At 42.7% G+C, this 288,358-nt stretch overlaps 9 protein-coding genes across 22 annotated transcripts; 3 read left to right on the plus strand and 6 right to left on the minus strand.

Moving 5' to 3' along the window:
• Positions 1–12,180: 12,180 nt before the first annotated feature.
• Positions 12,181–85,207, minus strand: LOC110508658 (pre-B-cell leukemia transcription factor 1). Of its 3 annotated transcripts, none has more exons than XM_021589347.2 (9): positions 84,533–85,207; positions 83,473–83,546; positions 20,161–20,408; positions 19,000–19,190; positions 18,579–18,714; positions 18,081–18,240; positions 16,906–17,039; positions 15,772–15,861; positions 12,181–13,690 (listed from the first exon to the last, which is right to left on the minus strand). In XM_021589347.2, exons 1-9 carry the CDS (start codon positions 84,715–84,717, stop codon positions 13,598–13,600), a joined length of 1,311 nt encoding a protein of 436 aa, XP_021445022.2. In that variant the 5' UTR covers positions 84,718–85,207; the 3' UTR covers positions 12,181–13,597. The 3 variants fall into 3 exon arrangements, with proteins under 3 accessions (XP_021445022.2, XP_021445023.2, XP_021445024.2); XM_021589348.2 differs by having other exon boundaries at positions 16,927–17,039; positions 84,533–85,206; XM_021589349.2 differs by lacking the exon at positions 16,906–17,039 and having other exon boundaries at positions 84,533–85,204.
• Positions 85,208–100,438: 15,231 nt separating this feature from the next.
• LOC110508659 (regulator of G-protein signaling protein-like) lies at positions 100,439–124,706 on the minus strand. 2 transcript variants are annotated; one of them, XM_036966072.1, is made up of 11 exons: positions 124,536–124,706; positions 123,948–124,032; positions 123,636–123,765; positions 120,059–120,215; positions 119,755–119,893; positions 119,344–119,468; positions 119,048–119,184; positions 118,809–118,880; positions 118,140–118,215; positions 117,947–118,003; positions 100,439–100,808 (listed from the first exon to the last, which is right to left on the minus strand). In XM_036966072.1, the coding sequence occupies exons 1-11, from the start codon at positions 124,604–124,606 to the stop codon at positions 100,802–100,804; spliced, it is 1,056 nt and encodes a 351-aa protein (XP_036821967.1). In that variant the 5' UTR covers positions 124,607–124,706; the 3' UTR covers positions 100,439–100,801. The 2 variants fall into 2 exon arrangements, with proteins under 2 accessions (XP_036821967.1, XP_036821966.1); XM_036966071.1 differs by lacking the exon at positions 100,439–100,808 and adding an exon at positions 116,132–117,847 and having other exon boundaries at positions 124,536–124,705.
• A 126-nt stretch (positions 124,707–124,832) lies between these two features.
• LOC118944819 lies at positions 124,833–132,480 on the minus strand. 4 transcript variants are annotated; one of them, XM_036966069.1, is made up of 5 exons: positions 132,328–132,480; positions 131,341–131,505; positions 127,945–129,317; positions 127,651–127,864; positions 124,833–127,540 (listed from the first exon to the last, which is right to left on the minus strand). In XM_036966069.1, the coding sequence occupies exons 1-5, from the start codon at positions 132,362–132,364 to the stop codon at positions 127,038–127,040; spliced, it is 2,292 nt and encodes a 763-aa protein (XP_036821964.1). In that variant the 5' UTR covers positions 132,365–132,480; the 3' UTR covers positions 124,833–127,037. The 4 variants fall into 4 exon arrangements, with proteins under 4 accessions (XP_036821964.1, XP_036821962.1, XP_036821965.1 ...); XM_036966070.1 differs by lacking the exon at positions 132,328–132,480 and having other exon boundaries at positions 124,834–127,540; positions 127,945–128,007; positions 128,164–129,317; positions 131,341–132,219; XM_036966068.1 differs by lacking the exon at positions 132,328–132,480 and having other exon boundaries at positions 124,835–127,345; positions 127,433–127,540; positions 131,341–132,217.
• Positions 132,481–134,946: 2,466 nt separating this feature from the next.
• On the plus strand, positions 134,947–138,025 carry gs04 (glutamine synthetase). 2 transcript variants are annotated; one of them, XM_021588579.2, is made up of 7 exons: positions 134,947–135,101; positions 135,860–136,044; positions 136,171–136,332; positions 136,425–136,571; positions 136,685–136,812; positions 136,920–137,119; positions 137,315–137,982. In XM_021588579.2, exons 2-7 carry the CDS (start codon positions 135,879–135,881, stop codon positions 137,625–137,627), a joined length of 1,116 nt encoding a protein of 371 aa, XP_021444254.2. In that variant the 5' UTR covers positions 134,947–135,101; positions 135,860–135,878; the 3' UTR covers positions 137,628–137,982.
• Positions 138,026–206,074: 68,049 nt separating this feature from the next.
• Positions 206,075–210,619, minus strand: LOC110508660 (transmembrane protein 275). Its single transcript, XM_021589352.2, has 2 exons — positions 209,790–210,619; positions 206,075–208,709 (listed from the first exon to the last, which is right to left on the minus strand). Exon 2 carries the CDS (start codon positions 208,559–208,561, stop codon positions 207,947–207,949), a length of 615 nt encoding a protein of 204 aa, XP_021445027.1. The 5' UTR covers positions 208,562–208,709; positions 209,790–210,619; the 3' UTR covers positions 206,075–207,946.
• A 15,631-nt stretch (positions 210,620–226,250) lies between these two features.
• LOC110508661 (elongation of very long chain fatty acids protein 1-like) lies at positions 226,251–264,378 on the plus strand. 6 transcript variants are annotated; one of them, XM_036966797.1, is made up of 9 exons: positions 259,737–259,855; positions 259,980–260,057; positions 261,299–261,399; positions 261,551–261,741; positions 261,953–262,033; positions 262,373–262,429; positions 262,599–262,704; positions 263,215–263,354; positions 263,511–264,007. In XM_036966797.1, the coding sequence occupies exons 3-9, from the start codon at positions 261,339–261,341 to the stop codon at positions 263,853–263,855; spliced, it is 981 nt and encodes a 326-aa protein (XP_036822692.1). In that variant the 5' UTR covers positions 259,737–259,855; positions 259,980–260,057; positions 261,299–261,338; the 3' UTR covers positions 263,856–264,007. The 6 variants fall into 6 exon arrangements, with proteins under 6 accessions (XP_036822695.1, XP_036822690.1, XP_036822693.1 ...); XM_036966800.1 differs by lacking the exons at positions 259,737–259,855; positions 259,980–260,057 and adding an exon at positions 226,251–226,480 and having other exon boundaries at positions 262,599–262,614; positions 263,511–264,378; XM_036966795.1 differs by lacking the exons at positions 259,737–259,855; positions 259,980–260,057 and adding an exon at positions 226,252–226,480 and having other exon boundaries at positions 263,511–264,378.
• A 6,320-nt stretch (positions 264,379–270,698) lies between these two features.
• cdc20 (cell division cycle 20 homolog) lies at positions 270,699–275,630 on the minus strand. Of its 2 annotated transcripts, none has more exons than XM_021589355.2 (11): positions 275,493–275,630; positions 274,961–275,183; positions 274,652–274,800; positions 274,470–274,566; positions 274,260–274,385; positions 273,291–273,487; positions 273,064–273,158; positions 271,928–272,162; positions 271,634–271,759; positions 271,305–271,422; positions 270,699–270,987 (listed from the first exon to the last, which is right to left on the minus strand). In XM_021589355.2, exons 2-11 carry the CDS (start codon positions 275,157–275,159, stop codon positions 270,809–270,811), a joined length of 1,521 nt encoding a protein of 506 aa, XP_021445030.1. In that variant the 5' UTR covers positions 275,160–275,183; positions 275,493–275,630; the 3' UTR covers positions 270,699–270,808. The 2 variants fall into 2 exon arrangements, with proteins under 2 accessions (XP_021445030.1, XP_021445028.1); XM_021589353.2 differs by having other exon boundaries at positions 275,419–275,573.
• Positions 275,631–275,723: 93 nt separating this feature from the next.
• On the plus strand, positions 275,724–280,519 carry LOC110508663 (tRNA selenocysteine 1-associated protein 1-like). The gene is made up of 9 exons (XM_021589356.2): positions 275,724–276,079; positions 276,808–276,905; positions 277,287–277,386; positions 277,845–277,897; positions 278,088–278,219; positions 278,719–278,838; positions 279,007–279,253; positions 279,400–279,445; positions 279,623–280,519. Exons 1-9 carry the CDS (start codon positions 276,044–276,046, stop codon positions 279,763–279,765), a joined length of 975 nt encoding a protein of 324 aa, XP_021445031.1. The 5' UTR covers positions 275,724–276,043; the 3' UTR covers positions 279,766–280,519.
• A 1,768-nt stretch (positions 280,520–282,287) lies between these two features.
• Positions 282,288–285,294, minus strand: fitm1l (fat storage inducing transmembrane protein 1, like). The gene is made up of 2 exons (XM_021589357.2): positions 284,075–285,294; positions 282,288–283,176 (listed from the first exon to the last, which is right to left on the minus strand). Exons 1-2 carry the CDS (start codon positions 284,251–284,253, stop codon positions 282,525–282,527), a joined length of 831 nt encoding a protein of 276 aa, XP_021445032.2. The 5' UTR covers positions 284,254–285,294; the 3' UTR covers positions 282,288–282,524.
• Between the last annotated feature and the right edge of the window lie 3,064 nt (positions 285,295–288,358).

The raw sequence follows: 288,358 nt of genomic DNA on the forward strand, positions 1-288,358 counted from the left end.
GCACAGCATAATCTGGGTTCCACATCTTTTAATTACTAAGTGAAACTCACAGCAAAACAATAAAGAGAAACAAACAAACGTACAGCCTTGTAGGGCTCAAAAGCAACAATACAAAAAACAGGATCCCACAAACAACAGGTGGGAAAAGGCTGCCTAAATATGATCCCCAATCAGAGACAACGATAGACAGCTGCCTCTGATTGGGAGTCATACCCGGCCAACATAGAAATACAAAAACTAGACTACACATAGAAATAATAAACTAGAACACCCCCCAGTCACGCCCTGACCTACTCCACCATAGAAAATAAAGGCTTTCTATGGTCAGGACGTGACACTAGGCTTGCCATAACAAAGGGGTTGAATACTTATTGGCATTTCAGCTTTTCATTTTTTATTAATTTGTGCAAATTTCGAAAAACATAATTCCATTTTGACATTAAGAGGTATTGTGTGTAGGCCAGTGAAGATCAGCAATTAGAAGAGTAATAGTATACACACACATGAAGGTGCCCATAAGCAATCATTTCTGATTAAAAACACAAATGTGGAAATAGCATTTTGGAAATAAAGTCTTCACATGGGGGCGACTCCATAACCACATGAAATGCAGGTAACTGACAAAATAAAGGAAACACCAACGTGAAGTGTCATAATAGGGCGTTAGACCACCACGAGCCAGAACAGCTTCAATGCACCTTGGCAAGTGCTTGAAACTCTATTGGAGGGATGCAACACCATTCTTCCAAAAATAAATATAATCATTAGGGGTTTTGTTGATGGTGGTGGAAAAGCTGTCTCAGGCGCTACTTCAAAATCTCCCGTAAGTGTTCGATTGGGTTGAGATCTGGTGACAGATGGCCATGGAATATGGTCTACACCATTTTCATGCTCATCAAACCATTCAGTATCCCCTCGTGCCCTGTGGATGGGAGCATTGTCATCCTATGGGGCATAGCCATGGTAGCCAAAGTAAGGCCTGCCCAGAATTTTTATACATGACTCTAAGCATGATGGAATGTTAGTTGCTTAATTAACTCAGGACCTACGCCTATCTCTCATTTACTCAAGTGTTTCCATTATTTTGGCAGTTACCTGTAATTATGCACATCATATATTGAGTGTCAGAAAAACATCAATGTTAAAACACATTTCGGACAATGGTAAGCATTAAAAAAAAGTACATGCATATGCCCACACAAAGGCACTATGAAGTCTAACATGGCATGGGACATATGGATTTAGAGGTAGAATACAGTACTACTCAATAAGTGTTTTCCCTAGACAAAGTGATCCGTTATGAAAAAGTTTTGTTTTCTTCTAGTTGCAGAGGAACGGAACATTCCTGATATTGCAAAAAGTCTATCAGAGGCATGCCTCCCACTGTTGACCTATTGCCCTATGCAGGCAGGGACAGCCAGCCAATACCAGACATCACATGTTGCAGAAGAAATAAGGTGGCCAATCATATTGGACAAAACAAGGGCTTTCTACTCATCCAGGGGCATGATCCAACTCTTCCTGATTATTAATGCTAGCGGTGTGTGACTTATTACTTTATATTGGTGATTACACAAGGCATGTCTAAATAATGCCTTGCTTATCTGATTAGAAAGTCTGTGTCTTCTCTGTCTCTGTGGCTCTCTGTCCGCTTGCATTGTCTGCAATTTAGCATGGATGTGTATTTGAGGAACTTTTGACACAAATATGAACTAAGGTATTCTCAAGACTCAAGAGAAGACAATAGACATGCCAATCCTAAACATGCTGCCTGAAAACAAACGTATCTACGTACAGTGGTAGTGCTGTACTGTACTTTAATTTCATGTGAAGAATGCAGTCAAGCAGAAATTAAGCAATGCTGAGTTGATGCTTTGTCTGTCTTTCTGGGGCTCAGTAGTTCCATTAACTTCTTCAAGACAGTAAACAATTACTAATCTTAATCCTCAATCCAGATTCCAGACAGTGTAAACTATATGGGTAGAAACTGGAATCTCTCGCTAGTATCTACAATACATCAGTGGTAGATATTGTGTCAACTTTCCCTAGGCCTCAATTACTTAACAATCCACAGTTTTACTCTATGTACAATAGCCAGTACCTGTCTCAAAGAAACAATAAACCACATAGTAACTGTAAATGACTTCACACACAGTCCTAGCATGATCTGTGTATAAAAGCAACAGAGAAATGAGTTAAACTCACCATCCCATAACTCATCAGTGGTTCAGCATTTTCTTACGCACTAATATCTGAGCCACGCCTCTCTAAAGGCTGTGTCAGTGTGTGTGTCTGATTTATGTCAGCAGCGTCTCCCTCGCTGACCTATGATCCCATTGGACACGTACACAGACAGACAGACAGACAGACAGACAGACAGACAGACAGACAGACAGACAGACAGACAGACAGACAGACAGACAGACAGACAGACAGACAGACAGACAGAGAGACAGACAGACAGACAGACAGACAGACAGACAGACAGACAGAGAGAGAGAGACGGACGGACGGACGGACGGACGGACGGACGGACGGACGGACAGACAGACAGACAGACAGACAGACAGACAGACAGACAGACAGACAGACAGACAGACAGACAGACAGACAGCCAGAGAGGCAGACAGACAGACAGACAGACAGACAGACAGACAGACAGACAGACAGACAGACAGACAGACAGACAGACAGACAGACAGACAGACAGAGAGAGAGAGGCAGACAGACAGACAGACAGACAGACACAGGCACTGCAGAATAGTGACAAACTAAGCCAATGTCTTGTTCTCCCAAGACAATGAGCAATGATGCTATGTTTCTAGTATGACATCAGCAGCTATTTAAGCAAACAAACGTTGTATGTCGCAAATATAATATACAGTATATACTTTAATGGGTGGAAGGAGAATTGGTAGCAGCAGTTTGCCAGACATAGTGATAAATTCTAGTCCTGACAGAAGAGGAAAGATGTGGTCATAGCTTTGTCACATGTCCAGGTTGTGGATTAAATCTAATCAAGGCCATAACTAACCACGGTCTTTGAGTTCAGCTCCAAAATTTGGGGAGGCTGAATGTGGGGAAGACTGCCACCTTTTGGTTGTTTAGAGATACTGCCCAACTCTTTCTCAGTTCAGAATAACAACAACTACTATTGAGAAGCACCACGATCATATCAACTGCTTTCAAGACACATCATTTACTTTTTAAGTGAGAACAGGTCATAGAACCGGTCATAGTAGGGGTGCTGCAGCACCCCCTGATAATTAAAAAAACAACATATATATTAATTTAAACAAATCATTTTAATAAATCAATACAAATGATTTGCCGAGTCAGTGAACTAGGCCTTTATTACTCCTGTACTAGTGTAGAAAAACTCTCGTCAGCAGCCCCTGATAGAACATAAACTGTGTACAACAGCCCTGTAGGCCTCAATGCTTTATACTGTATATGCCAGCTGGAAATGACTACAGGCATGACCAGGCACACATAGACCGGAGAAAGAAACACTACAATCTCAAACCATGACACTTTTATCTGGGAGTCTTATGACTGAATGCATCATAAAGGCTTATTTTCTACATCGTGAAGCTTCCTGTCCACTTGTCCAGCATCAAATAAGTCCTTACCACATTGAGGCGGATGAAGTTGACACTAATGGGCAGTGTGGGCAGTGTGGGCAGTGTGGGCAGTGTGGTGGGAGTTGCAGCTCAGTGCTTTAATACTCTCCATCAGGTTGGCACAGAACTGATAACCGGCTTTCAGCACACATAGCACGACGATGTCATGGTCGCCCAAGTACCCATGATGTTACGGGCAAGACACTCTGTCCTGCAACACAAGTACGTCAAAGATGAGAGGGTGTTACTCAATCCAAGCTCTCTCCAAGATGCCCTCCATCTCTCTATCTGTTTATCTGTCAGTGGGCTATCAGGATTGTATCTTCACACTCACTGATAATATCCTGATAAGAAATTGTCCTTTGTTCTGTTTGACCACTGAGGACTACAGATGTATGACCTTTTAAACCACAAATGCTGCATTGCAGGAAAATTCTCTTGCAACAGGGTGATCAAATTAAGATCCTACTGTATGAAGGACTGGGCGACTGAAAGTCTTGTAGTTTCCCCATGTCAGCGCTCACATATTTACCAACTAAATTGGTAAATAGGCCTTCTGCATTTATGCTAAATATTTGACCTGTCCATGATGATGCCATATGGGATGCAAAACCCCTCTAGAGTAGTGTTTTGGATAGTTAAACAGCTCTAAAGTGAAGTCCATACCAGGCATCTAACAGGCATGTGTAATAATTATGTAACAAGCAACCAAAGTCATTTTGTTTGTTTGTAGTAGGTTGTTTTTTTGTAGTAGGCACATTTATATGTAACATATTTAACAGCAAGTATCCACGTCAAAGTGATCACTAATTCAGGGTACATCCCATAGCCAAGTATGCTTTCTTTTCCAAACAATGTTATTGTATTTACCACAATTCCTCCACTTTTCTGGAACCCAAATTGGTTTTTATTTTAATTTGATTTTACCTTTATTTATACAGGTTTTTCTTATTGAGATAACATCTCTTTTCCAAGAGAGACCTGGTCCAATAGCAACAGGGGGAGCAACATTTCAGACAAAACAACTTACATACACTAACACAACATTAAACAAAACTATTAACACACGTTCAGTACAACAAAAACATGTTACGTTAAAAACACAAAAGTCTTGACTAAAAACAGCTGTCCTAAAGACAATTACACTCATCTATGATATATACATCGATCAAGTGTTTAAACTCCACCAACAAGACTAGATCATCAAATTTTAAAATGTTCAGGAGACAATTCCAGGACCATGGAGCAAAGTAACTAAAGCTATTTCTACCATGACCTGTTCTAATTCTTGGTACTGTTAGAAGCAAATGAGAATGGGATCGTAATTGATATTTATTTACCGACCTGACTAAAAAAGAACAGCAATAAAATGGCATTTTACCCAATATGGCCTTGTAAATCAGTGTTTAAGCCTACGCAAGGTCAGTGACGACCAGCCAACAGCGCTGTAGAGATCACAATGATGGCCTTGTAAATCAGTGTTTAAGCCTACGCAAGGTCAGTGACGACCAGCCAACAGTGCTGTAGAGATCACAATGATGGCCTTGTAAATCAGTGTTTAAGCCTACGCAAGGTCAGTGACGACCAGCCAACAGTGCTGTAGAGATCACAATGATGGCCTTGTAAATCAGTGTTTAAGCCTACGCAAGGTCAGTGACGACCAGCCAACAGTGCTGTAGAGATCACAATGATGGCCTTGTAAATCAGTGTTTAAGCCTACGCAAGGTCAGTGACGACCAGCCAACAGCGCTGTAGAGATCACAATGATGTGTTAGACGTTTTCAGAGAGGTAGTAGTCAGTTGGAGATCATGGCAGGGAGCTACCTCAGCGGTGGTGCACAAAACTATTTTGTAATGGAAGAATCCCCTATACAACCGTTAGAGAAAGTCATAGGTGAATGGCTAAACTTGAAAAAAAAAATCACTAAAGTAACATTATTATTCAAATGATGTTATAATGTTCGTCGAAATGGGTAGACCAAGGCGAGGTGTGATTTGGGTTCCTCATATTTTATTTAAATGTGAATCAGCAACAAAACAATAAAGAGAAACAAACAAACAAACAAACGTACAGCCTTGTAGGGCTCAAAAGCAACAATACAAAAAACAAGATCCCACATACCACAGGTGGGAAAAGGCTGCCTAAATATGATCCCCAATCAGAGACAACGATAGACAGCTGCCTCTGATTGGGAACCATACCAGGCCAACATAGAAATACAAAAACTAGACTACACATAGAAATAATAAACGAGAACACACCCCCAGTCACGCCCCGACCTACTCCACCATAGAAAATAAAAGCTTTCTATGGTCAGGACGTGACAGATGTATCAATAATCCATCCAATTGCTAGTATTTCAATCTTCAAGATCCCTGTAAACACCCAGAGCAATATTATTGGTGTCTTTTTTTAGGCACTAACTCTGCCATGATTTGTTGGGCAAAGTCTATGGGCAAATTAATCCTATTTTTGTAGGGTTTTGGATAAACACCAAAAATGTGGTCCTTGTCTGGAGTCCATTCATTTTCCCTATAGGAATGGCTGAACGAACCAAAGGTAACTCATTTCCTGTTTTTAGGATTACAAACTGGCGTGCTCTGTACTGAGTGATTAACATTGCCATCTTGTGGTATGAAAACAAACTTACATAGAGCCCCTCATGTAGTGGTGAATGTACACCCATTCACCACAAGAGGGAACTCTGCTAGATAGATAATAAAGGGCCACACACACACACACACACACACACACACACACACACACACACACACACACACACACACACACACACACACACACACACACACACACACACACACACACACACACACACACACACACACACACACACACACACACCCGATGTGTAATCGATGTGAAATGGCTAGAGAGGGATGAAAGGTATACTGTTACACACGCACCACACACACACCAAACTGCAGTGCAGACCTCTGCTTAATGGTCCACAGGCCCCACACATGTACCAAACACTATTCTTCCATGATCCCTTTTAAACATTTCACCATATAAATCCACCTTTAATTTTATCCGTCTTTGTGATTACTCTAATGAGCCAAATTCTAAGATTCCAAGACCCCTCTCCCCTCCCATGAAACCGTACGGGATCCTTTTTGTTAATTTTGTGTAGCAGCAGGAGATCCGTTGTGGAATAGCTCTGTCGCTCCACATTAGTGGCGTCTGCTGGGAGTTGTTTAGGAGGGTTGGACAAGGTGTCTGGGCCACCCTCCTGCGCCGTGCAGCGCGGAGTGGGCCCATCCACATCCACGGCAGCTGTAATTATTAAACAGGGGTGTGACAACAGCTGGAGAGCCAGATGTCAACAGAGAGAAACATTTGATTTCTATCAGACAGTTTAGTGTGTCACCTCTAAAGAATGGAGTAATTTTACTCTAATATGGTGTTGCAGCCAGGGTTTCTGGAAATGATTTAAATGACTCAAAGCTTGTAGTCTGTATGAGTTCACTTTTTCTACTTCACAAACAACATAACACAAAAACACAAAAACAAAATGTCCACTTTACAATACTTTATCTTCAAAATTTTATTTAACTTATAATAATAACATACAGTGCCTTCAGAAATGATTCACACCCCTTGACTTTTTCCACATTGTTGTGTTACAGCCTGAATTGAAAATGTATTCAATTGAGATTTTGTGTCACTGACCTACACACAGTACCCTATAATGTCAAAGTGGAATTATGTTTTTTGACATTTTTACAAATTAATAAAAAATGAAAAGCTGAAATGTCTTGAGTCAATAAGTATTCACCCCCTATCGTTCTGTCTAAATAAGTTCAGAAGGAAACATTTGCTTAACAGGTCACATAATTAGGGGCTCCCGAGTGGCGCAGCGGTCTAAGGCACTGCAGGCCCTGGTTTGATTCCAGGCTGTATCACAACAGGCCGTGATTGGGAATCTCATAAGGCGACTCACAATTGGCCAAGCAGCATTAGGGTTTGGCCGGGGTAGGCCGTCATTGTAAATAAGAATGTGTTCTTATAAATTTAAAAAAAAAAAGATACAGGCGTCCTTCCTAATTCAGTTGCTGGAGAGGAAGGAAACCGCTCAGGGATTTCACCATAAGGTCAATGGTGATAGGAGAAAACTGGGGATGGATCCACAACATTGTAGTTACTCCACAATACTAACCTAAATGACAGAGTGAAAAGAAGGAATCCTGTATAGAATACAAATATTCCAAAACATGTATCCTGTTTGCAATAAGGCACTAAAGTAAAACTGAAAAATTGTGCAAATAAATTAACTTTATGTCCTGAATACAAAGCTTCTATGTTTGGGGCAATTCCAACACATCACTGAGTACCACTCTTCTTATTTTCCCATTTTGTCCTTACAGGTTCTGAAACATCAGGTAGAGTTTCAATCAACCGCTGATATAACTTGGCTGTCACGACTTCCGCCGAAGTTGGTCCCTCTCCTTGTTCGGGCGGTGTTCGGCGGTAGACATCACTGACCTTCTAGCCATCACTGATCCATTTTTCATTTTCCATTGGTTTTGTCTGGTCTTCCATCACACCTGGTTCCAATCCCATCAATTACATCTTGTGTATTTAACCCTCTGTTTCCCCTCATGTCCTTGTCGGTGATTGTTTATTGTAAGTGTTTGTGTACGTCTATACTGGTGTGTGTCGGGTTATATTACCCGTTGATTTGTATTATTCTGTTTTCCGGTGGGTTTTTGTTAATAAACTGAGCCGTTGGAAACACAGTTATTTCTCTCCTGCGTCTGACTTCTCTGCCACCAGTTAAACACCCTTACATGGGCAATCAACTTCTTTCGCGTAGCAGCATCTTTCAGTATTGTCTCTATGCTAGATGCATTAGGCTAATCCAGATTCTGCTGAAGCGATTTCATTGAATAAAATGAGTTGAAAGAACTTAAAGAAATCAGCCTTGGATAATCCAAATCTTTCTTGTAATTGATTGAATGACAGTAGAGATCCATTATAGTACACATGTTTAAAATTAATGTTGCTACTTCGGAACCAGGACTTTAAACATTGGAGGTCAAGTGGGATTATTCCAAACAGGGGTGCGTGATGATCCATCTCATGAATTGATTAACATTTTCCCAAATACAAATGGAATTGAGAATCATTGGATTGTCTCTTTTTTTCTTCAACGCCTTGGACCCAAAGTAGTGAATATAGTGTATTTTGGATCATAAGGTATTACTTTGGTGGCTTTGATACTTCTCCATGAGTTCATGAGTTCACTTCTTATATCTGGAAGGAATGAGTTGTGACATTCATTGCAGGCCATTGTCATTGAATGACCTAAATGAAATGATAGGGTGGCCATGACAATTTTGGGAGTGTCAGCAAGCTGTCAAGTACGGTGCTGTGAAATGGACTTCAGACTATGATCATGTCACAAACAGTATACCATAATATGAACATCAAGTGATGGGCAATGCTCTCCTTTGGTTTTCATCATTTTAATTTTGCCTGAGTTGAGAGGGATCAAGGTTTGGACACTGATCAAGTGTGTGTGGTCAAATCGTTTTGATGCCATTTCTGCTCTTAGAGAAAGAGTCCTGTTTCCTCTCAGCCCTGGGGCCGGTGAGCAGTCCGGCTCTGGCATTTCACCATCCCTCAGCAGTCAAGCCTAGTGTCTATCTATTCTACAGCCCTCTCTGCCTACTGTCCCTTTCTCCCACCATCACACACTATATTTAGGCAATTATGAATATGCAGCAGTTGTGAAAGTAATTCTGCCAGACATGCCACTGTCCAGCCAAATAATGTCTTCATTGGTAGTATAGAGGGTTTTACCCAACAACAACGTGGCCACTCCAGCTCCACTGTCTGTTTCATTCAAGGGTACGAGACAACAAGAGGAAGTGATTGAGTTCCTGGTTGACCTACTTACAGGAGATAACACCCTCCACATGCTAGTAAGCACACACACACACACACGCACACACATGCGCGCGCACATGCACACGCACATGTCTTAAATGTCCCCTCTGTTTATTGGAAAGGGTCTCACAAGATTTGACTTGTGAGATGTTGCAGCCTTCCATCTGCCCGTCCTTATCCAATCAACCGTTTGTGGAGAGGAAAAATCCCTCACTATCTTCATAATGTCCACACCATAGTACTGGTATCCATAGCAGCACGGACATCAACATAGCCATGGTTTACTGTTCTATTTTTCAAATTGCCCACATTGGCCAATTCAGATAAACTGTGAAATATCACTGCTTTGGATGACAATGGTCATCTTCCGTCTGTGTGACTCTCTGATGTCCATCGCCTGGCTACAGCTCAAATGACCTTTACCAGGGAAGCTCTCTGAAGAACACATCCTGCCTGACGCTTTGTACTGTGGGCGGCCTAGTTTATTTCTACGGAAGGAGCTGTGGAAATGTCAGATAACATGTGGCAAAGGGGGACCGGACCATTGGTTGTCTAAACGGTGTGAGTGGCACAAAAGCTCTTGGAAAACACTGAAATTGAACGTCCTTCATGTTTGGCGTAACAAAACACTCCAGGGCTTCAACATTTCCATAACCTAAGGGTTATGCTCACATGCATATAAACTGTTAGAGCCAAAACCCTTCACAATGCCCTCGTTGTCAGATGTGACTCTTAAGGTCATATAACAAAGCATGCTGCAGGCCTTCACATCAACTAGTAATGAAAATGCCTGAACAATGATTAGATACATGTTTGACTATAAATAAGCGACAGAATGTTAAAAATAGAATACAAATATTTTTCTGATATCCGTAATCCTGGCATGTTATTTCATAACTTTGACAAGACCAAGTGAACCAGAATACTATCTGAAACATATATGTAAATGTGTGACAAATGATTCAAAAACACAGCAGTATTTTATTAAAGAACAAATGACATGCATTGTATATATATATATATATATATATATATATATATATATATATATATATATATGAACCTCTCCTTTCAGCTATCAAAACAAAAAAGCTATTTAATATGGAGTGTGTTATCATATTGCATTTATTGGCAAACAAGCATACGTATTTCTAAATCTGGATCCGGAGCAAATGGGTTGTAGAGCTCAGGGTCCCTGTAGAGTATCAAGTAGTTGAGATTCACTTGTAGTTAATACGGGAGTTGCAGACAGTTTTATTGAGAGTTATTCAAAAATGAATAAATTATGAATACTTCTACTTTGGCACAACAAATCAATTAATTAGAGGGGACATGGCAAGTGAGCTTTTTTGAACTTGTTAGTACATTGTTTGGGAAGCTGAATTTACAATTAACAATTTGAAAATATCAGTATATTATTCTTGTTTTCTCGCTCAAATATTCAATGATAAAATGCCATTGTTTTGTCTTGATGTATTATATAGTAGTATAATAAGTTTAATGTTGAAAATGTAGAAATGATGGTTCATCAAAGAAAGTCAAGTACAATGTTCACAGAATCACATCATGAGAGAGCTAATTGACAAGAAAATGGGAACCATGAAATACAATAGCACACTATTAAAAGTAAATAACAAAATACTAAAGAATAACTATAGTCCACACAACATAAGGACAAGTATATCAAATGTCCAAATATCTTTGTTTGTCTGAAGGAATTTTCACATCTCTAGTTTTGCTATGGACATTACAGACCTTTTGGCACAACATTCAAAATGCTCATGAATTCTGAGGACTGATAGAAGTCAATTTAAGAAGTGAACAGCAAGGACACAGGTGACATTCTTGATACGGTGAAAGAAAGAATGCTGTCATTTACTGTAACATTTTGTAATGCAAATTCAAATGGCAAAAAAAAAAAAGAAGAGAAACAGAAATCAACTCTGGGTTTCAAGAACAATATAGTTCCATTGCAGGAGAGTGCCTTGGAACAGTGGCTGAACAATGAACACTGAATCACAGGAAAACAATGTATCTTCTGAGCTATGTCATGGGGTAAAAAGCATCTCATGACCTGCGCATCACGGCTACTGTTCAGTCCTGGTGTTACCTGCATCAGCGGAGCTAGGAGTAACTGAACCATATTAACGTAACGACTTCCCTGTTTAACTACATTCTCATTCCATGTACTCAAAAACAAACTGTTACTACACAGATCCTTGACAGAGATTTTCTCCAGAAAGGGTTTCTTCTACAATGGCTTTTCAATTAGGCAGCATTGTTCAGTTGGTTTTCATTTTCCCCCAGTTAGGATTGCTGCACCAGAATTGGGACAGTTGGCAAAAGGTAAAGTGAGAAATCTAATATATAAGTATATGAGTGAATGTAGCTAGATGGGTTACGACCTCTAAAAAAAAGCAATAGATCAACAAATATAAGAGTTTTGGTTAACAGTAGCATTTGGCGACTAAAAAAACAGATGAATTTGAAGTGAGACAGCGAACGAGGAAATGACATTAGACAAGGACAAAATTACTTGATGTTTTCGCCACTTTGCCCATTATGTCTGCTCTTATTGGGCCCCATAGGCTCCAAAACAATCAGACACAGGAAGTGATTCCAAATGACTTTCAGATTGAGACGATGTGTTCTTTTGTTTAGTTTATTCTCACTGGAATGAATGACGTGATTCAAACTCGTCTGGGTTGTTGATGACAGGTGTTTATTTCCTTTTTTTCTCCTTTTACACATGACATAACTGTAACTTCACACGTTTACCTCTGATGAGACACTGATACTCAATGAGGTGGTTGTTAAAAAGGAAGGCTTTCCTCAGGCCCTCAGACAATCAACAGCACATACTATGTAGCTTTTTCCCAATATCCACACTAGCATACTTAGAATGAAGCATGTATTGGGCATGCATTCTGAGTGGTGCGTAGCCTGGCTGACACGCGACCCACGTGCTGTGACATCGAGAGCCTGGTGTTAGCAAGACTAAGTGGCACGCTAGTATGGATATCAGAACAGAGCCCTATGAGTGCTTGTGGGCCCACGGGTCTCCTGCGTTCTTATCAAAGGGGTCATGGGGCAGAAGTTTATAAATCAGGAAGACACACATCTACAATGTATATTCAATTGTCTACTCAATTTCCATTAAATCCTTTAGATTCGCCAATGAGCATTCTCGTACCAGCATGTTTTCCTTTTCTAATGCCTTCCACCCAGATTGAAGACCTGCTAGTCAGGGTGAAGGGTCCTCAGAGTTCACTAGGCTGACCTGCTTTCCCTAAAAGTCCTCTACGGAGAAACTAATAGAAAAACATTTAGTAAATCAAGTTCTAAATCTTCTTGGTTATTTCCCTGTGGGAGAGGGGAACGCGAACACAGTTCATCAAGCACACACTGTAAACAGGGGAGCAACATTAAAAGCCTACATGGCGTACCATCGAATAGGCCACCCACTGGGCACAGATGTTAATTCAACGTCGGTTCCACATTGGTTCAACGTCATTTCCTTGAAATGACGTGGAAACAACGTTGATTCAACCAGAATGTGCCCAGTGAGGAGGGACCGCAAAACAAAGAATGGCGAAGTGCTTCTTCCTTACAATGACAAAGTTCATGTTTTACAAAACAAATCATGTTCTTTCATATTTGTTTACTTTTTAGTCGCTGAGAGGTAGAATTAAGCATTTGAATTGAAGTATACAGGTTTGGTTGTCTAAATTTATTTTATACTTAATATCATCGATATGAGTAAACCCATCACAGGTAAGTAAGCAATCCAGCCCTCTGAATATCCTGTGAAATCTGTACAAACATTTGTATTAAGAATTTTTGTATCGTTTTGATTTTTGCTTTGAAATTCCTATTACTGTATGTATGCATCTCAAATGTCCCGTAGTACTGTAGCTGAGGAAAGGTTGCTATAGTTATGGTTTTCACAGCACCCCTGAAATCTACAGGACACTGTGTAGTATGCCGCTATGTTTAGGACTGTGATTGGCTCTGCCAGTTCATCGTTGGGTTGTGGTGATGGTGTGTGTGGAGGGTCAAATAATCAGTTGGAGGTATCCGAGTGAACACTTCCAGGTCCTTCTATGGGCGAGGTCACTGACGAGGGGGTCGGAGCATCCTGCCATCCACCATTTGTCTGTGGAGCAAAAATAAATCAATCACATTTCTAGAGATAAAATTGTGAGACAATTTGTTGTATGCCTCAGGACACATTTCCTCATAGATACAGGAATAATTTCACATACTGTGTATTATTTTAGCTATATCTGTAGCTAACATGAAACTCTTGAACTGACAAACATCCTTTTGCACTCTGCGGGATTATGCATCTTCCAAATATATTACAAGTACAATTACTCTATCAAGGCACTACAATATAAGACTCCATCTCCCATCTGTCTCAAAATGGCCTCATGTACAGACAATAAAGAGACATGTTATTGAAAACATATAGACAGCTCTTGCACACAACCTCCAAGAGGGTTGATGGGAGAATCAATTATATCAAATTATCACATCCGCTACTGGGATGAAAATATAATGGGTTTGTAAAATAGGAGGCAATTTCAATTCCCAGAAGATAGGTAGGCTAAAGAGCATTTGGGACATTAACGGCAATTTCCATGCCATCGGTGAAAGCTGTTGGAGATGGGCTTTGGCACCCTCTTATTTTCAAAACCTGTTATTTCACATAGAGCCAGTCTTTCATCACATTTGAACCGAGGGGAGAGAAAAGAAAACGTTTAAAATCTTCAGCTTTGGTGACACCCTCCGCCTATTTCACAGCCGTAATTACTGTTCAATGATAGAAGAGGAGAGGTCTGCCATGTGAACGCTGCTTCCTGCCTCAGCTCAGTCATTAGAAACCTCAGAATGAGTGGAAATTGTTTAGCTGCACAATGAAAAAGATCCATCCAGGATCGAAAGCTTCTACAGAAAAAATAATAACATGATTTCTACAATTTAAAAGAAGAAGTGTTTTAGAATGACATAATCTTTTCAGTGTTTGGATTTGGCATAGGCCTATTTATTAGGCCTATTTATTCACTGCAAGTTGATGTTCGAATAATTTCAAAAATAATTGCATTCAGATTCGGCTCAGATTTTGAGGTATGGGGCAGAAGGTCTCAATATCTGCAGAGACAGATGTGTGTTTTAGACTGATGAGCTGCAAATGTGAATGCCCGTACTGTTTGGCCAAAGGCTGCCTCCCAGAAACCACCTTCTATGCATCCATTGACTAACATACCGCAACCGACCGTGCTCTTATCATCGGCCATTTTCATCAGCCCTCATTTAGCTTAGTTCTAACATAGTTTACTGAGGAAGCTAATGGAGGGGTTGAATGGAGAACGTATTCCTTCCACCACTACATCATTTTTTGGCATCTTGTCTAGGATATTACAGGGCGCGCTGCTGTCGGCGTCATTGTGGTTGTTGGACGAATGATGCGACCAATGCGCTCAGACTGCTGGCCCAGACCCCCTCTCAGCCTGCTGTGACTGTCTTATTGATTCCCCTCTCTACAACACAGCCTGTCACTGTAGATCTTAACACTACACCCACCCCCTCCAGTGTTCCCAGCCCTGCCCTGCCCTGACAAAATACCCCTTTCAGAACGTGCTGTTCTTAACATCAGCTTGTCGAGTTATTTTAGGGTGGTAAATAAATTGGACTGGAGCTTGTACTCCAGGGCAATTTTTTATTTTTTTATTTTGACCCCAAATGAGGTCTGTGCTTCTTTTCATTTGGTGCCATGTGAGCTGAGTGTTGGACAGGCAGGGGGACACCTGTGGCCTTGCTCCTGTCGGCTGCAGGTGCCTCGCTAACACTAATGTCACCAGACAGACAAGCTCTAAGAGCGTCCGTACGTCCAGCCGACCGGCTTCTCGCTCTGTCTGACTCCTGCCTTGTTGCCTGGCGCCCGGGGCATGACCGGCACAGGGGCCGTTGCCTGGACAACAGCCCAGCCACCAACAGGCCACTGCTAACTAAGTGGCATCCCACACCCGTTGGCTTTGAAATAATTGGGCAAAGGGACAAACTGAAACCTAATAAAGGTATTGCATCGGAAACAAAAGAAGAATAGCTACAGAAGTATAGTATAGAAATGGTTAGCTTCTTTTTCTTTCAAAGAGACCAAAGTAAGAATAGAAAGGCAATATTGTGATGAAATGACAGGCGGTTGTTGTTGTTTTTTGGTGGTAGTGTTCTTACGTTGATGCCCTGTGGACTGTACATCTGGCTGGCGGCGAGACTGTCACTGTATCCTCCTGTCTGGCTGATAACATGGCGAAGAGTATCCACCTGGAACACACACACACAGAGAGAGAGAGAATTGTGTGGGTCAGACAGACAAAAGCTAGACATGACAAAGACCTTCATGCATAAGGTCAGAGAGCAAAAGGGTATCCTGGGAAAGGTTACAGCATCGGTTTAGAATGATCAGGTTCAACACAAAAGATATCACAAATGAACAAAGACAAATGACCACAAACACCATCACGAGGGATCTTCTATGAATATCTGGTTAAAATTCAAAGAGGAACAAAACTGCAAGAAATTGACTATTTCCAATTGCTTCTACGACTCAAAATTCATCTTCACTCCTCAGCGTCTGGGAAGACATTTTGAAGTGCGCAGCCAAATTACCTTTTGACAAGGACATTGTTTTTCAATGAAGTATCAACCCAGGAGACCTCTTATCCACCTTAGGGGGTTAATCCTATGCATATTTATGAAACACCTGAGCATTTGGAGAGTTGATTTAAAAAGAAAGGAGAGACGGATGGAGGGATAGGGCTGGGGGGCTAGAGGGGGTTGAATCAAATGAGAATGTCACCGCGGGTGGTAATCCTCCCACCCAACCTATTGTGAGTGAGACTCCCTCCCAATCCCAACACTCAGAAACTCTGTGCTGGCCATAGTTGTCCAACAGGGCAAGGTCAGAGGACTGTTGTGCACCAGTGGCTACGACAACTGTTGTCAGGAGTGTTGACGAGTCTTGTATTGTTTCCAAAACTGTCTGCAGTCGTCTATTCATTCATGAGCCTGACAATGGCCGCCATATTAGTGCTATGGCTAAAGGCCACGTATAACCTCTGTCTCACGGACTAGGTCAAGTGACTCTGCTCTGGGCTTTTGATGATTTCAATGGAACATTTCTAGGCCGGACAGTGCCTGAACCACTGAGCAGGGAAATTCAGTCTTATAATATAAGACCTTATATGGCTGTCCGCCGTGGTTGGTTGACTTTGCCTTCAACGGGCCACAAATTGGCCACTGTATGACTGCTAGCTGGGTTCCTATCTACATGACAACTAGTGTACCAATAATTCATGGGTTACGTACTAGTTTCTGCGAGGATCCTACCTGGGACTGAACGTTGGCCCCTACCCCAGCCCCCTGGTATGAGTCCCCATTCAGAGCCTGCACACTCATGAACAAGTCTCCGGAGTTTGACATGTTAAAAGAGCCAGCAGAACCTGGAAGGACAGACAGTGAAAGAGAGAACGAGAGAGAAGTGGGGAAGGACGGTGGAAAGAGAAGAGAGGAAAGAGGAGTTAACACGATCATGCAACCGAAAAAGTGCAGTCAGGTGGGTTAGTGGGAGAGGGTTGAAAGCCAAATGTGGTGTTGTGAACAGGGAACGACATCAGTGACCAATCACCATCTACACTGACTATATGTACCTATGGAAATGTACTGGCAAGGGATGTTCTAAGCATAATATACTGTACTAATACAACTATACCAACTACTACTTCTGTGGTAATTATGATGATAATCATATTATCAAGAATATTGAGGTTAAGGGTTAAAACCGGGGTGAAACAAATAGCAGAATAGATGTCTTGCAGTTTAAGTTCCTTGCTACCGGACCGGTTGGCTCATTAAGGAAGTGCTAATCGATCAGCAGGAAGTACTGAAATAATCCTATTTGTCCTTTAATGGAGCCAAACTCCCCAGATGTTAAAGGAGAACGCAGCCTAACTTGATTTCAAGGCAGAAAAAACACAAGACTAGACCATAGCCCAACACAGCTGAAGAGTCAACATGATGACAAAGGACTAGGCTGGGACACCACAGGATAGTTATTTCTCTAACCAAGACTCCAAGAGTTCAATATGTCTACTGTGTTCACCCGACAAACCCCAGAGAGAGAGGGACTAGGCCACAGGTTATTGGGCCAGTTTAGGAAGGGGGGGGGTGCAGACAGTATTTTGTTATTCAAAAGGAACAGAGCCGAGACTGGATTCTTGAGTTGGGGCCCAGGGTTGGGTAAAGCCAGGTTTTCTAATCAGTGCTCTACACCTCTCTGCTCAACTGTGTCATATTTCTGAATTGAATTGTCCATACTACTGTAGTGTGGATACCTTTCAATGTAGCTTATACAGTATAATGCTTCAGCACTCTATATGATCTAGCATTGTTCAGTTGGGTATACCATGCAGCCAAACTAACATTAACAGTACTGACTTGGTACCATACTGGTCAAATCCGTTATGGCTGGTATTGATACTGACCTGCAGAGTTGGGGGTGGAGGGGGAGTTGGCCTGGCTGCCATGGGCTGATACATTGGTTGCACTGACAGCTGTCTTCGCGGCGTACATGTTGGCTTCCTCTTGGAACTTGCCAATGTTTTTCTTGTATCGGATCCTCTTGTTTCCAAACCAGTTCGATACCTGTAACATAAAGTACATATTATCATTATGTTTTACATGACAAGAAATTAAACTAAAGTTTATTACAACGATTGTTTGAGCAAGGTATTATGTAGAAAACACATCTTTCAAGAAACCAGATTGTCAAGAAACCAGATTCCCATTGAGAGTGACACGAGCTCTGGTCAAAAGCAGTGCACTATGTAGGGAATAGGGTGCCATTTTGGATGCAGTCTCTTCTAGCGGACTTCCTGTGACATAGCAGTGTGAATGCAATTGTCGAACAAAATGGCCATGCTAGCTAGATAGCTCATAGGTTTATGTGGGTCAAGAAAGAAGACTGTGGCGGCATAGTGTACCTGTGACACTGTGATGGAGCACTTCTTGCCCAGCTCTTCCTTGGCCTCCTCACTGGGGTAGGGGTTGGACAGGTGGGAGTAGAAATACTCATTTAGGATCTCTGTTGCCTGCTTGTTGAAGTTCCTTCTCTTTCGTCTGCAGAGAGAGAGAGAGAGAAATATATAAAATATCACATTTACAGGTCATTTCCTTCATTACAGTATATTAGAGAGAGATAGCTGGACTACGTTGTCTCCATCATCGCACTCTACAAAAATCTGTTGTCTTTGGTGTAGAGCGACCCAGGATACACTCTGTTTTTTATTTATTTTTATCAGCAGACACACGCAGAGAGAGACACACACAGACACGTCACACACACACACACACACACACACAGACACGTCACACACACACACACACACACAGTCCCACACAGACCTGGCGTCGAGGAAGCGTGAGCGTAGGATCATGACGGCCTCGCAGGTGCTCTGTTTGAGCTGCATCTGAATGGAGCTGAACTTGCGGTGGATGATCCCCACCATGCGCTCGATCTCCTTGGGAGAGATGGGCCGCGTGCGACTCTGCTCCCTCAGCAGGTTCATCACATGGGTGGTGAACTCGTTACATGCCTAAAGACAGACATACTCATATGAGGCAGATAGCAATCGCACGCACTTGGACACAGTAGAGAAGTAAGACACTGCTAGCATTGTGCGTATTACCAGTATCATAAGTAGTAGTAGTAATACTATCGATGTACAGTAATGTGGCAGTAATGCATTGCGGTGCTGTGGCAGAAACAACAGCAGTGGATGGGGTAGACAAGCAGTGAGAATGTCTTTGTCTATTGAGGAGACCTTTTCTTCAATCGTGAGGAAGAAAGTGACAAGTGAAGACGTCTAAAATGACAGGAGGCTTTCATTCCTGTTCAAGTTCAGCAGGTTTGAACTGTCTTCCTGTCTCTCTCTCGCTCCACTTCCCTCTCTGTCTTTTCACTCAGTGTCTCTCTCATTCTCTTTCTCTGTCAGAATCAGTCACTGGGAAGTGTCTGCTGTGTTTGGGGACAGAGGAGTCTGTTGATTGTCAGCACCAGGGTCGTGTCAGTTGAAACGAGACTCAGTTCATAGCAAACAGCCGTTCCGCCCGTACACTCAGTTGCAGTAGTACACGTAGCGGTGACATGAGTATTCTCAGGTGCAAATGTAACACTGTGACAGGAAGTGATGACGGGCCTGCTTTGAGATGATGACAGGCGGTAATATATTTGACATCAATGGGAAGGACGGGATGCTCTCTTGGCATAGGACTTGTGTGTGACTGATAAAATGATTGCCAGCTGAAAAGGGATTTCTGGAAGCGTGGTTGTGTGCACTGACTTGTGTGCAGTCTGAGTGTAGTGAGATTGCAGTGGGGTCGTCTATTGGAAGGGAGAGAGGACAGTTACAAGGGTCCTCAATATGTAGTGAGATGGCAGAAATCAGAGCTTAGGCATAAAGGGTTTACCTATAGGAAGTGAGAGGGGTTGTGAGGGTCTTCTTAGAGCAGAGAGGGCTTATGGGAAAGGAAAGAGCGTTTACGAGGGGCGTGGTCTGTCCTCACCTGTTCATACTTCTCCAGCTCTGTGTGGTAGATCCCGCGGATCTGAGTCAGCTTGGCCCGGTAGTCTGAGTGTTCTGTTGAGTTGTCCTGGCCCACCCCTCCTCCCGCTGCTGCCGCCGCTGCTGCTGCTGCCGCAGACCCGCCCCCTTTCTCTGGTCCGGACACGCCCTCCGCCAGCAGCATGTTGTCCAATCGCATGAGCTGGGCATCTGGAGCATCGTCCTCCTGGGTGCCACGGATACTGAGCACTGTAGAGACAATAGTTAGTAAGAAACTTCTCTAGTGATGTAAAAACGGACACAACACTGATGCATTGCAAAGTCTGATGATCAGCACTGCGAAGGAAAGAGGCCCAGTTAATATGAATGAACAGTGTTTGGGTGAGAAGTGGAGTGAGTGTACCAGTCACCAACGGTGAGAATGCAGTCTACTACTGTATTTTCTTCTTACTATAGTCTTCAACCTGTTCTGTGTGAAATATGACCATATCTTTAATAGCCCATGACTGTGTCATAAAAACCTGGATGTTAGTGAGCCTGGCAGCACCCAAGATAATAAAACTATCATCTCATTGATTTTGAATATCATTTCATGTAAATAATTAACACAGACTTCCATGAGAGTTCATTTTCCTTTGCACTCCAGGAGAGCAGATTACGATATTTACTCAGTGGCTAAAACAATAACGTTGTGTCATAAAAAGATTAGAATCTTCCCGGTCAGCAAACTAATAATATCATCATTCATAACCTAACGGGTTAAAATGGTGTAATAAATTAAATGTCTAATATCAATATAGATCATCTCAGTGATAAGGGACAAAAACAATGTATCAACACTGGATTAAAAGAAAAAGATAAGATGCTGCCTTAGTCTTATTTATGCATCACAGTCACATCTTGATAATTGTTTTTTAACTTAAAGATGCACTATGCAGAAATCGCTCCACCATTTTCTGGTGGCTAAAATTCTAAAATAGTTTGCCTAATTTCAGTTTAGTGTAGAGAATCAATGTACCATCTAAACCGCCGCAAAATATATTTTCCATAAACCAAAATATTGTATTTTCAGCTGTTTGGAGCTGGTGTACAAAACCAAAAGTAAAAATAGAAATAGGCCGCATAGAACAGATCTACAGCTTCTTAGACCTGCTTTCAATGAGAATGACAGATCTATATATCACATTTCTATGTGCATTTGGTCGAGTTGCCCAAAAAGTTACATATTGCGGCTTTAATAAATAAATACTAAGCTAGATTTTGAGTAACGCTAGAAAACAGCAAAATTCAAGGACTCCCTATGGCTGAAGAAACGGTGCTAACAAGGTAGTTGTCAGACATATTTAGGCGACTGGCCCTTCTGGCTACTGGCCCTCTGCTGTCCGTGTTCACACAGTTTGGGGTGTCCAGTCACAGTGATGGGTGTAGTGGCCCTAGTTTGAACCTTGGCCTCACCCCTCACACCCCCACAGACACTGAGCTCTCTGCTACCTCCCCCCTCCAGCCAGTACCACAGAGTGCAGAAGGATGTTTCATGGCACATACCCCCCAATGCACACAGATACACATTTATATACCCACCACCACACCTACAAAAATGTTAACTTGTGACTGTTTACTTTATGTGACTGTGCTTCACTACGGTCCTGGACAAACAGGGCTGTTTCACTATGGTACTGGACCAACAGGGCTGTTTCACTATGATACTGGACCAGGGCTGTGTTTCACTATGGTACTGGACACACAGGGCTGTGTTTCACTATGGTACTGGACCAACAGGGCTGATTCACTATGGCACTGGACCAGGCTGTGTTTCACTATGGTACTGGACCAGGGCTGTGTTTCACTATGGTACTGGACCAACAGGGCTGATTCACTATGGTACTGGACCAACAGGGCTGATTCACTATGGTACTGGACCAACAGGGCTGTGTTTCACTACGGTACTGGACCAGGCTGTGTTTCACTATAGTACTGGACCAACAGCGCTGTGTTTCACTACGGTACTGGACCAGGCTGTGTTTCACTATGGTACTGGACAAATAGGGCTGTGTTTCACTATGGTACTGGACCAACAGGGCTGTTTTCTATGGCACTGGACAAACAGCGCTGTGTTTCACTATGGTACTGGACCAGGCTGTGTTTCACTATAGTACTGGACCAACAGGGCTGTTTCACTATGGTACTGGATAAATAGGGCTGTGTTTCACTATGGTACTGGACCAGGGCTGTGTTTCACTATGGTACTGGACCAACAGGGATGTGTTCCACTATGGTACTGGACCAACAGGTCTGTTTTACTATGGTACTGAGCCAGGGCTGTGTTCCACTATGGTACTGGACCAGGATGTGTTTCACTATGGTACTGGACCAGGGCTGTGTTTCACTATGGTACTGGACCAGGGCTGTGTTTCACTATGGTACTGGACCAACAGGGATGTGACCCACTATGGTACTGGACCAACAGGTCTGTTTCACTATGGTACTGGACCAGGGCTGTGTTCCACTATGGTACTGGACCAAAAGGGCTGTGTTTCACTAGGGTACTGGACCAGGGCTGTTTCACTATGGTACTGGACCAACAGGGCTGTTTCACTATGGTACTGGACCAGGGCTGTTTCACTATGGTACTGGACAAACAGCGCTGTGTTTCACTACGGTACTGGACCAGGCTGTGTTTCACTATAGAACTGGACCAACATGGCTGTTTCACTATGGTACTGGACAAACAGCGCTGTGTTTCACTACGGTACTGGACCAGGCTGTGTTTCAGTATGGAACTGGACCAGGGCTGTGTTTCACTATGGTACTGGACCAGGGCTGTTTCACTATGGTACTGGACCGACAGGGTTGTGTTTCACTATGGTACTGGACCAACAGGGCTGTGTTTCACTATGGTACTGGACCAGGGCTGTGTTTCACTATGGTACTGGACCAGGGCTGTTTCACTATGGTACTGGACCAACAGGGCTGTTTCACTATGGTACTGGACCAGGGCTGTTTCACTATGGTACTGGACCAACAGGGCTGTTTCACTATGGTACTGGACCAGGGATGTGTTTCACTATGGTACTGGACCAGGGCTGTGTTTCACTATGGTACTGGACCAACAGGGCTGTTTCACTATGGTACTGGACCAGGGCTGTGTTTCACTATGGTACTGGACCAGGGCTGTTTCACTATGGTACTGGACATGGGCTGTGTTTCACTATGGTACTGGACATGGGCTGTGTTTCACTATGGTACTGGACCAGGGATGTGTTTCACTATGGTACTGGACCAACAGGGCTGTTTCACTATGGTACTGGACCAACAGGGCTGTGTTTCACTATGGTACTGGACCAACAGGGCTGTGTTTCACTATGGTACTGGACCAACAGGGCTGTGTTTCACTATGGTACTGGACATGGGCTGTGTTTCACTATGGTACTGGACATGGGCTGTGTTTCACTATGGTACTGGACCAGGGATGTGTTTCACTATGGTACTGGACCAACAGGACTGTTTCACTATGGTACTGGACCAACAGGGCTGTGTTTCACTATGGTACTGGACCAGGCTGTGTTTTACTATGGTACTGGACCAGGCTGTGTTTTACTATGGTACTGGACCAACAGGGCTGTTTCACTATGGTACTGGACCAGGGCTGTTTCACTATGGTACTGGATCAACAGTGCTGTGTTTCACTATGGTACTGGACCAGGGCTGTGTTTCACTATGGTACTGGACCAACAGTGCTGTGTTTCACTATGGTACTGGACTAGGGCTGTGTGTCACTATGGTACTGGACCAGGGATGTGTTTCACTATGGTACTGGACCAACAGTGCTGTGTTTCACTATGGTACTGGACTAGGGCTGTGTGTCACTATGGTACTGGACCAGGAATGTGTTTCACTATGGTACTGGACCAACAGGGCTGTGTTTCACTATGGTACTGGACTAGGGCTGTGTTTCACTATGGTACTGGACCAGGGATGTGTTTCACTATGGTACTGGACCAACAGGACTGTTTCACTATGGTACTGGACCAACAGGGCTGTGTTTCACTATGGTACTGGACCAACAGGGCTGTGTTTCACTATGGTACTGGACCAACAGGGATGTTTCCCTATGGTACTGGACCAGGGCTGTTTCACTATGGTACTGGACCAGGGCTGTTTCACTATGGTACTGGACCAACAGTGCTGTGTTTCACTATGATACTGGACCAACAGGGCTGTGTTTCACTATGGTACTGGACCAGGCTGTGTTTCACTATAGTACTGGACCAACAGGGCTGTGTTTCACTATGGTACTGGACCAACAGGGCTGTGTTTCACTATGGTACTGGACCAACAGGGATGTTTCCTATGGTACTGGACCAGGACTGTTTCACTATGGTACTGGACCAGGGCTGTTTCACTATGGTACTGGATCAACAGGGTTGTTTCACTATGGTACTGGACCAGGGCTGTTTCACTATGGTACTGGACCAACAGTGCTGTGTTTCACTATGGTACTGGACCAACAGGGTTGTTTCACTATGGTACTGGACCAGGGCTGTTTCACTATGGTACTGGACCAACAGTGCTGTGTTTCACTATGGTACTGGACCAACAGGGCTGTGTTTCACTATGGTACTGGACCAACAGGGATGTTTCCCTATGGTACTGGACCAGGGCTGTTTCACTATGGTACTGGACCAACAGGGATGTTTCCCTATGGTACTGGACCAGGGCTGTGTTTCACTATGGTACTGGACCAGGGCTGTGTTTCACTATGGTACTGGACCAGGGCTGTTTCACTATGGTACTGGACCAGGGCTGTGTTTCACTATGGTACTGGACCAACAGGGCTGTGTTTCACTATGGTACTGGACCAGGGATGTGTTTCACTATGGTACTGGACCAACAGGGCTGTGTTTCACTATGGTACTGGACCAACAGGGTTGTTTCACTATGGTACTGGACCAGGGCTGTGTTTCACTATGGTACTGGATCAACAGGGCTGTGTTTCACTATGGTACTGGACCAACAGGGCTGTGTTTCACTATGGTACTGGACCAACAGGGCTGTGTTTCACTATGATACTGGACCAGGCTGTGTTTCACTATGGTACTGGACTAGGGCTGTGTTTCACTATGGTACTGGACCAGGGCTGTGTTTCACTATGGTACTGGACCAGGCTGTGTTTCACTATGGTACTGGACCAGGGCTGTGTTTCACTATGGTACTGGACCAACAGGGATGTTTCCCTATGGTACTGGACCAGGCTGTGTTTCACTATGGTACTGGACCAGGGATGTGTTTCACTATGGTACTGGACATGGGCTGTTTCACTATGGTACTGGACCAACAGGGATGTTTCCCTATGGTACTGGACCAGGCTGTGTTTCACTATGGTACTGGACCAGGGATGTGTTTCACTATGGTACTGGATCAACAGGGCTGTGTTTCACTATGGTACTGGACCAACAGGGCTGTGTTTCACTATGGTACTGGACCAGGCTGTGTTTCACTATGGTACTGGAACAGGCTGTGTTTCACTATGGTACTGGACCAGGGCTGTGTTTCACTATGGTACTGGACCAGGCTGTGTTTCACTATGGTACTGGACCAGGGCTGTGTGTTGTGGACCACCCTGCTCTCCCTCTGTCTGCCACTAGAAGGCTCCCTAAGTAAAGGAGCAGAGCTTTCTGTCTCCTCACAGAGGTGGTGAAAACAACCAGGTGTAGCCTGTTCATTTCATCCACCATCTTTACCAACAAAGACAGGCAGCATACACTACACTATCAGGACAGAGTGTCCTGCATCGATTCATCTGTATACTAACCAACTATAAGGGCTAAATCATTCCCTGTAAACATGCAGTATTTACAATTGCTAAGAGTGACAATTTGACAGAATCTCGGTAAATGACAGTGGCTTGCTAAGAGAGAGATGTGCTGGAGTAGACTGTCTGTCTGGCACAGGTTTCAGTATGTTGCTATGCTCTGGTCTGTGGCTTTGTCCATGGGATGAGCTGCCTGCCTGCTGACCTCTCCAGTGAGAGAGACGTCAAGATGGATTCCTAGGCCGTCACGGAGAACCGGTCTCTCCCATGAACCCTCTCCCCTCCTCCTCCCCCTCCCCTCCCCCTCCCTCACCCCAATCAGCTCCACCATCCGAGCATGCAGACTCAGGAGGCAAATGTCAATGGCTATCAGACGACTGGAAAGGTCAGGGGTTCAGAAAGGAGAGTGAGTTTGTGTGTGTGTGTGTGTGTGTGTGTGTGCGTGCGTGTGTGTGTGCGCGTGCGTGTGTGTGTGTGTGTGTTGCGGGCGTTGACTTCTGTCAATATTTCTCCTGCCTGCATTCCTTCCAAACTTAAAAAGCCCTAAAGCTACACATCATTTCCACCTCAGTCAGTCAACTCCTAACTCATCTCTCATTCCTCAGCCGTAGAACCCTCCCAACAGACCAACTCTCAGACACTGTCTCTCCAGTCACAGTCACTATCTCTAACCTCCATGTCCCCTCTGAATTTAAAAGACTGAGACGAGATATAGAGAACAACAATATCGCCTTGCTATTCCTCACAGTCCAGTAGGACAACTTGACTAGAATACTGCGGGGTTCTTCTGACAACAACATGTAGGCTACTTCCGACTGGAGAGGAAACCTAATGGACCAAACTGATTTTTTAATTCCCCGTATCTTCCAGTACAAGACTAAAAGCATGAAATGGATTAAATAAACATAATTAATAAAAATAATCATACAATTCACTGTGCTGTGACATAATAACTCAAACCATAGCAATCAGCTTTATTAATTCCTGTTCAGTAAGGACAATGAAATCGATTAAAGGCCTTAATGCCAGTCCAGCATCAGTGAACTCTGTCACCCTAAAACTTTACATTATCATAATTATCTGGCAATAGGAGGCAGATTCATAATGCTACACCATAAATAAAATAAGAAAATGGCGCCGGAGAAGAAGGCTGATGTTTTACGTGTCACCAACCGATTGTGTTTTTGTTAGTTTATTTGCGTTGTTTGTAACTTATTTTCTACATAGTGTTGCTGCTACCGTCGCTTATGACCAAAAATAACTTCTGGACATCAGGACTGCGAATACTCACCAAGGACTGGCAGAATCCTTTTTTTCCTTTAACGAGTCCGACGAGCCCGACGTGAATGATAGACAGCTTTCTCGGGAACAGGCCCAGATCCGCGTGACTTGCATGAAGAGGAGGCAGAGAAAAAGGGGCCAGAGGGAGGGCTGCCTTCTAAGAATTTGAAGGCGATCGAATTAACCTCCACTTCCTTCCATTCTGCTAGCAAACGTGCAATCTTTGGAGAATAAAAAATATGACCTACGCGGAAGATTAAACTACCAATGGGACATTCCAAACTGTAATATCGTATGCTTCACGGAGTCGTGACGACGACACTATCAACATACAGCTTGCTGGTTATAGAAAATAACAGTGGCATCTGGTAAGACAAGGAGCGGCGGACTATGTATTTTTGTAAATAACAGATACTGGGAACACGATATCTAACGAATTCACGAGCTATTGCTCGCCTGAGGTAGAGTATCTCATGATAAGCTGTAGACCACACTATCTACCTAGAGAGTTTTTTTTCGAAGCTGTTCGTAACCACCACAGACTGAGGCTGGCACTAAGACAGCATTGAATGAGCTGTATTCCGCCATAAGCAAACAAGAAAACGCTCACCCAGAGGCGGCGCTTCTAGTAGCCGGGGACTTTAATGCAGGGAAACTTAAATCCGTTTTACCAAATTTCTATCAGCATGTTAAATGTGCAACCAGAGGGGAAAAAACTCTGGACCACCTTTACTCCACACACAGAGACGCATACAAGGCTCTCCCTCACCCTCCATTTGGCAAGATGACCATAATTATATCCTCCTGATTCCTGCTTACAAGCTAAAATTAAAGCAGGAAGCACCAGTGACTAGATCAATAATGGTCAGATGAACCATGGTCAGATGAAGCAGATGCTAAGCTACGGGACTGTTTTGCTAGCACAGACTGGAATATGTTCCGCGATTCCTCCGATGGCATTGACTTCATCAATAAGTGCATCGAAGACGTCGTCCCCATAGTGACCGTACGTACATACCCCAACCAGAAGCCATGGATAACAGGCAACATCCGCACTGAGCTAAAGGCTAGAGCTGTCGGGTTCAAGGAGCGGGACTCTAACCCGGAAGCTTATAAGAAATTAGAGGTTGACCGATCATGATTTTTCAACGCAGATACTGACACCGATTGTTGGAAAACCAAAAAAAGCCAATACCAATTAATCGCCCGATTTTTATACATATATTTGTAATAATGACATTTACAACAATACTGAATGAACAATGAACACTTTTATTTTAACTAAATATAATACATAAATCAAATCTATTTAGTCTAAAATAAATAATGAAACATGTTCAATTTGGTTTAAATAATGCAAAAACACAGTGTTGGAAAAGAAAGTAAAAGTGCAATATGTGCCATGTAAAAAAAGCTAATGTTTAAGTTCCTTACTTAGAACATGAGAACATATGAAAGCTGGTGGTTCAATATTCCCAGTTCTTCAATTTTCCCAGTTAAGAAGTTTTAGGTTGTAGTTATTATAGGAATTATGACGTGTCGACTATTTCTAACTATACCATTTGTATTTCATATACCTTTGACTAATGGATGTACTAATAGGCACTTTAGCATTGCCAGCCTAATCTCAGCAGTTGATAGGCTTGAAGTCATAAACAGAGCTGTGAAGCAAGCATTGCTAAGAGCTGCTGGCAAACACAGTAAAGTTTGAATGAATGCTTACGAGCCTGCTGCCGCCTACCATCGCTCAGTGAGACTGCTCTATCAAATCATAGACTTAATTATAATATAATAAACACAGAAATACAAGCCGTGGGTCATTAATATGGTCAAATCCGGAAACTATAATTTAAAAAACAAAACATTTATTCTTTCAGTGAAATACGGTATCGTTCCGTATTTTATCGAACGGGTGGCAACCCTAAGTCTAAATATTGCTGTTACATTGCACAACCTTCAATGTTATGTTATAATTATGTACAATTCTGCCAAATTAGTTCGCAATGAGCCAGACTGTTGCATATACCCTGATTCCGCGTGCAATGAACGCAAGAGAAGTAACACAATTTCCCTAGTTAAAATTGCCTACTAACATTCATTTATTTTAACTAAATACGCAGGTTTAAAAAAATATACTTCTGTGTATTGATTTCAAGAAAGGCATTGATGTTAATGGTTAGGTCCTTTTGTGCAACGATTGTGCTTTTTTCGCAAATGCGCTTTTGTTAAATCATCCCCTGTTTGGCGAAGTAGGCTGGGATTCAATGACAAATTAACAGGCACCTTATTGATTATATGCAAAGCAGGACAAGCTAGTTAACCTAATAATATCATCAACCATATGTAGCTAACTAGTGATTATGTGAAGATTGATTGTTTCTTATAAGATAAGTTTAATGCTAGCTAGCAACTTACCTTGGCTCCTTACTGCACTCGCGTAACAGGTGGTCAGCCTGCCACGCATTTTCCTTGTGGAATGCAATGTAATAGGCCGTAATCGGCGTCCAAAAATACAGATTACCGATTGTTATGAAAACTTGAAATCAGCCCTAATTAATCGCCCATGCCGATTAAATCGGTCGACCTCTATAAGAAATCCCGTTATGCCCTCCAATGAACCATCAAACAGGCAAAGCATCAATACAGGACTAAGATCAAATCGTACTACACCGGCACTGACGCTCGTCGGATGTGGCAGGGCTTGCAAACCATTACAGACTACAAATGGAAGCACAGCCGAGAGCTGCCCAGTGACACAAGCCTACCAGACGATCAAAACTACTTCTATGCATGCTTCAAGGCAAATAACACTGAAACATGCATGAGAGCACCAGCTGTTCCGCAGCCGACCAGGACGTGAACTGCGATGCATGCGTTGACCAACTGGCAAGTGTCTTCACTGTCATGTTCAACCTCTCCCTGTCCGATTCTGTAATACAAACATGTTTCAAGCAGACCATCATAGTGCCTGTGCCCAAGAATACTAAGGTAACCTGCCTAAATTACTACCGACCCGTAGCACTCACGTCTGTAGCCATGAAGTGCTTTGAAAGGCTGGTCATGGCTCACATCAACACCGTTATCCTAGAAACCCAAGCCCCACTCCAATTTGCATACCGCCCCAACAGATCCACAGATGATGCAATCTCTATTGCACTCCACACTGCCCTTTCCTATCTGGACTAAAGGAACACCTATGTGATAATGTAATTCATTGACTACAGCTCAGCGTTCAACACCATAATGCCCTCAAAGCCCTTTAATAAGCTAAGGTCCCTGGGACTAAACACCTCCCTCTACAACTTGATCCTGGACTTCCTGACGGGCCGCCCCTTATAGAGTGAGGGTAGACAACAACACATCCGCCAAGCTCACCCTCAACACAGGAGCCCCTCAGGGGTGCGTGTTCAGTCCCCTCCTGAACTCCTTGCTCACTCATGACTGCACAGACGGGCACGATTCCAACACCATCATTAAGTTTGCTGATGACATAACAGTGGTAGGCCTGATCACCGACAATGACGAGACAGACGGCCGTGTGGTGCCAGGACAACAACCTCTCCCTCAATGTGATCAAGACAACAGAGAAGATTGTGGACTACAGGAAAAAGAGGACCAAGCACACCCCCATTCTCATCGATGGGGCTGCAGTGGAGCAGGTTGAGAGCTTCAAGTTCCTTGGTGTCCACATCACCAACAAACTAGAATGGTCCAAACACACCAAGACAGTCATAAAGAGGGCACGACAAAACCTATTCCCCTTCAGGAGACTGAAAAGATTTGGCATGGGTCCTCAGATCCTCAAAAGGTTCTACAGCTGCACTATCGAGAGCATCACTGCCTGGTATGGCAACTGCTCTGCCCAGTACATCACTGGGGCCAAGCTTCCTGCCATCCAGGACCTCTATACCAGGCGGTGTCAGAGGAAGACCCTAAAAATTGTCAAAGACTCCAGCCACCCTAGACATAGACTGTTCTCTCTGCTACCGCACGGCAAGCGGTACCGGAGTGCCAAGTCTAGGTCCAAGAGGCTTCTAAACAGCTTCTACCCCCAAGCCATAAGACTCCTGAACATCTAATCAAATGGCTACCCAGGCTATTTGCATTGCCCCCCCTTCCCCTTCTCTTACGCTGCTCTCTGTTATTATCTATGCATTGTCACTTTAATAACTCTACCTACATACTACCTCAATTACCTCAACTAACCGGTGCCCCCACACATCGACTACCCCCTGTATATAGTCTTGCTATTGTTACTTTACTACTGCTATTTAACTACTTATTACTTTTTTTTCATATTATTATTAATATTTTTTAAACTGCATTGTTGGTTAGAGGCTCGTAAGCAAGCATTTCACTGTAAGGTCCAAACCTGTTGTATTCGGCGCATGTAACTAAAACAATTTGATTTGATTTGAAATAAATGGCTGTTCCACAACATCAAATAAAAACCTTGGTATTGTTAGAATGGTGTTGTTTCCCATTGGTCCAACTCATTGATAGGTCTCTCAGGCCAGTATTCTCAGACCATCTGTGTGTGGAGGATGGTTGGTTTGCAGTGGGTCTTATTTCAGACTAACAGTGTGTTTCTATAAAAAGACTGCCATCATTTCATCTTGACCGTTACAGACAGGCTTTAATTGAACAGTGAGAGGACTCACAATCTCCCTCCCTCTGTACTCATGTTTAATTCAACCTGTTTAATATCTCTCTCTCTCTCTCTGAATTAAGACTATTGTTTTGTTTTCGTTCAAATGACAGCTCATAGTCCTAACTTTTCTGTCTTATTGGGTTGTAAGATGTTTGCAAAGCACAAGTCTGAACACAAACACAAACCTACCACGCAGCCACCCATACAAACACACAGAAAATACAAATCCTTAAAACAGCCCTCTCTGCATATTGGCAGACTACCTCTCTCTCAGCCCCCAGCCACGGCTCCCAGTGAGCGCTTTTAAATGAAAGCATGTTTAATTAATGATGTTGAAGTATTCTGTCACAATTAGGAAGATGTACGGCCAAACAAGGCAGCAGTGATTTCCCTGACAGCCATGATGAAGGTTTACCCTCCTCGCCTCTGACTGGCAGCTAGCAGCCAACGCTGGACCGGTTCCATTTTACGTCGATACAGTAACGCAATACACTCCTCTGCAGTTCTGTGTGTATGTGTGTGTGCGTATGTCTGTATGTGTGTGTGTATGTACTGTATGTCTGTGTGTGAGTGTGGGTGCGTGCGTGCACATATCCGTGTGTATGTGCTTCCTCTGCCTTGGTCTGGACGAAGTCACAGTGCCAGGCATATACGCAGGGTTTGTATTGATTCTGTGGGCACACGTCATCCAGGGTTTCAGCGATTCATAAATCAGCTGTGCTCCTGACACAGGATGCGCAGTGCTGTCTGTGTGGGCCTGTCTCTGTGTGTGTGTGTGTGTGTGTGTGTGTGTGTGTGTGTGTGTGTGTGTGTGTGTGTGTGTATGTGTGTGTGTATGTGTGTGTGTGTGTGTGTGTGTATGTGTGTGTGTGTGTGTGTGTCTGTATTTGGGCCACAGTCAGCTGGAGTGGTTGCGACAGCAACATGCTAATGGAACATCACTACCATTCATCCCTGCCACACGGCATTCTGGGACAGAAAAAAACAACAACCTGAAATCCTGAAGAAGCAGTTTGATGATTTACAATGGACATGATGAGTATCACAAACAACTAAAACAAATTATCAACAATATCCCTAGACCTTAAAGGGAAATTCACCTCTGTTTCACTGTATATGCCCATTAATATGGAATCATCGCTCAAGGCATTAAACTCATCCACTGCTCTGCATGTGTTGGTATCATGGTATGAGGAATCTGTCAGCATAGAAAGAATAAATTATATTAATTTCTGAGTGGTTCATCTGATAGAAGCATAAAGCTACTGATGCTAAGCAGCGCAATATTTATTACATGTATGGGTATCTACTGGCATGGGTAGCACAGTGTCTATTAGAGTCAGTCTACAAGCATGTTATGTTCCTTATTTTAAATCATCAAGCAGTTTTGTCCTTAGAAATGTTTACTCCCCACTGTGTTCACGGGAAAGTCTCCTTGGCCCAAAATGTCCACTCCATCACCAGATAATGGGGACTAGAACAACTCCAGTACACAAGGGCAAAGCCATAAAGAACCTCTAAAACACTTGCTTTATGCTTTATCAGCCATCTCCAGAGTCATGTTTGAAAGCGGGCAGAACCCAGAGTGTTATAGCTGACAGAGGCCGGGCAGACGACAAGGACAATAAAAAAATAAGGGAACAAGAAAGAGAGAGAGAGGAGGAAGAAGGAAGGTTGGGAAAAAAAAGTGGAGAGGGATGGATTTATGGAGGGAGGGAGAGAGGAAAGTCGAAAAATAAAAATGGAATATGAAAGCGAGGAGGTGTCAATTAAAAAAATGAACCCCAGTGCATTTGGGAAGTGACAGCTGGTGGGAGACGAGCTGACAGGCGTCACATTAGGCGGATTTGGTGGCCGCTCCCTCTCCTTCCTCCCCTCCTCTCCCCCTCCTCCGCACTGGTGACTGATCGACCGACCGATGGTTCCTCATGCAGTTAGATGCAGTGAAAGAGGCCAGATGAGGCATGGCAGCGCAGAGCAAGGGGAGCAGGGCAAGACAAGGTCCACACAAGGCACCAACTTGGTGGGTGTTTTTCAGCTAAACCTTCCACTAAATTTACTCCTAATAACGGTAATGATGGTGCCGATCATCTGAGGCTTAAGCAGGCCAGGCTGAGTCTTGAGGGGCCGGTCCCAATAACGAGGCAGCAGCAGCCAAATGCCTCCCTCCCGCCAGAGGAGGAAAGACCATTCAGACCCCCCCACCCCCCACACAGTTAAAGGCCTCTCCATTAAAATAATGTATTATTCAAAATAGGCAATACATTAGCCCCCAAGCAATCGTTTGTCCTTTCTTAAGGTGTCTTAAAATATATCGTCTTGATCTAATCAAACCCATGCTCGGGTTCATGCAGTTTTAATCGCCCCGGGGCGTCAATGGAAATCATGATGGCTGAATATCCTCTTCTTGATAAGTTGCGAGTGTTGTTGAGCAGGGAGCTGTATAGTCAGCTAACTATGAGAGAGTTAAAGGCCTCTATATGAAGTATTATAAAGTGCATTCGGAAAGTATTCAGACCCCTTCCCTTTTTCCACATTTTGTTATGTTACAGCCTTATTGTAAAATAGATTTTTTTTAAAAATCCCCATCAATCTACACACAATACCATATCATGACAAATTGAAAACAGGTTTTTAGACATTTTTGCAAATTTATAAAAAATTATAAACAGAAATACCTTATTTACATAAGTATTCAGACCCTTTGATATGAGACTTGAAATTGAGCTCAGGTGCATCCTGTTTCCATTGATCATGCTTGAGATGTTTCTACAACTTGATTGGAGTCCACCTGTGGTAAATTCAAATGATTGGACATGATTTGTAAAGGCACACACCTGTCTATATACAGGTCCCACAGTTGATAGTGCATGTCAAATCAAAAACCAAGCCGTGAGGTTGAAGGAATATTCCTTAGAGGTTCGAGAGAGGATTGTGTCGAGGCACAGATCTGGGGAAGGGTAGCAAAAACTTTATGCAGCACTGAAGGTCCCCAGGAACACAGGGGCCTCCATCATTGTTAAATGTAAGTTTGGAACCACCAAGACTTTTCCTAGAGCTGGTCCCCTGGCCAAACTGAGCAATCGGGGGAGAGGGCCTTGGTCAGGGAGGTGACCAAGAACCCAATGGTCACTCTGACAGAGCTCCAGAGTTCCACTGTGGAAAAGGAAGAACCTTCCAGAAGGACGGTGAAGGTGGTAGTGCTTCACCGAAATTCTCGGGACCTCAGACTGGGAGCGAAGGCTCACCTTCTAACAGGACAACAACCCTAAGCACACATCAAAAAAACAATGCAGGAGTGGCTTCGGGACAAGTCTCTGAATGTCCTTGAGTGGCCCAACCAGAGACTGGACTTGAACCCGATCAAACATCTCTGGAGAGATGAAAACCTGCTCAAGAGCGCTCTGGACCTCAGACTGGGGGCAAAGGTTCACCTTCCAACAGGACAACAACCCTAACCACACAACCAAGACAATGCAGGAGTGGCTTCGGGACAAGTCTCTGAATGCCCTTGAGTGGCTCAGCCAGAGCCAGGACTTGAACCCGATCAAACATTTCTGGAAAGAACTGAAAATAGCTATGCAGTGACGCTCCCCATCCAACCTGACAGAGCTTGAGAGGATCTGCAGAGGAAAATGGAAGAAACTCCCCAAATAAAGGTGTGCCAAGCTTGTAGCGTCATACCCAAGAAGACTCAAGGCTGTAAATGCTGCCAAAGGTGCTTCAACTAAGTACTGAGTAAAGGGTCTGAATTCTAATGTAAATGTGATATTTCCGGGTTTTTTTAAATGTAAATTTGCTAACATTTCTAAAAACCTGTTTTTGCTTTGTCATTATGGGTTATTGTGTGTAGATTGATGAGGGAAATAAACAATTTAATCAATTTAGAATAAGGCAGTAACGTAACAAAATGTGGAAAAGTCAAGGGGTCTGAATACTTTCTGAATGCACTGTATACCCTAGGCAGGCTCACTTTTGGTGGGAACATCTTCTGATCACATACAGCACAACAAGTAATACAGTGTCTGGTAGATTGAATTCAGTTTTACCGGTCAGGAAACATAAGGCTTCATTCCCAGAACCAATGGGAAACCTAGCTGGGCTATTAGTAAAAACAAGTTAATAATGCTTAGTTTACTCATGGTCTCTCATCTCAGAGAGATGAAAACAGCTGTGCTCTTGAGTGTAGTGAGTCATGAAGCTGGTGAATTACTACAGTGATTGTTTACCTGTTATTTTTCTATGTTTTTGTGTTGACCTGTGTTGAAATGTCATATATTTGACCTGTTCTGTAACATGGTGTAGGGATGATTCATTTGGGGAAGACCATACATATTTAAATCACATTTAATTATCAACATCCCTCCCAACACTAGATCTCATCAATCAAATAACACTGACCCGAGGAGTCAATTTTATTTTAATGTTGTTAATTGTGTGTGTGTGTGTTCGTCTGTGTGACACTGATGTACCAAAGGGACCGGGTCATTGTGACTTAATCTCCATTCCTGAGGGTGGAATCAGTTGGGGGTACGTTCATTACCTTTCATTAAAAATGCTGCCTCCGGCGTTTACCATCTACCCATCCAGGCTCTAACTAATTATAACCAACACACTGACTGTCAGCATGGAAATGGGAAAATGTTTTGGGGTTCCCTCATTAGATAAAAAAAGATGGGTGGGTGTTCTAAACTAGTAACATAGTGGCAGGAGTGTTATCCTGGTGAGGTCACGAAAACCTCAAGGCCTTAAAAAAATATGCCCTGAATGGTTTCCCTAACTTTCGGCAAGGACTTGTTAGCCTGAAAGTCATGCAGCAAATGGCAGCAGCCACCAGAGACAGACGCAGTGCTCCAGGAGTTGGTGAAGCGATGGATAGTAGTTAGAACCGCATGGAGCTCAGAGGTGACTGTCCATGAGTAGCTGGAGTCCTGCCCTTTATTGTGCCCCGACTGTGGCTCTACACGGGGCCTCTCCGCAACACATTGATCCGGCATCCAACGAGAGGCCAACAACATGCTCCTTCTGGGGTCCCTGTGGTGTGTGTTCGTGTGTATGGCACGTTTCATAAGACTCCGCTCTTTGACTGGTGATGAGTTTATGCGAGGTAATTAACAGTAATTAATCCTTAATTACAGTAATTAGCCGAGTCGCAGTAAATTAAGCCACATCTGGAGGCAGGCAGGGAACTAGGCTGTACAAGCCAGGGCGGGCAGGTTTATTTTTGGCAAAGGGGAGACGCTGACTCCATCTGACAGCATTTGGTTAGGCCTACCTGGGACGTTCCACAGCTCCCTCTGTAGTTTAGGGGGTGTTTACACCCCTGTGTGGTAGATCCTGGGACAAGACAAGGATGAGTAGAGGGTTTGTTGGTGGGAAACAGATTCATTACAGAACAACATCAGCTGATCTCCGGGGGGGAAAATCTCCCTGCAGCTAGCAGGCAGAGGACATCCACCATATGGCCACTCGTAAACAACCACATTATTGCCACACTGTTCACACTCTGCCTTGCCATTAGAACACGTGAGACATGAATGTGACGTAAGGGGATGCGAGAACACAGATTTCCCACTAACCGTTGTTTCATTTTATTTCACAATGCATCTTGGTTGGTAACAAGTATTTAGCAGATCCACAGAAAGCAAAGAACAAGAGGAAAGGAAGCTTCAATGAATGCCTGAAGTTGTGATACCATGACTGTAAGTTCTCTGACTCCTGTTTAGATTCAGACTCCCTAAACCTACAGTGTATAGAGTGATAGAGTGTGATGACCATTAATATTGTAAATCTTGAGCACTATAGCTGCTCTGGGTGGAAAAATTGCCTCATTGCATTTATCAGGGAGTCTCCAATCCCATCAAGGCTGAAGTCAGTCGGGAGAAAAAGAAACGCAGCAGATTTCTGCCGAGTGTGCGATTTGTTTGCAGGCTGTCACTAGCTGCCTGAGATTCCCAGGAGGGTTACTGTTGTTGCGACTGAGTCCTGCTGTAAAAAAAACACTGCCTGTGCAGTAAAACAATGTGAGCCATCACACTGGATTACAGGAGGCTATGCTCCACACACTGAGACCGGCATTTAAACAAGGAGAAAAGAGGAAACCATATCATAATGTACAATACTCTCCTCCCTTCAGAGTGTTGTCTGTCTATCTTACACCTTAAAACTATTTTCAGTCCGTTTACATTACTTAAAGGAGAAATTTGACACAACCCAACGTGCACTACCCCCTGACCCTTCATTTATTTTTCTGCATTAGTCTACCACCATTAGCAGAATTAGCAATCTACCCAATCACAGTAATTAGCTGCATGGATCATCATCCACAGAGGGAAGAGAGAGAGGGAGAGGGTGAGAGGGGGCTCCTAAGGACTGGAGAGATCAGTGCTGTTGAAGCTGGAGATGGGGCGGTGGATACTGGATATGCCTGCAGGCCCCACATAGTGAGTGTCTCAGTCTATAGCAGACAGTGGCATGGGGCACAGGCCCCTCACACACCCCACACCCTTCCCAAAACTACCACCAACGTAGCGGACCCAGCTAGTCATTAATCGTAGCCACAGGCCTTTGGGGGGGTTGAATTGATGCAAGGATAGTGGGTCACAGGAGCCCCTGCTGTCAATCATCAGTGTGTGTGTGTGTGTGTGTGGGGGGGGGGGGGGGGGGCTGTCATAGGATTAGCCTCCAGCCATGGTGAGGGTATAGCCTAACGGGGGCAAAAAGTGTTCATGCAAAACAGAGATAGAAAATGCAGTGTTAGACATAATTTGCATGAGAGACAGATCAAGTCAACCGTCATTTTTGCACCAAAAGCAAATCATCCCTTTTGAGAAGAATAGTCAAAATATTTGTCTTTAACTGTCAGGGAAAGTTCAAGTCTCACACCGACAGTACAGCTAGCCCCGGAGAAATCAACAAACTGCAGTAACACCATACAGAGAAAGGCCTGTTACTTATGCACATTACACAACTAAGGAGGACCTGGCCCTGTAAAAACTCTGTTATCACGCAATAATATACACAGGTCAACACTAGCCTGGTCCCAAGTCTGTTTGTGTTGCCTTCCCAACTCGCTGTGACAATGACTACAATGACTACAGAAAGAGTACCGACTCCGGCCCTGCTTGCTATGTATTAGAATCTGAGTGAAGATGTATTTAAGACAGTGGGATATAAGCAAGGTTGGGTAGGTTACAGTCTAAATGTAATATATTACAGTTATTAGTTACCTGTCTAAAATTGTAATCAGTAACGTAACTTTTGGATTACCCAAACTCAGTAACGTAATCTGATTACATTCAGTTACTTTGAGATTACTTTCCCCTTAAGCGGCATTAGAAGGCAAAAATGTATGTTACCAATTGGACATTTATTGCAGGATAAATCAATGTTAAAGTTTACATAGCTGGCCATATTGTCACACCCTGACCATAGAGAGACTTTTTATTCTCTATTTTGGTTAGGTCGGGGTGTGACTAGGGTGGGTGATCTAGTGCATTTATTTCTATGTTGGCCTGGTATGGTTCCATATCAGAGGCAGCTGTTTATCGTTGTCTCTGATTGGGGATCATATTTAGGCAGCCATTTCCCCACTGGGTTTTGTGGGATCTTGTTGATGCCTGTGAGCTCTACAGAACGTCACATTTTGTTGCTCTTTATTGTTTTTGTGAGTTTCAATTTATTAAACATGTGGAACGCTATGTACACTGCGCCTTGGTCCGAGTATGATTACCACGACAATCGTGACACATATATGGATGGTACATTTTACTTTATGGGTTGGTAATGTTGGTTTCTTCTAATCCATCGCTTTCTACTACATATAATAATACGATTTAAATGATATATTTACATTAAAACCAAATTCTATCAGAAATACAGTCATTCCAATAAATGTTATACCCCTTGATCTTCAAGAATAGGACTTGGAAATATGGAAGTATAGATTAGCCAAATTGTTTTACATGAGCATAACCCCAAAACTAAGGACTTATTGGCCAGCCCTACTCGTTGTTTATTATTTTGTTGTCATGGAGGACTGATTGGGCTCATTGATTTGAGTTGAAAAATAAATGTCACGCTCATGGAATGGCATGCTTTGAGCACTACTGAAAAGTGCTATTTACATGTGGAAAATGAATTCAATATGCTGCATTTGCTATAGGCCTATTGTTTACCTTTTAGTTGGTGACACTTTGATATCTTGATAATATGCAGATGTTTAAAGGGAAAATCCACAGATGAAACAATAACAACACGGTCGCCCCGCCTCTGTTTTGGTAAAAAGCTGAGGCATGGGCCTGGAGAAATGTAACCACTCTCAAATCAAATCAAAGTTTACTTGTCATGTACGCCGAATACAACAGGTGTAAACCTTACAGTGAAATGCTTACTTACAGGCTCTAACCAATGGTGGCAAAAAAAGGTATGTGTGTGTATGTGTAGGTAAGTAAAGAAATAAAATAACAGTAAAAATACATTTGAATAAAGAGTAGCAAGGCTATATACAGACACTTGTTAGTCAGGCTTATTGAGGTAGTATGTACATGTAGGTATCGTTAAAGTGACTATGCATATATAATGAACAGAGAGTAGCAGAAGCTAAAAAGAGGGGTTGGCGGGTGGTGGGACACAATGCAGATAGCCCGGTTAGCCAATGTGTGGGAGCACTTGTTGGTCGGGCAAATTTAGGTAGCATGTACATGAATGTATAGTTAAAGTGACTAAGCATATAAGATAAACAGAGAGTAGCAGCAGCGTAAAAGATGGGTTGGGGGGGGCACACAATGCAAATAGTCCGGGTAGACATTTGATTACCTGTTCAGGAGTCTTATGACTTGGGGGTAAAAACTGTTGAGAAGCCTTTTTGTCCTAGACTTGGCACTCCGGTATCGCTTGCCATGCGGTAGTAGAGAGAACAGTCTATGACTGGCGTGGCTGGGGTCTTTGACAATTTTTAGGGCCTTCCTCTGACACCGCCTGGTGTAGAGGTCCTGGATGGCAGGCAGCTTTGCCCCAGTGATGTACTGGGCCGTACACACTACCCTCTGAAGTGCCTTGCGGTCGGAGGCCGAGCAATTGCCGTACTAGGCAGTGATGCAACTGGTCAGGATGCTCTCGATGTTGCAGCTGTAGAATCTTTTGAGGATCTCAGGACCCATGCCAAATCTTTTTCGTTTCCTGAGGGGGAATAGGCTTTGTCGTGCCCTCTTCACGACTGTCTTGGTGTGTTTGGACCAATCTAGTTTGTTGTTGATGTGGACACCGAGGAATTTGAAGCTCTCAACCTGCTCCACTACAGCCCCGTCGATGAGAATGGGGACGTGCTCGGTGCTCCTTTTCCTGTAGTCCACAATCATCTCCTTAGTCTTGGTTACGTTGAGGGATAGGTTGTTATTCTTGCACCACCCGGTCAGGTCTCTGACCTCCTCCCTATAGGCTGTCTCGTTGTTGTCGGTGATCAGGCCTACCACTGTTGTGTCGTCAGTAAACTTAATGATGGTGTTGGAGTCGTGCCTGGCCATGCAGTCGTGGGTGAACAGGGAGTACAGGAGGGGACTGAGCACACACCCCTTGGGAGCTCCAGTGTTGAGGATCAGCATGGCAGATGTGTTGCTACCTACCCTCACTACCTGGGGGCGGCATGTCAGGAAGTCCAGGATCCAGTTGCAGGGGGAGGTGTTTAGTCCCAGGATCCTTAGCTTGGTGATGAGCTTTGAGGATACTATGGTGTTGAACGCTGAGCTGTAGTCAATTCTCACATAGGTGTTCCTTTTGTCCAGGTGGTAAAGGGCAGTGTGGAGTGCAATAGAGATTGCATCATCTGTGGATCTCAGGTTAATAGACAGAGCTATGGATGCAAGGACTGACCCTCCATGTGTAACGATGTGCGCTGAGAGTCGGGAAGCAAGTTCAGGGAGTGAACACATTTAATAAAGGAATCCATAACAAGAAACAGGAACAACGCACAGCCATGAAGCTGAAACAGAAATATTAGCGCCTGGGGAAAGAACCAAAGGGACTAACATACAGTGTATAGGGAAGGTAATCAAGGAGGTGATGGAGTCCAGGTGAGTGTCATGAGGTGCGTGACGATGGTGACAGGTGTGCGGGATAATGAGCAGCCTGATGGCCTAGAGGCCGGAGAGGGAGCACACGTGACACCATGCTATCAAAATTAAAATGTCTACAGTGTTGGTTGCACAATCCATCACTGAACCACCAGTCAGTCGTACTGTGTCTTCAAAGTACAGTATCTTAAAATACTATTGTACAGAACTATTGTTAGTGCTTTTCTGCCTTGTACAATTAAAAAAACATGACTTATGTTCAAAATATCATAACAACAGATCAATTTCAATTCTCCCAGTGAAGAAAACACAATCTCAAATGAAGCTTCTCAAGACACATGGAAATCACTTTAAAATACATATACGCACACAAAACCTTGGCAACAGCAGAATTAAAAGCACGGCCCATTAAATCAAACTAAAACAATTACTATGGCAATATGGAAAAGGAACAAAAGCAGGAACACGTCAGTCAGAGAGATAGTAAGTGAAGAAAAACAGAAACATAACAGAAACATAACAAAAGACATAGTATACACTAATGGGGGAAAAACGATGTGCAAGGAAAGCTCCCAGTCAATAGCAGAAAGCAATAATGAGAGTTGTAATTGTAAACTGAACAGACGGACAGGAGAGCAGAAATACAACTGTAAGGCCACAATGACTGCCAAGTTCAGTTTAGAAAAGGAAGGGGAAAGGGTACCCTACACCTTTAAATGGTTTTTATCATGAAACAAAACATAATTGATGTCAGATAAAAACCTGGTTGCCTCTGCCAGGAGGCTGAAACTTGGCCACAAGTGGATCTTCCAGCAAGACTATAACCCCAAGCACACATCGACGTTCACAAAGAAATGGTTCATTGACCACAAATCCACATTTTGCAATGGCCATCAGTCTCGGGACTTGAACCCCATTGAGACCCTGTGGTTGGAATTGAAGAGGGCAGTCTATAATCGCAGACGAAGAATGTCAAGGATCTGGAAAGATTATGTGTAAAGGAATGGTTCAAGATCCCTCCCAATGTGTTCTCCAATCTAATAAAACATTTTTGAAAAAAGCTCCATTATCCTCACAAGGCAAGGTGTTGAAAGGTAAACAAAACCTCTTTCTCTGAGCAATTATTAGTATAAAATAATATACATTTCTAAATGTTTGAGCATACAATATAGCTCAGCATTTTAATTATTTATTTTATAGTCTTTTTTTGTGTGTTTTTATCAAGGGTGCCAATCATTTTGGACCTGATGGACATCAGTGGAGGCTGCTGACGGGAGGACGGATTATAGTAATGGTCGGAATGGAGTGAATGGAATGGTAACATCTTTTTTGGAGGGGTTTTCATGTGTTTGATATCATTCCGTTCACTTCATTCCAGCCAACACACTCCATTTCAGCTATTACTATGATCCGTCGTCCCCTCAGCAGCCTCCACTGCTGTCCATAAATATATGGAACATCGATTCATCTTTACAGACGGGGTGTAGAGGGTGAAGTAGCTGTGTCTATTTGGGTCAAGCCCATCTCCTCTTTGTGACAGAGTCGCCAATGTTCTTTTCTGTGAGAATTTGGGGTGCCTATGTGTGGTGCTAATGGAGAGGGATGAGGGGAGTTGGGGGGGGGGGGGGATGTGCTCCTGCCAGATTAGGGCTTGGTCTGTGCCAAGGTTATAAACAGGCTGTTATCAGCCTTCCAAACAGAATAACCCTCTCTGTATCAGCACCCAAACATATGGGTGCACACAAAGACCCAGTCGCCCTGACAGACACCCCCATTTAATTACACACAAAGCAAGGCCAGTACCCCTCTCTCTCGTGCACACGCACGCGCACACGCAGACACACACAACGTGAGAGAAAGGTGGATATTTTTTAGGTAGGATATATTCTCTAATGCCTAAAAGAAGTATTATACCACAACACCCTGTGTTCAGCACTCCCAATTCATGAAGGAGTTTATTAGATCTGAACAGCACACAGCCACATCAACCAACTTCACAGTCCGTTTCAGTCAGGTCTCAACTTCCTGGGACTGGGACACTCATCCCTTTCCCTCACTTGATATATATTTTAGAGTCTCGTTCAATAAAGTAGAAAATGTCACAGAGGTGCAATAACCGCAATCACATAAAATCGTGACGGCTTGGACAAGCTATGCAAAAATGACAGTGTCCCCTTCCACTGGTGCAATAAAGTTTTATTTGGATAAATCTGCCATAAAAAAGGGGTTTTGAAGGTTGTCAATGGGGAATAATTGGTCTGGTTTATTGGTGTGATCATATTTCTCACCAGCTTTTTTCCCTGTCAACAGTATGACTAAGTCTTGAATAAGACGTGGAGGATCTGTAAAACAGCTGTTGTCTTTAACCCTTTAACCTCTATAACTGAGTGGATAGAAAATAAATATGAAGAGAAAAAAAACCCAGAGATGCTATGATATGACAATCAACTGCTTTAGTACTGCAGTTTTCCAAACTCCCGTAATCTTAGATATAGAGGACAATGTCACAATGTCTATCCACCTCATTGGCTGATGTTGCTATGGGCACAAAGCAAACAACGGAAGTGATCGAGTCAAGTGGTTTGCAAGTGATTTCAGTTTTTCTAATGGTTGTCAATTCCTTTTGGGTCTTCTTTTGCACTGTGCTCATCTCTCTGCCTGTCCTGTTTGCAAGGCATCAGCGCAACAATGTTATCATAACCAGCCAAAAGCGATCACACCAATGTACTTTCTCTCCTCAACTTTCCCCGACAGTTAAAGTGGCCTATGCTGTCGGCCTGTTTTACATTCAGCAATTAGCAAGAGCCTATATCTTTACCTTGCATTTCACAAGAAGAGGAAGGGCCTATTGTGGAGAGGCCTGCGTAGGCTATAGCCTATTGTGGAGAGGCGTAGGCTATAGCCTATTGTGGAGAGGCTTGCGTAGGCTATAGCCTATTGTGGAGAGGCGTAGGCTATAGCCTATTGTGGAGAGGCTTGCGTAGGCTATAGCCTATTGTGGAGAGGCTTGCGTAGGCTATAGCCTATTGTGGAGAGGCCTGCGTAGGCTATAGCCTATTGCGCACAGCTGGAAGAGCTGATGTGAAGCCAAAGTAATGATGTGATGTGAAGCCAAAGTCAGAAGGAAAATATAAGGTAGATATTAGGCCATTCATTAGCTAAATATTACGCAACCATTTGGATCAGTTTGGGCTTAAGGACAACAAAGTCAAGGTATTGGAGTGGCCATCACAAAGCCCTGACCTCAGTCCTATAGAAAATTTGTGGGCAGAATTGAAAAGGCGTGTGCGAGCAAGGAGGCCTACAAACCTGACTCAGTTACACCAGCTCTGTCGGGAGGAATGGGCCAGAAACCAGAAACGTTTGATCCAAGTTAAACAATTTAAAGGCAATGCTACCAAATACTGTGTATGTAAACTTCGGACCCACTGGGAATGTGATGAAAGTAATAAAAGCTGAAATAAATAATGCTCTCTGCTATTATTCTGACATTCCACATTCTTCAAATAATGTGGTGATCTTAACTGACCTAAAACAGGGAATTTTTACTTTAAAAAAACAACTAAATGTCAGGAATTGTGAAAAACTGAGTTTAAATGTATTTGGCTGAGGTGTATGTAAACTTCCGACTTCAACTGTATTCTTGACAGTTTAGAAGGTCCAGAAAGGTACATTAGCAGGCCAGTCATATGGTTTATTTTGTCAGGATGTAGCCTATCAGTGTTAAAGATAGGCTTACTATAGGGAAGTACGGTCTTCTCCCTTCCCCGCTTGTTCTTAATGCTGTAGTAGGGATGGGCATTTTACCATTTTGGATTGTCTGAGTACTCGCTTGATTTTTTTTTTTTTGAGTACTCGAGCACTTTAATAAAAATGTACATTTAAAACACTTACAACGCCCGCACTGGGAAAAAAATATGTCCACATTTATTTATATGCCAACAGAATGCAACAATGGCTAATTTATCATAACCATTACAGATAACAAATCCTAATTGCTAAATTGCCCCATATACACTGAGTGTACAAGGCATTAGTAACACCTTCCTAATATTGAGTTGCACCCCTCTTTGGGCTCACAACAGCCTCAATTCGTCGGGGCATGGACTCTACAAGGTGTAGAAAGCGTTCCACAGGGATGCTGTCCCATGTTGACTCCAACTCTTCCCACAGTTGTGTAAAGTTGGCTGGATGTCCTTAGGCTGGTGGACCATTCTTGATACACACAGAAAACTGTTGAGAATGAAAAACCCAGCAGCCTTGCAGTTTTTGACACACTCAAACCAATGCACTTCAAAGGCACTAAAATATTCTGTCCTGCCCATTCAACCTCTGAATGGCACACACACAATCCATATCTCAATTGTCTCAAGGCTTAAAAATCCTTCTTTAACCTGTCTCCTCCCCTTCATCTACACTGATTGAAGTGGATCTCACAGGTTACATCAATAAGGGATCATAGCTTTCACCTGGATTCACCTGGTCAGTCTATTTTGTTTGTATGTCATGAAGAGCAGGTGTTCCTAATGTTTTGTGCATTCAGTTAATAAAAAAGGAAGTGACATTTAAGATGAATTTATTGAAACCATAATATCAACTGGTTACATTATGTTGTGGAACACAATCTTCAAAGAGTAACCTCAGCAGTGGCGCTTGCTTGTCGAAGCCTATGGCTGTGCAATGGCATAGCCTCGTTTTTTAATTTAGCAGATAAGACGCTCTTTTTCCAGAGCCTTTATCGCAGTCAAGATACACCTATTTTATAATAAAAAACAACAACATTATGTTATATAACAGAATAAAACAGAACAGAAGATTTGGTCCAAAATAAAAAAAGTTGCCAGTGCGAAGTGACGAGCATCTTGTGCCTGGAACCGTTATTCTACAAGAGGGAACATTTGAAATGGGCCTCAATTTGGCGAGTTGAAATACATTTTTTAAGTGTTACAAACAAAATCGGTCTTCTTTTCAATATACAGACATTTGATTTACACTGAACAGAAATATATATGCAACATGTAAATGTTACGGTCCATGTTTCATGAGCTGAAATAAAAGATCCCAGAAATGTTCCATACGCAGAAAAACATTTTCTCTCTCAAATGTTGGGCACAAATTTGTTTACGTCCCTGGTAGTGAGCATTTCTCCTTTGAGAAAACAATCCATCCACCTGACAGGTGTGGCATATGAAGAAACTGATTAAACAGCATGATTATTACACAGGTGCACAGTGTGCTGGGGACAATAACAGGCCACTCTAAAATGTGCAGTTTTGTCACACAACACAAATTTCACTTGCCCATTCGGGCAGCCACAAAGCACATCCCACCAAATAGTTTTACAGTATTTGAAAAAAATTTGATCTCTGGTTCAAGATTGGGCTTTGGCGTCCGTTCGAGTAGTCGATTACTCATGCCCATTCCGATGCAGTAGCTTATTTTACATTCAGCGAGCAAGAGTGCATCTCTCCTCCAATAGGCTATTAATAATGAAAATACGTCTACAAGCTTTTATAGTCTGCCTTTTTCCTGGGACTCAATGTAAATTCAACAGCATCACGTTGCACCGTGTGTATTGCCAGTAATACGTCTATAGGGAACAGAGCATTATCCTCACTAATACCTGGTTAACATTTTTTGGGAGGAGCCAAATTAACTGTTGAATCCTACAAAAGAGAGTGCGGTGGAGTCAATAGGTATTTGTGTCTGCCTGTCTATGTGGGAGTCCTACACGCTTAGAAACACCGAACACCTAAAAGGGTTCTTCGGCTGTCCCCATAGGAGAACCCTTTGAAGAACCCTTTTGTGTACCATGAAGAACCTTTTATACCAAAAAGGGTTCTCCTATGGGGACAGCCGAAGAACCTTATTGGAACCCTTTTTTTCTAAGAGTGTACTGAAACAAAGTATGTGGGCTATCCATCCTTCTGAGGGAGCATACTACGATGAGCTACTCATCAGATCACTATCGCCTCCTTGGAGCGGCACTCTGCCAATTTGCTTCTGCTACGGTGGGCTAGCACCACAGAAACACACTGACATCGTTTGTCTCCCCCTCTCCCTGTTTCACCACACAAGCACTGTGTCTCCCACTCCCTGTCCCTCCACACAAACACTGTGTGTCTATCTCCCTGTCTCCCCACCCTGATGGGGGCCTATGGTGAGGTGAGGGGGGTAAATGGCGTCAAGGCACAGCACAGGGATGGTGACGGTGGCTAATGATCTCCCCTCTGTTCCAGTGGGCTGAGAGAAACCATTACCTCTCGCCACATTACCCTGCCATCCCTCACATCCCCCTCTCCCTCTACCTCTCTCTTTGTTATTTCTCTTCTCTACCTTGTCTCTGTTCCCTCCCTCCCTCCCTCCCTCCCTCCCTCCCTCCCTCCCTCCCTCCCTCCCTCCCTCCCTCCCTCCCTCCCTCCCTCCCTCCCTCCCTCTATTTCTCTTCTCTACCTCGTCTCTCTATGCTCTCTCTCTTCTCTACATCATCTCTCTTCCTTTCTCCATCTCTCTCTCGCTTTGCTTTCTCAGGAGCACCTTGCTGCTGCAGTCACGGCTGCCTGGCGGTGCCATTGCTCACCTCCTTACCTCCCCCTCCTCCTCATCCCCTCCACCTGCTCCTCCTCCCTCTGAACCCCCAGCTATATACATCACATTTAACACTTTGACAGTAACAGTCTATAATGTTTCTATTCTACAAAATCACTCTGCCAACTCTGGGATACCAGAGCAGAGACTGAGGAAAATAAATACCACTCTCAGCCGTTGGCAGTAAATTCTAAGGGAAAAGGAACAAAAAGATACTCTTATAGCCTCTTACAATGGCTCTGTCTGTCTCTGTCCTGGCCTTTAGCGCAAACGCAGGGTAATTCCAATCAATATATTTACCAACCTTCACTGACAACAACAACAGCATCCATCGCGAGGCTTGTGACAGGACACGTTTAAGTGTTACAATGTGTCACACACTGGAGGGCACTTACAGGTGAAGAAAGAAACAATTCACCACCTTCAATTATTCAATTCAAAACTAACATGAATAAAATACAAATAAATGTTGTAAATAAATGATGTGCCTTGATGCATGACCTCTGCACATGTCTTAACATGTCAGTAGCACCAGAGATGGAAAGGGACATGTGAACATTAAATATGTAGCATTAAAGTATGAAATGACCATAAATGCAATGAACGGCTAGGACAGGAGACAGAAACAACTGAAAACAGATTGTAAAGAAAGGGAGTGATGAAGAATGATCTACACCATGACATTCCACAAGTTAGAAAAGGAACACGATGTTGTACGACATTTAGTTTTTCCCCCTCCGTGATTTGTGTTCTGAGGCAAAATGGATTTTGGTGAAATACAATCTTTCCATTCGTTTTACGTTCCCGGAGTATTAGCTTAAATGTATCGTCAGCAGTATTGGCTTTGAGGGGGCATTCATTTCAATTCGCCGATTTAAGCACTTCAGTTTGTCGCCATCCTTCATCGCAGCCCGCCACGAAGTCAACAGACACAATGAGCCAATTTTTCAATCTAATAGCAGAGCTTACTTGCCATTAACAGAAAAAATTGCATGTGCCTTTGAATGAGCCACTCCAAATTTGACTTGTGTTTCAAAATGAATTTGAATAATTAATTACACGTTAAAACAGACATGAAACCAAGAAACGAGCTCGGGATGGGAGCAGGAAATATATTTGCCCCGGGGCCAGTTGATTTCTCTCATCCTAGCCGAGCAGCGCAGGGCAGAGCAGGCCCCAGACCAGCCAGGCTTAGTAGGTAAGGAGAGCCAGAGTGTTCAATCTCCAGTGAATCTAATGAAACCAAGTAAAAGATAATGTCACAATTCATCACGTCAAAACCAGAGTACTGAACTTCCTCTGAGTGACCCTGGAAGTGACAGAAATCCAGAACACTGGGTACATCTGCCTTTTCAAAATAGCAGGCAGTATTTCAACTAGGCCTACACCGGATTCGGGCCTGACTTGCATGGTAATTGGTTGACGAGTAAATCCCGAGTGAACTTTGGCAATTTCAAAAGGCGAAAAGGGGTTGCGCATTCATTTAAATGTTACATTTCATCATATTGCATCAGCCAGAATGACACCAGTAGTTTTACATCCATTCTAATACTTGATCATCCTTTTATCATATTAGTTTTGGGTGGATACAGTATTCACCAACACTGAAGTCCCCTTGTTTATTTTCTGCCTCATTTTACCGCATACGACTTTTGGCAAAGCTACCTCCTTCCGTGACGTGTCCTTGTCCCATTCCTTTGCAGGGAGGGAGGTTGTCTTTATTATTTAAGTCGCTACGGCCATTACATTAATAATTGAGTGTGTGAGAGGAGACCCTGAGCAGCCGCGAGCGGGCAGTAGGCTCTGCCAGGCTCCCTCTGCATTGGGCTTCCTGGTGAGGAGTGTATTAAAAATGTGTGTGTTTATGTCCCCAGGGCATCTGTCCTGGCTGCATAAAATTGAATTGGTTATATCTAATATATCATCCCCTAAGGGGGAGTAGAGAAAGGGAGAGGGAGAGGGAGAGGGAGGGGAGGAGGTGGGGGGGGGGGGGGGTTGAGATGGTTCCATCCTGCCATCAGGGGAATGAAAGCCTTGTCCGCCTGGGCTTGAGGATCCAGAGAGAGAGAGAGAGAGAGAGAGAGAGAGAGAGAGTGAGAGAGAGAGACAGAGAGGCAGAGAGAGACAGAGTGAGAGAGAGAGACAGGGAGGGAGAGAGACAGATAGAGAGAGAGAGAGGGAGAGAGACAGAGAGAGAGACAGAGAGAGAGAGAGACAGAGAAAGACACAGAGAGAGACAGAGAGAGAGATGGAGAGAGAGAGAGAGAGAGACAGAGAGGGAGAGAGACAGAGAGAGAGACAGAGAGAGAGACAGAGAGAGACAGAGACAGAGAGACAGAGATAGACAGAGAGAGAGATGGAGAGAGAGAGAGAGAGAGAGAGAGAGAGAGGGAGGGAGGGAGAGAGAGAGAGACAGAGAGAGAGAGAGAGAGAGAGAGAGAGAGACGCATGGGGCCTTGACATTAATGTCCCCGAATCAAATCGATGGATGTCCGAATTTTCAATGTGTATGGTCTTAAGGCTCAGAGAAGAAAACAAGCTCCAGAACCAGATTAAAGCCACTCGTTACAGCTCTCTCTCTTTGTTCAGTACCGGTATCTCTGACTGGGTGAAGTATTCTAAAGCATCACTGTATAAAATGAAGGGAAGGATTTTTCATGGAACAGATTACCTCCAACACCACCAGACAAAAAGCCTATGACAGCATTCATTTAAAACACTAAGAAGATGAATGTTTGGAACAATGTATGTGGATGTAGTAGATCATTCTAAATCCATGATCCCCCCTTTCATAGACTGAGCCACTGTTGAAAGACGCTCATACCGCTCTCCTCCTCTGTTGTCTATCCTCTGTGCTCCCACCATCCCCCACTCCTCCACCTACCTATGGCCCCAGCTAGCTCCCCAGCCTCAATTTATTCTGCGCCGCACCTTTAAGGGCCTGAGTCTCCAGACTCCAGACAGATGAGCTTTTTAACACTACCATTAAGGTCAGGGCCTAAATTATTGATCCCCTGCCTCTATCAGCATAGCGGTCACGTAGCCAGTATCACAATCTAACCCCCCCGGCCTCCCTCACCCCCGCCCGCACACCGCACCGCTGCCCGCACACCACACATCCACCCGCTCACACAATTAGAGAGGGATTCTCATTAAGGATGAGAGAGAGAGAGAGAGAGAGGGTTGAGAGAGAGTCCATCTCACAGACAGTGCGGCAGGGTTGACAGGGGCACTTTATACTCTCTCCCTTCCACCCGCTCCACCCCTCCCTTTCTCCACCCCCTCCAGACCTAAAATAACTCCCCCATCCCTCGGCAGGGCCAAAAAGGACAGGTCTTATCCACGCACAAAAAACATCTGATAAGGTGGCTGTAATTTAGTTTTTATAAAAGAATAATGCATGGAGAATAAAAGAGGAGAGGCTGAGCCACACAGGAGGAAGGAGGAGAGGAGAGGGGGAAGCATCATAAATAAAGATGTGGTGAGGTGGAGGGTGGGTGGGTGGGGTGGGGGCAGTTCCACCAGCAGCTCTCATAATGAATCCAGAGGTCCTGGATCAATAACGTCAGCACGCTGCTGACTACACATCAGAAATGCCAAAGGATCTCTCTTTCCCTTGTGTTTCTGCTCCTGCTTTGATTCTAGCCAGCACTAACATAGGACTTATTACTCCATGTCTATTCCACAACTCCTATTTGAAACAATAAACCCGCAGTTGGCTAATTTCTTCATCTAGCTATCTATGTCGTAAAATCTCTCGTAATGCAACCCTAAAAAGATATGAACATTGGCTATGAATATGAATAAGAGTTTTGCACAATTTCATGACAAATGAGTTTGTGTTTATGACAAGACTGATTTTATTCACAACAAAGAAAAGACAAAAGATCCCCACGCTTGGCCAGGTACACCAGGGCTGTAGGTTTATGTAAATGAGTCTACTGGAAAGGTATCAAGCAGCCGCAGCACTGGCATTGACTTGGTCTGTGAAAACGTGCCCTCTCTCCCCAATTGCTCATACAGAATCATGGCCTAATGGCAAGCCATTAACATAATTGCCAACACAACTAGTGTTCCGTGTCTGAGAGTCATTCCCTTTACTCTAGAAAAAAGGAACAGAGGAGATGAAATTAAGCCAATCAGGGACACCCCCAACAACACACACTACACACTAGACCCCCCCCCCCCCCCCAAAGCTAGCATGTTGTTATGTGGAGACCCCTGGGAAGGCCTTGGCGGCTCCAGGAGTGTGTGTGTGTGTGTGTGTGTGTACGTGTGTGTGTATGTGTGCAAGCGAGAGAGGGAGAGAGCGAGCAAAAGAGAGAGGTTCTTCCTTCATGTTTTGGTATAGCTTGGTTCAACAGTCAGACACTGGGCGAGACGTGCGCTTCACACCTAACATAACCTGCCAGGCGAAATGAAATTCCCATTCTATTTAATGAATCCCTAATTAAAATATATTACGCCACAGATTCCAGAAATCTCTGTTAATATGCAAATGCAGCCAATTCAAAAGGATATTTACATATCATTAATTAAGGCGGCGGATTCTCTTAGTCTAATGAGCTGTGGCCTGAGCCTGCCAAGGAAAACTAAACACAGTGCTCAGGAAGAGTGCGTAAGCATCGGACTGGATCTGGATCACACACCTCTGTTGAGTCAGGAATGTCAACCATCAAACCATTATTGAACTAAATAACAACATCAGGTAGCCCATATACGGGACGGCAGGGTAGCCTAGTGGTTAGAGCGGTGGACTAGCAACCGGAAGGTGGCAAGTTCAAACCCCCGAGCTGACAAGGTACAAATCTGTTGTTCTGCCCCTGAACAGGCAGTTAACCCACTAGGCCGTCATTGAAAAAATAATAAAATATAATACTGTGATAAGTGTTGGTTAGGCTAGTCAAGGATGCTAGCTTTCTAGTTTCAGGAGATAATAGTGATACCATGACTATACTGTGGCCAGAGGTTTTGAGAATGACACAAATATTAACTTTCAAAAAGTTTGCTGCCTCAGTTTGTATGATGCCAATTTGCATATCCTCCAGAATGTTATGAAAAGTGATCAGATGAATTGCAATTAATTACCCTCTTTGCCATGCAAATGAACTGAAGCCCCAAAAAACATTTTCACTGCCACAAAAGGACCAGCTGACATCATGTCAGTGATTCTCTCGTTAACACAGGTGCGAGGAGTGTTGACGAGGACAAGGCTGGAGATCACTCTGTCATGCTGATTGAGTTCGAATAACAGACTGGAAGCTTCAAAAGAAGGGTGGTGCTTGGAATCATTGTTCTTCCTCTGTCAACCATCTTTACCTGCAAGGAAACACGTGCCGTCATCATTGCTTTGCACAAAAAGGGCTTCACAGGCAAGGATATTGCTGCCAGTAAGATTGCACCTCAATCAACCATTTATCGGATCATCAAGAACTTCAAGGAGAGCGGTTCAATTGTTGTGAAGAAGGCTTCAGAGCACCCAAGAAAGTCCAGCAAGTGCCAGGACCGTCTCCTAAAGTTGATTCAGCTGCGGGATCAGGGCACCACCAGTACAGAGTTTGCTCAGGAATGGCAGCAGGCAGGTGTGAGTGCATCTGAACACACAGTGAGACGAAGACTTTTGGAGGATGGCCTGGTGTCACGAAGGGCAGCAAAGAATCCACTTCTCTCCAGGAAAAATATCAGAGACAGACTGATATTCTGCAAAAGGTACAGAAGGATTGGACTGGTGAGGACTGGGGTAAAGTCATTTTCTCTGATGAATCCCCTTTCCGATTGTTTGGGGCATCCGGAAAAAAGCTTGTACGGAGAAGACAAGGTGAGCGCTACCATCAGTCTTGTGTCATGCCAACAGTAAAGCATCCTGAGACCATTCATGTGTGGGGTTGCTTCTCAGCCAAGGGAGTGGGCTCACTTACAATTTTGCCTAAGAACACAGCCATGAATAAAGAATGATACCAACACATCCTCCGAGAGCAACTTCTCCCAACCATCCAGAAACAGTTTGGTGACGAACAATGCCTTTTCCAGCATGATGGAGCACCTTGGCATAAGGCAAAAGTGATAACTAAGTGGCTCGGGGAAAAAAATATCGATATTTTGGGTCCATGGCCAGGAAACTACCCAGACCTTAATCCCATTGAGAACTTGTGGTCAATCCTCAAGAGGCGGGTGGACAAACAAAACCCCACAAATTCTGACAAACTCCAAGCATTGAATACGCAAGAATGGGCTGCCATCAGTCAGGATGTGGCCCAGAAGCTAATTAACAGCATGCCAGGGCGGATTGCAGAGGTCTTGAAAAAGAAGGGTTAACACTGCAAATATTGACTCTTTGCATCAACTTCATGTAATTGTCAATTAAAGCCTTTGACACTTATGAAATGCTTGTAATTATACTTCAGTATTCCATAGTAACATCTGACAAAAATATTTAAAGACACTGAAGCAGCAAACTTTGTGAAATTTAATATTTGTGTCATTCTCAAAACTTTTGGCCATGACTGTACTTGTACAGTAGTAGGTATACTAAACTGTGCAGCTCCCCCAAGATCTAAGGTGGGAATGGTGATCGAATCAACTTAATATTAGCCCATTTCAACCAAAACAAATCTAACTATGCAAGACTTAGTCTGTGATTTTGATTAAGCAGTGAGAATCGGAGTTGGATTTTATTGCATTGACAGGAATGAGCGCTAGTGAGTAGATGCGTTTGCTTTCAGATCTTAACTCGCATGTGCACATTTGTTAATATTCTTTGTTAGTTAGTGAGTTATTAGCCCAGTTATAGATCATTTCTGGTCAACAATGGGGGATTGATTTCTTCCTACAACAGCAAAAAGTATGTAGATTTCTAGCCATCTTTGTAAAGCGAGTCAGGTAAATAACTTTTTTTAATGTCGTAAAGGGGCAGTGTTGTATTTTGAGACAGACCTGAATAACGTAAAACTCCAATTAAACGCCAAGTCTCAAATAGCTGCCTGTCCCTTTAAATAGCCTGGCAATGGCGCAGATTTCAGCAAATAAACACCTGTTTCAAATAAACGCCGGGTCGAAATGAATTACCATGAATTGATTGCAGGGTTTAATGTTTGATTTGTTACATTAAATAATTCTGTAATGACTCTAATTATGGTAATCATCAGTATTTCGACAGTAGGAACTGCTAGCCATTGCCTGCTAACAGCTGAGAACTGCTAGCCATTGGCTGCTAACAGATGAGAACTGCTAGCCATTGGCTGTTAACAGCTGAGAACTGCTAGCTAACTGGCAAGCATAAAAACAGTCAACAGCATTAGGATTACAGACGGCTAACGTCTGATGGCCAACGGAGATGGCAGCATTGCGACTAGCTCTTAAGGAACTCTGCAGTATTTTGTTGTTTATGTACTATTTTTTACGTTATTAGCTCAGGAATTGTTTTGTGTCATTACTTACAGCCGGGAAGAACTATTGGATATTATAGCGGCGGTTACTCACCAGAATTTCCAGCATTACGACCAGGATTACGACCTCCCTGGAGCAGATCCTTTGTTTGCTCTCCCCAGAGCAATTTAACATATTCCAGAGGCTGACCTAGAATAATGTCGGTGGAGGAGAGGTACTCGAGGCTGTCTTCTGGTCCAAAATAGGAAGCGTGCACACCACCCACTCCCGAGTGTTTTACTCGCTAACGTCCAATCTCTGGATAATAAAATAGATGTGCTCAAGGCGAGATTTGCTTTTCAGAGAGACACCGGGGATTGTAACATACTCTGCTTCACTGAAACATGGCTCTCTCTCTATACTGTCTGACTCTGTAAAGCCAGTTGGGTTCTCAGTACAGCATGCTGACAAGAACAAACATCTCTCCGGGTAGCAGTAGGGTGGAGGTATACGTTTTATGATTAACAACTTATGGTGTAACTGTGATAACATACAGGAACGCAAGTCTTTCTGTTCACCTGACCTAGAATATCTCACAATCAAATGCCGACCGTACTATCTCCCAAGAGAATTTTCATCAATAATAGCCACTGTCGTGGTATCCCCCAATGCGGATACCAGGACAGCCCTCAAAGAACTTCACTAGACTTTATGCAAACTGGAAACCACATATCCTGAGGCTGCATTTACTGTAGCTGGGGATTTTAACAAAGCAAATTTGAGGAAAAGGCTCCCGAAATTCTATCAACATATTGATTGTTGTACTCGCGCTGCTAAAACTCTCAATCATTGTTATACTACCTTCCAGAATGCATATAAGGCCGTCGGACCACGAATCCATCTTGCTCCTCCCCTCCTATAGGCAGAAACTCAAACAGGAAGCACTTGTGGTGAGGACTATTCAATGCTGGTCTGACCAATTGGAATCCACGCTTCAAGATTGTTTTGATCATGCGGACTGGGATATGTTCAGAGTAGCTTCAGAAAATAATATCGACACATATACCGATACGGTGAATGAGTTTATCAGGAAGTTCATATGAGATGTTGTACCCACTGTGCCTATTAAAACCTTCCACCACCAGAAACCATGGATAGATGTGAGAAATCGCACATAACAGAAAAGCACAAACCACCGTATTTAACCAGGACAAGAAGACTGGGAATATGGAAGAATGCAAACAGTGTAGTTATTCCCTCTGCAAAGCAATCAAGCAGGCTAAATGTCGGTATAGGGACAAAGTTAAGTCCCAGTTCAATGCCTCAGACACAAGACGTATGCGACAGGGTCTACATCATAAAAGGAAAACCAGCTACGTCGCGGACACCGACTCTTGCTTCCGCACATGCTGAACCCCTGCTTCACTCGCTTTGAAGATAATACAGTGCCACCGACGCAGCCCGCTATCAAGGAGCAAGGGCTCTCCTTCTCTGTGGCCGAAGTAAGTAGGACATTTAAGCGTGTTAACACTCGCAAGGCTGCCGGCCCAGATGGTATCCCTAGCGCCATCCTCAGAGCATGCGCAGACCAGCTGGCTGGTGTGTTTACAGATATAGTCAATCTCTCCCTATGCCAGTCTGTTGTCCCCACATGCTTCAAGATGGCCACCATTGTCCCTGTACCTAAGAAAGCAAAGGTAAATTAACTAAATGACAATCACTCACCTCTGTCATCATGAAGTGTTTTGAGAGACTAGTCAAGGATCATATCACCTCCACCTTACCTACCAACCTAGACCCACTTCAATTTGCTTACCGCCCCAATAGATCCACAGACGACGCAATCGCCATAACACTGCACACTGCCCTGTCCCATCTGGACAAGAGGCATACCTATGTAAGAAGGATGTTCATTAACTATAGCTCAGCATTCAACACCATAGTACCCTCCAAGCTCATCATCAAGCTCGAGGCCCTGGGTCTGAACCCCGCCATGTGCAACTGGGTCCTGGGCTCCCTGACGGGTCGACCCCATGTGGTGAAAGTCGGAAAACAACACCTCCTCTTCGCTGATCCTCAACACTGGGGCCCCACAAGGGTATGTGCTAAGCCCTCACCTGTACTCCCTGTACACCAATGACTGCATGGCCAAGCACGCCTCCAACTCAATCATCAAGTTTGCAGATGACACAACAGTAGTAGGTTTGATTACCAACAGTGATGAAACAGCCTACAGGGTGATGGCTCTGGGAGTGTGGTGCCAGGAAATGTTGTGAAACTGCTAGATATTACTTGTTAGATAGTACTGTACTGTCGGAGCTAGAAGCACAAGCATTTCGCTACACCTGCAATAACATCTGCTAAACACGTGTATGTGACCAATACAATTTGATTTGATTTGATTTAGAAATCGGCTGATCACCTTTTAGTGGTGAAAGTAATAACTGCCGAAAAAGCACAAAAAAGATGAGAAATTATTTTTAAGACAAAAGAAATGTGACACAGTGTGTAAATGATAACACATTAGTGCCAAAAATGAAGAAATGTATTAAAAAGCTGGAAGTGTATGCTGGGTTTAAACAATAAACTATGCAAATTAGCAAAATCGGTGTGTATTAAGGAAATAGATGCCTGGCTCAAATAGAAGCCTGTCTCTAATGAGCGCCTATTGTGTTCAGAGATTTGAGGAAATAAATGCCTGGGCTACTCATTAAGTTTTAAATGCCTGGGCTACTCATTAAGTTAATAAATGCCTGGGCTACTCATGAAGTTTTACGGTAAGCAGCCACTAAGTAGGTAGAGGGTACCATCGTTTTGTGTCTGATTTTCTGTAACAATAATGGTGTGGGAATAATATGTAATTAAAATTGTATAATGTGGTTTCTTACTTCCTACAACACAAAACAACAACAATTTAAGTCACCTACTTGCCTGAAGGTCAAGTGGCATTTCAAGCCCTACATGTAGGCCTACATTGAACACCACACATTGACTGCTACTGTAGGCTGTATCATAGAATGGCTATTTCAATACCTATTTCCATGTGAAGATGTTATGATGGTAGTCCACTCTGATAGTCCTACATTATGATCAAATTGCCACAGTAGCCTACTTGGCCACTGTTATAACTGGAACTTAAAGCAGGTACAGCCTCAGTGTTCACAGTAAACTCGCAACGGAAGCTGCACAGAATGTTCACAAAGTTGAAGTCTCCGCTCAGCAGTCCGAAAATTTGCTCAGTGACCCCCCCCCCCCCCCTAAAATGGAAGGAACATTATGACTTGGCCGCGTGAATGGTAATGAAATCAGTTTTACTGTAGCTCTGTAGGTATTCTTTATGAATTTCATGTTCCATTAGGTGATTTGAAGGTGATTCAGAGGCCTGGATGAGAGAGGAGACGCTCCATCCCCATCTCCTTGCTCTCTCCTTCCCAGGCTGTTCTAATTTGACACCCTGAGCATCGGAGAGGGTCGGGTTATCTAGGTGGGGGAATGGGAGGACACATCAGAATTCATTAAGACTAGAAGCCTCTCCCCTCATCCAATGCTAATGGCATCAGAGGTTAGCAGAGAGGAGGCGAGCAGAGAGAGAGGGAGGAGAGAGAGATAGTAAGAGAAAGAGAGGGAAGAGAGAGCGATAGTAAGAGAAAGAGAGGGAAGAGAGATAGAACGAGACAGAGTTCATGGTCTTGATACTATTCCTTACAACTACGTGATATAACAGACCACCGTTTGCTCAGTACAAATATATTTCTGAATGTCCCTTTAAAATGCTAATTCTGAGTAGGTTGCAGTGTGAAAGAAGACCACTCTGCCTTTGCCAGTCGTAATGCACTATGACAACCCAAGCACTTTCCTGCAGTAGGCTATACGATGGTGAACTGCACTGCTGAAACGCAGAATCAAGTTGCTTGTGTTGCTTGCGTTGCTTGTGTTGCTTGTGTTGCTTGTGCAATCAGACCTTTTGAGTGTTTAATTACCCTACGCGGCTCCAGTAATCTACGGCCTCCAAGACCACTGAGAGGAGTCGTGTGTCAACGGCAGCCTCACGTCACCTATCTAAAAAGGACCTGTCAGCCAGGTAAAGTGGCAGCTGGAGTGTATTGAAATAGCCTTGGTATTTTCACCACCAGGGCCTGAGCAGTTACCTGCCGCAACAACTAAGAAAATTGCGGGGGAAAAAGTGAATATTACTATTAAAATAACAGAGTTATCTAAAACATCATACACTTTCTTGTTTCCCCATTGAGCCACTGAGGAGATGGTGGAAATATTTTACAGCTTGATGACAGAAGGAAAAGGACTGAAAGAGGCATAATGATGAGAAAGCGTGTTCAATCTACACTGAGTGTACAAAACATTAGGAACTATTCGAGTTGCACCCCGCTTTGCCCTCAGAACAGCCTCAATTCGTGTAGTCCTGGACTACTAGGTGTCGAAAGGATTCCACAGGGATGCTGGTCCATGTTGACTCCAATACTTCGCACAGTTGTGTCATGTGGCTGGATGTCCTTTGTGTGGTGGACCATTCTTGACACACACAGGAAACTGTTGAGCGTGGAAAAACCCAGCAGCCTTGTGGTTTTTGACACACTCAAACCGATGCACTCTTTTGTTTTGCCCATTCACCCTCTGAATGGCACACATACACAATCCATGTCTCAATTGTCTCAAGGCTTAAACATCCTTCTTTAACCCATCTCCTCCCATTCATCTACATTGATTGAAGTGGATTTACCAAGTAACATCAATAAGCAATCATAGTTTTCACCTGGATTCAGCTGGTCAGTCTATGTCATGGAAAGAGCAGGTGTTCCCTTCAAATCGATGTTTCAGGGGGTTAAATGCCTCTTTCCCATCCATCCACCACAACCATTAATCAAAACGTCTCTCCAGCCATCCGTCTGACTCATAAATTTAATTCCAGCCTATTACTAGTGAACTTTTAAAGCCATCCTTCATTAATGTTAATGTTTTTTTTAGTGGAGGCCAATGGTGGTTAGAACTACATGGCTGCTTTCCCAAGCTTGTTTAACAGGCTCCAGACAGAGATGGATGCTCTGTGCCACCTGATAGGCTCTGGGAGCCATCCATCACCCTGAGGACCAACCCACACAACCAGCAAGCCATAACAGGGCCAGGCGGTAGTGTGGTTGATTGACAGCTTTATATGTGTGGTGGCTGGAGTGATGGAGGCGAGACTAGATGTGTGGTTTGTGTTCCAGAACTCTCCGCTGGCCTACTTTCTGAAATGAGTTGTAAAGTGGAGAACAAAATCAAATCAAATCAAAATCAAGAGTGAGAGAGGAAATCAATCACAATGCTGCTATGTGAGCATACATGAGTGATATCAAACACACAAACAAAACACTTACACAACTTATAAGGCAGATGACACTAAAACAAACAAAACATATTAAAAGCTGGTGAGTGGCGCAGTGGTCCAAGGCACTGCATCTCAGTCACTACAGTCCCTGGTTCAAATCCAGGCTGTATCACATCCAGCTGTGATTGGGAGTCCTATAGGGCAGCGCACAATCAGTAGGCCGTCATTGTAAATAAGAATTTGTTCTTAACTAACTTGCTTAGTTAAATAGAGGTTAACTATGTAGCATTTTCATAAGACCAGGAAAAAAAAGAGAAAACCCATGTCTTTCTGTCTATTGCTTCTAATGACACTCCGAATGAATTCAACGTCAACCGAATATTTCCTCAGTTCCAGTGGTTGTAACACCTAACAGTACAAGCAAATATACAGTGCCTTGCGAAAGTATTCGGCCCCCTTGAACTTTGCGACCTTTTGCCACATTTCAGGCTTCAAACATAAAGATATAAAACTGTATTTTTTTGTGAAGAATCAACAACAAGTGGGACACAATCATGAAGTGGAACGACATTTATTGGATATTTCAAACTTTTTTAACAAATCAAAAACTGAAAAATTGGGCGTGAAAAATTATTCAGCCCCCTTAAGTTAATACTTAGCGCCACCTTTTGCTGCGATTACAGCTGCTTGGGGTATGTCTCTATCAGTTTTGCACATCGAGAGACTGAAATGTTTTCCCATTCCTCCTTGCAAAACAGCTCGAGCTCAGTGAGGTTGGATGGAGAGCATTTGTGAACAGCAGTTTTCAGTTCTTTCCACAGATTCTCGATTGGATTCAGGTCTGGACTTTGACTTGGCCATTCTAACACCTGGATATGTTTATTTTTGAACCATTCCATTGTAGATTTTGCTTTATGTTTTGGATCATTGTCTTGTTGGAAGACAAATCTCCGTCCCAGTCTCAGGTCTTTTGCAGACTCCATCAGCTTTTCTTCCAGAATGGTCCTGTATTTGGCTCCATCCATCTTCCCATCAATTTTAACCATCTTCCCTGTCCCTGCTGAAGAAAAGCAGGCCCCAAACCATGATGCTGCCACCACCATGTTTGACAGTGGGGATGGTGTGTTCAGCTGTGTTGCTTTTACGCCAAACATAATGTTTTGCATTGTTGCCAAAAAGTTCAATTTTGGTTCCATCTGACCAGAGCACCTTCTTCCACATGTTTGGTGTGTCTCCCAGGTGGCTTGTGGCAAACTTTAAACTACACTTTTTATGGATATCTTTAAGAAATGGCTTTCTTCTTGCCACTCTTCCATAAAGGCCAGATTTGTGCAATATACGACTGATTGTTGTCCTATGGACAGAGTCTCGCACCTCAGCTGTAGATCTCTGCAGTTCATCCAGAGTGATCATGGTCCTCTTGGCTGCATCTCTGATCAGTCTTCTCCTTGTATGAGCTGAAGGTTTAGAGGGACGGCCAGGTCTTGGTAGATTTGCAGTGGTCTGATACTCCTTCCATTTCAATATTATCGCTTGCACAGTGCTCCTTGGGATGTTTAAAGCTTGGGAAATCTTTTTGTATCCAAATCCGGCTTTAAACTTCTTCACAACAGTATCTCGGACCTGCCTGGTGTGTTCCTTGTTCTTCATGATGCTCTCTGCGCTTTTAACGGACCTCTGAGACTATCACAGTGCAGTTGCATTTATACGGAGACTTGATTACACACAGGTGGATTCTATTTATCATCATTAGTCATTTAGGTCAACATTGGATCATTCAGAGATCCTCACTGAACTTCTGGAGAGAGTTTGCTGCACTGAAAGTAAAGGGGCTGAATAATTTTGCACGCCCAATGTTTCAGTTTTTGATTTGTTAAAAAAGTTTGAAATATCCAATAAATGTCGTTCCACTTCATGATTGTGTCCCACTTGTTGTTGATTCTTCACAAAAAAATACAGTTTTATATCTTTATGTTTGAAGCCTGAAATGTGGCAAAAGGTCGCAAAGTTCAAGGGGGCCGAATACTTTCGCAAGGCACTGTATATCAAACAACCATAAATCATTAAACATGATTGATTGGTCATATTTAGTATGTTTTATGTGTTTTTAATGGTGTCCAGAAGCTCATTGTACTGCATTTAGTTTTCAAACATCAACAGTTATTATCATAAACATTATTATTACACTCCCATACTCCCCAATTAACTGTATAAATAGATATATTCCGGAAATGGCTCAATAAAACAGACCAAACTGAACACACACACACACACACACGTATGTACACACACACACACACACATATTCTGTATTCTCTCACACACATAAACACAAATGTCAGCGCACAAAACATTAAAAAGCTATAACATGAACAAGTACGTGGGAAGTGTAAAATTCTTTACATGGTAGTAATGTTTTATGAGAGGCCCTATATCTACCCAGGGGCTGTATATTCTGGATGTGGAGCCGTCAAGGAATAGAAAGGGGGGGGGTTCAGTTCGTTCACAGAAGACATAGTAAATTTGGACAGTAAGTAGTATCACCCCAGCGGCGCGGTACACCGCACATTCGCAACGCCCCATTTAACCGCACACGGCGCTCCCCTCTGCTGGCTTCATTTGCATACTTCAGCAGGGCCTTGTCGGATGAAGACGGATGGAAGAAAATCAGGCTCACTGAAACAACTGTTTTATCAAGGTTAAACTATCCACAGAGCTCTTAGGCCCCTTCTTTTATCCCGCAGAGGCTCTCCCAATATCAATAGGATGGAATTGGTGGAGAGGAGGGAAACGCTCTATAAAAGGAAGTCATGGGGACATAAAGGGTCTTTATGTATTTGTGGGAGGAGACTGCTAGACATGTTGTCCAAGGCCATCTCCTATAAAACTAGGGGTTAAGAGCGGGTCTGAAAAGGTCAAAAGTCAAATATCACAATAGAAGAGTTATCTTCAGATCAACAGTGACACATTATTGCCCACAATAACTTTCGGTATTAGTGTTGACATTTGAAAGGCTAGAGGTCTGGAAAATGCATTATCATTTTGTGCTGCAGGACAACTCTACTTGTATGTCAAAATCTTTATGGCTACATTTGAGCCTCCCAAATGTCCTTTGATGAGTGTTGGCTACACCCATCAAAATAAAATGGAATCTCTTTTAATGGACGGTGCTCACTTTCATATGGTTTAAATTAATGGACATTCCCTTAATGTCTAAATTTACTTCCTAGTCACCGTGGTGTGTGTGCAGGAGTTAGCAAGCCGTCAATATGATCACAACATCTATTTACGTCCCTGTGTCATAAAACAGCCGTGTTTACCACGGAGCAGCGCAGTGACGACGAGAGAGGAAAGGAAACCAAAGAGAAATGACATACGGGCAAATGAAGAACAACACGGGATGATCAATCATCGACATTGAAACGTATACGGAGAGTCAGCTAGAGAAACAGGACCTGCAAAATGTCAGCTTAACACTTGACGGGGACATAGTCATGTGAAGTCTCGTTAAATTCGCAACACATGCCTCTCGACTCACTTTCCATTTTGTTATGCAATGCAGGATCTTGCCCCCTCCTCAAATAGTACATGACATACACACACATAAACCTGCCACCTGTGCCTTTCCCAACTGTGCTCCAAGGGTAAGGGGATGTGGTCTAATACTACATGTTAGAGAAGTCTATAATTTGCTGATTATGCTCAAGCTAAAAAAGGAAAATGACAGCAATTAACATCATATCAGTGGGAGTTAACTGTCCAGAACTAACACTGCCAAAGGCAAGCTGGTAGACAGCAGGGACGGGGAAACCAACAGCTCTACATCTTTGGGGTATATGGAGTACAGCTGGGGAGAATCATAGTGAGAATAAGCTGCATGATCCAAAGTGTATTTAATCACTTTCATCCTATAGGTCGTTGTCATGGTCAACAGGTATGGCTTGGTGCATATCACACACACCACCATTTTTAAAATTTTACCTTTATTTAACTTGGCAAGTCAGTTTAAGAACAAATTCTTATTTTCAACGACAGCCTGGGAACAGTGGGTTAACTGCGTTGTTCAGGGGCAGAATGACAGTTTTAACCTTGTCAGCTCGGGGATTCGATTGTGCAACCTTTCAGTTACTAGTCCAACGCTCTAACCACTAGGCTACCTGCCCTCCCGAAACATATCAGATTATACATTCCTATCATTCATTCTAACAACGGAACTCTGGAAATTGGTATAACACACAACACACTTAAACTACACCAAATATAATTTGTCCTCCTGATCCACCATCTGAAACGGTTTTCTTACTATAAAGTCTACGTCACAGGACACTCTTCAAATTCAGGTCATTGGGTTTCCATTCCCCTTTGAAGAACCCTCCCTGGGGGACTTCAGAGGACCCCTACTATCTGGCACCCAGAGATGGCCTTTACTATGATCTGTAGTCAAGGAGCCAAGCCAAGTGCTGACCTGTGCTAACACTGCTGCTCTCACCCCGCAGTGCTAAACACAACCTGGGATGTCACTCTTGTCCGCCCTGGGAAGTGATCCAAAACCACAGCTCTACTTCCTCCCCCACCTCCCCCACGCCCCCACAGACTCACCAGCTAGCTAGCTATCACAAGAGACTGGGAGCTGAGCTTATTTCAATTCCACAGCTATACACACACACACTTACACACACACACACACACACACACACACACACACACACACACACACACAAACACACACACACATAAACTGAGTACAGAGACACACACACACACCGGGGATTGTGGATGTGAGGCGGTTTGATTCTGCAGACCCCAAATGATTCAGAATGGATACTAAATATATCATCTCTCTCTCTTTTCACCTACCTTCCAGACTCTCTCCCTCTTTCTTTCTCTCTCTCACTACATTATTCTTCGTATGTTCCTATCCTCCTGCTGAAGGTGGTGGGGTGACAGAGACTCATCTGTGGGCCTTTTGTCTCTCACAGCAACGGCGAGGTTTATTAACATGAATTAGAATAGCTCACAGAGACTCCCTCGTCGTTATGCGTTACCCACGGCAACCTCTCCCCCACTCTCAATCCACCTGAACATGTGTGTGAGTGTGTGTGTGTGTGTGTGTTTGTGTGTGCATGCGTGCCTGTATGTGTGTGTGTGCATGTGTGTGCTAGTTGCGGTCGGTGCTGTTTAAGATTAGGAAGGACTTTTTTTTAATGAGCATGGCCTTATTTCTATTACACCATATTGGATGACTGTCATTCATATTCCATTCACACAGCTCAATGTAACATCGATAGGTTTAGTCTTACTACATGATACTTGAATTTTCCCTGTACCCATCATGAGGTTGCTATAACCTACTCTATGAATGAAAGATTATAACGTAGGTGCGCACAGGTCGAGAGACAAATTGGAATAATCAAGGTGACAGATCGTGACACGTTCAACACCACCTTACACACTCTTGCCTGCTTCTAGCTGATCTAGGGTGTAATCATTAGTCCAAACAGTTGGACTCACCTTTTCCCTTCGCTTGTGGACTTCAGTGCACAACACAACAGCTGTCGGTAACTAGGCCAAAAAAAACCTTTCCAAGCCAAACCTTCATACCTTAACCGCTAACCGCTACACAGCCTACATTGTTGTCACCATATTAGCTAACACAGAAGAACTAACGCGTTAGTAAACCCGCTTAAATCTCGCAGTACAGTGTACAGAAATCAGTTTAATCAGTTTAACAGTTACACCGGCGGGCTGCATTGCCAATAAATTAATAAAACCGAAAGCTTACCTTGACTTGGAAGAGTTCCAGTGTTCCAGTGTTGGATAGTCTTAGCCAGCTAGCTAACATAAATAGCATTCCTCTCTGTTTGAGCCAGGTGTTTGAGTGGGCTAAATTAGCTGGCTGGATTAGCTAGCTAAGTAAGTGAAAAAATGCAACGATATATAGATAGCTCTCTCTCGCTCCACCTCTCTCTGCTGCTTCTCCTTAATTTTTAAGAAATACATTTGTTCAAAACTGTTCAACTATTGTCTTGCTCTCTCTTTGAATCAACTACTCACAACATTTTATGCACTGCAGTGCTAGCTAGCAACAGTTTATGCTTTCAGTGATCCTTTGATTGAGTGGACAATATATCAGTTCATGCTGCACGAGCTTTGATAGGTTGGAGGATATCCTCTGGAAGTCATCATAATTACTGTGTAAGTCTATGGAAGGGGGTGAGAACCATGAGCCTCCTAGGTTTTGTATTGAAGTCAATGTAACTAGAGGAGGATGCAAAGTAGCTGTCCTCCGGCTACACCATGGCAGTGGTGGGAAAAGTGACCAATTGTCATACTTGAGTAAAAGTAAAGATACATTAATAGAAAGTGACTCAAGTAAAAGTGAAAGTCATCCAGTAAAATACTATTTGAGTAAAAGTCTAAAAGTAGTTTTAAATATACTTAAGTATTAAAAGTATAAGTATAAATCATTTAGAAATTCCTTATATTAAGCAAACCAGATGGCACCATTTTCTTTTCTTTTTTTCAGATAGCCAGGGGCACACTCCAACACTCAGACATAATTTACAAATGAAGCATGTGTTTAGTGAGTCCTCCAGATCAGAGGCAGTAGACGACCAGGGATGTTGTCTTGATAAGTGCGTGAACTGGACCATTTTCCTTTCCTGCTAAGCATAACGAGTACTTTTGGGTGTCAGGGAAAAATGTTTGGAGAATAACGTACATAATATTCTTTAGGAATGTAGTGGAGTAAAAGTAAAAAGTACTTAAATAGTACTTTAAAGTGTTTTTACTTAAGTACTTTATATCACTGCACCATGATGCTAACCGAGAGAGTGCTGTTAAAACTGTAGACCATCATTACAAAACAGTATGTTTTAGTCAGTTATTTTGCGACATTAATATATTTAGTATAGTTGTTTATATAGAAAAACAGAACATTCACTGAGTAGGATGGTCTTCCCCTTCCTCCTCCTCGGAGTCTCCACCAGTGTGTGCGCATGTATCTCTGTGTGTAAGTTTGTATTTGTGTGTATGTGTGTGCGTGTTCTTATGTCTAGAGGCCCTAAAAATTGCCAAAGACTCCAGCCACCCTAGTCATAGACTGTTCCTTCTACTACCAGAACCCTCCTTTACGCTGCTGCTACTCTCTGTTTATAATCTAGTCACTTTACCTCTACCTACATGTACATATTACCTCATTTACCTCGACTAACCTGTGCCTCCGCACATAACCTGTGCCCCCGACTCTGTACCAGTACCCCCCTCACTACTATTATTTTATTGTTGCTCTTTAATTATTCATTTTTTTTCTATTTCCTTATTTTCTTCCTTATTTTTTTCATTTGCATTTTTATATATTTATTGTTGACTTCAGTTTACTTAGTAAATACTTTCTTAAAACTGGTGAAGATCGTGTAAGTAAGCATTTCACTGTAAGGTCTGTTGAAATCGGTTCATGTGGCAAATAACATTAGATTTGATTTTTGGATTTGATGTGTGTGTGTGCATGGCACGCGCACCTGTATGTGTGAACACCTGACAGCATTTAAATGGAAAACTACTCTGCGATGAGGGAGACATATCAACACTCATCTAACCCCCCTGTCCTGATTAAAATAAATGGTGCTATCTGCACTGCATGAGTCACTACACCAAGGCATTACTATGAGTAACTGAAACATCCAATCACTGCTCTTCTCCATCTGATATGTAGCAACTGATTAATAATATAGAATACACTGCCTAGCTTTCATCTGTGGTGAACACCGCACTACAGTACATAAGAAAAATATGATGCATACGCAGACACAAACATTGATTTAACACTTTTACATCCTTCTTCATAGTATAGCTATTTCATGTTCTGTGCACTGGGATTTGTGTGTGTGTGAGAGAATACAGTGTGTGTGTGTGTGTGTGTGTGTATATATATATATATGTATGTCTGTGTGTGCATTTGTGTGTGCACGCACATTTACTGCAGTCCTGTTACCATCCTAACCAGCTCCAGTGAGAGTAGAGCCGGAGAGGGAGCAGCAACATCGATTGGTGTTGATTCCGTCTGGGCAGTGAGCAGCGACTGACAGTGCTCCTAAATCGCAGCGAAAGGCAACCATTAATCTTGGTCTGGTTTAAGTAGCGTGTATTAATTTGTGTCATTTTTACTAAGTTGGGCAGGGAAGGGCCTCTCGCCATTTCATGTTTGACTGTTCACCGCAGCCGAGGGGGTTTCTTTATACAGCATGCTGCTGGCTGACGCACTCGTCAAATGTGAGCAAAGGGGCGCGAGAGAACCGTGATCCAATACCCTTGAATTAAACGATATCAAGTCCCAGGGTGTTTAAATGGCAACCAACCAAGATATTGAAGAAAAATCTGAATGATAAGTAACATTTCAGGTTGAAATGCATGGTGGTACAGTACAGAGGCCTACATTACTACATTTTAGTAGCCTACAAACTACAGAAATAAATCATAAAAACTGACTTGTTCCACAGCTGTGAATAAGAACCCTCATTCACCCTCAACAACTAATTTACTGAGCAATTATTTTAATTCCATTTCGTTCTGTTTTTCTTCTTCTGTGAGCGCAATGTGCAGTTCCTCTAGAGTTAAATCAGATCAAGCCCGAACTGTGCGATGTAGTTGGGAATTGTAGTTTCCAACAGGCCAATATTCTACATAGTTTAGAGCAGAAAATGTGGTAATTAACTACAAAGATCATAATTCACTGTGCGCCTACTTGTCTCATCGGTGCAGACACAGAGACAGAGAGAATGGACAGAATGATGCACCAATCGAGAGGGATAGAGAGTAGCTGCTTCGTGAGGTATCTCTACCTGAAAATACATGATCTAATTGAGTGATAGCTAGTATTCAGCAGTCAGAAAGGTATGCCTTATTTACTTTGAAGAACTACTAAAATAGTGTTTTTGTCAGACAGCAACTCTATAGAGATGAGAATAATAAAGTTGTAAGTGTAATATAAACATCAACTGAAATATTTTATTAAAGTAAAGAAATGTGAATAAATGATTGTTAATAAGATATAAGCAGTAATGGGCAATTACTACCATCATGGGACTTTAATGAATTGTTTTATTCTTGTTGTTACAGCATTCAACCCATATAATGCATTTAATGTCCCCCAAAAATAATCGAAAACCAAATCGAAAACTTGATTATTTTTGAATAATCAAACCGAAATCGAACTGACCTCAAAAAGCACTAATCGCTCACGACTATTAGTTACTGTGTAGTGACACTACACCTACTACCGATGACATTTTCATTCCACATATTAACTCCACGTTATCGCAGAAACTGAGTGTGATTTGAACCTCTTTTCATGGAGAAATAAAGCGGATGGGATTTTCAGACAAGCTTGAAGGAACATTACATCTACCCTAAGAAAACCACTACACATTGCTCCCAAAATAAGAACAATAGTCGAGGAGGCTCTCCACTGCAATTATGTCGTTATTGTTTTCTAGGACTGAAAACTGCACTCGAAACAAACATCAGATAAAACAGAAAACTCCACTGCGCTTTGGAACAAATTTCCTCTATAAAGCAATTTAGTGTCAGATAAGTGGGAAGGCATTCTTACCGTAATGGTTCTGAATATGATATATGTCAGACAAGTAAGAACAAAGCCTTTTATAAAAGCCGCGTTTGCAGAATGGCCGATACGATACTGCTGTATCAGATAACCAAATTGAGAGGAGTGCAGTAAACATAGACTGTAAATAGAAATACAATACATTCATACTTTTTGTTGAATAAGTGCAATGAAATCTCTGTCTCTCGCGCTCTCTCTCGCGCTCTCTCCCAATTGCCGCAGGAAGTAGGGGAGCTGAGGGTGCTGCAGCACCCTCTAGAAAATCTGAATTAATTTAAAAAAAATATATATACATATATATATATATATATACACACGTAAATATATAATACATTTATTTATTTTATTAGTGGATTGGACCTTTATTAGTAATGTACTATTGGACCAATATATGTGTCTCTGTGTCTCTCTTTTTGCACGGGCAAAAACAATTATTCTGAACAGTAGGCTACATGTAGATGCAGAGATAATGGAGTATTTCAAGAGGCAAGATCAATTGGAACCACTTCACCTTTAGCTTTATGAAATACTCCCAATATCTAGGTGATTTATGCACACTTACATTCACCTGAGGAATCGATACTGAAAAATATTCCTCCCAAAGGGAAATTACTCGTACTGGTTGATGACCCAGAGGAGGTACAGTACACACTACCTCCCACACAATTTTACAGAGTTACAGATCATATAAGGAAATCAGTCAATTGAAATAAATAAATTAGGCCCTAATCTATGGATTTCACATGACTGGGCACAGACACAGCCATGGGTGGGCCTGGGAGCCACCCACTTGGGAGCCAGGCCCAGCCAATCAGAATATGTTTTTGCCCAACAAAAGGGCTTTATTACAGACATAAATACTCCTCAGTTTCTGGGTGGCTGGTCTCAGACGATCCCGCAGGTGAAGAAGCCAGATGTGGAGGTCCTGGGCTGGCACGGTTACACGTGGTCTGCGGTTGTGAGGCTGGTTGGACGTAAATGTCTTAAACAACATTGGAGGCGGCTTATGGTAGAGAAATTAACATGAAATTCTCTGGCAACAGCTCTGGTGGACATTTCTACAGTCAGCATGCCAATTGCGCGCTCCTTCAAAACTTGAGACATCTGTGGCATTGTGTTGTTTGACAAAACTGCACATTTTAGAGTGGCCTTATCCCCAGCACATGGTGGACCTGTGTAATGATCATGCTGTTTAATCAGCTTCTTGATATGTCACACCTGTCAGGTGGATTGATTATCTTGGCAAAGAGAAAAGCTCACTAATAGGGTTGTAAACAAATATGTTCACAAAATTTATGAGAAATAAGCTTTTGTGCTAATGAAAAATGTCTGTGATCATTTATTTCAGCTCACGAAATATGGGACCATAACTTTCATGTTGCGTTTATATTTTTGTTCAGTATAATTTCCATTCAAAAGTACATGTTCCCTAACCCCTAACTCTAACTCAAAGCCTAACCCTAACTCCTAACTCCTAATTCAAAATCTAACCATAATCCTAAACCTAAAACTCTCATAGGGACATTTCTCTCATGGGGATGTGTGAAATGTCCCCAAGAGGGAGACTTTTCCTTGTTTTACTATGCTTGTGGGGACATTTGGGGAACCAATGCACGCACGCACGCACACACACACACACACACACACACACACACACACACACGAACGAGCACGCGAACACACACACTATTCCACCATATGACCATTCCAACAGCCAGACCTGTTATCATAGCAAATTAACAACTCCCACCTCAGATATACAGGGTGTAATTAGCCTCTTTAAACATGATTAGCATGTCTCAATTACCACACTCACCATTTGCATAATTTAGAAGCTGTCCTAATTGCAAGTGTGGGTTCATATGATGGGAAAATAGTGAACAGGAGAAACACTGGGCATGTCTTGTCGGTTCTGAACAACTGAAGTAATTCTGAAGTGTGTCTGTCTGTTTGCACTGTCAAAGTGCTAACAATGTCGATAGGAAGAGAATATTCTTCAGGAAGGACCCAGATGGGAAAGACATTGTACTCATTTTCCCACCAGTAAAGGGGTCTAGGCTATTTCTGTAGAACATTTTATGAAAGTTAACATCTTTTGTCAGGAGAATCAGCGCGGCCAATTATCGACCATTTACATTTCTAGGAAGCAGTGTCATGAGGTTTGTTAAAACTACTAATCAATTGAGAAACTTCAAAGACGTTTGGGAAACGTTGTTATTTATGAAAGAACAGAGATAGTCGCGGTCACTCGTATTTCCATGGGAACTGAAATCCTGGCTAGAATAAAATGCTGCTTCTGCACTTCCAACCGGCCAGGCTAGATATACTGTCTGCCTGCTAACACGGTGGGGAAACCAAGGACATAGCCATTAGTTTCAGGACAGAACATGGCACATCGGAGACAAATGACTCCATCTGTCAAAAAAGACTGAAAACTAACCTCTGAACTCATCATGGACAACCGTGTCAATTAAATACTGAAAAACAGCAGCAGCAACAACACAACACTAGTGTCCAGTCCAGTCTCTCTCCATGGCTAAAATAAGCAGACCATCATTCACAATACTGATGTAAGTGATGTGTTTACTCGCTTACTGGGCTATAAAACCAACTGAATAGTTAGTTATCTGACATTCCATTATCACTAAATTTACTCCAAGTCCACCACTAAATCATTAACTAGCAAAAACATAGCCATCAAAGCAAATTTGTCAAAGAAAATATGTGCAGGTTTGCTCTATTCTAATGAAAGGATACCAGTGTTCTCCAGATGTGTGCTACAGTATATAAGAACCACACCAGACTTCAACTTCGATCACAGGTACAATCTGCAATGCTGCAATATGCTCAACATCACAGCATTTCTATTATCTAGTATGTGAAAATTAGTAGCTTGATGACATGGGTCACTGATTTCACCAGGTCCAGTGGTATAATATAGTCTACATCTGATCATATTTGACATGCAGGAGCTATCCATTTGACCTGAGTCTGGAGTAATGAGTGGCTGTCGACATACACTGGCCTGGTGAACAGTGAGAGAAAGAGAGAGAGAGAGATTGAAAGTGTTTTTGTAAGAGAGAGAGAGAGACAGAGAGAGAGAGAGAGAGCTCTGGCCTGTAATCTGACACCTAGAAACGTTGACTTGGTGTCTGGCTTTTCTTGCTCTGTCAACCTGTACGTGCCAGCTCCACTATCCGTAATGGTTCCACACAGACACACACTCTCACTCTTTCACATGCAAAAAAAAACACACACTCACACACACACAAACACACACACACACACACACACACACACACACACACACACACACACACACACACACACACACACACACACACACACACAGGATGTATGGCAAATGAAACACAGTGCTAAGCACTTACATTAATTTTACAACTAATGACACGCTTTCCTGAAATTGCTGGAGACACTGAGGGAAACCAGACAAACAATACTGGACAATTATATGTACTCTATACCACAAAGTATTTCTAATGAGAAAAGTTGTAGTTCATCTATGGTAATCCTCTGTAAAACAGTAAGATAGACGTGCTGGAGGCAAAAAATGTGCACACAGACACACACACGTGTTTGTGTGCGTGCGTGTGTGTCTGTGTGCGTTCGTCTGTGTGCACATTTGTGTGCGCTGTCATTTTATGCCTCCAGCACGTCTATCTTACTGTTTTACAAGTATGTGTGTGAACGCACACACACACACACACACACACACACACACACACACACACACACACACACACACACACACACACACACACACACACACACACACACACACACACACACCAATAGGCACATGATACAGTATGCCCAGGTGATTTTACCTTTAAAACATAACTTTTCCTTTAAACATTAAATCAAATCTATAAAAGGAAAGCCAACCTACAGTGCCATATCTATGAACCTCTTAGTGCTGTCACAGAAGGGGACACAACAGTCGCATAAACCAGGCTGCCTGCCGATTTAATAGTCTCTCCTTTGCAATCCTCCAGAGACTCTGGCTGCAACAATGTAAAACTGAGGAGAGGCTGAGTCTTTATAAAATAATATAAAACAGACCTGACAAATTACGGGCTTGTTCTCTTTTTGCACACTCTGCTCTCAGCACATTTGGCTGTAAATGTCATGGTGAAGGTTTGAGTAATTTTTTGCTGTTGCTGCAGTGGATTTCTGGGCTTCTGTCTGCTCTTCACAGGGGGAAAATGATCTATGCCCACAAGATGAACAGCAACTAGATACATAGATAGAAGGAATGGTATGATACCATGTGATTTTAGGTCTTTGTGTTCTATAACTCTCATCCAAACTACAATTTGTATACCGCCCAAACAGATCCACGACCAACGCAAACACTGTTGCACTGCACACTGCCCTTTCCCACCTGGACAAGAGGAATAGCTATTTAAGAAAGCTGTTCACCAAATACAGCTCTGCTTTCAACACCATAGTGTCCTCTAAGCCCATCACTAAGCTCAGGGCCCTGGGTCTGAACCCCTCCTTGTGCAACTGGGTCCTGGACTTCCTGATGGGCCAACCCCAGGTGGTGAGGGTAGGCAACAGCACCTCCGCCACACTGCTCCTCAACCAGTAGGTGTGTGCTCAGCCCCCTCCTGTATCCCCTGTTCACCCATAACTGCGTGGTTATGCACAACTCCAACTCAATCACCAAGTTTCCTGACGACACGATAGTAATAGGCCTGATTACCAACAACAACTAGTAAGCCTACAGGGAGGAGGTTGAGGACCCTGGCGGATTGATGCCAGGAAAATAACCTCTCCCTCAATGTAAAGAAAATAAATTTGGCATGGCCCCTAAGACCCTCACAAACTTTTACAGATGCACCATTGAGAGCCTTTTGTCGGGCTGCATCGCCGCCTTGGAAGGCAATTGCACCGCCCTCAACCAAATGGCTCTCCAGGCAGTTGTGCGGTCAACCCAACGCATCACAGGGGGCACGCTGCCTGCCCTCCAGCACATTTACAGCACACAGTGTCAAAGGAAGGCCAAGAACATCATCAAGGACCTCAGCCACCCAAGCCACGCTCTGTTCACTCTGCTATCATCTAGCAGACAGAGACGGTACAGGTGCATCAAAGCCAGGACCGAAAGATTGAAAAACAGTTTCTATCTCCAGGCTATCATACTGTTGAACAGCCATCGCACCATCTCTTGTAGTAAGAGACAAAAATACTCACTCACACAAGCTCACACACACTTCTGTACTCACATATACACTCAGACACGCATACGTCCATACTCACTCACACACGCCCACCCGCACGCACGCACGAACAGCCAACGCTGCTGTCCCATGTTGAGTGCATTCAGAAAGTATTCACACCCCTTGACTTTTTCCACATTTTGTTGTGTTACAGCCAGAATTGAAAATGGAGTAAATTCAGATTTTGTGTCACTGGCCTACATACAATAACCCATAATGTCAAAGTATAAAAGTTTAACAAATTAAATCAACCCCGTTGTTATGGCAAGTCTAAATAAGTTCAGGAGTAAAAATGTGCTTAACAAGTCACATAATACAGTAAATGGCATGGACTCAATCTGTGTGCAATCATAGTGTTTAACATGATTTTTGAATGACTACCTCATCTATGTACCCCACCCATACAATAATCTGTAAGGTCCTTCAGTCTAGCATTGAATTTCAAACACAGATTCAACCACAAAGACCAGGGAAGATTTCCAATGCCTCGCAAAGATTGGCACCTATTGGTAAACAGGGTTGGGGAGTAACGTATTAAACCGGTAACTGTAAACCGTTACGTTACCAGCAAAAATATTGTAATCCGATTACAGATACTTTTGAAAAACTAGATGATTACTTCGAGGATTACTTTTAAATTCAGAAAGGATGTTTGCGGAAAAAAACATTATTGACACTTCTCTGTTTTCTCAATAACATTCAAATCAGCATTGAAAAAAAGGTGCAAGTTTAAGTTTGTTCCACCTGAGCGAGTCTGACCACAAGTCAGAGACCACTATTGCGGGAAAAGAGCAGGAAGAGGATTTTGTAGGCTACAGTTCAAGCTATGTCTTCCAATGGTGCGACTGTTGTCGGAATTCAAAGATTATCCAACTTGAACGCTTGGAGGTAAGGATGACAGCGGTGGTGTAGTCCACGGCAATAAGGATACCACTTATTCTTGATATCAACATAGCACATTGATGTGAATCACACTGCTGCTCTCTCATTTAGCTATTTGCGCCTTACGGATTGTGGTTGTTGAGAATGGCTGTTCACAAATCTAAACGTGTATTTGAACCCTATAATGGTTGAACTCAAGAAGTTTAAGCTGCCTTTCAATCATTGTTTTTGTGTGAAAAAATGCAGTGAAAAATGCATACTTGCAACAGCTGTATAGTGTGGATCCCAGACTACAGAATAAAAGTGGGGCTTTTATTGCTCAATCTAATTCATGCTGATAAAAAAATAAATCCATAGGCCTAATGGACAGTCTCAAACTCGCACACTTTAGATAAACTTAAAGGGGCAATCTGTAGATGCTACATCCATTTTTGGACATCTAAATTATACATACAGAAGTTTACATACACTTACATACACTTACATACACTTCAACAATTCCACAAATTTCTTGTTAACAGACTATAGTTTTGGCAAGTCGGTTAGGACACCTACTTTATGCATGACACAAGTAATTTTCCAACAATTGTTTACAGAGATTATTTCACTTATAATTCACTGTATCACAATTCCAGTGGGTCAGAAGTTTACATACACTAAGTTGACTGTGTCTTTAAACAGCTTGGAAAATTCCAGCAAATGATATCATGGCTTTAGAAGCTTCTGATAGGCTAAATGACATCATTTGAGTCAATTGGAGGTGTACCTGTGGATGTATTTCATGGCCTACCTTCAAACTCAGTGCCTCTTTGCTTGACATCATGGGAAAATCAAAAGAAATCAGCAAGGACTCCAGAAAAATATTGTAGACCTCCACAAGTCTGGTTCAACTGCAAGAAGGAACCACATTCATCTGTACAAACAATAATACACAAGTATAAACACCATGGGACCACTCAGCCGTCATACCGCTCATGAAGGAGACACATTCTGTCTCCTAGAGATGAACGTACCTTGGTGCGAATCAATCCCAGAACAACAGCAAAGGACCTTGTGAAGGAGGACACCAGTACAAAATTATCTATATCCACAGTAAAAAAAGAGTCCTATATCGACATAACCTGAAAGGCCTCTCAACGAGGAAGAAGCCACTGCTCCAAAACCGCCATAAAAAAGCCAGACTACGGTTTGCAACTGCACATGGGGACAAAGATCATACTTTTTGGAGAAATGTCCTCTGGTCTGATGAAAAAAATATAGAACTGTTTTTGGCCATAATGACCACCATTATGTTGAGAGGAAAAAGGGGGAGGCTTGCAAGCCGAAGAACACCATCCCAACCGTGAAGAACGGGGGTGGCAGCATCATGTTGTGGGGGTGCTTTTCTGCAGGAGGGACTGGTGCACTTCACAAAATGGATGGCATCACGAAGGAGGAAAATTATGTGGATATATTGAAGCCACATCTCAAGACATCAGTCAGGAAGTTAAAGCTTGGTCGCAAATGTGTCTTCCAAATGGACAATGACCCCAAGCAAAATGGCAAAATGGCTTAAGGACAACAAAGTCAAGGTATTGGAGTGGCCATCACAAAGCCCTGACCTCAATGCAATAGAAAATGTGTGGGCAGAACTGAAAAAGCGTGTGTGAGCAAGGAGGCCTACTACAAACCTGACTCAGTTACACCAGCTCTGTTAGGAGGAATGGGACAAAATTCACCTAACTTATTGTGGGAAGCTTGTGGAAGGTTACCCTGAAACGTTTGACCCAAGTTAAAGAATTTAAAGGCAATGCTACTAAATACTAATTGAGTGTATGTAAACTTCTGACCCACTGGGAATGTGATGAAAGAAATAAAAGCTGAAATAAATCGTTCTCTCTACTATTATTCTGACATTTCACATTCAGAAAATAAAGTGGTGATCCTAACTGACCTAAGACAGGACATTTTTACTAGGATTAAATGTCAGGAATTATGAAAAACTGAGTTTAAATGTATTTGGCTAAGGTGTATGTAAACTTCTGACTTCAACTGTATACATATCCATTGATTCTTGAAGAATATAACTTATAAATGCCTCATGGGCGTAGTTCAACTGTCACACTCCATGAGAACCCAAAATATAAGCTTGTTTTCTCCTATGTTTGTAAACATTGTAATTGTAAACAAACACTGTATGGCCTCATAACATGGTTAAAACAATTATGTTGATATCATGGATGGACAGTCCTTGCATCCATAGCCCTGAATATTATTAATCTGAGTGGTTACATTTCTCCAGAACCATACCTCAGCTTTTTACCAAAACAGAGGCGGGGCGACCGTGTTGTTATTGTTTCATCTGTGGATTTTCCCTTCAAACATCTGCATATTATCAGGATATCAAAGTGTCACCAACTAAAAGGTAAACAATAGGCCTATAGTAAATGCAGCATATTGAATTCATTTTCCACATGTAAATAGCACTTTTCAGTAGTGCTCAAAGCATGCCATTCCATGAGCGTGACATTTATTTTTCAACTCGAATCAATGAGCCCAATCAGTCCTCCATGACAACAAAATCATAAACAACAGAGTAGGGCTGGCCAATAAGTCCTTAGTTTTGGGGTTATGCCCAGGTAAAACAATATGACTGATCTATACTTCCATATTTCCAAGTCCTATTCTTGAAGATCAAGGGGTATAACATTTATTGGAATGACAAGAATTATGATAGAATTAGATTTTAATGTAAATATATAATTTAATTGTATATGTATTAATTTAATTGTAATTGTATATATGTAGTAGAAAGCGATGGATTTGAAAAAGCCCACACAACCAGCCCATAGAGTAAAATGTAACATCTATATATGGCCAGCTATGTAAACTAACATTGATTTATCCTGCAATAGATATTCAATTGGTAACACTATATATTTTTTCTCATGTCTCTTAAGGGGAAGGAAATCTAAAACTGAGTTACTGAGTTTGGGTAATCAAAAAGTTACATTAGTGATTACAATTTTGGACAGGTAACCAGTAACTGTAACAGATCACATTTAAAAAGTAGCCTACCCAACCATGTTGGTAAAAGGGTAAAAATAAAAAAGCAGACATTGAAAATCCCTTTGAGCATGGTAAAGTTAATAATTACACTTCGGATGGTGTATCAATACACCCAGTCACTACAAAGATATGTCCTTCCTAACTCAGTTGCCGGAAACCACTCTGGGATTTCATGAGGCCAATGAGGCCAATGGTGACTTTAAAACAGTTACAGTTTAATGGCTGTGGTACTGTAGTTAATCCACAATAACTAACCTAATTGACAGAGTGAAAAGAAGGAAGCCTATACAGAATAAAAAATAAAATAAGGCACAAAAGTAAAAAGGCTAAAGATTTTGCAAAGAAATTAACTTTATGTCCCTAATACAAAGCGTTATGTTGGGGCAAATCCAACACAAAACATCACTGAGTACTTCATATTTTCAAGCACGGTGGGGGCTGCATCATGTTATGAGTATGATTGTCATCTGCAATGAGTAGGGAGTTTTTTGGGGGTAAAAAGAAACAGAATAGAGCTAAGCACAGGCAAAATCCTAAAGGAAAACCTGTTTCAATCTGGGAGACAAACTCACCTTTCAGCAGGACAATAACCTAAAACACATGGCCAAATATACACTGGAGTTGCTTACCAGGTGACATTGAATTTTCCTGAGTGGCCTAGTTACAGTATTGACTTAAATTGGCTTTAAAATCTATGGCAAGGCTTGAAAATGGCTGTCTAGCAATGATCAACAACCAACTTGACAGAGCTTGAATAATGTGGAAATATTGTACAATCCAGGTGTGCAAAGCTCTTAGAGACTTACCCCGAAAGACTCACAGCTGGAATCGCTGCCAAAGGTGATTCTAACATGTATTGAGTCAAAGGTGTGGATACTTATGTAAATTAGATATGTCTGTATTTAATTTTCAACACATTTGCAAAAAATTCTAAATACAGATTTTCACTTTATCATTATGGTTTATTGTGTGTAGATGGGTGAGAAAAGAATTACTTTGGATTTCTGACTGTAACACAAAGAAATGTGTAATAAGTCAAGGGGTATGAGAACTTTCTGAAGGCCCTGTATATAAGAGACATTAAACCCTGGACACTTCCTGTTTCTTTTATACAGTTTTTTACACTGTGCATTGATACACTGTATTCTCACATAGCTCATTCGAATATACCTTTTTTTACACTGTTTATACACACTGCATATTTATATACAGGACTCTTGACACAGCTCTCTGTAAAATATCTATATCTATATCCTGACATTCTTGATTTTTCGTTTTCATTTTTTTTATGATTTATTATTCGCGTACATGTTTGACATTTTACTGCACTGTTCGGAGCTTGTAATACAAGCAGTCCGCTTCACCCGCTATAACATCTGCTAAACTGGGTTCTCGACCAATAACATTTTATTTTTTGCACTAAAATACATTTGCCACATGCTTATGTTGACGCTGATAACACATCTACATTTATAGAGTGAAGCACAGCTCATAGCTTGGACTTGATGACTATAACGTGACAAAGCATCCGGATAAAATGTAACAACAGAATACTGAGAATTTAGTATGGCTTCCCCCAGCAACACAAGGCATGCAGCGCTTGAGTAACAACAACACCTCAATGGACATTGTGTGCTTGCGTGCATGGGTGAGTTTGCGTGTGCGAACCAGTAAACTCTTCAAAAGGGATTCCCCCATGGTGCTTTTATCTTGAGGGGCCAAGTACATTGAATTCAGCCCACCCAACTGAAACCCTGTCAAAGGAAGCTAATACTGGATAGAGGCCAAAACATTAGCAGAACTAAATCCACTCAAGAGATAGGAGTAGAAACCTACAAAAACAACATGGCAAATCTATGTTGAAACGTTACCTTCAACAGCATTTTTTACCTCTAAATTAAGACGGAGAGAGTAAGCAGGCAAAGAGAGCCATTATAGTCAGAATCCCCTATGTTCCTGCCAGGAACGGTGGGAAGAGAAGAAAAGCAAGGGGGGGGGCATGAAAAGGTCCAAGTTACTTTGTTCTTCTTCATTTTGGAAACGAACTCTGGTTGAACCCAGAACGACGCCAGGCAGTTTGAAAAAAAGCAGGCATAACTCTCTCCCTACTCTAAGCATACTCCTCTGAGAAGGGGGCCGGGGCCAAACCTCACTGGCTTCTCACAAACGGGACTTAATTTCTTCTCCCTCCTTTTTTCTAAAATGAAAACCACACAGGGTTTCGCTGCTAAGAACCCGTCTTTTTTTGAAGCACTGTACCAGAGTGACTCACAGTAATGAAATGTTCGTAAATGAACCTTTAGAGGCAAATTAGGAAGACGATAACATGGCCTCCTTTACTGAATCCATTTGTTTTCTTATTTCTTTGGCCGGCTACAGACAGTCATGATAGTCGCTGGAAACATTTTTTCCATTTTACAGTCAGAGTGAGTGATAACATCCTCTAACAATTTCAAAAGAGTGTCCCGTTAAAAGGCATGTTCTGAGATATGTCTTCAGAGATATGTCTTCAGAGATATGTCTTCTGAGATATGTCTTCTGAGATATGTCTTCAGAGATATGTCTTCAGAGATATGTCTTCTGAGATATGTCTTCAGAGATATGTCTTCAGAGATATGTCTTCAGAGATATGTCTTCTGAGATATGTCTTCTGAGATATGTCTTCAGAGATATGTCTTCAGAGATATGTCTTCAGAGATATGTATTAGATTGCGGATTGACTTCCATTTTCTACATATCTCTTTAGTAGGCTAGAACTTGGACTTTTCCCAAGAATAGTCACATACTTTCTTCTATAAACAGAGACAAGTGCTTCTTCTTTTTAATATGGTGTTAAGTGCCTATATTTCACAGATTCTTATACATGCCTTTGACCCTCGCTTCAAACCCAAACAGAGAAAATCCCTCTGGCCAGCATCAGCATGTAGAAACACTCACAGCGTGTCACAAACAAACAGCATCACACTTGGCAAGGAAAAATATGATGACACAGAACGAAGTGAATTAGTACAGCCCTAATACATGTCTCAGTGACACCACCTTGGTCGTACAGTAAAGACCTTTCTTCTCTGCAGTCTGGTCCGAATGTGTGTGTCTGCTTTTGGCTCACTGACTGACACACATAAGGTTGTTTGGTTGTGTGGTAATGTTTGGATGTGTGGTAATATACGTAGATACAGTAGGATGCCACAAAGCACCATGTTGCATTGTAGAACCATATTGTTACGAATATGGGTTAACTTCCTGAACACATACAGTATGTTTAGAAATATAATATAAATATTATAATGTTCAAAATATGGTTGTTATAAATAATAATGTGGGCTATAAGTCGTTTTGGCCATAATAACTTCAAAAAAAAGGTTTGAGGAAAAAAAGATTGATACAAGTAATTCTTTCAATGTGGTAGAATTTCACCTTACCTGTTTTCTCTTTTATATCACACAAGACGTTGAAGAGAGCCGGTTTCATCCTGTGACAGTTCAGTGCATGTTTCCTAGAAAAAAAAGGGGAAACACACACAGCTTTACAACCAAATTCAATAAGACGAGGAAATTGCAATAGTTGCAAAAGTGTTCTGCATGGAATTGTATCATATCTAAAATGAGGAGACTTGATCACTGTCAATTTGATAAGGAAGAATAAAGCTCATCCTTGCTGTTGATATTAACAATGCATATTATTCTGAATTTAGTCTTGAACAACCCTTCAATCACAATGATCTAAACTAAAGAACTAATGTATAGCATAGTCTTATTCTTTAATAGAGAAAACACTTTGGCGTAAAAATGTACTTTTATAGTGTCTCCATTGTCTCAACAAACCACACTTGGAACACTTGTCGTCCCACTACACTTAATATATAACTGCTAAAATTAATTAACATGAATAGCACGGGTCATTTCAATGTTACATCACGGTGGGATATCAATAATGAATATGATCCAATCTATCCTATATAATCTATTCTTGCACAGGAACACGAATAGATGTGATCGTTGTCTCAATTTCGAGGCGCAGCACCGGTGCTGTGATAACCTTTATTGCCGTTGGCTAAAAAGAAACAAAGTAACCAAAAGGAGTGCATCCACAACATGTAACACAGCGGGGAATTACTGTGTTATCTCATATGTAACAAGATACAAGGCGATTGGAAATTGGGAAGAGGATGCACCCCACTCAGTTGTAGCTGCAGTAGTTTAATATCGTCATACATGATTTTTAAAAACATTTTGATGACACTGTTAATTTAAAAGTTAACTTTCACAAAATAAAAACTGGTCGGTTGAAGGTAGATTAACGTTACGCACTTTATCCCCTACGAGCAGTTGTTGCGTTCGGGTGGGCGTAATTGTTTTCGTTGGATAGCATGAATGCAAATCACATTATTACAACGTAGGCCTACCGTAGTTATTTCTTAATTCATAAATATGCTATTTTGGTATTACTTTGAAAATAATATAATTGTCTATGCCACCGTACCTGGCCTGCGCTTCGTCCAGGCTTTGGTCTGTGATTGTCATTATTTGCTGTAATATGTCTCCAATGTCCTGCTTTCTTCCATCTCCGTCCGTCCCTCCTGTGCCATCCTGCATATTTTGCGCCATGCCGGGGTGTCGGGCCATTCCCACGCCGTGGGAGTGCATCAACCGAGGCTGCTCGTCCATCCTTGACCGCGCTCTTCGCCTCGCCCCCAACTGACCAACACTTTTTTTTCACGGCAACAGAAGAAATATCCTTAGAAATTCCTTTGGATCCCTCTCTCTCCTCCTCTCTCACCCTCTCTCTCTCCCTCTATTTTCTCTATTTTCTCTCTCCCTAAGCTTTCCTGGATCGGAAAGGGAAAGATAATGACAGACGCTCGCTCTCTCCGCTCTCTCTCTCCCAGCTGGTTTGGTTGAAATCTGATATGAATAGCTGCTTTAGGCTCTTGCCACTCCTGCACAGCTACTGTAGAAAAAAAAGTAGATTCAACTTTAAAGGGTTTCAAATCGTGTCAAACCTGACGTGCACAGAGCACGTTATATGCCTTTCCCAATTTCCTTAAAAGCTTGATGGACGGAACATGTAACAGTCACTCTCTCAGAGGGTTAGTGAAAGTAACACCAATTGTTATTGTTTCGCTTATGTCTGTAGCAACTGACACACAACCAGAGTATGGAATAAAAGCCTCCGCCCCCTGAGCCACGATTGGAGAAGAAGGGGGCATAAGTCCCACCTCCGTCTCCTCAAGAAAAGTCAATCATCTTTTTCGGGACGCGGCAATAAACATAAAATGTGAGCGTTAACACAGGGTCTGGACCTTCTTTAACAGCTCAGTGGTCTGGACGTGGTGGCTGAATATGTAATAAATAATTGGGTTTGGCACCAAAGCTCTGTACCTGATGTCACAAGGAACAGGCACCCCATCTGAAATAAATGAATTGTCTTCTTTCAGTACAGATACACCTGGCTATTGCTTATTAAAACAAGGCAACTGTAAATATGTCTCCCCCCACAAATTATACAGCGCCCCCCATGGGCCAACCAGTGCAATTTTGTAAACAACAGATCTCTATGGCACTACATATCATTCACCCAAGTTTTGTCAAATTCGGGCAAGTGGAGTCCGAGATATCGCGTGGGTTAGCTAGACTCTTATCCATGAGCATGTGTACCAAATTTCATCACTCTGAGTCAAACAGATCGAGAGATATGAACATGTTCCCATTATAGCGCCACTGTTAGGTTGATATGAATGTTCTTGTATATGTTAAGTCTTGACAGTATTTACAACATGTGTACCAAATGTTGTTACGATAGAAATATCTTTGACTGATTTATATGAATGTATGTGCCAGACCACACCCACTTGAATGTTTATTGGTCAATCACGGTCTAGCTGTTTTAGGTAGTAGTCTGTAAAATATTGCATTGAGAGACCTTTGTCTTTAACGTAGATTTGGCTTTAACGTTGATCAGTTGTCTACAGATATTCGCTACAAAACTATTTATTTAAGTCTATACAGATATTTACTGAGCTGTTATGATGTTATTACCATGTTATAAAGACTACTGAAAGAACATGGTTATAATCTTGGAAACAGTATTTGTTTTAACACAGGTTGCTGGTGTTTTAGATGTCTTGGATACCTCACAGCAGCACAATTGATCTATGCTATCACCGTACTGGCCTCCTCTCGTGTTATGGCTGGAGTTAAATCGATCAGTCCGTTTTCTCATTAAGTCCTGAATAGAAGGTGAGGCAGTAATTGTCCCAGGGGGCAGGGGGAAGTGGTGTGTGTGTGTGTAACTGTGTGTGTATATATATATATATATATATATATATATATATGCGTGTGTGTGTGTGTGTGTGTGTATGTGTGTGTGTGTGTGTGTGTGTGTGTGTGTGTGTGTGTGTATGTATGCGCGTGTGTGTGGGTCTGGTCTCTATACTGCAGGACCACACACCCAGTTTAGACTCATGCTCTAACCTTGCACCCTGACACTACACTACACGAGTTTGCCCTCTCTTTACACATATGCCCCTTTATGTGAACAAAACTGTGATGGATGTCAGCCATATGAACATAACGCACCTTTATGATCTCTTCCTAAAGAGCCTTGAGGTGGAGTAATAGTGTTGTATAAATCTATTGTGTAATTTTGTGCATAATAGCCTTTCAATTTAAATGGAATTTGATCCCATAATGGTGAACCACGTATGTCACTCAGTCACTCACAGGTTCCACTCAAATTTATACAACGGGTGGGTCTAATCCTGAATGCTGATTGGTTAAAAGCGCGTTCCAGCCGGTGTCTATTCCACAAATTACCACCGGCTAAATCTATGATGTTAAAATGCCTTTTTACTCTTTTCCATCTGATTGCAGAATCCACTGTCTCATCAGCAGAGGCAGAGAAGTTATAAACTTCATGTTCACTATAAAAAGCATCTAGACATTATCTCACATTTCTTTATACTAACATTTAGTTTTCAACAGCAGAGATTTGTATAAACCTTGCTGTCTGTCTCTCCGACATTTGCAAGATTGTTTCAATATTCAAATTCGATCTCCAACTGTCCAATAGTAATGAACGTGTAGGGGTTGGGAGTCAGGACGAGAGAGAGGCAGGCAGAATGTCTCAGCTAGTCAAAATCAAATCAAATCAAATGTTATTAGTCACATGCTGTCACACCCTGACCTGAGATATCTCTGTTTTATTTATATTTTGGTTAGGTCAGGGTGTGACCAGGGTGGGTACGCTAGTTTTGTATTGTCTAGGGTTTTTGTATTGTCTAGGGTTTTTGTATGTCTAGGGTTTTGTAGGTCTACGGGTTTTTGTAATTCTATGTTGCCTGATATGGTTCCCAATCAGAGACAGCTGTTTATCGTTGTCTCTGATTGGGGATCATATTTAGGTAGCCATTTCCCTTTGGTGTTTGTGGGATCTTGTTCTATGTTTCATTGCCTGTCTGCACTATTCGTATAGCTTCACGTTTCGTTTTTTTGTTTTGTCTTGCTGAGTTTCAGTTTTATTAAAAACATGTGGAACTCTACTTACGCTGCGCCTTGGTCCGATCTTTATAACGAAAGTGACAGAAGATCCCACCACAAAAAGACCAAGCAGCGTGTTCAGGAGGAGTGGACATCCTGGGCTCGGGAGAAAGATGAGTGGAGGACATCCTGGACCTGGGAGGAGGTAATGGCAGGGGACAAGTCCCTGCCATGGAAGCAGGTGGAGATAGCGCAGGAGGAACGGCGATGATACGAGGGGACACGGCTAGCACAGAAGAGGCAGCTCCTTTTTTGGGGGGGGCACATGGGGAGATTGGCAGAGTCAGGGGTTAGACCTGAGCCAACTCCCCATGCTTACCGTGGGGAGCGTGTGACTGGTCAGACACCTTGTTACGCAGTGATGCGCACGGTGTCTCCAGTTCGCATTCATAGCCCGGTGCACTCTATTCCAGCTCCTCGCATTTGCCGGGCTAGAATGGGCATCCAGCCAGGATGGATGGTGCCGGCTCAGCGCTCATGGTCTCCAGTACACATCCTTGGACCAGGATATCCTGCGCCGGCTCTGCGTACTGTGTCTCCAGTGCGTCTGCACAGCCCAGTGCGTCCTGTGCTAGCGCCCCGCACTTGCCGGGCTTAAGTGAGCATCCAGGCAGGACGCATTGTGCCAGCTCTACGCTCCAGATCTCCAGTGCGCCTCCACAGTCCAGTACGTCCTGTGCCTCCTCCCCGCACTCGCCCTGAGGTGCATTTCTTCAGCCCAGTGCCACCTGTATCGGTCCCACGCACCAGGCCTCCAGTGCGCCTCCAGAGTCCAGTATGTCCTGTGCCTGCTCCCTGCACTCGCCCTGAGATGCGTGTCTTCAGCCTGGTACCACCAGCGCCGGCACCAAGCATCAGGTCTCCAGTGCGCCTCCACAGTCCAGAGCTTCCGGCGACAGTTCCCAGTCCAGAGCTTCCGGCGACAGTTCCCAGTCTAGAGTTTCCGGCGACAGTTCCCAGTCCAGAGCTTCCGGTGACGGGCCATTGTCCGGAAACTCCAACGATGGGCCACAGTCCGGAACCTCCAACGACGGGCCATAGTCCGGAACCTCCAATGGGCGTCCACAGTCCGGAACCTCCAACGACGGTCCACAGTCCGGCACCTCCAACGACGGTCCACAGTCCGGAACCTCCACCGACGGTCCACAGTCCGGAACCTCCAACGACGTGCCACAGTCCGGAACCTCCAGCGACGGGACATAGTCCGGAACTTCCAACGAGGGTCCACAGTCCGGACCCTCCAAGACGGGCCACAGTCCGGAACCTCCAACGACGGGCCATAGTTCGGAACTTCCAACGAGGGTCCACAGTCCGAACCTCCAACGACGGTCCACAGTCCGGAACCTCCAGCGACGGTCCCCCACCCGGACCCTCCCATATAGGTTCAGGTTTGCAGCCGGGAGTCCTCACCTTTAGGGGGGGGGGGGGGGGGGTACTGTCACGCCCTGACCTGAGATATCTCTGTTTTCTTTTTTGGTTAGGTCAGGGTGTGACTAGGGTGGGTACGCTAGTTTTGTATTGTCAAGGGTTTTTGTATTGTCTAGGGTTTTGTAGGTCTAGGGGTTTTGTAATTCTATGTTGGCCTGATATGGTTCCCAATCAGAGACAGCTGTTTATCGTTGTCTCTGATTGGGGATCATATTTCTGTAGCCATTTCCCTTTGGTGTTTGTGGGATCTTGTTCTATGTTTAGTTGCCTGTCTGCACTATTAATATAGCTTCACGTTTCATTTGTGCTTGTTTGTTTTGTTTTGCTGAGTTTCGGTTTTATTAAAAACATGTGGAACTCTACTCACGCTGCGCCTTGGTCCGATCTTTATAACGAACGTGACATGCGCTGAATACAACAGGTTCCTTACAGTGAAATGCTTACCTACAAGCTCCTAACCAACAATGCAGTTTAAAAAAAATATGAATAAGAATAAAAGTAACAAAGTCATGAAGAGCAGCAGTAAAATAATAATAGCTACAATAGCAGTCAAAATTATGAATCAGCTGGCATCATTTTTATGGATATCTACAAAGAAATGTCAATTGACAAAAAGCTAGTTTGCAGTCTTTCCAGCTTGAGTTTGAAGTTATTGTGTTCGCTGTGTTGTTGGCTAGCTCCTCTGAACAACAGTGTCCTGAGGAGTGAGCACATTTTCTATGCCAGGCGAAATTGTGCCTCATTAGCTCATTGTTATGGATGTATCCAAATAAATGTCACTAGAAAACAACTTAAACAAATGCATCTACTGTTGTTATCCTGTCTGTGCTGTTTGATGTGACTAAGTTAGCTGTAGTTGGCAAGCTAGCAAGCAAGGGATAAGAATGTTGCCAGCCAGTATGGCAATGGAACATTTAGAATAAACAACTGGGTCGCATCACGTAGATACAGAACAAAAAGACTGAACGACTAGGTCACGTCTCTGGCAACCGAACCAATAGAACAAACGACCAGCCGGCTTGGGTAGCAACCCTAGATTTGTTTTGGGACTATATCTTGTGGATTAAATTAAAGGATTAAATAGTATGAATAAACTCATCAAAATAATGTTTTTAATGAAAATATGTCAATCATTATTTAAATATGTTGGTAAGTGATAATCCCCTCAAAGTTGGTGTTTGGAGGATATATTGGCACGGTTTGCCGGCCCTCCACAAACCTGTGCCAATATATCCTCCAAACCTTGGCTTTGAGGGCATTATCACTTAATCAGAATTCTCAATTGACCCAGACTTTTTGGCAACCAATCGAAGCGCTACAATTGATAGCAAATGTCTTTGAGGCCAACACCTCTGTCAAGCTCAGTTTGAAACACATGAAAGTCAGTGAGACCATGGGAAAAACTGAGTTTTCTTCAGAAAATACATTGTTTAAATGGCTAAATAATTGAATAGTGCACCAGGGGTACTTGCTACTGTGATTATTGAAATATTGGAGTATTTTTCAAATCCGAAATTATACTTTTGTTATATTATTTGATAGCTCAGCTTTTTAGCTAGCTCCTAGTCTCATTGACCACCAAACGTTGCCAATGCTAGCTATCTAGCTAGCAACTTAATATAACTTGTTTTCTCAAAATGTATATTAGCTAGCAAAGTTATTCATGTTATTAATACAACTCCTATCTGCTGTCAACATCAGGATAGGATTTAAGGGCACTAGTTTGCTCCAAAAGTGGTTGTAGGTTTGACTGCATGCTGACAGTGAATTCAGAGCCATTCTGTGGTTAGCCACACTACAAACATAATTTTACCAGGTTACCATGAAGCAATTGTAATGAGAGTCCACCACATAGTTTCCTGATTAGGAAAGGGTTTTCTGTGTTTAATTTCATTATGTATTAAAAACACCATTTGAGATCATTGTGAGGGGATTTTGGCAGTGGTTAGAAGGGGGAATTGGGCTTCCCGGGACAATGTTGTCTGAGGTTGCAACAGTAATCTAGAGGGGTAGTGCTTATTGAAGGGTCTATTCTCAGTATTTACTAATGTACAACAGAAAATAATGCATTTCAGTTATGTGTTTCATCTCCCTCCTGTCAGGTCTCCTTCGTAAAAGAGGTCTCCTGACATCAATGGCACTTCCTGGATAAACAAAGGTTAAAATGTATGTTTTAAGTAAGTCAGTAGGATACATTTTCAAAAGATAATAACTTCAATGTTTTCAGAATAAATCAGACAGAATGACTGGAGCTATAGGCCAGTTGTAGAGTTAGTTAGCTACAATACATATCTCTCTGAAAAGCATCTTATCCACCTACAGTATACTGTAACAATGATCTTAAAACAGGAACTGAATAAACAAGACCTTGTTTGTGGCACTACCCTACTTACAAATTCAGGAAAACAGCAGTGGAGCCGTGATTATTTTTTTTACTGACATTGCGCATTCCCCGCTATTAAAACCTAATGTGCTGCTGCAGCGTTCGTAAGCGCACCAAAAATATTCAGCCGGATTTGATTAGAATTGCAAATGAAGCTCACTGAAAATAACATTCTTATAAATATTAGATATTTCCTTCCTACATAACTGGGGAGAGTTGTTTTTGTAGTACAACTTTTTTTTCTTCATATTCAAGCAGTTCTATATTCCCAACAGTAATAGGATCTAGTTTAATATACTATTAGTATACAAAATCATCTCCAGCCAAATAATGTGATTATGTTCGGAAAAAAAGACCATAAAGATTCTGATAGTTGGTTGGTATTGAATCATCCTGAACAAAATCCCTATGATTTTGAGCTACACAACCAAATGGATGCTGACTCTACATATACCCACCTAACATTACCACGGTCAAACAACTCACTGCACAGAACTGCAGGTCAGGACAGTACTAGACAAGTTATAAGCAGGATTATGTAGAAAGCCATGACTGTAAAGTACATAACAATACATCTCTCCAGGAAGTAACATTGATGAAAAAATATGTTGTTTGCAGCTTCCAGCATTCCTCAGGCATGAATAAAGTGGGGCCCATAGAGGGAGAGCGAAAGAGAGAGACCTGGGCTCAATTTGTAACTACCCACCGACCCAGCAATGAAGAACACAGCCACATCTTAATGTACACAAGACACAAGTTTTCAAATGGAATTACAAAAAGGTTAAATATACTACATGACCAAAAGTATTCTCATCGAACATCTCATATCGAAATCATGTCCATTAATATGGAGTTGGTCCCCCCTTTGCTGCATCCTCCACTCATCTGCGAAGGCTTTCCACTAGATGTTGGAACATTGCTGCAGGGACTTGCTTCCATTCAGCCACAAGAGCAGTAGTGAGGTTGGTCACTGATGTTGGCCGATTAAGCTTCGCTCGCAGTCGGCGTTCCAATTCATCCCTAAGGCGTTTGATGGAGTTGAGGTCAGGGTTTCTTGCAGGCCAGTCAAGTTCTTCCACACCGACAAACCATTTCTGTATTGACCTTGCTTTGTGCATTGGGGCACTGTCATGCTGAAACAGTAAAGGGCCTTCCCCAAACTATTGCCACAAAGTTGAAAGCACAGAATCGTTTAGAATGACATTATTCTGTAGCATTAAGATTTCCCTTCACTGGAACTAAGGGGCCTAGCCCGAACCATGAAAAACAACCACAGACCATTATTTATCCTCCACCAAACTTTACAGTTGGCACTATGCATTGGGGCAAGTAGAGTTCTCCTGGCATACGCCAAACCCAGATTAGTCCGTCAGACTGCCAGATGGTGAAGCGTGATTCATCACACCAGAGAATGCGTTTCCACTGCTCCAGAGTCCAATGGCGGCGAGCTTTACACCACTCCAGCCGACGCTTGGCATTGCGCATGGTGATCTTAGGCTTGTATGTGGCTGCTTGGCCATGGAAACCCATTCCATGAAGCTCCCGACGAACAGTTATTGTGGTGATGTTGCTTCCAGAGGCAGTTTGGAACTCAGTAATGAGTGTTGCAACCAAAGAAAGACGCGCTTCAGCACTCGGGGGTCCCGTTCTGTGAGCTTGTGTGGCCTACCATCTAGGAGCCTTTGTTGCTCCTAGATGTTTCTACTTCACAATAACAGCACTTACAGTTGACCGAGGCAGCTCTAGCATGGCAGAAATTTGATGAACTGACTTGTTGGAAAGGTGGCATCCTATGATGGTGCCACGTTGAAAGTCAAAGAGCTTTTCAGTAAAGCAATTTTACTGCCAATGTCTATGGAGATTGCATTGCTGTGTGCTCGATTTTATACACCTGTCAGCAACCGGTGTGGTTGAAGTAGCTAAAACCACGAATTTGAAGGGGTGTTCACATACTTTTGTATATATAGTGTATCTAGGGGTAAACCTAACACAGGATATTTCAAAGCTATATATACATAATCCAATTATTCTACATATTCATAAAGATATACAAAGATGGTCCATTCTCCCTTTAGATTTCAGCTCTAAAATAGAGAGTGTTAAAATTAATATCCTCCCCAGATTGCTTTACCTATTCCAGTCTCTACCAGTTGAGGTCCCCCTGAAACAATTCAATCTGTTGGACAAGTCAATATCATGGTTAATTTGGAATGGCAGGAAACCAAGTATTAGATATTCAACTCTACAGTTACCTAAAGACAAACGGGGGGTGGCACTACCATCCATCGGAGTGGCACAGCGGTCTAAGGCACTGCATCTCAGTGCGAGAGGCGTCACTACAGTTCCTGGTTTGAATCCAGGCTGTATCACATCCGGTCGTGACTGGGAGTCCCATAGGGTGGTGCACAATTGGCCCAGCTTCGTCCGGGGTAGGCAGTCATTGTAAATAACAATTTGTTCTTAACCGACTTGCCTAGTTAATAAAACATCTTAGGGAATATTACTTAGCTGCACAATTTAGGCCACTAGAGTGTTGGTGTGACTCACAATCCAGTGCTACATGGAAAGATATTGAGGCTGCAGTTCAAGGTCACCCAATCCAGTCTGTACTGTAGCTGGGGATAAAGCCACATTTGGGACATTAACAGGAATACTTAACCCTATATCATTATTTACATTAGACCTCTGGTTTCAGATGGTGAAACAACACAAGAAGGAAGAAGAAATAGGAATGTTGAAATGGTTTGTGTTTGATCCAACATTTTAACCAGATATCTATGATAAAGCATATAGGGAATGGGCTAAGAGAGGCATGACAGCATTTTGTACCATTGTAGAGGAAGCAGCAGTCTTAAGTTTTCAGAATTGAAAGGATAATTATGGTATGAAAAACCAAGATTTCTTAAGATACTTAGAGTTAAGGGACTATTTTGAAAAATAGTTCAAAATTACAGAACCTTCTTCAATACCAATGACTATCCATGTGAAACGAAATGCATATTAACAGAAAGTGTCCACGACAATCTCTTCACTCTGTCATAGCCTGATAGCCTCTAGACAAGACTTAACTTTTTATATTATAATGGGGAAAAGAAACTGAATATGGAGGAAGACTGTGACAATGTATATGCAGTACTCAACATACTTCTACAAACTCTCTCCATGTTCTTGAGTTTTGTTGGAAAAATATGACCAGTTATTTTTTGTATGACTCCTAGAATGAAAAGTCAAAAGCTAAGCGTACAACAGCAGATCCTGGCGGCTGTGTGGCCATGTAGATGTCAAACACACCCATGTTTTTTGAAACGTCAGAAGATGTCATTGTTTTGGGATAATGTATGTTCGGTGTTAAAAGATGTCCTAGGATATGAAATCCCTACAAATGGCCCTGTAATGTGACTTGGTAATGTTCCAGAGAATGTGAGGGGCAGTGGCAGATACCTGATAAACGCTCTCCTTGCTGCAAGAACAAAAGCCATTACCAGGAACTGGTATAAAGTAGATGTTCCAAAATTGGAAGAATGAAAAAGTATAATCCAATAGAACTTTAATATGGAAAGCTTGACATATGCCTAAAGACTCCAAAAACCTGAAGTTGAAAGTAACTGGAAGAAATGGATATCATTCACAAACCAGAAAGACTTTAATTAACTAATATCTTGTCAACAAAACAACATCCCCACTCTATGTATTAGTGTGTACCTATTGAATGGCAACTTCTGTTCGCTTTTATTTATTCTTTAATTTCATTGTTTCTGTTGTTGCTTTTTCCTGTTTTTGTTGTATTGTTTTGATAAAGACTAAACACACACGGTCATTGATAATAGGTCACGGTGGGCAGGAATGACATTTTAATCAAGCCTCAGATAGATTAGAAGATTAGAGGGCAGGAGTTGCCTTGCATAGGGTCTAAACTGCATTGACCCTCTCCTCCAGTACAAGAGAAGCAAAATACAGAATGCCGGATATGGCAATGTTATATGGCTGCTAATGCCGTATACAAAGCCAGTCATGGCCCTTTACTTCCCATGTTAAAAGTAGAAAGGGATTATTATCATTTTGTGAAACAGTCCAGAGAAGCAGACACCAGTGATATATACACAGTAATTGTCAGCCAACCAGCCACCAGACTTCCATGCCTGTTTACATTAGCTATAGGCTCTTTAGCTGTAAGGCTGTAAGCACCCCAACCTCATAGAGCTCTGTGCTTTCATTTTGCCTGCTGGGGAGAGGGAGACTGATGAGCCCACTAGCTGCTCCTTGAATTTTCACAAATGAATTTGCATTCATAAAAAGACAACTCCTCTCCTTGTCACGAGATTGTTTTCCTTTTTTTCATGTCTGCCTCCCTCCAAAAAATCCCTGGGTGGGAGTGCGCTGGGAAAATCTGACTGTCAGGGACGACAAGACAAATGAACGCCGGATTCAGACGTGTGTGGCTTCAACAATGACAGATGGAGAAGAGCTGTCCCTCTGTCAACAGGCATGCTTCATTTTTGAATTAATACATCTGAATCTTCCCCTTCATAACAAGTGGTGCCTTATTTGACAGATTTACTTCATGTTTTTGTGAGTGGGTGTGTGTGATGGGTGGGTGACTAGCAGGACAAGGGGTACAGCTTGTTCCAATTCCACCTGGGTGTATCTCAGCTGCTTAGCATGTGTGTGTCTGTGTGTGTGTGTATCCTTCCTCTTTATCATGCCAATACTAATCTACACAAGGTCCACCTGTGATCGTTTAACCAGTGAGGACCAGAGCACAGTAAAAAATGCTACCACAATAATGTGGTTGGTAACCCGTTGTACCCTGTCGTTGCACCCAGAAAGATCACATCAAATAAAGAATACTATAGGACGAGATACTGTAGGCAGGCCTCACATGACAGGTAGGCTGATTAAAACAGGAATAGTCAGATATATTTATTTAACCTATTTTTATCATGACATGGTCAATTACTATTATTCCATATAAAAAAATGTTTTATAAACACATGTAAACTGCTCTATGGGTCCACATTATAAAATGACAAAAAAATGAAGTCTCTTATGAATTGTTGGCGACAGCAATTTCTTTTTCTACAAAGCAAGACTACAATGAAAAGAAAAAGCGCAGGTTGTATATGAGCAGCCAGCGGGATGCTCTTAACACAGCACAACTGTCCCCTGAAACATGTAGCGCTGGAGGACCATGATAAAACAGGGGAACATCTGGTGAGCCGAGCATGGTGCCAGGACAAGACAAAGCCATGTGTCTAGGCATGGATGAGCACGTACCACCTAGCTGCACACACACACACATACACACAAACACACAAGTACGTACCATCTAGCTGCACGCACGCACACACACACACACATTCATTGTACAAAAGGGTGCACACAAAAGCACACACGCAAACAAAAACCAGCGGGACACGGTAAGAGAGTCCACTTTGGAGACATGACTAATCTGCAAGCTCAGAGGCTTATGTTAATAAGTGAATATGCAATGATCTGCCTTGGAACAGGCAACCAGTTATTTTAGGATTACTTTCCCTCCAAGCATTCTATCTGTTGGCAGTTAGCAAGCAACACGACACAAGCAGGCTGATTTCTATAGGCTGATGAGATACAGTAATGCTAAAGGAATATTAATCTGTAAAAAAAACTGTTTGGCCAAAAAGTCTGTTCTAATCATGGTACAGACAGACATGCAGTACGATGCAATAGGATGGACGTCAGTCATGAGCAGTTCCTTGAAGTTCTCTTTAGAAGGATATTCTAAGTTGACCATGTACACTTTACCCAACCCACAGACAGTATTTTGTTACTGAGGCTGTTCATATAAGGTGTTGCTTTGTGCACTTAGATTGAAAATACTCAGACATAGAGGTCTTCATGGGTCCAGCCGAACCTGATTATCCAGTGCCGACCTAGGATCCGAGTGGGTGGGTTGGGTCCAAAATTCTGTAGTGTACCTTCAGATCCGGGTCAGATCTGATTTGATTGTCACGGGTCTCCGGTATGTGTTATTATAACTGTTTGGCCCAGAGAAAGAGAGAAAATTGTCTCCTTTATGCTCAGGATTTTCACGAGATAGGCATGTCTGTGTAGCTTGTTGTTGTTGTTGGCCAATCATCAAAGCAGCGATAGGTTCTGGCTCTATGGGTGCAATGGCAAGCAAGTTAGGAGCTCAATGGAGGATGGAATTAAAATGACGGGCCAAGAGCCAACAGGTAGGCTGCTACCTCATACTCTGAATAGAGTTTTTGTTGTAATTGTGTAGGATGGGGGAAAGTGCGGCTTATTTAGCCTTAATTAGCATACCAAAACTAGCTATTCTTCTCAGTTTGAAGTCAAGGTACTACGTAATCAGATTGGATGATAAATAACCTAGCTTTAGCAGCTAAAAGTTAGCAACTAGTCCTTCCTAACTGGCAGGGATAAGACAGAAGTGTTGGGTGCTGCTGACTCATAACCATAAGGCTCCCTCATAAAGCAGAAGCTAGATTACCAAGAACAGGGGTGGTGTTACGTCACGAGCCCCATACCTTCATCCCTTCTCCACCACTGCAGTATTTTCTCTCCACTAAGCAGGGAATCACAGAGACAGAATAGAGAAACAGAACAGAGAGAGAGAGAGAGAGAGATTTGAGATGTATTTGGTGGGAAAGCAGTTAAAGCCATAAAGACATACAGTGCCTCAGCCCTGACCTCTTGGCCTCCTAGGTATCCCCTTGCACAGAATTTTTATTCCCCACCAAACTGACAAAGTGTTTTTAATCTTTTCTTTCCCTCTCTACTGGAGGTTGGGGAAACAAAAATCAATAGCTGCTGGCAGGCGATTTAGCAGCAGGGTGAATTACAGGCCTGGGCCGCGCTGCAGCCATAGCATCGGTGCATCAGAAAGGCCTTGGAACCAGGAACCTTGGGAGAGGCGTTGGAGACACGGAGGTTGCAGGGTCACATCAGGTCCGTGGTCTGAGGAGCATGGTATTTACTGCCCAGCCTCGCCGAGACAGAAAAATAACTACTGCACAACACACACAGAGAGAGAGTGGAAGACAGGGAGGGAGGGAGAGAGAGGGGAAGAGGGGGAGAAGAGGGGGGAGGGAGGGAGGTAGGAGGTGGAGGAGAGTGGCTCTTATTTCAGATATCTTTTCTCTGTGTCACAATCCATTGGTTTAGTCTTTTCTCTCTTATTCCAGAGGCTGAAAGTGAACAAGAAGGCATCTAGACTACAAAACCTGTGGAGAGAACACTACTATAAGCAACCATTATAGTGTATACAAACCATACATGTAATGAAAATTACATTGTCATAAAATATACATATGGTACGTCAAAACTAGTCTGGCGCGAGATTTGGTTCTGGATTCCAAGAACAGTCCAAACAAACACAAACAGGAACATCAGGACTAAGTTCAGCTGTTTAGATGCTTAGTTGTCACTATGAAACATCATTGGTGTATGTACAGCCAGATATGGTGTCAAACGAAATAAAATAAAATGTAGTTCTCCCAACAGGAAAATGATTCATTAGTGTTTGGTGATTTAGAACCTGGCAGTGCTTGGCTCTGCAATCAATATGCATGCGGTCACCTTTCAATACTTGATTTCTTGTATAATTAGCTTATGTGCACCAGCGGTTCTGTTGTGAGCAGGGCCTGGTTACGGAGAGTCCTTCTATTTCTGACATCACTGTTAGACTGTTAAATTAAAAAGAAAGATTCAAACAGTAGGCAATTAAAAAAGTTATGTTACAATACATGAAAGTGCAAAATCAATATGATAGTTTCAGCATCATAGTCAAAGAATCTAGGATTGAAACATTCCCCTTTAGTGATATCATGAAGCACACAAGGCTGTTTCTCTCCCTCCACCAGCTAGACTCAAACTGAAACAGTGAATGGCAGATTTGAGTAAATGTCTTACAAACCAACTGTGTGAATCACAGCTTTCTAAATTGTGCCTTTCTGTAAATAAGAGCTCACTGGTGATGGGGAGTTTGTTTCGGGAAAGCTGTTGTAAAAATGTGTCAAATCACTCAATTATCACAACTCTAGACAGCTGGCAGGCAAACAATTTGGAATGTGAGGATGATAACGAACAAAATTCTTAATTGCTTTGTTTTTAAATTCTGACTAGGGCACAGCCAGACATACCTTTGTTGACTCTTCTGATGCTCTTCTCACTCTCCTGAGTTGGTCAGAATCAGTTAGTATGTTGGGGATATTTTCCCAGACCCCGCAACCCTTTCCTCAAACTGAACCCAGTGCAATCAATTTAAATGTCCACCACCCTTCCTTATGTTATATTTCTTCCTTTTTGATGCACCTCTGTGCTAAGCTCAATTAAACCCAAAACACAACAAATGATCTGAAACTGCTCCAAAACCCCTGCAGAAGGGCACCTATCCGTCTCTTCTCTGGTTTGTATTTGCATTTTAGAGTATTTTCTGGGGGAAAATGAGCTGTAGAAATTAATGCAGGATTAATTGGTGCCTTCATCTCATTAGGACAATCTAATTTAGGGGATGATGGAATTGTTTAGGCTCCTTTTGCATAATTGGATTGCGTTGAATGGCTTGTCATTAGCGTCTTTTTAGCGTCGTCTGAGGGCCCTCTCTCTCTTCCTGGCCCCAGACTCATAAAGAGCGATCATGTGTTACGCCACTGTTTTGCTAACCTCTGGAACACATCGCCGTGATGATGTAGCAATAGACGAGCATGTGGCAAACAGCGCAGCAGTGATTAACGCTTTTTTTACTTCATTAGCATAAAGCTAACAGCATGCCATTGAGGAGCTCTCATATAATATAAACACATTAGCATGTGGCTAACAACACAGCAATGATCGACCGTTAGGGGAAGCCATTAGCATGTAGTCAAAGCTGTATTCATGCACTCTGTTGTTTCGTAATGACAGACTGACAGTTTTATATGACTTTCATTGGATGAGATGACACCTTGTCATTCTGCCAATCCTAAATTCAACAACAAGTCAAGTGCAGTATGCTTCTTTATGAAATGATGTATTTGAATTAGTTTAAAAACACAATACAACTACACATGTGGATACAATATGTTTAAAAACCATTTAGGAAAGCGTAAAAAAAGTTTTGACATTTATTTAAATTATGGTCCTCTTGTTAACAAAAAATATCATTCTTCAATGAACAAGAAATGAAAGATGGAAAACTAATAGTGTTGAGGCAGTTTGGAAAAGTCAGTATGGTGTTAGCGGAGGGCGCATCAATGATACAGTACAGCGAGGGAGAAAGACAGCCTGCCAGACAAGCCAGGAGCTCTTCATCAGGGCCCATCGCCTTGATCGACGTTTACAGATCCTCCATGGTATCCACACCTCCATAGGTAGCGGATCCTCCATTACCGACAGTGTAGCACCCACCTGGCTGATGCTTCAGCTGCTGTAAAGCACCAGAAAATCATCAACACATCAGCAGTGGTCAGGAAAATAAAAAGAGGAAGTGACATGTAGAAGTCCATGTAACGCTCACATAACACCTATTTTAAAGTCCCTGCATTGTTTGCCTGTTAGCTTTAGAATTGATTTTAAAATCACTTTATTGATCTTTAAAGCACTACATGGCCTTGCACCCAAATACATGTCTGATATGCTTTGAAGATATGTGCTCTCAGCTGTTCCTCAGATGCTCTGGCACTGGTATTTTGGTTGTTCTAAAGGTCAGAACCAAAACGTTTGCTGAGGCTGCTTTCAGCCACAATGGTACTGGCCATTGGAACAGCCTGCAGGAGGATCTGAGGGCCTCAGAAACTGTAGCCATTTTTAAGAAAAATCTTAAGACACACCTTTTTTAGCCGTGCTTTTACTTAGGGTGCTTTTAATCATACTATCTATTTGATTATTTTCTTCCATTCTATATACAGTACCAGTCAAAGTTTGGACACACCTGCTCATTCAAGGGTTTTTCTTTATTTTTACTCTTTTCTACATTGTAGAATAATAGTGAAGAAATCAAAACTATGAATTAACACATATGGAATCTCATAGTAACCAAAAAAGTGTAAAACAAATCAAAATACATTTTATATTTGAGATTCTTCAAAGTAGCCACCCTTTGCCTTGATGACAGCTTTTCACACTCTTGGAAATCTCTCAACCAGCTTCATGAGGTAGTCACCTGGAATACATTTCAAGTAACAGGTGTGCCTTGTTAAAAGTTAATTTGTGGAATTTCTTTCCTTCTTAATACGTTTGAGCCAATCAGTTGTGTTGTGGCAAGGTAGGGGTGGTATACAGAAGATAGCCCTATTTGGTAAAATATCAAGTCCATATTATGCAAGAACAGCTCAAATAAGCAAAGAGAAATGACAGCCCATTATTACTTTAAGACATGAAGATGATCAATATGGAACATTTCAAGAACTTTGAAAGTTCCTTCAATTGAAGTCGCAAAAACCATCAAGCGCTATGATGAAACTGGCTCTAATGAGGACCACTACAGGAATGGAAGACCCAGAGTTTCCCCTGCTGCAGAGGATAAATTCATTAGCGTTAACTACACCTTAAATTGCAGCCCAAATAAATGCTCAGAGTTCAAGTGACAGACACATCTCAACATCAACTGTTCAGAGGAGACCGCGTGAATCAGGCCTTCATGGTCGAATTGCTGCAAAGAAACCACTACGAAAGGACACCATTAAGAAGAATAGACATGATTGGGGCAATAAACACGAGCAATGGACATTAGAGCGGTGGAAATCTGTTCTTTGGTCGGATGAGTCCAAATTTGAGAATTTTGGTTCCAACCGCTGTGTCTTTGTGAGAGACGCAGAGTAGGTGAACAGATGATATCCGCATGTGTGGTTCCCACTGTGAAGCATGAAGGAAGAGGTGTGATGGTGTGGGGGTGCTTAGTGGGACTATCATTTGATTTTCAACAGGACAATGACCCAACACACCTCCAGGCCTTGTAAGGGCTATTTGACCAAGAAGGAGAGTGATGGAGTGCTGCATCAGACGACCTGGCCTCCACAATCACCAGACCTCAACCCAATTGACATGGTTCGGGATGAGTTGCACGGCAGAGTGAAGGAAAAGCAGCCAACAAGTGCTCACCATATGTGGGAACTCCTTCAAGACTGTTGGAAAAGCATTCCAGGGGAAGCTGGTTGAGAGAATGCCAAGAGTGTGCAAAGCAGTCATCAAGGCAATCTTAAATATAAAATACATCTTGATTTATTTGACACTTTTCTGGTTACTACATGATTCCATATGTGTTACTTCATAGTTTTGATGTCTTCACGACTATTCTACAACGTTGAAAATAGTAAAAATAAAGAAAAACCCTTGAATGAGTAGATGTGTTCAAACCTTTGACTGGTACTGTATAATGTTTTATTTATTAGTCTCTCATGTCCACATTTTTTTTAAATTATTGTTTTATTATTTAAATTAATCTAATTTAGAAAACGTATTGCTTTGAAATCCTTTCAGTGTAACAAATGTGCTATTTAAAAAAAAGTTTGATTTGAAAAGTCCATCAGCCACATGATCTGGTTCCCACCAGTTCAAAAGCACTTATGTAACCATGGAGACAAGATCACAACTTTCCCCAGTGTACAGTAGAGGAATGTAGGTATAAACCCTACTACGACAAAAGGTTGACTTTCTACTTCTTCAAGCCCTTACATAAGACATTATCACTTAGCCAGACGCAGGAGCAAGTCTTTTTGTGTGTGGCATTTGACAAAAATCAGACAGGCATACTTCACATACAGAAATAACATTTCCTTCAATAAACAGACTGAGCAAACTTGTACAAACAAAGAAGAAATAAAATAACATAATAATAACACTTTTTATTTTAAAGCAGGAGTAGGTCTATCTTTATTGTTCTGCGCTACGATAACATCATCACTTTTCTCTAACACAAATTGTAAAGATATTATTCTACGAACCACTCTTCTCCGGTAAACAACGCACATTGAAATCTAATCTCTGATGGTAATACTCAGGCGGTGCCCAGTTAATTGAGTTGATGTAGGCTTTGTGTGTCCCTAGAGGACCTCTGCATACAGTGAAGAGAGGGAGGAGATCAGTTAAGTCATATACAGTACATATAGGCTACTGTATGGGTCACTTTTCTGGACACGTTTAAGCCTATAGACTATGTAAAAAGCATGTTCAATGCAAAACCGGGAAACAGGCCCAAGATGTTATAGATACAGTACAGGACCAGGAGTTTTTCCTCAGCATGTGACCGAACCAGAATAAAACGTTATTAATAAAAGTGGAGATAGTTCCCGGCTTGTGTTAAGACGATACTATAATGCCAATATGGGGATGACATGATGACACCAAATTCTCAGGTATGAAGAATAGGGCTCTTTGTAGAACGACCTTCTCTCCTTGCTCCTACATATTATATTTATAGAGCTTACTTATTGATCCAGTCAACAGGCCTTCTCTTGACGCAGTAAGTTCTCAACTTCTTACGGTTTCACATACATTTTCAATGCACTTGTTTTCAGTGCATTTCAAACCACCCTGCTCCACATCAAATGCCATTTCCATTATTTGCATACTTGCAGTATTAAAACATTAACTATTCATGACTTTTGGGAAGGGAGGAAGGGACAGGCTGTCCTTAAGGGTGAGTGTCAGCCAGCGTTCGCTGCAGAGAGAATGCTCCTGGGAGAAGAACATTAGGAACCATCAGGCTGACAGACAAATCATTCTCTCATGTAAACATAAATATGAGAGTATGTTTCCAACAGCCATCACGGTATCTGTTGCTAGGCTACGTTGCATTAAGCAGTGTAGCTGTCCCTGTTCATTTGGCTCCTGGGATTTCAGGCTGTACCATATAACCTGCTGACTCTTAATATGACTCCCCTGATTATATGGCTGCTGGTTATAAGTATGGTGGCACCTCTGCCTCTAACATAAAGGTACCTACAGGATAATGACCCCTAAATATGAATAATTGTTTCACAAGAAAATGTTTTTTTTAAAGGTTATTTGACTTTAATGTCTTCACACCTGGTACTGAGGAGGACTGTATTTTCCTAGGTAGGATTGTGCACGCACACGCACGCACGCACGCGCACACGCACACACACAAAACAATATGATGCACAGAGCTCCATAAAGGTCATTCATTGCTGACAGAACAGTGATCCCAAAACGGCTCAACAAAAAAGTCAATTATCTATTCTCACAAAGGAAGAAAGAAACCCATCTCGAACAAAAAAAGAGCCCCAAATGATGTCCAAAACCAACACAATTGCAACAAGCAGTCTTCCCTAGATAATTATGTGAGGCATGGATGAGGAGAGAAAGATGGTGGAAGGTGGTGGTCACTGAGAAGAAAAGAGAGAGGTAAATTAGGAGAGGGAGAGAGGAGAGCCGCCAACAGCTGGTTTCAATAGATTGCGTGTGGGATGAATTAAAAAGTTGAACCTTTCCCGGACCGTATTCAGATGTCTGCCGCTGGGTGATTAATCATGGCCGTCAGGATCTGTAATCCTTTTCAATGGGAAACAAATGCTGCGGCCAGCTAGTGACTATCTGTCTGTTCCCTCAGCACCCAGGGCCTATGGGCTGCAAGGCAAGCCAGTTACCTTTTTCACACTACTCAGCCGAACCAAGCAGAGTCTAACTGTATTGTGCCGGCCTGGTTACGCAACCACCATAGTTACTGGAACTGTGCTGTGAAAGGAATATAACCAAGCCTGCACAGTACAGTTTGGTCTGGCATGATAGTGTGAAAAGGGTATGTTTGCCTGCCTGGCCAGGACACAATACCTGAACCACAGAGAAGACAGAGCCAGGGGAGGAGGGGCTGTGGACAGATACACTGTAATCTGCTCCAAACATGATGGGACATACACACAATACAAACATGCTGAATATCAACAAAACTGTTTAGCTCTGTGTCAGTGGTGCAGGCAGATATTGCCGTGTGGCTGGACCTAAATAAAAGTGACTGGGCCAACATCTTTCAGCAGAAATACAGCAGAAATACCTCAATATATTTAAGTGAAAATTTGTTTCAATCACATTGGATCATGTAACATATAACACATGATAAATGTGACCATGAAATAACACAAATTCCCCTTGGAAAACAAGCCTGTTGTTAGGCCTTATTAGGTGCTAAATAGGCAGCGCAACTACACAAGTTACAACCGCTTACAACAACACCGCTGACAAAACAGGCCGACTGTCCGAGTCCGACAGTAAACAAACAATGAAATACACAACTTTATAGGCGGCGAGTGAGGTTCATGTTTGAGGGATTAGCTCAGCTTCATCTAGAATATATATTTTTTATGAACACATTATGTAAAGTGTCGTAGAAATGTGTCGGAGACATTATCAGACTCTTTGATAGGCTACTACAAAAATGACAGGGTGGGCTTAGGCTACTCCACTGACACTGACAAACTGAGATCAATAAAAACGACCTCGTTTTGAATGTAACCATCTAATCTAGGCCTGCACAAAGGGGAGGCGCGTTGTACCTTATGACGTCCATCTTGACTGGAGGAGGAAATTACTGTCCTAAACTTTCCAGTGGCACCGACTCAACCAATAATAAAGACATTGAATACGTGCACTCACAGAGGATATGGCCGACACTCTCTGATAGTGCCAAGAGATTAGTCCTGGTGTAGACTAGGCCTAGAAAAAAAAAATCAACTACACTACACTTCATGCTTAAATAATTATACTGCAATTGGATTTTGAAATATTGCAATAGGTCGGCTTTCCCAACTGTAGGCTATCCGCTTGCTATTTGCCATATGATTGAGATATAGCCAATTAGATCCCATGATCTTCCTACTGCATTTTCTAAATGTCTAATTAGCCAGGAGACAATACAACAAATAATTTATTTCAATTTTTTATATATTTTAAACCAGCCTGATTGGGTAGGCCGTGACTTCGATTCTGCTCTGTGTTTTGGTTTTGTGAATCCTTTGTGACTTTTATCAATAGAGCTAATCAATCCATACACAGGACTATAAAGAGTCAAATCAATAGGGATAATCAAGCCACACACAGGACTATAAAGAGTCAAATCAATAGGGCTAATCAATCCATACACAGGACTATAAAGAGTCAAATCAATAGGGATAATCAAGCCTCACACAGGACTATAAAGAGTCAAATCAATAGGGCTAATCAATCCATACACAGGACTATAAAGAGTCAAATCAATAGGGATAATCAAGCCACACACAGGACTATAAAGAGTCAAATCAATAGGGATAATCAAGCCACACACAGGACTATAAAGAGTCAAATCAATAGGGATAATCAAGCCTCACACAGGACTATAAAGAGTCAAATCAATAGGGCTAATCAAGCCACACACAGGACAATAAAGAGTCAAATCAATAGGGCTAATCAATCCATACACAGAACTATAAAGAGTCAAATCAATAGGGCTAATCAAGCCACACACAGGACAATAAAGAGTCAAATCAATAGGGCTAATCAAGCCTCACACATGACTATAAAGAGTCAAATCAATAGGGCTACACACAGGACAATAAAGAGTCAAATCTAAATTATATCTGTATGTGGTTTGTAGCTGTTTCTTATTTTAAAAATTCAAGCTCATGAATGAAGTCAACGTGTGACCATACTAGATGAAAGAAAGTGCCTTTTTTTTCTTCTCCATTCCCCATTTCCTCAGTTCTACTGGTATCACTCTGCACCTCTGTGTACTTTGAGTCAGTGAACTTCATGTCACGTTTCAACATTGTGGTAAAGAGCTGATCTAGTTTTAGAAAGACGGTGAGAAAGTCAAGAGCCAGCAACATCGGGAGCCCGGGAGGAGAAAGTGTGTCATCAGCATAAAAATAGAAGCCTGCTAACGAATTCCTAATCAAATCTCCCATTTCCTCAAGGGGCTGCGCTAAGAAGGTTAGAACGCCGGGTCTTAGATGAGAATTTGTGGCACATTAGCCTCAGATATTATTTCTTGCTATTTTAAAGGGCTTTCAGTATTATTGATTGTTAAATCCATGCACCATCGTCCCCCTAAACTACAATACATGGCTTTTCTCAGCAAGAATTAGATTCGCATTTCTTTGCAGGAAAATGGTAAAAGCATATAATGGAGGAGAAGCATTATCCATTATTTCTGACAGAAAACGTGTAGAGCTACATGACAGGAATACTTTGATCTGGCACTGTCAATCAAACAATTGAAAATCATCTTAAACCATTACAATTACATTTATCTACATTCACAATACAGGCCTATAGTGTTTACCACTGACACAGATAAAAACAAATAGCTATTTCTTATGGGAAGTAAATTGCTTAATTAAAATGTTGACACTTTGTTGTCATTTGAAGGAAAGTGTCACAAATAATCCGATAGTATGAAATACTTATTTTTAATGGTTTTCTTTTTATTCAATGAATAACTTAATTCAGTTGTACAGATTTTGTGGACACCTGCTCTTTGAACATCTCATTCCAAAATCATAGGCGTTAATATGGAGTTGGTCCCCCATTTGCTGCTATAACAGCCTCCACTCTTCTGGTAAAGCGTTCAACTAGATGTTGGAACATTGCTGCAGGGACTTGCTTCCATTCAGCCACAAGAGCATTAGTGAGGTCGGGCACTGGTGTTGGGCAATTAGGCCTGGCTCGCAGTAGGCGTTCCAATTTATCCCAAAGGTGTTCGATGCGGTGGTGGTCAGGGCTTTGTGCAAGCCAAACAAGTTCTTCCACACTGATTTCGGCAAACTATTTCCATATAGACCTTACTTTGTGCACGGGGGCATTGTCATGCTTAAACAGTAAAAGGCCTTCTCCAAACTGTTGCCACAAAGTTGGAATCCCAGAATCGTCTAGAATGTCAATGTATGCTGCAGCGTTAAGATTCCCCTTCACTGGAACTAAGGGACCAAGCCTGAACCATGAAAAACAGCCCCAGAAACGTATTCTTCCTCCACCAAACTTTACAGTTGACACTATGCATTGGGGCAGGTAGGGTTCTCCTGGCATCTGCCAAACCCAGATTCGTCCTTGTGCTGAAGTTGCTTCCCGTGGCAGTTTGGAACTTGGTAGTGAGTGTCGCTACGTGCTTCAGCACTCAGTGGTCCCGTTCTGGGAGCTTGTGTGGCCTACCACTTCGCAACTGAGCCGTTGTTGCTCCTAGACGTCTCCAATAAACAGCACTTACAGTTGACCGGGGCAGCTCTAGCAGGGCAGAAATTTGACGAACTGTCTATTTGGAAAGGTGGCATCCTATGACGGTGCCATTTCGAAAGTCACTGAGCTCTTCTGTCAGGCCATTCTACTGACAATATTTGTCTTTGGAGATTGCATGGCTGTATGCTCAATTTTATACACCTTTCAGCAACGGGTGTGGCTGAAAAAGCTGAATCCACTCATTTGAAGGGGTGTCCACATACTTATGTATATAGTGTATGTTTTCACACTGTTGTCATGCAGTGTAATCACCTACAAAATGTATTCCACATGCTTTCTATTCAGCACTAGGCAAATGTCACTGTGCCCGCTGCCTGCTGAGTGAAAGGACCCTTTGATACAGTATGTGGGTAACGGTTGGGAGGGCAGTACTTTAGCTTGGGCACAGAACGTACTGTATGGCATGCTGGTAGACTGTGGGAAATGGGCAATGCAGACGCAGAGAGGTTCCCAAAGCTTTTGTGTTGCTGTGGCTTCTGTTTGACCATACGTCTCCAAAATGTTCCCAATTGGCTGTCCCACAGACAGGAATACATCGAACAGAGTCACAAAGAAAACAAGCACCGTAGGCAGGCACTGCTCTCTCCCCATCTGACCCCCACCCACCCTATATAGTGCCTTACTTTTAACCAGAGCCCTATGAATTAATGGCAAACAGTGTAATTAAAAGGCTTTAGAGGCTAAGATGGGGCCTCAAAGACAAAGCTGCGCTGGGGGTGATCAAACACGAAGGCAACACCTTAGCAGTGGACAAACTAACACCAACACAATGGCATGCACTGGTGGTTGCCTTGGAGATGGAGAAAAACTGAGCACAGCACCAGTAAGGACAAAAGAGGACAGGGTCAGAAACTGTGGGTTGCTGGCAACACAACAGGCTCTGTAAACCAGTTTACCATCTGAGCCCAGTACAAACATACTCTGCCTATACAAATGAAAATAACTGAAGACATTGGAATTCGTAGGGAGCAAATTACACCTAAGTTATTCCCTCAAGGACATAACTACTGTCCTTCAATTACCAACAAGATAACCATGTCATCATTTAGGATGTTGAGATGTAATACACAAAAAGGCTATTTGATGCTTGATACTGATGTGTTTGATTTACAAACCTGCACTGAAGAACCCTTTAAGAAGCGCTGCTCTGTTGCCTAATTGTTTGGCACAACAGAGATCCTATAAATCGCTGTTCATTGTTCTATATGTAATTCTAGGTATAACACTGACTGAATTGATGTCTCAACTGAGTCTTTACAGTACCATCCCTTACAGTACAACACATGCTGGATACAGACGATGTAATGCATACCAGGTTCTTATCTCATAGAAAATAAACATTGGGGCCTCCCGGGTGGCGCAGTGGTCTAGGGCAATGTGCCACCAGAGACTCTGGGTTCGCGCCCAGGCTCTGTCGCAGCCGGCCGCGACCGGGAGGTCCGTGGGGCGACGCACAATTGGCCTAGCGTCGTCCGGGTTAGGCCGGTAGGGATATCCTTGTCTCGTCACACACCAGCGACTCCTGTGGCGGGCCGGGCACAGTGCACGCTAACCAGGACGCCAGGTGCACGGTGTTTCCTCCGACACATTGGTGCAGCTGGCTTCCGGGTTGGATGCGCGCTGTGTTAAGAAGCAGTGCGGCTTGGTTGGGTTGTGTTTCGGAGGACGCATGACCTTCGTCTCTCCCGAGCCCGTACGGGAGTTGTAGCGATGAGATAAGATAGTAACTACTAACAACTGGATACCACGAAATTGGGGAGAAAAGGGGGTAAAATTCCCCCCCAAAAATTGAGAAAAGAAACATTGTTTTTATCTCAATATCAAATCATTTCTGGGTAACATATAATACCGTTAGTGTTATTGTTTTCAATTAAAATGTTCAAAAAGAAACAAAAATAGTTTCTTATCAAAGATAATTTTTTCAAGCAAGAATTTTGCTTGGACTGTCTGGGAGTGGTCTGAGTGGGGAGGGAAAACTGAAAATGAGCTGTTATTGGCAGAGAAGTTTGGAACTGTCTTTCAAATTGGTCTATTAACCAATTTACTGCCTGATGATGTCACCAGGGGGTCCAAAATTCCATCCCACCAAAACAGCCTGAAATGTCAAGCAGTCTTTTCAAACAACTCTTACACTAAAAGGGCATTATCAAAACTTTCACAACTTCTTTTTAAAACGTATACTACCGGTCAAAACCTTTAGAACACCTACTCATTCAAGGGTTTTTCTTTATTTTTTTTATTATTTTCTACATTGTGGAATAATAGTGAAGATATCAAAACTATGAAATTACACATATGGAATCACGTAGTAACCAAAAAAGTGTTAAACAAATCCAAATATAATTTATATTTGAGATTCTTCTATGTGGCCACCTTTCCCTTGATGACAGCTTTGCTGAGAATGCCAAGAGTGTGCAAAGCTGTGAAGGCTAAGGGTGGATACTTTGAAGAATCTCCAATATGTTTGTTTAACACTTTTTTGGTTACTACATGATTCCGTATGTGTTATAGTTTTGATGTCTTCACTATTATTCTACAATGTAGAAAATAGTAAAAATAAAGAAAAACCCTTGAATGAGTAGGTGTTCAAAAACTTTTGACCGGTAGTGTATATATCAAACACAGGAAATCACGTTTTCGACTGCACCTGGCCTTTAAATGATCCAGTGGATGTATTTGAGTTAGCAATGACCAAGAGGTTAGACCAAAACCATTATGTGAAGTTCACGTCTTGCAAATCGTAAAAATCCAAGATAATTATAGTGTATCTACAAATGTATCTATTTCACATTTGTCTAACTGTCTAATTAGAGCAGAAATAGCAAGCGGGGACGTTGATAATTAGATACTGATCCATATGGATGTGTGACGTGAAGAAGGAGAATCTCTGGTGTCGTCGTCTTGAACCGTCCGTTTCTCCCCCTCAGAGAATGCTAAAACGCTGTGAACTGACAGGCTAGCGGGTGTACCAGGACCTCAAGTTCTTCTCTACTACAAAATGTCCAACAGAGCGGGGGATATGACCCTTTGAGGACAAGAAAAAGAAGCATGCACTGTGCACTGATCATAACTAACATACAGATAAGGCACATACAGTACATTGTGTATCGTATGAGAGCAAAGCATAAGGTAATTCATTGTACATGATACTAAGCGTTATATCAATGTCAGGATCCTATTAAATTAATATGGCTTGTCACATGGCCTAATTAATTAAGCAACGAGTTACAGGGGTTCAGAATATCACATTTCATAAATTCTCTAATTATCTTAATACTAGGAGAGTACTTTATGTATTGCATTTTTAGCAATCACAAAATGTACAAGGGAAAAATGCATGGCAAGACTTGATTTGGAATTAGAATTTATCAAGGCTGTTTTTTTTCGCCTATTCTTTGTATACTTGCTGGTATAAATCATATTCAAATGTAATTGAAACTGTGGGGAATTAATTAAATTGAGTAAGCTAGCTGAGAGAGCAGAAATATTTTGGAATTTATCGGGGGTATGTGTTTGATGGGTTGGTAGCTGCATGGCCTTTTAATTTATTTTTCTCTCCCTTTCCTATTTGTGTTTTTGTTATTCAGTGGGTATACTGTAGTGCTACAATAGTCTTTCCAGACTCGTGTTCTTTTATTCACTAGCTGTCTCTTTTTCACTCTTTATTCATGATGCAATACCGAAAACACAAAGGAGGTATTGGTTTTGTTCAGTCTTGGAGAGACATCTCTCTCTCTCCCCCTCTTTCCCTCTCCCTCTCCATCTCCCTCTTTCCCTCTCCCTCTTTCCCCTCTCTTTCTCCCTCTCACTCTCTCCTGCCTGCACAGCACTCCTCTCCACCTACCCAAGCTGCTGTGGCCTTGTCTGAATGCTGCGAATTCCCAGTCCACTGCAGCGTATCCACATGGAAACACCACAGATGCCAGCATTCACAAAGGTGCAGAAACAAGGAAAGTGATAGGATGAAGATGTCAGTTGTGGCAAATAGAACTCTGCCTCTCTGTCACTTCATTGGAACATCTCTGTCTGTGATTGTTGTTAGGCGCTACTCACACTGTCTAAAAAATGGCAAGAAAAACAGATAGGGCTTATCCCAAAGAGTTCAGCTGTAGGCAAATACACAATCATAAAATTTGAAAAGACGGATGTTGAAGACATGATGCATAGGAGGTCCTAAATCCAGCATAAAAGAAAGCATATAAAGCATTACCTCGCAGCATGTGATTTGTTTTTGTCCCCCCATCGATTGTTCACTGACCTACGGCCTTGAGATATCAAATCCTCTCCACATCCAATTGAATTCCTAGCAGAGAGGAGACTGGGAGTTTGGAAGTGACTAAAGCGTTTTAGTAGTTGGAAGGTGATTAGGAGAAGGCTAGAGATGTTGATAGGCGAGCTGCTCACTGGTTGTTTTCTCTTGGTCCTCTGGGGCTGGAGAGAAGGATCAGGGGGTGAGAAGTCAAAGGGAGGACAAGGTGACTGATTGGGCCCAGGCAGCAGGTCAGCACTGGGCAGCTGAATCAAACTCAAGTCAAGGATTTTCCCCCCAACTACTATCAGACATATAATCTTGCTCTGTCAACACTTCTGTCCAGCTGGATGCAGTACACTTATTATTTACACATGTGCACATGAAGAGGGACATACACAGTCACAGAAGTACACTCTCACACACTCTCACATATGGAGGCCATATTAGTAGTCGTGGAAAATGAACAATAAACCTAGGCAATCAACGGCTCATTTGAAAATGAAAGGGTACAAATCTGTATTAGTTGAAGTACAATGCCAGTTGTATAACCCTGACAATTCTAGCAAATGAAATAATTTGCACAGGGACAAAATTATAATTGAACACCACCTCTAACATTTGAAATATGACAGGTGATTAATTTTTTTTGCTTTTAATAAACTATGCTCCTCTAACATCAACTAAGCACGGTGATAATCAAAATGAAAACCCAAGGGGAATACGAACTACCATCAATTAAAGTGGACTCCCACAAATAGACCAATTCCACTATGGACTTTACAAAAAAAATAATTATATTCCACATGATTATGTAAAATACATTAGCCAGACAATTAGGCGACTATAATTGCATCTAAATTACACATTGATTGAAGATAGAAATGAATCCACAAATCTGGAGAGGTTTGATTGGTCCCTTTCTAAGAAACCTCAGATACACGATTCTTCCTTTTAATAATCCTTTAGCCATTTTATTCACTGGATTGTCATTACAAAATTCAATTACATGGAACACCTGAACTAACAATATCTCCTAGCCAATTATGCAGTGTCTGGGAAACCGTAAGCAAACAAATTACCAACGTTAATGTGAGAGATTGACTTGATATTCTTGGCGTTGTATGCACAGTTTGCACACAAAGGCAGCCCAGCCTCACACCTCCCCTGTTATTGCCTATTGTTGACTTATGAATGAAACAGCTTGGCCTCGATTTGAGAATAAAATGGAAATCTAGTCTGTGAGGCTGTTCTGTAGAAATAGATTAGTAATTCTATAGAATAGTTTTTCCATTTCTATGGGCCGAACAAGGAAGAGACAGCCACAATTTCAGTTTAACCTTCTCTTTCTCCTCCTATACTCTCTCATCTCTCTTTACCATTTTAGCCTGACTTTAAAATATTTAACAATGAAAAGTAATCATAAGAGATCTTGGCAGTACTATAGCCCTGAGTATTGATTGGGCAGTGGCCCAACATCCCCTCACTAAAGAAAGATTAAAATAACAGACTCATCAAATACATTTATGGAGTCAGTGACCTCAGCCAATCCTGGAGTGGGGAGTCCATAAATCATAGTCCATCTCTGTTACACACAGTGAGTCTGTCTCAGGCTCAGTACAGGGAGTCCTGTAGAGGATGGGAGACACTACCGTTACAGTACATAAATCTACAGCAACCCCATGTGGCAATGTTAGGGGGAATTAAGGATCCACTAGCTACATGATGGGTGTGGGACGACGAGATGTCATTACACATTAAGACCAAATTTAAATACTGGAATACAGGTTTTTAAAAGGTATTGTGAAGCATACATGGTACACAAATCATTTGTGTCCCATCGCCTGGAAATGTGTGTTTGCATGGGTCTGTGTGTGGATATGTACTTGAATGTGTGTGTGTGTGTGCATTTGCGTGTGTGTGAAACACACAGAGAGAGATGTATGTGTTCAGTCACAGCTCTGGCTGTCCCTCTTTTTCAAACCACCTGTCAACATATTTTCATTACATTTTCCCATACTCCAAGACCTAGCCTATCCACCTGTGGTGGATGGAGCTCCGTCGCTCCCCCCATCAGATTGAGGCGCTCTCAATGCCGGGAAAGACGTTCCTATCTCTCTGATCCTGCTCTCTACGCCTGACTCCAGCCTGTGAGGCGAGGAAAGGAAAGGCGGAAGAGGCCAGGCAGAAAGGAAGGGAATCTTGGTTTGCTATCAACAGCTCAGGAGAGTAGCGTTGGCAGCAAGATTGATGACACCCTCCCCGCAAAGTAACAAAGGAACTCCTGCACATAAGAGCCTGCTTATGGGGTCTGATAGACTTGTCATCCTCTTAATAAACATAGCAGATATGTCAGCAGCAGCAGGAGGGACTGAACCAGACCCAGCAGACCCACCCAGCCACAGGCAGGACCACCGGCTGGCCTGGCACACCCGGCCCTGGGCAGCTCGTTCCATAAGGGGGCCCCTGGAGGAACTGGACGGACGCGCCAGAAGATAATCAAAACATAAACAGACAGGATATGAAGTATAAATCAATATTTCACAGACACTAAAACCTATACCTGTCGGTTGTCAGAATGGTTTTGCCTGGCAATTGTTCAATGCAACCAAGCCAAGGCAGTAGTTCCAGTATGCTACAGTCGGTATCTCTGCTGAGATGGGGATGTTATTAATGTTGGAACTAGGGCCAAAGCGTTTGGTGGAGAAGATTTATTTCAGGATTGGTGTGGTTGTAAGAGGTTTGGTTTGGTGATGTGCTTTGTGAAAACAGCACAAACACTCACAAGAATAAACCTTCCGTTGAGAAGTTTGATTGCTAACTTTTATTACAGTATGTCATCTCTTTAACCATGTCATGTTTGTGTGTCCAAGAGGACAACAGCTGTGTCCCTAGCCAAAGCAACTCCAAAACTCTAGCAGTCCCTTTCCAAAACTCCCTAATCACAGTCATGCTTAGAGGACATTAGTCTCGCTACTCACTAAGGCACTGGGAGATGCAGAATATGTCAGTATATCATTTGACTTTGGCCAGTGGCTGGGTTTTTATTGAAGGACTAATATCAGACAACATTAAAGGGAAATGGACACACCAGAGAGGATTAAGAAGCTGGATTTAAAATCTTAATCAAATAAATGTCTAGTTAACTGGGCATTTCTAATATTATAAATAATAAAAAGTAATCCAATCGACAAACATCACATCAGCCCTTCTGATTTTAGCTTCAGTGATTTAAAAAAAATATTTAAAAAATAAACAAATATCACAAGCTTGAGATTCAAAAACATGTTTATTGGTTTCTACTGCTTTGGAGATCACCAAAATGTACAGTGTATGCTAAAATCCAACAATAACGGCAGACAAAATGAGGGGCAATGCCTTTTGAACAAGAAATATTTTATCAAGTCTTGACAACCAACAAGGATATAAGAGACTAGAACAGAAAACACCCCAAACATTATGGGGAGAAAAAAAACCATTTGATATAGTCTGCCATTTACAACATTTACTTATTTTTTCACAGGAAGAGACACGGTCTCTGTCACGATTCAATCTACAGCCCTCTCCCCAAACGCTGTATAATACCTAGCGAAAGCCAGCAGGGTGTGAAATGGTGTTTTGAAATAAATGAAACTGACTATGAAACAGTGCAGTTGGGAGATATTGCTATGTCAAGCTGACAGGCAAGGCCCGGGAATGAAGCAACAAAGTTATTATCCCAAAGAAGAGCAAAGCTGGATTAAATAAAACCCATGATGCCTATAGCACTGAGTCTCTTTCTCCGTCAGCGGCTCCATTATTGACATAGAAGAGGAGGGCAAAGCATCATGGGAAATCAATCTCAGTGTCTTCATTCAAAACTCACATCTTAAAACTCAGTTCCGAGTATGTACCATACAAATGATATGTTTTATATTGAGTGTACCACAATATAAAACAAAATGTTATGCTGAAAATCTTCTACTTTGTGATCTGAGTTACGGCACTGAAGGAAGTACAATTTATAGTATTTAATGATGCCATATAAATTAATGTATGTAATCTTTGGTTATCGATGATCCAAATAAAGTGTTTAAGGAAGCAGAATCCCAAAAGACTCCTTTAGCTTTACGGCTCTAGTGGTGACATGTCACAGGAGAAGACTTTGGGTCATTGGCATAGTGATATAATGCATAGGACATTTAAAGCTAAGAGACACATTGTAAGCCTTGTACGTTTTTAAGGTGGACTCCTATCCTGGGGTTAGACAGGTCCTGAGGACGGCGAGACAATGATATGTGAGAGACACGGGACAACGGGGGGTTGAGGTGGTAGAGGTAGAGAGAGGGGGATGGAGGGTTGATAGAAGAGAGGGGATAAGTGTTTTGAGAGGAAGGAGAGGACCTAGTCTGTGCAGTTGGCGAGGTTGGGGGAAAGATGAGTGTCATGGATGAAAGACCTGTATGGAAAGTGAACCTCTCTTAATGCTTTGTCCCTACTCATCGTAGCCTCAGACAAACCTCTGGATCTCCTGGGACAAAGAGGACTGAGCTCCGTAGGGCGATTATTGTCATGGATGAGACAACACACAGTCAGCCAAAAACGTTTGACTAAAGTTTATGTATTTTCTTCCTAATGGAATGGGAGGCATTACTACCAAAACAATTTTTAGACTTTTTCATAACATGCTACAAATCTATATGGCAAGTAATCTATGTCATCGCCATAATAGAGCTGATAGCAGTGTTCCGTATTGGTCAGTGGTTCCCCCTTCTGGTGAATGATCAGACATGTTTAAAAAAGGCTTTCCACATTCACATCTGTACTGTGGCTGTTTGTGCTGACTTGTCCTGACTATCCATTTGAAGGAAATACACTTGATGCAACTTTTACATAGAAAATATATGGTCTTTATTTGTATTATCAAAAGATAAGACTAGTCCTCCTTGATTTTTGAGAGCAAGGATCCCGAAGATGAGTGGGTAAGGTCAGAATGAGGCAGAGACGTTTGAGGACTACAACGACATAAAACAAAATGGATTTAGTTCTTAGTTCTTGCAATGCTGTAATATATATGTACCACTAAGGTCTATGAGGTGCATTAATAGGCTTACCTGAGAAAGGGACCAATGGACCTTCTGCGTTGGTTGGACACCTCCAGTTGTGGAAATCTAAGAGAATTTATTAAAGATGCACAGTAAGTACAGGTAAGTACTTCAGACAATAAAAACCCAGAGAGACAACTGAACTGTAAACAGCATGGGTCAACACTGCCTTATGACAGTTGGTTGGGAACTTAGAACTTACTCAGAGGAGGCAGGCGTAGAGACAGATCTCCGCCTAGCCATGGAGCTCTTGGCAGGGCTGAGAACACTGGCACACACTGCAGAATAAACATCACAGACAGGTCAGTGTATTGTATGACACTTAAGGCCGGCTCCAAGCATTAGCGGTCGCTTAGCGCCCCCGGCCGCTAGGGAGCGCACAACCCCAAAAATGTATAAATACATTTTAAAAAACACTATGTTTTTTGGAAATCAGTAGGGGTCTCAACTTACTGTTGAGAGTTAGAATAGTAGAATACGCAAGTTTGAAATTTAGTTGTGCATGAGCAGCTTTCTCTTATTTTGTCAGCCACTGAGAGTCACTCAATTAGCCATGTCAGCTTTAAAAAAATGGATTGGTAAGTTAGTCTAGCCAGTTATCTAAAATTGTAGTAACCATGGCTGAATACCGACAGGGCACGTACCCAGGGGCCCTGACCTCCAGGGGGCTCCCATTGATTTTGTTAGTCACTCTCACTCAGATATAGTGAACATGGTATAAGTCATGGAAAAATGTGTAGAATGTATCTCTGCCTCATGGCAAAATGAATAGAATTGCAGGAAATAAACCCTCAAAAGGCTAGAACCGCCCATCACAATGCAAAAAATAACCCACAGTATTGCACAATTATGGGCTGACGAAGTTTCTTACATTCTAGTCTGGTTTGAGGCAGGACCAGATTGAGACCATCATGCACAGTAAACCTAAGGGTGGTGTAATCGTCTGTGGACAGAGATAGAGGAACATCTCATTGATACTTTGAAAAAGAAACACACACCACTGCATACTTTCTATTGCATACTTTCCACTGCTTTACATAAGCCTAGCTCTATAAGGGTTAATCATTTTATATGAAGAACTGTGTTGAAATAACATCCCTCAGGACTCACCCATCATGGACATGGTAGTTTGTACCTTCCGGTACCAGTCAGAGTTGAAGGGATGGAGGTAGTCATGAAGCTCGGTGGAGTCTTCTTTCTTAGAATTATCTCCGACTATACCTTTTTTCACCTTTTGGCTACAGAATCTGCAAGGCAAGCAGGGTCATCATCGGATAGTACAAGATCCCTTGGTAAGGAAAGACTTTTGGCTTTAGTCATAATTTATCAGTCCTCTGGGCAAAAGGTTGGGAGAGTTTTAGAAGGTGCTGGGCACACTTGGGATGAGGTGTTGCCCACGCACTCACTTTTTCCAGCAGAAGATGAGGTTAGGGAAGACAACCATGATGGCTTCATGGAAGAGCCCTCGGTCCACCTTGCCCATGGCAAAGGCCTGCTGGATGGAATCCCTGGCAGTTTCTGCTATGTTAACCTGTAAAATAAGACAATGAGGACACACTATCAGATACCAGTAGATCAGAATCATGAGATAGATGAGATAGATAAAGTATTTAAAATGACGAAATTATAAAAAATATCCAACTGGTGTCTGTGTTCTCCTGAGTTTTGAATTTAATATCAGCCACCTTGAATTGTAATGTAAAGAGCAAGCTTAATATCTCACACATGTTATCACTCAGCTCTAATATGTTAAGACTGTTCCCGTGGGAGGTCCGAGGTGAGATACAGTCAGTGGATGAGTTACTTAGAAACCATACCCTCAGTTTGGGAGAGATCTCTGACTTGAGAAAGAGCTTGATGATCATCTCTGCTTTCTGGTGTAGCAGAGCATTGTCATTCTCCCCATACATGCCCGCAGACGCCATCATAGTGCCCGAGTCTGCCATGTTCCTGAAACTAATACAGCACCACAGCAAACACACAAATATAGTTCCTTTGTCAGTTATTGATGATGCATTTCAGGTGAGTAGGCAAACCAGAAATACATCCCATCCAGTAACTAAATCACAAATGCTCTCAATATTCAGTTTAGGAAGTTATAATAGATGAATCAAAAGTCACCTCTCTGTCTCCAGGTAGAACGACAGATCGTTAACAAGGAACTCCACTGTTATCAGTTTGTGGTTGATGACTCGCCTCTTCAAGTGGGACGAGTCTACCTCCTCCGAGGACAGGTCAACAGATTCAATTTGCCGGCTCCCCATTGATGGCATGTACCCTGAGAAACGTAAAGTTATGAATGAATATAACTACTGTATCCTGAAGGAACCAGTACCATCGTCTAAGAACCCAATGGGGGGCAGCTGTAAACTGGGTTCTTGAGAGCTAACTGTCAACTGCAGAGTAAATAGTGGCATCCAAGCTATAAAACCTCACCAAAGTGTGGGGTAATGCCAAGCTCACCTCCGCACAGATATCACTAACAGTCAATCCCTTAAATGACGCCCACTACACCGTATACCACTAGAAAACTCCTGCTTCTTGGTGCTATATGCCTCCATACTCCTGTGGAAGAGATGTTGCTAAAAAAGCTTTCCCACAGACTGGACAGACAAAAAAGCTGGTCACACTAGCGCAGGAGCATCATGCAGCCCAATAATCTGAGGGAGTACAAAATGCGTGAGGATGGCTAGTAGGTGGTCCAGAGGGGGGCGAGTAAGTTGGAGAAGTTTGAATTTTTTAAACACCTGAAACAGCTTTTTCCTGCAATCTATAGCCATAATCATTATGCTTAATCCTATGTAAAAAAAAAAAAATGTAAGTATATTTTTCTGCATATCTAACCATATCTCTTGAACTGTCTGTAACCTCCTGACCGCTGTTTGTTTTTTAAGAAACTAAATATGCTTCTCCACATATCTGCTAAAATCTGGGTAAAAGAAATGAAAGGAATGAGAGTCATTTTCAGTACATTTAGGTATTGCTTGCTTTTCTAAAGTCTACCAACCTTGCCAGCAGGCATGCCAGCTAAGATAGTTAGACAAGCTATATACTCTAACTTGATTGATAGCCTGAAATATCTTCTTGGTAGCTAGTTATGAGGTTGGGAGATTGGGAACCTACTGTATCTGGGATAGCTAAAGCAAACTTCATAAAAATGTGGCTAGTAGTATTACAGAAATAAATAAATAAAAATGAACAGGACAAATCTGAGGGGGCACGTGCCCCTGTGCCCCTTATAGGCATGACGCCACCGCACTAGCACAGTGGTTTTTTAAAATGTTTTTATTTATTTATTTAACCTTTATTTAACTAGGCATCAGGAACCCATGTGGGGTCACCTGATTTGAAAACGGAGTAGCACGAGAGAAACTCTGAAATATTTTTTTTTAAGTACTCAGGCTGATCTGTTATAGACTGCCATAGCCCCAATAAAAAATTGTAACAATGGCCATTGATTACATAATTATTATTATTTTTACATGGTGGTGTCGCGGTCCAAATAAGTTTGGGAAAAAGGGAGAAGCTAGAAGGGGATAGCTAGCTGAGTACGTAAAGAGTCACGGATCATTCGTGGGAAAACGCAATGCGCTTAGCCGAAGCTAAAGCCATGAGCAGGGAAGCATCTACACTTTCAAAGTGGAGAATGAACTACCCCGAACAAAAAAGTTCCTGTGGAAACATAAAAAATGCCCACAATAGAACAACAATAGAATAGAGTTCAAATGCACACCATTTAAATGCACACAATCCTTCCATGGAGCATGTCTGGGCAGAGGAAGTATGCGCTCTAAGTAAAACGAATGGGGGCAAGAAAAGTTAACTGTTTTGTTCTCCAGAAAAGGGCACCAATGAAAGAAGTGATAACTGGGGTAGCAGTAGATATAAACGTTGACCAAACGTCGTCGTTTGAAGCGACGCAGACAGGGTGGCGAGAGTGGGGAAACAGAAGAGTCATTGTCTGTTCTTTTGAGTTTTGAAATTGAGTGTTTGCCTGACAAAGTGAAGGATATAGGATATATAAGTTATCCCGTAGCAGTGTATGTACCGAATACATTACGGTGTTACAGGTGTCAAGCTTATGGGCATATGGCAGCAGTGTGTAGGAGGGAGGGTCCAATGTGTGAGAAATGTGCAGAAGGGCATGAGACAAAAGAAAGTGTAGTATTGGGAAAAGTAGTAGAATGTGTTAATTGTAGGTGTGCCCATGGAGCTGGGGATCAGAAATGTCCCGTGCGAGAGAGGCAGGTTGAGGTTTCCAGGGTTAGAGTAGTGCAGAAGTTGTCATATGCTGAGGCAGCGAAGAAAGTAGTGGATGATGGGTTAATGGGGAGGAGTGGTGAGAGTAGTAGAGATTTACCAGTACAGAGGGATAGGCCAAAAAGTGAATTAAGTTTCAGTAAAATTTGATTTTTATCATTTATAGCAATGGTTATCAATTGTACTGCAGGGATGGATCGGAAGTCTCAGAAAATTGAGGTTGTGGTGGCAGCTGCAGAGGTATTTGGGTGTGCGAGACTTGACAGCAGAAGAGTTACTGGATGTGTTAAGTGGTGATGTCCCATCCTTTCAGGGTGATGGCATGAGGTAGGAAAATAATAATTTAATTAGTGGAGTAGGGTGGTGTTAATTGTATTGTATATCATTTTGAATTTAGTGAGTATAGTGTTAGATGGTAGGATATTTATTTCGTATTTTTTTCTTTTTCAAGTAAAGTATAAGGGAGTTGTACTCCAGTCTAGTAGATGGCGATAAAGCAAAAAATGGGATGCCAACCGCCTTTAAACCTCATAGAAGACGCCTCATGCTGAATAATAGCAATACATTTGGAGGTAAAGCTCTGGCCATCCAGACCCCTAGTTTCCAACTCTCTCAACCTGGTCTCAGGGAATTTTGTAATATTCTGTACCTAAATCCGAGAACTCCATTAAGTATGGTATGTTACATTTGGTATTGTTACTTAAGATAGATATTTACTTAAGGCAATACACGAAAGGAGGGTGGTTGGTTGGGGTGAGCATATAACGTTAACGCGAGTTTGAATCTCATCACGGACAATTTTATCTGATGTGCTACTTTTCACCTACTTTGTATCTACTCTGCGTGCTAGCTAACCCTCCTCTAACCTTACCCTTTTAGCTAACCCTCCCACTAACACTTAACACTCACCCCTAGCCTAGCTGAAGTTAGCGAGCAAGCTAACATTAGCCACCTAGCTAGAATTTGTAACATATAATACGAATTGGGTGATGGACATCCACAAATGAATACATACCATACGAAACATATACTAAATGGAGTGTCTCTGATTTACGTACAGAATAATATGACATGCCCTGAGACAACAGAACCCCCCCCCCCCAACCACGGATCTCCGCCCAACAAGCGAATGATATCCGAGAACCATGGATTCTTGGGCCATTGGGGAACAAGAACCAACGACAAGCCCTACAGGAGGAAATGCGTAGAGTTTGTGCATGGCCAATGATGCACTCGTTTATCCACTATGAGCCAATGTTAGGAGGGAGAGAGACCCTCCTTGTCGTTAGAGTGCCAGAACACCATCACCATGTTACTAACGTTACGTGGGCGACGGATGATAAAATGCTGTTGAAAAACACCCAGATTCTAGCCCTAATAACATCAGCTACATCACAAGTAAAGTCCTGGAATGGTAGAGCTAAACAGGGGAACTTACGAAGAGAGAAGTCTTGCCAGTTGTGTCTGAGGTAGCCCTCAAACTTGCTTCTGGTCAGATTGTCCTTCATGGCATGTCGGAATTTACAGATGCTTTTGATGAACCCGGAGAAGACGCTCCACACATGTTTCTATAAGAAAAGGAGGAACGAATTTTGTGATAACAGAATAGTTAACCTTATAGAAATATAGACGATACGTGCCACATTAGGTATTCAGTAGTAGATTCTAAGTTTGAACATATGTCCCAGCTGACACAGGTTCATCTAACTCTCTGTCGGTATACGGCTATGGTAAAGTGGTGACCACTCACTAGTTTGTTTGTAAGGACGATGGTTCTTGTGCTGGTGTCAGTAACATTGGTACAAGGAGGAAAGGTATCTTGGTACTTTTTGAACCTGCAGAAGTATAAGGTCCACAATAAATACAACAAGAACAAAAAAATGATTCATATTTTTTTGGTGGTACATTCTAGATTAATCCATATTTGGAGTAATAGTTTAGAAAAATATTGTTGTAGAGAACATCCTACCGTTTTGCTACACTGCTGCTGCACCATACATAATAAATTATACAACATTTTTACTTTGTACAAAAGAGCACACCACAATTTTGTCCAACAAAATAACATCTGTGTCCATTAAACCTTAATGCTTTGAAGCCATGCAGTAAAACATCTGTTGGAAAATATGCATGTTTTATGGACATGTTATGATCCAACTACACATTGTAAAAGGCAGGTGTCCTGCTCACTGCAGATAGTGTCTAAAGATAGCAAACATTCCCAGACATACATGTGTTGAGTAGTATTAATAAGAAGAGGTATTTAAAATGAACTCATCATATAATAGAATAAACTGCTGTAATAAATAAGTTGGGATCACTTATCAAGGTTCAGTACCAGGTTGCCTCCAGAGATTTGATAACCAGATCCTGAGCTGCAAAAATTATGTCCGGAGAAACATATCTCATCTTGGGGATCTGAGAGATGAGGTTGGCGCTGCACTGAAGATAATCCTCTACAATGACAGACAGACAGGGGATTTAAATTATGTTTGTTAATAATATGCTGGGTTTAGTGTGTGGAAAGGCAGACGTGATTTACGGTCTCAAGCAGCCGCAAGGGCCACCAGAGGGTGTTATTAGAGGTCAAACGACGGCAGAAATAATAGCGCCCTCTGGCTGACCTTGGGACTGGGTCTCTGTAGGCAGGCAGCTGATGGCATTAAAAGGCTTTCTTCATTAGCTGTGATAGCAGTTGATAAAAGGCTGCTATTTAGCCGTAAGCAGCAGATTTGTGATATATAGGCAGTAGGGCTTACTTTCTTCATTCTTGACTAGGAGTTCATAAAAGACACCGGGGACTTCCAAGCCGAGAATTACGAAAGTACTGTCAAGTAAGGGTTAGTCGAAAATCTGCTTCTTAGGCTATGGCTAAATAGCAGCCTGTTATAAACGGTTATCATGGCTAAAGATGAAAGACGTTTGACTTTAGTCCCATCAGCTAGTAGGCAGACAGGAGGCAAAGGATAAGGTGCAAAAAGTGTGGGTTTTATTAACAAAATGGTAGAAGTGGTAGCAGAGGTAGACCTACATAATAATGTCCCCAGAAATATGCACAAGCACTTAGCCTAGAAAAACAAACAATGTGGACAGTCATATGCTTTCCCCTTACAAAATCAATATAGGCCTACTAAATTAGGATTTGGTTGGTACAGGCTATGGGCACTGTCAAGACAAAATGCAGCCTAACCACATACAGATATTCTCCCCTTCAGAGCATACAGATCACTGGTAAAGCCCGGTAGAAATACCTTGAGCCCAATCCCTGTGCAAAACCATTGCATCAACAAGCAGGGGTGCTGCACATAACAAATTAACTGGTTGAAACCTAATTTACAAGCTGAAGACGACACAAATGTGCAGAAGTAGACTATCATAACACCACATCATATTCACAGGCCTTTTCAATCTAACCTGTATACATTTTTAATATGAGAGATCTCATTAAACAAATAATAAATTGACAAAATGACAGAGCCCTTGGGAAAAAGTGTTGCGTGCTTCTGAATCAAATGAGGGTGTACGCAGAGAGGATGTGTACGAGTGGAGCTCAGTGAAGCAGCAACAACCACGTGACAAACACAAAAATAAATGCACAAACTGAAAGAAAATAATTTCACTGGAGCTACAAAGATAACTGGAAAACTTGTTGGCAATGAAGAGTATTTGGCTGTTGTTGGCTACACTTGTTTAAAAACAGTAGGTTAACTGTTGTTGGCAATGAAGAGTATTTAGCTGTTGTTGGCTACACTTGTTTAAAAACAGTAGGTTAACTATTGTTGGCAATGAAGAGTATTTGGCTGTTGTTGGCTACACTTGTTTAAAAACAGTAGGTTAACTGTTGTTGGCAATGAAGAGTATTTAGCTGTTGTTGGCTACACTTGTTTAAAAACAGTAGGTTAACTGTTGTTGGCAATGAAGAGTATTTAGCTGTTGTTGGCTACACTTGTTTAAAAACAGTAGGTTAACTGTTGTTGGCAATGAAGAGTATTTAGCTGTTGTTGGCTACACTTGTTTAAAAACAGTAGGTTAACTGTTGTTGGCAATGAAGAGTATTGAGCTGTTGTTGGCTACACTTGTTTAAAAACAGTAGGTTAACTGTTGTTGGCAATGAAGAGTATTGAGCAGGTAGGCTATGCTAACCTGGACTTTGGGGAAGGCGTAACATAGTAAACATAAATGCTGGACACTCCAATTAGTATATTTTACGAATTGCAATTCGTACAATATGTTACGAATTCGCTAAACTTGTATATACGTCACAAATTCCAATTTCCTGTGGCTAAAGTTAGCTTAGTGGCTTACGCTAGCTAGGGTTAAGGTTAGGTTAAATGGTTAAGCAAGGGTTAGCTAACATGCTAAGTTGTTGCAAAGTGGCTAAAAAGTAGTTGCAAAATTTCTAATGACCTAAAATTGTAAAATTGTCTGATGAGATTCGAACACGCAACCTTGGTTTTTGCATTAAGTCACCTTCTGTCTTATGTAACCGTACCAAACATAACCATATCATGTAACCATACCAAACATAACATATCATACTAATTTGTGTGTCACGGATTTACATTTACTTTGTTACATCTAATCTAGTAGACCAGGCTGGCTACACATGTTTAAAAAGAGTAGGCTAACTACTGCGGTATGCGCATATCATAACTAGGCTAACTCAAGCGCACATACTGTACAGGAGAGTGTTACTTTGATTTAAGTTGAGCGCAAGTGTGATGCCTATAGTGACAACATTGCCTACTGTATATCTGAAACAAAGTCAATGTGATTATTCATGAACCTATAAGGCAGGGAAATAGTTTCCTTCTTAGAGGACAAATTATTCTATTATAATCTATTCAGTGTGGTTACTAGCGTCTGCTCGTCTGAGGAAGCGGGACACGATGCTGTTGATCTTGGTCTTCTGGACGAGGCTGTCGACGTTCCGCAGTTTGTCCACCTCGTGGTAGAAGTTCAGAGCTCCGTGAGCATCATAGGCCCTCAGGTAACGCTTGAAGAAGTCCAGGTTAGTGGGACTTCTCATCACCTCCTCTAAAAACCTTGGTCTCATGGAGGGTTTTTCGGCAAAGCTGTGGTCCTTGTCCTTCATCAGGTGGAATGACTTCTTAGGACTGGATGTCACCACTGGCTTCTTTGTCTCCTCTGAAGGACACATTTTATTGTTATGTTTCATTGACTTATTAATCATTGAAGCTGATAGGAAAAGTTTGAATGTAATTTGTATCGTACCTTGTACTGGCTTCCAGTCATAGTAGAGTCTGTGAGTTTTACTGATTGCCTCCACAGCCACCTTGGGGTACTTCTCAGCCAGGGTTTCAAACGGAAGGTCATAAAGATCTGAGACATGAGGAGAAAAAGACATGCCTCTATTTTACACCAAATGGTGAGAGGAGGACAACTCTTGTCCGTAGAGTTCAGTACTTATTCTACAACCATTTAGTTCTTACTGGTCTTTCTGTAGTGCAGGTGAACAGAGCCTCCTGTCCTGACGTCCTCTAGGGGCAGCAGGGCCCAGGTCTCCTCAGTGAGAGGCTCAGCGCAGGCCTGACAGAGAGCCAGAGCCTCCCTCATCCTCCTCACTTGCTGCTCTGGCGCAGTGGGAGCACTGGAGGGCGCTGTAGCTCTACGACTCACTTTCCCCTTGACCTCATTCTGAGTGAACTGAGAGAGAAAACGATGGAGCGAGGAGTAAAACTACAGTTCCACTATCCTAATAATCAGATTAGAAATTAGTTGGTTACCAGATAGAAGAGAATGACTTTGTCTTCTTCATCCAGAAATGCATTGTAGGTGGGACCCAGAATCTGCTCAAATGGAAAGAGGGAAAACTTTGTACTGAGACACTGAATACATGACTTTGTAATCAAGGAATGAGAAGAAGTATAAATAATAAACCGACTTTCCATGTTCTCACTTTGATGTCCACCACATACTGCAGTCAAAAAAGGTTTAACACCCACCTGGCATAGTTCCTGCTTGGCCGTGTAGATCCAGGGCATCACATTGCCAGAGGGGAGGAGATTTATGAGGTGGCAGACGGTGGATTTGGTCAGGTAGGTGGTGCACCACTCACCCTCAGGGCGACTAACACACTGCCACGCATCACTCAAGTACACAGCAATGATCTTTCTAGCCAGCACCTGTCTCAGAGCCTTGGAGGGGCCATCCTCCATCTTGAGCAGGAGGTTGAGGAAGCCATCCAGCTCCTGCCACAGTCCCAGGTGGTGCAGCATGACCCTCTGGCCACTGACCCTCAGGAAATTCTCATAGGGACCCCCAGCAAGAGCATCAGCGGACAGGGCCAGGGAGAGGTGCTCATCATAGTGTGGTGTTCCCCAGACCGGTCTGGAAGGAGGATCGGGAGTAGAGGTGACAGGGGTGGTGGTGATGGAGGGAAGGTGGCAGATGGGGGTCTCCATACAGGCATGAGGGGGGATGATGGGGTCAGTGCTGCTGCTGTCCAGATTGGACAGGCTCTTGGAGGGGAGTATGGGCACGCCAGTTCTGGGCCCAAGACTAGCAGAGCTCACCTTTCTGAGGAGTGGAGTACTGGTACTTCTCTTTGAGCTCCCACTTCCTCCTCTCTTGCTTCTGCCCTCCCTTTTGCCATTGCCCCCATGTGTCTTGTCCCCACTGACCACAATCTCCTCCCCATGCCTGCTCATGAGGTGCACAATATTGGTACACTCTCCCTGGTCTCCGTCCCCGGCCATGGGCAACCACTGCTGCATGGCCGGCCCATCGGGCATCCCTGCTGCCCCAACCCTAAGTCCTGTCCCAGGCCTCTGATGGGCCCTCCACAGCAGCCTCTTCCTGACTTTGGAGCAGTAGGTCCGGGTCACTGTAGGGCCCTCTGATGGTGGCGAGCCCAGACTCCACCCCAGTGGGTCAAGCAGAGCCGGGATCTCTACCAGGGTGAGGTTAGAGGCAATGTCCTCGTACTCTTTGACGATGGAGGCACACTCTTTCAGTTTGGTGATGGAGAGCTTACAGGAGCAGAGGTACTGGGGCAGCCAGTAGGACTGAAGACGGCATAAGGCTTTGGACCTCATCTCATACAGAATCTGATCCATCCCACCAGGTTCACTCCCTGAGAAGATCTTCAACAAACCCTCTGAGGAGAACCATGGTGTCAAAAGAGGTATCATGGTGGTTAACAGTGTGTCATGGTGGTACACATGGTGACATGACATGGCATAATGGTGCTTACATAAACTATGTACAGTATAGTATCTATGTTTACTTTGTTGGTATACATTCCATAAGCCTACTATAATATCGCCATACATATGTAGCAGTGTGGTGTCAATCAATCATCAATCAATTTGTATGTATTCAGTCCATTTAACAACAATATGTCACAAAGTGCTATATACAGCTGAAGTCGGAAGTTTACATACACTTAGTTTGGAGTCATTAAAATGCGTTTTTCAACCACTCCACAAATTTCTTGTTAACAAACTATAGTTTTGGCAAGTTGGTTAGGACATCTACTTTGTGCATGACACAAGTCATTTTCCAACAATTGTTTACAGACAGATTATTTCACTTAATTCACTGTATCACAATTCCAGTGGGTCAGAAGTTTACTTACACAAAGTTGACTGTGCCTCTAAACAGCGTGGGAAATTCCAGCAAATTATGTCATGGCTTTAGAAGCTTCTGATAGGCTAATTGACATCATTTGAGTCATTTTGAATTGCAGGTGCACCTGTGGCTGTATTTAAGACCTACCTTCCAACTCAGTGTTTCTTTGCTTGACATCATGGGAAAATGAAAAGAAATCAATCAGAAAAAATTGTAGACCTCCACAAGTCTGGTTCATTCTTGGGAGCAATTTCCAAACGCCTGAAGGTACCACATTTATCTGTACAAACAATAGTATAAACACCAGGGGACCACACAGCTGTCATACCGCTCAGGAAGAAGACTCGTCTCATAGAGATGAAGTGTGAAAAGTGCGAAAAGTGCACATCAATCCCAGAACAACAGCAAAGGACCTTGTGAAGATGCTGAAGGAAACCGGTACAAAAGTATCTATATCCACAGTTAAACGAGTCCTATATCCACATAACCTGAAAGGCCGCTCAGCAAAGAAGAAGCCACTGCTCCATAACCATCATAAAAAAGCCAGACTACGGTTTGCAACTGCACATGGGGACAAAGATCGTACATTTAGGAGACATGTCCTCTGACCTGATGAAACAAAAATAGAACTGTTTGGCCATAATGACCATCTTTATGTTTGGAGGAAAAAGGGGGAGGCTTGCAAGCCGAAGAACACCATCCCAACCGTGAAGCACGGGGGATGGCAGAATCATGTTGCGGGGGTGCTTTGCTGCAGGAGGGACTGGTGCACTTCACAAAATAGATGGCATCATGAGGTAGGAAAATTGTGGATATATTGAAGCAACATCTCAAGACCTGTCAGTGGAGTGAGTTAAGGCTTGGTCGCAAATGGGTCTTCCAAATGGACAATGACCCCAAGCATACTTCCAAAGTTCTGGCAAATTGGCTTAAGGAAAACAAAGTCAAGGTATTGGAGTGGCCATCAGAAAGCCCTGACCTCAATCCTATAGAAAATTTGTGGGCAGAACTGAAAAATTGTGTGTGAGCAAGGAGGCCTACAAACCTTATTCAGTTACACCAGCTCTGTCAGGAGGAATGGGCCAAAATTCACCCAACTTATTGGTGGAAGCTTGTGGAAGGCTACCCAAAACGTTTGACCCAAGTGAAACAATTTAAAGGCAATGCTACCAAATACTAATTCATGTAAACTTCTGACCCACTGGGAATGTGATGAAAGAAATAAAACCTGAAATAAATAATTATATTATTCTGACATTTCACATTCTTAAAATAAAGTGTTGATCCTAACTGACTTAAGACAGGTAATTTTTACTAGGATTAAATGTCTGGAATTGTGAAAAACTGTGTTTAAATGTATTTGGCTAGGGTGCATATCAACTTCTGACTTTAACTGTACATAAACTGTAGGCTAACCCCTATGTGTCCCAAATGGCACCCTAATCCCTATAGTGTTCTACTTTTGGCAAGTGCTCATAGGGCTCTGGTCAAAAGTCATATACAGTAAAGGGAATAGGGTGATATTTTGAACAAAGGCCCTCCTGTGTTACCAGAGGGGATGCGACAGGTGGTCATGATGCTGGAGCCCTCAGTGAGGTGGACAGCTTTGATGACAGTAAGCAGGGCCTGGTAGCGGTTCCTCTGGCTCCCATCCTGCTGCCAGTGTATCTGCAGGAGACGCTCCACTTTCACAAAGAACGTCACCAACTCCTCTCCTTCAGGTACACAAGAAGCACACACACACACACACTGAGGACGGAGGAGTAACATTTTTTGAGGGCGGAGACTAATCGATTGTAGGGGGGATTTTGGGGCCAACCCAGATAACCAAGCTCGACGACGACCAGATGTCATATCCTCACACATATTTGCTTACAATAATATGAGTAACCTGATTAATTGGTCACAACTTAAAATGGTACACTCTAAAGTATACAAGTTGTTTTTCAGCTTTATCTGTGCCTCAGATCACACAGGGAACAGAATTCTCAGAGGGTTAACTCATGACAATCCAATCTTAAACTGTCTGAACATCTCTCGCTCTGTACCCAAAGTAGCAAATGTCTCACTGTTCTCATTGTTCAATTGAAAGTTGTAACAGTTTCATATCAGTCAACATATGTACTGATGCATATACATAACTCAGAATGACTATATAATCTTGAGACTCAGAAGAATAATTTTAATTTGCGCCATTTGCCTTTTAGCCATGCTTTACCATCATACTATTGGTCTTACCTGTACCCTGAAAGCTCTGTATTAAAATGTTTACTTTTATCGGATCCTGGAACTCAAGTTTCCCCTTTAACCTTTTCAAAGTCAACTTGCTACTGCAAAATGTAGTCTACAACTCACACAAAACCAAATGCCACACTTTGTGGTTGAAACAAACAAGGACCACTGATTACATAACTTACATTTCAGTAACTTTCTATCTCCGGAGTATTAGAAATTAAAATTCTCATTTTCAAAGCCATAAAATATATTTAAGTAGTTTCTTAAATCTAAATAATCTCAGAGACAATAAAAAGACATACCACGAGTGCCTTTGACAAAAGAACAGAAGCGCCTCATCCCTCTCACACTGCCCAGGCATCTCTTCAGCAGCCACTGGTCTGCAAATGTCCACTTCAGCACCTCTGCGAAGGGAATAGCACAATGGACAGATGAGAAGAATACTAGAATAGAACAGAATTACATAGCATCCTGGCCCTCCCTTCTCCCTCCCTCTCATATACACACTGGTCACAACACATGCTCTCATCAATACCTTGACTATGCCTATATATTATCTCAATGCTTCAAATGGTTTGCTAATACTTAATACAGCCTGGCCTACTATTACAGGGTGTACCATTGTCTAATGCTTTATTGACCGCTGTATAGTCTTTCTCTGGATGGAAACGAATATTAAAGAGTATTTAACTCCATCATCCCTGTATTGATTATGCCTAACATTCTCTTAACCAGAAAAAAAAGCACACTCTTGCACAACAATCAATCGATCTACCGATCTACTTCAAACACTGAAATTGCTGTTTGATGTATTTAAGTCTTGACCTTTAGCTTGGCATGACGAAAACTGCAGGAACTCTGTACACAAGGAATAGTAGTTATACAGCTCTGTCTGTTTGAAGTAAACGAACCGATGCACGCTCAGCCATACAAGGAATCCGCCTCTTCTCACATCCTACAATGTCAATGAATGACAAGCTAGTAAGTAGCAATTTGACTTATCAGCTTGAATGTGGTAATCTTGTTGAAGATTTGATTGTTTTGTGTACCAAAATTTGTGTGAATAATTCATTAACTTTTGTAATATGGCTTGGTTACCTGGATGCGTGGAATTTCAGGACAAAGGTACCACTTGTTTTCGGATAGAACACATAACGGAGTCTGACCAAACACCTAGGCCAAGATAAATATTACAGAAATTAGTGTATCCAAGATATAAAGGATCTACACAAGTGTTGATTAACAAGAAATCCGTACATACTGGCAAATTCAGAAATGTATTGAAGAAATCCACAAAAACGTCATCCTTGAAAAAGTCTGCAAGCGCTTTATCACATTGTCCTCCTAGAAATAGACCATAGACAAAAGTCTGTTTTCTTAATTAATAAAATGTTCATAAATTATGAACTTGAATTTGAAATTCAAATGTTGTTTCCGATCCAAATGAGCATGCATAGAGTAAAACCATACATCAGTCATAGCCAACTACCTGTCCTTGGTGTCATTTGAGTTGTGTACCCTCGCATCTTAAACTTCCAAAAGACATCCCTTTTGTCTGATCAATGGCGTTCTGGTAAAATTATGTAGTTGTCTATATATAGATGACAACAGGCTTATAGAGGGACACCATGACTGTTTTTTTAAAGTCTTGCATTCTTGAAGTGATGTCATAGATGTCTAAAGTTCCAAATGTATCATTGTTGGGTAAAATTGGAATGTCTTGTCTTGACACTAACTCACACTTTGTACTCACCTTCCACTCTCTCTCTTCTCATGGAAAACCAATACCTCAATGCCAAAGAATATTATGTAGCTTGTCCTGCTACTCTACAGTGAACAGGATATGATATATCATATATGATATACTGTATACCACAGGAGGCGGGTGGCCCCTTAATTAGGGAGGAGGGGCTCGTGGTAATGTTTGGAGCGGAATTAGTGGAAGGATATTAACAAAATCAAACACTTGGTTTCCATGTGTTTGATGCCATTCCATTCGCTCTGTTCCAGCCATTATTATGAGCTGTTCTCCCTTCAGCAGCTTCCTGTGATATATACCATTATATATGGTACCCTTTCTCTAATCCCCATCATTATTATTATTTATTCTAATAATTATAATCGTTTTTACTGTTATTGTTGTCATTATCTCACGTCACTTCAGCAACGGTGGCTTTGTCATTCATGCTAATAAAGCTTATCTCAATCTAAATCTGAATCTGATATGGGCTACTCCCGAACAATACTGTACATAAATGAACATCCTGTACGGATGTGCGGAACTCTGGTTTGATCAATTTTCCAGAAACGATAAATGTGTACCTACAAATATTAATGTGAATTATTTCTATAACAGACCAAGGTTCTTCATCAAGTGTATTATTTTCTACGAGGAATAACTAGTTACACAATATGTAATTGGTATTCAATTGTATGAAAATATAGGCCTTGACTTCTAGTTTATGAGTACATCAATAGACAATAGACATTTTTTTAACACGGGGCGGCGTTTGGAATATAGCTACCGCCAGCCAGCGTATCTTTTATGATGAGAGGCTTTTTGACTGCGTTTTATTTTCCCTGAGATGGAATTTAGTGCTATGTTTTTTAAATTGTACCCATTAAATCTCGATTGCCTTTAAATATGCATATATTTACAGACATTTTAGTTATTACTGTAACCTAAAGTTAAAGCTTCCTGGTCTTTGTAATGGTGTAGGAAGGGCAGTCAGTCTACTTCTAGATACATTGGGTATTAGACACAATGGGTTCCGTACTTGATACATTGTAGCGGTCTCACAAAATGTCACGCAATGCTTTTTAACTATACAAGAGGGCGTTGCGTCCCGAACCCCGTCCAATGATCGAGCCTCGTGTGCTTCAATCACCTTGGATTACACACATGTTTTTTTCTCTGACCAATCATAGACGCCGAGCTACAGCTCTCACGTTATAAATTAAACTGAAACATGAGTTAGAGCCGAGAGAATGAGAGAACAACTATCGGGAAAATTTTCAACATTACATTGGACCTGCCAGTCCTTTCGTTTTTATATCTGTTTTCTCGTTTTTACAGGTAATTAACTCCCTCTTTCCTTATGATAAACTGTCTACCCTTATTTGACCTATTGTAGCCTAGTTATTTCCGCGTTCCAGATAAGTAGAAGGCACCTTTTTGTTTTGTTTCCAATTGGGACACTTTGTCCTTTCATTGGAAATGGTTGTCTTTAGTCAGATTTAGTGAAGTTTGTGGTGTCTTTGCTGATTTATTGACTTCCTCTCTATAATGTAGTGTTCGGTTAATTGTGCTGTAAATTGATGTAGGAAGTGTCTGATGCAATAGCGTCGCCATGACTCCAGTGTGTGTGTGTGGTGTGGTGGTGGTGGTGGGGGGGGGGGGGTGTATTCTGGGAATGACGCAAAGGTACGTTGTGGTGTTGTTGATAGTCGTAAAGGAGGATGATGATGATAAAATGTTGTTGGGAAATGGGATTATTAGTTAGGGTAACATGGATTCTGTTGGTCTGTAGCCTACCAATCCAGGAATGGTCATCTTATTAACACGCTGTGATCAATATGGCAGAATTTTATTTTTGTCAGATTTGCTCTACTTGAAGTGGCGAAAACCATCTGTTTTGACTCTTGCCATGGATTTCAATGAAATAAAATGCCTAAGATGTGTCTTCGCATTTATTCTTTGATTAGTTCTGGAACAATGAGCAATCTGGTCTCTGAGTTAGCTGTTATGCAACACATCTTCCAATTGTGGTCAACGAGGTGGCGGCTTTGACGTGTAAACTCATCATACCTGTTGACGTTTTTGTATCTCCCTAGGTGTTTTATAACAAATAATATGGCTACGTCCTCCAGCGCAGAACTGAGTAAGGCTGTCAAACAGCAGTACATGGACCTCCCTCAGGGAGACAAAGTCCAAATCATGTATGTCTGGATCGATGGAACCGGAGAGGGACTCCGCTGTAAGACCAGAACGCTGGATTCGGAGCCCAAGTGCATTGAAGGTAAACAATGGTTGTTGGTTGACATTTGACACAAAGTTCCAGGAGATTTATGAGTTTTGTAGCCTAGCCTGCCTAGTTTACGCAAGTCACTCAACAACTAACTCCTTCTTTGCCTTAATTCTGTAGAACTGCCTGAATGGAACTTTGATGGCTCTAGCACCTACCAGTCTGAGGGCTCAAACAGTGATATGTATTTGATTCCTTCTGCAATGTTCAGAGATCCTTTCCGCAAAGACCCCAACAAACTGGTCCTGTGTGAAGTGCTGAAGTACAACCGCAAACCTGCAGGTAACTTCTAAATCTTGGTGTGCATCTGTCTAGCTAAGCTTTTTAAATCTATTTTTACTTCAGTATATAATATAGGTACATTCTTTGCACAGAAACCAACCTTCGTTTGACGTGTAATAAAGTTATGGACATGGTTGAGAACCAGGTCCCTTGGTTTGGCATGGAGCAAGAGTACACCATTTTGGGCACGGATGGACACCCATTTGGCTGGCCCAACAACGGCTTCCCTGGCCCACAAGGTAAAGACTGTTCTTAGTGGTCTTTGACTGACTATGTAAACTTCTTCCTCGGATGCGTTTCTTTGAATGTGACGGTAACTATTCTTGAACCAACCCTGTCCTTATGTGTACAGGTCCCTATTACTGTGGAGTGGGATCTGACAAGGCCTACGGTAGAGATATTGTGGAAGCCCACTACAGAGCCTGCCTGTATGCTGGGGTCATGATCTGTGGAACCAATGCTGAAGTCATGCCTGCACAGGTAAGCACAATTTTACTTGTGTGTATGCATTTATTTTTTTTGCTCGTCTAATGGCTGATCCTATGCAATGAGACTTATGTACGTGAACACTGTTTTTGTCTTTCTAGTGGGAGTTCCAGGTTGGCCCTTGTGAAGGCATCAGCATGGGTGATCACCTTTGGGCAGCTAGGTTCATTCTCCACCGGGTGTGTGAGGACTTTGGTGTGGTGGCCTCATTTGACCCCAAGCCCATCACTGGAAACTGGAACGGCGCTGGATGCCACACCAATTTCAGCACAAAAGAGATGAGGGAAGAGGGTGGTTTGAAGTGAGTACTGGATCATGTGAAGATGTGTTCATACTAGGTTTAATCAGTAGTCGTAATTATTCAATTGCACCCATCTATGCTTTTGGATGTGGAGTAAACCCAGACTTATTAGAATGCTCTTAAGGCAAAGCAGATGGTGTTGACCACCTGTGAGCTTTTCTGTGATGAACTAATCTCGCCTTCTCACTGCTCCAGGGCCATTGAGGAGTCCATTGAAAGGCTGGGGAAGAGGCATAGCTACCACATCCGTGCCTATGACCCTAAAGGGGGACTTGACAATGCCCGTCGCCTTACCGGCCACCATGAAACCTCCAACATCCACGAGTTCTCTGCCGGTGTGGCCAACCGCGGTGCCAGCATCCGCATCCCTCGCACTGTGGGCCAGGAGAAGAAGGGCTACTTCGAGGACCGCCGCCCATCTGCCAACTGTGACCCGTACGCCGTGACTGAGGCTATAATCCGCACCTGTTTGCTTAGTGAGGAAGGAGATGAACCTGTGAACTACTAGATCTAACTAGAGCCACACCTCTGGACTGAATCCCCTTCGCCACCACCCTTCTCCATTCTCATTTTCTAAATGGCTGAAAAGTTGAACTAGTACTGTATTTGTTGTAATTTTTCACTGAAATTATTCTAACCTTCTAAATGGCTTAAAGTTGGCTGGTCAACTTAACATGGAATTAAATCTGTTTAACATAAAAACAAACATTTAATGAAAGATGGTGGCTGACAGGGCATTGTCTTCCCCTTTTGAGTCTTCTAGTGGGGAGTATAACTGTTTTTAAATCCCCATTTGATCTCGCGTTTCCTGCAGTCTGTCGAACTGAAATAAACTAAAGCACATGTGGACACTGACGACTATGGCTGGGCGGCATGTGTAATTGTCTTAATAAAACCTATTTTGCTAGTTTGTGTACTTTATGCACGTTGACCTGGATTTTTTTTTCAACTCTGTACCACTTTTTCAATGTTACTATGTAGGTAGTGTTTTTAAATGTCAACTTTCAGATTTTACACTACTGGATCATGTTGTATGGTACATTCTTCAGACGTGTGGCTCCAAATCCTGTCTTATCCATTTGTGGAGTTCCTGTGAGACTCATGAAGGAGTTTTATCCTTTCTCAACTGATTTCTTGTTCTGGCACATGATTTGGTAAAATCTGAATATGCTGAACTTTTTATTTAAACTTTAATTTTTACCACGACTGACTGTTTCTTGTCTCAACCGGTTTACTAAAGGCCAACATGGCTGCGTTTAAACAGGCAGTCAAATTCTGAAACCATCTTCCCCAACTAACTTTGTATTTTGACTAGTCACATTTAATCTGCCTGTCTAAACACAGCCCATTTGGCATGTAGAACTAATGTAATGATATTGCAGAATCAAGGCATTCCTGAAATGAAACCAAGCTGATGGAAATTAATCACGTTGTACATAATTCCCATTGAGTGCCAACCTGCAAAACTGGAAGTCCCCTAGTCAAAGGGTTTGTGTGGTGGATGGTCTCTGGATTGTATTGCAATTCACACATTTAAACAAGCAATGCAGGGTTTTCTCTGGCATTGATGCCTAGGAACATGATCACAGTAATTGAATCTGGACTAGACTTAAAATATTTCTCACCAGCACATGCACAAGGGAGACATACATTTTCAATCAAGATTCATCTGTGATCATAAGCGTAAACTAAATGCAGGCTGTACCTTTTATAAACCTTAATTAACATGGTGTGAATAGTGTTGTGTATTGGGATACAGCTGGGCATGTTGCTCTTTCATGCAAGGGTGTTGGAATGTTTTCCAGCTGAATGTACTGTAGGAGGAGATATTTACAACTGAAAGGACTGCTGAGTTGGAAAACATCTAGCCTCTCCCACCAGGGCTTATACACTGCTCAAAAATAAAGGGAACACTAAAATAACACATTCTAGATCTGAATGAATGAAATATTCTTATTAAATACTTTTTTCTTTACATAGTTGAATGTGCTGACAAAATCACAAATTATCAATGGAAATCACATTTATCAACCCATGGAGGTCTGGATTTGGAGTCACACTCAAAATTAAAGTGGAAAACCACACTACAGGCTGATCCAACTTTTATGTAATGTCCTTAAAACAAGTCAAAATGAGGCTCAGTAGTGTGTGTGGCCTCCACGTGCCTGTATGATCTCCCTACAACGCCTGGGCATGCTCCTGATGAGGTGGCAGATGGTCTCCTGAGGGATCTCCTCCCAGACCTGGACTAAAGCATCCGCCAACTCCTGGACAGTCTGTGGTGCAATGTGGCGTTGGTGGATGGAGCGAGACATGATGTCCCAGATGTGCTCAATTGGATTCAGGTCTGGGGAACGGGCGGGCCAGTCCATAGCATCAATGCCTTCCTCTTGCAGGAACTGCTGACACACTCCAGCCACATGAGGTCTAGCATTGTCTTGCATTAGGAGGAACCCAGGGCCAACCGCAACAGCATATCGTCTCACAAGGGGTCTGAGGATCTCATCTCGGTACCTAATGGCAGTCAGGCTACCTCTGGCGAGCACATGGAGGGCTGTGCGGCCCCCCAAAGAAATACCACCCCACACCATGACTGACCCACCGCCAAACCGGTCATGCTGGAGGATGTTGCAGGCAGCAGAACGTTCTCCATGGCGTCTCCAGACTCTGTCACGTCTGTCACATATGCTCAGTGTGAACCTGCTTTCATCTGTGAAGAGCACAGGGCGCCAGTGGCGAATTTGCCAATCTTGGTGTTCTCTGGCAAATGCCAAACGTCCTGCACAGTGTTGGGCTGTAAGCACAACCCCCACCTGTGGACGTCGGGCCCTCATTACCACCCTCATGGAGTCTGTTTCTGACCGTTTGATCATGCACATTCGTGGCCAGCTGGAGGTCAATTTGCAGGGCTCTGCCAGTGCTCCTCCTGCTCCTCCTTGCACAAAGACGGAGGTAGCGGTCCTGCTGCTGGGTTGTTGCTCTCCTACGGCCTCTGATGCACACGGTAACTGATGCACATTTGATTTGATCTGCCAACTCTATTTTATATGACTGTGCAACTGATTTTCTTAACATGTCATCCACTTTAAAGTTAATCAATCAATTTAAGCACCTTATGGGACTACACACAACTCTCACATGGATGCTGAGGGAAATGCCACATGATCCTAGTGATCTGAGCTTGCAGCAGCAGCCTGAAGTCCATCCTGTGTTTCTGTCGATTCATCACTGTCCCCTCCCTTGGCTAAACTGGACCCAAACCAAGAAATGTTGATATTTATGGGACATTAACAAGTCTTTTAGCCAGGGAAGATGTCAGTCACAGTATTTACCATGTAGAGTCGTCAGGTGTTAGAAAGGTTATTTCTTTACTCTGTAAGGGAACAAGGGGGTATTTTTTCCCATAAGGGGTATACTACAAATCAGGGTCAATGTGTTGGCCAGCTTACTTGCCTAAATATTATGAAATAACATGAAATGGGCATGGTCTACTTGACTCAATAACCCAAAACACATACTTAAATTGTAGCTTTCTTAACGAACCAGAAAATCAATAGTTATTTCGGGTTCTTTGTTCAAAGCTAGCTGGCTAATTCATTGATTGTGCTTTGTAGTGTACCCCTCTGGAAGTACAGGAACATCCACACTTCACAGGACATACGTAAATAACAGCGCCTCTTCAACTAGAGGAGGCTGAAGAAATGTGGCTTGTCACCTAAAACCCTCACAAACTTTTACAGATGCATAATTGAGAGCATCCTGTCGGGCTGTATCACAGCCTGGTACGGCAACTGCATCGCGCACAACTGCAGGGTTCTCCAGAGGGTGTTGCGTTTTGCACAACGCATCACTGGGGGCAAACTACCTGCCTTCCAGGACACATACAGCACCTGAAGTCACAGGAAGGCCAAAAAGATAAACAAGGACAACAACTACCTGAGCCACTGCCTGTTCACCCCGCTACCATCCAGAAGGCTGGGACTGAGAGACTGAAAAACCGCTTCTATCTCAAGGCCATCAGACTGTTAAACAGCCATCACTAACACAGAGAGGCTGCTGCCTACATACAGACTTCAAATCATTGGACACTTAAATAAATGGAACAGTAGTCACGTTAATAATGTCCCTTTAATAATGTTTACATATCTTGCATTACTCATCTCATATACTGTATTCTATACTATCTATTGCATCTTAGCCTATGCAGCTCTGACATTGCTCATCCATATATTAATACTTATATATTCCTATTCTATTCCTTACATATAATGCATACCTACAGGCTCTAACCAATAGTGCAAAGGTATTAGGTGAACAGTAGTTAATTAAGTAAAGAAATAAAACAGTAAAAAGACAGACTATATACAGTAGCGAGGCTATAAAAGTACCGAGGCTATATACAGTGTCGAGGCTATAAAAGTAGCGAGGCTACATACAGACACCGGTTAGTCAGGCTGATTGAGTATGTACAGTGCCTTGCGAAAGCATTCAGCCCCCTTGAACTTTGCGACCTTTTGCCACATTTCAGGCTTCAAACATAAAGATATAAAACTGTATTTTTTTGTGAAGAATCAACAACAAGTGGGACACAATCATGAAGTGGGACGACATTTATTGGATATTTCAAACTTTTTTAACAAATCACAAACTGAAAAATTGGGTGTGCAAAATTATTCAGCCCCTTTACTTTCAGTGCAGCAAACTCTCTCCAGAAGTTCAGTGAGGATCTCTGAATGATCCAATGTTGACCTAAATTACTAATGATGATAAATACAATCCACCTGTGTGTAATCAAGTCTCCGTATAAATGCACCTGCACTGTGATAGTCTCAGAGGTCCGTTAAAAGCGCAGAGAGCATCATGAAGAACAAGGAACACACCAGGCAGGTCCGAGATACTGTTGTGAAGAAGTTTAAAGCCGGATTTGGATACAAAAAGATTTCCCAAGCTTTAAACATCCCAAGGAGCACTGTGCAAGCGATAATATTGAAATGGAAGGAGTATCAGACCACTGCAAATCTACCAAGACCTGGCCGTCCCTCTAAACTTTCAGCTCATACAAGGAGAAGACTGATCAGAGATGCAGCCAAGAGGCCCATGATCACTCTGGATGAACTGCAGGGATCTACAGCTGAGGTGGGAGACTCCATCCATAGGACAACAATAAGTAGTATTTTGCATAAATCTGGCCTTTATGGAAGAGTGGCAAGAAGAAAGCCATTTCTTAAAGATATCCATAAAAAGTGTCGTTTAAAGTTTGCCACAAGCCACCTGGGAGACACACCAAACATGTGGAAGAAGGTGCTCTGGTCAGATGAAACCAAAATTGAACTTTTTGGCAACAATGCAAAACGTTATGTTTGGCGTAAAAGCAACACAGCTGAACACACCATCCCCACTGTCAAACATGGTGGTGGCAGCATCATGGTTTGGGCCTGCTTTTCTGCTTTTCAGCAGGGACAGGGAAGATGGTTAAAATTGATGGGAAGATGGATGGAGCCAAATACAGGACCATTCTGGAAGAAAACCTGATGGAGTCTGCAAAAGACCTGAGACTGGGACTGAGATTTGTCTTCCAACAAGACAATGATCCAAAACATAAAGCAAAATCTACAATGGAATGGTTCAAAAATAAACATATCCAGGTGTTAGAATGGCCAAGTCAAAGTCCAGACCTGAATCCAATCGAGAATCTGTGGAAAGAACTGAAAACTGCTGTTCACAAATGCTCTCCATCCAACCTCACTGAGCTCGAGCTGTTTTGCAAGGAGGAATGGGAAAAAAATTTCAGTCTCTCGATGTGCAAAACTAATAGAGACATACCCCAAGCGACTTACAGCTGTAATCGCAGCAAAAGGTGGCGCTACAAAGTATTAACTTAAGGGGGCTGAATAATTTTGCACGCCCAATTTTTCAGTTTTTGATTTGTTAAAAAAGTTTGAAATATCCAACAAATGTCGTTCCACTTCATGATTGTGTCCCACTTGTTGTTGATTCTTCACAAAAAAATACAGTTTTATATCTTTATGTTTGAAGCCTGAAATGTGGCAAAAGGTCGCAAAGTTCAAGGGGGCGAATATTTTCGCAAGGCACTGTACATGTAGATATGGTTAAAGTGACTATGCATATATGATAAACAGAGAGCAGCAGTAGCTTAAAAGAGGGGTTGGGGGGTGGTGGGAGGCGGGACACAATGCAGATAGCCCGGTTAGCCAATGTGCTTGAGCACTGGTTGGTCGGACCAATTGAGGTAGTATGTACATGAATGTGTAGTTAAAATGACTATGCATATAAGATTAACAGAGAGTAGCAGCAGCGTAAAATAGGGGTTGGGGGGGAACACAATGCAAATAGTCCGGGTAGCCATTTGATTACCTGTTCAGGAGTCTTATGGCTTGGGGGTAAAAACTGTTAAGAAGCCTTTTTGTCCTAGACTTGGCACTCTGGTACCGCTTGCCATGCGGTAGTAGAGAGAACAGTGTATGACTGGGGTGGCTGGGGTCTTTGACAATTTGTAGGGCCTTCCTCTGACACCGCCTGGTGTAGAGGTCCTGGATGGCAGGCAGCTTAGCACCAGTGATTTACTGGGCCGTACGCACTACCCTCTGTAGTGCCTTGCAGTCAGAGGCCGAGCAATTGCCGTACAAGGCAGTGATGCTCTCGATTTTGCAGCTGTAGAACCTTTTGAGGATCTCAGGACCCATGCCAAATCTTTTTCGTTTCCTGAGGGGGAATAGGCTTTGTCGTGCCCTCTTCACTACTGTCTTGGTGTTTTTGGACCATGATAGTTTGTTGGTGATGTGGACTACAGCCCCGTCGATGAGAATGGGGGCGTGCTCGGTTCTCCATTTCCTGTAGTCCACAATCATCTCCTTATTCTTAGTTACATTGAGGGATAGGTTATTATTCTGGCACCACCCGGCCAGGTCTCTGACCTCCTCCTTATAGGCCGTTTCGTCGTTGTCGTTGATCAGGCCTACCACTGTTGTGTCATCTGAAAACTTAATGATGGTGTTGGAGTCGTGCCTGGCCATGCAGTCGTGGGTGAACAGGGAGTACAGGAGGGGACTGAGCACGCACCCCTGGGGAGCTCCAGTGTTGAGGATCAGCGTGGCAGATGTGTTGCTAACTACCCTCACCACCTGGGGCGGCCCGTCAGGAAGTCCAGGATCCAGTTGCAAAGTGAGGTGTTTAGTCTCAGGATCCTTAGCTTAGTGATGAGCTTTGAGGGTACTATGGTGTTGAACGCTAAGCTGTAGTCAATGAATAGTATTCTAGATATTACTTGTTGGATATTGCTGCACTGTCGGAACTAGAAGCACAAGCATTTCGCTACACTCACAATAACATCTGCTAACCATGTGTATGTGACCAATAAAAATTTATTTGATTTATTTACTCAGCCTGTCCTCCCTCTGCTGCCTATGTGCTGGGGAAGGGAGGGCTGGGAAGTTTTGTTGCGGGACCTTTTACCTACATACCATCTGTTCCTACAACAGAAAAGTTACAATGCTTACTGATTGGCTCAGTGAGAAGCAAGTCAGCCAATCATAAAGTAGAAAGAAGGTTATATCCTCACTATGGAGAAAATATGCCTGGCAAATTTCTTAGACATGTACAGAAAAGTTGCCTGGCAAATTTCTTAGACATGTACTTGAACTTTGTCATGTTTTTCTTGGCATTTTTTCCCCCAAATTCTAAAAATAAGTCCCTGCACCAAAGCAGGTCTTGTACGTTTTTATTTCAAAGTGTTACTGCTGCCTTTAGTAAACTGTCAAGTAATAAGTACCATTAGAAATGCAATGTTTTGAAGTCTTCCTTCACTTTATGAATCTTTAAAATATCATAAAAAATGTATGGGGTATGTGAGCAATTTTTTTTACATTCAGCATCACTATGTCAAGTATATTAAAGAGGAATAATAAAACGTTTTACTAAGCAAACGTTCTTATCAAGAGCAGAAATTAGGGTTAAGTGCCTTGCTCAAGGGCACATCAACAGATTTTTCACCTAGTCGGTTTGGGGATTCAAACCAGCAACCTTTACGGTTACTGGTCAAACGCTCTTAACCCCTAGGCAACCATGCATGTACATTGCAAGTATCAAGTATTACAGTTATCCGCCACCCCACTATTAGGTCTGGACCCCTAAGCATGAGAAGTGAATTTCTGTAGATGCAAGCATCAAGGCATTCAATGCAATACAGTAAAGGCTACATTTGTATCAACATTCCTTTCCTTAGTGGAACTCCTATTCAACATTGTATGATGAAATTGCATTGTGGGAGGAACAATGTGCGTTTATTGCTTGTAACACATCGTTCCATCCTTAACTCATGCATGCGTGTCTAAGGGTTTTCCAGTTTGCACTGGTTATGCTCTCTTACAGAAAGGGGGTGTGTAGGCAGGGGAGGGGGTGGAGGATGCATTAGGCATTTAAACCACATAGGATCTACATACACACTTTCTGTTTACAGTGTCACCAAGCAAGCTTTGTTTGGACAGCCGCCATTCAAATGTCCATCCCCCCACACTCCCTTCTTGGAAACTCAATTAGGGGATCCCAGCTTGCATATAAAATGCCAGTAGGCTCTTCCCTGAGAAGCTGGAGCCATGCAGAGAGGGAGTCGCTTGGACAAAGGATGGGGAGGGACGCTGCTGTTCTGTTGCTATGACGACCACCGGAATGTACAGGCTTGGTGGAGATGGTTCTTGTATAGACTGGGAATAGGAGAGGAGTGAGAGAAAAAACATCCTGGTTATGTAACATGGAGAGAAAAAACAGAATTAGGTCTTACAAATGGGACCTTGTACAATACCCGCAAGCATAGCCCGGTTCCAAGATTTTGGTCAGTCAACCATGCAATTACATGTCAATACAGATTTCCGCCGGACTTTGCCCTTTATCACCATAGTGTTAATGATGTTTAAGAGAACAATACATGGCATATACAGTCTTATTAGGCCATTTAGTGTGACACAGCATATCGTTGCAATCGATCAGCTGTGTTGAAGCTCTGCCACCCATCTCTCTGCATTGCATTGCAAAAACACTCCTCTCTCTAGCCGTTGTGTAACATAATTATGCCAGTTCAATCCAGTGCTACACTGTTTCCACTCAAATGCACAGCTAGTCAGACAAACCAAGTAAGATATAGATGGAGTGGTGTGATATAAAAATTGCAAAAGACAGACAGAAGAGAGAATGGATGGAATTCATTCTGCAGAGGACCATGTGGCAGAAGTAGACTAAGTGCCGACTAGGGGCTGTCTTGGCAAAGAATGCCTATAATCCTATTAAAGATAAAACAGTGTGAGTTTAGGGGTGTTTGAAGTATAGAGGGGGATTTGCCACATTCCCCAGTCTGTCAGAACCTCTATGTACGACTGTACACTATCTCATAGCTGTCCATTTGCCTGTGTCATGGAGGAGCTGAATTACTGCTTCTTGCCCTGTGAGAGGAGAACATCTCTATTGTGTCCTTGGATGCTTACCAGGTACCCTGTACACACTGATCCTTTGTTCGGACCTGGACATGGGATCTTATCCCAGAGGCCGACCCAAAACAACGCATGCACAGGTAAGATGAGTAATACGGCATTGACAGAGATGGTTGCTTTGCTTCAGGTCCTTAGAAAACTATGCAGAATTTAAAAAAAAATAATTGTATTTTATTTTTTGAATTTTTACCCCTTTTTCTCCCCAATTTCGTAGTATCCAATTGTTGTAGTAGCTACTATCTTGTCTCATCGCTACAACTCCCGTACGGGCTCGGGAGAGACGAAGGTTGAAAGTAATGCGTCCTCCGATACACAACCAACCAAGCCGCTGCTTCTTTAACACAGCGCACATCCAACCCGGAAGCCAGTCGCACCAATGCGCCGGAGGAAACACCGTGCACCTGGCCACCTTGGCTAGCGTACACTGCGCCCAGCACGCCACAGGAGTCGCTGGTGCGCGATGAGACAAGGACACCCCTACCGACCAAGCCCTCCCTAACCCGGGCGACGCTAGGCCAATTGTGCGTCGCCCCACGGACCTCCCGGTCGCGGCTGGTTACGACAGAGCCTGGGCGCGAACCCAGGGCTCTGATGGCACAGCTGGCGCCGCAGTACAGCGCCCTTAACCACTGCGCCACCCGGGAGGCCAGAATTTTGTTTTTTTATGTATTATTTCTTACATTGTTAGCCCAGGAAATCTCAAGTGTTATTACATACAGCCGGGAATTACTATTGGATATAAGAACAACGTCAACTTACCAACATTACGACCAGGAATACGTCTTTCCCGAAGCTGATCCTTTGTTCGGACCTCCACCCTGGACATGGGATCTTATCCCAGAGGCCGACCCAAAACAACGCATCGACGCAGGAGAAGCAGGTGGAGTGGCCTATTGGTCAGCACATCATCCACTACTTCCAAGCATATTACTAGCCAATGTTCAATCTCTGGACAACAAGGTGGACGATATTAGGGCATGAGTTGCCTTCCAGAGAGACATCAGAGATTGTAACATTCTCTGTATCATGGAACCAAGGCACACTCCGGATATGTTGTCAGAGGCGGTACAGCCACCTGGTTTCTTCATGATTCGCACCGACAGAAACAAACACCTCTCTGGTAAGAAGAAGGGCGGGGGTGTATGCCTTATGATTAACGACTTGTGGTGTAATCATAACAACATACAGGAACTCAAGTCCTTTTGTTCACCTGACCTAGAATTACTAACAATAAAATGCCGACCGCATTATCTTCCTAGAGAATTATCTTCGATTATAGTCACAGCCGTGTATATCCCCCCCAAGCAGATACTGCAATGGCCCTGAAAGAACTTCACTGGACTCTATATAAACTGGAAACCATACATCGTGAGGCTGCATTTATTGTAGCTGGGGATTTTAGCAAAGCTAATTTGAGAACAATTCTTCCTAAATTCTATCAGTATATCGAATGTGCGACACGATTTAGTAGCACTCTGGATCACTGCTACTCTAACTTCCGCAATGCAACCAAAGCCCTCCCCTGTCCTGCATTCGGCAAATCTGATAATGACTTAATTTTATTGCTCCCCTGCTACAGGCAAAAACTTAAACAGGAAACGCCCGTGCTCAGGTCCATCCAACGCTGGTCTGACCAATCAGATTCCACGCTTCAAGATTGCTTCGATCACGTGGACTGGGATATGTTTCGCATAGCCTCGGTGCGCGAGTTTATTAGCAAGTGTATCGGAGATGTGGTACCCACTGTGACTATTAAAACGTCTCCAAACCAGAAACCGTGGATTGATGGCAGCGTTCACGCTAAACTGAAAGTGCAAACCACCTCTTTTAAACATGGCAAGGCGACTGGAAACATAACCCAATACAAACAGTGAAGCTATTCCCTCCGCAAGGCAATCAAACAAAGCATCAGTATACAGTCAAAGTAGAGTCGCAATTCAACGGCTCAAACAAGACGTATGTGGCAGGGTCTACAGTCAATCACGGATTACAAAAAGATAAACAGCCCCACCGTGGACACCGACATCTTGCTCCCAGACAAATTAAACAACTTCTTTGCTCGCTTTGAGGACAATACAGTGCCACTGACACGGCCCGCTACCAAACCAGCTACCAAGCCTATTTAAACGTTTTAACCCTCAAGGACCGCCGGACCAGATGGCATCCCTAGCCGCGTCCTCGGAGCATGCACAGACCAGCTGGCTGGTGTGTTTACGGACATATTCGACCAATCCATATTCCAGTCTACTGTCCCCACATGCTTCAAGATGGCCACCATTATTCCTGTTCCCAAGAAAGCTAAGGTAACTGATCTAAATTACTATTGCCCCGTTGCACTCACCTCTGTCATCATGAAGTGCTTTGAGAGGCTAGTCAAGGATCATATCACCTCCACCCTACCTGATAACCTAGACCCACTCCAATAGGTCCATTGACGATGCAATCGCCTGGGCAAGAGGAATACCTATGTAAGAATGTTGTTCATTGACTACAGCTCAACATTTAACACCATAGTACCCTCCAAACACGTCGTTAAGCTCGAGACCCTGGGTCTCGACCCCGTCCTGTGCAACAGGGTCATGGACTTTGACGGGCCACCCCCAGGTGGTGAGGGTAGGAAACAACATCTACACCCCGCTGATCCTCAATACTGGGGCCCCACAAGGGTGCGTTCTCAGCCCTCCCCTATACTCCCTTTACTCCCTGTTCACCCATGACTGCATGGCTATGCACGCTTCCAACTTAATCATCAAGTTTGCAGATGACACCACAGTGGTAGGATTGATTACCAACAACGACAAGACAGCCTACAGGGAGGAGGTGAGGGCCCTCGGAGTGTGGTGTCAGGAATATAACCTCTCACTCAATGTCAACAAAACAAAGGAGATGATTGTGGACTTCAGGAAACAGCAGAGGGAGCACCCCCCCATCCACATCGATGCGACAGTAGTGGAGAAGTTGGAAAGTTTTAAGTTCCTCGGCGTACACATCACGGACAAATTGAAATGGTCCACCCACACAGACAGTGTGATGAATAAGGCGCAACAGCACCTTTTCAACCTCAGGAGGCTGAAGAAATTTGGCTTGTCATCTAATCTAAATCATTCACAAACTTCTACAGATGCACAATCGAGAGCATCCTGTCGGGCTGTATCACCGCCTGGTACAGCAACTGCACCGCCCTTAACCACAAGGCTCTCATGAGGGTAGTGTGGTCTGCACAACGCATCACTGGGGAAAACTACCTGCCCTCCAGGACATCTACAGCACCCAATGTCACAGGAAGGCCAAAAAGATCATCAAGGACAGCAACCACCCGAGCCACTGCCTGTTCACCCCGCTATCATCCAGAAGGCGAGGTCAGTACAGGTGCATCAAAGCTGGGACAGAGAGACTGAAAAACAGCTTCTATCTCAAGGCCATCAGACTGTTAAACAGCCATCACTAACAGAGAGGCTGCTGCCAACATACAGACTCAAATCTCTGGCCATTTTAATGAATAGACTTAATAAAGGTATCACTAGTCACTTTAAATATTGTCACTTTAATAATGTGTATACATCCTCCACTACTCATCTCATATGTATATACTGTATTCTATTTCTATACTATCTACTGCATCTTGCCTATACCGCTCGGCCATCGCTCATCCATATATTTATATGTAAATATTCTTATTCATCCCTTTACATTTGTGTGTATTAAGTAGTAGTTGTGATTTTTTGGGGATTACTTGTTAGATATTACTGCATTGTCGGAACTAGAAGCACAAGCATTTCGCTACACTCTCATTAACATCTGCTAACCATGTGTATGTGACCAATAAAATGTGATTTGAGGTACATATAATCATGCACACGTGTACAAATCAGAATCACATGGACAGATACATGCATGTGCACATAGGTGGAAACATACTAAGGCAGACCCCCGCACATCTCTGATTCAGAGGGGATGGGTTAAATGCGGAATACACATTTCAGTTGAATGCATTCAGTTCAACAACTGACTAGGTATCCCCCTTTCCCTTTCATACAACGCACACACACACGGCACTCTGCACGCTAGAAGCCTTCTGATTGGTTGAGCAGTGTGGTGTGATTGGACTGATGCTAGATCCTCCTAGGCCATTCTAACTCACCTGCAACGCAATTGGCCAAACTGTTTTGTATGACATAGTGACAGTTTTCAATGCTGTACTGCTGCAGACTACTGAGAGAGTTTCTTTGTCCCTGAATGACTGAGGGTGCAGTGTAATTTGCACAACACTTCAGTTTATTACTCCACAAATAGTGAAAGTTAATTTATTTGAGAGAGTTTGAAATGGACTTGTGGCGACATGTCTTACTGAGGGCACGTACCATTGAATTAACTGTAAACCTTTAGAAATCTTGCCGCATTTTCTCTGATTAGATTGGGTGTCAATGGGGACAGAAACCGGCTGACTATGAGCACACCATTAGGTTGCTAGTGATATCAGAACATACTGTTGATTTATGACAGATGGAAGCAAGCCAATCAAACAGCCTTTCCACTGGGCACACACTGGTTGAATCAATGTTGTTTCAATGTAATTTGTCAACGTATTGTTACATGGAAATGAAAAAAGTAGTCAACCAGTACTGTTTTCATCTCATTTCAACCAGCATTGTAAACAATGAAATTAGGCTACAACTTCAATTTAAATACATTGACTTAACTTCTTCGATAAAGGGAGCGCTCTTCATTTTTGGATGAAAAACGTTCCCGTTTTAAACAAGATATTTTGTCACGAAAAGATGCTCGACTATGCATATAATTGACAGCTTTGGAAAGAAAACACTCTGACGTTTCCAAAACTGCAAAGATATTGTCTGTGAGTGCCACAGAACTGATGTTACAGGCGAAACCCAGATAAAAATCAAATCAGGAAGTACCACATTTTTTTAAACTGCCTCATTCCAATGACTCCTTATATGGCTGTGGAGCAGCTAGGAGTCAGCTTACGTTTTCCACGTTTTCCCCAAGGTGTCTGCAGCATTGTGACGTATTTGTAGGCATATCATTGGAAGATTGACCATAAGAGACTACATCTACCAGGTGGTCGCTTGGTGTCCTCCGTCGCAATTATTGCGTAATCTCCAGCTGCAGTATTTTTCCGTTTGCCTTTGATGAGAAACCGACTGCCAGGAATGATTTTTCATTGAATAGAATTGTGAAAAACACCTTGAGGATTGATTCTAAACAACGTTTGCCATGTTTCTGTCGATATTATGGAGCTAATTTGGAAAAAAGTTTGGCGTTGTGTTGACTGCATTTTCGTTTTATTTTCTTAGCCAAACGTGATGAACAAAACGGAGCTATTTCTCTTACACAAATAATATTTTTGGAAAAAATGAACATTTGCTATCTAACTGAGAGTCTCGTCATTGAAAACATCCGAAGTTCTTCAAAGGTAAATGATTTTATTTGAATGCTTTTCTTGTTTTTGTGAAAATGTTGCCTGCAGAATGCTAGGCTTAATACTATGCTAGGCTATCAATACTCTTACACAAATGCTTGTGTAGCTTTGGTTAAAGCATATTTTGAAAATCTGAGATGACAGTGTTGTTAACAAAAGGCTAAGCTTGTGTTTCAATATATTTATTTCATTTCATTTGCGATTTTCATGAATAGGAAACATTGAGTTATGGTAATGAGCTTGAGGCTATGATTACGCTCCCGGATACGGGATTGCTCGACGCTAGAGGTTAACCTGACTAACATGTTGTTACATCAATCTAATCTCAACATAAATCATCAGAACTATGTACTTTAAAATTGTGTAGAAAATTCTACAAAGAAATGTTACAAAAATTATACTGTATATTCAATAAGGGATAGTTGAGCCAAAACGGTAAATTGAGCCACCCTTGTTTCTAGAAAACCCTATACAAAATTAATAATTTGACTAAATATTTAGAAGAGATCATAATTTCATGGCGTCTGTGAAGGAAGAAACCACATGGAAAATGTGCTAAGCAAGTTAGGTCCAAAAAAAACTGATTTCCAGTCAAATTAATTTATTAATCCTAACCATAACCCTGGAAACAGGAGACAAGGGGCAGTCAGACATGGTTTTAACTCTAGACACAGAAAAGGTATAAAAAACACAGAGGGTACGGGGCAAAAGAGGACGAACAGCAGAGGGGCTAATGATCTTGGAGCGGGGTTAAAGGTCTTGGCTTCTGGGGTGTAACCGCTGCACTATAGCAGCGTGCTAGTGCCTCAGGCTTGACCTTCTTGGATACCGGTCAGTGCTGCGGAAGCAAAGTGACCCGGGCCTTACTGACGCACCTCCCAGAGGTCTAGGTACTCTGCATGGCTGGCGGAGAGGTCTGGGGCAAGGTCCGGACAAGCCCCCAGGAAGATGTCCCGGGTCAGGCAGAGCTGACTTCAGGCAATGAGTGTGGCAGAACGGACTCCAGCCCACGATGGCACAATTAGCCCAGTCAATGGAAAGATTGTCTCGCTGGAGCCAAGAGAATCCCAATACCACGGGAACCTGTAGAGACTCAACCAGCAGGAATTGGATCATCTCGCTGTGGTTCCCCAACACTCGTGGTTCCCCAACATGCATATTCTAGCATTTGGTCCTGAGAAATAGGCTGTTTACTTTGGGAACATTATTTTTCCAAACATAAAAATAGTGCCCCCTAGCTTCAAGAGGTTCAAAATAACATGGTAAATTGCTGGAGGAAGGTTGATTTGTTGCTAAATGACATTGTGATATAATTGCTGGATAACATAAACTGCGTCATTACATAGAATATACAATAACGCTGAGTTTATTTTATTTGAAAGGGACAGTGCACGTTTATCAGTTGTGTGTGTCTAATGGCAGGGGATTCCTATTAAGCATTTTGGGGAGACTTTTTGAAGAGAGACTGAATGGGTTTTAGAATTACCATTATTATTAGGTTTTGTTTTTAGTAAACGTTTGGGATTAGGGAGATTTCCATTTTCCTAGAGACACGATATCTTAAAGGGGTACACACATATAGAATATTAGAAGTTTTTGTTTTCTGAGTTTTAATTAAACACGCAAATTCTTTAGATAAAGGGTTCTTTAATTTGTCTAATATAATATGGAACACGACTGTAAAAGGGTGGTATAACCTTTGACCTCTATCATGGCTTTCCCTTGTGGTCTGATCAGCCTCAGGGGAGGGCCATTTGGATAATGCATTTGTGGTTATTTGTGATACTGATTTTAAGGTAAATTAATTATGATGGAGTTTTAGCTCTTTGACATAATTTTAGTTTGAACCACAGAGGAGAAAGTGGAATTGAGGCAGGACAAATTATGGGGAGCGGGGGAATAGACTCTAGTGAGGAAGACGTGATGAAGGTTTCGAATTGGTTACTATTGATTTGGTATTACAACAGGAACAGAAATCCTACTTATCATCGATAATAAATAGGGGAAGATATGGTACATTGAGGTTTGAACAGGACATATTTTAAGCAAATAGGGTAGGAAAATACATTGAGATAGAAAAATAGTGATTTTATAAGCATTGAGATTATTTTTGAAAATAAATAACTTGCAGTTCTTAGGGATGGTAAATTACTGTAGATAATGTATCCCACACTATGCAACATATATTAAAATTATTGATGAGAATGATTTAAGATTAACCCATGTTATTGTTAGATAAAATACAGTGGACTCCTGAAGGAGAGATTTCATTAGTACAGAAAGCATATGATATGGTTAGCATTCGTTTTGGCTTCATTTGTTCATTAGAAGATTTTATTTAAATAGTATAAAGTGGACAGGGATATATGACATCTGTGGTGATTCAGGATTATTGATAGGATCGAGATAACCTTAATTAACCTATGTAAGGACTTTAGAAATTGCTGGGAGAGCCAGGTATCAAAGGGGGGATGGGTAAGTTCTGGACTAGGATAGGACGGGGCCTAGGGGGCCTTGGATAGAACACTTTGTGGCCTATTGGATAATAAACAAATTTGTTTTAAATTTAAAAAAATTATAGCTAACAAGTAGGCATAGATCCGTTGACAATAGAGTTTACATTGATAGCATTGGAGTTCCAAGGGGAACTGGATGAGCTCTGGATTGGAATCAAGCATCTTATGGTGATAACAGCTGCAACTAGATTGATGGGATGTCAGGATAGAATAGCCTTGGATATGTTACTGGCTGAAAAGGATGGGGGGGTGTGAGGTTTCTTCCCAGAATGACACAGCTCCATACGGATCGGTGACCAAGGCCCTGGCAGAGAACTCTGGGGTAGATAATGCTCTAACAAATTGGTTTGATAGTGTGTTTGGAAAATGAATAAATGTCATGATCACTGTGTTGTGGGCAACCTTCACCTGTGTGACTGTGTTAGTTTTGTGCGGATGATTCCGGTGTGAAAGGTTCTCATTTCCAGGACTCTGGAGAAATCGATGAGACAACAGATGGTGAGATACGGGCCGATTCCGAGCTCTGACCAGTGGAATGATGAATACATTACTCCAGATCTAGTAGATGTACCCAGCTCCTTCAATCATGAGGAGCCTGTGTTACATGAGACCATTTCTAATGTTTAGGTTCTATCTTGTTTTGATGTTTAGACGGTTTCTTTGATGAAGATAACAAAAATCCTGATAAGAAGAGTTATGATTCTAATATAGGCCTAGAACAGTCAATGTAAATACATCTACTTCCGGCGCCGACAGAGATGGCCGCCTCGCTTCGCGTTCCTAGGAAACTATGCAGTTTTTTGTTTTTTTACGTGTTATTTCTTACATTAGTACCCCAGGTCATCTTAGGTTTCATTACATACAGTCGAGAAGAACTACTGAATATAAGATCAGCATCAACTCACCATCAGTACTACCAAGAATATGTTTTTCACGACGCGGATCCTGTGTTCTGCCTTACAAACAGGACAACTGAGTGGATTCCATGCAGCGACCCAAAAAAAAAACAACTCCGAAAAAGAGGGAAACGAGGCGGTCTTCTGGTCAGACTCCGGAGACGGACACACCGTGCACCACTCCCTAGCATTCTTCTTGCCAATGTCCAGTCTCTTGACAACAAGGTTGATGAAATCCGAGCAAGGGTAGCATTCCAGAGGGACATCAGAGACTGTAACGTTCTTTGCTTCACGGAAACGTGGCTCACTGGAGAGACTCTATCCGAAGCGGTGCAGCCAACGGGTTTCTCCACACATCGCGCAGACAGAAACAAACATCTTTCTGGTAAGAAGAGGGGCGGGGGCGTATGCCTTATGACTAACGTGACATGGTGTGATGAAAGAAACATACAGGAACTCAAATCCTTCTATTCACCTGATTTAGAATTCCTCACAATAAAATGTAGACCGCATTATCTACCAAGAGAATTCTCTTCGATTATAATCACAGCCGTATATATCCCCCCCCAAGCAGACACATTGATGGCTCTGAACGAACTTTATTTAACTCTTTGCAAACTGGAAACCATTCATCCGGAGACTGCATTCATTGTAGCTGGGGATTTTAACAAGGCTAATCTGAAAACAAGACTCCCTAAATTTTATCAGCATATCGATTGCGCAACCAGGGGTGGAAAGACCTTGGATCATTGTTACTCTAACTTCCGCGACGCATATAAGGCCCTGCCCCGCCCCCCTTTCGGAAAAGCTGACCACGACTCCATTTTGTTGATCCCTGCCTACAGACAGAAACTAAAACAAGAGGCTCCCACGCTGAGGTCTGTCCAACGCTGGTCCGACCATGCTGACTCCACACTCCAAGACTGCTTCCACCACGTGGACTGGGACATGTTTCGTATTGCGTCAGACAACAACATTGACGAATACGCTGATTCGGTGTGTGAGTTCATTAGAACGTGCGTTGAAGATGTCGTTCCCATAGCAACGATTAAAACATTCCCTAACCAGAAACCGTGGATTGATGGCAGCATTCGCGTGAAACTGAAAGCGCGAACCACTGCTTTTAATCAGGGCAAGGTGTCTGGTAACATGACCGAATACAAACAGTGCAGCTATTCCCTCCGCAAGGCTATCAAACAAGCTAAGCGTCAGTACAGAGACAAAGTAGAATCTCAATTCAACGGCTCAGACACAAGAGGCATGTGGCAGGGTCTACAGTCAATCACGGACTACAGGAAGAAATCCAGCCCAGTCACGGACCAGGATGTCCTGCTCCCAGGCAGACTAAATAACTTTTTTGCCCGCTTTGAGGACAATACAGTGCCACTGACACGGCCTGCAACGAAAACATGCGGTCTCTCCTTCACTGCAGCCGAGGTGAGTAAGACATTTAAACGTGTTAACCCTCGCAAGGCTGCAGGCCCAGACGGCATCCCCAGCCGCGCCCTCAGAGCATGCGCAGACCAGCTGGCCGGTGTGTTTACGGACATATTCAATCAATCCCTATACCAGTCTGCTGTTCCCACATGCTTCAAGAGGGCCACCATTGTTCCTGTTCCCAAGAAAGCTAAGGTAACTGAGCTAAACGACTACCGCCCCGTAGCACTCACTTCCGTCATCATGAAGTGCTTTGAGAGACTAGTCAAGGACCATATCACCTCCACCCTACCTGACACCCTAGACCCACTCCAATTTGCTTACCGCCCAAATAGGTCCACAGACGATGCAATCTCAACCACACTGCACACCGCCCTAACCCATCTGGACAAGAGGAATACCTATGTGAGAATGCTGTTCATTGACTACAGCTCGGCATTCAACACCATAGTACCCTCCAAGCTCGTCATCAAGCTCGAGACCCTGGGTCTCGACCCCGCCCTGTGCAACTGGGTACTGGACTTCCTGACGGGCCGCCCCCAGGTGGTGAGGGTAGGCAACAACATCTCCTCCCCGCTGATCCTCAACACTGGGGCCCCACAAGGGTGCGTTCTGAGCCCTCTCCGGTACTCCCTGTTCACCCACGACTGCGTGGCCACGCACGCCTCCAACTCAATCATCAAGTTTGCGGACGACACAACAGTGGTAGGCTTGATTACCAACAACGACGAGACGGCCTACAGGGAGGAGGTGAGGGCCCTCGGAGTGTGGTGTCAGGAAAATAACCTCACACTCAACGTCAACAAAACTAAGGAGATGATTGTGGACTTTAGGAAACAGCAGAGGGAACACCCCCCTATCCACATCGATGGAACAGTAGTGGAGAGGGTAGCAAGTTTTAAGTTCCTCGGCATACACATCACAGACAAACTGAATTGGTCCACTCACACAGACAGCATTGTGAAGAAGGCGCAGCAGCGCCTCTTCAACCTCAGGAGGCTGAAGAAATTCAGCTTGTCACCAAAAGCACTCACAAACTTCTACAGATGCACAATCGAGAGCATCCTGGCGGGCTGTATCACCGCCTGGTACGGCAACTGCTCCGCCCTCAACCGTAAGGCTCTCCAGAGGGTGGTGAGGTCTGCACAACGCATCACCGGGGGCAAACTACCTGCCCTCCAGGACACCTACACCACCCGATGTCACAGGAAGGCCATAAAGATCATCAAGGACATCAACCACCCGAGCCACTGCCTGTTCACCCCGCTATCATCCAGAAGGCGAGGTCAGTACAGGTGCATCAAAGCTGGGACCGAGAGACTGAAAAACAGCTTCTATCTCAAGGCCATCAGACTGTTAAACAGCCACCACTAACATTGAGTGGCTGCTGCCAACACACTGACACTGACTCAACTCCAGCCACTTTAATAATGGGAATTGATGGGAAATGATGTAAATATATCACTAGCCACTTTAAACAATGCTACCTTATATAATGTTACTTACCCTACATTATTCATCTCATATGCATACGTATATACTGTACTCTATATCATCGACTGTATCCTTATGTAATACATGTATCACTAGCCACTTTAAACTATGCCACTTTGTTTACATACTCATCTCATTTGTACATACTGTACTCGATACCATCTACTGTATCTTGCCTATGCTGCTCTGTACCATCACTCATTCATATATCCTTATGTACATATTCTTTATCCCCTTACACTGTGTACAAGACAGTAGTTTTGGAATTGTTAGTTAGATTACTTGTTGGTTATTACTGCATTGTCGGAACTAGAAGCACAAGCATTTCGCTACACTCGCATTAACATCTGCTAACCATGTGTATGTGACAAATAAAATTTGATTTGATTTGATTTGATTTACTGGTCTTTGAATAACTATAAATAGTTTTAATAAAAATAGATGTGTCCTTTTAATATTTTAATTAAAATAGATGTGTGCTTTTTAACATTCTAATAAAAATAGAGGTGTGATTGGATGGATAATATTTAGTCATAAGGTAATAATAATGTTATGGGATTTTTATGAATAATGACTAAATGATGTATATATTTAGCTTAGAATTATAACTAAACAGAATACTACTCTGTTACTGTATGAATGTAGGAATCTTATTATAATCATAATACTGAATATAAGGTGTGTAGTTTTAGTCAAGAATTAGAACAAGGACTTTCTGTTCCTTGTTAGAAACAAATGGAGCCATCATCAGACCGGCTGGAATACTGTGTTCCTTACAGGACATTCTCTCCCTAACCAGGGAGGAGAGAGACCTTGGGCCTGTAGTAGATTGTTTAACAGGTGGCAATATTGCCATATTATCTGAGAGGAGGAGGGACATTTATGATGAAATGTGAGGTATATAAACCAATGTACATGGTATTATGACCAGAGCTCTCGGGAATAAACACTATTGATTAATATTGAGACGGATCTTTGTCTATTTTATGCAAATAAGAATCTTACAAATTTTTAGAAATGGACAAAGTGTTTTGCTTTGTTATAATTGAATTGGTTAATGAACATATAGGAATTGAATTCCTCTAACAGTGTAGAAGTACGGTGGCTAGGAAAAACTCCCTAGAAAGATCAGAACCTAGAAAGAAACCTAGAGAGGAACCAGGCTATGAGTGGTGGCCAGTCCTCTTCTGGCTGTGCCGGGTGGAGATTATAACAGAACATGGCCAAGATGTTCAAATGTTCATAGATGACCAGCAGGGTCAAATAATAAAAATCACAGTGGTTGTCGAGGGTGCAACAGGTCAGCACCTCAGGAGTAAATATCAGTTGGCTTTTCATAGCCGATCATTCAGAGTATCTCTTCCGCTTCTGCTGTCTCTAGAGAGTTTAAAACAGCAGGTCTGGGACAGGTAGCACGTCCGGTGAACAGGTCAGGGTTCCAGAGCAGCAGGCAGAACAGTTGAAACTGGAGCAGCAGCATGGCCAGGTGGACGGGGGACAGCAAGAGTCATCAGGCCAGGTAGTCCTGAGGCATGGTCCTAGGGCTCAGGTCCTCCGAGAGAGACAGAGAGAGAAAGAGAGAGAATTAGAGAGAGCATACTTAAATTCACATAGGACACCGGAAAAGACAGGAGAAATACTCCAGATATAACAGCCTGACCCTAGCCCCCCGACACATAAACTACTGCAGCATAAATACTGGAGGCTGAGACAGGAGGGGTCGAGAGACACTGTTGCCCCATCCGACGATAGCCCCGGACAGGGCCAAACAGGTAGGATATAACCCCACCCACTTTGCCAAAGCACAGCCCCCACACCACTAGAGGGATATCTTCAACCACCAACATACCATCCTGAGACAAGTCTGAGTATAACCCACAAAGATCTCCGCCATGGCACAACCCAAGGGGGGGGGGGGGGGGGGGGGGCGACAACCCAGACAGGAAGTTCACGTCAGTGACTCAACGCATTCAAGTGACGCACCCCTCCTAGGGACGGCATGGAAGAGCAGCAGTAAGCCAGTGACCCAGCTCCTGTAATAGGGTTAGAGGCAGAGAATCCCAGTGGAGAGAGTGGAACCGGCCAGGCAGAGACAGCAAAGGCGGTTCGTTGCTCCAGCGCCTTTCTATTCACCTTCACACTCCTGGGCCAGACTACACCCAATCATAGGACCTACCGAAGAGATGAGTCTTCAATAAAGACTTAAAGGTTGAGACCAAGTCTGCGTCTCTCACATGGGTAGGCAGACCATTCCATAAAATGGAGCTCTATAGGAGAAAGCCCTGCCGTCTAAGCTGTTTGCTTAGAAATTCTAGGGACAGTTAGTAGTCCTACGTCTTGTTACATGTAGGTATGTACGGCAGGACCAAATCGTAAAGGTAGGTAGAAGCATGCCCATGTAATGATTTGTGGGTTAGCAGTAAAACCTTGAAATCAGCCTTTGCCTTAACAGGAAGCCAGTGTAGAGAGGCTAGCACTGGAGTAATATGATAAACTTTTTTAGTTCTAGTCAATATTCTAGCAGCCGTGTTTAGCACTAACTGAAGTTTATTTAGTGCTTTATCCGGGTAGCCGAAATGTAGAGCATTGCAGTAGTCTAACCTAGAAGTGACAAAAGTATGGATACATTTTTTTCTGCATCATTTTTGGAGTGAAAGTTTCAGATTTTTTCAATGTTACGTAGATGGAAAAAAAGCTGTCCTTGAAACAGTCTTGACATGTTCGTCAAAAGAGAGATCAGGGTCCAGAGTAACGCCGAGGTCCTTCACAGTTTTATTTGAGACAACTGTACAACCATCAAGATTAATTGTCAGATTCAACAGAAGATCTCTTTGTTTCTTGGGACTTAGAACAAGCATCTCTGTTCTGTCCGAGTTTAAAAGTAGAAGGTTTGCAGCCATCCACTTCCTTATGTCTGAAACACAGGCTTCCAGCGAGGGCAATTTTGGGGCTTCACCATGTTTCATTGAAATGTACAGCTGTGTGTCATCTGCATAGCAGTGAAAGTTAACATTATGTTTCCGAATGACATCACCAAGAGGTCAAATATATAGTGAAAACAATAGTGGTCCTAAAAAATAACTTTGAGGAACACCGAAATTTACAGTTGATTTGTCAGAGGACAAACCATCCACAGAGACAAATTGATATCTTTCCGACAGATAAGATCTAAACCAGGCCAGAACTTGTCAAGAGCTCTAACACCAATGGAAATGGAGAGGGGTTGAGTGGGGATGCCCAGCTCGGCCGCCAGGGTAACAGCCATGAGACTCACATCGGCCACTGAGTCGATGAGTACATGGAGAGACTTGGACTGGTCGCTCCACCGAAGGATGGCGCGGAGAAGGGGGCAAGCAAGGTGAGACGAAAATTATCTTTAAGGCTCACCAGAGTACTCACTCCAACGAATGAGCTAGGTCTCATGAAGGGACAGGTAGACACATAATGATCGGCAGAATCGCAATACAGATGACTCTGGGTCTCAAGTCTGCGTACGCGTTTGGCTGTAGACAACCTAGCCCTGCCGAGCTGCATCGGCTTGGGATGAGTTGAATCGGCAGTCTCGGGAGGCTCTTGGAGGGACTCGGATAAGCTCGGATCTTCTCGGGGATGTAGACGCCGGGAACTTCCAGAGTTCATCAGATGCAAGGTGGGATCCCTGAGTGAGCGATTGGGACCGCAATCGGACCTCCTCTCCCTCCTACGTTCCCGTAGCCAACCATCAATCCGGATGGTTGAAGCAATGACTGAGTCGAGATCCGTCGGTAGTTCTCGGACGGCCAGCTCATTCTTTACCTCCTCCGATAATCCGTGCAGGAACGTGTCGAACAGCGCTTCCGGGTTCCAGGGTTTCTCACTTCCGCCACGAATACCTCCAGACTGAGGCAGACGGCGGATTGTTGCACCCACATCGCCGTGGCCCAGGCGAGTGCCCTCCCAGACATCAGCTTAATAATGTACACTATCTTCGAGCGGTCCGAGGGGAACGAAGTAGCTCGAAAACAAGGGAGCACTGGGAGAGAAAGGCCCGGCAGGTTCTGGAATCTCCATCATAGTGCTCTGGGGGAGGTAAGCAGGGTTCCCGGTAAACCGGGGTGATGGCGCTGCTACCATCTGGAATACTGAGGGCTGGGAAGTTACCGTCGTTGTAGGCAACCCACAGAATTGTTCCCTCAATGCGTCCAATGCTAGGTTGTGACGTTCGGCCATGTCCTGGAAACCTTCTATCGGACCGCGAAGCAAATCCTTGTCTCTACTAATGATGGCTCCTTGGGAGGATATGGCTTTGCGGAACTGGTCCAAGTCTGCTGGGCCAGTCATGGCCAGTTCGTACTATCACATTTGAAGGTAAGACCCAGGTGCAGACAATTTTTATTTATTTATTTTTTTTTATTTTACCTTTATTTAACCAGGCAAGTCAGTTAAGAACAAATTCTTATTTTCAATGACGGCCTGGGAACAGTGGGTTAACTGCCTGTTCAGGGGCAGAACGACAGATTTGTACCTTGTCAGCTCGGGGGTTTGAACTCGCAACCTTCCGGTTACTAGTCCAACACTCTAACCACTAGGCTACCCTGCCGCCCCAACAATGTTGAAGTAACAAAAGTAAATGAATTTGAACACAGGCAGGCAAAGGTACAGGACGGCAGAAAGGCTCAGGGTCAGGTCAGGCAAAGGTCGGTAATCCAGAGTAGAGGGCAAAGGTACAGGATGGCAGGCAGGCTCAGGGTCAAGGCAGGCAGAAAGGACAAAATTGGGAAAAATAGAAAATAGACAAGGCAGGAGCAAGGGGAAAATGCTGGTAGGTTTGAGGAACAAAACGAACTGGCAACAGACAAACAGAGAACACAGGTTACCCCATACCCGGGTAAGTTGTGCCAAGAGACCACTTTTTTGGGGCAATTTACATTAATTCTGATTATTTCCAGGGATACTCAACATCCTGAAATATATACAGTATCTTTGTTAGAAATAATACTATATTTTCCTTAACAGAGTGATGCTGAATGTAAAAAATATATATTTTGGGTGGTTGAAATTATATAGAATTTCTTATTTGACATACTTTATCTGACCTTGTTTCAATGTTGAAATACTTCGGAAAGTATTCAGACCCCTTGACTTTTCACCTTACAGCTTTATTATAAAATTAAAGAAATAGTTTTTTTCCTCATCAATCTACACACAATACCCCATAATGACAAAGCAAAACATTTTTTTAGAAATGTTTGCAAATGTATATAATAAAAAAAGGAAATATAACATTTAAATAATCAGACCCTTTACTCAGTACTTTGTTGAAGCACCTTTGGCAGTGATTTGGCAGTGATTACAGCATCGAGTCTTCTTGGGTATGGCACTGCATGTGTGGCACACCTGTATTTGGGGAGTTTCTCTCATTCTTCTCTGCACATCCTCTCAAGCTCTGTCAGGTTGGATGTGGAGCGTTGCTGCACAGCTATTTTCAGGTTTTCTCCAGATTTGTTTGATCAAGGTTCAAGTCCGGGCTCCACCTGGGCCACTCAAGGACATTCAGAGACTTGTAACGAAGCCACTCCTGCATAGTCTTGGCTGTGTGCTTAGGGTCATTATCCTGTTGGAAGGTGAACCTTTGCCCCAGTGTGAAGTCCTGAGTGCTCTGGAGAAGGTTTTCATCAAGGATCTCTCTATGCTTTGCTCCATTCATCTTTCCCTCGATCCTGACTAGTCTCCCAGTCCCTGCCGCTGAAAAACATCCACAAAGCATATTGTGTGTAGATTGATGAGAATTTGTTTTTATTTCACACGTTTTAGAATAACGTAACACAATTTGGAAAAAGTCAAGGTGCCAGAATACTTTCCGAAGACACTGTATGATATAACTAATAGATAGAATGGTGCCGGAGGGGTTGGCTGCCGTTTATTCGGGCTCTTAACCAATTTAGCTATTTTGTGTTTTTTTCTCATTGTTTGTAACTTATTTTGTACATAATGTTGACGCCACCGTCTCTTATGACCGAAAAGAGCTTCTGGACATCAGAACAGCGATTGCTCACCTCGAACTGGATGAAGATTCTTTCCAGAGATAACGCAATCTCGATCGCACTCCACACTACCCTTTCCCACCTGGACAAAAGGAACCAATGTGAGAACACTGATTATTGACTACAGCTCAGCGTTCAACACCATAGTGCCCAGAAAGCTCATCACTAAGCTAAGGACCCTGGGACTAAACACCTCCCTCTGCAACTGGATCATGGACTTCCTGATGGGCCGCCCCAGATGTTAAGGGTAGGCAACAACACATCTGCCACGCTGATCCTCAACTCCGGGGCCCCTCAGGGGTGCGTGCTTAGTCCTCTCCTATACTCCCTGTTCACCCACAACTGTGTGGCCAAGCACGATTCCAACACCATCATTAAGTTTGCTAACAACACAGGCCTGATCACTGACAACGATTAGACAGCCTATAGGGAGGAGGTCAGAGACCTGGCAGTGTGGTGCCAGGAAAACAACTTCTCTCTCAACGTGAGCAAGTCAAAGGAGATGATCATGGACGACAGGAAAAGGAGGGCCCCATTCTCATCGACGGGGCAGTAGTGGAACGGGTCAGAAGTTTCAAGTTCCTCGGTGCCCATATCACCAACAAACCTTCATGGTCCAAACACACCAAGAAAGGTGTGAAGAGGGCACGACAAAGCCTATTCCCCATCAGGAAACTGAAAAGATTTGGTATGGATCCCCAGATCCTCAAAAACCTCTACAGCTGCACCACTGAGAGCATCCTGACCAGTTGCATCACCGCCTGGTATGGAAACTGCTTGGCATCTGACCATAAGGCGCTACAGAGGGTACTCTACAGCCCAGTACATCACTGGGGCCAAGCTTCCTGCCATCCATGACCTATATACTAGGTGCTTTCAGAGAAAGGCCAAAAAATAGTCACCCAAGTCATAGACCGTTCTCTTTGCTACTGCACGGCAAGCAGTACTGGAGCACCATGCCTAGGTTCAAAAGGCTCCTCAACAGCTTCTACCCCTAAGACTGCTGAACAATTAATTAATGGCCACCCGGACTATTTACATTGTACAAATTACATCAACTAACCTGTACCCCAGCACATTGACTCAGTACCGGTACCCCCTGTAAATAGCTTTGTTATTGTTATTTTATTGTGTTACTTTTTATTTTATTTACTCTATTTCTTGAACTGCATTGTTGGTTAAGGGCTTGTAAGTAACCCTAACCCATTTCATGGTAAGGTCTACATCTGTTGTATTTGGCGCATGCGACAAATAAAATTTGATTTGGATTTTGATGTTCTCCAGCCTATCAGAGCTCTCATAACATGAACTGACATGCATTGTCCACCCAAACAAAGAATCAGACAATGAATCTAATACTGAAAGCATTAGCTACAGCTGACAAGCACTGCAGTTCACAAATTGTGGTGAGTAGGTGACTTAAAGAGAGACATTTCTTCAAAAATTAAGGAGAAGCAAGAGAGAGAGAGAGAAAGAGATAGCAAGCTATATTTTGTAGTATTTTTTCCACTTTAATTTACTTAGCTAGCAAATGCAGCTAATTTAGCCTACTCAAACACCAGGCTCAAACAGAGAGGGATGCTATGTTAGCTAGCTGGCTATGGCTATCCAATACTGGAACTCTTCCATGTCAAGGTAAGCTTTTGGTTTTAATTTATTTATTGCCACCGGGCCTGCTGGTGTAACTGCTAAACCGCTTACTGTACACCGTACTGCATGATTGTAGCGGGTTTACCAACACATTAGTGCTAGTAACTATGTTGACTGTGATGTTAGCTAATATAGTGACAATGATATAGGCTGTGTGTAGTGCATAGTGGTTATGGTATGACGGTTTGGCTTGGGAAGTGTTTTTGCCTGGCCACAGACAGCTGTTGTGTTGTGCACTGAAATACATAAACAAAGGTAAAAGGTGAAAAGAGGAGAGTGCGTAAGGCAAGATGGAATTAGCCAACGATTAATGTGATCATGCTGTTTGTATATCGCTGCTATGAATGTGACCTGTGTTTGCGGGTGATCATTTAGCTGATTCTGTTGAAAAACGTTTCTTAAATGGAAGCAAACAAAACGAAACAGGGATAAACATAGAGTACTGTACCTTATAATTGTCGAATAGAAACTTGCGGTTGCAACTATTTGGACTAATGATTACACCCTAAATCATCTAGATGCAGGCTAAAGTGTGCAAGGCAGTATTGAATGTGTCTGTCACCATGATTACTAAACATTTCTCTCGACCTGTGCACCTACGTTGTAAACTTTAATTCGTAAACTAGGTTGTAGCAACCTCATGATGGGTAGGGAAATTTGATTGTAGTAACCGAAATCTATTCATGTTACATTTAGTTGGGTGAATGGAATATGAATGACAGTCGCCCAATATGCTGTAATAGATAAGGCCATGCTCGTAAAAAAAAAAAAGGTCCTCCTTAATCTTAAAGGCACCAACCGCCACTGATTTTAACCTACATATCATGGTTCATTGGTCTCTTTTTTTCATGCAATACATGCTTTTTATTCTGCCAATGTTTCTACTCAAATTAATATTTACTAGTATATTTTACTTTTGTCACCCCCAAATCAGTCTCTGTATTCTTTGTTTTTTGTCCAGCTACAAATCTGTGAGCAGAAGAATGCCAACTTGGTGTTTGAGGACATCTTGAGCTGCGTCGTTTATGACCATTTTTTAGAATCTGACTGCGATTATAAACCAATTGACCCTTTTCATGTGGTGCAATGAGTGATATTCTGCTCTGATTACAGGATACTGTTACGGTCAATTATGTAGCTGTACCTGCCCTGGTTTACAATCAATGTCCTCCTACTGTCACACTCTGATCTGTTTCACCTGTCTTTGTGCTTGGGCGACACCTGGAGGGGGGTGGAGACATCTTCCCCATTATCCCCAGTGTATTTACACCTGTGTGCTCTGTCTGTATCCAGTTAGTTTTGTTCGTCAAGCCTACCAGCGGGTTTCCCCCTTGCACCTGCCTGTTTCTAGTTCCTGTTTTCTAGTTTTCCTGGTTTTGACCATTCTGCCTGCCCTGACCCTGAGCTTGCCTGCCTGTCGTTTATGTACCTTGTCACACCACCCTGGATTATTGACAACTGCCTCCCCTGACACTGAGACTGCCTGCCGTTCTGTACCTTTTGGACTCTGATCTGGATTTACTGACCTCTGCCTGTCCTTCACCTGTCATTTTGCCTGCCCTCTGTTTTAGTAATAAACTTTGGTTACTTTGACATTGTCTGCATCTGGGTCTTCCTTGAAACTTGATACCTACCACAAAAACAAGAAACCTGATCATAGCCTCAATTATAATGTGCCGCCTTGAAGCATCTGACTGTGCGTGCTATTCACTGCCTGCCAAAGCTGACTGAAAAAAAGAGACTTGGGAAGAGAACACAAACTGTCCTTATAAGGAATCAGGAACAACTTGTACTATTCTACTGCACATGTTACTATCCTCTGTCAAAGCTGAAACCCAACACCTCAAAAACATATGCATAGAAAAGCAACCTCTCTAATGACTGGGTTATATTCATACTCTAGTATAGCTCCTATCGTGTAGTCCGTGAAGCATTCCGCTATTATGGGACATACAGGAAGAAAGAAAGGGGTGCATTTTGTTCATTGTTATGTGACTGAAAATGGACACCACTGCAGTTAAAAACAGTAGGACACAGTGATCAGCCATGACCGGAAGGGAAGGGAAGGACCCTTGCGCTTTTCTTACAAGGAAACACTCTCCCTACAGCCAGACTCTTAAATAAACAATGTGCTCTATATCAGTACACTAATCTAACCCGTGCAACCGGGCATTTAAGGCTTAAAATTGTACCAGCTACATACCATGTACCATGAACCAGCTGTACTCTGTTGCAATTTACTACAGAAAATAGTCAGAACATGGGCTTACAAAAGATCCTGGACAAAAGCTGGGCATATACAAAGCATTTGAATATGACAATGATACACAAATAGCACAGGTCACCTCAACAGTGAACCTGGTCACTCTAGATTTTCTTCCAATGATTTACAATAGGACATATACAGTAGGGAGAGCTGTCATGACCTGCTTAGCTGAACTGCCCCTGTTTACAGTCTCACGTGAAACCAACCTGGACTCAGGGGTAGACATAACATAGTAAATGTACATTTAGCTCCCTCAAAAAAAAAAAAAAAAAAAAATAATAATATATATATATATATATATATATATATATATATATATATATATATATATATATATATATATATATATATATATATATATATATATATATATATATATATATATATATATATATAGTAGTTGCAAAGTTGCTAAATAGCTAAAATGATAAAGTTGGCCAAATCCAATGTTTCATCAAATATATATACAGTCGGGAGAACAAGTATTTGATACACTGCAGATTTTGCAGGTTTTCCTACTTACAAAGCATGTAGAGGTCTGTAATTGTTTATCATAGGTACACTTCAACTGTGAGAGGCGGAATCTAAAACAAAAATCCAGAAAATCACATTGTATGATTTTTAAGTAAATAATTTGCATTTTATTGCATGACATAAGTACAGTGCCTTGCGAAAGTATTCGGCCCCCTTGAACTTTGCGACCTTTTGCCACATTTCAGGCTTCAAACATAAAGATATAAAACTGTATTTTTTTGTGAAGAATCAACAACAAGTGGGACACAATCATGAAGTGGAACGACATTTATTGGATATTTCAAACTTTTTTAACAAATCAAAAACGGAAAAATTGGGCGTGCAAAATTATTCAGCCCCTTTACTTTCAGTGCAGCAAACTCTCTCCAGAAGTTCAGTGAGGATCTCTGAATGATCCAATGTTGACCTAAATGACTAATAATGATAAATACAATCCACCTGTGTGTAATCAAGTCTCCGTATAAATGCACCTGCACTGTGATAGTCTCAGAGGTCCGTCAAAAGCGCAGAGAGCATCATGAAGAACAAGGAACACACCAGGCAGGTCCGAGATACTGTTGTGAAGAACTTTAAAGCCGGATTTGGATACAAAAAGATTTCCCAAGCTTTAAACATCCCAAGGAGCACTGTGCAAGCGATAATATTGAAATGGAAGGAGTATCAGACCACTGCAAATCTACCAAGACCTGGCCGTCCCTCTAAACTTTCAGCTCATACAAGGAGAAGACTGATCAGAGATGCAGCCAAGAGGCCCATGATCACTCTGGATGAACTGCAGAGATCTACAGCTGAGGTGGGAGACTCTGACCATAGGACAACAATCAGTCGTATATTGCACAAATCTGGCCTTTATGGAAGAGTGGCAAGAAGAAAGCCATTTCTTAAAGATATCCATAAAAAGTGTTGTTTAAAGTTTGCCACAAGCCACCTGGGAGACACACCAAACATGTGGAAGAAGGTGCTCTGGTCAGATGAAACCAAAATTGAACTTTTTGGCAACAATGCAAAACGTTATGTTTGGCGTAAAAGCAACACAGCTCATCACCCTGAACACACCATCCCCACTGTCAAACATGGTGGTGGCAGCATCATGGTTTGGGCCTGCTTTTCTTCAGCAGGGACAGGGAAGATGGTCAAAATTGATGGGAAGATGGATGGAGCCAAATACAGGACCATTCTGGAAGAAAACCTGATGGAGTCTGCAAAAGACCTGAGACTGGGACGGAGATTTGTCTTCCAACAAGACAATGATCCAAAACATAAAGCAAAATCTACAATGGAATGGTTCAAAAATAAACATATCCAGGTGTTAGAATGGCCAAGTCAAAGTCCAGACCTGAATCCAATCGAGAATCTGTGGAAAGAACTGAAAACTGCTGTTCACAAATGCTCTCCATCCAACCTCACTGAGCTCGAGCTGTTTTGCAAGGAGGAATGGGAAAAAATGTCAGTCTCTCGATGTGCAAAACTGATAGAGACCTACCCCAAACGACTTACAGCTGTAATCGCAGTAAAAGGTGGCGCTACAAAGTATTAACTTAATGGGGGCTGAATAATTTTGCACGCCCAATTTGTCAGTTTTTGATTTGTTAAAAAAGTTTGAAATATCCAATAAATGTCGTTCCACTTCATGATTGTGTCCCACTTGTTGTTGATTCTTCACAAAAAAATACAGTTTTATATCTTTATGTTTGAAGCCTGAAATGTGGCAAAAGGTCGCAAAGTTCAAGGGGGCCGAATACTTTCGCAAGGCACTGTATTTGATCACCTACCAACCAGTACGAATTCTGTCTCTCACAGACCTGTTAGGTTTTCTTTAAGAAGCCCTCCTGTTCTCCACTCATTACCTGTATTAACTGCATCTGTTTGAACTCGTTACCTGTATAAAAGACACCTGTCCACACACTCAATCAAACAGACTCCAACCTCTCCACAATGGCCAAGACCAGAGAGCTGTGTAAGGACATCAGGGATAAAATTGTAGACCTGCACAAGGCTGGGATGGGCTACAGGACAATAGGCAAGCAGCTTGGTGAGAAGGCAACAACTGTTGGCGCAATTATTAGAAAATGGAAGAAGTTCAAGATGACGGTCAATCACCCTCGGTCTGGGGCTCCATGCAAGATCTCACCTCGTGGGGCATCAATGATCATGAGGAAGGTGAGGGATCAGCCCAGAACTACACGGCAGGACCTGGTCAATGACCTGAAGAGAGCTGGGACCACAGTCTCAAAGAAAACCATTAGTAACACACTACGCCGTCATGGATTAAAATCCTGCAGCGCACGCAAGGTCCCCCTGCTCAAGCCAGCGCATGTCCGGGCCATCTGAAGTTTGCCAATGTCCATCTGGATAATCCAGAGGAGGAATAGGATAAGGTCATGTGGTCTAATGAGACAAAAATAGAGATTTTTGGTCTAAACTCCACTCGCCTTGTTTGGAGGAAGAAGAATAATGAGTACAACCCCAAGAACACCATCCCAACCGTGAAGCATGGAGGTGGAAACATCATTCTTTGGGTATGCTTTTCTGCAAAGGGGACAGGACTACTGCACCATATTGAGGGGAGGATGGATGAGGCCATGTATCGTGAGATCTTGACCAACAACCTCCTTCCCTCAGTAGGAGCATTGAAGATGGGTCGTGGCTGGGTCTTCCAGCATGACAACGACCCGAAACACACAGCCAGGGCAACTAAGGAGTGGCTCCGTAAGAAGCATCTCAAGGTCCTGGAGTGGCCTAGCCAGTCTCCAGACCTGAACCCAATAGAACATCTTTGGAGGGAGCTGAAAGTCCGTATTGCCCAGCGACAGCCCCGAAACCTGAAGGATCTGGAGAAGGTTTGTATGGTGGAGTGGGCCAAAATCCCTGCTGCAGTGTGTGCAAACCTGGTCAAGAACTACAGGAAACGTATGATCTCTGTAATTGCAAACAAAGGTTTCTGTCCCAAATATTAAGTTCTGCTTTTCTGATGTATCAAATACTTATGTCATGCAATAAAATGCAAATTCATTCATACAATGTGATTTTCTGGATTTTTGTTTTAGATTCCGTCTCTCACAGTTGAAGTGTACCTATGATAAAAATTACAGACCTCGACATGCTTTGTAAGTAGGAAAACCTGCAAAATCGGCAGTGTATCAAATACTTGTTCTCCCCACTGTGTGTGTGTGTGTGTGTGTGTGTGTGTGTGTGTGTGTGTGTGTATGTATGTATGTATGTATGTATGTATGTATATATATATATATATGATTAAACATTGAATTTGGCCAACTTTATCATTTTAGCTAATTAGCAACTATTTTATATATATATATATATATATATATATATATATATATACACACACTTACAGGTGTCCTTACATTCAAAATCAAATAGCTAAACGATCCTTGGTATGACCATCTTAAAAACAATTCCATATTAAAATTTATTATTAATATCATGAATTTGGCATCCCATTTATGGTAACTACTTATTAACCAAAGATCCGATCAACCATGGGTGAATGATTATATACTGTACCTAGCTACATGATGATGTCCTTTGGTGGGCAAATCAGATCTCAATGTAACATACTGTACATACAGACTGACTGAACTCAAACATATCAACAAACACGTAATCGAGAAACAGTGCTATTTTCACTGAAACAAGGGAGCAATTTAATTCATTTTGTGGGTTATATTGACAAGAGGGGAAAAATGTCTCTTGCAAAATACAATTCCTTAGAATTTCATCATCTCCTGCTCGACATGCAGCCAGGCGCAACACAAAGGCAAACTGATTTTAAAATATGAGTCTCAATAAATCAGATCTCCAAGTTTGTTTTAACCCACAAAGCACTTTCATGTGTATCGCTAGTATCTTTAAGACACCCAGCTGTACAACTACACAGTTTAAACCCTGTGACAAGTTTCACTGGAGAAGGTCATAAGGAAAGACAAAACAATATTGTGACCTTACTACGCCCGATAAGCACACTCAAATCGAATGATTGTCACTCACAATGTGAGACACTGAAGGTGTGGTGGAAGGAAGGGGAAAGGTCATCAATAAACTTTCCTTGGCCAAAGACAACTTAAGGCATGCCCAAGGCTGCTGTTACGTATTAGCGTGTCGTGGGGCATACGTAAACCTTGCTCCACAGTAAATGACACAGACAATTCCAATGAGGACAGCTCTCTGTTTGTCTTTACTCTATTGGTCCAATCCCAATGGATATATTGTGCTATCACTGACTCAACAATATAATGTTGAGAATGTCAGGCCATCTGTTTGTGAGCTGAACCTGAAGCACAGGTGGGTCATGCAGCCAGACATTGAACCAAAACACACAATCTACATAAAAATGGCTAAAAAGCAACAAATGTGACATTTTGGAATGGCCTAGACAAAGGCCAGACCTAATCCCAATTGAGATGTTGTGGCAAGCAATTCATGCTTAAAAACCCACAAATGTTGCTGAGTTACAGCAAATCTACATGGAACTGCCAAAATTCTTCCACAACGACGTGAGAGACTGATCAACAACTACAGGAAGCATTTGGTTGGAGTCATTGCAGCTAAAGGTGGCACAACCAGTTATTGAGTGTAAGGGGGCAATTACTTTTTCACACAGGGGCATTGGGTGATGTATAACTTTGTTTATGAAATAAATTAAATTAAATACATGTGTAATTGTTGTGTTAAATAAGTTCACTAAACTTCCCTTTATCTATCATTAGGTATTGGTTGAAGATCTGACAACATTCGGTATCAAAAATATGCCAAAGTAGAGACCATATGAAAGGGGGCAAATACTTTCTCACGGCAATGTACATAGGTGTACTTTACTGTGCAGCAATATGTGCTTATATGGTTTACCACAATTGCTGATCTAAAATAGATTGGATCGTTGTTACAGAATTGCCAACAGTGTGTCAGGATTGTTTATGCCAGTACAGTCACACACATGCACAGACACGTACACACACACACACGTACACACACGTACACACACACACACACACGCACACGTACACACACACGTACACACACACGTACACACACACGTACACACACACACACACACACACACGTAATGAAACTGTTGTCTAGCTTTGTGCACCAAAGACATGCATGAGTATGTCTGGCAGACAGAAATGCGTGTGGGTTTTGAAGACTCTTCCACAATCTGTTTGCTTTTGTCATATTATTTTCTGTGACGAGGTCAACATACTTAAACTCCAATACTCTGAGATTGCATCAACAACAATGGATAAAACGTTGAACTGAGCACTTTAGGCCTCGCTTTGACCCAAAGATGTACAAATAATTACATGGAGAGAGAGAAAAAAAATGCCCCTTTCCACTCCACACTGCATTGAGCCCCAGTGAGACTGAGATTAAGGCCTGATCATGTATCTGATGGTAGCAGAGCAGTTTTCACAGAACCATTCGCCTGGTGGTGTAGTCCTAATCCCAACAAATCCTTTATTTTCCGCTGAACAGCGTGGTTGGATTTGCTTCTAATAAAAGGGGTAAAGGGAGAAAAAGAAGAAACTGTTGCGTCTGTCAGTTTGCGATTGCAAAGAATGTCATCACTGGGAATGATTGACTGTAATCTGTACAAAGTAATCAAATCAGAATGATGCACACCAGGCAAGGATGACGCATGTTCCCCGAGCACCTGTTCTTGGTGTGCGTCTTGGGACTGGTGGAGCAATGGGATCACTGTCCCAGAGGGCATAGAGTTTTGGGGGGTGGGGAGGGGATGGTGGAAGGGTGTAGATCAGCTTAAAGTGGCTCTGACGAAACTGTAATGCCCCAAATGCCTAGATTGGACAGGAGTATGTTTTCATACGTTCTTGGTGTGCATCTTGGAGCTGGTAGAGATGTATGATCACGGTCTCAGAAGGCAGAGGTTCTTCGGGGCACAGAGTGGCACAGGTGAGCATGGGGTGGCTCTGAAAAAACTGTAACGCCCCAAATTCCTAGATGGGACAGAAGGTTTGCCTTACTTGTTGATGGTTCAGTTGAGACACATGAAATAACCAGACAGTGACATTGAACGGAAACATCACCATCATAAAAAACACATGCATGAGGACTTCAGCATAAAGTCTCAGTGCACTAGAGCCAAAACTATAAATGTAACTCTCCAAAAATAACTTTGAGACCTAATAAACCTGACTTCAGTGTATCACATGGAACGTCTGGCCCTTTATACAGTAAAGCACTGAGTAACATTGAAGGCTGCACTTAACACCCTTTTCAGATTATGACCGGTTTTGTACTGAAGGAAAATTAAAGTGTACGAGATGAATGATTCAATCAGTCGTCATGTGAAAAGAACAACTCTACTACTTTGTTGGAGAACCTATGTCAACAGCAGCAAGGTGAAACAATGGAGATTACTACTTGTGACCAGACGGCCCATAATCTCCCTGCAGATATATTACTTCAACCTTAATGACGACTCAAGGATAAATACATGTTATCTGGGCATTTTTCATCCTTTCAGTGATGTCATCAAAGTAGTTCTTAAAATATATGTATCTATCACATCACTCACTATCAATGTGAAACTGGGTGTGTAACGCAAACCTGGTTCAATAAAAATATTATGTAAGCACTGTACTTTAGAACGATGAGCTATTTTTGTTGCTGTGATGTGACACTTTACCAAACTCTTACAGCGATGTTAAAATAGTTCAAATTTGAGAACCCATGCCAGAGAAGAGCAATAGTCATTGAGCTATTCTCCACCTGCCATGCTTTGCTCAGCAGTTATAGTGCACCTGCGCTTAATTGTTACAATTACATTTAGTTCAATTTAAGTAAGTTTGTTCCCGAGTGGCGCAGTGGTCTAAGGCACTGCATCTCAGTGCTTGAGGCGTCACTACAGACACCCTGGTTCGAATCCAGGCTGCATCACAACCGGGCGTGATTAGGAGTCCTATAGGGCAGCACACAATTGGCTCAGCGCCGTCCGGGTTTGGCTGGTGTGGGCAGTCATTATAAATAAGAATTTGTTCTTCACTGACTTGCCTAGTTAATTAAAGGTTACATAACAAAGTCACCCCCCCCAAAAAAATTGTGACATTTATGGGAAAGGTGAAGACGTTAAGGAAAAAGATGGACAAGCATTTACATTTCAGTCATTCTTATCCACAGCATATTACAGTTGTGAGGGCATACATCTTCGTACTGGTCCCCCATGTCAATCAAACACACAATGCTGTACCAGCTCAGCCACACGGAAGCTGCTATCGCCAGGTTGTTTGGATGATGACACCTCACCTCTTACATGGATAGCATAGATTTATTTTATAGACAGTAGCCTCCACTGGGCCCTAACTGGTTGAATCAATGTTGTTTCAATGTAATTTGCCAACGCATTGTGATGTGGAATCTTGTCATGCCCTGGCCATAGAGAGGCATTAATTCTCTATTTTGGTTAGGCCAGGGTGTGACTAGGGTGGGCATTCTAGTTTCTTTATTTCTATGTTTTCCATTTCTTTGTTTTTGGCAGAATGTGGTTCCCAATCAGAGGCAGCTGTCTATCGTTGTCTCTGAGTGGGAATCATACTTAGGTAGCCTTTTCCCACCTGTGTTTTGTGGGTAGTTGTTTTCTGTATAATTGACTTGCCTTACAGAACTTTTTTTTTTTTTCCTCTTTGTTATTTTTGTTTGAGTGTTTTTTGAGGAATAAAGAATCATGAACACTTACTACGCTGCACTTTGGTCCACTCTTTCCGAAAAGAGCCGTGACAGAACTACCCACCACCAAAGGACCAAGCAGCGTGGCCAGGAGCAGGGATCCTGGGCCCGGGAGAAGATGGAGTGGAGGACCTCATGGACATGGGAGGAGGTTATGGCAGGGGACAAAACCCTGCCATGGAAACAGGCGGAAACAGCAAGGGAGGAACTGCGGCGATACCAGGAGTCACCGCAACGAGGCAAGCACGAGAGGCAGCCCCAAAAATGTTTTGCGGCGGGCACACGGAGAGAGTGACAGAGTCATGGTTCAGACCTGAGCCAACTCCTAGTGCTACCGTGGGGAACGAGTGTCAGTGCGCATCCACAGCCCGGTGCGCTCTGTGCAAGCTCCCCGCAGTGGCCGTGCTAGAGTGGGCATTCAGCCAGGACAGATTGTGCCAGCTCAGCATTCCTGGCCTCCGGTGCGTCTCTTTGGCCCATGTTATTCTGCGCCAGCTCTACACACGGTGTCCCCGGTTCTCCAGCAAAGCCCAGTGTGGCCTGTTTCAGCTCCCGGTACTTGCTGGGGTAATGGGGGTATACAGCCAGGATGAGTTATTCCAGTTCTGCTCTCCAGACCTCCGGTGCACCTCCATGGTCCAGTGTGTCCTGCGCTGGCTCCCCGGAGCCTCCAGCGTCGATCCGCGGCCCGGAGCCTCCAGCGTCGATCCGCGGCCCGGAGCCTCCAGCGTCGATCAGCGTTTTTTGAGGAATGAAGAATCATGAACACTTACCAAGCTGCGCTTTTGTCCACTCATTCCGACAAGAGCCGTGACAAATCTACGTGGAAAATTTTGATTTGCAAAAAGTGATTAACGTAAACGGTTGTTTTGAGTGTGACATTCCAATATAATATTAGGAAGGTGTATGTATATACTAGTGTGTATAGACAATATGGACAGTATAAGAATATAAAATGTGTGTACAGCAGTAGTTATATGATGAGCCTTGACGAGAACACAGAACACAGTAGAACACAGTATATACACATATGGAGTAGGTAAAGCAGTATGCAAACATTATTAAAGTGAACAGTGTTCAATGACTATGTACATACAGTTGAAGTCGGAAGTTTACATACACTTAAGTTGGAGTCATTAAAACACATTTTTCAACCACTCCGCAAAGTTCTTGTTAAAATAAAGTGGTGATCCTAACTGACCTAAAACAGGGAATTTTTACTAGGATGAAATGTCAGGAATTGTGAAAAACTGAGAATAAATGTATTTGGCTAAGGTGTATGTAAACTTCCGACTGTATGTCTGTTATGGGATTTTTAAGAATGACTAAATTATGTATACATTTAGCTTAGAATTATAACTAAACAGAATACTACTCTGTTACTGTATGAATGTATGAATCTTATTATAATCATAATACTGAATATAAGGTGTGTAGTTTTAGTCAAGAATTAGAACAAGGACTTTCTGTTCCTTGTTAGAAACGAATGGAGCTATCATCAGACTGGCTGGAATACTGTGTTCCTTACAGGACATTCTGTCCCTACCCAGGGAGGAGAGAGACCTTGGGCTTGTAGTAGATTGTTTAACAGGTGGCAGACAATCTGAGAAGGCTTGTGAACTACACTGCTCAAAAAAATAAAGGGAACACTTAAACAGCACAATGTAACTCCAAGTCAATCACACTTCTGTGAAATCAAACTGTCCACTTAGGAAGCAACACTGATTGACAATAAATTGCACATGCAAATGGAATAGACAACAGGTGGAAATTATAGGCAATTAGGAAGACACCCCAATAAAGGAGTGGTTCTGCAGGTTGTGACCACAGAACACTTCTCAGTTCCTATGCTTCCTGGCTGATGTTTTGGTCACTTTTGAATGCTGGCGGTGCTTTCACTCTAGTGGTAGCATGAGACTCAGGTAGTGCAGCTCATCCAGGATGGTACATCAATGCGAGCGGTGGCAAAAAGGTTTGCTGTGTCTGTCAGCGTAGTATCCAGAAGAATGGAGGCGCTACCAGGAGACAGGACAGTACATCAGAAGATGTGAAGGAGGCCGTAGGAGGGCAACAACCCAGCAGCAGGACCACTACCTCCGCCTTTGTGCAAGGAGGAGCAGGAGGAGCACTGCCAGAGCCCTGCAAAATGACCTCCAGCAGGCCACAAATGTGCATGTGTCTGCTCAAACGGTCAGAAACAGACTCCATGAGGGTGGTATGAGGGCCCAACGTCCACAGGTGGGGGTTGTGCTTACAGCCCAACACCGTGCAGGACGTTTGGCATTTGCCAGAGAACACCAAGACTGGCAAATTTGCCACTGGCGCCCTGTGCTCTTCACAGATGAAAGCAGGTTCACACTGAGCACATGTGACAGACGTGACAGAGTCTGGAGACGCCGTGGATAACTTTCTGCTGCCTGCAACATCCTCCAGCATGACCGGTTTGGCGGTGGGTCAGTCATGGTGTGGGGTGGCATTTCTTTGGGGGGCCGCACAGCCCTCCATGTGCTCGCCAGAGGTAGCCTGACTGCCATTAGGTACCGAGATGAGATCCTCAGACCCCTTGTGAGACCATATGCTGGTACGGTTGGCCCTGGGTTCCTCCTAATGCAAGACAATGCTAGACCTCATGTGGCTGGAGTGTGTCAGCAGTTCCTGCAAGAGGAAGGCATTGATGCTATGGACTGGCCCGTCCGTTCCCCAGACCTGAATCCAATTGAGCACATCCAATTGAGCACATTACATCAAAGTTGGATCAGCCTGTAGTGTGGTTTTCCACTTTCACTTTGAGTGTGACTCCAAATCCAGACCTCCATGGGTTGATAAATTTGATTTCCATTGATCATTTTTGTGTAATTCCCTTGTCAGCACATTCAACTATGTAAAGAAAAAAGTATTTAATAAGAATATTTCATTCATTAAGATCTAGGATGTGTTATTTTAGTGTTCCCTTTATTTTTTTGAGCAGTGTATATTACCTTTGTATCTGAGAGGAGGAGGGACATTTATGACAAAATGTGAGGTATATAAGCCAATGTACATGGTATTATGACCAGAGCTCTCGGGAATAAACGCTACTGAATCATTTTGAGACTGATCTTTGTCTATTTTATGCAAATAAGAGCCTTACAAATTCTTAGAAACGGACAAAGTGTTTTGCTTGATTGCAATTGAATTGGTTAATGAACATATAGGAATTAAATTCCTCTAACAATGTCAGCAGTTTCTAAGGTGCGTGGTAGAGTACTGGGTGGTAGTGGGCAAGTAAAAGTGACTAAGGTTCAGGGCCGGCTAGTGGTGATTATTTAACAGTGATGGCCTGGAGATAGAAGCTGATTATCAGTCTCTCCGTCTCAGCTTTGATGCACCTGTACTGGCTCCCCCTTCTAGATGATAGCGGGGTGAACAGGCCGTGGCTCGGGTGGCTGAGGTCCTTGATCATCTTCTTGGCCTTCCTGTGAGGCAGTGTGCCCCCGTGATGCATAACCATACTCAATAAGTCACAAGTATGAAAATGTATGCACTCACTACTGTAAGTTTCTCTGGATAAGAGCATCTGCTAAATGACTCAAACGTAAAAATGTAACACATTTGGATGACAACTAAACCAAAAATCTGGCAGTTTTTCATGGTTGTGCTTTTAGATGTTTGCAAGCTTAGTGATAACACATTGGGAAACTTCCCGGTTGTCTTTTTGAGTGGGTGAATGAAGGTTGAAATTTCATTGATCAATGTCTTAACAAACAATGACTCATATTTCCACGTTGAAATTACATGGTGTGCCCAATGGGTACATGCTTTTCATGGATGATCTGTGGACATTTGGCAGAACAGTCAAACCTACGTGGTCTACTGATGTGAGTTTATGGTTAACTTGAGTATATTCATCTCAGATGGCAAATGCTATTGACTTTGTATTGGCTGTGTGTTCATTTTTAGCCTTGAGTAGGGATCTCCACCTAATGCAGGCTTGTTCTGCACACACAGTACTGTTGGCCAGGGATTGCCCTCCAGTGGCCACTGTTGATAGGAATTATGGAAATAGGAGACATATTTGGGTCAACACGGAGCAGGATGATACTACAATGCCAAACATGTGGCTCAGTGTGGCATGGCTCCCGAGTGGCGTTAAGGGGTCTAAGGCACTGCGTCGCAGTGCTAGAGGCGTCACTACAGACCCTGGTTCGATCCCGGGCTGTATCACAACTGGCCATGATCGGGAACCCCATAGGGCGGCGCACAATTGGCCCAGCGTTGTCCTGGTTAGGGTTTGGCCGGGGTAGGCTGTCAATGTAAATAAGAATGTGTTCTTAACTGACTTGCCTGGTTAAATAAAAATTTAAAAAGTTTTTTTTAAATGGCCTGGTGCTGTACATCATTGTCATCATTACACAGAAAGGGCCGCACAACTACACTGTAGTAAAGAGGTACAGAAAACTATAGTGGTAGAGAACCTACAATATTTGAGCCCAAGTTTGTTATTCAGCCTTCGCAAATGCTCTTCCCAGACAGAAATAGATGGGCTTTGGGCATTCCCTTAGCCAACTACCTCAACTCTATATTTTTATACAACGACTGACTGTTTCCTTGTTGAGATTCAATTGGCACATGCGCATTTTCGCTGAGTTGCCATCTTCGAGCAACAGCAATAAGGAAACAGTCGATGGTTATACTTGATTAAAAATTATGATTGTTTTATAAAAAACGATACATTTCAGCAAACAAAAAGGCACACAACAACAGAGGACAAACATAGGTACACGGTAAGGGTTTAAGGAGTCAAATGTTAATTTCAAAACTCTAGTCTGCGCTCAACTCCATGGAGGAGTGGAGCTCAACTCCATGGAGGAGTAGAGTGACGTACTTGGCAAGGCTGAGGATGGTGACTTGTTTCCAAAACACTTGATTGTGTTGCCATTATTGCGACTGCTACTTGCACTATACAAAACAATTATCTTACCCTCTGACTGGATGGCTAAATGCACAGTGAGTCTGTATTGAAAAGACCCAACGTGCTCTCATTTTGTTTTTCTCCAACTCTCCAATTATCTATCAGAGTCATTCCAAAGCTGGCAAAGAGGGAATTTAATTTAACATACAAATGCTCATTGAGTAATCTAGTTTTTTGGGGGGGCAGCGCTGAAGTATCAGATTGAAAAAGGGTCATGCTTGGTTGAGTGGAGGATCATGTTATTTTGTTTTGGGTTGTTGCTTGGGGGGCTATGAACTTCCAATGAGCAATGTCAAATTCCTTGTGTGCAAGAACCAAGAGAGCTCTCTTTATAAGAACCATATGCTCCTCTGATGTTTCAGGAGAAAAGCAAAACTGACCTCATAACACACAATACAATGTCCCTCTTTCTGTTATGGTCTATAGTACACTAACTTCCTCTGTTGCAATTTTCTCCTTTGTCCCTGTACCTTCCCAAGACCAGCGACAAAAACACACCCAAACACACTCACAGGTTCTTTCTCCTCGAACAAAGCTTCAAAATTACCTTGATCAGTTTTCCTTCACTGTTCCCTTGAAATTAAGTTTTTTCTCCTTTAGTTCCCTATTCTCAATGTTCTAGTCTCTTTTGTGCAATCACCTCCCTTGCTAAAGAGAAATAAAGAGCAACTGACTGAGGTAAAGACTCACCGGTACTCTCAACCAGACACACACTCATCTCACACACACACTCATCTCTAACACACACTCATCTCTCACACACACTCGTCTCTCACACACACTCGTCTCTCACACACACTCGTCTCTCACACACACACACACACACACACACACACACAGAGTCCCAGGTTGCCCACTACACCGTGGGAACTGCATTGGTCAAAAGTAGCTACAAAGAAGCTGTGAGAAGGGACTTCAATATAAACCATTAATTGTCCTTCCTAGCAGACCCAATTCAGACAGTTGGCACACAGTAGTCTTTTCCGTGTAACTTCACCCAGGTCACCCGAACTGAGCAGGACTGGGAGCCTCCAGGTCCCTGAGAGGATAGATGCCTCAAAAACACCATTATTCAGGATACCCAGCTCCAGGCACACAATGGTAAAAACATCTTAATTAAACCCTAATACAATGACAACAACAGGTGCTTTATGTACCCGGAGATTTGAGTGGACAACACTTGAACGTGAGCCATGGTGGTGACCCACGACAGGCAGTGCAGCGCAGTACAGTGAGTCTGGCTCTGGTGACTTCTGCCTACCGGTGGATCAGATTAACCTTCCCATCATCCGGTTCTGTTTGTCCTCTCCTTGCATATTGCTTTTAAAAGTCAGTCTTTTAAAAGTCAGTCTTCTTGATCACACACTTCAATTGGCAACACTCAGAACTAACTGGATGAAAGATTACTTTGAACCTGCACCTTTTAACCCTGGTGAGCCTTGATGACAGTTGAGTCACAAACAGATGTTGTATTTTGGCAGGGTCAGGGCATCCCAGAGGGCTACTGTAAATCTTTAACTACTATGGCTTGTAAATACAGTTGGACTCCACATGCTCACCCTCAACCTGTTCTGTTCCACTCAACAGTTATTCATTTAATTGAAAGACGTGGGACAAAACACTGCAGATCAGAGGTGAGTTTCCTGAAAGCTTCGTAGCACTAAGTTCATATTTCTTCCAATGCCTACAATGTAGTGTAGTACACGATCTGAGTATTATGAAGCTTTCCAGAATCCCACCCCTGTTTGATATTGATCTCAGTCTTCATGACTCAAACCTGCCTGTCAGTGCCTGACTATGCAATGGGCCTCACAAGACGTTGACTGGTCTGGTTAAAAAGATGGTGTGGTGTAAAATTGACATGAAAGAATGTAGCTATGCTGCAACTGCCGTTTAGTAGAGCAGTTGTGTACAACCAGGTTGTTTTGCACTGGGTCAAGGAGAGGCTAGGGTTAACTTGATTAAAAAGTCTGGTAAAGTAGTGATAAGGGTATGGGAAACCCAGTCAATACCTCTAGGGGAATGGATAAGGACTATACCCTGAGAGGAAAACACAGAAATATTGTCAGATGGATAGAGCACAAGTAGTTATAGTGCTGGTAGTAGTAGTATTAGTAGTAATGATTGTTGTAGAAATAACAATGTATTAGTTTTAACAGCAAAATAAACTTTTACACCTGCTCATGCCACGCCCTCTATTGCTCACCCTGTGTCTCCTTGACCTGCTGCCACTCCCCCAGTGCTCGCTCGCTCCCTCTGTGTGTGTGTGTGTATGTGTGTGGACAGGTGTGCTGGAGTCAGAGCAGATCCCCACCAGTTGCAACTTGTTCCATTATCAAGACCTCTACAAATGCTCAGCCCTGCCTCTTCCACACTGCCAGATTGTAGCCTCTGCTCAGTCAGTCTGCGTTTTAGCCATTGGCTCACACATTGATTCTGTTTTCATGTTGTGCCCGTTTTTCCTTGCCTGACGCTGTTTTCTCTCCGCTACAGTTCCGTCCGCTCTGACTCTGGTCCCGGTCTCCAGTACCACGTCTCGTCAGTCCTGCCACCCTGCTCAGAACCACCACTCCACTTCTTCCTTGGATTCCGCTCCGGACCTGCTTACCCAGCCCCAACTCCCCTTGCTCCAGCCTCAGCCTCATAACCTGCAACCCGCCCAAGCTTCCCCTGGCCTGCACCCCATCTTTCCAACAAATACCTTGTATACCTTATCCCAATCTCCTCATCTGAGTCTGCTCTTGGGTTCACCTACTAACAAGAAACAATGCTAAGTAGTAGTTGTGGAAAGAGTACAGTAAACTGATTAAACTAATTTAGATTTGGTGCAGGATCTTTTCTATGAAGTACAGTACCGAGCACAACACCAGACTTCCACTCGCATCCAGTCCCTTCAACCCTCACTGTGCTGTATAAACTGTCATGGTAATCTCACATGGAGAACCTGGAGTGGATTAACGTATATTCAAACAGAGAGATGCTCTGTGCATGTTAACCGTAATACCATGTCTGTGATCTGCCGCATGGAGAATGAGGCATCGAGAGAGGGGGGTGTCACTAAATGGCCAATGCCATCACGGGCGAAGGTCTCAAACCGAATGAGACACCATGAAATGCCACTCGGAAGCCCATTGTGTGGCCAATGATAATGAGGATTTCCATCCATGTGTGCTGTGAATCTGTTATATAAGAGGGTCTTGTTTATTCATAGTGTTTTCAGTTTGTGCAAAATCCCCCTTTGGATTTCAATGGCTTCATTATTGGGGCCCGGTTAAAGCCTCTTTCAAACTTCAAAACATAAGAAGTCTTCCCTCCCTCGCCTGGTCAGGCACACTAACACTGGCCTGGTGGCCTGAAATTAAATTACACTGACTGTACGTGCTTCAAAGTATTTTTCTGCTGGAGTATATGGTACAATGTGAGAATGTATGTTGTGTGTGTTCGTGTGTTAGTGTGAGTGTGCGTATTTATATGCCGTACGTGTGGGCTGTCGCAGGCAGCAATCTGCACACTTTTGATGAGCATTCTGGAAAACACCTTAGATCAGCTGTGTTCCTGGGGCTTTATCCATAAGGGCTTCAGTCATGCGGAGTTACTCACACGTATCCTATAAAACCACAGGACGCTGATGTAATATGGGCACGGCTGAGGACTCATAACTGTTCAGTGTTCCTGTTCACAGATCCCAAGGTATCCGGTATGTTCTGCACACAAGCTCACTCAGGTGTTAGCTAGCTAGTAATTGCCATAGCACCACAAAGGAGAGGAGGGGCACACAGCTGGGGCTTTGTTTCTGGGATGTGCTGTACCGTGTAAAGCCTCACTAAGAGCTGTTTCCTGTGGGGTGGAATGGTGCACAAGACACTGAATGCACCAGGTACAGCAAAAGCTATAGACTGAGGCAGAGGCTCGGGGGCTGGAGGAACAGAATATTGTGTGACTGGAAGGTTGTTGGAGGTCTTTGAAGGGGTTATAACTGTGTTATGATGGCCAACTTAACTCCTAGATAGAGAATGGTACCCAGAGAGAGTGGTCTCTTCATAACAGTTATAAGCACAGTGCCACACCACCAGTGAGGTTCAGAGTCAGGCAATTTGGTTCAGCGAAGTCAGTTCCTTCTATAGATGTAGATGAAAGCCACCACTGGATTAACAGAGTGGCCAGCTCTGAGGTTTGACCTTTTTTTGGCAACAGCTAGGCTTCCTGGGTTTGACACATAATAAAATAGTTTACAGACAAAAAATACTTTACAATTGACATATGTTTAAAAACATTAACATAGACATTACAGACTTACACGCATACATACATTACTACATATACAGTATGTAATGACTTTGGTTTGATTGATTGTCTTTTAGAATTCTGTCTTTTTGACCTAATTCTTAATGACTTGCAACATATTCAGGTCTACTACACATCTGAGGATGCAGAACTTAATGCAAAACCAAAACAGTGGAATTGTGATGATCAAGGTAAATTCTATCAATTTTGATGGCTTGACAGAAAAGGAATACACTATAGGCCAATAATCATCTGTCTCTCTTTAAGAGAACATAGTATGTAATGTCATGTAAGGGTTAAGTACTTCATGACCTTTGGAGCATAACTTTAAAAAAAAATAAGAACAAGCGATCCTTTGTCTATAGTTGTGTCAATGGAAGTCTCTCTTTATGGCATCTGGATTATGCTGACATCACTATCACGCTGGTAGTGTCAGAAGGCAATCACAGTATGTCAATCACAGGGTTGAGTGAGATTGACACTGGGCACGACCTTCCTGCAAAGCATCTATCAGCCCTTTGATCTCTACAGAGGAGAGGAACACTGAGAGGCACACTGACAGGAGGTTATGTAAAACTGTCTTGGCACAAAGTGCTACTCCAAGTAAAAGACCTGCTACTCAAATAACATAACTTGTGAGTATTTAAATAAGGTAGTTATACTGAAATATTCAGACTACTAATTATTTTATGGAGGATGAATTGTTTACACTGCATGATAAAATCAACCACATGCATAACATGGGAAACTAAAGACATGCACAAGAGAGGACCAAATCATATATAATGTGAATATGTCTACTACCTATTTTACTCAAAGAAACACACTCACACGGGGGATGAGAGTGCTTGTATCCAAACTGGTCGAATATAGTCCAGACTGATACTGTATACCTGTATACCGTATTATTACCAGCCGTTTTGCAACACCCTCCTCTCACGCAGAGCTCAGTTAGATAACGGAATTTATTTAGTCTTTGACAGTTGACCGCCACGCACTCTGGCGCACACTCTAGAAATACGGCTGCCCTGACAAGTTCATGAGAATACTGAGGCTGCTGCATGGTGGCATGTGTACCACAGTGCTCAGCAACAGAGGCTCCGACTCAGAACCCTTCACTGTGGAGAGAGGGGTCAAAGAGGGCTGCATCATCGCGTCCGCCCTGTTCGCCGAGTTCATCCCTGGCATCCTCCACCTCAAGACTCAAGTCCTTTACCAACCACCACCCAACAAGCCCGCTATTCCTCCCATAATACAAGTTGACAATAACACCCTTGAAAACACCCTTTTCCTATACCTCGGTAGCCTTCTCTCTTCCAAAGCCGACATTGACTCAGAGATAAACCACCACCTCAACTTGTGTCAGTGGAGCTAATGCAAGACTGAGGAAAGATAGTTTCCCCACACTGCTATATGGAGCCGAAACATGGACCACCTACAGTAGGCACCTGAAAGCACTGGAATAACACAACCAAAGACCCTTACGAAAAATCCTGAGTATCAGTTTGAAGGACAGGCACACCAAAACCAGCAAGCTGGAGGAGCCCAACATAAACAGCATCACCACTACTATAATACAATAACAAATCAGATAGACAGCTCACCCACTTGGCACACACTGGTTGAATCATGAAATTATGTTGAATCAATGTGGAATAGATGTTGAATTGACGTCTGAGCCCAAGTCACGCCTCCCGAAACAGATAATGTACATTATTAGCTCAGGAAATGTTTGTCATTACATACAGCTGGGAAGAACTATTGGATCTTGGAGAGGTGGTAACTCACCAGAACTACCAGCATTACGATCAGGGATACGACTTCCCTGGAGAAGATCCTTTGTTCACTCTCCCCAGAGCAATTTAACTTACTCCAGAGGCCAACCCAAAACATCACCGACGGAGGAGAGGCACTCGAGGCGGCCTGCTGGTTCAACTTAGGAGGCGCGCACGCCACCCACGGCTTATATTACTCGCTAATGTTCGGTCTTTGGATAACAAAGGTGATGAGCTTAGAGCAAGGATTTCTTTCCAGAGAGACATCGGGGCCTGTAACATATTTTGTTTCACGGAAACATGGCTCTCTCGGGATACTCTGTCAGAGTCGGTAAAGCCAGCAGGATTCTCAGTACATCGCGCAGACAGGAATAAATATCTCTCTGGGAAGCAGAAGGGCGGTTTCATTGTTAACGACTCATGGTGTAATTCTAGGAACATACAGGAACTCAAGTTGTTTTGTTCACCCAACCTATAATACCTCATAATGAAATGCAGACCATATTATCTCCCAAGAGAATTCTCCTCCGTCAATTCTTCTCAGTCATCGCCACGGCCCTCAAAGAACTTCCCTGGATTTTATGCAAAATGGAAACCACATATCCTTAGGCTGCATTTATTATAGCTGGGGATTTTATCAAAGCAAATTTGGGGACTAGGCTGCCGAAGTTCTTTCAACATATCGACTGAACCACTCGCGCTACTAAGACTCTCGACCATTGCTATTCAAACTTCCGGAATGCTTACAAGGCCCTCCCCGCCCTACTTTCAGAAAATCTGGCCACGACGCCATCTTCCTCCCCCCGTTCTATAGGCAGAAACTCAAACATGGTGGTTCATACTATTGTTTCTAGTGGTGAAGTGCCCATGCTTCGTCCAGGATGTACCTAGCAAGGACCCAGCACCTCTCCTCCGGGCCATAACCCTTCACATCAGCCAGTTAGTGGGCTGTGAGACAGGGGTTTAATTCTAGATACATGGAAAGTGGGATGTATACAGAGAGTGCGGGGCAACAGAAGGTAAACAGCAAAGGGGCTAAGGACCTTAGAAATGGAGAAAGGGCAGATAAAACAGGGATAAAGTTTGCGGGACTACACCTGGAGGGGCAGATCCCAAGTGGACAGCCATACTCTCTGCCCATGATGATAGCGGGGAGCAGGGGTCTGGTGGCGGTCCGCCTCTGATTTTCTCTGCAATGTAGACGCCGAGGACTTTCCAGGACTCCTCGGAGGTGAGGTGTCATCCATGGACAAGCGAGGGGTAGTGGGAACAGACCTCCGCTCCCTCCTACATTCCCGTAGTCGCCCATCCATCCGGATGGTCAAGGCGTTGAGAGAGTCGAGCTTGATGGGCAGCGAGCTCATCTTTCACCTCCTCCAATAACCCGTGACGGAATGTGTCGAACAGTGCTTCCGGGTTCCAGGCACTCTTGGCGGCCAACTTGTGGAAATTGACTGCATAGTCTGCCACAATACGGTAGTCTTGGCGTAGTCAGAGTAGCTTCCGAGCAGCCTCTCTCTCGGACAACGGAGGATCAAACAATTTCTTCACCTCCGCCATGAACTCCTCTAGACTGAAACACACGGTGGCTTGTTGCTCCCACACCGCCATAGCCAAGGCAAGAGCCCTCCCGGACACCAGTGTTATAATGTACACTACCTTCAAGCGGTCCGAGGGAAAAGAAGAGGGCTGTAGCTCAAAGATTAGAAAGTACTGGGAGAGAAATGCCTGACAGATCTCTGAATCTCCAGCGAAGTGTTCTGGAAGTGCTAAGCAGGGTTCCCGGGAAGCCGGGGTGGGCTGGGTGGGATGCACTGCTGACAACTGGGATACTGAGAGGCTACTGTAGTGGCTGACTGTCTAATAGACAATCCGCTGACTTGCTCCAGCAATGTATGGAAAGTACGGTCATGGCGTTCCGCCAAGGTCTGTAAACATCCCATAAGGTTGTGAAGGAACTCCTTGCGTCTTCCAATGGTGGCTACGTGGGAGGAGACAGTGTCGCATAGCTGGTTCAAGTCCGCTAGGTCAGTCATGACCAGTTCGTACTATCAGGACTCAGGATAAAACCCAGATGCAGACAAAACAGGGGGTAGGCAAATGACAGGTCAAGGGCAGGTTAGTAATCCAGGGCAGTGACAGTGTATAGAGTGTGTGTGTGTGTGTATACTGTATGTGTGCGTGCATACGTGTGTGCGTCAGTGTGTGTGTCAGACATGCCCTAAACAAACATTGTGACACATATCAATGGAACAGGATGGAAAACTGGCACCTAATTATTACTGAACAGGTTCGTACACTATGTCAAGCTATGGCAAAAACAGTCAGGAGTGCCAACTGCCTAGTAGTGTAAATAACAGTGAAACATGTTGTGTGTAGTTCCCCATACAAGAAGAGGCTTGGTCAATCATATTACCGGACATTGACACAATGTTCCGGTGTGGGCTGCTGGGTGCACAAGACCAAGTTTGGGGAAACCCTGAGGTAGACGAACACGAACCGGTTCAACATGTTACAGAGAATGTCGTCCAGGGCCTGAACACTGCAGGAGCATTGGTCAGTCCGAATGGCATCAGCAGGTATTTGTAGTGCCCGCTAGACATGTTAAAGGCGGTCTTCCACTCATCCCCTTGCCGTATCCGTACCAGATGGTACCAGAGCCCCTGGAGAGGCTCAAAAGCCAAGGGGATGAGTGGAAGCGGTTAACGGTTTTTAACCGTGGTGTCATTCAGGCCCCGGTAATCGATACATGGGTGCAGGGTTTTCTTCTTCTCCACAAAGAATAAACCTGCACCTGCGGGGGAGGCAAAAGGACGGATACCCCCTGCAGCCAGGGAGTCCTCAATGTACGTCTTCATCTCCTTGGTCTCTGGACCCAACAGGGAATAAAGCCAGCCCCGAGGCGGTGTAGTGCCCGTGAGTAGGTCGATGGCGCATTCATAGGGCGGATACGGAGGAAACGAGGTGGCACGGGCCTTGCTGAAAACCTCCCGGAGGTCCTGGTATTCCGCAGGAGCGGTGGAGATGTTCAGGGCTTTTCCCAAGCCCGCAAGAAGACATCCCGGGGCAGGCTGCGCCGACTTCAGGCATTGAGCGTGGCAGAACGGGTTCCATCCCTTGATCGAACCCACAGTCCAGTCAACAAGGGGATTGTGTCTCTGGAACCATGAAAACCCCAACACAACAGGTACCAGAGGGGATTCGATAAGTAGAACCTGAATCGACTCGTGGTGGTTGCCTGACAATCACAGGTTGTGGGTGACTCTGCCAATCGAACGCCTATCCAGCACTCTGATGTGGAGAGGGGTTGGGTGGGGATTCCCAGCTCAGACAACAGGGTAGCGTCCATAAAAATCTTGTCTGCCCCAGAGTCAATGAGTACCCGGACAGATTTGGACCGGTCACCCCACAGCGGGATGGAGAGGGGTACGAGTAAGAGGAGACTGGACATTCTCCATAATGCCCACCAGTGTACTCATACCTCCTGATGAGCCGGGTCTTTTAACAGGACAGGTAGAAATGTAATGACCTGTAGTCCCACAATTCAGACAGCTCTTGGTGTTCAGTCGGTGGAACCGTTCGGCAGGAGACAATCTATGTCTGCCAAGTTGCATAGGCTCCAGAGGAGGCAATTCGGCAGACCTCTGTGATTCCTGGGGAAACTCGGTAACCTCTGATTTTCTCTGCAATGTAGACGCCGAGGACTTTCCAGGACTCCTCGGAGGTGAGGTGTCATCCATGGACAAGTGAGGGGTAGTGGGAACAGACCTCCGCTCCCTCCTACATTCCCGTAGTCGCCCATCCATCCGGATGGTCAAGGCGTTGAGAGAGTCGAGCTTGATGGGCAGCGAGCTCATCTTTCACCTCCTCCAATAACCCGTGACGGAATGTGTCGAACAGTGCTTCCGGGTTCCAGGCACTCTTGGCGGCCAACTTGTGGAAATTGACTGCATAGTCTGCCACAATACGGTAGTCTTGGCGTAGTCAGAGTAGCTTCCGAGCAGCCTCTCTCTCGGACAACGGAGGATCAAACACTTTCTTCACCTCCGCCATGAACTCCTCTAGACTGAAACACACGGTGGCTTGTTGCTCCCACACCGCCATAGCCAAGGCAAGAGCCCTCCCGGACACCAGTGTTATAATGTACACTACCTTCAAGCGGTCCGAGGGAAAAGAAGAGGGCTGTAGCTCAAAGATTAGAAAGTACTGGGAGAGAAATGCCTGACAGATCTCTGAATCTCCAGCGAAGTGTTCTGGAAGTGCTAAGCAGGGTTCCCGGGAAGCCGGGGTGGGCTGGGTGGGATGCACTGCTGACAACTGGGATACTGAGAGGCTACTGTAGTGGCTGACTGTCTAATAGACAATCCGCTGACTTGCTCCAGCAATGTATGGAAAGTACGGTCATGGCGTTCCGCCAAGGTCTGTAAACATCCCATAAGGTTGTGAAGGAACTCCTTGCGTCTTCCAATGGTGGCTCCGTGGGAGCTTTCAGCTCAGTGTCGAAGAGCTGGTTCAAGTCCGCTAGGTCAGTCATGACCAGTTCGTACTATCAGGACTCAGGATAAAACCCAGATGCAGACAAAACAGGGGGTAGGCAAACGACAGGTCAAGGGCAGGATAGTAATCCAGGGCAGTGACAGTGTATAGAGTGTGTGTGTGTATATATGTGTGCGTGCATACGTGTGTGCGTCAGTGTGTGTGTCAGACATGCCCTAAACAAATATGGTGACACACATATCAATGGAACAGGATGGAACACTGGCACCTAATTATAACTAAACAGGTTCGTACACTACGTCAAACTATGGCAAAAACAGTCAGGAGTGCCAACTTCCTAGTAGTGTAAATAACAGCGAAACATGTTGTGTGTAGTTCCCCATACAAGAAGAGGCTTGGTCAATCATATCCGGTTCCGGTGTGGGCTGCTGTGTCACAAAAGAGTTACAGCTCTGTCCTGTACCTTATCTGTCTATAACGTATTCTAATATAATCTAATTCTAATAAAGTTGTGCTCTCTGACAGCTGACAGATTCATGCTACAGAACTAAACTGTCTCTGACCAGACATGACAAAGGCTGGTCACATGACTGCTCCTTTGGCTGTGTGGTCTCTATTACATCCTGGGTTTTCACTGAGTCCTCATGGGGAGGCTCTTTCATACAACACGGTGCTGCTGTGCTCTCCATCTGTACCTTTTACAGCAGCCAGGTGACAATCATCCCTCCATTCCTGTCTAGATCTGATTAAATTCACTCCCCCGTTTGTTCCAAACGCAGGAGAGCGAGAGAAAAGTACTCAGGAAACCTGAAACCAGATTATGACAAAAAACAAGGTGGAGGACCATCAAGTAGAATGGAGGTAATACCACCATTGTATCAGCACCTGTTCACGCAGAGGTCAAGGTGTGAGTTTAGACTCTACAATTGGAACCAGTATATAGAACACATTGTGAGTATAAAGTTGTGTTAAGTTGTTTTACTATTAACAGCTCTTTTGTTTTCACACTGCAGTTCAGGAAAACATTATCCAACGTTACAGTGATCTCAGAAAAAAAAAAAAAAAAAGAGTCAAATGAATGTGGAATGCTACATTTGAGTGTATAGTAGCAAGCCATCGTATGACATACATTTTCTGTAAGATTAATGTAGATTTTACAGTATGATGCAACATAATAGGGTAAGGATCTTGTGACGTAACACCAGGACATAACAAGGAAGTTTGCAAAGGCAGGCCTTAGGTAAACACCTCATAGTTGTGTTAGATTATTATACTGATTTGCTTTATCTTTAATTGGCTACTATGTGGTTTCTTATTCTCCTCCTGGCCTACATTAAAATATTATCAATTGATGGAAAGCTTAGTTTATTTAAAGTGAGACTAAATGAATTGCATTGAAAACCTTCATTGCCAAGTGTTAACTCGTGGTGAGAAGTGTTGCCTAGCAACTGTGCAGAGTTAAGTGGCTTTTTCTTGCTTGCTACATCAGCCTATGCTATGCTCAATGATGAGCAATAATTAGCAATGGAAATAAATAAATATCATCAGGATATTTTCAGTTGGACTGCCTATATGTCATTAGATCACAGCACAGCTAGGAGTCGTAGATCCTGATAATGTCTATTAATAGAACCTTTTGTAGATGTAGCATACTGTGGGTAGATTGCAAAAGAGTAGATACAATTATTATTCCATAACATGATTTGTGGCTCAGCTAGAACAGCATGGTGCTTGCAATGTGAGGTTTGTGGGTTTGATTCCCCACGGGGACCAGACCATCATTTATTTGAATAAAAGTACAAAAATGTATGCACTCACTACTCTAAGTTTCTCTGGCTAAGAGCATGTGCAAAATGATTCAAATGAAATAAAAACATAAATAGAAAATGCTGGTGCTGAAGGTACATGCGATAATATTCCCTGCTATTTAAGTGTAAGTGTTAGCAGAAAAGCTGTTGAAACGTTGAGTAATTCAAACAGCTTTATGTTCAAAGTAATAGCAATGTTTTTTTGTCCTAACACTTGATGGGTTCGAATGGTCTGGTGTCCGCATAAATGTCAATTTGTTGCACAATTTCAGGACAAATATGTTCAGCGACAGGACACTGGGTTTCTTAGATGTCTGTTACTAGCCTGACTTCAATCGCTGACCTGTAGATGACAGAGTAAAACAACACAAACTGCTGAGAGGATGTGAGGGGACTTTGAGAGATAAAACTGTAGAAAGAAAGCCCTGGAGACGCGGAATGGAGCAGCAGTGAAGATCCGGCCTTGTTCTTACTACTTAACTGTATTCTAACATCAGTCCTCTCCCATGAGGATGGGACAAGTCTCTGGTAACACCTTATTGTCCCCTACAGACATGTATTGAAGGGTTGGTTGTTTAGCAACACACTGACAAGTGCGCAACTACGGAGTTGGCTTAGACTGTTGACAACATGTAAACTATATTTTGTCTTCAAATGTTTCTTGAAAACATAAATACGTTTGTATGTTGTATCAGCTGTTGGTTAGCTAGCTAGCAAATGTTTTCCATATTAGCATAGACATGAAAAAATGTCAAAACAAGACGTATCAATAACAAGATACAACAAGCTGAAATGAGCCATGTACGATTCCCCACAAGTTAGCTTCTGGTCATTGTTGTTAGATATCTGACCAGAATCATAATAACCCACACCTTGCAGACACATCGATGCACATGCATAATTCTTGTGACGTTGTCTGCCAACCCGTAAATAGATGTTACAACAGTAGTTACATCTATAATGGAAAGTTTCCTCTGCAATTCTAATTACATTTCACCATTTACTTTACAGCAAAACTAAAAACCTGCAACACACAGCTTAACAGTTGATAGTTTAGTGATGGCACAAACTAGTTGGCTTCTATTTCAACACCCTGCATCCTACACTGAGTATACCAAACATTAGGAACACCTTCCAAATATTGAGTTGCACCCCCTTTTGTCCCTCCGAACAGCCTCAATTCGTCGGGGTATGGACTCCAATGCTTCCCACAGTTGTGTCAAGTTGGTTGGATGTCCTTTGGATGGTGGACCATCCCTGATACACACAGGAAACTGTTGAGCATGAAAAACCCTGCAGAATTGCTTGACACAAGCCGGTGCACCTGGCACCTACTACAATACCTTGTTCAAAGGCACTAAAATATTTTGTCTTGCCCATTCACCCTCTGAATGGCACATGCACACAATCCATGTCTCAATTGTTTCAAGGCTTACAAATCTTTATTTAACACATCTCCTCCTTAATCTACACTGATTGAAGTGGATTTAACAAATAACATCAATAAGGGATCATAACTTCCCCTGGATTCACCTGGTCAGTCTGTCATAGAAAAAGCAGGTGTTTTGTACAGTCTGTTGTATATGCTACTGAGTAGGAAGGGGTAACCCTGGGGTTCTAGGCAACCATGTAAATCACAGCTCTGAAAGCACCCCCTTGCTTTTAGACCTTTTAGCTGATTAAAACAGGTCCAGGAAGAGTTGACTTGTAAACCTTGTGATGCCTTTTTCAAAACCCCATGCATCTTCCCCTCGGTGCCTTGAACAAGGAGATGCTGGACAATAGAAGAGCTGGTTTGTTTTGTCCGCAAGTCCTCAGTTCATTATCTGAATGACCTGGAGAGACAATCTATGTCATTTTTTTTTCTTGGAGGGGGGACAGCAACACACCAGTTCTAGGTTGGAGGGGGTGACACAACGTGACCCAATGTTGGCTGTGGGGAGGGGGGGGGAATCAGGCAAAGACGAGGGAAAGGGAGTGGTGGGGGGACAATGCAGTGGCTGTCCCTAGTAGGCCCCATAGAAGCCCCATAAAGACCCGATTCTTCCTCCTGTTGGCTGGCCTAGCCGACCCAGCACTAGTTGTCTGAAAACTAGCCTCTCCCTCTCCCCCTTCGGACTCGGCCAAAGCAGAGCAATTTAGGAGGGAGCTGTTGTTTTGGAGAGAGCCCTTGTGGGAGTCATTAAAGTGTTAAGCATTTCCCTTTTATTTATTTCTAAGGGACTCTTGGGAGAGGGATCCGATGAGCGCCTCAAAGGTAATGAGGGCTGACACCGATTGGCCACCCCTACACCACCCTGCGCTACTTTGCCTGCTACCATGGCAAACTGGGAAACGAACGACCCGCCTCTGTTAAGAACCAGCCTGTCGGACACTTTGAGACACTTCCTCTTCTCTACAGGTGGCCACCATCCACCAGCAATGCAGTAAATTAGGCTATTCTTACTGCAGGAAAGGGCCTTCAGACGATGAGGAGTGTGTTGGCTGGTTGTGTGGAAGGAGGTGGTTAGTAGTGATGTGTGAGGTTGATATTTTATTACACCAAAGATCACTGAATCATAATTGACTTAAAAAGGCCCAGCACGACATTAGGTGACTGGCTGGGAACCACCCTGATATGAGGCCATTTTTTTAATCATAGACCGAACCGAATGAGTCTCATGTTACTCCTACTGTACCATGACCCTCACAGGTGGCTGCTGGCAACTTAATTGGGGAGGATGGGCTGGAATGAAGTCAATAGAATGGTATCAAACACATCACACACACATGGTTCCATTATTATGAGCTGTTGTCCCCTCACCAGCCTCATGACGACCGTACTATACATATTCAAGAGTTGCGAATAAGGAAGCAGGTATATTCTGTGGGAAGGGCTGAAGTAATCACTCCAATGTTCTGATAGCAGACCATATACCATGATATACCATAGCAACTGAACCACAACAATATAACTGTTGATATAGGCTACTTGAGACTTCAGAAAAGCTGATACAACTTTATAGTTGTTTACATACAAGTGTAGTGACTGTTTGGGTAAACGAGTGTCATTGCCGTGTATATACAATGGGGAAGCACATAAGGAAATTGACGATTTAATAGTGTACATGCCCCTGCTTACATTTTAGAAATGGTTTACTTTGCTCACTCTATTAAGTACCATGACTTTTCCCTTGATTGGATTGTCTAACCTCAGCTAATGTGACAATATATAGTCTATGGCTTTATTGTAACATTAGTTAATCAGTAAACACAGCATTATAAACTTGCCATGTGAAGACATGTTAAGCTAATTCTTATTTGACACACAAAGCAAAAACTGGTCTGAAGCAGTCTGCTGTAGACGCATCAAGTATGTTTTTTCATTGTTGCATCAGTTCTATGAACTATAGAGGCCCCTGCTGGTGAAGACTATTACTGCACGTTGTTTACCAGTTCCCCACTGCACCCCAAATTGCCTGAACAAAATGTACCATTTCCGTATCATATTTGGTACTCCTGCAACAGTGGAGGCTGCTGAGGGGAGGACGGCTCATAGTAATGGCTGGAATGGAATGAATGGAATGATATCAACAACATGGAAACCACATGTTTGGTACCATTCCATTTACTCCATTCCAGCCATTCCTATGAGCCGCCCTCCCCTCAGCAGCCTCCACTGCTGTAGGAGTACCAAACATGATATGGAACTGGGCATTTTGTTCACACATGCTTAGCTGACCCCTTTCTAAACCCAGGACTGAAAAAAATAAAATAATAATCTGACCATATAGTATACCCTTCATGTTAAAACACAGACAACCAGAGTCACAAAAAATAGACAGTTCATCGAACTGACTCTCTCCAATGCAGCAGCATGTTGTTGGACTCCTATACACTATTTCACCACTGACAACACCTAGATATTAGTGCAACACTACACCATTTTTGGTTTGGCTACAATATGTATCTGTTTGAATAGGCAGCACATCACCGATGGAGGATAACATTTAGAGAGGAGATTCATGTCAAAAGACCCCCAGTTGAGCTAAAAAAGGAACTGAAAATAACCATTACCTCGTATACGTCAGTATATGGGAGCCACTGTCTCTTACTGGAGAAAAAAACTGAATGTGATTAATCGACTTTGCTAATGGTAGAATATAGGAAAGGCTCATTGATTTGTGTACCAGAGCATCAATGCAGTTTACACAACAGCCTGGCCTCAAAGAGTAGACGTAGCATAGTACATGTAAATCTGTATGTTAGTATGATATATTATGTTACATAAGGTTACTTAAAGCTGTTCTATGTAACTTTTAAGGCGACGTGATCAAATTCACATAGAAATGATAGTTATAGATCTGTAATTCTCAATGAAAGCAAGTTTAAGAAGCGGTAGATCTGTTCTATGTGTACTATTTCTATGCTTCCTGTTTTTAAGTTTAGTTTTTGCTTCTTTTACTTTCGATTTTGTACACCAGCTTCAAACAGCTGAAAATACAATATTTTTGGTTATGGAAAAGATATTTCAGAGCAGTATAGATGGTGCAATGATTCTCTACACTATACTTGCATGTTTTGTCACAAACAGAAATTAGGTGAACTATTAGACTTTTTGCAACCAGGAAATGGTGGAGAGATTTCTGCATAGTACATCATTAAGCCAAAAACTAAAGAAGGGACCTACGTTGAACTAATGTGGATTAAACGTTGAATTGATGTCTGATGTCATAACATATTGTACAAATTGCAATTTGTAACATATCACACGAAATGGATTATGGACATACACAAATGAATATATACCATACGAAATGTAATATATCATACTATTTTGAGTGTCACAGATTTACGTTTACTATGTTACGTCCAGGTTGGTTTCCAGTGCTCTCCCAGTGCTCTAATATAAAGTCTCTCTCATATATAGAGTGACTGGTAAAAAGGAGGTTATGCAACAGCATTGACCACTTGAGTAACTGGTGTTTTATGGGAGTGAATGGAGAGGCCTCTGAAAGGCATTATAGGAGACCATTAGAATTCACAGCAGCAATGTATTGGTATTAAGACTCTGTTGCTGCTTATATCAAAATCTGCTCCCAGATCTGCAGGGGTCTTTCTTCTCCGTGTTGCCCCCCAACAGCTCCTGGGATGGAGGAGACCAATAGCAGAGGTCCAACAGTCCCCGGACATACTGTGGCAGACCAAAACAACGACTCAGTCAGGAAGTTTCCTGTCTTTACTGCTTTTCACAGCAACACACTGTAATCAAAGCAACTTAGAGTTTAAATAAACAAACAAACAAATCTCATTCAAGGCTACTGGGGTTGGATGGATTTCTGTGTTTTGTGCCTTCCCATTGTGAAAACATCGGTTGAATCAACGTTGTTTCCACGTCCTTTAAAAGAAACGACGTTGAACCAATGTAAACTCAGCAAAAAAAGAAACGGTCCTTTTTCAGGACCCTGTCTTTCAAAGATAATTCGTAAAAATCCAAACAAGTTCACAGATCTTCATTGTAAAGGGTTTAAACACTGTTACCCATGCTTGTTCAATGAACCATTAACAATTAATGAACATGCATCTGTGGAACGGTCGTTAAGACTAACAGCTTACAGACGGTAGGCAATTAAGGTCACAGTTATGAAAACTTAGGACACTAAAGAGGCCATTCTACTGACTGAAAAACACCAAAAGAAAGATGCCCATCTGCATGAACATGCCTTAGGAATACTGCAAGGAGGCATGAGGACTGCAGATCTGGCCTTGGCAATAAATTGCAATATCCGTACTGTGAGACGCCTAAAACAGCGCTACAGGGAGACCGGACGGACAGGTGATCTTCCTCGCAATGACAGACCACGTGTAACAACACCTGCACAGGAGCGGTACATCCGAACATCACACCTGCAGGACAGGTACAGGATGGCAACAACAACTGCCTGAGTTACACCAGGAACGCACAATCCCTCCATCAGTGCTCAGACTGTCCGCAATAGGCTGAGAGAGGCTGGACTGAGGGCTTGTAGGCCTGTTGTAAGGCAGGTCCTCACCAGACATCACCGGCAACAACGTCGCCTATGGGCACAAACCCACCGTTGCTGGACCAGACAGGACTGGCAAAAAGTGCTCTTCACTGACGAGTCGCGGTTTTGTCTCACCAGGGGTGATGGTCGGATTCACGTTTATCGTCGAAGGAATGAGCGTTACACCGAGGCCTGTACTCTGGAGCGGGATCGATTTGGAGGTGGAGGATCCGTCATGGTCTGGGGCGGTGTGTAATAGCATCATCGGACTGAGCTTGTTGTCATTGCAGGCAATCTCAACGCTGTGCATTACAGGAAAGACATTCTCCTCCCTCATGTGGTACCCTTCCTGCAGGCTCATCCTGACATGACCCTCCAGCATGACAATGCCACCAGCCATACTGCTCGTTCTGTGCGTGATTTCCCGCAAGACAGGAATGTCAGAGTTCTGCCATGGCCAGCGAAGAGCCCGGCTCTCAATCCCATTGAGCACGTCTGGGACCTGTGGATCGGAGGGTGAGGGCTAAGGCCCTTCCAACCCAGAAATGCCTGAGAACTTGCAGGTGCCTTGGTGGAAGAGTGGGGTAACATCTCACAGCAAGAACTGGCAAATCTGGTGCAGTCCATGAGATGCACTGCAATACTTAATGCAGCTGATGGCCACACCAGATACTGACTGTTACTTCTGATTTTGACCCCCCCCCCCCCCCCCTTGTTCAGGGACACATTCAGGGACACATTATTCCATTTCCATTTCCATTTCTGTTAGTCAGTTTATGTCTCAGTTGTTGAATCTTATTATGTTCATACAAATATTTACATGTTAAATTTGCTGAAAATAAATGCTGTTGACAGCGAGAGGGGACTTTTTTTTTTTACCGAGTTTAGAATAGACATCTATGCCCAGTGGGTTGTTTCATAATTTTTATGGTTCACCATTGATTTGTTTGATTGCTCTTGTTTTCAAGATCCATATGTATGTACATCATTCTGTAAAATTGTTGTTGAGATGGTCAGCTTTGCTCTGGGAATAAATCATGTCTTTCCTAATTTTACAGAACCCACACACAAGTGATTCCTTGTTGCGTTGGTGATCAGAGATGATATGAGTCACTGAAATAGAATAAACAACTTTTCGGTCATAAAGTGTTACCATCCCCTTGTATTCTTTCATTCACACTGAAAAACAATCTATCAAATGAATCTATCAAGGACCCTTAGAGAGACAGACAATGTGATGGAAAAGCAGAAGATGCAATAGAATGTATGTAAAAACCTAAAGTTCATATTTATTATATTGTTTTTAGGACAAAAAGTCAATCCTCACGTCTTCAGTAGTCTTCCCGCCAGAGCAGATAGGAGTAAACTAGGTTATATGGGTTACGTAACCACTGTCTGCTTTCATAGATCCTCTCCTTGGCATAGCAGCTCGTCTTCCCCTAATCTCTTCTGCCTGATTACTCTCTCACATCTCTCCTCCCCTCCCCTCCCTGACTCATTCAAACTGCTGTGGCTCTCACACACAGCCAAGCAACACATACAGTACACACACACACACACGCAGCAGAATCCAGCCGGTTCAGAGCGGATTTGATGGCTGTTTCTGGGTTTGGTCGAATCTATCATAGTCGTTCTCGTCGTTCCATTTTGGTCCCTGGTACAGCTGAAATGTTTGCCTTTAGGCACAGCTGTTCTTTTGCTCTTAATGCTAACCAGCTTTCAGAGTTCATCGATCAGGCCAGTGTCTCTACTCATTGCACGCCATCTAGTCTGTCTCAACAGGCATCATCTATCTCTACTACTGTACATACCGGTTTGTTGATAGCTCTTGATAGGAGTTAATCACAGACTTTGTACGATCAGTCTTCTCAGGAACACAGATTCTGTGGAACTATATTGTCAATGGCCTTTGTTGGAAAATAGTTCATAGTATTGAAGTAAAATTCCAGGGAAAGGAGAGGCAATAACAGTTGATGCTGCAAGTATTACTGCAGTTAATGAGTGCGGATAGAATACCACTTTTTACACTGGGTGCTTGAACTTAACGGAGGAGCCCTAGCGTAAGCACCAAGGAGGAGACTGGGTCAAAATAATGATATTCATAACCATTGTTGCTGTTATGCAACAGTAATTCACAACATGTATATGTCATAACATTCTCCATCAACTTGTCTCATCCTTGAGTTATAGAGAACAAAATACAGCTATGCACTAACAAGTGTTAGAACATATGTTGATTGCTAAGTTGTGTCACCTTAGGTCGACTCTCCAGTATTGGATTAGAAGAGATTTCCTTAGATAACATCAACAGTCTAATTCCCCTTCAGTCAGTCATCACCTCATCACCTCAAGGAGATGCTTTACAGATAGCTAGTGCATCTAATTCTAGGATATAATCACAGCTTTTACCAGTCTGCATCCCAATTTGAGCCAAGCACTGCTGGACCCTTGGTCAAGAGTAGTGCACTAGGGTTAAGTGAGGGTTAAGCAATTAGGGTTAAGTGCCTTGCTCAAGAGCACATCAACTGATTTTTCACCTAGTTGGCTCGGGGATCTGAACCAGCGATCTTTTGGTTACTGGCCCAACGCTCCTAACCGCTAGGCTACCGGTCGGTCGCCTTTTTGTATCCGATCACATTGTGTGTGGGAATACTTTGGAACGGATTTCCAAAATTAAACTAACTTGTAGCTTATTTGCTGGTGTTTTTACAGTGTTTTATGTCCAACAATAAAAATTGTTGGGGGGGGGGGGGGGGGGGGGGGGGGCAAATAAAACCACCAGTTGGAGAACCCTGGTTTATCATATCTCAAAACCGCCAATTGGAGAACCCTGGTTTATCATATCTCAAAACCACCAGTTGGAGAACCCTGGTTTATCATATCTCAAAACCGCCAATTGGAGAACCCTGGTTTATCATATCTCAAAACCGCCAATTGGAGAACCCTGGTTTATCATATCTCAAAACCACCAGTTGGAGAACCCTGGTTTATCATATCTCAAAACCACCAGTTGGAGAACCCTGGTTTATCATATCTCAAAACCGCCAATTGGAGAACCCTGGTTTATCATATCTCAAAACCACCAGTTGGAGAACCCTGGTTTATCATATCTCAAAACTGACCGTTGGAGAACCCTGGTTTATCATATCAAAAAAGCGACAGTTGACAGAAAGCCTAGCGTTGTCTACAAATAAGGCTCATTATCACAGAGTGAACTGTTGAAAGTGGGGAAAACTAACTGCTCTTAGAAGTGGTTATGATAGGGCCAAATCAGCCCAATCCACTTATTAGTGCAGTGGCTATAGTTTCCTCGGAAAGTAGGCCATTCAAAAACCCATGCAGCATCCGAAAGGGCTTCATTCAAAATGTATTTACAAGGTCTCCTTTATAAACAATTGATATCGCAAGATGTTAATCAATGCAATCTTAGTGTGATTTGTGAAATATATTGAGATAAGCAACTACTATGTTATTTAAGCAGTGGTTATTGATGAAAACATGCTATGAATGATGGGGACATTAGACCCCCTGTGCTTTAGTGCAAAAATAGACACGTTGCAACATCAACCATGATCATTATCTCTGTGTTCAGAGATCCTGTGCAAGTGCATCATGGCATGCATTTATGTGCTAGAAAGTTTGTGCATGGTCAGACCCACTTTCACTTAGTCTACATAATCACACACACATCTTATGCTCTGCTGACATCTACTGGCTCTATTGGACAATACCCTGTTACATAACGTGAGAACAAAGGACACATTTGGAAGCACTACCATCACCTGGTGGTAGTCAGTATACATGCAGGCAGAGAGAATGAGGAGAAGCCATATTGGGCTCAAGCTATAGAGCCTGTGTCTTCCCATTACTCTGGTTCAAAATGTCAGTGACACTAGCATGTCACCCGGGCAGAATCTTGCATGGAGTTAGGTCTTTCTCAATGGAATCTTAAATATATTAGGATGTCAAAATGTCCCTATGGACAATACTTCATGTTTACAGTTGAAATCGTAGAATACTGGTTTCAGTTGACATTCGAAAGAAATGTTTCCAGGCTGATAACAAGTATTCTGCTTACCATTCTTGATGTAAATGTTCTATGCTCTTTTAAATGCTTAGGTCACGCTTTCCTGCTCTGAAGGTTGAAGCTATTTGCCAACCTGGTACAGTGAGGGTGACTCTGCAAACGCGGTCTCAGCTTCCTGATCTTCTACATCATCTACATCAGGGGTACTCAAATCCTACGAGGTCTGGAGCCGGCTGGTTTTTTGTTCTACCTGATAATTAATTGCACACACCTGATGTCCCAGGTCTAAATCAGTCCCTGATTAGAGAACAATGAAACAATGCAGTGGATCTGGCTTTGAGGTCCAGAGTTGAGTTTGAGGGATCTTACATGATAGAAGTGATCCTGGTGTTTGGTGTGGCCCCTTTGGTGGTCAGTCTGTTCAATGTGTTCAGTCTAATCAAAGAGCTGAAGAAGCTCTGGAGACAGATCTTACAGTTCATCAGCTGGGAGAAGATAAGAACGGGCATATGGTTACCTCTCCCAAATGACCAGCTCCCAAGTACTGCCAAGGCGCACAGACATCGGAGGTGGTCAGAGGTGCCCTAGCATCTACAGTGGCCCCATCTCTGTGCTGTACCTTAACCAGAGAGAGAACCAAGACACTAAGGAAGAGGCTGGACCTGGACACATAGCTTGAACAAAGACACGGTCACAGACCAAGACACAGCAAATGACTGGACCATGTATAGTCTGACAAGGATGTAACCCAGAAGGGACATGGAGATGTCTTCACCTCAAGGAACACCCAAAAGACAGTCTGAAAAGAGCCACCGTTTCACAGACAACCAGTCATCGCAGCAGAAGCAAGAACAGACTCAGTCACCGGTGACGTACAAACAGCCACCACCTGTGCATCCATCAGAGGAATGTTTTTTTTGCCCATCTTTTGATAAATATTTTTTTCATGCCGTTTGCTGCAACAAACTATTTGTGATCCATTTTATATGAGCATGTATTTTATTGATATTTTAGTAGTATCACATGTATTGTTATCAAATTAAGTCAATTTAATTTTCAAAAAAATACATTGTTAAAGATGTTATCAAACCAGAATACATTTTGAAATACATGGCCAACATTGATAGTTTACATACATCTTGACACTACACACATTTACAACAAGCCCACTCCCTGTAGGGGGAGTTGACTTTCCTCACATGAAATACAAATATTAGGCTGTCAAAATACTTGGCTGGGACATGGTAAACTCCAGTTCAAATCAAACTTTGTCACATGCGCCAAATACAACCTTACCGTGAAATACTACTTACAAGCCCTTAACCAACAATGCAGTTCAAGAAAGAAGTTGTTTACTCTGTATAGAAAATCAAAGCATGTTCAATCTTCTGAGTCAATATTAAAGCAGTTTGGATCTTGCTGTGATGTCCATGTTAGACATCGGGCTATACCTAACGGAACATGTCAAACATGTTCAACTTCATCTTAATCATGTCCAGCACTACCCCAACATCACCATAGTGGCAAGAAAAAAGTAAGTGAACCTTTTGGAATTACCTGGATTTCAGCATAAATTAGTCATCAAATTTGATCTGATCTTCATAGACAATGGACAAACAGAGTGCTTAAACTAATAACACACAAAATATATTGAATACATAATTCAAACATTCACAGTGTAGGTTGGGAACAGTATGTGAACCCCTCGGCAAATGACATTTCCAAAAGCTAATTGGAGTCAGCTAACCTATGAGACAAGATTGGAGATGTTGGTTAGAGCTGCCCTGCCCTATAAAAAAACCTCACATTTTGTGAGTTTTCTACTCACAAGAAGCATTGCCTGACGTGAATCATGCCTCAAACAAAAGAGATCTCAGAAGACCTAAGATTAAGAATTGTTGACTTGCAAAAAGCTGGAAAGGGTTACAAAATTCTCTAAAATCAGTCCACGGTAAGACAAATTTCTGCACTGTTGCTACTCTCCCTAGGAGTGGCTTCCCTGCAAAGATGACTGCAAAAGCACAGTGCAGAATGTTCAATGAGGTTAAGAAGAATCCTAGTGTCAGCTAAAGACTTACAGAATTCTCTGGAACATGCCATCTCTGTTGATGAGTCTATGAAACGTAAAACACTAAACAAGAACGTTGTTCATGGGAGGACACCACGGAAGAAGCCACTGCTGTCCAAAAAAAGAATGGCTGCATGTCTGAAGTTCGCAAAAGAACACCTGGATGTTCCACAGCGCTTCTGGCAAAATATTCTGTGGAAAGATGAAACAGTTGAGTTGTTTAGAAGGAACACACAACTGTGGAGAAAAAAAGGCATAGCACACCAACATCAAAACCTCATCCCAACTGTAAAGTATGGTGGAGGGAGCATCATGGTTTGGGGCTGCTTTGCTGCCTCAGGGCCTGGACAGCTTGCTATCGTCGACAGAAAAATTACCTCCCAAGTTTATCAATACATTTTGCAGGAGAATGTAAGGCTGTGTCCCCCAATTGAAGCTCAACTGAAGTTGGGTGATGCAACAGGACAACAACCCAAAAGACAGAAGTAAATCAACAACAGAATGGCTTCAACAGAAGAAAATATACCTTAAGTGGCCCAGTTAGAGTCCTGACCTCAAGCTGATTTAAAATGGTGTGGCATGACCTCGAGCAGTTCACACCAGACATCCCAAGAATATTGCTGAACTGAAACAGTTTCGTAAAGTGGTCCAAAATTCTTCCTGACCATTTTGCAGGTCTGATCCCCAACTACAGAAAAAGTTGGTTGAGTTTATTGCTGCCAAATGAGGGTCAACCAGTTATTAAATCCAAGGGTTCACATACTTTTTACACCCTACACTGTGAATTTTTACACAGGGCGAAGGCGTAGCCTAGTGGTTAGAGCGTTGGACTAGTAACCGGAAGGTTGAGAGTTCAAACCCCTGAGCTGACAAGGTACAAATCTGCCCCTGAACAGGCAGTTAACCCACTGTTCCTAGGCCGTCATTGAAAATAAGAATTTGTTCTTAACTGACTTGCCTAGTTAAATAACGGTAAAAAAAATATGTACACAGTGTATTCAATAAAGACATGAGTACATATAATTGTTTATGAGTTTAAGCAGACTGTTTGTTTATTGTTACGACTTTTATGACCAATTTATGCAGAAATCCAGGTAATTCCAAAGGATTTTCTTGCCACTGTATGTGAAAATGGTGCATTTCTATGTTTGTAGTAAAAATTCTGGTTCCAAAAAACGAATCACTTGCGACCCAGTTTTGGCCCGCAGGCCACTTGTTGCCAACCACTGATGTACACAGCATATCATCCATAATGTTTTGTCTGTAGAAACAATTGAGGAAAAATTCATATTAGTCCTCTGTTGCTGATCCTTTCAGTTGAGATTATATTGCAAAGGAATCTTGCGACCCCATCTTTGAATCTAAGTTAAGACCAAAGCAGCACATACTGTAATGTCAAACATCACTAAGTATTTAAATGATAGCATTAAACTCATTGCCATTTCGTGTCAAACCTTTCAGTTCTGGCAACAACAACAAAGTTGCGTCAGAGTAATCGGCTGAAATGTCCATCACTGAGGTCCAGACGGTCAAAGAAAAGGGACACATCACTTTGTTTTACCCCTCAGAAATGCCACAGAGAAAACGCTTCAATTCTCTCATTTTGCTTTCCGGTTAGAAACTGCTTATAATAATGCCCCATGCATGTTAAGAGAGGATTCTAAAGAGAACAGTTCTGAGGAGGTAGGAACATCAATTCCAACGAAACCGTCACCCACGTTCCTTCAACGTTGAATTGCATGCTAATTACTGTTTGGCTGTTGGAAAAAACAAAAACAAATGCAATAAAACGCCGATAGCTTGTCAGAAACATGAAAAATGGCACTACACAAAATGGCTAGACACACTGAAACACTGTCTGTATAGCATCAATCCTAGTTCATATTTACATAGTTTTGCATCAGTCCCCTGGGGCATGAGGCTCTTGCTTCAGTGCGTAAGTCAGGGCTGTGCTAGGTGGCCATATCATCACGTGGCAGGTTGAGCCTCACAGCCCCTCCCCCGGCCGAGGAGGCAGAGTAGTAGGCCGTGGCGGAGGTGGGGCCATTGGTCTCCATGGTGAAGAGCTTGCAGGTCCCTGGGGGGGCGGGGTCAGGAGCATCCCGTTCGGGGCTGGACGCCCGTGATGACCCCGGTGAGGCCGAGGGGCTGAGCTGTACTGCCGTGGTGTCCTGCAAAGTGTGCTCACTTGTCTCGATCTCAAACGTCGCTCCCCCAGCTAAACCTCCCCGCCCCATCATCCCCATGCTCCTCCCGCCCACCTTCGATCTCCGGGAGCCCTGGGCGGGGGGCAGGCGGCTGCAGACACAGCACGCGCCGAAGAAAGAGAAGGCCACCAGGAGCAGGATGGGCCCTATGATGATGGGAGGGTTGGCAGAGGGCACCAAGGTGCTGAAGGCGAATGCCCCCACCAGGGTGATGTTGATGCCTGCCAGCATGATGCACAGGCCGCATGCGCAGCACAACGCTGGGGAGGGCAGGCCATGGGGGCGGGACTTCCTCTTCTTCTTCTTTGGTTCCTGCTTCTTGGGCACAGGAGTGCTCGAACTCCTGTCAGTGACGACCATCTCTTCTTCTGTACCTCAAGGCTGCTCTGTCTCTCCGTCTTTCCTTAGCTCTATATTTCTATTGTTCAGCAAGGACTGTTCCCCTTGGCAACAGACCACAGAGGGAGGCCATGGCTGTGCTGGTTGATTGTTCACAGTGTAAAATCTCCTGAATCAGAGTAGGAAATATAAATGTTTAAGCTGAATGTGTTTTCAGTTATACAAGTTTCTAAGATGGAAATAACAGACAAGGACATGCAGAACTCATGTTCAATGATGGTTGTAATTCATGCACTATCGTGATTCAATGATGATTGTAGTTTATGCATGACATTATGATGATAATTCTAGCCTTGGTCTGAGCACTAAAACACAATTACAATGCTATCAAGAGGCCTATCAAGAGGCCTTGGTGAGAAAGCTCATGTCGTGCTTCACTTGACCAAGGCTACGGCTCATATAACACTAAATACTCCCCCGCAACTTCTCCAGTTCACACATCTCAATTTTGGGCCTGATTCACTGCACATTACACTAGTCTGGCCTATGGCCCTAATTCAACAACATAGATAGCACGTGACAAACCTCTACGCTAATGGTAAACCATAATTTGCTGGAGCCAAGTACGCATGCATAAATATTTATTGTTCATGAATATCTAAAAGTATAACGTGTATTGAGGGAAATAATAAACATTGAAATGAAAGGTTATGCAGTGTGCATGGGTGCAGAAGAGGTGGCAGGGTATTAGGAAGGTATTGATTGACCAGTGACTAAATTGTCAGTGAACTTGGGAAAGGACAGCCTAGTCGACATACCAATATTACCTCTTAAAAATGACCATACTGAATGATTACATTATTACTTGTCTTTTTAAGTATTTTAAATAGATATTTGATAAAATATACAATATTGTGTGTAAATGTACTAAACAGTGACTGCATTCATTCAAGGCTGGTGGGTGAATAAGGTTTGAATTGCTGAGTAGCAACCAGAAACGATACAATTTTCATTCATCATCAAACATACACTCCCTAAAAAGAAAGAATCAGTTATAAACCGCATAATGGTTATTTTAGTTATCTAGCCTATTGCTGCAGGAAAATGAAATGGCATGTTTGGTATAGCCTTTCTGAGCTTGGGCATTGAGCATTTTTTGTAGAATGCGCGCAGGCATCAAATTCATCCTTGTACTGAACTGTTGCATATAACAACGTTCAAATTCATTGATTTCCGAGATTCATCTTACCTTCTGTGCTGATGTTCAGAATAGTTGAAGGTTCCTTTAGAATTAGCCTACATCTCCAACACGCATTTTCATACCGAATCCCATTCGCATACGGATGGTCCGGTTAGAACGACGTGTATATGCCGAAGAGTTGATTTTCAGATTGAACACCTCATAGTGTGCCAATCAATAGTAAATATTACAACCATGGCCGGTCGACGTAGTTAGGGCATCTGTGAGAGAGGCTCATTCAGGTGAAGGCGTTGCTCTTCTTGACATATGGACGCTTGTTGTGTCCACGTGACTGTGCAGTCGGATACATGACGCCTATACAATTCTAGGATACATAAACCTCTCTTACATAAGACCTGTCCAAATATTCTCATCATCTTTCTTTACTCAAGAGCTGCTCTTCAGATAAAATAATAATGAGTGCGTTTCCATAATCCCGCCAGTCTTGTGATTGACAACACCTGTTTTGGATGGGTATATAGGAAGTAGGATGTTTGCACAGTGCATTGAGACGTCCCCCTCTCCTCACTGGGTAACACAATATATGTATGTGTGATAATAAGCATCTTGCGTCCATACAACACCACTATCATATACACCGCTCCACGTGGTGTACTGGAAGAGGAGCGGTGGGTGTCTGATGAAAGAGCATTGGGGGGAGGCTAGCGGACTCTGTGGACAGCTCCCGGAGTTGGAACAAGCTACGCAAAGCTATTACATCATTGCACATTTGCAAGTAGGCTAGTCTTCATTTGTTGATCATGCATGAACAAATAAACCTGGTCTTAGATCAGTAGCATATATTCGTGGATGCCAAGGGATTCCAGGCTATCCCAACAAAAAAATAAAAATAAAAAAAGATACAAGATAATGTATCCTTCTTCTTTCTGTGTTTCATAAATGTCCTTCAATACGCAAGAGAGCATCCAAGCGAATGCTTTGTATGTGTAGCCCATCTATGCTGTCTGGTCAAAAAGAGTATGACAGTGTTGCCACCCTTAGCATTCAATGCAAAGGAAGCCAACAAGCATTTGGCCTCCCTCAATAAAAAAGGTATAAAATAATAGGCAATCAGAATTCAGCTAAACTGACTGAGCTCAGCCATGAATGGTTCTGGTACACCAAAAAAAGTGTAAAGTGAAGCCAGTTGGATTTGGCTTCACACCAATCACATCACATTAGAAGCCAAACATCACTGACAGAAAACTTGAATTGTTTTTCGTTGTGTAGTTGTCCTCATGTGGCTAGCAAGCTAGCTACCGTGGTTCCTCCTTTAAAAGTTGAGAGCTTTCACCTCGGGCTTCATTGCTCCAGACTACCACAAGGGGGAGTCAGAGCACTCATTATGCATTTTTGTCCCAAGGTTTTTATATGACCAATCATATCGAGTGGTTCCAATGACAAATTTTGACACGAGCCACCCTTGCCTTGTGTCGTTCTTCAACAAAGATGGCTGCCAAAACATTACGGTGGAACCAGATGTAAGTTGTTATAATATCATGTATCTCTTTTTATTTTACCACTACAATCTGTTCGTTGGACAAAACTGGAAAAAAACAACTTGTGTAGAAAGTAAACATCCGCACCTCGATGGTGTCAACTGTGCTTATGTCTGCGTAATGAAAAAGTAGGGAAAAATTCAAACTTATATTTCTGGTCTAGCGATTGATGACAAACAAGCTCGCTGCCCAGACTTACATCATTACAAAGAGAGGATTCTCCTGATTAAAATGGTGACCTGTAACAGTTTGGCTTCCATCCCGCTCCTTTCTGGGCTCAAACCAGGGACCCTCTGCACACATAGACAACAGCCACCCTCGAAGCATCGTTACCCATCGCTCCACAAAAGCCTACTATGTACACGGATTTCAGAGCACTCTTGTCTGAGTACCAGACACTGGTTGAATATGGCCAGTGTCGGAAAAAAATAGTAATTAAATTGTTTCCAGCAGCACATTTACAGTCACCAGCGCTCTGGTTAACACTAAAACTGCCTTACCAGCTCTGCTAGGGCGAGTAAACGGTCAGAGTGGTCTCATTTGTGTCTGGAAGTAGCTAGCCAACGTTAGCTTGGGTGCTTGACTGCCGTTGTAAGGCCAGAATGCTCAAATCAACCCTACTCCTCTGTCCAGAGTGCTCTCCGAGAGCGAAATTGTCTGAATTTACAAACTGACCATTTTTCTCTGAATGGAAACACCATAATATTAATCAAATGAATTAAGCCAAATTTCCTAAAAATCAATCCCGTATACTATGTTATTACAAAAAAGGTTTTAAAGGAGGAACCACTGTACCTAAAATCATCCCTTTCCTAAATTAGCAATGGATGCAGATCGGGATTTGGACTTGTGGTTTTACTTCATTCTCTGCACTGAACAATGATTATGGTGATTCTGATCCAACCATAAATTCATACATTGTGCCCCTGGCCTGAGAGTACGGAAGTTCAACATATAGCTAGATGTAGTAACGTTAGGGTAATGTTAACTAGCTGGCCTGGCGCATCGTTGCCCATGTAAGGAAGTTAGGCTAGCAAGCAATAATTTTAGCCAGGTAACCTAGGACAACAAAAATTAAATGCTTGTATTGCAGAGTCATAGGCCGTTTAGGCAACATAAAAGAGGATGGCATTGGTGTTTCTCTACAAGTAGGGTGAATCACCAAGTTTTTTTCTCCTTGCACGCATGCACCATCATATTTAGCTTATGTAGATTGGATAAAATAGTTTTTGGTATCTTTTAGTTGTCACTATATTAGACTGAGCATAGGTGATTAGATTATGTTGAAATGGTGCTGGAATAGTGGAGACAGTTCCTGTTTCCTTTGCAACTTGCGGTAACTCTCTGTGGTTCTAAATCAATGGCTGTTCGGTTGTCCGAAAATGTCAGAAACATTAACTTGCTTCACCATGCTCTGTAGGTCATGTAACTGTTTGTTATATGCAATATGTTTTGTATACTTCACCAGACAGAGGTTGCTCTCCGGTTTTGTGATGAAACTAGGGTGTGGTTGAATTTATTTTGCCACTGTGTCTTCTTATTGTCTTGACTTTAGGCCTGTATATCACAGTGTCAAGACATTGACACTGTGATAAGCATTGATAAGCAAAAACAATTATCACAACACATAGGTTGTAATATGTAATATTTATTCCTGGCTTGGCTTTCCCAGTGATTTTACCCACACACCGCTATGCCAAACAACATGGCTAATGTTTGGCATGACAATGAGTGACAAGGAGTTGGCATGTGGCTTTCAGGCCACAAATGGGAATAAACCCTTCTTCTTTCAAGCATTTGAAATTCAAAACTAGCTTAATCTGAAAAAAAAACATGCTCCCTAGAGTGAAAGTGTCCTCATGTAACCTCAAAAGACCAGAAGCATTTACTCCATCACTGTTCACAACTTGAAATTGTATTTTATTTGACTATCTTTCAATCATACATGATAGCATTGAACAACAATGGAAATAAAGTAATTTGCAAGTATTTGCATTGTTATTCAGTGAAAAGGGCACTGGAAAGCAAAGGCCCTGCATTTAAATTCACAGTGTAAGTTAGCCTTACTGAAACTTTGTACATTCATTGGAGGGTTGGCTACCCCAGGTCAAATAAAAACTTCAGCAACAGTTTCCTGTTATGAAATTAAGTATTAAGTTAGAATAGAGCTTACATGACGTAATTGTAAACTCCTAATTTACAAAAAAGTTGTGGACTTAAAGATCCTGACAGCGAGACAAGAAGCCAACATAATACTGCATTCATTATTCAATTCCAGGCTCAGAGCACACATCATGCTGTACATCTGAGCACTGCGTTTTCCCCATGCTACTACCCATGCAGCAGCCACTGCCTGGCTGAGCTCTCCTGAATATAAATGCATTGCGTTTCAATGCAGGAGTGCATTTTGGTGTGTGTGCGTGTGTGCATGCTTGTGTGTGCAGTGGTGGAAAAAGTACCCAATTGTCATACTTGAGTAAAAGTAAAGATACCTTAACAGAAAATGACTTAAATAAACGTCACCCAGTAAAATAGTACTTGAGTAAAAGTCAAAAATTATTTGGTTTTAAATATACTTAAGTATCAAAAGTAAATATAATTGCTAAAAAATACTTAAGTATCAAAAGTAAAAGTACAAATAATTTCAAATTCCTTATATTAAGCAAATCAGATGGTGACATTTTTTTATTTACATTTTTTAACGGAAAGCCAGGGGCACACCCAGGGATGTTCTCTTGATAAGTGAGTGAGCCCTTATATGTAAGGGCTCACTCGTCAGGTTATAATAGTCAGAATCACCACTTGATTATTTCACTATCTTGTGTGATGAGCTGAGTTACTATCCAGTAGTTGATTTTACTTGGTTGATGCCAAATATAAACGTGAGGGAAATCACTTCAGGGAAGAACAAGAAACCTCTATGCTCATATATCTGACTAGTATATACAGTTGAAGTCGGAAGTTTACATACACTTAGGTTAGAGTCATAAAAAAAAAAATTCGACCACTCCACAAATGTCTTGTTAACAAACTATAATTTTGGCAAGTCGGTTAGGACATCTATGTAATTTTTCTAACAATTGTTTACAGACAGATTATTTCACTTATAATTCACTGTATCACAATTCTAGTGGGTCAGAATTTTACATACACTAAGTTGACTGTGCCTTTTAACAGCTTGGAAAATTCCAGAAAATGATGTCATGGCTTTAGAAGCTTCTGATAGGCTAATTGACATAATTTGAGTCAATTGGATGTGTTACTGTGGATGTATTTCAAGGCCTATCTTCCAACTCAATGTCTCTTTGCTTGACATCATGGGAAAATCAAAAGAAATCACCCAAGATCTCAGAAAAAAAATTGTAGAACTCCACAAGTCTGGTTCATCCTTGGGAGCAGTTTCCAAACACCTGAAGGTACCACGTTCATCTGTACAAGCAATAGTATAAACACCATGGGACCACACAGCCGTCATACCGCTCAGGAAGGAGACTCGTTCTGTCTCCTAGTGTCAGGTTCTGACCATAGTTCTTTTGTGTTTTCTTTGTTTTAGTGTTGGTCAGGACGTGAGCTGAGTGGGCATTCTATGTTGTGTGTCTAGTTTTCCCATTTCTATGTTTGGCCTGATATGGTTCTCAATCAGAGGCAGGTTTTAGTCATTGTCTCTGATTGGGAATCATATTTAGGTAGCCTGTTTTGTGTTGGGTTTGGTGGGTGGTTGTTTCTTGTCTTCTGTCTTTGTGTCTATGCACCAGCTAGGACTGTTTTGGTTTTTCACATTTGTTGTTTTGGTGTTCACGTTTATGGTCTTTATTAAACATGTTGAACTCTAACCACACTGCGCTTTGGTCCAATCCTTCGTCCACAGAAGAAAACCGTTACACCTAGAGATGAACGTACTTTGGTACGAAAAGTGCAAATCATCCCAGAACAACAGCAAAGGACCTTGTGAAGTTGCTGGAGGAAACAGGTACAAAAGTATCTATATCCACAGTCAAACGAGTCCTATATCGACAACCTGACAGGCTGCTCAGCAAGGAAGAAGCCACTGCTCCAAAGCCACCATAAAAAAAGCCAGACTATGGTTTGCAACTGCACATGGGGACAAAGATCATACTTTTTGGAGAAATGTCCTCTGGTCTGATGAAACAAAAATAGAACTGTTTGGCCATAGCGACCATCGTTATGTTTGGAGGAAAAAGGGTGAGGTTTGCAAGCCGAAGAACACCATCCCAACCGTGAGGCACAGGGGTGACAGCATCATGTTGTGGGGGTGCTTGGCTGCAGGAGGGACTGGTGCACTTCACAAAATAGATGGCATCATGAGGGGGGAAAATTGTGGATATATTGAAGTAAGACATCAGTCAGGAAGTTAAAGCTTGGTCGCAAATGGGTCTCCAAATGGACAATGACCCCAAGCATACTTCCAAAGCTGTGGCAAAATGGCTTAAGGACAACAAAGTCATGGTATTGGAGTGGCCATCACAAAGCCCTGACCTCAATCCTGTAGAAAATGTGTGTGCTAGCAAGGAGTTCTACAAACCAGACTCCGTTACACCAGCTCTGTCAGGAGGAATGGGCCAAAATTCACCCAACTTACTGTGGGAAGCTTGTGGAAGACTACGCAAAACGTTTGACCCAAGTTAAACAATTTAAAGGCAATGCTACCATATACTAATTGAGTGTATGTAAACTTCTGACCCACTGGGAATGTGATGAAAGAAATAAAAGCTGAAATAAATCATTCTCTCTACTATTATTCTGACATTTCACATTCTTAAAATAAAGTGGTGATCCTGACTGACCTCTACTAGGATTAAATGTCAGGAAATGTGAAAAACTGAGTTTAAATGTATTTGGCTAAGGTGTATGTAAACTTCTGACTTCAACTGTAGGTATAGGATAATAATATTGCCAATAAAACGAGATTTTAGAAGAAAATACTGTTTATTCTTCTGGATAATTAAGAGAAGGTACACTGTAGCTTCTGAACTGTACTGTGGAATTAAATGAACATCTGATTTACCAGCTTGTTAAGTCCATTTGAGACCAAGTGTGAGTAGGTGAGCAGGAGATACTGGATTTGTGCAGTCTGCTATAAAAACAATTTATGGGAGCTCTGGATCAGGGAGGGTCTGCTTTAACTTCTGCCTGGACAAGATGTCTGGCATGTCTGAGGATGTCCTGCAACAGAATAGTGTGGGTTTTAGGAAACATTGCCTAGCTCATGGTAAATAATGTGTGAAAATGTGCATGCATGCCCATGTGTCTGTGTGTGGGGGTGTGTGTGTGCATGTCTGATTCAGATCAGACATGCATTCCCTGCAAGGTTGGTGAATGACAGAGTCAGATGATAAATGGAATCTGGGGTCTTGGTTACCATGGCAACATCCGATGGGCACAACTTGATTGCTTGGTTATGACAAGGAATCAGTGGCAATTTTAGCATGTAAATCCTGGTGGGCCAAAGAAAAAAACGTGGGATACATGCCAGCAAAGCCACTACACAACACAACACTAAACAATACGTTAATTGCACTATAACGATGACAAGCGGTTCCCACAAACGGCCTACATAAACCTGTCCCAACATCTTACCACTGCTACACCTGGCTATCAGCGGAGCCTTGTCTGGCAGCGAAACAATTAATTCAGCCTCATTTACTGCTTTAAAAAAAACATAGCTGATATGGCTGACTTGCTTAAACAAATGTGGCTTCTAATGACAGTTGAGATGTACAAACTACGGCATATAAGAGGCAATCATTAATTTCGATTAAGATATTAATGAGAAAGCTAGGACGGACGTAGTCACTATAACTATTTGTTCAGCACTTTTGAAATGGACAGTGACAGAATTCATAACATGGGCCGTTCTTACAATATTCTCCCTGTACACCAAGTCAGAACTGTACTGTGGGATAACTAAAAGGGGCATATAATCAGACAATGAATATTTGATGATCACATCTCTCTAAAACAGGTTATAGGCTACATGTGCACCACCAAGTCAGAACAGTAGGCCAAATTAAGAGGGGAAAATAGGCCAAATTATTAGGGTGAGGCATATGGGCTACTAACATCTTACTACAAAACATACACTTAGTATTACTTTCTTGGCTACAGTATAAATATCTCTCCGGCATATTACATAATTTATGCAGCAGCATACAATACAACTTGTGCTGTGTTCACTTGAAAACTTGAGCGCGGCGGTCCTTCGTGGGCAAATTTTGTCATCAAAGTCTGGCATTCTATGGATTTATGGTGCTTTCAAAACAACTGGGAACTCAGAATAAAACAAGGTCGAATCATGATGACATCATTGAGCTTCAGGTCGTAGCTCTAGAAAGAAGACAGATTTACAAATACGAGTTGGATGACCATTCAAAATGTATTTTCCCAGTCTGAGCTCATTTTTTCATGACTTCCCAGTTGTCGTGAACTCACTTAAGTCAAGTTCTCGCAGTTCCGAGTTAACAGTTGTTTTGATTGCGGCACAAATCATGCTTCATTGACTGCACGGCCAATGTTGAATGTTTATCATTTTAAACTTGGAAAAGAGACCCTTGATCCCAGATTTGGGACCACACAGCCACTTCACTGAATAGCACGCTAGTGATTGCTTTGCAATGCTTGCAGTTAGCCACGGTCATTGATTCCTTCCAAACCACTCATTCTTGAATTTGCGATATCCAACTTATGTAATGTTCTTGCCCAATGGCCAATGAGCACCGATACATTTTACCTATAATTTCTAATTTCTCTTCATATGACAAGGATTAAAAAGGACTTGCCTGTAGATTGTCAACTTGATTCATGAAGATCACTGCTAGCTAAGATATTTAAAGTATGTTGACATGATCAGTCCAATCAAAGCTACTGTACATATACGTGATTTAACATTCTATCTGTGGCCAATGACCTTGAGCCTTCTTGGATGGGCACTTCTAATGTAACTCTATGGCAGCACCCATGGGGCGAGAATTTTCTAGCTGAACCGTTGTAATGAACACGATGGGAGACAGAGAGCTGGTTTCAAGTGCAGGGTGCAGCAGGTGTTTATTTGTAAAGGACCACAGATGGAGGCCAGTAGCTGGATCCAGGGGCAGGCAGGCAGGTCATACACAGGGAGTCCAGAAAGACAACAGTACAGGCAGGGAAAAGGCTAGTAACGTTGTCCAGGAGATCAGGCAGTTGGTTGATAACAGCAAATCCAATAGGCTAAAGTACAGGCAGGGAATAGGCATGAGGCAGGTCAATCATCATATCATACACAGTAGGATTAAATTACAGGAAACCCATCACTCCAACTAGACATGCATCACAAAACAAACTATACCTCACAATGATGGGGTGCAAAGAACTGAACTAAATAGTGTGTGATAATGACATACAGGTGTGTGAACAGGTGATCAGAATTCAGGTGATTGGGATCTGTGTTTGAGAGTGTGAGCTGGAAAGTGGTCTGGAATGTGAGCTGCGTTCAAGGGATCTACGTGTTTGAGAGTGTGAGTTGGAAGCAGACATTACAGACGTGTTGTCCCCATGAGTAACATAACATTGAGCTAATCACGGCGCAACGTTCCGTATTTTCTGCTGGCCCGCCCCACCACCACAGAAAGCTAGGCTGAAACACCTGCATTTTGGAGCTGTCTTACTCAAGAAAACAAAAAAGAGACCATGTTTGTATGCAGTTTTTTTAACTCAATGATATTTTCTTTTACATTGTTTGCAGACTGATATGTGACATGTATTAATGCAAAAATAACATGCAAAACAGGCAAGCTAAAAATGTGGGGCTCTGGCTAAGGAGACAGAACACACATATTGGTTCTTTGTACTGAACTGGATATGATTCTTTTTTGTTCTTTTTGTTCGATGCAAATACTTGATCAAATACACAATCTATGAAAGTATACATTTGTTAGATAGCAATGCTAATGGGTCATTCCACGAATAGAGTACATTTTGGCTAGTGTAGCTTGGTCAGAAAGAGCACATGCTCAACCTAATTAAAAACATGTTTTCTCATCTCAAGGAGTGAAAAAAATATATACTATAGTAAGTGCCATTAAAGAAACAGTGTTGACCGTAACAGGGTTTGGGTTTTCATCTTTAGGGTACATTTGTAAATTCACTGTGGCTATCTACTCCGATTTCAGAGCACTCTTGTCTGACTGTGCCAGAGCAGAGAATAACTGATTAATTTACAAAAGCTCAACACCGGTTGAATATGGCCCGGTGTTTGTAAAGGTCGGCAAAAATAACGTAATTCAATTGTTGCCAGCAGCACAGTTACAGTCCCCAAAGCTCTATAACATGAAAACAGCCTAACCAGCTCTTCTAGGGTGAGTTAAATGGTCAGAGCGAGGTGTTCTCTCGTTTGTGTCTGGGAGTAGCTCGCAATCTAGCCAACGTTAGCCACTTAGTTGGGTGCTTGACTGACGTTGTGAGGTCAGAACACTCTGGTCAACCCTACTCCTCGGCCAGAGCATCCAGAGTGCTCTCTGAAAACTCTGACAACACTGACTTTACGAACACCCAGTGGGTACTCTGAGTGGCACTCCAGATTGAATTTACGAACACACCCTAAATCAGCCATGAACTAAATAGTTCTAAATAGTTCCCCTTGTGACGGGGCAATTCAATGCAAGCTTCACACATTTTTATTTATTGTTGAAATACTTCTAGCCTGTCTATCTATGGGTTTATAGCCTGTCTATCTATGGGTTTATAGCCTGTCTATCTATGGGTTTATAGCCTGTCTATCTATGGGTTTATAGCCTGTCTATCTATGGGTTTATAGCCTGTCTATCTATGGGTTTATAGCCTGTATCTATGGGTTTATAGCCTGTCTATCTATGGGTTTATAGCCTGCCTATCTATGGGTTTATAGCCTGTCTATCTATGGGTTTATAGCCTGTCTATCTATGGGTTTATAGCCTGTCTATCTATAGGTTTATAGCCTGTCTATCTATGGGTTTATAGCCTGTCTATCTATGGGTTTATAGCCTGCCTATCTATGGGTTTATAGCCTGTCTATCTATGGGTTTATAGCCTGCCTATCTATGGGTAACAGGGTTGACAGGTTATGCCCGAAGCACTCAGTTTTCCAACACAAAACACAAAAAAATGGCCAAAAAAGGTAGAAACGGCTCACCTGCTTTTAACTATTATATGTTTCATGTTTCTTTAAAAAAAATGAATTGTTTCACCATAATAAAACGAGTTCAGTTCACGTAACAGGGTTGACCTTGAGGGACAGACAGTAAATTAATCACTTATCACATTAATTAAAGAATTATCCCTAGAAAATACTTTGTCAAAGCAGAAACATATCTCGGGCTTAACAATGATGGGGAAAACATTTTGAGATGAAGTGGGTTAAAATCTTCCTAAAAGTCCTCCCGGGTGGCGCTGTGCCACCAGAGACTCTGGGTTCGTGCCCAGGCTCTGTCGCAGCCGGCCGCGACCGGGAGGTCCATGGGGCGACGCACAATTGACCTAGCGTCGTCCGGGTTAGGGAGGGTTTGGCCGGTAAGGATATCCTTGTCTCATTGTGCACTAGTGACTCCTGTGGCGGGCCGGGCGCAGTACATGCTAACCAGGTTGCCAGGTGCACGGTGTTTCCTCTGACACATTGGTGCGGCTGGCTTCCGGTTTGGATGCGTGCTGTGTTAAGAAGCAGTGCGGCTTGGTTGGGTTGTGTTTCGGAGAACGCATGGCTTTCGACCTTCGTCTCTCCCGTACGGGAGACCCGTTGTAGCGATGAGACAAGATAGTAACTACTAACAATTGGATACCACGAAATTGGGGAGAAAAGGGGGTAAAATAAAACAAATATTCCTAAAAGTCGAAAGGGGCAAAGAAAAGTCTTTATTCATATTAAAAATCTGATTTATTCCATTTTCCATGTGGCTTATATTAAAGGAAACTTAATTTAATACAACCGGCTTTTAAAATTCGATATTGGTACACAATTTCAAGTTAAAATGTCAAAGGGACGCAAAATGTACTCTATTCATGGAACAACCCGAATGTTTTATATGCTTCAATGCTTAACTTGTTTCATTTTCTCCATTGACAGTAAGCTCTATATTCTTACTGTTGGCTTATAATTTAGATGTAATACCGTGTGTCCCCTGCTATTATCCTCACTGTTCATTATAGCAACATGTTATCATGAGAAGGTCATGGTAGTGGCAACACAACACTGGTGAGTCTGCCAGTACCCCTGACTCATCTCACAGACCAATCTCACAAACACATTACTCGAGAGTCTACATGAAGCCATTACATTAATCTGGTCCCAGCAGAGACTATCAAAAACCTCTCTGAACTGAGTGTGAGAGAAGCAGGCAGGCGCATAGCATCATACTTTCAAGCAGGCTGCAATCCAAATCATTCCATTACTCTGGAGTGCCCCTGAGTGGCTGACTGTTAGCTAGGCATCATCAGCTGATGTATGAAATAAAAATATTCACAACCCAAGGGATTCCCATACTGTGAAACTAAAATGTACATGAATATTTCAAATATGATAAAGTTTGAGTGTGTGTGTGTGTCCGTCCATCTGTCTGTCATATCTCAACCCTCATCTGCGGAGGCCTCAGCGATTGGTCTGGCGTCAATAAATGTCCCTACCCGGTTCTTAGAGCCCTCTAGATTCACTTTCAGAGAACGGAACACAACAACCTCTGGGTCACATTGAACAATGAGAATATCTATGAAGCATACTGTTATAAAACCACTACTTGAAGTGAAATATGTGTGCATATTAATACAATGTGAATACAATTTGCATTATCAGTTCATGCCTGTCTGAGAAATGACCACTTGTAAAGGTCATTGTAACCTAATAAACACTACTGGCGATGCAGTGTTTGGCTGGCCTCAGCTGTCTGTAGCTTATACAACTTAGGCTAGCCATCGCTCTACATCATTCTATTATAGAATAGACTAACTGCTATGGTAAGTGACTGTGGTGCCTGTCCAGCATCCTACAGACATAGCTCTCTCCAGCCCAATTGCTGCTGTTCAAAGTAATCTCCATCTCATCAAAGAGTAGTGAGTGTGATGAGTATTTTCTAATGTAATGGGCATGCTCTTTCATCACACACTCTCCTGGCAGAGTTTATTATCATGTCCTGTCTGGCCCAGCCTGCAGAGTTATAAGGCCTTTTACTTAGATCTTAGAAATGGCCCTTTAGTTTTTAATAAAGTTTTTATTCTATCCAATGAATTGTATGACTTCAAACTATAACTGACCACAATACTGGTGACTACAGCAATTGACTAAAAACTACAAACATGGCCAACTGACATGTACCTTCTTGTTTCAATGTCTCTGCAGGTTGTTCAGGGCCAGGAGGGTTGGCAGGCATTTTAATCTCTGTGGTCTATCTTTACAATATTTACACTGTAAACTGTAACTGAGGGATTTTATACTGCATTGTTGGAACGTCAGACATTTGTATCTCTATCCTAAGGTGTCATATGGGTCTAAGAGGTCATACTTTCTCTGATGTACAAGGCCTGCTGCAATGTCTAATATTTGCCAAGACCTGTACAAGACTGTGAATGATCATTGGACCATGCCATTTTCCATCCACCTCCATCGAAAACACACCCGGGGATCGTTTGATCCGCTGGTGTAATCTAAGTTGATAGCAGCATGGAATACCCTGCTCCCCAGTTGATAGCAGCATGGGGAGCAGGGTATTCCACTCAACCCAGGAGACTATGAGAAGTGCAGTGTCCGAGAGAAGAAAACAAGTGGCCGGCTTTTGATCTACACTTACTGCAGAGTATGTCATTCAAAGTCAACTTTGAACTCTGCATTTTGTTGTTGTTATGATCATCCCAAACTGTAGGGTATTTTCCTTGTAATAAAATAACAACGTATTGCTTTTAAACAAAACAATAGGGTAGTAATGAATTCCTCAAATAGTTGTAGACATTTTGTATGGAGAAATAAAGCACACAGACAACCCCTTATGTTCCATGATGGGACTTTCCCCATTCACTGCAGAATCTAAATGTCCTGAGGTGCAGGTGTTCGCATATTATTTCCTCCGAAGAGTACAATTGCAATCCAAGTAGGCTATGCCTGTGGCTATAAACTGAATGAACCCAACTGTTCTTGCGAAGATCTTTTCGCTCCTGTTGCAGCCTGGCGACTGGTGAGATGTTCTGGCAGCATAGACATGCGTGTGAGTCGCACACAGCCACCCTCAGGACCAGCCACTGTTTAATGGCAGCTCTCTCTGTCGCTCAGAACGGAAATCAATAAGTGTGTTCAGCCTGCCTGCCTCAGGGTAGCTGGAGCTGTTTAGATGCATTCACAACTCCTAGTGGACTCCTGAGACTGAAAGAGCGTCTGGGCTAATAAAGTTAGTAAAGGGAAATCCACTTATCAAAAAAGAGTGAATACATACAATTAGAATACATTAAAACAAAAGCAAAAATAAATGAAAAAACATTATTTTCAGAACGTCATGAGAATTGGAGAAAGAACATAATTGTATAGCACATGTTTTCACCAGTAGGCTAACCATCATGTGGTAGCTCATTTGTAGTTGAGTAGCACAAGACGGGAATCTGTCCCATTTTTTTTTAAACTGAGCACACTGCTCATAAACATCCATATCAGTCAAAATGTTTACTAAAAACACTTAATTTTAAGTCATTTTTTTTTACATCAAGGTCATCTATTTGCAATGAGTTTATTTACTTTTTTTGTGAACATAATTTCCCCTTCCCTGCACAAGAAACTTCAGAGTGCATCCTTTACATTTGCATGAAGTGTTAATATATTGGGGGAAAAGACTACTGGTGGTTTCACCATCAAAGATGAACTAGTTTCTGAACTGAATGAGCTACCAGTAAATATCTGTAGGCATATATTTTAGCTATAAATAATGTTTGCATGCCTCTTGCAATGTTATGCCCTGCAAGTACCAATGAAATGTTGCATAGCACTTTTTGTATAGCACGTTTTGCATAGCACATTGCATTGCACTAAGCAAAACCAAAGAATAGGTGTAGTCCTGGATGTACTTACCCAGCCCCTGCACCCATGAAGATTCCTCCTACGGCATCTTCATCACACTCCCTTGACCCCCCGATGATGATGCACCCTGCCACGATGCTGAGCAGGGCCAAGCCCACCCGCAGACCATGGTTCTCCCCAATGCTGACCCTGTTCATCCGGCAGGTGGAGAGGAGACCCCCCACCTCGTCACCACCCACCTAAGGCCCCAGGCACACAGAGGAACTAGGACTGTCAGAGACTGGACCTAACCTAGCCTTCAGATTCTGACCCAGCTGTAGCACCTGTGTCCGCAGCAACATTGGATGCAAGTACTCATCACCACTTTTACTCTCACTGACACAGGAGCACTTTCTCTGGCAGCCAGGCAGTGTCTCTGCTCTGGCCTGCTTCAATACTCCTCATGCATCATTAAAGACAGGGCTCTGGTTTCCCTTCGCCACTGAAAATTTAAAAAAGCCTGTTTCATTCATTCATTCACCCTCAAGACAGGGGTATGCAAACTACTCTACAAATCTGGTCACAGGTGTCCCTACCTCCCCCTCCCCCACAAGAATACTTAGACAACTGATGGCTCAGTCAGGGATGGTAATTAGGACTAAACTGTGAGTGGTCACAGAGCCTCTGTAGTTCCCCTCCCTGTGGTACAATGGGAGGCTTCTGTAGTAAAGGCTGGGTGTCATGAAGCATAAATGCACAGTCACATTGCCTACAGCTCTCGAGACCCTGGCTGACGTGGAATGTGCACTGAGATTAAGGTAACAGAATGCTTGTGATTACGCAAAAGACAAGCAGGAGAGAGAGAAAGAGAGGGAGAGAGAGGGAAAGGGAGGAGAGAGAGAAAGAAATAAAGAAAGAGAGAGGATAATAGAACACTGCCACTGTTAGTGTCTGTGAGCTAGAAGTGAATGTAGTGAAAGGTTCTGAGAGTCCTCTGTGGTCGAGGCCCGAGGCCATCCACAAAGACCCGTAGTTGCCATAGGAATAGCATATCCATGGCAACAGAGGGAGCTGAGGGTGAACGGAATTAACACCGGCGAGTTGGGTAACAAATTAAGTTATCGGGAGGGAAATAACAGTGACACATTTCCTGTTCAAGCTGCATACTTTTCCCTTTTTTTCCCTTTAATCGTAACATCTAATATTAATGCCTTGTGGTAATATCCTGGTGCTTGAAAGACATGTTTGCTTTCCAGACAGTATATTACTTTGTAACAATGTGACAGGGTCATTAAACATTTTAAAAAACAACTGTGAGTGAGTGAGAGAGAGAGAGAGAGAGAGGGAGAGAGAGAGAGAAAGAGTTTCACACTATTGAAGAAAAATGTGTGTTCCCTTGTATAATACAAAGGCATTAGGATTGTGTAAAATAAATGAAGGAACACGTGAAACATATATGAATATATATATAGTAGGGTGGGGAATAAAATACATCAACATGGTCAGAGCAACAATTTAGAGGTTCATTAGAGACGTGCAGTGGGAGGATAAGGAGCTACATCAAATTAACGTTGTGGAAATGTTGTCTCAGTGACTGGTCATCTAGGGCTGTCTCTGTAGCAGGGGATGGACAACAAAGATGACTGGCGTGGGTTTAAAATTATTCGGCCAAGTCACTGTCAATAATCAGTTCCCTCAACCTGAAAGCAGATCAACCCAAGACTGATGACATGCAAAACCTTGGACATTTTCCTCTGTTCTCCCTGGTGATTGGCTATAAATTGGCTGAGGAGATTCTGGGACATTTGTACAAGCATCATTAACCAAACGTATAGTATTTAACACCTATATCAAACATTGAATCTTGATTATTTAAATGTTACTTCTATTACAATTCCATGATAACTTTATATAATCCTCTAATCTGGCACACTTTTGCTAAAAATTGAAGGCATATGAAGGGAGCAACACGTGGTAAACAGCATAACCTTCTGGTCAGAGGAGGGATTGTGCTGTGTAGGCTACACACCCTTCGGTTTGACCTAAACGCGCTGTGACAGCTCGAGTGTTTCAGTGGCGAAAAAAAGTTATACAATTACCAAGAAATAATTGGAAAAGTTCACTGCGGGCCAATTAATGGGGCTTGTCCAGGGCTTCTGCACCGCAACCCTGGAGCGAGTTCACATACACAGCCTACAAAACCTCAGGTGAGTGCATGCATGCATGCGGGGGAAAAGCTGTGGTGTACCTTGAACACACATGTATCATTTGAAACGACCTTTAACTACTTCAAGGTATTTGGTCTAAGGTGTTTATCTTTATAAAGAAGGTTAATATCAAGGTTGGATGTGCTGACGCTAAAGCTACGCTTTCACCAGTAACGTTAGCTATTGTAATGGTTTTGTAATGCAAACGTCATTATTTTATGTGCATCATTAGAATTGCAATATCGCCGAGGTTGTGAAATGCAGAAAGTGGTTTTGCCCTATCACAAAAGATACGTGTGTGACTTAGTAAAGTCAAATCCCAATGTGGAAAAACTACAATGAGGTTTAAGTAAATCTAGGCCTATCGCAAATTCAGTCCTCAATCATGTAGGCTAGAATCTTCCTAGTCCCTCATATTTTTCTTCTTCCATGCATGACTATCAGCAAAGAGAAGGAAATGCCTATGCCATTTGTCTAAAATAAGTCAAACATGACCACCAGATCAAGTTTATCAAAGCAGATTTGTCAAACAAAAATGCTATTCTATTGACTTGTATCGTAGAGAGACCTACATTTTTAGTCTTAAATCTTGTATTTTCCTTTTAGGTCCCTGAATATGTTGTGGCGCTGGTACACGATACAGAGCAGTAGCCTATGGACAACTTCAGGGTAACGGAATTACGCCGAGATTCAGAGTTTTCACATTAAACTGTATGCCAAACAAAATCCATTGATTTCAAAGTTAACAAACCAAACAACTATATTCACAATAACTACTTCTAACAATTTCCACAGAAAATTTTACCCCCAAAACAATTAAAGTACAGTGCAGCTACAAAGTACCGACTTTGCATCGGCACCGTTCTTCAATTAAATGTTTTTGTAAGATGTTCTGTGTAAATTGTTAAAAGTAGTCCTTGTGCAGAGTTGTATGGTTTGTTAAATTTAGAAATCAATGGGTTTTGTTTAGCAGAGAGGTCAATGTGAAAAATCTGAGTCTCATAGTAATTCTATCATCATGGAATTCCCCCTATGGAACAAAGGAAATTCTGCACATGCATGACATGAACACATTACCAAGTAGAAATTTCACAGTAATCTAGGCCTAAATTCAATGTTATATTGACTCTCGTAGAAATGAAACTACAACCAACAGCAACTCCGAGATAGTGTAGCAGTTTTACCAAGACAAACTATGTTCTATCCCTCGTAAATCAAATCCAACCTGACATGTAGGCAACAAGATATGAAACACAATCCAAGGATTCCAACTATGTCTCTAGCTAGATTTCCATCCAATTGCCGATAGATTATCATGCAAATATTCTAAAATCGGCATAAAGCAAATATGCAGATTTTCCCACCAGTGGTGTTTTTGTTTGTCAAACGCCAGTCAAGCATCCATCATCATGTCACTAGAATAAGACCCTCAATATTTACTGGAAAGGAGTGTCAAGCTCACCATACACCACCTTGTGAAGTTCATCATTGATTTAATCTGTAACCTAATAAACTGCGTGGTTTTCCACCATGTCGAATGAACAAATTCTGTCTGCATTTATAAAATTCTACCGACACTACCTTTTTTTCCATCAAAGCTGTCGTGATTAATTTTTTTAAAAATTGTGTGACTTTACTTTCATAAACTGTGGATGGAAACGTGGTTAGTGTCAGTAGAAAGGGAAGTTTGGGGATGAGGACACTTGAGTTGTTGGGTAACTTCTGCTCTCTCCATTAGTGTCCAGTGACAATCTCAATTTTTAAAGTTCATATTCTGTTATTAACTCATACCCAAATAATGTTGTTGACTCATCCTATACTTGTATTTGCGGCCAAAACATGAATTGGAGAAAATAACAATTCAAAAACTCCGCCTCAGACTTGTATCTCAAACAACAGAATGTTTAAAAAAAAATGCTTGCTATTTCAGAATGTCATGTTGGCTCATTGGCTGAGCTGGCCAATCTGCAGTCTACTTGCATGAATATGTGTAATGACCAGTATATGCCCACACTATTCTGTTGTTGGTACTCCCACACCATACCAACACATCAGTCATTTTTTAACATACTTTTCCTTCCAAATTTGTTTAATTAAGTATTTCACTCTTATTGTAATTAATGATAGATCATATTTCATAGAAAGCTGGAAACACTGGACAGTTACTTTAACCCGCTCCTAAATATGTAACCTTTACCCAAGAAGCACAGAGTATTCAGATGGTCTGTCCTGTCGGCATGATCATTTAGCAGACGCTTACATCTAAATCAACTTACAGAACTGTCTACATTAACAGTGAGTGACATTCAGAATGTGGCCCATGGAGGAATCAAAACCACAGCTCCTGTTGTAGCCAGTACCCTGCTCTAACCACTGAGATATTGGAACATGTTTTCTAACAGACATGATTGAGAGCATATGGCTAGTCAGGTGGACATTGTCCATTCTTTAGCAATGAAGCTGGACAATAACCTGTAGATGCCAACAAAAAAACCTTACCCATGGGGAATAACATTTATATGGCTCTATACCTCTTTGTCTCCTTCACACACTTCTGTTGTGCGGGTATAAACTAGTGACGCACCGATATGTCATTTTTGACCGATATCTGATATTTTCCTGCCTTACAACAGACCTGCCTTTCAACAGGCATACAAGCCTTCAGTCCAGCCTCTCTCAGCCTATTGCGGACAGTCTGAGCACTGATGGAGGGATTGCGTTCCTGGTGTAACTCGGGCAGTTGTTGTTGCCATCCTGTACTGTGATGTTCGGCTGTACTGATCCTGTGCAGGTGTTGTTACACACGGTCTGCCGCTACAAGGACGATCAGCTGTCCATCCTGTCTCCCTATAGCGCCCTTTTTGGCGTCTCACAGTACGGACATTGCAATTTAATGCCCTGGCCACATCTGCGGTCTTCATGCTTCCTTGCAGCTTACCTAAGACACGTTCACGCAGATGAGCAGTGACCCTGGGCATCTTTTGGTGTTTTTCAGAGTCAGTAGAAAGGCTTCTTTAGTGTCCTAAGTTTTCATAACTGTGACCTTAATTGGCTGTTAGTATCTTAACGTGGGGAACAGTGTTTAAACTCTTAACAATGAAGATCTGTGAAGTCATTTGGATTTTTACTAATTATATTTGAAAGACAGGGTCCTGAAAAAGGGACATTTCTTTTTTTGCTGAGTTTATAATACAGTGGCTTGCGGTATGTCTCTGAGGTTGGCACATCTAGCCACTGGGAGTTTTGCCCATTCAAGGAAAAACTGCTCCAGCTCCTTCAAGTTAGATGGGTTCCGCTTGTGTCCAGCAATCTTTAAGTCATACCACAGATTCCCTAATGGATTGCGGTCTGGGCTTTGACTAGGCCATTCTAAGACATTTAAATGTTTCTCCTTAAACCACTCTTGTGTTGCTTTAGCAGTATGCTTAGGGTCATTGTCCTGCTGGAAGGTGAACCTCCATCCCAGTCTTAAATCTCTGGAAGATATGTTTCCCTCAAGAATTTACCTGTATTTAGCGCCATCCATCATTCCTTCAATTCTAACCAGTTTCCCGTTCCCTGCCGATGGAAAAACATACCCACAGCATGATGCTTCACTGTGGGGATGTGGTTCTCAGGGTGGTGAGAGGGGTTGGGTTTGTGCCAGGCAGTGTTTTTTTTTTTTGTTGTCTCATGTGACCAGAATACCTTCTTCCATATGTTTGGGGAGTCTCCCACATACCTTTTGGCGAACACCAAATGTGTTTGCTTATTTTTATCTTTAAGCAATGGCTTTTTTTGTCCACTCTTCCGTAAAGCCCAGCTCTGTGGAGTGTACAGCTTAGTGGTCTCATGGACAGGTACTCCAATCTCCGGTGTGGAGCTTTGCAGCTCCTTCAGGGTTATCTTTGGTCTCTTTGTTGCCTCTGATTAATGCCCTCCTTGCCTGGTCTGGGAGTTTTGGTTGGCGGTCCTCTCTTGGCAGGTTTATTGTGGTGCCATATTCTTTCCATTTTTTAAATAATGTATTTAATTGTGCTCTGTGGGATGTTCAAAGTTTTGGATATTTTTTTTATAACCCAACCTTGATCTGTACTTCTCCACAACTTTGTCCCTGACCTGTTTGGAGAGCTCCTTGGTCTACATGGTGCCACTTGCTTGGTGGTGCCCCTTGCTTAGTGGTGTTGCAGACTCTGGGACCTTTCAGAACAGGTGTGTGTGTATGTGTGTGTGTGTGTATATATATATATATATATATATATATATATATATATATATATATATATATATACTGAGATCATGTGACAGATCATGTGACACTTCGATTGCACACAGGTGGACTTTATTTAACTAATTATGTGACTTCTGAAGGTAATTGGTTGCACCAGATGTTATTTAGGGGTTTCATAGCAAAGGGGGTGAATACATATGCACTCACCACTTTTCCGTAATAATTTTTTTAAACAAGTTTTTTTGTTTGTTTCACTTCACCAATTTGGGCTATTTTGTGTATGTCCATTACATGAAATCCAAATAAAAATCTATTTAAATTACAGGTTGTAATGCAACAAAATAGGAAAAACACCAAGGGGGATGAATACTTTTGCAAGGCACTGTATGCCAATTATGTGATGGTCCGATCGTATTCTGTCCCCATCGACACTTTAAAAAACAACTTTTGGTGCCAGAGAGAATGGTTACTTTGTCAAGACAACTAGCGACGACTAGCTTGATTTAGCCTCCACGGTGTATCTCACTTGGTCAGGGTATTTAAGCCTCCATATATATATATATATCCACTAAATCCAATATGTCCATGACATTCATGATTTCCTTAACTGCATGAGGGTGATAGTTTGTAGTGTGATTTCCTTTACGGTCCATAGACTTATTTAAAACCATATTATAATCCCCCCGGATCCCATGGCCACTGAGAGAACGGGACCCATCCTTAGACAAGAGCACACAGTGCCACCCACAAAGCTGAAGCAGATCAGCCCCCAAAAGCATTTCCATCGACCTCACCTCGACAGCTATTTAAAAAGAATTATACATTTTAAAAATCCTGCTTTTTAATTAACAATTCATATTTGTAATGTAGGTACAAATATAGGTAGGATTGTTACCTCTTACCAGTATTGCCATTACAAAAATTACTTTTTCACCAAACAATTCTTGTGATTCATCCAATATTGTCCCTAACATCTTTACTCCCAAGCAAAAGTTGTGGGATGCATACACACTCAACCCCTTTCCTCAACAAACAACCATACACTCAGATGCTCAAAAGTTGTTCCATCTCAGAGCCCAACTCAAGAAAGACCTTGATTTACAAATCTATATACAGTTGCAGCTGTATGAGAAGGCATGCAAAAAATTGACAAAAATGGGGAGATTTGACAATGGTTAATCAAATCTCCCCATTTTTGCCTAGCTGATGGATATCAGATATACCCCTTTCCCCTGAAACACTCACACGCAGTCCCCCAATTTGACCATATATCCCAAGCATCTCTGTGCAGTCAGACATTTGATGATTTTGTGCCACCAGGGCCACAATAATATGCCCCCTCTGAATGGCCGAGTGTGACCCCCTCCCCATGGGTTACTGCAGCTAGTGTTGCCAGCACTGCCACTGCCTGGGTTGGGCACACCCAACTGGAATCCCCACCGGCTAGGTACAAGATGGTCAAGGTTCACATTAGCAGCTTTGAGAATTTCCTTGTATATTATGCTCTCCCATTGGGGGGCTTTGGTTTTGTAGGACCAAACCAGCCAGTGGACATTGTCCATTCGTTAGCAATGAAGCTGGACAATAACCCGTAGATACAAAAAAACATACTCATGTGAGTAACATTTAATATTGCTCTATACGTCTGTCTCCTTCACACACTTCTGTTGTGTGGGTATAAACCAGTGACTGAGGAGCTAACAATTTTTCTGCCTAGTCACAAGGTCAGACGGTCAGTCTTGTTGCCTAATTTCACAACAATGAGAAATGGGTGACTTAATGGCCGATCTGATGGGAGAGCTTTTGTATTTGCTTCTGTTACACTGACAACCATTTTACAATTTGTCATTCCCCTCGTGGAATGTTCAGACTTGAATAATGGGATTTACTTCTCAAAAGTAATTACTCAAACTATTTTGTAGGCTAAGGCAGGGCAGAGGTTGGAGAGTTCAGCTCTTACAAGACTCAAGCTTTTCACCCAGCAAACCACTCATTTTCATTTAGGTGATCTAATTTGCTGTTCGGTTAGTTTGATTATTTGTAGTGTCAGTGTATAAACAGTGCATTCAGAAAGTATTCAGACCCCTTGACTTGTTCCACATTGTTACTTTACAGCCTTATTCTAAAATGAATTATAGGTCACCCCCAATCTACATACAATTCCCCATAAAGGAAACAGGTTTTTAGAAATGTTAACAAATTTATAAATTAAAAACTGATATCACATTTACATAAGTATTCAGACCCTTTACTCAGTACCTTGTGTATGACACTACAAGCTTGGCACACCTGTATTTCGTGAGTTTCTCCCATTCTTCTCTGCAGATCCTCAAGCTCTGTCAGGTTGGATGGGGAGCAGCACAGCAATTTTCAGGTCTCTCCAGTGATGTTCGATTGGGTTCAAGTCCGGGCTCTGGCTGGGCCACTTAAGGACATTCAGAGACTTGTCCCAAAGCCACTCCTACATTGTATTGACTGTGTGCTAAGGGTTGCTGTCCTGTTGGAAGGTGAACCTTCTCCCCAGTCTGAAGTCCTGAGTGCTCTGGAGCAGGTTTTCATCAAGGATCTCACTGTACTTTGATCCGTTCATCTTTCCCTCGATCCTGACTAGTCTCCGTCTCTGCCGCTGAAAAACATTCCCACAGCATGATGCTGCCACCATGCTTCATCGTAGGGACGGTGCCAGGTCTCCTCCAGACGTGACGCTTGGCATTCAGGCCAAAGAGGTCAATCTTGGTTTCATCAGACCAGAGTCTTGTTTCCTGTGGTCTGAATCCTTTAGGTGCCTTTTGGCAAACTCCAAGTGGGCTGTCATGTGCTTTTTACTGAGGAGTGGCTTCCGTCTAGCCACTCTACCATAAAGGCCTGATTGGTGGAGTGCTGCAGAGATGGTTGTCCTTCTGGAAGATTCTCCCCTCTCCACAGAGGAACTCTGGAGCTCTGTTAGTGACCATTGGGTTCTTGGTCACCTCCCTGACCAAGGCCTTTCTCCCCCGATCAGTTTGGCCAGTTGTAGGAAGAGTCTTGGTGGTTCAAAACTTCTTCCATTTAAGAATGATGGAGGCCACTGTGTTCTTGGGGACCTTCAATGCTGCAGAGATATTGTGGTACCCTTCCCCATATCTGTGCCTTGACACAATCCTGTCTCGGGGCTCTACGGACAATTCCTTCGATCTCATGGCTTGGTTTTTGCTCTGACATGCACTGTCAACTGTGGGACCTTTTTTATAGACAGGTGTGCCTTTCCAAATCATGTCCAATCAATTTAATTTACCACAGGTGGACTCCAATCAAGGTGTAGAAACATCTCAAGGATGATCAATGGAAACAGGATGCACCTGAGCTCAATTTCAAGTCTCATAGCAATTTACTTACATAAATCTATTTCAGTTTTTTTATTTGTAATAAATTAGCAAACATTTCTAAAAACCTGTTTTTGCTTTGTCATTATAGGGTGTTGTGTGTAGATTGATGGATAAAATAACAATTTAATCAATTTTAGAATAAGGCTTTAAATGAAGACAAACCCTTGAATGAGTAGGTGTGTCCAAACTTTTGAGTGTGTGTGTTACATAAATATATCACACACACTAAGCAAAAATATAAACGCAACATACAACAATTTGACTGAGTTACAGTTAATTTGAGGAAATCAGTCAATTTTAAATAAATTCATTAGGCCCTAATCTATGGATTTCACATGACTGGCCATACATATTTTTAATTGAATTAACCTTTATTTAACTAGGCAAGTCAGTTAACACATTCTTATTTACAATGACGGCCAAACCCTAACCCGGACGATGCTGGGCCAATTGTGCGCCGCCCTATGGGACTCCCAATCACGACCGGTTGTGATACAGCCTGGAATCGAACGAGGGTCTGTAGTGACGCCTCTAGCACTGAGATGCAATGCATTCGACCGCTGCGCCAGATATGCATCTGTTGGTTACAGGTACCGTAAAAAAAAAATTGGCCTCAAAAATGGGCTTCGGGATCTCAAGGTATTTCTGTGCATTCAAATTGCCATTTATAAAATGCAATTGTGTTTGTCTGTAGCTTATGCCTGACCATAACACAACCCCATTGCCACCATGGGGCACTCTGTTCACAACGTTGACATCAGCAAACCGCTCGCCCACATGATTCCATACAGTGTGCTCTGCGGTTGTAACGCCGGTTGGACGTACTGCCATATTCTCAAAATCACCGTTGTAGGGGGCTTATGGTAGAGAAAGGAACATTAAATTATCTGGCAACAGCTCTGGTGTACGTTCCTGCAGTCAGCATGCCAATTGCACACCCCCTCAAAACTTGAGACATCTGTGGCATTGTGTTACACAACTGCAGATTTTAGTGGCCTTTTATTGTCCCCAGCACAAGGTGCACCTGCATAATGATCATGCTGTTTAATCAGCTTCCTGATATGCCACACCCTGTCAGGTGGATGGATTATCTTGGTAAAGGAAAAATGCTCACTAACAGGGATTGTTAGAGGCGATTTTAGACATTTGTATAAAAGACTGAAAGTACAGAGCTCCATGTACAGTGGGGCAAAAAAGTATTTAGTCAGCCACCAATTGTGCAAGTTCTCCCACTTAAAAAGATGAGAGGCCTGTAATTTTCATCATAGGTACACTTCAACTATGACAGACAAAATGACGGGGAAAAAATTGAGTCACGTAGGATTTTTTAATTAGTTTATTTGCAAATGATAGTGGAAAATAAGTATTTGGTCAATAACAAATGTCTCAATACTTTTTTTATATACCCTTTGTTGGCAATGAGAGGTCAAACGTTTTCTGTAAGTCTTCACAAGGTTTTCACACACTGTTGCTGGTATTTTGGCCCAGTCCTCCATGCAGATCTCCTCTAGAGCAGTGGTGTTTTGGGGCTGTTGCTGGGCAACACGGACTTTCAACTCCCACCAAAGATTTTCTATGGGGTTGAGATCTGGAGACAGGCTAGGCCACTGCAGGACCTTGAAATGCTTCTTACGAAGCTACTCCTTCGTTGCCCGGGCGGTGTGTTTGGGATCATTGTCATGCTGAAAGACCCAGCCACGTTTCATCTTCAAAGCCCTTGCTGATGGAAGGAGGTTTACACTCAATCTCACAATACATGGCCCCATTCATTCTTTCCTTTACACAGATCAGTCGTCCTGGTCCCTTTGCAGAAAAACAGTCCCAAAGCATGATGTTTCCACCCCCATGCTTCACAGTAGGTATGGTGTTCTTTGGATGCATCTCAGCATTCTTTGTCCTCCAAACACGACGAGTTGAGTTTTTACCAAAAAGTTATATTTTGGTTTCATCTGACCATATAACATTCTCCCAATCTTCTTCTGGATCATCCAAATGCTCTCTAGCAAACTTCAGACGGGCCTGGACATGTACTGGCTTAAGCAGGGGAACACGTCTGGCACTGCAGGATTTGAGTCCCTGGCGGCATAGTGTGTTACTGATGGTAGGCTTTGTTACTTTGGTCCCAGCTCTCTGCAGGTCATTCACTAGGTCCCCCCGTGTTGCTCACCGTTCTTGTGATCATTTTGACCCCACGGGGTGAGATCTTGCGTGGAGCCCCAGATCAAGGGAGATTATCAGTGGTCTTGTATGTCTTCCAATTCCTAATAATTGCTCCCACAGTTGATGTCTTCAAACCAAGCTGCTTACCTATTGCAGATTCAGTCTTCCCAGCCTGGTGCAGGTCTACAATTTTTGTTTCTGGTGTCCTTTGACAGCTCTTTGGTCTTGGCCATAGTGGAGTTTGGAGTGTGACTGTTTGAGGTTGTGGACAGGTGTCTATTATACTGATGATCTAGAAGAAAAAGAAACGCACACCTATTAAGACGAGGTGCTGGCTAGCGGAGTAGAAAACTTGAAAATAAAAGTGAGCCGCACACTCTAGGAGCTCAGATGCAAAACTTTAATTACCAACGTTTCAACAGCCAAGCTGTCTTCATCAGGGTATAATCACAAACACTGCGGGATGACTCGTTTATATATAGTGTCAAAAGACACAGGTGTCTGTAATCATGGCCAAGAGTGGCCTAATATCATTGGTTAATAATCCAAATTTTAAAATGTCATTCAAAGAACAGCATACAAACAACAAATGGATAGCATACGATCATAAATTAATTTGACTACACAAGTTTACAAACAATTACAATGGCAAAGTCACAATAATCACAAGAATGGCTTCAGATCAAAGTCTACGTTGAGACCGAAGGGAGCAAGGGTCTTTAAATTAAAGAACCATGCAGCCTCGGAGGAGGCCGCAGGCACGCGCATCTACGAGATATCGCACCCGACAGGGTAAGAAGAAACTACTATCAGAGGCAGAGGAGACCGTTCACACGGTCCCAGAACCCACGGGACTGAGTGTCTTTAATTTATCAAGCAAGATATTGAGCCCTGCCCATGTCTCTTTGCTTAATAAAGGGTTATCTCTTGTGCCTACAACCCAGTGCAACGATTTTGATGTTAAGGTAGACATGTTTAAGTTTTTTAGAAACATCCGTTTAAGGGAATACTTTAGCTCCCCTAATTCTGATATTTCTACTGAACATGTAGGTTGCTCTCCTGCACATACTCCGACTCCTTTTAGAAGCAAGAGTTATTTTATACCTCCAGCCAATCGCAATCACTCTATCGAGACATATTGCAGACTTGTGGAAAATGATGTTGGACTTCTTCTTAAGAATAAACAGGGATCCAAATCTTTCCAGAATTGACCCAAGAATGAAAAACAAGCTTTGCTTGATTTACAATCCGATACGACAGTCCTTACCCTCCCTGCTAATAAGGGTGGGTCGGTTGTACTCATGGATAGGACAGCTTATGTACATGAGTGTCATAGACAGCTGCTTGACAACACCTTTTACAAGAAACTCAGAAGTGACCCCACTTCCCAATTTCAGAACAGTATCTTGACTGTCCTAGATGGATATTTAAGTTCTGGTCAGATAACCAAAAGAGAACATGCTTTTTTGGCTATTCAACACCCTAAAATTGCCACTTTCTATACTTTGCCGAAATTACACAAGAATGTTACACAAACTCCAGGGCGTCCTATTGTAGCGGGCATTGATGCAGTAACAGCCCCTCGATCTACTTTTATTGACTTTTTTATTAGACCACTCGCAGAACAGCCCCTCTCATTTGTAAAGGACACCAGCAGTATGATCTTTATCATTGAATCTCTTGATCCTCTCCCTGAGAATACCTTGTTAGTTACTTTTGATGAGTCATTATACACTAATATTCCACACGAGGGCGGTATTGAAGCTATGGAACATTTTCTTATGCAATGTGACCCTATTGAACTACCTTCCAGTGCATGCATTGTAACATTGGCTGAAATAGTACTCACGCATAACTATTTCATGTTTCTAAATTATTTCTTTATTCAGACGAAAAGTACTGCTATAGGAGCCATGGGGGATCCCAACTATGCTAATTTGTATGTGGGTTACATGGAGAAACAGTCTATTTTCAATCCTCTCAAATGTTTTCTTGCCTCACATTATTTGGAAACGGTATATTGATGATATTTTTGTTCTATGGAGGGGTGATGCAAAACAGCTCCAGGCGTTCCATGTTTTTCTTAACTCCTGTTCTGAGCATCTGAGATTTACGATGCAATCTGATACACGTCAAATCAGTTTTCTTGATCTTCTGATCTTGTGTGAAGATAATGTTCTATACACTGATCTTTACAGGAAGCCTACTGATCGTAACAGTTTGTTGAGGGCTGATAGTTGTCACCCACTTCCCTTGAAAAATAGTTTGCCCTACAGCCAATTCTGTCGAATCAAAAGAATTTGCAAAAAACAATCTGATTTCGACAGAAATATGGCTGAGACGCAAAGAAAGTTCAAGGAGAGGGGCTACAAGAATGATCAGATTAATATTGCCATTGAGAAAATTCAAAACATGACCTTTTTCATGGTCAGTCTCGCAAAAAGACGCATTATTGCGTTCTAAATAAGTGCTCTGAACAAATTAAGGGAATTGTTCACAAACATTGGCACATCCTAAAATCCGATGATAATCTCGGTAATGTGTTTTCGGACCTTCCCTTGGTCGTATTCTCGCGGGACAGAAATCTCAGAGATCAACTGGTAAACTCTGATTTACCACCCCAAGATATTCCTGAACAACGTCTATTTGCGCCCCTACTGGATGGAAATTACAAATGTAATGGCTGTGCTCAATGCAATGGCACTTATAAATGTAGATTCTTCAAACACCCACAAACAAGGAAATCGATCCCAATAAAAGGTGTTATTACGTGCTCCACTAAGGCAGTTATTCATCTTATAACTTGTCCTTGTGGTAACAATTATGTAGGTAAAACAAAGCGTGAATTAAAAGTACGTATCTCAGAGCATCGTAGCACCATTAGGTGTAAAAACTTTACTTATCCAGTTGCGGCCCACTTGGAGGCAGGTCAATCGATTTCGTCTCTGCGTTATATTGGTATCGAACATGTCACCCTCCCTAGGAGAGGGGGTGACCTTGATAATTTATTGTTAAAACGAGAGGCTGTCTGGATCTTTAATTTAAAGACCCTTGCTCCCTTCGGTCTCAACGTAGACTTTGATCTGAAGCCATTCTTGTGATTATTGTGACTTTGCCATTGTAATTGTTTGTAAACTTGTGCAGTCAAAAATAATCTATGATTGTATGCTATCCATTTGTTGTTTGTATGCTATTCTTTGTATGACATTTTAATATTTGATTATTAACCAATTATATTAGGCCACTCTTGGCCATGATGACAGACACCTGTGTCTTTTGACACTATATATAAACGAGTCATCCCGCAGTGTTTGTGATTATACCCTGATGAAAACAGCTTGGCTGTCGAAACGTTGGTAATTAAAGTTTTGCATCTGAGCTCCTAGAGTGTGCGGCTCTTTTATTTTCAAGTCTTTTATACTGATAACAAGTTCAAACAGGTGCCATTAATACAGGTAACAAGTGGAAGACGGAGGAGCCTCTTGAAGAAGTTACAGGTCTGTGAGAGCCAGAAATCTTGCTTGTTTGTAGGTGACCAAATACTTATTTTGCACCCATAATTTGCAAATAAATTCATTAAAATTTTGTCTGTCATATTTGAAGTGTACCTATGATGAAAATAGGCCTCTCATCTTTTTAAGTGGGAGAACTAGCACAATTGGTGGCTGACTAAATACTTTTTTGCCCCACTGTATCCTACCAACGGGACATTTAAAAACTGAGCCGTGGCTGAATCAATAGGCTAAGGACCCTGGCACTAAACATTTCCATCTCGAACTGGATCCTGGACTTCCTAATGGGCCGCCCCCAGGTGGTTATGGTAGGTAACAACACATCCACCACACTGATCCTCAACACAGGGGCCCCTCAGGGGTGCGTGCTCTGTCCCCTCCTGTACTCTCTGTTCACTCATGACTGCACGGTCAGGCACGACTCCAGCACCACTATTTAAATTTGCAGATGACACAACAGTGGTAGGCCTGATCACCGACAACGAGACGGTCTATAGGGAGGAGGTTAGATACCTGGCCATGTGGTGCCAGGACAACAACCTCTCCCTCAATGTGATCAAGACAAAGGAGATGTTTGTGGACTACTGAAAAAAGTGGACCAAGCACGCCCCTATTCTCATCGACAGGGCTGCAGTGGAGCAGGTTGAGCTTCAAGTTCCTTGGTGTCCACATCACCAACAAACTAACATGGTCCAAGCACACCAAGACTGTCGTGAAGCGGGCACAACAAAACCTATTCCCCTTCAAGAGACTGAAAAGATTTGGCATGGGCCCTCAGATCTTCAACATTCTACAGCTGCAGCATCGAGAACATCCTGACTGGTTGAATGGCAACTGCTCAGCCTCCGACCGCAAGGCACTACAGAGGGCGGTGCGAACGGCCCAGTACATCACTGGGGCCAAGCTTCCTGCCATACAGGACCTCTATACCAGGCGGTATCAGAGGAAGGCCCTAAAAATTGTCAGACTCCAGCCACTCTATTCATATACTGTTCTCTCTGCTACCGTACAGCAAGTGGTACCAAAGCACCAAGCCAAGGTCCAAGAGGCTTCTACCCCAAGCCATAAGACTTCTGAACATCTAGTCAAATGGCTACCCAGACTATTCGCAGTGCCCCCCCCCCCCCCCCCCCCCCCATCAGTGTTGATGACGGCAAATCAGTGGCCACAGAAGAACAAGCCATAGCTCTCACAAAAAAACTCAGATGCGTGCTCTCAGGGTGGGTTCAAGTTGTCTTAACAGTATTCACATTTAATGACTAATTCGATCTAATAAATTCTGTATTATTATTATTATTATTATTATTATTATTATTATTACATGATTAAACAAATTATGTAAACTTAATTAACTAGGAAGTTGGGAACCACAAATGTTGATTTACAGAGCTATAATATTCAGAATATAAGTTATTTTAATATCTGATCGATTAGTCATTCTCATTAATGTATTATTACCTTCTATCAGTCTCATCTGAACGTCATAAAATTCTTGGTTATGTGAACAAACCCTAGCATAAATTATGAATCTGCGATCTACAAATTGGCTTAATTATTTACTAACTAATCAAATCACATAAATACATAACACAGCAGATATTATACATTGGGTTGCTACATGATACAAAGGAAAGTCCCTAGTAGACAAAACCGATATGACGGCTTGGTAGACAAAAGAAAGGGGTGTGACTGAGGGAAAGCGGCAAACTCGGAAGATTACTACACTCATAGAAATTGCTAATAGTTTACATGAATGACATCTCATTCGAAAAGAAATTGCAATTTATATTTACGCCCATATCTCGTTGTCTTCTATGTTAGAATCTTGTCTGTCTGCTGGAGCGTTAATCAGTCTCTCCTGGTTGCGTTTCCCTGAAGATCAAAGAATTTTGTGGTTGTTAGAATGGATACTTCAGAGTACCATTCAGAAATGTTCTCATAGAACAAATGTTTTGTCAGTTGTCTGTATTCTTGTCCTAGGTTTACAGAATTACTAGTCTGCTGCTAGAAATGATATGTCTAAGATTTGCTATTATTCTGTAGAGATTGAAAGCCTGAGTTTAACCATTTCCAGCCATGTAGCCAATGCGACATGTGGTATAGTCTTGTCCTTTGGTAGAGTTGTAGTTTAAACCACTTCACACACCAGCGTCACCCGGCATGTTATGGTCTCAGAAATTCAACCATTTGCAACCTACGCTTACACCGGGATTTGCGTGGTCTGGTGTGAATTTCATCAGGAGTGGGTTTTATACTTTTCGGTAGAAAAGGGCGGTCCATGACGCCTATAATGCGATGTCTGGGCTCATGTCTGGGTGTGGCCACTGACTAGTTGATCTTTATATGAAAATCCCTACTCATTTAGAAGGTTCACATCTTTTCACAAATAGTTTCATGTTTAATCACATTATTTTCCCAATATTTAGATGTAAACCTGACAGTTGGGAAATGTACACTTTAAGACATACCGTTATGTGTGTTTCCTGTCCTTCATGAGATCACCAAATGAAACACACTCGTCATAACTGTCCCTTAAGTGTCCACGGACCAGTCTCAAATGTAGAATTTGTTTAATTCTCCCATTTTGAGGATTTAGGAGTTAGTCCTTTGTTCTCTCTCTGTGCTCTCTCCCTCTCTTTTGATGAAGTCATCCCCGACGAACACTCTATTTCATGGAAGAGATGGCTCTCAGAGCTTGAACAAATGTCCAGATTCTAGATTGACAGGTGCATGATGCCTGTGAACTTTGGTCAAGACCGCATAGCTGCATCACTTCAGTGACTCAAGTGAACAAAATTATTGCACGGCAAGTTACCTTAGGTTCACAAACGGTATGCAAAAGGTCCACATCGCATTCATGTTGGGGAAATCAAGGGTGACTCCACTCAAGCAGATGACGATCCCCAGACTATAACTTGCTGCAGCAACATTGGTGGTGCGAGTGGACAGGATGTTAAGGTTGGAGCTCACGATTGAACTCGAGGACTCAACTTTCTGGAAAGACGGCCAGTCTGTGCTAAAATACATCCGCAATGATACCACATACCTTTGTGGCTAATGGGTCAAAGATCACAGCAACCCTATTGAAAGCAGTACAGTGGAGGTATTTGAACTCCAAACACAACCCAGTCAACGATGCCTCGAGGGTTACATGTTTAAACTTTCCTGAACTCAAAGAGATGGCTCAACTGACCAGAATTCCTGGAGAAAGCAGAAACATTATGGTTGAAAGTCCCAGAGGAGCTTGGCTCCATCCCTCCGGATGATCCAGAGGTGAGAAAAGACGTCATCGTGAACAGTACAAGTGTAGAAGAAAAGAGTCCAACCAGCAAACGGAGTACTATTCACCATGGAACAGCTTGAAGAAAACAGTTGCCTGGCTGCTTAAACTGAAGATACTACTTCTACAGTTAAGCCTGAAAAGTAAAGTTCTAACACAAACGGATCCAGGATCAGATCAGAGTTTAACAAACTCACTGAAGGAAAAAATTGACAATCATAGCTGATTTTATATATTCATCTTAATTCAGGGAGTAGATATTGAACAAGTTTTTTGGAAAACTTGGTCACATAAACTGAGGGAGATTTTGTCATTCTGTTACCAACATCTGCACTGTTGTAAAATTGTCGGTGGAAATTGATAAAAGTAGTCCATTGTGCATAGATTTCTATGGTTTAAGTTTGCAGTCAATGGTTTTTGTTTGACACAACAGTCTCAACATCATTCTGTTACCTTGGAATGGCCCATATTGATAACTTTGGAATTCAAACATTATGCTGGATGGGTCTCTGGCCTCTGCATTTGGTTTGGAACCAGTTATGCAGCTTTTAAAAATAGAAAATGCATTTGTTTTACTCACAGGTAACATCATAGGCCTAGTACAATCTTGTCTTTATGGTACGATGTAGGTGATTGTAAGATGATAAACATTAAGCACCACGCAATGCTGAGATGGCAGTGAAACTTGTATTGGTAGAATTGGTATTGGCTACAAAAAAAACTATTTTTACAGTAGAATTTAATCTCGTATGTGATCACACTTTCCCAACAACTTGAATATTGTTCACTGTGGAGTTGTAAAGTCATGTAAACAGCGCTAGCTCCTTAACACATCCATTGCTACACAGCTAACATGAAATATGAATTGTTTAGTTTTTGATCATGGAAATTGGTGTGTTTTAGCAACATCTCATACACATTAACAAGTAAAGCCAAAGATGGTTTATTTATAGCGATGGACAAAACTACTTGAAATTACGGGAGCCTGGCTGCCCCATGCCTCTGTCAGATGTTTCTGTTATTGGCAAAATTTTAATTTTTGGCATAACCAAGGTTAGCTATAATGGCTGAAGCACAAACACCAACCTGTATTTGGAACATGAAATAACTGTGAACCCAAGCTAATAGCAGAAATGTTCATACTTCAGCAATGAAAACAATTTAGGAAATTACAAGTGGTTCATTCATTACTAGCCATATGAGCATATATTGCATACAAATACAAATAATGGTTGAGTTTTTATTCAGCATGTACACAGCAATAGATCATCAAACCTCACATCCTAGTATTTCTGACCATTTTAGAAATGTTACGTGGTGACGGTAACGTTTAGTCTTCCCATCCTATCAGAGTGCACAACATAAATGTCAATGTGGCATTACTTCTGTCTTTGGCATAGGTTTGGTTATTAGGCCTAAGCTTCTTCTTGGCATCCCATGGTCAGATGTTAGCCGGATCCCCCAAACCAGCTCTTTTGGAGGTCTGTGGTGCAGATGCCATTCTTTTGTCTTCAATACATGGTTTTCTGGACTGCAAGAAGGAAACATATTTGATGACATATTCATTAAAGGGAAAGTCAAGTTTCCATTGGAATTTTGTGTTATGTGAGCAAAAGTTTGGTTGCATGGTATTCTGATTTGCATTCAGTTCATAGTAATGATATTACACTCAATAGTTGAGGGTGACATGCATAATTTTGAGTTGTGCATGGCTGATCTGTGGTGGTTATAATTCAACACTGCCAGCAATAAGGCCCCAGCCTCATGCACCCTAGTATAGTAGGCAAACACTTTTTACACTGAACAAAAAATATAAATGCTACAATTTCAAAAATGTTACTGAGTTAGTTCATATAAGAAAATCAGTCAACTTAATTCATTACGCCATAACCTATGGATTTCACATGTCGGTGAAGACAGATATGCATATGTTGGTCACAGATACGGGGTGTGGATCAAAAAGTAGGGGTGTGGATCAGAAAATCAGTCAGTATCTGGTGTGACCACCATTTGCCTCATGCAGCGTGACACATCTCCTTCACATAGAGTTGATCAGGCTGTTGATTGTGGCCTGTGGAATGTTGTCCCACTCCTCTTCAATGGCTGTGCGAAGTTGCTGGATTTTGGCTGGAACTGGAACATGCTGTCGTACATGTCAATCCAGAGCATCCCAAACATGTTCAATGGGTGACATGTCTGGTGAGTATGCAGGCCATGGAAGAACTGGGACATTTTCAGCGTCCAGGAATTGTGTCCAGATCCTTGTGACATGGGACCGTGTATTATCGTGCTGAAACATGAGGTGATGGCGGCGGATGACTGGCATGACAATGGTTCTCAGGATTTCGTCAGAGTATCTCTGTGCATTCAAATTGCCATAGATTTTAAATGCAATTGTGTTCATTGTCTGTAGCTTATGCCTGCCCATACCATAACCCCACCGCCACCATTGGGCACTCTTTTCACAACGTTGACATCAGCAAACCACTCGCCCACACACTGCAAAACACGCCATCTGACATCTGCCCGGTACAGTTGAAAGTCGATTACGACGTCGAACTGCCGTCAGGTCAAGACCCTGCCTGGTGAGGGCGACAAGCACGCAGATGAGCTTCCCTGAGACGGTTTCTGACAGTTTGTGCAATAATTATTTGGTTTCATCAGCTGTCCAGGTGATTGGTCTCAGACAATCTTTAGGTAAAGAAGCCGGATGTGGAGGTCCTGGGCTGGCGTGGTTACACGTGATCTGCGGTTGTGAGACCGGTCGTTAGATAAACTGCCAAATTCTCTAAAATGGTAGAGAAATTAACGTTCAATTCTCTGCCTTGGATTATCTTGACAAAGGAAACATGCTTACTAACAGGGATTTAAACAAATTTGTGCGCCAAACTTGAGCGAAATAAGCTCTTTGTGTATGGAACATTTCTGATCTTTTATTTCAACTCATGAAACATGGGACCAACACTTTACATGTTGCGTTTATTTGTGTTCAGTGTAGATTCTTGCATAGCCAACATGGGGATGTGATTCTGGAAAAACTGATTCAAAATTGAATCCCCTCTACATTACTAAAGAGATCACCTCTTCATACATCAACACTTGCAATTAATGGGTCGCACGTTTCATCACCAATATCGTTTTGAATGTTCTTTGGAAGACTGATGCCGACTGTATGTTCTATTCAATGCAGATATTTCAAAAGGAAGCAAATGATTAGGATGAAAGCCTTTTGTCATCAATGTGATGTCACAAGATTAACCGTAGATGCAGTATAACTTTAGCTATGATTTGAGTTTACAGCACTGGATTTTAGCTAGCTAACGTTAGCATTGCTATCTATTTTTTTTAAGACCTTTGCAATCTTGCATAAGTACATTTGACGATATAATGATGGTAAAGTTTTCTACTAATTATTTGCCTACTTTAGCAAAGTCATCACATTTTCAGGCCACTGTAGCTAGTGTAATTTAGACTAAACAGTCATTATTCCCCATTCAGAATGACCGGACACCACTCAAATTTCGGGCACCACTATTCTATGGCTGTGGTTAAATCTAAATGCTGACGCTAACTAAATAAATTGCATGGGCCGAAATGAAGATATGATTTGTAAACAAATCCCCACAGACTCTGAATAGCAAATTCATGTGGCTCTCAGCAAAAGTATCCTTAGGCTACCGTGGTGATCTTTCTACAACGAGTAAAAAATATGTAGCGCTTTGCTGGAACATTAGATGAATAGCTAGTAAATGTTGCTAAGCTAACATTTAGTTTTGAGTGTTAGCTTACCAGGTTTCAGCCCAATAATGGACTAAAGGAGCCTAACATTACTTCTTAGTCCAAGGACATGTTCTGTTTTTAGAAGCAAATTGGCTATGGCAGCCAAATACTTAAGTGAATTGATTCTCAATTGTGGTACGGTTCTAGAAACGCAAAGCCCTCTACTTTCACATCAATAATTTCACAAATGCAAAATATCCACTTATTGGACACTGTTTTAACACTTGCAATCGACAGTATTTTTCAGTGACAACACGTTTGTGGCGTCCTTCTGTTTACACACAGGTGTTTGGAGACACAGATGGCTAATTAGCATAGGTAGTCTGTTTCCTGTAAATAAGCACTGTAACATGGAAATATGGCTGTGTGGGAAAGCAACATTTTTATTTTTTTTGCTGATATGAAAGATCTGTTCGTTTTATGTTTGCAAAACCTTACCGCAAGCAATGCGTTAAATTTCAGCATTTGGACTCTTGACAAAAGACCCCTGGCCAGAAGGTACTGTAATGTTCTGACTAGATCATAAAGGAACAATTGTCCAGACAGAGGATTGAGTTTACAAATTGACGGTTTATAAACCCAACTATACACATGCTACTGTTTGGCCGTAGCCCAAGCAAAATAAATGAAAGACCCCACAAACCAACCGTGACCTTCTCTTGTGAAGCCCAGATGTAAGCGAAAGAACAATGGCTAAACCTGGTCTTAACTTCCAATGCTCCAACCTCCCTCCACGCCACTCCGCCAACCACCAGGATGCCCGGCATCAGAACATTCCCGGGATTGGCAGATGGCATGTCGGACCTTGCGAACACTGGGTACTGGTACGTACAACACAACCAACTAATAGTCTAACACATAAAACACAGCTGTCTGTGTGGGTTGCGACACAGGCCCCCCCACCACAAAGTCCCTCGTCCCCGAGGGAACAAACGGTCTCTGAAGCGACCTGGAGGTCTCCTTTGCCTGCGTGGCCGTGATGGTTGCAGAGTGTCCAGATGTGAAACGGGGCTCCATCCTTGGCAGGGGGCTGCCCCTCTGGGACCCAGGGGATGAAGGCAGGGATATGGGGGACAAGAAAGCGGGAAAAGGGGAATACAGTCCGTGGCTCTGGGGCACAACGTGGTGACACAGGGAGATGGGGAGTGGGCTGTCTGGAGCCTTGTCTGCGGCACCTGGGGCTGGGTGCCTGGAGAATGTCATTGCCAGAGAGGGGAATTGTGGGGGTCTCTGGGGTTTGGGGAGAAGAGGCCCCTCTGTATGGGGCTAATCTGTCCCGGTGCAGTGCCACCTTTCTCCCCCTGGGAGGAAGCTGCACCCGGTAAACAACCTCCCCTACCCTCTCCAGGACGCTGCAGGGTCCCACCCAGTGACTGTCCAACTTGGGGCATCTGCCTTTTTTCCTCAGGGGGCTATAGACCCAGACCAGCTCCCCAGCCACAAAGTGCCTTCCCTGGGTGTGCATGTCATAGTTCCTCTTCTGCCTCGCACCTGCATTCACCAGCTGCTCTCTGGCGAAGGTGTGGGCTGTTTCCAGGCGGTCCTGGAGTCTCCGGGCATACTCCGGCCCCGGGGGAACATGAGGGCTATCCAGGGGCCAAACAAACGCCATCTCCGCAGATCTCTCTCCCAAGCATGAGGAGGGCAGGCATGCAGGAGGTGGAGTCTGAGACAGCAGAGCGGCATGCCATCAGGACCATAGGCAGGTGCTTGTCCCAGTCATGTTGGTGTTTGGCAGAGACGATGGCCAGCTGCTGTCCAAGCGTTTTGTTGAAGGACTCCACAAGGCCATCACTTTGTGGATGGAAAGGAGTAGTGCGGGTCTTGTGCATACCCAGCCTCTCACACATGGTGGCGAACACACACGACTCAAAGTTTCTGCCTTGGTCGCAGTGGATGGACTCCGCAGCTCCAAACCTGCTGAACATCCCCGCTGTCAGGGCGTCGACAATGGTCTCTGCCTCCTGGTCAGGCAGAATAGGCCTCGGGCCATTTTTATGAAATAGTCCATGGCCGTGAGCACCCAGCGGTTTCCACTGTCTGTGGTGGGGAATGGCCCAACTACATCCACTCCCACCCTCTCCATGGGAGCCCTCACTGGGAACTGTTGGAGCTGAGCATGAGTGGCCTGGGGGGCCCTTTCTCGCTGTGCAGTTGTCACAGCGGCGGCACGTCCTCCACATCCCTCTTGTGCTGCCCCCAGTAAAAGCCCTGACGGAGGCGGCGGAGTGTTTTTGTGACCCCAAAGTGTCCAGTCCCCACTAGAGATCGACCGACTGATTTTTCAACGCCGATACCGATTTTATTGGAGGACCAAAAAAGCCGATACTGATTAATCGGCCGACTTTATTTTATTTATTTGTAATAATACTGAATGAACACTTACAGTGCCTTGCGAAAGTATTCGGCCCCCTTGAACTTTGCGACCTTTTGCCACATTTCAGGCTTCAAACATAAAGATATAAAACTGTATTTTTTTGTGAAGAATCAACAAGTGGGACACAATCATGAAGTGGAACGACATTTATTGGATATTTCAAACTTTTTTAACAAATCAAAAACTGAAAAATTGGGCGTGCAAAATTATTCAGCCCCCTTAAGTTAATACTTTGTAGCGCCACCTTTTGCTGCGATTACAGCTGTAAGTCGCTTGGGGTATGTCTATCAGTTTTGCACATCGAGAGACTGAAATTTTTTCCCATTCCTCCTTGCAAAACAGCTCGAGCTCAGTGAGGTTGGATGGAGAGCATTTGTGAACAGCAGTTTTCAGTTCTTTCCACAGATTCTCGATTGGATTCAGGTCTGGACTTTGACTTGGCCATTCTAACACCTGGATATGTTTATTTTTGAACCATTCCATTGTAGATTTCGCTTTATGTTTTGGATCATTGTCTTGTTGGAAGACAAATCTCCATCCCAGTCTCAGGTCTTTTGCAGACTCCATCAGGTTTTCTTCCAGAATGGTCCTGTATTTGGCTCCATCCATCTTCCCATCAATTTTAACCATCTTCCCTGTCCCTGCTGAAGAAAAGCAGGCCCAAACCATAATGCTGCCACCACCATGTTTGACAGTGGGGATGGTGTGTTCAGCTGTGTTGCTTTTACGCCAAACATAACGTCTTGCATTGTTGCCAAAAAGTTCAATTTTGGTTTCATCTGACCAGAGCACCTTCTTCCACATGTTTGGTGTGTCTCCCAGGTGGCTTGTGGCAAACTTTAAACTACACTTTTTATGGATATCTTTAAGAAATGGCTTTCTTCTTGCCACTCTTCCATAAAGGCCAGATTTGTGCAATATACAACTGATTGTTGTCCTATGGACAGAGTCTCCCACCTCAGCTGTAGATCCCTGCAGTTCATCCAGAGTGATCATGGGCCTCTTGGCTGCATCTCTGATCAGTCTTCTCCTTGTATGAGCTGAAAGTTTAGAGGGACGGCCAGGTCTTGGTAGATTTGCAGTGGTCTGATACTCCTTCCATTTCAATATTATCGCTTGCACAGTGCTCCTTGGGATGTTTAAAGCTTGGGAAATCTTTTTGTATCCAAATCCGGCTTTAAACTTCTTCACAACAGTATCTCGGACCTGCCTGGTGTGTTCCTTGTTCTTCATGATGCTCTTTGCGCTTTTAACGGACCTCTGAGACTATCACAGTGCAGGTGCATTTATACGGAGACTTGATTACCCACAGGTGGATTGTATTTATCATCATTAGTCATTTAGGTCAACATTGGATCATTCAGAGATCCTCACTGAACTTCTGGAGAGAGTTTGCTGCACTGAAAGTAAAGGGGCTGAATAATTTTGCACGCCCAATTTTTCAGTTTTTGATTTGTTAAAAAAGTTTGAAATATGCAATAAATGTCGTTCCACTTCATGATTGTGTCCCACTTGTTGTTGATTCTCCACAAAAAAAATACAGTTTTATATCTTTATGTTTGAAGCCTGAAATGTGGCAAAAGGTCGCAAAGTTCAAAGGGGCCGAATACTTTCGCAAGGCACTGTATTTTAACTTAATACATCAATAAAATCAATTTGGCCTCAAATAAATAAACATGTTCCATTTGGTTAAACTTCTTGACGCTACCCATCCCCTTAGTGGGATAATTGTTGCTGAATTGCATAGCGCCACATTCAAATAATATTACTAAAAATATTTATATTCATGAAATCACAAGTGCAATATAGCAAAACACAGCTTAGCATTTTGTTAAATCACCTGTCGTGTCAGATTTTGAAAATATGCTTTACAGCGAAAGAAATCTAAGCATTGGTAAATTTATCGATCACTAGACAACTTTATGAACACCTAGCATCAAAGTAGCTTGGTCACAAATCAGGAAAGCAATCAAATTAATCGCTTACCTTTGATCTTTGGATGTTTTCACTCACGAGACTCCCAGTTACACAATAAATGTTCCTTTTGTTCCATAAAGATTATTTTTATATCCAAAATACCTCAGTTTGTTTGGCGCGTTATGTTCAGATATCCACAGGCTCGAGCGGTCATGACAACGCAGACAAATTCCAAATAGTATCCGTAATGTCCACAGAAACATGTCATACGTTTTTTATAATCAATCCTCAGGTTGTTTTTAAAATATATAATCGATAATATATCAACTGGCACTGTCTCTTTTTCAGTAGGAGAGGGAGAGTCCATGGCTGCCCCACTGTTACTCAAGCAAAACTCATGGGAACACTCAGCTATCCACCGACGCTATGTTATCTTTCTCGCTCATTTTTCAAAATAAAAGCCTAAAACTGTCTAAAGACTGACACCTTGAGGAAGCGATAGGAAAAGGAATCTGGTTGATATCCCTTTAAATGGAGCGAAGGCAGGCTATGGAACATGGAGCTTTCAAAATAAAAGCCACTTCCTGGTTTGATTTTCCTCAGGTTTCGTCTGCAATATCAGTTATACTCACAGACAATATTTTGACAGTTTTGGAAACTTTAGTGTTTTCTATCCTAATCTGTCAATTATATGCATATTCTAGCATATGGGCCTGAGAAATAGGCCGTTTACATTGGGAACGTTATTTTTCCAAACATAAAATAGTGCCCCTGAAAGAGGTTAAATAATGCAAAAACAAAGTGTTGGAGAAGAAAGTAAAAGTGCAATATGTGCCATGTAAGAAAGCTAACGTTTCAGTTCTTTGCTCAGAACATGAGAACATATGAATGCTGGTGGTTCCTTTTAACATGAGTCTTCAATATTCCCAGGTAAGACGTTTTAGGTTGTAGTTATTATAGGACTATTTCTCTCTCTACCATTTGTATTTCATATACCTTTGACTATTGGATGTTCTTATAGGCACTTTAGTATTGCAAGTGTAACAGTACAGCTTCCGTCCCTCTCCTCGCTCCTCCCTGGGCTCGAACCAGGAACACAACGACAACTGCGTTACCCATGCAGAGCACGGGGAACAACCACTCCAAGTCTCAGAGCGAGTGACGTTTGAAACGCTATTAGCGTGCACCCCGCTAACTAGCTAGCCATTTCACTTCGGTTACACCTGCCTCATCTCTGGAGTTGATAGGCTTGAAGTCATAAACAGCTCAATGCTTGACGCACAACAAAGAGCTGCTGGCAAAACGCACGAAAGTGCTGTTTGAATGAATGCTTACGAGCCTGCTGCTGCCTACCACCTCTGTCAGATACTTGTATGCTCAGTCAGATTATATGCAACACAGGACATGCTAGATAACTACACATAGTTGATGATATTACTAGTTTAACCTGTTAGATCTCTAGGGGCGCTATTTCATTTTTGGATAAAAAACGTTCCCGTTTTAAGCGCGATATTTTGTCACGAAAGGATGCTCGACTATGCATATTCTTGACAGTTTTGGAAAGAAAACACTCTGAAGTTTCAGAATCTGCAAAGATTTTGTCTGTAAGTGCCCCAGAACTCATTCTACAGGCGAAACCAAGATGATGCATCAACCAGGAATTAGCAGAATTTCTGAAGCTCTGTTTTCCATTGTCTCCTTATATGGCTGTGATTGCGCAAGGAATGAGCCTACACTTTCTGTCGTTCGCCCAAGGTCTTAGCAGCATTGTGACGTATTTGTAGGCATATCATTGGAAGATTGACCATAAGAGACTACATTTTCCAAGTGTCCGCCTGGTGTCCTGCGTGGAATTCGGTGCGCAATTGCCAGCTGCTCGTACTTTTCCATTTGATATAGGGGAGAAACCATGTGTCCAAGAACGATGTATCAATGAAGAGATGTGAAAAACACCTTGATTGATTCTAAACAACGTTTGCCATGTTTTCAGTCGATATTATGGAGTTAATTTGGAAAAAAGTTTGCGTCTTGAGGACTGAATTTTCAGATTTTTTTTGGTAGCCAAATGTGATGTATAAAACGGAGCTATTTCTAATACACAAAGAATCTTTTTGGAAAAACTGAGCATCTGCTATCTAACTGAGAGTATCCTCATTGAAAACATCAGAAGTTCTTCAAAGGTAAATGATTTTATTTGAAGGCTTTTATGTTTTTGTTGAAATGTTGCGTGCTGGATGCTAACGCTAAATGCTAACGCTAAATGCTAACGCTAAATGCTAACGCTAAATGCTAACGCTAAATGCTAACGCTAAATGCTAACGCTAAATGCTAACGCTAAATGCTAACGCTAATGCTAACGCTAATGCTAACGCTAACGCTAACGCTAACGCGCTACTTTTACACAAATTATTGTTTTCCTATGGTTGAGAAGCATATTTTGAAAATCTGAGATGACAGTGTTGTTTACAAAAGGCTAAGCTTGAGAGATGGCATATTTATTTCATTTCATTTGCGATTTTCATGAATAGTTAACGTTGTGTTATGCTAATGAGCTTGCTGATAGATTTACACAATCCTGGATACAGGGGTTTTTTCATAGCTAAACGTGACGCAGAAAACGGAGCGATTTGTCCTAAACAAATAATCTTTCAGGAAAAACTGAACATTTGCTATCTGAGAGTCTCCTCATTGAAAACATCTGAAGTTCTTCAAAGGTAAATTATTTTATTTGAATGCTTTTCTGTTTTTTTGTGTAAATGTTGCCAGCTGAATGCTAATGCTAAATGCTACGTTAGCCATCAATACTGTTACACAAATGCTTGTTTTGCAATGGTTGAGAAGCATATTTTGAAAATCTGAGATGAGTGTTGTTAACAAAAGGCTAAGCTTGAGAGCTAGTATATTTATTTCATTTCATTTGCGATTTTCATGAATAGTTAACGTTGCGTTATGGTAATGAGCTTGAGTCTGTATTCACGATCCCGGATCCGGGATGGGGAGATCAGAAAGGTTAACTAGTGATTTTGATTGTTTTTTTATAAGATAAGTTTAATGCTAGCTAGCAACTTACCTTGGCTTACTGCATTCGCGTAACAGTCCTTGTGGAGTGCAACGAGAGGCAAGTGGTTATAGCGTTGGACTAGTTAACTGTAAGGTTGGATCCCCCGAGCTGACAAGGTGAAAATCTGTCGTTCTGCCCCTGAACGAGGCAGTTAACCCACCGTTCCTAGGCCGTCATTGAAAATAAGAATGTGTTCTTAATAACTGACTTGCCTATTTAAATGAAGATGAAATAAAGGTGTAAAAAAAATATATCGGCCAAATCGGTGTCCAAAAATACAGATTTCCGTTTGTTATGAAAACTTGAAATCGGCCATTCCGATTAATCGGTCGACGTTTAGTCCCCACCCCCCCATGAGTACTCCGGAGCACAGCCTCCTGCAATGCTTTTGGGACCACCACCTCTCCTCTCCCAAGCAGCAACGCTTGAGAAGCCCCATACAAACCTCCTGTAGTACGAGGCCAGGCCCAGGAAGCTCTTCAGCTGACACTGGTCAGTGGGGGTGGGCCAGTCTCGGACAGCCCCCACCTTGTCCTCCATGGTGCTAATCCCCTCCTACCCCACTCGGTGGCCAAAGTACACCTCTCTCCTCATGAAGTGGCACTTCTCAGGGTGGAGCTTCAGACGTGCGGCAGCCACCTGCTCCAGCACACACCGTAGCGCCACCAGGGCTGACTGGAAGGCGCTGCCATGGGCCAGGATGTCATTGAGGTATACCAGACACTGCTGTCGGGGGATGCCATCCAGCACCCTGTCCATCAAACGCTCAAAAGTAGCTGGGGCGTTGCACAGGCCAAAGCACTGGACCTTGAACTGCCAGTGTCCTCTGTTAGTGGAGAATGCAGTTTTGGCTCTGGCCTCTGGGGAGAGGGGCACCTGCCAGTAGCCACTGCGGAGGTCTAGTGAGGAGAACCAGGTTGACCCCCTAACCAGGTCCAGCGTCTCATTGATATGGTGTATCCTTCCTGGTTACCTCATTCAGCCGCCTGTAGTCTGCACAGAACCTCAGCTTGCCCCCCTTCTTAGGGACCATGATGATTGGCGCCGCCCAGGGGCTTTCTGAGGGCTGGATGACGTCTGCCCGCTGCATCTCCAACACAGCCTTGTCTGCCGCCTCCCGGCGTGCCAGCGGGGACGCATCTTGATGGGTCGAGCATCACCTGTGTTTGATCTCATGCTGCACCAGATGAGTCTGATCCACCTTTTCCTCACTCAGCGCAAAGCTGTCTCTTAATTCAAACCGCAACTGCCACAACCGTTCCTGCTGCTTGGGGTCAAGACCAACACAGTTCCTCCCCCATATCTCCCTCACTGCAGACAGTGTCCTCTTCTCTCCCATCTGGGGTAGCTGGGCTGGGGGGACATGGCCCAGGCTCGCGGAGGGATGTGTCGTGGAGGTAGCTGGGGGAAAGTTCACACACAGATGTGGTGGGGTGGGGGGGGGGCGGCCATGAGTCTGCTGCTTTAACTGTTGGAGTAAAGGGTTTGTTGGGTTGAGTGGGATTTGACATTAGGGGGGGCCATGGTGACTGCCGGCCCTCCCTGGAAGCTCAGTGTGCCCCTATTTAGGTCTAACTGGCAGCCTGTGCTTCTAAGAAAGTCCAACCACAGGATACAAGGGTCCTGCACAGCCGCCACCCACACAGGATGAGGCACAGGCCTGCCCCCTACTGTCATTCATTATTTCCTTCCCTTTTTCATGGGTGCCAGCTCACCTGCGACTTTGTGGAGCTGCACAGTTTTGGACTCACACAGAGTCCAACCTGGCACAATATCCGGCCTCACCAGGGTTACTGTGGACCCAGTGTCCACCAGGGCAGGGCATCCTCTCCACGGTGACAGGGACATGACAAAAGTCCCCAACACAGGTCTGGCCCACCTCAACAACAGGCTCCATCAGCTTGCCCTCGTCTGCTTCTGGGGGAAGTGGAGCCTTGCTTCTCCGTCTGTGCCGGTGGGCTCTTCCTGAAGATGGTGGTTGAGAAAGAAAGCCAGGGGTCTGTACTACCTGGTCCATGCGGACCCCGAGCCGTTTCCCTGAGCGCTGGGGGACATGGGGCAATCCCGGCGTAGATGGCCTGGCTGACCACAACCCCAGCAGACCCTGGGACCAGGGCGTGTGTTTCATGCCGCCTGTAGTGACACCGCACGAATGAGTTCTGTCATTCCAGCCATCCATGCAGGCTTTTCTGTCTCCGGGCTGCTCTGCCCCCCAGCCCGCACAGAGGGTCTGTCTCCCTGAACCCCCACCAAAGCCCCAACCCACACCAGCTCCCTCTCCAAAGCCATCTCCAAGGCTATCTGAAATGACTCGTGATGAGCCAGCTGGGTCTGTATGCACAGCTAATGTGCTAGGTCGCTCTGCATGGAGGGGAGGCATGTGTACATATGCCCGCCGAGAGAGGCTCTCAATGTCATTAGCTAGCACCCGTAGAGGCTCTCCAGGCTGCCTGCATCTATTACTCAGTTCGGAGCGCAGCAGCCCGGGCTGTACACACTGTCCATAGTGCCACAATGCTCCCACTAAAGCACCATAATCACGTCTGTCCTTGAGGCTAATCAATATCAAACAGGCCAGAGCTTCATCAGTGAGGCATAAAGCCAACTGCTGTGCCCTTTCCTCATCCGACCACCACCTAAAATGAGCTGGACGCAGCCGGGAACTGGGTGCCGCCATGTTTGTTTACATCCTGAGCCCCAGATTCCTCGTCCCGCCGCGTCTACGTAACCCTTTCGGTCCGTCCACCAGAATCCTCGCAAGGCACAGTTGACGAAGCACTCATGCTCGCTTCAGCCGCCATCACTCTAACGACCTCCTTCAAGCGGCCTCTGGGCTCCGACGCCCTGGCGATCTCCTCAGCCAGATCCTCTGACGTCCATGCACACGCACCTCCTTGGTCATAATCGTCCCCTACCTCCACTTTCGGGATTCCCTCGACGCATTTTCAACCCCCGTTCTCACATATGGTAGCTAGCCACAGAAGTCAGCTGGCTAACGTTTATCAACGTTTTTTTTAAACTCCTGACACCAATGTAATGATCTGACTAGATCATAAAGGGACAATTGTCCAGACAGAGGATTGAGTTGACGGTTTATTAACCCAACTATTCACAGGCTACTGTTTGGCCGTAGCCCAAACAAAATAAATGAAAGATACCCCACAAACCAACCGTGACCTTCTCTTGTGAAGCCCAGACGTAAGAGAAAGAACAATGGCTAAACCTGGTCTTAACTTCCAATGCTCCATTCCCCACCACGCCACTCCGCCAACCACAAGGATGCCCGGCATCAGAACATTCCAGGCACACTGGGTACTGGTAAGTACAACACAACCAACTAAAAGCCTAAAACACAGCTGTCTGTGCAGGTCGCTACAGTACTATTGTCAATATGCACTAAAGGTAGTTGGCGTCTATGAATTGAGTAACCATGTTTTAGTGCATCAGTTTCCGAAGAATTTATCTACCATCTGCTCTTTCCACATCATTCATCCAACTCATTTTTTGGCTGGCTAAACTTAGTTTTTTGACAGATCGTTTGCTGTCTGTCTGCTGTTGACAGCATAGTCCTTGGAAACTTTCCTTCCGTCTGTGCCGTAAGTAAAGTTGTCCATTTTTGTTGTGACTGTCCAGAGATACTTTTGAGGGGATGGGGAAACTCCATTGGAGAATTATTAACTCCCACTGTGCACATTGTCCATGCGTCATCAATGGTCTGCATGGTGCATTCTGGCCGATGATGGGACAAGGAGTAACCTTATACAAAGAGTTAATGGGAGTCAATTGGGCGCTACCTTAACCCAACATTAGCCTGAATTACGTGAACAAGAAGTACTATATTACAAATATATTTTGGGATGTGAGATGATTAACTTGTGACATTACGTACTTTTGAGGAAAATAGGCAGGTTTCTCGACTCATACACTGACTTTTAGAAGGGATTGCGTGACGCAACGCAAACAAGATGTGTCGACAGTGTGCTGAGTGGGGCTTTGTACGTTTCTCCATTCATTGGCAACTGGGATTCCTATCTCCACCTTTTCTCTAAATATCTCTGGACTGTCTGGGACTTGTGTCCTGGGAGAGGCCAGGGGCCACGCCTCTTACGTGAGTGTACTCGGGGCCAATATTCCCGCCAAATCGTACCAGACCACGATTATTCCAGCAGCAGTGGAATAGGCAACCCTAGGGTCTCTTATCCTTGCCACTTATGTCAATTTTAGAGCTATTTGAACGATTAAAAAAAAAACATTTAACCTTTTTTAATGAGTGGAAAGTACTGGTTCTCGATGAGTGGAAAGTACTGGTTCTCGATGGCCTATTGTGGCTGACAACTACACCCAGTATGGGACTACAGGTCCAGTCAATCCCCCATCTAGAGGGATGCTGAAAAGAGGGATGAGAGAGTGATTGCCCTCTGAATGTTGGCGATTTGCCCAAAACCTCAGCCCATAGGGAAGAGGTGTATTTGATCTTGAAAGAATCTGTGATGTGTGGTTAACCCTGTCTGGTTGGTGTTTCTAGGGTTGGTTTAGGTGTGATTTTTGTTTCTTGGTCTAATCCTATCATATTTTCACTTAGATGTGGTGGTGTCTTCCTCCTCCACTTGCCCCACCCTACTTCATCATTCTCTCCTCTGTCTTAAATACATACTGGCTGTAGGCCTACATTTTAACTTGGCAACTCAGTATGAGAAATATGGACTAATTCCTATGATATGTCATCTTGTCTAAACAGCCAGGTCATCATCACGTGAGGGTATATGGCCTTTTACAGTGTATACCCCCCCATGTGCTTTCTCCCAGGGAAAGTCTTAAAGCACTGTGTAAACTGACAGTTGTCAATGTGTGTGTTTTAAATTTTTTGTCTGTACACTGCTCATGCCAAGATTCTTCTAATTCCAGTCAGCCATTCATGCCAACGTAAGATTGAGTGGTAACATTTTAAGGCCCCCTCTTTCACCACAACGCTCATTTCCAGTTCTCAGTGTCTGAGGAACAGGTAGAACCAGAGCTACTGGAAGTTAGTGGAACCTGTCATATTGTGTCTGTAGGTGGGACAGACGTGAGTTTAAGCCTAGGCTCCGTGCCTATTGTCAGTTAGGGCCACATGGACACATTACATCCCCGTGATTTACTCTCATATCCCCCTTATTATTATAAGGGATGTGTTAGTACGTCTGTCTATATGTAACAAAAACTATGTGATGGGCCCCCATTATTTAACAGAGGCCATTCAAACTCTCCAGGGCCCAGTTTTTCAAAAGCTATCTATCCAGATTTTGCCAAATGGAATGAATAGAACAGGAGTCCCCATTCAAATGAAGTTCTATTCATTATATTTCTATGCATTCAATCCCATCGGATAGGTGAAATCCATTTAACTTTTGAAAACTGGGCACAGAGGTTGCTACTGGATTCTCCCTCGCTTACTACCTTCAGCTACCCAACCCTGCTCTGATGACCAATGGCCATTCCCACTTTTTCTGCTGAACCAATCAGAGAGAGGCATAGTGGTTAGGGGAGGATGGGTCTAAATGTTGAAACAGGGTGTGTTCCTGAAACTAGCTGGGTGTTGTCACTTACTAGTGTGCTCAGCCTTTGGTTTAAATCTGGGTTGAATGAGTCCCAACACAGCTGTCTTCCCTCATAGCTGTACACATTTCTCTCTCTGACTTAGTCTGCCTGAGCTTTCTGTGGCTATTTCTAGAAGGTAATTTGATTCAACATTTTGAGGACTTCAAGGGAGAAACAAGACATTCTGGGACTAGCATTACACTTTTTCACAGAATCTCTCTTTTTGACTCCTCTGTTTTGCTGGGCCTGGCCCATTGTAGGGTCATTGGTTGTTGCTCTCTTGGCCGTGTGCCTAAAGGCCTGAGGGTTTGGGGACAGTACTGAGGACAACTTAGTAGGTGAGTCGTGTTAACAAAAAAATGTCTGACTGTATAATCTCAGTAATGCTCAGTGCTATACTCCATCTAGCACTGCAGTGTCTATTTCAAGTTTTTTACTTTTATAAACTGTTAGGATAGGTTTTTCTTGTAGTTAGAGCTGTATTACTTGGTGGATATGAAAACGCTGTCCCATGTTTGTGTGGAGTGGGTTTTATTGCCGTTGTATGGAAAGGACATAAAAAATAAAATATCCAACATTCTCTCTTTTGTTCTTCGCTCTTAGTTTGGTTTGCCGGCTCACCTCCAAGCCACTCCATCTCTGTCATGTTTCTCAATCCCTCATCCATTACTATCTAGTGAGCTCATACCACATACTGACTGTTCAAATGTGTTCACCTCACCTGTTTGACTGGATCTGTTAGTCATTGAGAGAACACATTGTCTCAAAGGAGTCGCTAAGGGAATGTTAAATGCTGCTGAACAACCTCTTTGTAAAACTACCACCATTTTGGGTCGCGGTGTGTGAGATGATTTTATTAGTATAGTGGCGCGTTTGTTTTTTAGGTTGACTCCATGCTAAAGCCTATATAGTATATTCTTATGTGTAGGTTAAAGCTGGTGGGGCTGCAACTGCCTGGTATGCCAGATTCATCTATGGTATACAACTGCATGCAAATGTAACCTATCCCCTGTTTCTTGCTAGAAACTGAAGTAAACACTGAACAAGTGAAATGCAGTTCAGTTGTAATTGTGCTGGTGTGTCTGTTTGCCTTTGCAGTCTGTTGTGTAGATAATCCCTAATATTACATCATATGTTTTATGTCCATGGCTGATAGTGGAATAAAACACTTAGCTACTACAGAAAAGTTCATATAATATTACTTATCTGTGAAAAATCCCAGTAGGATCTATTGGGCATTGACTGACCTACAGTACATGGTCAGACCGACTACAATGCCCTTTGTGGCGATTTTTACGGTTGTGAATGATGTTTGTTTTGTTTGTCTATCAGATAGATAGTCAGTCATCAAAGCAGAGCCTCCGGTTCAGATATATGATGGGCCTGTGCAGCTGTCTCTGTTTGTTTAGTAGGGGAGGCAGTGTGACACTAGGCTGCTATGTTCATCGCCTTATGTCTCTGTGTACTATAGGCCTAAGGACACACCACTGCTTTCCATGTAGGCATAAAAGCATTAGCTGCCATTATCACCAGTCACTGTCTTTTCAACCGAATTGTATTTTTGTCTTTTTTTTTTCAGGGTTTTTTGATCAACTGAATAAAGGAAAGAGGCCATCAAAATGCTGCTAGAACTGGGATCCAATATTATGTCGTTGTATGAGTATTTATTGCAGAGAACGGGTGAGTGCTTTCTCTAAAATTGATATTTTTATTATTACAATTTGTAAATGAATGAAATGCATTTGAATTGCAGTTTGTAGATGATGAACATGTTGTACCATGCTGTGTGTGTAACCTGTATTGTTGTCTTTGATAAATTGCTTATCCTCAGACCACCGGTTGTTGCCCTACCCGTTGATGCGGACCCCCTTCCAGATGACCAGCATCCTGTTGGGCTATGTGTTCTTCTCGCTGTATGCAGGGCCTCGCCTGATGGTACACCGCAAGCCCTATCACCTCAAATCAGCCATGATCGTCTATAACTTCAGCATGGTGTTCCTCAATGCCTTCCTTGTCTATGAGGTGAGCAAAGCAGTTAGTCGTTCAGCAGAATTTAAGCTCTTCAAAGAACCTTGTTGTGAAGACAGACTGTACTCTAGGTGCAATTATATATATTTATATATATTTATATATATATTTTTTTATATATATTTATTTATATTTATTTATTTATTTATTTACAGCTTTTATGGATGTATGATATGACAGCCAGTTCTGTGCTTTGCCATTGCAGTTCCTGATGTCAGGATGGGGCACCACCTTTACCTGGAGATGTGACCTTTGTGACTACTCAAGCAGCCCACAGGCTCTAAGGGTAAGCTTTATTTATAAGAGAATCTGCTTTCTATCTCATGAGATGCCATCCATGTTTTATTTATAAGAGAATCTGCTTTCTATCTCATGAGATGCCATCCATGTTTTCATGCTTTATTTATAAGAGAATCTGCTTTCTATCTCATGAGATGCCATCCATGTTTTCATGCTTTATTTATAAGAGAATCTGCTTTCTATCTCATGAGATGCCACCCATGTTTTCATTCAATGAAAATGTTTAAATTATATATTTTAAACATGCATAGCTATTTTAATAGGTCAAATTATATTATTTGATGCCATCTATTTATTCTCTGTACTTTCCTCTCCTTTTTGTCAGATGGTTCGAGTGGCTTGGTGGTTTTACTTCTCTAAATTCATCGAGCTTCTGGACACAGTAAGAATGTTTTTTTTCTATCAAAACATGTTTGTGAATAAAAAAATATTGGCATGAACTGTCCTTTGACGTTAGCATAAATCAACTTCTGACTTCGTCTTTCTGACACACATGGAGATTTTAGAATTTGTTTGCTTTAGAGTAATTTAAACTCTTGTCTGCTTTGCAGTTATTCTTTGTGCTGCGTAAGAAACACAGCCAGATTACATTTCTTCATGTCTTCCATCACTCCTTCATGCCCTTCACGTGGTGGTGGGGTATGACCATCGCTCCTGGTAATCTTGACCTCATAATGACATTATCCCCATGCAGTGTGCTTACAGTCGCACATATAACATGTTTAACTTTAGAGTAGTTAACTGTGGGGGGGGGGGGTTGTTGTTCAATAAACCTCATAACCACAAAAGGAACGTTTTACAATTTTACCAGGGAATAAGGAGTTTAACAAAATGATTTAGGAACAACATGTATTTTGTTATGCCCCTGTGACTATTCAGAATCTCTGAATGGGGCTCTCGGGTGGCGCAGTGGTCTAATGCACTGCATCTCAGTGCTTAGAAGCGTCACTACAGACACCCTGGTTTGAATCCAGGCGGTATAACAACTGGCCATGATTGGGAGTCCCGTTAGGGCGGCGCACAATTGGCCCAGCGTCGTCCGGGTTTGGCCAGTGTAGGCCGTCATTGTAAATAAGAATTTGTTCTTAACTGACTTGCCTAGTTAAATAAAGGGTACATTTTTAAAAAATTGTTTATAATAATGTGCCTGTCATTGTGAATCTCCAGCAGGGGGAATGAGCTCGTTCCATGCCATGGTCAACGCATGTGTCCACGTCATCATGTACACCTACTACGGCCTGTCCGCTGCAGGACCTCGCTTCCAGAAATACCTCTGGTGGAAGAAGTACATGACCGCAATCCAGCTTGTGGGTGTTCTTTCTTAATGATGTAGAATTGGAAGAAACTGTTAAACGGAAGCATTGATTTGTGTATAGCTGCCAATGTTACTGTTGTGAATTGGTGACTCGCGCGCCATCTACAAACATCATTAATATGTTCTCCCTTATTTCTTCCTTCTTCAGATCCAGTTTGTGCTGATCTCACTTCACATCTCTCAATACTACTTCATGGAGAAGTGTGACTTTCAGGTGCCCATGTTCATTCACCTCATCTGGATGTACGGAACCTTCTTCTTCGTACTCTTCTCCAACTTCTGGATTCAGGCCTACATAAAGGGTAAACGGCTGCCTACAGCCACCAAGGAGGCAAAGCTCAAGCAGAATGGCGTTACTAATGGTCATACCAACGGCATTACCATTGGCAACATTTCCGTGGTGCCCAACAGCAAACAAGTGGAGAATAGCAATGGGACAACAGCGCACCGTGTCAACGGCCATAACCAACTAGGCAAAGTGAAGGAAGTCTAGCTTTGTCATTTTGGACGGGGAAACATAACTGTCTGAGTGAGCCTCCAAAATGCCAAAGATTCCAAAACAATGCTACTCGTTCACATGTTAGCTACTGATCACTTTCCTCAAATGTATATTTTTTATATTTATTTACACTGCTTTTGGGATATGAATGGCGTAATGGATTTACCAGTTGGTCCCTACTTGACACACTGTTAAATTTTGAGTGGTTGGAGGGAACTACTAACTGTAGATCACACTGTATGAAGAGGTGTTCATCCTCACTATTATTCACCTCCAACCCAGTTTTGAAATGACCAATGAAAGCCCACCCTTGGACTTTAACTTCTTGTTTGGCTGGCATGACTCCTGTGTTGCTTGAAAATATTGTAGTTTCCACTGAAAGGACTGGAACATGCTTGTAAATGGCTGACCCAGGTCTCTTTCAAAGAGATGGGATTTGTATTGATGTCCATCATGGTTTTGTTTTTTGGTGCTGTTTATATTTAACTTTTTTTGAAATAAAACACATTTTAAGTAAGGCTGAGTCATTAAACATACTTACCGGGAGGCACATAAGGCATCCACAATCAAATACATCAGCCGATGTCACAAAGTGCTGTACAGAAACCCAGCCTAAAACCCCAAACAGCAGGTTTCTCGACTCAAACACTGACTTTTAGAAGGGATTGAGTGACACAACGTGAACAAGATTTTTCGACAGTCTGCTGGGTGGGGCGATATACGTTTCTCCATTCATTGGTGGCTAGGAAAAACTCCCTAGAAAGGCAGGAACCTAGGAAGAAACCTAGAGAGGAACCAGGCTATGAGTGATGGCCAGTCCTCTTCTGGCTTGGCTGGGTGGCGATTTATAACAGTACATGGCCAAGATGTTCAAATGTTCATAGATTACCAGCAGGGTAAAATGATAATCACAGTAGTTGTTGAGGGTGCACCCGGTCAGCACCTCAAGGAGTAAATGTCAGTTGGCTTTTCATAGCCGATCATTCAGAGTTAGAGAGACAGCAGGTGCGGTAGAGAGAGAGTCGAATACAGCAGGTCCGGGACAAGGTAGCACATCTGGTGAACAGGTCAGGGTTCCATAGCCACAGGCAGAACAGTTGAAACTGGAGCAGCAGCAGGTGGACTGGGGACAGCAAGGAGTCATCAGGCCAGGTAGTCCTGAGGCATGGTCCTAGGGCTCAGGTCCTCCGAGAGAAAAGAGAGAGGGAGAATACTTAAATTCACACAGGATAACACAGGAGAAATATTCCAGATATAACGAACTGATCCTAGCCCCCCCCCCCCCGACACAAACTATTACATAAATACTGGAGGCTGACACACTGTGGCCCTGCGCGACGATACCCCCAGACAGGGCCAACCAGGCAGGATATAACGCCACCCACTTTGACAAAGCACAGCCCCCACACCAGAGGGATATATTCAAACCAACTTACTAGCCTGAGACAAGGCCGAGTATAGCCCATGAAGATCTCCCCCACGGCACAACCTGAGGGGGGCGCCAACCCGGACAGAAAGATCCTATCAGTGACTCAACCCACTCAAGTGATGCACCCCTCCTAGGGGCGGCATGGAAGAGCACCAGTAAGCCAGTGACTCAGCCCCGGTAATAGAATTAGAGGCAGAGAATCCCAGTGAAGAGAGGGGAACCGGCCAGGCAGAGACAGCAAGGGCGGTTCATTGCTCCAGTGCCTTTCCGTTCACCTTCACACCCCTGGGCCAGACTACACTCAATCATAGGACCTACTGAAGAGATGAGTTTTCAATAAAGACAAATGTCGAGACGGAGTCTGCATCTCTCACTTGGGTAGGCAGACCATTGCATACAAATTGAGCTCTATAGGAGAAAGCCTTTCCTCTAGCTGTTTGCTTAGAAATTCTAGGGACAATAAGGATACATGTGTTTTGTGACAGTAGCGTATGGTAGATATACAGCAGGACCAAATCGAAAAGATAGGTAGGAGCAAGCCCGTGTAATGCTTTGTAGGTTAGCAGTAAAACCTTGAAATCAGCCCTTGCCTTAACAGGAAGCCAGTGTAGAGGCTAGCACTGAAGTAATATGATACATTTTTTTGGTTCTAGTCAAGATTCTAGCAGCCGTGTTCAGCACTAACTGAAGTTAATTTAGTGCTTTATTCAGGCAGCCAGAAACTAGAGCATTGCAGTAGTATAATCTAGAAGTGACAAAAGCATGGTTACATTTTTCTGCATCATTTTTGGACAGGAAGTTTCTGATTTTTGCAATGTTACGTAGATGGAAAAAATCTGTAACGCCAAGGGCCTTCGCAGATTTATTTGAGACGACTGTACAACTATCAAGATTAATTGTCAGTACCAACAGAAGATCTGTTTGTTTTTTGGGACCTAGAACTAGCATCTCTATTTTGTCTGAGTATAAAGTTTTTTAAATTGCCACCATCCACTTCTTATGTCTGAAACACAGGCTTCCAGGGTCAGCAAATTTGGAGCTTCATCATGTTTCATTGAAATGTACAGCTGTGTATCATCCGCATAGCAGTGAAAGTTAACACTATGGTTCCGAATCACAACACCAAGAGGTAAAATATATAGTTAAAACAATAGTGGTCCTAAAACAGAGCCAAGAGGAACACCGAAATTTACAGTTGAGGACAAACCATCCACAGAGCCAAACTGATAGCTTTCCGACAGATAAGATCTAAACCAGGCCAGAACTTGCCCATGTAGACCAATTTGGGTTTCCAATCTCTCCAAAAGAATGTGGTGATCGACAGTATCAAAGCAGCACTAAGGTCTAGGAGCATGAGGACAGATGCAGAGCCTTGGTCTGATGCCATTAAAAGGTAATTTACCACCTTCACGAGTGCAGTCTCAGTGTTATGATGGGGTCTAAAACCAGACTGAAGGGCCTCCCGGGTGGTGCAGTGGTTAAGGGTGCTGTACTGCAGCACCAGCTGTGCCATCAGAGACTCTGGGTTCGCGCCCAGGCTCTGTCGTAACCGGCCGCGACTGGGAGGTCCGTGGAGCGACGCAGGATTGGCCTAGCGTCGTCCGGGTTAGGGAGGGCTTGGTCGGTAGGGATGTCCTTGTCTCATCACGCACCAGCGACTCCTGTGGCAGGCCGGGCGCAGTGCGCGATAACCAAGGTTGCCAGGTGCACGGTGTTTCCTCCGACACATTGGTGCGGCTGGCTTCCGGGTTGGATGCGCGCTGTGTTAAGAAGCAGTGCGGCTTGGTTGGGTTGTGTATCGGAGGACGCATGACTTTCAACCTTCGTCTCTCCCGAGCCCGTATGGGAGTTGTAGCGATGAGACAAGATGGTAGCTACTACAACAATTGGATACCACGAAAAAGGGGTAGAAATAAAATAAAAAAATAAAACCAGACTGAAACGTTTCGTATACATCGTCTTCAGGAAAGCTGTGAGTTGCTGTCAAGGTTTGGCTTTTTCAAGAGAGGCGTTATTACTTTTAGTGACATCCGGTGGATGTTTATTATGTTTATGTTTATTATGTGGGTCTGTGGACCCACATAATTTTCATGTTTTCATCAGTGCCAAGAGATATAGTCAGTGCCAAGAGATATAGTATTAAAAAACTTGAGTGTCTCCCTTGAACCTAGGTGCTGGCAGTGTTGTGCAGACTCAGGACAACTGATCTTCAGAGAAATACGCAGATTTAAAAAGGAGTCTGTAATTTGCTTTCTTATGATCATGATCTTTTCGTCAAAGAAGTTGATGAATTTATAACTGCTGAAGTGAAAGCCATCCTCTCTTGGGGAATGCTCCTTTTTATTTAGCTTTGCGACAGTATCAAAAAAAAATTTTGGATTGTTCTTATTCTCCTCAATTAAGTTGGAAAAATAGGATGATCGAGCAGTGGTGTAGCGCCATTTCTGTTCCATATTCCTGGAAGATTGCTTCAGGGCTCTGGTATTTTCTGTATACCAGGGAGCTAGTTTCTTATGACAAATGTTTTTTGTTTTTATGGGTGTGACTGCATCTAGGGTATTACGCAAGATTACATTTAGTTCCTCAGTTAGGTGGTTAACCGATTTTTGTAGTCTGACGTCCTTGGGTATGTGGAGGGAGTCTGGAAGGGCATCTAGGAATCTTTGGGTTGTCCGAGAATTTATAGCACAGCTTTTGATGATCCTTGGTTGGGGTCTGAGCAGATTATTTGTTGCGATTGCAAACATAATAATATGGTGGTCGGATAGTCCAGGATTATGAGGAAAAATATTAAGATCCACAATATTTATTTATTCCACGGGACAAAACTAGGTCCAGAGTATGACTGTGGCAGTGAGTAGGTCCGGAGACATGTTGGACAAAACCCACTGAGTCGATGATGGCTCCGAAAGCCTTTTGGAGTGGGTCTGTGGACTTTTCCATGTGAATATTAAAGCCACCAAAAATTTGAATATTATCTGCCATGACTACAAGGTCCGATAGGATTTCAGTGACAAACGCTGTATACGGCCCAGGAGGCCTGTAAACAGTAGCTTTAAAAAGTGATTGAGTAGGCTGCATAGATTTCATGACTAGGAAAATAACCTCACACTCAACGTCAACAAAACTAAGGAGATGATTGTGGACTTCAGGAAACAGCAGAGGGAACACCCCCCTATCCACATCAATGGAACAGTAGTGGAGAGGGTAGTAAGTTTTAAGTTCCTCGGCGTACACATCACAGACAAACTGAATTGGTCCACCCACACAGACAGCATTGTGAAGAAGGCGCAGCAGCGCCTCTTTAACCTCACAAACTTCTACAGATGCACAATCGAGAGCATCCTGTCGGGCTGTATCACCGCCTGGTACGGCAACTGCTCCGCCCACAACTGTAAGGCTCTCCAGAGGGTAGTGAGGTTTGCACAACGCATCACCGGGGGCAAACTACCTGCCCTCCAGGACACCTACACCACCCGATGTCACAGGAAGGCCATAAAGATCATCAAGGACAACTACCCGAGCCACTGCCTGTTCACCCCGCTATCATCCAGAAGGCGAGGTCAGTACAGGTGCATCAAATCTGGGACCGAGAGACTGAAAAACAGCTTCTATCTCAAGGCCATCAGACTGTTAAACAGCCACCACTAATATTGAGTGGCTGCTGCCAACACAGACTCAACTCCAGCCACTTTAATAATGGGAATTGATGGGAAATTATGTAAAATATATCACTAGCCACTTTAAACAATGCTACCTAATATGTTTACATACCCTACATTATTCATCTCATATATGTATATACTGTACTGTATATCATCTACTGCATCTTTATGTAATACATGTATCACTAGCCACTTTAACTATGCCACTTTGTTTACATACTCATCTCATATGTATATACTGTATTCAATACCATCTACTGTATCTTGCCTATGCCGCTCTGTACCATCACTCATTCATATATCTTTATGTACATATTCTTTATCCCCTTACACTTGTGTGTATAAGGTAGTAGTTTTGGAATAGTTAGCTAGATTACTCGTTGGTTATTACTGCATTGTCGGAACAAGAAGCACAAGCATTTCGCTACACTCGCATTAACATCTGCTAACCATGTGTATGTGACAAATAAAATTTGATTTGACTAGAAGCTCGAAAGATGAGAATGCAATCTTTTTTTTGTAAATTGAAATTTGCTATCGTAAATGTTAGCAACACCTCCGCCTTTGCTGGATGCGCGGGGATATGGTCACTAGTGTAACCAGGAGAGGCCTCATTTAACACAGTAAATTCAGGCTTAAGCCATGTTTCAGTCAGGTCAATCACAAGATTATGATCAGTTAATTGACCATAACTGTCTAGGAACTGAGGGATCTAACATTAAGTAGCCCCATTTTGAATGTCACATCTCTTTCAATGACAGGAATGGACGTCTTCGAACACCGCCATGTTTAGACCAACCTAGATTGAGGAACAGTCTCAATTGGGATAGCTGAGCTGACTACACTGACTGCTGGTGGCAGACTCCACTGAGTTGGCAGCCTGCACCCTCTCATTGTGGCGCTAGAGCCCTGTATCTGGTCTGCAGCAGCATTCTTGATAAGGCCACTTTTTCTATTGTTCTCCATGCATCTTTTCAGTGTTCTGGTGGTAGTCTGCACATCCCAGGCATTGCAATCTTTTCCTCACCATCAGGGTCAAGGGTGTTGCATTTTTGGCTTTCATAAAGGAGCAGATCAAACCAAAGCGTACTGAATATTAGTCATACATGCCTCATTTTAGGCACTCATCCAACAAGCTTAGAACACCATCCTGGCCTCCGGCCAGGTTTAGAACAGTTAGCTAGAGACTAAGGTTAGTTGGGACACCATTTTAGAATATCTTCATTCCTGCACAAGTGCTTCTCAGAAACCTACCGATTAACAATCTTGTATTCTGCAGAATGTCTTACTGGAAAGCACCCATTGGTTTTCCAGGTAGTCTTTACTGTGGTCACACTGCTAGTTTCAGAGGATTGTTGACCTGAGCTGTTATCACAATGCCTAGAAGTGTTCTGTACATGACATAGAACCCATCCCATCTGGACATATCAATAATCAAGCCCTAGTTATGCATTTCAGAAACCACCATTCTTGGTTAAAGAGTCATTTATGAATAAGACCACATTCAACTAGCGCATCACCAATAAACTCAGGTGTACTTCAAAATAATGTTAACCACAGAAAAATGACTCAAAAGCAGAAGCTAATATGGTTTCAGCAAAGATAATCTGTTTCACATTGAATGAGGGCCTGAACAGTATTTCACTACACTCTACCCAGGTTATAATACTTGAAGATTTTCTTAACTGGAAAATCAGATTTGTCATCGAGTGGCAAGGCTGCAAAATATTCAAACAAAGAAAATTTAAAAGTGGCAATCTTTATTATTTTACAGTGAATAAACATTTTGTACATTAGTAAAGAATTAGGAGTTGATCAATAACTAACTTGAACACACAATACAAAAAGGTTAATTATCGGATAGATTGGTGGATGCTGCTGCTGGTGGACTTCACCATCCTCTCTTTGGCCTTCTTCTTGACTGGATCCAGCTCAAAGCTCTTCCAGAGGCGGACAGTTTCATCACCGGCTACAGTGGCGATAGTCGAGCAGTCTGGACTCATGGTAATGTTCAAGACCCTGCCCTCATGACCTTTGGGGGGAGGGGGAGTTTTAGATTTCAGTTTTGAACTTTGACCCCAGAATGGCTACAGTTGGAAACATGTGCTATTTTACTTTCAATTTTGTACACCAGCTTCATAAAGCTGAAAAATGATATACCTTTTGGTTATGGAAAAGACTTCAGTAGTTTAGATGATTCTTTACACTATAGCTACTTATTTTGTCAAACTGAAATTTTTTGCAGTTTTAGGCAAAAAAATTATCCTTGTCAACTGATCCATCAATGACAAACTTAACAGCTCTGTGTAAAGTTATTACAAGAGTCATCATTTCAGGCCAGACACTCACCATTGAGCTCTGCCACTTTAGTCAAGGAGGGATACTTCCAGATGACTACGTTGTCGTGGGCATATCCGTGGCCGGAGACCAATTCCTTGTAGTTTGGCGCAAACTTCAAAGAGGACACCTGTAAGGCAGATTTGACCACCAGTCAATGTCTGATCGTAAAGGTATTGCAGTTATGCAAAGTAAACTTTTTTTTTAAGTGACTGGTATGCAAATATTCATGTCGCTATGACTGAGCAGCAGGTCCTTGGAGGTGGAATATCATCTAGCACAAAATTGAATGAGACTTCAGAACAGACAATCCCACTAGGGATCAAGATGGGTGCAGTTACCTGAGACTGAGTGTCCAGGGCACTGATGCAAGAGCCACTGGTGACGTTCCAGATGCGGATGTGACGGTCACTGGTGCCCCCTCCAGACGCAAGAATGTTAGGTTGCCATGGGCACCAGGCCAAAGCCTAAGGAATTTTAGTAAGAAACAATCATTGTGGTTGGGCATTTCTCTTTACAGTGAGTGGACTTTAATGTGCATCAAATTGTGGCCTTTTATTCAATCCCAACTCCACCCTTCAAACATGGTAGTTTATTTAACCAATAATTACATTTATTTCTTTTTTTTTGCTTACCTTGACTGCACCTTGGTGCTCATTGAAGCTGTGGACAGCATTACTGCCTTGGCCGCTGCCCTCCTGCACACCTGGCCACACGTACACAAGGTTGTCGTTGCCGCCACTGGCCAGGTATCTTCCATCAGGGGACCACTCCAGCCCACACACCTCCTGAGAGTGTCCGGACAGGGTGAAGATGTGGTGGTCTGCTACCCTTACATCATGGTGGTGGATGTGACCAGATCTGGAGCCACTGGAAAAGGTAAATCACAAGATGGTTAATAAAAACACCAAATCAAAACATTCTGGACACAAACATAACCAAAATAATAGATCCAGGAGGGACTGACTTAAGGCTGTGGCAGACTGTACATGGGATTCCATCTTTTACATTTTGTCACGCCACACTGATGTTACCAAATTAAAATCTTTATCATCCTGTCCAGATGTACAATTCGCTTCAGTTCTGGCGTCACATTCTGTGATAGTCTTGCGAGGCTTCGTCAACTGCAGTGGTGTATTTGATCTGAGCCAGCTCATGTTGATCATGTTCCAGCACCAGCCCCACTATGCTTATGCGCAAGTATATTGAATTTAAAAAACTGAAAGTAGGCATTGTAGAACGTTTTCAAATAACCTCTAAATAGCATGGTCGCTGTGGTAGAACATTATTTTGATTGGCGATTGTGCATTTATTATAATCCCATCAGGTAGGCTGATTTCAGATGCGTCACGTAAATAAGACTATTCAGGAAATTGTTCTGACACAGTATGTAGCCTAAACATTAAATAGAACTATTAAATTAATCTGACTATTCACAAGAATCATATTCTGTGCATACTCTGTACCGGCAGTGTTCCTAGTTGTCAGTCGCTGGGATCTGCTCGTACCAGCCACACTGCGCGATAAAGCACCCAAAAAAAATTGGACACGGTATAACTTCTTCAAGGGGTCTACGACCGCATGTAGCAGTACTCTAAGCGACAGATCCATGTCACACTGAACGAGCCAAGACGTACCACGATCATTTACGACCTAAGAATTTGCCCACAACATGGACATTGTCCGGGACAGTAAAATCACAGCAAAAGCATTAAGTGGGACTGACTATTCATATAGTCGTACCCCCCCCCCCCCAGACATGAAACTTTACCTGGAAAGAATGTGATTGTTCCAACTCAGACTGCCAACTCTGGCAGTGTGGCCAGACATGCTGCGTAGACGCTTCTGGTTCTCCACATCCCACAACTAGGGACAACGACAAATTCAGGTGATATGTATACAAAAAAGGCATTAAATCATTCTTTAACACCACAAAATTGCATTGGAGGCCCAATTCAGTTAGATGTGCGCTGGGTAGGTTCACAGCAGACAGTTCACCTGAACTTTGCAGTCACTGGTACCAAGGGCAAGGAAGTTGCCCTCCTTGATCCATGACACAGAGCAGATGTAGTCCTCCACCTGCTCCATCTTCATCAGTAGGACGATGTCACCCTGGGTGGCGTCCCACAGATAAAGATTGCTGTGAAGGGCAACTGCTAGAAGGTTCCGGCTGCTCCAGTCTAGTAGGTTCAGATCTGTGGGAACAGACAGAGGTAAATTGAGCTTTTTAACAAAGTAAAAGAATGCGCATCTCCACCCTGAGTGAATTTAGATGAGTCTGAAGACAAAAGGACAAGATCAACTTGATGTGGCCCGTTAGTCACTCCATCTCCCATTGAAATCTTGGACCTCTCTCTATACACCAAGTAACTCAGCTCCGTCATATCAGCCTGGCAGATAACTCAGCTTGGATGTCAGCCAACCACCTCAAGCTTAACCTCGCCAGGACGAAGCTACTCTTCCTCCAGGGAAAGGCCTACCTCCCCATCACAGTTGACACCTCCAGAATGCAAAAAACCCTGGCCGGACCCTGGACAACACTCGTTCTCTGCCAACATCAAAGCAGTGACTCGCTCCTGCAAGTTCATGCTCTACAACATTGTAGAATACGAACTTCTCACCGGAAGCGGCACAGCTTCCACCTCAAGCTAGGACAGCATCTTCCCTGTCCATCTTCCAAAAACAACCAAAACTCCTCAAAGAGTATCTGAAGTAATCCCACACACCCTCCACAGATAAGAGCAGCTGCCAAATTACTAAAATGTAAAACACTGGATTTATGCATTACGGCAGGCGCATGTTACACCCACAGCTAGGATTACTTCCCAAGTAGGTTACTGGACATTTACTGTGTTAGGAGACAGTCGTCATTTTGAAGTTCAGGAGCATCTATGACACACAGCCCTAGATTAAGTCAATCGGTACCTGCTCCTCAGACATTTGTAGTACAGTATTGGCAGGACTCACAGAAATCATTTCGGAGTTCAGGAGCGTCTAAGATTCTGTCAGGCACTGATGGTATGTATCGGTTCTTTTTGGTGGAAACTGGGGTAGGAATCTGACTGTAGAGAACTTTTAGGTTGTTCTGGTAACCTGCAAAGAAAAGAGAATTCAACACTAGATTCTGATAGCAAGCAACTGACATCAAGTCACAATCATTCCCAACAGAAGGCCTACCTTCTGGAGCATTCAAGGGTTTTCCTCCCAGATGCAAGATCTTTGCCTCCTCAATGTCATATCCATTGAGTGTAACAGACCATGCTTTCTGGTTCTCCTACAATGACAAATTTGCCTGTGTTTAGCTACAATACAACATACCAACAACAAATGTGATTGGAAATGTTAGAGAAAAGACTCACTGATGTTGCTGCTGAGGGGTTTGTGTCCATGGGTTCATTTTCCTTTGAGAGCAGGAAGCTTGCCACATCCATCTGTTTGTTGTTTCTAGTGGGAATGAAACGGTCACCACCTGCCTTGGAAGGTGTGCACTGTGTCTTTCCATTTTTACCTGAGCAAGAGAGAAGGGCAGATTAGTAATAGAACCCTTGGTGAAACAGATTGTTAACAGTGCCACACCCATAGACAGTTGAAAGAGACTATCTACGTACACATAATCAAGTACTGTAGAGCAAGATTCAACATGAAAAACAAAAATAATAGCTAGTCACCTGGTGTTTTACTGGGCGTCTTGGACAGACTAAGAGATCGGTTTCCGGATTTGCCAGGTGATAGAGCGCTGGTGTTGGCACAGCTGGTCGACATCGACGAACTGGCTTTTCTCTGCCACCTCGCCATGGGCGCGTTTGTGATTGGCATATCCAGCTTCAGAATGCTGTGAATGTCGTTGTCGAATCCAAATTGAGCCATGTCTGAATCTGACTTTCGGACTTCCTACAGGGTAACGATGCAAGAATAGAACCAAGTAGTTTATAAAATTACACTAACAAATGCATATATTTTGTTAACTAAACGTGCATGTTAGCTAACCGTAGAAAACGAATTCACTGACGCTATAATTGAACGGCTAACGTTTGCCAGCAAACTTGCTGGCTTTCTCCGTCATTTACGATTTACATTCCATGCAACAAAACCTAAATGTAGGCGTTAACAAACGTGAGCTACTTACTATAAAATTAATTCCACACGTCGTTGATGATAAAAATGTACTTTTAGAACTACTGGAAGGGAAAATCAACTCACAAACTTCACTGAAACGTGTTCCTTTCTGCCGCAGCTCAGGTTTAAAATTTCAACAACCAATGACGAACTTTCTTTAAATTACTAAATGCGCTGTCGTGATTGGTTTGTTCAAAAGATTTGGGAGGTTACCATGGAAGCAGAATAGCATCCGTTACTATGATTGGTGGAAAATGTAGCCGTTGCCCTCCTGAATAATCAAAGCCGAAAGAAAATATCGTCACACTTCTTCGAAGGACGGATAGAATCCACATCGCCCCCTAGCGAAAATAAGGTCCAAACCACTGGCACTGAGGTTTATTGTTTTGTTAACACTGATCTATAAAGTCAATCATTTTGAAGTCGCCTACATAATCTAATGCGGAAATGAATTCAATATGTGTCCATTCATGCTAGTCCATTTATTTAGCTAACCGAATTTCCGGAGGCGTGGTCTTCACCATCTTTGATTTCAGTAGCACCAGTTTCAGCAGGAAGAGCTATCAATTTATAAAACTTAACTAGTAGCTACATATTCGTGTTTGTAGGATACACCCCGAAAATAAACCATCAATATGTTCAACAGGATGACAAGCCTTTGGATGGGTGATGTACGTTCGCTCTGTTTTAATCCTCTTGTTACTAACTGACTGAAGGCAAACGTTTTAGCCAGCTACTTTAGCTACAGGGGACTAGCTATCTGGTAACGTTATCTAGCTTGCTAACGTCAGCTAGCTAAATTCCCCAATTGTTGTGATGTGAAGTGTATAATCTGTATGGTTATGTGGACGTTCATTTAAAAACAGGACAAGAGATACAGCCAGTGATGTATTAGGTACCGAATTAAAATGTGGTAACTTCTCAAAAGTAATGTTCCCGAATCCCGACAGTTAGGCTAGCTCGCTGCCCTGGCTGGGCCTAGTAGTAGAGGACCTAATAATATCAAGAGTTTCTAAACCTGTCTTTGGTAATAGTCTAACGTGTTTACAGCTACTCCTGAGCTCAAGCAGACATTTGTTTAAACATTTGGGTTGTCACTAGTTATCATAGCTGACTAAACTCCACTCCATGGTGACGGAAGTGTCTGACGAATTGAATTACGTTCAACAAATGTTTGGTCGTCACTAGTTACCACAGCCACAAAGTCATAATTATAGCAACATTTTAAACCTAACTTTAACCACACTGCTAACATTATGCCTAACCTAACCAGGCCTTCTCTCACTATTCTCTATTTCCTGGCTTGTACTGTAGCCAGCTTTATATTTCATGGATATGAATGGGATATTTGCAAGTGTATATCTTACAGACAGATAACTCTACACAATCTTTTTCAAAGCTGGACCCATACATGGATGAGAATTTCATCAAACAAGCCTTCAGCACTATGGGCGAGACGGCGTATGGTGTTAAGATCATTACCCACAGAGTAACAGGGTACGTTCATCACACCTCTGTGTAATGTAGTCAAGTAATGCCATGTGTTTCCTTGTTTTTAAATAGTCCACACTATTTTATGTAGGCTATATATCAAGCAACTACTTTACCAAATTAGAATCAGTCAGTAATTAAAATACATTGTGAGTAATTTAACCCTATCAGCTACAATGCCAGGCTATCCTAACCTTAAATGTCAGTTGTTCTAGAACCTCCTGTTGTCATTTTAGGGAAGTACTTGGTTTACTTACCACAGAGCTGTGAATTGATACTGTAATTTCAAAATGCAATATTTATTACCCCACATTGGGGGTTTCTGTCCCGTTTCTAAAATGTTGTTGTATCACACTGTTGGCACTAATACAATCTCTTGTTCTACAGTGGTTCAGCGGGCTATTGCTTTGTGGAAATGGCAGACGAAACCAGCGTTGACCGATGCGTTCACCAACTGAATGGGAAGCTAGTTCCTGGATCAAATCCGGTGAGCACTCATCATAAGCTTGACATTTCTAAAATTCATAGTTCATTTGAACAACTTACTCAAGATGTATTAGCGGACAACCACCCTCTAGTTTTAGTTTCAAATGTGTTGTTGATAGCGGAGCTTCGCTAGCATTGGCCCCCACCTTAATTTGAGGTTGATGGAACGGAATACAGTATCTCAGATTTACATTACTGCAAAGTTACTGAGCTCCGTTTTCTTCCTGATGAAGGTGGTTGAGGCTGTTTGTAAGTTGACTTTGTTTAAAGCTGGTGAATAAACTCTGTTAGGAACTAACTGACGAATGGAATAAAGCCTGTTCTGGGTGGTGGAGGTATGTAAACCAAATAAAATGTTCTTCTCTAATAATATACTCTTTATTTTCCAGCAATATATGTCCTTACTACACGCATTTGTCTTTGAAGGTGCTTGATTGCTTGTTCTTTCTTCCTGTATAGCCCAGAAAGTTTAAGTTAAACTATGCAACTTACGGGAAACGGCCAGAGGCTGGGTAAGCTGTTTTACTTTCTTCCTCATTTGATGCATGATTCTGTTGTTGGAACCCGCAGTATATCACACTGTTCTGTGTGATATTTTCTATCTCCAGAAAAAAAGATTGTGCGAAAGAAACCGCTAGATGGTTTTGTGTTGGTTCACCTTCGTAATCCCTCTCTCTGTGTCTGTCTTTTATGCAACCTCAGCCCGGAATTTTCCGTTTTTGTGGGAGATCTGTCATCAGAGGTGGACGACTACCAGCTTCATCAGTTCTTCTTGAAGAAGTACCCTTCCTGCAAAGGAGGCAAAGTGGTCTCTGATCAGTATGGTAACTCCAGGTATGTGTGCTGAACAGACTTATACATTCATGTTATTTGGTGAGGCTAGTTATGCATCACCTGCTTTTGAACACAATTTGAATTAATCTGACATTTCATTACATTTTAAATTCCTTGTAAAAGCTCATGGCGTTTTAACAATAGACAATTGTTTCAATAACACTTCGTATTACATTGGATGTGTGTGTGTGTGTGTGTATATATATATACTACTGTGTTGGGTATCTTCACCACTGTTTACCACTGGTATATTTCCCCCTAAATACTGGAAAAGTTTGTTTCTGACATTTATGCTAAAACTATTGTTTTCCCCATGTAGGGTAAGCAAGAGCAACTCACAATTGAAGTGATGCTACTTCATATTAAAAGTAAAACAACAAGTTTCAGTTCTACCATACCATTTTTGTTTTTCGAATTAATTACGCATTTGATTAGCATGATACGGCGAGTTCGGACAGAATGTGTGCTCAGGGTTTTAGCATTTTGCTTGATCTCGCAGAGGTTATGGCTTCATCAAGTTTGAAGATGAGAACGAACAGAAGAAAGCCATCGATGAGTGTCAGAATGCTTCAGGCCTGGGGACGAAACCAATCAGGATCAGCATAGCTGTGAACAAGAGGTATGGTTCTAATCTTCTGAAATAAGTATATAAATTATACTGTATTAGGGTCAATTAGTGTCATGCTGGTCTGTCTTTGTTGAAAGTTGATATACTTTGTGTGATTGTCCTCCTAACTTGACATCCACTGCTCCTAACATAAAGTGTTCCTGTTTCCTTGCTTTTTAGCCATAAAATGAACAGCTATAACAACCAGAACCACAACTCCTACCACAACAATTACCAACAGCCATACTATCAACAACCCAACCAGAATTACTACCCTCAGTGGGGCTATGACCAGTACAACAGCTACAACTATGGTGGGTACGGCCCCTATGGAGGGTACCCCCCTCCAGGCCCCCATGGGATGATGGGACCCCCACCTCCCATCGGCATGCCCCCCATGCCCACAGACATGCAGACTTCCTCAGAGGTAAGGCTTCCTTACATGCTCCTGGGATCTTTCCTCATAATTTCCCATAACCTGTCCCTTAATCTAATGAAATCTGTCTAAAAATGGTTTTCATGCTAACAGGTGTTCACAATGATTCATTTGTGTTGTCTTGTTTTTCACATTAGCAAACACAGGAGTCCACAGATGAGCCTGAAGAAGAGGCAGCAGAAGGTAACTCTTCTCTATACTTTCACATGCACTAAAGGAAAATGCAATGTGTTTCAGATATAAGGTCTTTCTTGTTCTTCCTTTTAAATGTATTGTTACCATTGCCTGACTCGGTTGCATTCAAAACCCTTGGTTTCTTGACTTATTTACTCTTCTTCATTCCCCTCTCTTCCCTGCCAGAACCCAATCCTCACCTGGATGTGGATGCACTGAACAAAGAATACATGGAGGGGAGTGAGGAGCTCTATGATTCACTAATGAACTGTCACTGGCAGCCACTGGATACCATCACTTCAAAAATCCCTCCTTTTTCCACTTCCTGATCTGTTTCCACTTGTCCTATGAATTTAGTATGAAGTGTATTTTCTCCAAAAGAGCAGTCACACAGAAAATGTCAGCGTTGTTTAAAAAAAATATTTACCAGTAGAGACGCATTATGTTCCTGAGCTACATTATTGTCCATTTGTATATATTGTCCACGTCTTTTGCTTATTTTTTTCTGTCTCTCTAGATTATTATTATTATTAGATCTTTTTTTTTTGTTGCCGAAACTTGATTCTTCCATTTTAATTTGATTATATCAAGTAATCAATGTTCGTCATCTCCCAGACACTTTGTTTTTTATTTCACACTGTTTTGGGTACCATCTTGTCTTCAGAAAGAAAATGTAAAGAAATGTTGGTGTAACTCTATTTTTCAAAAATGAGAAACTTACATTTAAGCTTGTATTTCAAAAGCTTGCATCTCAACTTTACTTTAGCTTAATCTGTGGGTTTCTTTTTTTTTCTTCTTTTAAATGCATTTACCTGTCATTTTCATGTTATACAACTTGTCTATTTGTCTTAGACTTGTAATTCATGTCAGCTTTTTTTTGTGCCTGTAGCTTTTGAAATAATTGTATTATTAAAGCTGACTTGGAGGGGAAAAAAACAAGATGTTGAAGTTGTTTAAGTACAGTAGTAGACTGTATTATCCAATTGTAATTTCACAAGGAAAAGTGGTGCTTATGCAAAGTTTAACATTTTCATTCAACACATTTGGTCTGATTTGAATAAAATCTTAATTTTCCTTCTTACCTACAGTTGAAGTCGGAAGTTTACATACACCTTAGCCAAATACATTTAAAGTTTTTCACAAATCCCAACATTTAATCCTTGTAATAATTCCCTGTTTTAGGTCAGTTAGGATCACCACTTTATTTTAAGAATGTGAAATGTCAGAATAATAGTAGAGAGAATGATTTATTTCAGATTGTATTTATTTCGTCACATTCCCAGTGGGTCAGAAGTTTACATACACTCAATTAGTATATGGTAGCATTGCCTTTAAATTGTTTAAATAGGGTCAAACATTTTGGGTAGCTTTCCACAATAAGTTGGGTGAATTTTGGCCCGTTCCTCCTCACGGAGCTGGTGTAACGGAGTCAGGTTTGTAGGCCTCCTTGCTCGCACACTCTTTTTCAGTTCTTCCCACAATTTGTCCATGGGATTGAGGTTAGGGCTTTGTGATGGCCACTCCAATACCTTGACTTTGTTGTCCTTAAGCCATTTTGCCACAACTTTGGAGGTATGCTTGGGGTCATTGTCCATTTGGAAGACCCATTTGCGACCAAGCTTTAACTTCCTGACTGTCTTGAGATGTTGCTTCAATATATTCACATCATTTTCCTACCTCATGATGCCATCTATTTTGTGAAGTCCACCAGTCCCTCCTGCAGCCAAGCACCCCCACAACATGATGCCACCCCCGTGCTTCACGGCTGGGATGGTGTTCTTCAGCTTGCAAGCATCCCCCTTTTTCCTCCAAACATAACGATGGTCATTATGGCCAAACAGTTCTATTTTTGTTTCATCAGACCAAAGGACATTTCTCCAAAAAGTACGGTCTTTGTCCCCATGTGCAGTTGCAAACCATAGTCTGGCTTTTTTATGCCGGTTTTGGAGCAGTGGCTTCTTCCTTGCTGAGCGGCCATAAAGGTTGTGTTGATATAGGACTCGTTTGACTGTGGATATAGATACTTTTGTACCTGCTTCCTCCAGCATCTTCACAAGGTCCTTTGCTGTATTCTCGTATTGATTTGCACTTTTCGCACCAAAATACGTTCATCTCTAGGAGACGGAACGCGTCTCCTTCCTGAGCGATATGATGGCTGCCTGGTTCCATGGTGTTTATACTTGCGTACTATTGTTTGTACAGATGAACGTGGTACCTTCAGGTGTTTGGACATTGCCCCCAAGGATGAACCAGACTTGTGGAGGTCTACAATTTTTTTTCTGAGGTCTTGCCTGATTTCTTTTGATTTTCCCATGATGTCAAGCGAAGAGGCACTGAGTTGGAAGGTAGGCCTTGAAATACATCCAAAGGTACACCTCCAATTGACTCATTATGTAATTTGGTATATCAGAAGCTTCTGAAGCCAAGACATAATTTTCTGGAATTTTCCAAGCTGTGTAAAAGCACAGTCAACTTAGTGTATGTTAACTTCTGACCCACTGGAATTGTGATACAGTGAATTAATCTGTAAACAATTGTTGGAAAAATTACTTGTGTCATAGACAAAGTAGATGTCCTAACCGACTTGCCAAAACTATAGTTTGTCAACAAAAATTTGTGGAGTGGTTGAAAAACTAGTTTTAATGACTCCAACCTAAGTGTATGTAAACTTCCAACTTCAACTGTACATGTCCTGCACTGTCAAAGATGCATAACCAAAAGATACAGTATTATGTAATGAATGCTGTATGGTCAGATGCACTGTAACACTGTGTTCGAGGCCTAGTTAATACCATATTGATATGCATGTACATTTGCAAAATGATGGCACCTGAGGTCTGAAAGGCAGCCATCGAATTGTATGAAGAATTTTATTTATCATAAAACTGCTTGTAGACAAGTTCACAAACAAATATTTTTTATCAAGTACAATAACTTTATGATAGGTGACATCAGTTAAAATGACTTAAAATTCTGTACAGGGTTTAATTAGCCCCTAATTCGTTCCTGAAAAGGACATCACATTCATTAGCTTCGTGTCTAAGTTTAATGAGGTGTGTTTATGCCTATAACCATTCCTCTCGTTCTTTCACTCAGGCTTCCCCCCTTCCTTCGTGGTGAAGAGTCCCACCCCTGGTCGTCCAGGACAGTACCAGCTGGGGCCCAGGCGGTACCAGCCCTGATACAGGCCCCTCCAACTAAGACACCCCAGAGCCCCTCCTAAGATCTGTGTGGGGAATGCGGGGAAGTAAGCCAGCAGGCAGAGAAGCAAGAACATCCAGAGGCCTAGCAGAGTGACACAGAACAGGAAGAGCAGGCGCAGCGGGGCCCCCGAGGGCCCACCCAGAGTCAGGTAGGGCCCGAACACGGCCGTCTCCTCTGCCACCAGCAGGCAGCACAGACACAGCAAGAAGATGTCCTCAGAGACCTCATAGCCACGCCACAGCATGCCGTTTCCCACACACAACTGTTTGCTCGCCCCCTCCCGAAGTAGTAGGAAGGGCTGGCCGTCCACCGTGGGCTGGCCATCTACCGCGCTGAGGGGCTCGTAGCAGCTCCCTGTGGCGTTCTCAAGGACATCCAGAAGCTTTCGGAACCCCACCCACAGCACGCCTGCCACCACCAGCCTGGACAGGTGTCGCAGTGAGAGAACGAGGGATCTGCGCACTGAGAAGGAAAGGAGGAAGACAAAGGAGCCGACGAAGATGCAGGTCCATCCCCAGCCTGAGCGCAGGAATGCTCTGAATGGTAAAGAAATGACAAGATGGTTGGAACATAGTTTTAAATAACTGGCAGGCATGTTTTGGAATATTGTTATTATGTACAGGCTTCCTTCTTTTCACTCTGTCATTTAGGTTAGTATTGTGGAGTAACTACAATGTTGTTGATCCATTGACAGTTTTCACCTTTCACAGCCATTAAACTAACTAACTATTTTAAAGTCACCATTGGCCTCATGATGAAATCCCTGCACAGTTTCCTTACTCTTCTGCAACTGAGTTAGGAAGGCGCCTGTATCTTTTTAGTGACTGGGTGTATTGATACACCATCCAATGTGTAATTAATAACTTCACAATGCCCAAAGGGATATTCAATGTTTGCTTTTTTTTCTTCACCATCTACCAATAGGTGCCCTTCTTTGCGAGGCATTTGAAAACCACCTTGGTCTTTGTGGTTGAAACTGTGTTTGAAATTCACTGCTCGACTTAGGGACCTTTACAAATAATTGTATGTGTGGGGTCCAGAGATGAGGTAGACATTCAAAAATCATGTTAAACACTACTATTGCACACAGAGTGAGTCCATGCAAATTATTATGGGACTTGTTAAGCACATTTGTACTCCAGAACTTATTTAGGCTTACCATAACAAAGGGGTTGAATACTTATTGACTCAAGACATTTCAGCATTCTAATCAATTTGTAAACATGTCTACAAACATAATTCTACTTTGAATTGATGGGGTATTGTGTGTAGGCCAGTGTCACAAAATCTAAAAATTCTGACTGTAACACAACAAAATATGTAAAAAGTCAGGTGGTGTGAAAACTTTCTGAAGGTGCTGTACTTTAGAAAAATATCTTGAAACAAACAATAAGGCAATCATGCATTGTTATTTGGGCCCATCTTAGTTCTCACCTGTAAAGAAAATTTGTCCTTTTGGCAAAGATGCTGTGTTGGGAGACCCACATGCTCAGGGCAGGTCCAAACATAATCAGGCCTGACAAGAACAGGTGAAAATGGCGGCGGAAATTGGCACTTCCCATGAGTCCGGCTGCCAGGTCAGTCAAGACCACCAGAAGGGTATTGAGAAACATCTCAACTGACTAAATCTAGCCTCAACCGAAACAATAATGAAGCTTTTATCTCTTCCTCTGGCTTTAAAACTATACCCTATAGTTCATGTGTGTATCCAATGATCCTGTAGGTTGTTGTTTCTGTATTGCTTACTATGCCCGTGTGACTGACCAATCCTGCATGTTATAATCTAAAAGCAATACCTTCAGTTGGTGTAAATCACTTTTCATTGAATCAATCCAAAGGTTTGGTAATTCAATCGAGATGCAATCTTCTGCAAGTTTTTGACATTCAACTCTTCATGTGTAGATGTCTTAAAGTGGCAGGTGTTCTGACTTTCAGAAGCTCACTTATTTGAATGTGCACAAATCCAGTTGTTCATCTCCTGTATCCAACACAGTTGGTACATCCCATTTCTACAAATGTTGCACTTAATTTGTTATTCAATATCTTGCAGTTTTCCACAGTTGAAGAATATTTTAATCCTGCCTTGTCTGACCTTGACTAGGTTTCCACTTTGGATTTACTTCCACGTGTTGCCACTGTTCTTCCTGTTATTGCTGAGGTAACGGCCCACCTCTTGCTCATGCAGCATTAAAAAATATGCTAATCCACAATGGCGTGTTCGTTGTCCTTGTGCTCAAACAGTAAACCGTAAAGTCCAACTGTTAGAGCTGAAGTTAGAGATTCCTCTGTCCCACATCCCCTCAGCTCCCGTCTCACTCCACCCATTCACCCTTTCATCCACACCGACAGTGTGGGACATATGTTCTCGCCTTTGGAAAATCCCTCCGTTGCAGGTGTCACATTACTTTTACAACGTTTTAAGGGGTTACAGAATGTATTGAGTGAATCAGCAAGTACCCCACTGTTAATGTGATTCGTCTGTTACTGTGTTAATGTGATTATTGTGGTATTTGTGTGCATTCCAAAAAAAAACTACATTAATGCTGAGTACGCACTTTGTTTATAATATCTTTCAACTCATTATAAGCAGTGTGAAGTTGTGCAACGATATTTGATTATAGTAAGCGCTAGAGCTCCCAAATACTCTCCCAGTTGAATTGGTTGGCCCACAGTTCCACGATTTAATTTTGTTTTCTTTAACTCTCTGCTGTAAATGTCAGTAACATTCTAAATAACTAGGTCTCCTCCATGTGTCTTCTATTTATATCTATAACCTGTGTACTGTATCCACACCCGCCCAGCCACCATTCTTAGACTCAGCTGTTGGTGTAGGCCTAGAAGCCTGTCTCTGTCAATCAGTGAGTTGGAGCTGTTCTCTCTCTCTCTCCTCTCTCTCTCTCTCTCTCTCTCTCTCTCCTTCTCTCTCTCTCTCTCTCTCTCCTTCTCTCTCTCTCTCTCTCTCTCTCTCATTCTCTCTCTCCCTCTCTCCTTCTCTCTCTCTCTCCTCTCTCTCTCTCTCTCTCTCTCCTTCTCTCTCTTTCTCTCTCTTTCTCTTTTTCTCTCTCTCTCTCTCTCTCTCTCTCTCTCTCTCTCTCACACACACGCTGACATTTCTAGCTCAAGTATTCCTGACTGACATCCCTCACTGCTGTCTATTTTCTCTGTCTGCCTATATACAGAGAAAGTCTATATGTAGCATGTACAGTGCCCTCAGAATATTCACACCCCTTTTCCACATTTTGTTCTGTCTGGATTTAAAATGGACTAAATTGAGATTTTGTGTCACTGGCCTACTCAAAATACTGTATAATGTCATAGTGGATTTATGTTTTTAGAAATGTTAGTAAATTCATTAAAAATGAAAAGCTGAAATGTCTTGAGTCAATAAGTATTTGTTATGGCAAGCCTAAATAAGTTCAGTAATAAAAAACGAGTCACATAAGTTGAGCATGGTGAAGTTATTAATTACACTTAGAATGGTGTATCAATACACCCAGTCACTACAAAGATACAGGCGTCCTTCCTAACTCAGTTGCCGGGGAGGAAGGAAACCGCTCAGAATTTTCACCATTAGGCCAATAGTAACTTTGAAACAATTAGAGATTAATGGCTGTGATGGATCAACAACATTGTAGTTACTCCACAATACCAACCTAAATGACAGAGTGAAAAGAAGGAAGCCTGTACAGAATAACAACATTTTAAAACATGCTTCTGTTTGCAATGAGGTACTAAAGTAAACTAAAGTAAAATATAGACTAAAGTAATACTGAAAAAAATGTGGCAATGAAATTAACTTTATGTCTTGAATACAAAATGTTATGTTTGGGGCAAATGCAACACAACACATCACTGAGTACCACTCTTCATATATTCAAGCATGGTGGTGGCTGCATCATGTATTCTTGTCATCGCCAAGGACAAGGGAGTTTTTATGATAAAAATACAAGTAATAGAGCTAATCACAGGCAAAATCCTTGAGGAAAACCTGATTCAGTCTGCTTTCCAACAGACACTGGGAGACAAATTCACTTTTCCGCAGGACAATAACACAAGGCCAAATATAGTTGCTTAGCAAGACAATATTGAATGTTCCTGTGTGGCCTAGTTACAATTTTGACTTAAATCGGCATGAAAATCTATGGCAAAACTTGAAAATGACTGTCTTGCAATGATCAACAACCAACTTGACAGAACTTGAATAATGTTTTATAGAATAATGTGCAAATATTGTAAAATCCAGGTGTGCAAAACTCTTAGAGACTTACCCAGAAAGACGCACATCTGTGATCTCTGCCAAAGGTGATTCTAACTTGTATTGACTCAGGGGGTTGAATACTTATGTAATCAAGATATTAGTGTTTTATCCTTCATAATTGTTTTACACATTTTCTTCTATTCTGACCTTACTGATTATCTTGTGTAAATTGTAAAAAAAAAAAAATTACAATTAAATCGATTTTAATACCACCTTGTAACACAACAAAATGTGTAAAAAGTCAAGGGGTCTGATTACTTTCTGAAGGCACTGTAACTTGTAGAAGCAAAATTCCTTGTGGGGGCAAATTCCCACTGGATTTTTTTTTATTATGGATGGATGTAGTAGACCTGTTTTACCCATGAGGCTCCAGGGAAAAAGCCTAGAAGGGATGTGGAAACAATGTTGATTCAACCCGTGTGTGCCCAGTGGGCCATTAGCACTCCCAAGACAGAATGTAATTTGAACACATGTACACCATCGATTACAAGCACCCTCATCGATTGCAAGCACCCCTACGCAACGATCAAGCTACCCCTCAGCTACCCAAATAAAACATTTTGCCATTGCTCTTTCCCAAAATATCATTGCACATTCTTCTCTCATAGCATCAGTGATTTAGCACACACCTTGATCTACTGTTGACAAGACACTCATCTTGCATTCTTGCTGAATATTTTTTGCACTTTGAAATCTAGTGTAGGCTTATGTGATGAGAGGACGTATTTTCATGATATGCCTTTTAGTATAAACCTACGGAAACTATGATAATCTAAGGGACTGTACATGACTTATAATGAGGGATACCTTGAGAAAATCGGACCTCTCTGAATTGAAAATATATTTCTTCCCTTCCTGAATGCTTAAAAAAAAACAAGTAACCCTCCCCTATCCCCAAAATAATAATTAAAACATAAAGTGAATAGCAAAGAACATGTTTACCCTTAGTCCTAGGACAGACCAGAGTCTTAGATGCAGTTTTAAAAACTGTTCCTCATTTTGTAAGCATTACATGGCAAAGTAGCCAGATGTGGATTCGCAGACCACCGCAGACCGGGGTAGGGGACAAAGGTCTCCATTATAATAAAAGCACCGTATGAATCGATCATATTATTTGCAGACTGAGAAACAAATTGCCTTTTATAAACGCATTTCATGTAATTCTATGTAATTTTATATGACATAGAATTGAGCAGAATCTTTTTTAGTATGCTGCAGGACCAGAGACGTTTTGATTTCTATACAAGCTATTGTTAAAAAAGAAGATAGTCTATGTCTGTAAAAATTGAGCGCAACAGAACCAGTTACAGCTGAAGTACATTACCAGTCAAAGGTTTAGACGCACCTACTCATTTCAGGGATTTTGTTTATGTTGACTATTTTCTACATTGTAGAATAATAGTGAAGACATCAAAACTATGAAATAACACATATGGAATCATGTAGTAACCAAAAAAGTG

Source organism: Oncorhynchus mykiss, chromosome 28 (assembly GCF_013265735.2).
Source record: "Oncorhynchus mykiss isolate Arlee chromosome 28, USDA_OmykA_1.1, whole genome shotgun sequence".
Lineage (NCBI taxonomy): Eukaryota > Metazoa > Chordata > Actinopteri > Salmoniformes > Salmonidae > Oncorhynchus > Oncorhynchus mykiss.

Bases quoted from the DNA above. Each gene is read 5' to 3' on its own strand.
- cdc20 (XM_021589355.2), bottom strand. From the start codon at position 275,159: ATGGCTCAATTTGGATTCGACAACGACATTCACAGCATTCTGAAGCTG. The intron at 274,567-274,651 runs GTGAGTCTTTTC...TTGTCATTGTAG, and splicing joins ACCCCTCAGCAGCAACATCA to GAGAACCAGAAAGCATGGTC. The intron at 274,386-274,469 runs GTAGGCCTTCTG...TTTTCTTTGCAG, and splicing joins ACCCTTGAATGCTCCAGAAG to GTTACCAGAACAACCTAAAA.
- LOC110508658 (XM_021589347.2), bottom strand. From the start codon at position 84,717: ATGGACGAGCAGCCTCGGTTGATGCACTCCCACGGCGTGGGAATGGCC. The intron at 83,547-84,532 runs GTACGGTGGCAT...TTTTTTTTCTAG, and splicing joins CTGGACGAAGCGCAGGCCAG to GAAACATGCACTGAACTGTC. The intron at 17,040-18,080 runs GTCAGTATCAAT...CTGTCCTTCCAG, and splicing joins CTCCACCCCCAACTCTGCAG to GTTCTGCTGGCTCTTTTAAC.
- fitm1l (XM_021589357.2), bottom strand. From the start codon at position 284,253: ATGTTTCTCAATACCCTTCTGGTGGTCTTGACTGACCTGGCAGCCGGA. The intron at 283,177-284,074 runs GTGAGAACTAAG...TTTACCATTCAG, and splicing joins AGGACAAATTTTCTTTACAG to AGCATTCCTGCGCTCAGGCT.
- LOC110508663 (XM_021589356.2), top strand. From the start codon at position 276,044: ATGTTCAACAGGATGACAAGCCTTTGGATGGGTGAT. The intron at 276,080-276,807 runs GTACGTTCGCTC...TCTTTTTCAAAG, and splicing joins CAAGCCTTTGGATGGGTGAT to CTGGACCCATACATGGATGA. The intron at 279,446-279,622 runs GTAACTCTTCTC...CTTCCCTGCCAG, and splicing joins TGAAGAAGAGGCAGCAGAAG to AACCCAATCCTCACCTGGAT.
- LOC110508660 (XM_021589352.2), bottom strand. From the start codon at position 208,561: ATGGTCGTCACTGACAGGAGTTCGAGCACTCCTGTGCCCAAGAAGCAG.
- LOC110508661 (XM_036966795.1), top strand. From the start codon at position 261,339: ATGCTGCTAGAACTGGGATCCAATATTATGTCGTTGTATGAGTATTTA. The intron at 261,742-261,952 runs GTGAGCAAAGCA...TTGCCATTGCAG, and splicing joins ATGCCTTCCTTGTCTATGAG to TTCCTGATGTCAGGATGGGG. The intron at 262,705-263,214 runs GTAATCTTGACC...GTGAATCTCCAG, and splicing joins GGGTATGACCATCGCTCCTG to CAGGGGGAATGAGCTCGTTC.
- gs04 (XM_021588579.2), top strand. From the start codon at position 135,879: ATGGCTACGTCCTCCAGCGCAGAACTGAGTAAGGCTGTCAAACAGCAG. The intron at 136,572-136,684 runs GTAAAGACTGTT...TTATGTGTACAG, and splicing joins CGGCTTCCCTGGCCCACAAG to GTCCCTATTACTGTGGAGTG. The intron at 136,813-136,919 runs GTAAGCACAATT...TTGTCTTTCTAG, and splicing joins CTGAAGTCATGCCTGCACAG to TGGGAGTTCCAGGTTGGCCC.
- LOC118944819 (XM_036966067.1), bottom strand. From the start codon at position 131,656: ATGTGTGAGGATATGACATCTGGTCGTCGTCGAGCTTGGTTATCTGGG. The intron at 127,865-127,944 runs GTAACCAACTAA...TTTCTCTCTCAG, and splicing joins AAGTCATTCTCTTCTATCTG to TTCACTCAGAATGAGGTCAA. The intron at 127,541-127,650 runs GTAAGAACTAAA...CTCATGTCTCAG, and splicing joins CCTGCACTACAGAAAGACCA to ATCTTTATGACCTTCCGTTT.
- LOC110508659 (XM_036966071.1), bottom strand. From the start codon at position 124,606: ATGAGATATGTTTCTCCGGACATAATTTTTGCAGCTCAGGATCTGGTT. The intron at 123,766-123,947 runs GTGAGTGGTCAC...CTTTTCTTATAG, and splicing joins TCGTCCTTACAAACAAACTA to AAACATGTGTGGAGCGTCTT. The intron at 120,216-123,635 runs GTAAGTTCCCCT...TACGTTTCTCAG, and splicing joins CTGGCAAGACTTCTCTCTTC to GGTACATGCCATCAATGGGG.